Below are 279,889 nucleotides of genomic sequence, written 5' to 3'. Positions count from 1 at the left end.
AGGTGTATGGGTTAAAATCAGGGTTTTCAATTCAATTCCATTGGTCTACCTATTTTTGTGCCGATACCAAGCTGTTTTCAGGACTATAGATATGTAATAGAGCTTGAAGTCAGGGAAGGTGATGCCTCCTGAAGTTCCTTTATTGTATAGGGTTGTTTTGGCTATCCTGGGTCTTTTGTTTTTCCATATAAAGTTGATTATTGTTCTTTCAAGGTCTGTGAAGAGTTATTCCTGTATTTTAATAGGGATTGCATTGAATCTGTAGATTGCTTCTGGCAAGATTGCCATTTTTATTATGTTGATCCTACCAATCCAAGAACATGGGAGATTTTTCCATTTTCTGGTATCCTCTTTGATTTCTATCTTTAGAGACTCAAAGTTCTAAATATAAAGGTCTTTCACTTCTTTGGTTAACGTTATCCCCAGATATTTGATGCTGTTTATGGCTATTGTAAAGGGTGATGTTTCTCTGATTTCTTTCTCAGCCACTTTATCATCTGTATATAATAGGGCTACCAATTTTTTGATTTAACCTTGTATCCTGCCACTTTGCTGAAGGTGTTTATCAGCTCTAGGAGTTCTCTTGCGGAGTTTTTTGGGTCACTTATATAAACTATCATATCATCTACAAATAGTGAAAATTTGACTTCTTCTTTTCCTACTTGTAGTCCCTTGATCACCTTTTGTTGTTTTATTGCTCTAGCTAGCACTTTAAGTACAATATTGAAAAGATATGGAAAGGATAGTGGACAGCCTTGTCTTGTTCCTGATTTTGGAGGAATTCCATTGAGGTTCTCTCTATTTAGCTTGATGTTAGCTGTTGGTTTACTATATATTGCTTTTATTATGTTCAGGTATGTTCTTGTTATCCCTGACCTCTCTAGGACCTTTATCATGAAGGGGTATTGGATTTTTGTCAACGGCTTTTTCAGCATCTATTGAGATAATCATGTGGTTTTTCCTTTGCAGTTTGTTTATATGGTGGATTACATTGATAGATTTTCACATGTTGAGCCATCCCTGCATCCCTGGGATTAAGCCTACTTGATCATGGTGCATGATTTTTCTGATTTATTCTTGGATCCGATTTGCTAGTATTTTATTGAGTATTTTTGCATCGATGTTCATGAGGGAAATTGGTCTGTAGTTCTCTTCCTTAGTTGTGTCTTTGTGTGGCTTGGGTATCAAGGTAATTGTAGCCTTGTAAAAAGAGTTTGGCAGTGAACCTCCCATTTCTATTGTATGGAATACTTTGAGGAATTAGCTCTTCTTTGAATTTATGGTAGAATTCTGCACTGAAGCCATCTGGGCCTGGCCTTTTCTTGGTTGGGAGACTTTTGATGACTGCTCCTATTTCATTAGGGATTATAGGACATCAATCTAGGACCTTCTGGCTTTCATAGTTTCCATTGAGAATTCAGGTGTAATTCAGATAGGTCTGTCTTTATATGTTACTTGGCCTTTTTCTTTAGCTGCTCTTAATATTTTCTCTTTATTCTGTAGATTTGATGTTTTGATTATTATGTGGTGAGGGGACTTCTTTTTCTGGTCCAGCCTATTTGGTGTTCTGTAAGATTCTTGTATTTTCATAGACATATCTTTCTTTAGGTTAGGGAAGTTTTCTTCTCTGATTTTGTTGAATATGTTTTCTGTACCTTTGAGCTGTAATTCTTCACCTTCTTCTATACCTAGTATTCTCGGGTTTGGCTTCTTCACGGTGTCCCATATTTCCTGGATATTTTGTGTTAGAGAGTTGTTGGATTTGAGATTTTCTTTGATTGATGACTGTATATCCTCTAATGAGTCTTCAACACCTGAGATTCTCTCTTCCATCTCTTGTATTCTATTGGTGATACTTGTATCTGTAGTTCCTGATGGTTTACCCAGCTTTTCTATTTCCAGTATCCCCTCATTCTGTATTTTCTTTATTGTTTCTATGTCAGCTTTCAATCCTTCAACTGTTTAAATTGTTTCCTTCATTTGTTTGGTTATTTTTTTCTTGGTACTCTTTAGATTCTTTAAGAGATTTGTTTATTTCTTGAAGTTTTGGTTTGTCTTTTCCTCCATTTCATGTATTTTTGTTTGTTTTTTCTTCTATTTCATTAAGGGATTTCCTTTTTGAGGGTCTCTATCATCTTCATAAAATAATTTTTAAGGTCTGTCTCTTCTGATGCATCTATGTTGTGCTTTTCAGGTCTTGCTGGAGTGGGGTCTCTAGATTTTGGTGGAGTCATGTTGATCTTTCTATTGCTGAATGAGTTCTTATTCTGTCTTCGTCCCATCTATTCTTCCAGTGCGTGCAGGTGGGGTCTTCCTGGCTCTACTCGTCTCCTTCTTTCCTGGAGCTGGATGTATGGGGGGCGTCTGGAAGGGATCACGTCTTTCCTGTGTGGGCCAGTCCTCTCGATGCCAGAAGCAGGCCCCTGGAAGATTGAGGGAGTGGGTGGTGGGCAGGGAAGGGGTCCCAGGAGGACCCAAGCTCACCTGAAGTTGGGTGCACTGGGGGTAGGGTCTAGAAGGACTGACCCTAAAATAGAAAATTTTTAAAACTTAAAATTTTGATCAGTTAAGAAACCATCCTGAGTGAGGTAACACAGTGACAAAAAGAGAAACATGGCATGTACTCTCTCATATATGGATTTTAGACATAGATCTGGGGAGTGCCAGCCTACAATCCCATGGCCAGAGAATCTGGGAAACAGAAACTTCATTTAGTGGCTGATCGAAGAAGAGGCAGACTCCCTCGGTTAAGTACTGAGCTGAACTCAAGAAAGCCAGTAACAGAGAGGGAGGACTGATGATCAAAGGGATTAAGACTGGGCTGGTTTAACCCCCAGAAACAGTTGACCTGACAAAGGTTAACTCTTGAATCCCAGGCATCAACCTGGGAATCCAGCATGGGACTGATCAAGACCCCCCTGAATGTGAGTGTCAGTGAGGAGGCCTAGGTAATCTATTGAGCCTTGGGCAGCAGATCAGTACCCATCCCAAGTATACACACGGACTTTGGACTCCCATCCAACAGTGTGAGGTGCACTCTCACCCTGAACTGTTGGGGAAAGGTCTAGGCCCTGCCCTATATGAAATGACAGACTATGGACACCCCCATGGAGGGCCTCACCCTCCCTGGGGGAATGAGGGGATAACGGGGGGGGGGTTGGGGGGAGGGCATGGGAGGAGGGGAGGGAAAGGGAGAGGGACCTGGAACTGACTTGTGAAGCAACCTTGTTTCTTACCTAAATTTAAACTGAAAAATAAATTAAAAAATAAAATAAAATAAAGAGAAAAAAAATTTTTGATCAGTTGGTTTTCCATAAAGACTCACAATACAATTCAAGAAAGAAATTGTCTTTTGTCAACAAATGGCACTGGAACAATTGAATATCCACATGCAACAATTTAGATCTTACCTCACACCATACACTAAAAAACAATATAGATTTAAACGTGAGAGCTACTATAGAACTTTTAGAGGAAGCATTAGAATTTCTTTAAGAAAAAAGGTTGAGTTTTCAGACATTCTAACACATCTTTGTATATGCCACCAAAATACATCAGATGTTTTTAAATGGCAAATTAGATTCCTTCCAAGTTATTTTCTGAGACTTAAGAGGCATCATTTAAAAATGGAAATGGGGAGTTGATAAGATAGCTACATTGTTAATGTTCTTACATTGTAAGCACAAAGACCTATCAAAACTCCTGAAACCCACACAAAAATTATCAGGTGTAGCCTGTTGGAGAGGCACAGACATGCAGGTGCCTGGGGCTACCCAGACAGTCAGTCATTTACCATACTTTATGAGTTCCAAGTAATGAGAGATCCTGTATAAAAAAAAGTTGACAGAATCTTAAGAATGGCATCCAAGGTTGTCCTCTGGCTTCCACATGCATGCACATTCTCACACATAAATATACATAATCACCCTCATAAACACACACACACACACACACACTAAAACTGAGAACACAGACTAGGTAATATTTGTAAATCTGATAGAATATTTGTGTCCGAAACATAAGAGAAATCTTAAAACTCTGTAAAACAAATCAGCAATGAGTTAAAATGATGAACTTCTTCACTAAACAGGACAAGTATATAGAAAATGCCTATGTCCTTTGAGCCTATGTACACCGAGAAGATTACAATAGTAAGAAAAGTTTGATTAGTTACTTATAGCGAGAACAAGCAAGCAGGAGCTGGAGAGATTGCTCCATGATTAAAAGCTTGGCTGGTCTTCCAAGAGGACCTGGGATTGATCTCCAGAGCCCATATGGTGACTCATAGCCTTCTGCACCTCTAGTCCCAGGGGATTCACTGCGCTCTACTAGCCCCCACTGCACTGTACACATGTGGTGCACAGACATACCTGCAGGCAAAATAGCCATACACATGAAGTTGTGTGTGTGCTTGTGTGTGTTAGAGAGAGAGAGGGGAGGGAGGGAGAGCTCAAGCACCACAGCACTATGGGAGCATTTCAGAGTTCTGTTAGGTGAAACAACTCTACAATTGAGATTCATGGTAAATCTCATATTCAGGGGAGGAGGATTTTTCAAGAATCAAGCTGCAATGAGTAAAGTAGCAGCACTCAAGGGAGGCATTTAGTATTTGTGGGTCTTAATGACCTTTGGCTTTAGTTTCTTAATTTTGTAAGTTTTGTTTTATTTTATCTTATTGTATGGATGTTTTGCTCACATGCGTATGCACCAGGTGATGCCCATGGAGAGAGAAAATATTCTTGGATCCCCTGGAACTGAAATGACAGCTAGTTGTGAGCCATCAAAGTGCTCTCAACAATTGAGCCTCTTTCCAGCCTGTGACCTTGATTTTATCCTGGATTTTTATAGAGGTATATAAATGGATCTTGTGATGTCTTGTTTTAGCAGACTCTGAAATTGGTGATCCTTGATATTACGACCAACAAGAAAATGATATAACCTCTCATATACACCAGGCAAACTGCACTCGGTACATAATAGAGAAAGCTCTTGATGTGAAGGGATGCTTGTGTGGGACAGTTCCTATTTTTAGCTAAAATCAGACCACAGAACTTCAACCCAATATAATCAGAGTTTCAAAATAGCCAAGATTTTTCTGGTCAAACTCAGAAGAGTGTCAAGTAAGCATAGTCTAGCATAGACACAGGTTCATCTTCCATTCTCTTGTTGCAGGGTGTCCTAAGTAGGGTTCTATTTCTGTGATGATACACGATGGCCAAAATCAACTTGAGGATGAATGGGTTTATTTGGCTTATGCTTCCACATCATAGTCATCATTGAAAGAAGTCAGGACAGGAATTCAAGCAGGCTAGATGCAGGATCTGATACAGAGGCCATGGAGGGGTACAGCTTACTGGCTTGCTTCCCATGGTTTGCTCAGCCCACTTTCTATAGAACCCAGGACCACCAGCCCAAGGATGTCACCACCCACAGTAGGCTGAGCACTCCCCCATCAATCCAGAATTAAGAAAATGACCTACACCCAGATCTTATGGAGGTATTTTCTCAATTAAGGTTCCCTCCTTTCAGATAACTCTAGCTTGTGTCAAGTTGACATAAAACTAGCCAATACACAGGGTTACTTGCTGGGCTATCTTACATTACAGTCATTGGCAGGACTGCTGGACATGGTCCAGCACCAAACTGTAATACAGGCTATTATCAGGAACAAAATACTTGTTGGTTCACCCCATGCATTGTCATGATTTGAGCACTAAAAATCTTGTTCCTAAATCTTTTTGACATAAAATCTTAGATAATGGGTGAAAACAGCTGAATTGTAAACAGTGGCCAAGTAAATAAGTTAAAAACAACACTGTCTCTACTGTATACTTTTATGGTCTGCTTTCTATAGTGACTGTCACTACTTTTTCTCATACATATAAGGGTCACCTGAAACTATCATGGCCCAATGGAAGTCTCCCAGCACTGTTTCTGGGCGTTTGGTGTAGCCAGTATAGAAGCAAATTTTACTGAAGCAAAACCAAGGTTGGAGTAGCAGTCATGTCGAATACAGTAGTCCCAATGGCTAGAAGGAAGTCTTCTCAGGTCATCAGTAGCTAGACCAGTTTCTTCCCTGGATATTTGAATGAACCAGTTCTTCAGGCAGATGTCAGGTGCCTAAAGCTGTCATGACTGTTAGGATGATAGTTCAAACAATTACCTATGAAGTGAGTGTTTGATAGTTTGTGTAGCTTCTGAGAAAATGTCCAAGCTGTAGACGTGCTTGCCACCATACTAATGAATGCATAGTTCTGACAGTCTTGGGGGGAAAAACTAGAAAAAATGTTATAGTTCCTATCTGGCCTCCATTTGGGCCTCAACCTGGGTGAGTCACATAATTCCACACCCTGGAAGTTTCCCTTAAGGCACAAGAAAGGAAGAGTCAGATAGCCAGCCAACTCAACAGCCCAACTGCTGGTGGCTGAGGTCTTTACTCACTTAAAGGGAAAGGAAACATATCTGGAGAGATGGCTCAGCAGTTGAGAGTACTTACTGCTATTGGATGTGTCCAACAACCACATCAAATGGTTCACAACCACCTGTAACTCCTAGGGATCTGATGTCCTCTGGCCTCCAAGAGCTCCTGCACTACAGTGGTGCATACACTCAGGCAGGCAAACATAAATAATAAACCATCACATTTTTTGTTTTTTGAGACAGGGTTCCTCCGTGTTAGATCTCTGGGTATCCTGGAACTCCTTTGTAGACCAGGCTGGCCTTGAACTCACAGACCTGCCTCTGCCTCCCGAGTGCTGGGATTAAAGGCATATGCCACCATGTTAGTCAATCCTTAAAAAGGAAGATCTCCTGAGTAAATCGGGAGCACAGGGGGAGAGGGAGGGATGTAGGAGGGGAAAAGCAGAGGAGGGAGAACATGAGGGATCAGAAAGGTTGAGTTGGGGGAAGAGCAGAAAAGGAGAGCAAGGAAAGAGAAACCTTAATAGAGGGAGCCATTATAGGCTAACAAAAAACATGCTCCAGGTATCCACAAGGATGATCCCAACTAAGAATCCAAGCAATAGTGGAGAGGTTACCTTAAATGCCCTTCCCCAATAATCAGATTGATGACTACCTTAAATGTCATCCTAGAACCTTCATCCAGTAGCTGATGGAAGCAGAAGCAGAGACCCACAGCTAAGCACTGAGCTGAACTCCTGGGATCCAACTGCAGAGAGGGAGGAGTGATGAGCAAAGGTGTCAAGATCATGCTGGGGAAACCCACAGAAACAGTTGACCTGAAGGAGTTCATGGACCCCAGTCTGACAGCCAGGGAACAAGCATAGGACCAAACCAGGTCCCCTGAATGTGGGTATCAGTTGGGGAGCCTGGGAAGTCTATGGGTCCTCTGGCAGTGGAAACAGTAGTGCGACTAGTGCACGAACGGTCTTTGGGAGCCCATTACCTATGGAGGGATACTCCATAGGGCCTAGGCTCTGCCCAAATGATGTGACAGACTTTGATGATCCCCCATGGGAGGCTTCACCCTACCTGGGAAATGAATGGGGGTGGGATGGGTGGGTTGGTGGGGGGAATGGGAGGAAGAGAGGGAGAGGGAACTGGGATTGGTATGTAAAATAAGGTTGTTTTTAATTTAAATAAAAATTAATTTAAAAAAGAAGTTCTGACAACAAATACAAACTTAAAATAGCACATTTCTTCAATGAGTTTTATCTAATTGCAGTTAACTCCTAGCAAAATACTCTTGATGAAACTTGGGTCCTTCTGACCTGTTTCAGGACACATACACTAGGATAGGAAGGACAATAACCAAAATAAAGCATACTCCATAATAGACAGAAAAGAACATAAGATTGGTCATGGTAGAAAGGGAAGTATAAAGACACATGGAAACCAAATCCAGTTTGCTCATCTCCCAGTAAGACTCCACTATTGAGCTGAAAACAGGAGCTACCATACAGACACAGTGATCAATGTCTGTAATCACAGCCCTTGGGCAGCCGAGACATGAAAATCCCAAGGTTAAGGCCCACCTGCACTACATGGTGAGTTTAAAGCCAGTCTGAGCTACATGACAAGACCCTGTCTCAAACCAGCAACTGTCATAAGTAAAGAAATAAAGAAAAGAGCAGTTGTTGAATTAGAGATTCAAAAATGTATAAACTATTATTAAGTTCCTTTGGTTGCTCTTTGTAGTTAAGTTACTGCTCCTGATTTAGAAGATATAACTGAAACAACCTATGAGCAAATGAAAATGTTGCTTTTGACAGCAGCTGAACTGGCCTCTCACAGTACAGACAGAACCCAATCATATTTTCTACAAATGTTCCTTCTCAATTTTAGAGGTGTTACTTGAAGACAATGGAGTTCCAAATCTGCTAACTGAATTCACAAAGATATTAATAAAACTATAGAAAACATAAAACAAAATATTGCTATTTTGTCGAAATACGAAGTGCATTTTTGCTTAGTTGTGTTCATATTCAAGTAACATGCAGATATAAATTGAGAACAGTTTGGAACCATATTGGAAGTTTTTGTGTACTTTCCGGTTTCCTTAAAATGTACAAAGGCACCTGAAAAGCTTTAGTTTGCTGAAATGGAAGGGATAACTTAAAACATGTACCTGGAAAGTGATTATTTTTGTTATTGGCCACAGAAAAGATACTAAAATGTTGGTTTGATATAAATTGAAACTTTATTAATGTAGAAAAAGAAAGAAATGCATTTAATTTGGAAATACACCAGGGATGAGAATAGACAATATTCAAACAGGTATTTATATGCAGTTTCTCCAAAAGAGCTTGATGATTTTGGAAGATATGATGAAACACCATGATCAAGATTAACTTGGGGAGGAAAGGATCCATTTCATCTTACAGTTGTATCATCCAGGAAAGTTAGGGCAGAGACTGAAGTAGATACCATGGAGGAATGGTGCTTGCTGGCTTATTTCCCATTACTTGCTCAGCCTGCTTTCTTATACAACCAAGGACCACCTGCCCAGCAGTGGACCACACACAGTGGCCTGGGCCCTCACACATCAATCATTAATCAAGAAAATACTACAAAGACTTGCCTAAAGGCCAGTCTTACAGAGGTATTTTCTCAGTTGATGACCCTGGCTTGTTTCAAGCTGTCAAAAAACTAATCAGCACAGACATTGTGTGTAAGTTGTGAAACAACTCTCATACAAGAAAGGAAAAAGGAATGAGATGTATTTGAAAATAAAAGAGCTTCAGAGCGCACACACAGAATCTCCAGCAAAAGCACCAGAGTGAAGCAATACTCTCATCTCTTTTCAGTAATCTCTCTAAATCTATGGTTTTGCTTTCCACAATTTCAGTTGCCTATTGTCAAGCATGATCCAAACTTATTAAATGAAAAATTCCAGGAATTAACAATCCAGGAATCAAAAGATTTCATGCTGTTCTCAGTAGTGTATTAAATTCTTGTGCCCTCCCATAGTGAGTGATCCCTTTGCCTAGTGTATGCCAACAATACACGGATTCACCCACAAGTCAGTAACTATTTCAGTTCTCATAAGAGCTGCTGCAGTCCATGTGGGCAAATAACTGTTATTTTACTTTAAAATGGTCCCAAGGCACAAGATTAATAATTCTGGCAATTTGGATGTAACAAGACAAACAAAACTTAAAGTTCATCATACATATGTATAGAGGAAAAAACTCTGTGTGTGTGTGTGTGTGTGTGTGTGTGTGTGTGTGTGTGTGTGTGTGTGTGTGTTCAATGCCATTCCTATTCCTAGTTTCAGGGACCTATAGGAGTCTTGGAATATTTCTCCTAAAGATAAAGCGAGACCAATGCAGTATATTTCTATCTTACCTGGAGTCTATTCAGTCTGACAAATTCAAATTAGTTCTGTGCTATAAGACATTTTTTCTTAAGAAAGGCAGGTTTGGTGCTGGAGAGATCAGGTACAGTTCTTGCAGAGGACCTGTGTTCAGTTCCCAGCATACACACTGGGCAACTCACAAGTGTCTGTAATTCCAGTTGCAAAGAATCCTACACCTTCCTCTGGCCTCACATGCACAGATACCTCCCATCCACACACACATACACATACACATAATAAAAATAAAAATAAAACTGTTTTGTTTTTTTGATACAGGGTTTCTCTGTGTAGCCTTAGCTGTCCTTAGCTGTTACTGACTGTCCTGGAACTTGCTCTGTAGACCAGACTGGCCTCGAACTCACAGAGATGCACCTGCCTCTGCCTCCCAAGTACTGAGATTGAATGTGTGCACCACCACCGCTCAGCTATTGAAACGATTTTTAAGACAAACTTTATGACGACATCCAATGCACTTTGAAATGTTCAAAACTGATGGATTTTTTTTCATGAGCAGTCTATGTCTATATGTAAATGCAAAGGGCCTGGTTAGCTGGTAAACACTCTACCAAGACAATCTCTATTGAAGGTAGGGTTTAAATGAGTTCACCAGACCCAAGATAAATGATAAATATGTGTTTTATTAGGGAAGAACTTACACAGATAAGAGTAAATAACCACCGCCATCTTCCTGCTCCAGAAGATACAGTCTTTGCCCTTCCAGTGCTCTCTGAGACCCAAGAGAGCACATGTCTGCACCTGAAACCACACCCAAAGGATGTGGTCACTACCACAAGTTCACTGGCAAGGCAAGATGCCCCTACAATTCCCCTTTTAGAAGGTTTTAAGCCTGATACAAAAACTATATATAATGATAACAAATATTAAGTATATTCCAGGAGAAAGAAATACACAAATTAAGACCTACAACCAGCAAGAGCAACATTGAGCAATAGACATTCTACAAAAGCTTAAAAGGGGACTCTAAAAACAAAAGAACAAAGTCAAGCACAGCTTCTTGGTAGCAGCATTTTCTCAGGTGGGCTCTGTTTGCTAGAGATAAGCAGAGGTTCGAGGATCATTTAAGAAAGTGTTCCTGACTCAGCATTAGTGGCAAAAGAAACCCTGCACTTTCAAGAGGCTCTGATGCCAAATCATTGAATGGTAGCAGCAGTGACCACATCTCCAAGCTGCACAGCATGGTGCACGGCAGATTTAGCTTTCACTTATACAGACAAAAAGATTTAAGAGTTGAGGTGGTGAGCACAGCTCCCAGTGCTGGTGCTAAACATACCGCGCCCCCCTCCACCCCGCCTCTTCCCCACCATGTTGGAAAGCCAGCAGCTAAAACGTCTACTTTAATTTTAACCAAGCTATTTAGCAGATAAAAGACTCATGGTCAGAAAAAGATAGAGATATACAATAAAGACAGATTCAGATGAAGAAAAACCTCTAAAGGGTTTACAATGTGTTTAAAAATATACATAGTCTTGGGAGAGAAAATAAAAATGATAAAATGGCTAAAAAAGAAAGAGTAGCTGGGTGTGGTGGCACATACCTTTAATCCCAGCACTTGGGAGGCAGAGGCAAGCAAATATCTGTGATTTCAAGGCCAGCCTGGTCTACAGGATGCATTCCAAAATAGGCAAAAGTTCACAGATAAACGCTGTCTCAAAAAAGGAAAAAATAAAAACTAAAGAAATAGAATTTAAAAATGCCACATAAAGATGGAAAACACACCAAGTCTGGATACTTCATATTATCATGTTTTCTATCATGTTGTTTGCTGAGGAAAGACCAACTATTGCTAATAGACATTTGCTTATAAATGCTATAGGATTAATCCAGCTTATATATTTTAAAAATTCCTTGACTTCAAAATTTAAGTCTAGCCGGGCGTTGGTGGCGTACGCCTTTAATCCCAGCACTCGGGAGGCAGAAGCAGGTGGATCTCTGTAAATTCGAGACCAGTCTGGACTACCAAGCGAGTTCCAGGACAGCCTCCAAAGCCACAGAGAAACCCTGTCTCAAAAAAACCAAAAAAAAATTTAAGTCTAAGGACAGGTTACTTTGGAAAATAAGTTCTGCTTTTGTTTCCACAGAAAATAAAAAGCAGTGGATTCCTTCCAAACTAATATTGTTTAATCAACCCAGACCCCCTGAAGCAGTGGCCCAGGTGATCCGACATCTAAAACATCTAAGACAATGCAGCCACAGACTACTACAGTCAGGATTTGGCCAGGATCCACATGGTATTCACAGTGCCGCCAAACAGCAGGAAGCATTTTGGAGAGAATGATGCCCAAATTCCGAAATATTGTTTAAAATTTTTTTCAGTTAATTGAGGTTAGTTAAAATGGTTAATGATCACAATCAATCTCTTTCTAAAGGAAAAAAGGGGAAATATGATGTAGAAATGAATACTTTGTATTGGTATGGATTTTGATTTATTGATACAAATTCAAGGTCAATTTGTTATAGGTATATTTCTTCTCTTGTTTAGATACTGTGTTTATACAGCACATTTAAAAATGTGATGTATAATTAAAAACAGATTTTATATATATAGTCACCTACAATAGTAAAAACTTATATTTATGTTAGATTTTCTAGATGTACAGAGATATATTTGAGATAGATAGTTTTCAAACCTTTCAAAGACCTTCAGAATATGGCATTTAAAATGGTTTACGGTTTTTCATGACAGTGAGATACAACTACTCCTGGCAACACCAATTATCTCAGAAAGGAAGATGGGCATTGGAGAAACTTGTTATGGAGTTTGCCTTTGACATGGCAGAAATAGCCATTTGGACAAGAAACTTCTCTTGCCTGGACTATTTGAATGTATGCTGTATAAACTAGACATGCAGGACCCACAGGAAAGTGACTGCTGAACTTGAAAAAACAAGATGGGACAGTCCTTCAGGGTCCCTGCTTCATGGAAGAGTCTGCCAGACATTCTGCAGGACACAAAAAAATTGGCAAACTGTCAATGCAAATGGACAGTTTAAAATTTCCTGCTTTGCTGAGAAGTCTGCCAGACTGCAGGCTGAAGATGGATTCCCCAACATTACAAAAGAACTTCAGGTGATTGTCCAGGCAGTGGGATGTCTCTGTCAATTCTAAGGTTTATATATTATTCTTCTGAGGTCTTTGATACAGATGAAGACAAATAGTTATGGTTATGTTTTTCCTTAGTTATGATAAAAGATAAGATACATATAAAACTTTAGACTCAAAAAGATAGGATAGAGGATAGAACATTTTCTTTAAAATTTGCCAAATGTTAATGGGCTAAGTATTGTTAACTATAGTTTTTTCTAGATAACTGTTTTGTTATATATAATTTTACTATTATAAAGTTAAAAACCTTTCTTTTTATTTAGACAAAAAAAAGAGATGATGGAGGATGGCCTTCTATATGTATGTTTCGATTAGTGGTTGATGAATAAAACACTGTTTGGCCAATAGAGGCAGGAAGATAGGTGGAACTAGGAGATGAGGAGAATTCTGGGGAAGGTAGGCAGAGAGACCTCGAGGAAATACCATGTAGCCGTCAAAGGAGTAACAGATCCAGACCCTTCTCCCAATAAGATAAGACCACGTGGAAATACATAGATTTGTAGAAACGGGTTAATAATTAAGACAGAGCTAGCCAATAAGAAGCCCTGATATCGGCCAACAGATCAATAATAATCATATGTTTTGTCGGGGCTGAGAAGGTTGGCAGGACCTGGTGGGACAAGAAATTCCAGTTACAGTAATACCTCCCTTAATTAAACTTATAATAGCTAGTTGAGACAAGCCTAAGTTAAAAATCAAGCTTTCATAATAAATAATAAATCTCTAAGTCATTATTTTCTGGCTGGTGGTCCAAAGATAGTCCAACAAGAAAGCTTGCTACACAACTTTTATAGATACACAATAGAAAAGAAAAATCTCCCAAAATTTGTATTGGAACAGAAAGAAAGATCTTTGGCTCAGCAGCTAAGAATGCTTACTGTTCTTGTAGAAGATCCAAGTTTAGTTCCTAGCACCCACATGGTGGCTCACACCCTTCTCTAACTCCAGTTCCAGGAGATCTGGTTTCTGACCTCCTTGAACTCCTGCATGCATTTGGTGTATATATATGCACTCAAGCATACACACATACACAGAAAAATAAATGTTTTTAAAATCTCAATGTACCATAGGAACATTTCATTTTCTTTTCAATATACATTCGTGATTGCTGTTTGTTATTTTGTTTAATTTCCCTTTAAAAATTTATATCTATTAAGAAGAAGCAGTAGTATGCCTCACAGATTTTAAGTATCTGAGAATTAAATTGCTGACAGAAGACAAAAATGGAAAATAGTCCTATATTTGTGTATCTATTAGTCTGTTAATTATACTAGCTGTTGGTATTATTTGTTCTTACTGCTTTGTTTAGATAATAGCAGTTATATAACAGAAGGCTAAATTAAAGAATTAAAATGAACATTGATTTTTCAATTAATAATACTATATGTAATTACTTCTTACATGTTATCTTATGCATTTTTCTACACAGTACAATTGTGATCTGTGTTGTCTTTCTAAAGGCTAATCACCCTAGTAGTATAATAAAGTACATTGGGAAAAGATAATAGAAACAAGGTACTACTTGTATATTGCATAGACAAGTTTTTAAAGCAAAACTTCAGAGGTTAAACAGTGCCTTTTCTTTTTCTAAGTGTTATATACTATGTACAAAGTACTCATTTATTAGTTTCTACTTATTTTGAAAGAGTAATCATTGTTAGTTTTGAACAGTGGTCAACTGTTCTAAGCGTGGGGAAAAGACACTACAGAACAAGGTTCCCAATAGAAATAATGTGTTGCTAAGGGGGGCGTGGGGGGCGGAGAAACACTAGTGTGTGCGTGTGGACGCATGCGTGCATGCGCATGCGTGAATACGCACTACGTGCCATCAAAGATCAAAATGGCTGAGCAGAGGTCGGTTGATTTTGACGAGATCGTCGCGGTGCCTGATGAGGTAAACTGCTCTACCCAAATGAAAGGTTTTAAAAGTCCCTAAAGTTTAATGTGTGTGGGCGGGGGAGTACTATCGGAGAATTTTAAGTAAAACAGTTTTTGTTGTAGCTAAGAATTCCCTTCAGTTGTGAGGAAGTGAAGGGGCCTTATTCAGGAGGCCTAGTTCAAATTCCGCACGCAGTCGGTGTAAAGATGTTTCTTACCATCACGGTTCTGAAACTAAATACCAAATCACGATGAGATGTGATGTAATTTTGTGAGGTCGCCATGATAGGACTTATTCCTAGTTAAGGGGCTAAAGGAAAGATACAGTGTTGTTTCCTGCTCATGTCTCATCGAGGTGTCATGGCAACCATTTCAAATGCGGAAGATAGAACAGTCGATCCATGTTTGAACAGGATTCTCTGACACCTTTAAAAGCTGATGTCTTTAATTCTGGGGGTCGGGAGAGTAGGTGCCATGGCATGAATGTCATGGTGCTCAAGCCCAGGGTCATTTTGTAGAGGAGGTCAGGTCGTCAAATATGTCTCATGGGAAGAGCCTTTGCCCGCTACGGTCTCTCTTTGCTGGTCCCTATGCCTAAACGTATTCTGAGAAACGTGGGACTGGGAAATTTGGGAGGCAAGAAAGAGCCCAATTTGGACCTTAGTGGAGTGAACTGTTCAATCTGTGAGAAGGGTAGAGGAAAGAAAGTGCTTATGTAGGCTCGGCCAAAGCCCTATTTCAATGATCCTCAACCTTCGTAAGGCTGTGACCCTTTAATGCAGTTGCCCATGTTGTGGTGATTATTAAACTTACTAAATAGTATTAAAATTTTAATTATATATTATATATAATTATTTGCATTTTATATATATTTACACGTTAAATATAATATTTAACTATATTAAATGTTCAAATTATTAAACTTAAATTATTAATTAAATTGAATCTCCATAAAATTATTTCATTACAACTTCATAGCTGTAGTTTTGCTACTGGTATGAATCGTAATGTAAATATTCGATATTTACAGGTTGAGAAACGCTGGTCTGTTGGGTAGGGTTGTCAGATTTAGAACAGAGAGAGATTTCAGAATGCCTAGTTAAATTTGAATTTCAGCTAAGCAGCAAGTAATTTTGTAGTATCAATATGGCCCGGGTAAATGTGGTAATACACTTACAAAAATGTATTCATTGTTAACGTGATATGCAAAGGTGTCGTTGCATTTGTCCATGCCATGTTCGCCCTAAGACAGGTGGAGAAAGGGCCTCTGCGGGAATTCCAGGAAATTGAAAGGACCGGTGGTCATTAAGGGGTGTGAGGATGGTCCGAGCAGAGCTAGAGATGGGTGGCGCACAGTCACTGAACCTTACCAGGGCGACTTCTCTGCATCTCTGCATCTCAGAGCCTGCAGCTGCGCGGGCCTGGGGTAGCCGCGCCCACACAGGTGGGGCCTAGCGGCTGGGAACCCGCCCAGGCCCGCGAGCTGCAGGCTAGGCCCGCCTTCCATCCCCCACAGGGGTGGAGCCTGGGCGAGGAGGAATCAGCCTGCAGCTCTCTCTGCCCGACTGAGGAGTCGCAGGAGAAAATGGAGCCTAGCAAGATGGCGCCTTCCAAGAACGCTCCTAGAGATGCCTTGGTAAGCGGGACGGGAACGAAGCCCGGCGCACTCGGAGGTGCCCTGTGTGGCAGACCAGACTGAGCGCCTGGCGGGGAGAGAGGGGGTCGCGTGCCATTTACAGCTGGGCGACGGGGCTGGGAAAGGGCAGTGGGGTTCACTGGTCCCTGGGGCGCCATCCACGCTCCGGGGAGCCCCTCCACAGGGGCGCGGGCTGCCTGGGGGCTTTCGTCTCGCTGACTCCGGGCAGCTCCCGGCCCCTCAAGTCTGAAGCCTCCTAGCTTCACCCACTCTACGAGCCCTGACTGCGACATAGGTTCTGATGCTTCCCTCACTGTCACATCCGAAAATGACAGCCAGCTGGACCCGCCCCTACCTCTGCCTGGAAAGCTGGTCCAGGCCTTTCTTGTGTCTTTACTCCCATCCTTACTAAAATAAAAGTTTTCACTAAGACCATATGACTGATTTTGTATGTGGAGAAGGCGCAAGGAGGGGAACTTTGGGATTTTGTAGCAAACATAAAAATATGCCACATTGTGTATCTGCTTCTTTGTTTTTATTTGAATCCACAGGTGATGGCACAGATCCTGAAGGATATGGGAATCACGGAGTATGAGCCAAGGGTTATAAATCAAATGTTGGAATTTGCTTTCCGTAAGTTAAAAAAAATTGACTGTGAATTAGAAAGGATCATTTATTGTAGCACTTTAAACCAAATTATTACTAATCGAGAAATGAGTAAAGCACTAAGAAGGAGCTCAAGTTAAGGGACATTAGTATTTATATATAGCATGTCTGTTTAAATAAAGTATCGTGCCGGGCATTGGTGGCGCACGCCTTTAATCCCAGCACTCGGGAGGCAGAGGCAGGCGGATCTCTGTGAGTTCGAGGCCAGCCTGGTCTACAGATCTAGTTCCAGGACAGCCTCCAAAGCTACACAGGGAAACCCTGTCTCGAAAAATCAAAAAAATAATAAATAAATAAATAAATAAATAAAGTATCGTGTGACTAGGATAATTACTTATTAAAACCAAGTCTTAAATGTTCCACAAATTAGTGGGACCTTTTAAAACAAGGAGCCATAAATACTAAGATTCTTGTCTTTAAAATAATGTATATATTGTCAGCCGGGCGGTGGTGGTGCACGCCTTTAATCCCAGCACTCGGGAGGCAGAGGCAGGCGGATCTCTGTGAGTTCAAGCCTGGGCTGGACCAACAGCCTCGAAAGCAATACAGAGAAACCCTGTCTCGTAAAAACCAAAAAAAAAAAAAGAAAGAAATGTATATATTGTCTTCATTCATGTAATAAAAAATTACTTTGTTCTTAAAGGATATGTGACCACAATTCTGGATGATGCTAAAGTTTATTCAAGTCATGCTAAGAAAGCTACTGTTGATGCAGATGATGTGCGATTGGCAATCCAGTGTCGGGCTGACCAGTCTTTCACCTCTCCTCCCCCGAGAGATGTGAGCAAACATCTATTTGCAGTTATTTTCACTTACACTTAAAAAACTCTATTTCTAATAAGGATTTTTCTTTTAGTTTTTACTAGATATTGCAAGGCAGAAAAACCAGACTCCTTTGCCACTGATTAAGCCATATGCAGGACCTAGACTGCCACCTGATAGATACTGCCTCACAGCTCCAAACTATAGGCTGAAGTCCTTAATTAAAAAGGTAAGAATGTCTGCATTGTTCCTGGAATCCCAGGCAGGAAGATCAGGATATCAAGGCCATCCTTATCTCTTCAGGGCAATCCTGAGCTAAGTCAATCTCTTATCTCAAAAAAAGGAAGTTTCAGTTTATATCTTGTAAAAGGTGGAATAGGTAAACTTATAAAAATCAAACTTCCTGTAGATAGCATAGTAAAGGTTAAAATGATCCTTAGATTTTTTTTTAATTTTCAGAGCTAGAAAGAACTTTCTTAATTCATCTAACCCAGTGGGTTTTTTCTCGTCATACAACTGAACTCATGGAGACAGTGGCAAAGCTAGGACTGATTCCCAGATCTAGTAGCTCAGTCTTTGAACTTTACCACAGTGTGTGTGTGTGTGAGAGAGAGAGAGAGAGAGAGAGAGAGAGAGAGAGAGAGAGAGAGAGAGAGAGAGAGAGAGAGATGTAATAATGAGGTAAATTGCAAGGCGTTGGTGGTGCACGCCTTTAATCCCAGCACTCGGGAGGCAGAGGCAGGCGGATCTCTGTGAGTTTGAGGCCAGCCTGGTCTACAGAGCGAGTTCCAGGACAGCCTACAAAACAATACAGAGAAACCTTGTCTCAAAAAACCAAAAAAAATAATAATAATGAGGTAAATTGCCATCGGCAGTTAGACCTTTGTCAGACATATGACCTAAGGCTTTCAGCACTGAGAAAGGAACTCTCCACACCTTTGAAACACTGCTGTGAGACAGTTTTCATTTTGGCACAGTAAGATACTAAGTTAGCCTTTGTCTTCATAAGACTCTACCTTAAATACTCTACAGAATTAGATAGGGTCATAACTCTGTATGTATGTAAAAACTCCAAATATTGGATTTAAGACACAGTTCAATCCTCAGTAGCATCACAAAAAGAAAATGAAAACAGACATTTTACATTGGATCATCTGCTAATAACTCACATCAAGCGATACTTTCACTCTTCATCAAATTTAGGGTGACAAATCTTAACATTAAAACTAACTTTGTTTAAATCCCCTAGGGACCTAACCAAGGAAGACTTGTTCCTAGATTAAGTGTTGGTGCCGTCAGTAGCAGACCTACTACTCCCACTGTCGGTAAGTGAAACAGGGAACTGGCCTTTCTGGATAGTAAAAACAGCGTCTCAGCATTTGCTTTTGAACCATAACCCAAGTCAAAATGGGAGTCAGAAACTCCAGTATGTTGCCATTGATAATCTTACTTATGAATGAAAACAAAAAAACAAAAAAACCACAAAGACTGATCGATCCCAAATGGCATTGGCCCAACTCTTGTTGGTATAAACTGTGATTCTAGAAATATTCCCACCTTCTATTCTTCAAGTCACCAAGCACACCCATGCCGGCTACCTACTTAATCAAAACTTAAGGAAATGTTTTTATAAACTGAGTACAGGTTCAAAGAAGTTTAAAATCTACAGAAAGCTCAAGGATCTTAAAAATAGGTTTTAATACTTACCTTTTAAAAACAGTACAAGGATCATCCTGGGTGACATAGAAAGACCCCATTTCAAAAAAGAAAATGATGGTAATTATCCTATACTCATCAGTGAAGAGCCCTCAAGCTGTGTTCTATAACATATTTATTAGGTCTCCATCATACTGTATTCATTTCTGACATATAATGGTCCAAGCCTGTCTTATATTCTTTTCCAGCTTTTGGAATCAACCACTTCTCCAAAGACCCTTAGTTCTTTTTAGTGAATGGAGTTTAGGAACCATTATTTGTAACAACTTAAATTTTTTCTGATATTTTTCATGTTTTCTGACTTTTTTCATGTTTTGCAGGGGAAAAATCCTCCTCTTTTGTATGGCTCTTGCTGATTTTAACTTGAGTCTTTTCCAGTGTCATTACACTTCTAGTATAAGAATGATTAATTTTTTTACAACTCTGTCTTAATCTGTAATGCAGGATAGCCTTAAAAGTCGTTATCCTCCAGCCTTGTGAGCATTCAGGTTACAGTTGAGGAATACTGCCTACCTAGCATTTGACCTTAGAGGTGTGAACCATCTCTGTAGTCTTAGTATATACAGTTACACGTCAGCATTTTAAAACTGTTGTTTAGTGTCTAGCTCCAATACCCTGCACATAACTTCAGGTGAGCAGACATTTGCATATAAAATCTGTGTAGCGTTTCAGTCATATACTACTAACCTGTTTATTCACATAAATTGAATATCAAATTTTTGCTTTCTTATTTTTTTGAAAGTTATTTCACTATGTAGCCCAGTCTTGTGTTGAACTTCTAAACTCTGTTCTGCCTGTCCCTGCCTCTTGACTAGCTGGACTACAGGCACGTAAACAAACGTCAGTTACCAGTTGCCTTTTACATTATTAGCCATTTGTTCAACATCCTTTAGCCTGTAACACCTAGAATATAAATCTTGATTCAAAAATTCTCTTACAAGATGTAATCTTTAAAATTAAGCAAACTTATACTTTTCTTTTTTAGCACAGTAAACACACTAAAGTGAAGGAAAAAACTCCCAAGAGTGAGAGGGATTGTATAAGAATACCCGTTGTAATTTTTTAAATTACTCTGCCCTCCTTTCGACTGACATTCTCTCATCTCCCATCAGCCCTCTCTACTTTGAAGGTGTATTCCTGTAAGCTATGGAGTATAGAATAAAAATATATAAGTCATCTAACTGATATGATCTGTTCATTGTAACTACAGCACCCCCACAAGCAGTATCTGTCCCAAATAAAGTTCCAGCTCCAGTGTCAGTGACAAGCCAAAGATTTGCAGTGCAGATTCCACCTTCTCAGTCCACACCTGCCAAACCAGGTAACGGGATATGGAAGCAGGGACAGAAGTCATGAACAATTCTCAATTATACAGTCTGTGTTACTGTAGGAAGACTCTTGCTTTAGTGTCACAACAAAAAGGTGACAGGTAGCACTGCTGCAAATGAGGGCTCGTCAAACAAGATCTCCACCATTAGGGGAAGATTTACATATATGTAACATTTCAGGAGGGTGGCATGTTGAGCATGCTCATCAAATTCTAAAAATACCATAAACTAAAAGAAATTGGAGTTCACAGATCTAAGGTGTCCAGGGAAAAGCACTTTGAGTAAAAACTGAAGAAAATGCTACCATTTAGTGAAGAATGTGCATGATCCCATTGTTAATGTGAATGAAAATGTGCCTTTATTCACTTCATAGGTGGCAGCTGTGATTGGCATAATGTAAACAGACTGCTGACATACCAATTTACTTTTGTGTGTGTTTAGATTGCATATTTTCTAAAACTATCTCCATACAAGAAACAACTCAGATAAAAGTTGGGCCAGCAAGATGGCTCCGTGGGTAAGGGCATTTATCACCAAGCCTGACGGCCTGGGTTCAATCCCCAGGACCCACATGGTGTAAAAAGGAAAGTGCCCCCCTAAGTTGTCCTCCAACTTTTACATGTGTTCCATGGTATACACACACACCTGCAGACATACACAGAGAAGTAACTAAGTGCAATTATTTTGAAAAATGCCCTACAAAAAAGCATGTCTCCAGGCTTACACATGAATCTAGTGCACTGAATGCTAATTACAAATTCAGGTAATTAAAAATAAAACAACATTTAGTTAACTTTGCAATGACTAGGTTTAGGAACACTTATCTATACATAGATCCAAACGTTCTTAATACCTGATGAATATCACTATTAGCAAATTAAGCTAAAAATGTTTTAAGATTGAATCCCACTTAGTAACTACTTGTATCTCTTCTGCTAGTGAAACTTGCATAAAATTACATTCTCCTTTGTTGTCTACTTTTGGATTATGGGTAATTGATCTGTGGGGGTTTTCTTCTGTTTATAGCTCCTGCGACGACTACAGTCCAAAATGTTCTGATTAATCCTTCAATGATTGGGTCCAAAAATATTCTCATTACCACCAACATGGTTTCCTCACAGAACACAGCCAATGACTCAAACCCGCTGAAGAGAAAGCATGATGATGATGATGATGAAGATGAAGAAGAAGATGATGATGATACTATGTAAGGAATAAAGTCTGTTCTACATACATTAAAATCTTAGTGCGCATGGGTCCATATGGTAGACCCAACAACCTAAGTCTTCATAAGTTTTATCTTAGAAATGTAGTGGCGATATTTTTCATATTAGTTACACCTGGTAAGTTTTATGAGTACAAATGTTTCCTCAGTAGGCTTCAGATATACAAGTACTTGTCTCTAGACTGCTTCATTAATGTTGAGTATCACCATGGAAATTCTATTTTTAGAAGCAGTTTTGTGCCATGTCACTGACAGCAGCACTTGGATTGCAGTTCCTGGTCTCATTTACATCTAAAGATGACCTTTTGTTAGACGAACTGTTCACATTGTCATTTCAGACCAAATCTCTCAATTTAGTAAACTTTTTTTTTGAAACAGTGGATTTAGAAGGGGGCTAAATCCATTTTGAATGTATTTGGGTTTTGGTCTAACTCCCCACCTCAGCTCCCTATCCAGATCCCATTTGTTTTCTGTCCCAATCTCTCATCGCTTACCATTGCACTTAAATTGAAATGTAAAACTGTAACTGGAATTTGTAAGATACCATATATGCCTGGCAATCTGTAGTTCACTTCAACCTGAGTGTCTGCATTTGCTCTTTTGCACTCCATAACAAAGCAGTTGGGTCTCGGCCCTTGCCGTTCATGCCTGTTAAGCTTTACTCATTGACAGGCAGTTTCAGATCAGTTACATTCAGTTGACAGCTTTACCATCCTTCATGTTTATAATTTAACAGACACATCATAATGTAAAAGCTGCCTTGGTAAGCAATTTACACTGGACCTAGACAAACCACTGAAGAGTGTCTTTGCATATGCTTTGGTCACTACTGCTTGAACCAGTCCATGGTTTCAATCAGATCATCTGTCTAGCTTTCTGCTGAGGATGACACACATAAGATGGGATCAAGCCTGAAAGTGGATTCCAATGATTGTCCTTCCCCATCAGGCCAACAGGGAAAACAATTAGTCTCACCTGACTGCATTACACATGCCCTACAGAAATTACCCAACCATTGTTGTAAACACTATTTTGTTTTTATGCATACCTACAAGACTCACTGGGAAACACTGCAAAGCTTTCTTCAGAGCATACAAAGACCTATTGGGTCATTTAAGTTCCACATAGCCAACACTGGGAAAATGTAAGCAGAACTTTCCAAAACTATAGCTATGGGTCATCAAAAGTATCAGCATAGGATGGTGTTTCACACATGAAAAGTAGTATAGTAACAAGACAGAAATGTCCGTTTGAATGTTTAGGAATGTTAGGGAAAGTTGATCTGACCAATAAGAGAAATGTGCATTATGTAACAGAGATGTCACTACTTGAATGTTCTCAGGGAGGCAGAATATTAGGCGGCCTAGGTTCTAGTACTAGTTTCATTAGCAACCATGTGACCTTATTTTACCTCTGAGCCTTGTCCTCACTAGTAATAGGGAAATAACACCTACCCTGCCTACCTCACAGGGATGTTGTGAGGGTTTAGCTAGTGTGTGACTATGTGTGTGAGAAAGTTCAAGATTGTAAAAGCTGTAAGTAAATATTAATGTATTTGTTCCAAGGTTATTAATAAAAAAGTTAACTTTATCAGTGACATTTCATTACTGACTGAAGAGATTAAGGAAAGTGAATAAGGCAACAATATAGCAATTCAGATCTTCTGAAGTAGCATCAGGGGACATTTCACTGGGAATTGGCATTTGACTCATGGTAAAGAAACCAGTGGCAATCAAGATGGGTTTAAATCTTAGAAACTGAAGATGCTCTTTGGGATGTGTATAGAGCTATGAAGTAAACTAAAACTGGTCTTAGGAAGTGCTTCTTGTGAGGGAAGCCAGTAGACAAGTAGGAAAGGGACTTCTCACCATACATCCATCCTTTCTGATTACATGGAATCAAAATTGGGTATTGGAAAAGCAGGAAACAAATGAGCTAATGATTAAATTTAAGCTAGGAGTGGTGATGCATACCTACAATTCCAGCACTCAGGATGCTCTGGCTGGATCAGGATCAGTAAGTTTGAGGCTAGTCTGAACACTGTAAAAATCTTGTCATTACACAGCTCACCAAAAAAAATTGAATTACTCTTTATAGCATGGGAGTTATTGTGGACATATTGCCAGGCATGGTGATACATTCAAAAAATTCAGCCCTAAGGGCAAAGGTAGGAGGATCACTGGAAGTTCAAGGTCAGCCTGAGTTAGATAAATCCCAGCCAGCCAGGGCTAGTAAGCTCAAGGTAAAGTGAGAGACAATTAACTGTCAAAAAGAACAGTAAACTGAGAAAGAGGGGAAACAAGGGTTTCTAAGGTGAAAGGAACACCCCCCCCCCAGAGAGATACAATAAACCTAGGGCACCCAGTAAAACTGGAGCAGAGGCACCATGGATTCAAGCACAAAACTTTTTAAACTATCTGATGTGTTTACATAGACTTAATGTTCACATGAGCCTTGGTTGGTGTGGATCTCGGTATGTCTTAGGATCAAAGACATGTGTGTCATCATGCCCAGAAATTGTTAATTGTAAAGAAAATTAAAATGACAAAAATATAGCATACTATATGCTTATGTAAATGGCATTTATACTCATAATGTAAACCTTAGAGCTTGAGACTGGCCTCACTATGTAGCCAAGGATGATCTTGAAGTTCTGTCCTGTCTTCACTACAAGCAAACACTATGCAGACTCCTCATAATGTAAATTTCTGATCTAATTGATAGCAATGGCAAAATACTGAGAATGAAGACATGTATGCGGGACAGAGGCTGTTGGTTTCATTGTTCAAGCTATGGAATTAATAGACATGTTTGAAAAGCTCAGTACTTAGAGCCATGAACTTGGAATTAAGAAGAAAAACTAGGGAATGTGAGTCAAGAATGGGAAAAATGAACTGGGGCTTGTTTTAGTTGCTTTTCTGTTTATATATCTTGTCATTGAAAAATTACACTACCTAGCTGGACTGTGATAGCACACGCCTTTAATCCCAGCACTTGCCAGGCAGAGGCCAGTGAATCTGTGAGTTCGAAGCCAGCCTGATCTACAGAGCTAGTTCCAGGACAGCTAGGGCTGTTATGCAGAGAAACCCTGTCTCAAAAAGCCCCCAAAAAGGAAAAGTTACAGTATCTAACTATAAAACATTTGTAATAAAGCATGAATAAGCTTTCACTACAGGATAGTCATTTATCTAATCCCACCTCCCCACTACTACAGCCCCAATCTTTCCTTTCAAAATGTAGATAGATAATTGATGCCATCAAGATTCTATTCTCGCTGGGCAGTGCTGTGGTGAACGCCTTTAATCCCTCGGGAAGCAGCGCTTGGGAAGCAGAGTGAGTCGAGGCCAGGGTGGTCTACAAAGCTTCACATAGAAACCGTGCCTCAAAAAACAAAAAAGTATTGTATTCTCACCCTTCCTAACAAAGTATGACAGGAAAACTCCAGTTTCAGTGGACATCTTTATTAATAGAGCATCAACTTCTCCAAACCTACAGCTGGTATTTTGTCTTTTTTTCCATGCTGCATCATGAACAGTGACAAAGCTAACCAGAGGCTACTCAAAGAGAACTAAGCTCTTATAGCTCACTTTCTTTTACAGGCAGAATATAAATAGATGTACTCTAAAATGCACTTAGCCACTAAGGGATTTAAATGGGATCTTGAAGAATGTAGACAAATCCCGATGCAGTAAAGATGAGCTGAGATGCTGCGCAACTGTTTAAGGGTTCCTGGTGCTGCATCTCCGCCACTAGCTGAATCTTTTGCTAACACCAAATGGAGATGCAGAAAACACACTAAGTTGACTTAGGAGCTGTGCACAGGAACCAAAAGGCAGGAAAATACTAAACATTGCTGAGAGCATCCACCCCAGGAAGGACTTTACCTGTTTTTGAGAGAGCACACACACAGAGAGCATTACTGTAAGACCCACTAAGCTACATCTGCCCCTTTGTCTTACTAATAAAATGTCAACTGTTAGGTTACAGGACAAGAGTCCCAAACTCCTGCAATCCCGGTCCCAGGTTAATTAAAACGTGTTCCTACCTACCCCTCCCGCCAAGTGGGTTGCAGGTGCTTTGCTTGTGCTGTGTAGCTAGTCTGATTGCTAGTGACAGAACTGGCCAAAGTTCTCCACTCTGTTCCCCACCCTGCCTCTAATAAACCAAAACACAGAATAACCTCACCTTCCAGGAGCTCTAGACTGGCACCACCCCCAGTGCTGACATGGCTGACTTTGTCCTCTGTATTCCATTTGGCACAGCAAGTGGCAGTGTCTCCACCACCTGTTGAATGAAGACCAGAGAAAAAATGTTAGCACCCAAACCTAAATGTAGCTAATGAACTCCCCACTCCACCTTGACAGGATACCCTAAGAATGATACCTCCATGAACTAACAGATTTTCCCGAGAGCCTAGAGACCCAGAAAATAGCACCTACCCCACCCCCTTGCCTCCCCTGAATCCTGCTCTGCCATGTTGTACTAGATTAGGACAGGACTCCTTACCTATGATAGTGATGCAACCCCTAGAAGTGGCTTTTACCACCTCATCCATGAGGGACTTGGTTCCCCTTGCAAAAGCTTCCCATTCAAAAACCCCGACTGGTCCATTCCAAACAATCTGCTTAGCTCGAGCCACAGCCTCAGCGTATTTCTTGCTGCTCTCAGTACCACAGTCTAAGCCCTGGAGGGTAGAAACAAGAGGATGAACTATTAGAAGAAATTTAGTAGGACCAAATATCACCTCCACCAAGACCATGTTAGGCTGAATGAACATCAAGAGTTTCTACTAGAATCAAAATGTATGTGTGTGTATGTGCCCATTGACAAGGGAAAACCTCATGCTGCTGAATGGCAGCCAAGGTCTAGCATCTCAACCCAGGTCAGTTCGGCCTATCAAATGACTATGTTACACCGTCTGGAGATATTTTTGGCTGTTACAAGTTGGGGTGAACATAACTGACACCTTGCAGCTAGTGATATGCCTTGCCACAGCTACAACTATGTGAGATGTCAACTGAGAAACACTGAACCACATCAGTTATGTTCAAACCTCCCATATCATAATCTCCATGAAGCTTTGCTCAAAAACCATGTTGAATCCCACTCCTAGAGTTTCTGATTTAGTAGGGCTGAATAATTTGCTTCCTTTTTGTTTTTATTTGTTGAGACAGGATATCACTATGTATACTTGACTGAGCTGCAATTTGCTATGTAGACCAGGCCAGCCTCAAACTCTCTACCCTTCCTTCCCTCCAGAGTACAAGGATTAAAGGTGAGTGCCACCGTGCCCAGTCTGTATGATTTATTTTCATTTTCATGCATGTGTATATATATATATATATATATATATATGCCACATGTATAAGAACACACTTTGAGAAATAATGTAATAGCAAAATGTCTAATGAAAGAAAATTTAAATAAGCAAACCAGCACATAAATGTGATATGATTTTATACAGTTATCAAACTATTGAAGGACACATTGATACTAGTACTTGGTAAGCAAGGTAGTATAAGTGTACTTTCATTATCTTACTGTTGTGAAGTTATTTTTTTGTTAATTTTTATTTAGTATGGTTGTTATTATGGGGAGCATGCACATGACATGTAGAAGTCAGGACATCTTTTGGAACTTCAGTTTAGGTTCCATAAATATAGCTCATCAGGCTTATGTAGCAAGCACTTTTAGCTACTGAGCCATCTCGCTGACCTGAAAGTTTGTTTACAATGGCTTGTAGTTAGCCATGTAACATTCAAAAAGTGGGTTTGAAGAAAAACCAAAAGAGAAAAAAGTGGGTTTGCCCTATTACTGATAAAACAGCAGCATTCTGATAGCCCAATGCAACATTTCCTGTCCTGGGTCCCATGGAAATTAATATAAAATGTTTGTTGGGGGAGGGGCCACAGCTCAGTGGCAGAGCATTTCTTAACATCTGTGAGACATTTAGCTGTATCTCCACTGCCACATCTGCTAGATGAATGCATGCTACCAAGTTTGTGATCACTTACAGAACACAGAACCACCAACCAATGGACTCACCATCCAGCCAGCAGGTATACCAGAGGCCACAGTAGCTTGGCCAGTCTTGGCATTCTCATCAAATTTGTCAGCAGTGACAAAGTCAACAGGCAAGGTAATCTTCACACCATTTTTCTCAGCTTTGGCCATGAGATCTTTGACAATCTTGGCCCCTTCTTCATCATACAGAGAAGTGCCAATCTACAGGAGAGCAAAGAAGATGAAGATCAGCTGTTAAATTAAGAACATGGCTGACTCAAAGGAGACAGGAGTTCAGCATTCGATAAATACAGGAACCAAAGACGAGCAACTTCACAGATGAAATGAAAATGTTTTTCGGATTCACATTAAATGCACATGAACTTCTATCGATACAGAGCTTCTTGCCTCTGGTTTCCTACCTCCATGTTGTTGAGCACCTTAAGGAAGGTAAAAGCCATTCCACCACCAATGATCATCTCATTGACTTTGTCCAGCATATTATTGATCAGCTGGATCTTGTCTGCAACTTTAGCTCTAGAAGGGAAAGCAAGAATCATCACCACAAGCACATATAATTGGTAAGTGTAGTGCTATTACTCAGAGACAAGGAAATGCCACAAAGTGGAAAAAGTACTGCCTAACTTGGCCATGTTTCTCCAACTCTCCATTCTTGGAGCAATCCTTTGAAGAAAGCACCAAAAGAAGGGCTTAAAAAGGATAACTTGGGTTAAGAGTATAGCTAAGTATGAAAGCACTTGTCTAAAACCCTGGGTTTAATCCACGGCACCATAAAAGCAGAAAAGCAAGCATCCCCTACATCCCCATCAAAATTCAAAGCCCAGATTGACAGATTAGTAACTGTAATGATTTGAATGGAAATGGTCTGCATAGATTCATATTTGTATGCTTAGTCTCCAGTTGAACTGTCTAGAAAGGAAGAGGTGTGTCACTGGGAATGGGATTTAAGGTTTCCAAAACCCATGCCAGGCCTAACGTCTGTCTATGCCTGCTACCTATAGGTCCAGAAAAAAAAAATCAGTCTATCTTTATAGTTTATGCTGTCCTTGGCTTCAATTCAGAGATCTTGCAACAGATGTCCTGCAGTTAAAGACTGCTGCATTTCGTTTTATTAATATTTATTTATTGATTATGTATACAGTATGTATCCCTGCAGGTTAGAAGAGGAAGCAGATCTCATTATGGATGGTTGTGAGCCACCATGTGGTTGCTGGGAATTGAACTCAGGACCTCTGGAAGAATAGCCAGTGCTCAACCACTGAGCCACCTGTCCAGCCCCCAAATGCTGCATTTCAATCTTACTCTAAAACCTGAACCCCTAGCCGGGCGGTGGTGGCGCACACCTTTAATCCCAGCACTAGGGAGGCAGAGGCAGGCAGATCTCTGTGAGTTCGAGGCTGGGCTGGACCGACAGCCTCCAAAACAATACAGAGAAACCCTCTCCAAAATACAGAGAAACCCTGTCTCGTAAAAAAAAAAAAAACTGAACCAACAGCAGGTATCATTCACTCCCATATTCCAGATCGTCAGAAAACCTAAGAAGCAACCCCAGACTACTCAAATGCTAATCTGACGAGAAGCCGAAGTTCAGAGTCTGATGCTTTTAACTCTGTAAACAACAAAAGGTTCATTCAACATTTCTAGGAACTATAAACCTGCATCCATCTGGGTTATTTTTAGGACCCTGAAACAGTGTTCATGAAGCATAGAGAACAACTATGCTATGAGAAATTGACACCCAGTCCCAGAGTCAATTTTTCATCAGGAAATGCTTAGTGTGCTTAGTCATGTGGGAGGGGAAACACAGGGTCATGGTCCTCTAACCATGAGGCCACCGCCTTACCAGCTATGCCAAGTGAAAGGCAGCTTTCTCATCCTAGCAGTTCAGTTCCTTGTTCCTACTTTACCCTGTGCAATGTATCCACTCAGCCCTCACTTCTTAAAGGCTAAACTATTACTATTACCCACACACTGCCTTTCCCCATATAAGAAACATGCAGGTGTGTGATCTAGAGAATTCAGTCTAAATGATGCTTTAAACACAGAAGGAAGTTTTCATAGTTACCCCTGCCAGACTGTAAGATAGAAACTTTGAAATTGTTTTAAGAAGCACCTTGGCTGGGTGTGTGGCACAAGCATGTAATCCTAGCACTCAGGAAATTGAAGCATGCAGCTCAGGACTCAAGATCATCCTGGACAACAAAGCAATTTCTAGGCCAGCCTGAGATGAGACCTTATCTTAAGGGGGAAAAAGCCTCAAGGATTGAGATGACCACCTCAACGGGTCTGTTTCCATTTTCCCCAAGGAACCATTTTCTTCCCTTCTCTACACTCTTGTGTCCCACGAAGCTAACCTACATAGACCACATTAAGAGGCTCACAAGCTTTCTGTTTTCCAGATAAATTGGACCAATAAGTGGTGCATACAAGTGGGTGTCCTAGCTGGAAACTGAAGAAAAAGTATAAGTATCTTTCCCTGGCTCCTCACCACATGACCAGCCCTATATCCCCTGACTACAATTCTAATCAGACCGCCTCTTTGTACCAACTACCTTATCTTCAGGGGCTGATTACTCTTACTAACCCCAGATTATTGCAGGACCTACCCTAAACCCCACCCTCACCTCTGTGAACAGTCAGTCCCTTTATTAAATTCTCCCCAGTCACCCAATGTGATTGTGCTATCTGACCATAAACCACCCTAGCTCTCTGTGGACCACCACTTAAAGCAGTGTTCTTCATACCCTCCCAAGATAGCCAGGAAGGGGCGTTCAGGACTCTCCAAAGCTTTGGCAAAGTAGTTCAGCTCCTTCTTCATCAAAAATCCACCAGCCTTCTGTGGCAGATTCACACCCACCATGGAGCTAGGAGGGAAAAAAAAAAAGAGAATGTATTCCAAATCCAGTCAAATTCAACCATTTTTCCCAGACCCAGAAGCCAGCTCTCATCACTTGGGATACTAACAGACCATGGTTTAATCCCTAAACTGCAATAAAGGCATTTATATCTGAGATGCATTATGATCAAGAGTAAAAAAAAAAGCAATGGACTGGGGTAGAATTCAGAATACCTACTAAGGTTGGGGTATAAGCTAGGTCCTCTGCATATGCTAATGTATATGGTTATGGTTGTGTAGTTGGATATTTTTGTGGGACTCCTAACAGTGAGAGTGGGGTTGTCTGACTCTCTTGCCTGCTATTGGGACCCTTTTTCTCCTACCACGTTACCTCCTCCAGCCTTGCTGAGGGTATGTGCCTAGTCTATTGTAATTTGTTATGCCTTGTGAAGTTGCTATCCCTGGGAGACCTGCCATTTTTGGGGAAGGGAAACAGAGGGGGTGGGTCTGGGGGAGAAGGGAAGTGGGAGAGGAGACTGGATGGAGTAAAGGGAAGACTGTGGATGGGATTTAATGTATGAGAAGAATCTTTAAAAAATAAAAAATAAGACACCCAATAGGGGTTGGAGAAATGGCTCAGCAGTGAAGATCACTTGCTGCCCTTGCAGAGGACCTGGGTTCATTCCCAGCACCCACAGGGCAGCTGAAAACCCTCTGTAACTTCAGTCCCAGGGGAATCAGATGCCCTCTTGTGGACTCTGAGAACACTGCATGCACATGGTGCACATAAACATGCAGCCAAAACACTCATACACATTTAAAAATGGTAAAGATGAGTTAACAAAGGTAGACTCACAGTATAATCAGCAGTTGATAAGAATAGATATTTCAATATAAGGTTCTCAAAGGAAAAAAATCTACACAAAGTTAGGGAAACCTCTTTTCTGAAGCTCCAAATGTTTTACCCCTCCCAACTATTTTGTCTCTATTTCCACTTTGAATCAAGATATTTAATAAGGGCCAGATAGCTTCAAATAGAGGTAGAAGTTAAAAGGATATGGGGATTTTACTGTCAATTCAGGGCAGCCTAGAGATCCCTGGCCTGTGGGCATGTTTGTGGGACACTGTTTTAATTGCTAATTAATGCAGCAGGGTCCAATTCATGATGGGTGATAGCATCCCTAGGTTGGTGGTCCTGAACTATAAGAAAATTGGCAAACACTGGTGGCATGTTAGTTCATGTTTTTAATCCCAACACTCAGGATACAGAAACAAGGCTGATCTGGTCTATATGGTGATTTCCAAGCTAATCAGGGCTACCTCACACAAAGTTAGCTGAACATAAGCCAGTAAATAAATCAGTAAGCTGAGCTTGAGTTCCTTCCCTGAAGTACAAATCATACAAATTCTTGCTTCCCATAAGTTGCTTGATGGCAATCTCTAAAAACAACCCAGAATTTGAGCTGCTCAAGCCTCTAAAACACTGTATTCTGCCTAGTACTAACAAGGCTCTCCATACCTGTGGGCTCGGTGTGCAGTCCCAAAAGCATCATTGACATAGACATCCCCAAGTTTAGATAGTGAGGCTCGGAAAGCATCAATTTTGGCTGGCTCAGCTTTAATCTGCAGAGAAAAATTTAAAAGGGAAAAATCTAACATAGGAAATATTGCTGGCTCCAAAAACAACTCCAAAAGCATTTCAGGTCACCAAGAATTCTCTTGAACATCTTTAAGACCCTGAGTTAGTAGGATGAGGTTTACTACTAGAAGGTCTATTCTTTCTTCCAAATATTCAGGTCCTTTGGTCATTTCTTGTCTCCATTACCTCCCCGTGAAAATCTTGCACACATTTACACACATACACACACACACATATACACACAAAATACATGTGAGAAAATATCAAAACGAAAGAATGTTTGAGGGAAATTAAAATAAATTCAAGCTTTTCATGGAAAAGATGCCATAGAAATTAATAATCAGAACATCTCACTTTTGATTTGCCAGTGGGTATAAGGAAGGCAATGTAAAAAATAACAATGTGAACACACTGAATAATATTCAATTATGGTGGTAGATAGATAGCAAGTGGTTAGTACTTGCTGTTCCTCCAGAACCCATACTAGAGCTCACAATTACCTGTAAAAAAAAAAAACCTTAAAACTGAAATTTGCCCTCACTTTGTGTCCATTTTGAACTTATATCTGGATTCCTGCATCTCATGTATTCTAAGCCATTAGACTGAATAGCAAGTGAATTAGCTAAGAGTGAAGTCAGAAGTCATAGTTGGGTCACTGATTCCTGGATAAAACATTCTGCATCAACTTTCAAGTTGCCTCCTGCCATTTCTAAGCACTAAAGTTTTTCCATCTTGTATTTCAGTTTAAAAGGGCACAGAATTAAGTTAGCATTTGAGTAGTACTGTAGCAAGACCAGGCCAAAGCAGGGTAGGGCCAGCTCAAGGCCTGTGCTAAGAAAAGAAACTGCTTGCAAGCAGGCACTCCAAATGACCTTAAGAAATGTCAGAAGTCAAAAGGGGACTGATATATACCCTCTGAGCATTTTGTTCTTTCATCATTTAAGTCCCAAAGATTGGAAAGTTCTAGGAAGTGCCCTTGGATAATCCAAGGGCAAATCCAAAAATCATGCTCAAAGAGGCCGTTTTCACATTTAATAATTGAATTCTGTGGTCTAGTGACCAGTCTTGTGGATTGTCTGCAGCCTTTAGATGCCAATAGCATGCGAGTAGATCCAGACTATACAGTTGCAACTGACCACATGACGCATGAAGACTCCAACATGTACTATCTGCTTCTTTGTAGGAAAAAAGCTTGCAGATCTAATGGACTGAACCATAAAGCCTAGCAACAGCACCATTAACTTCAACAAAATGATTGCATTTCCGAAACCCAAGCTTCGGAGATCTCTTTCCCTAGGAAATAAGGATGGGACCTGTACCTACTTATTTTAGAGTCTCGAATGAAAACACTTCCTTTCAGAAGAAAAGGCCTTGAGTCAGGTGAGAGGACAAGCCTGTAAACCCAGCACTTGGAATGTGGAGTTCAGTTCAAGGTCATCGTAGGCTACATCAAATTCAAGAGCATCCTGACCTGCGCAGTACATGAGCTACATGAGACCGTGTCTGAAACCACTCCTGCCCTATCCAAGAAATGCCTTTAAGTCCTCCCACCATGACCGTTACACTCACCGAATACTCTGGTTAACCAAGAACATTTATGTATTTTTAAAAGGTATTTCAAAAAGTGAATAGGAAGAAAGCTTGTGCAGTGCTGGTCACATCCATTCCTTCACTGGTAGTTGTTATACAGTGTGTGTACTCTGCGACAATTCATAATCCGTCATGCTGTTTTTAAATGATTGTTTTGTTTCTGCAGTGCTGAGGACTGTACCCAGGGCATTGTACATTACCATGAGCCACATCCATGGCCCAAGATGAGCTTCCACTATTCTTTAATCATGACCTCTTACACATTCAGGCCCCAAGGCCCAATAACAGCAAGACCACAGGTCCTACCTTGTTTCCAGAAGCATCTTTTCCCTTCCCTTCTTCCTCTACATGAAAACGGAGGTTCTCCAGCAGAATGACAGTGCCAGCTGCTGGGTTGGCACAAGCATTCTCCACTTCTGGGCCCACACAGTCCTTCAGGAACAGAACATCCCTGGGGGAGGGAGGAGCAAAAAATGAAAACTGAGCAGGCTGAAAGCTAAGAACCAGTGACAGCATGCCCGGCTCCCTCACCTCCCAAAGCTCACCAGCAGAGCCCTGTACTCACTTGCCCAGCAGAGATTTGAGTTCTGCAGCAACTGGCTCTAAGGAGTACTTGTCAGGCATGGGCACACCATCAGGCCGGCCCAGGTGGCTCATCAGAACAACAGACTTGGCTCCATTGTCCAAGCAGAATTTGATGCTAGGGACAGCAGCCTTGATCCTATAACCAAGAGAAAACAAAAGACACAACAATGATCTTCCTAAGAATTAGTGGGAACTGTTTCAACCAGTGACTTCATAATATAAAGCGTGCTTTCTTCTTCCAAGGTTCCTCAAGTCTGAGGGTTGCAGAATTCAGGCTTGTGGTCAGAAGACAAACATGATACAAACCTGTCACCTGGAACTACAGCCTCATCATGGATCTGTTCCTCATGCAGAAAAGAACTTAGCAAGCCTGAAGCTACAGGCTACAGCAGGACCTGCCTGGGAGGTTAGTCCTTGGCTCTTAGGGGATGACACTGTATCTCAAGTGGGAAAGTACTTCCCTGCCTGGCATGCACAAAGCCCTGGGACAATCAGCAGGACAAACTGCTCAAGGTGGTGCACACCTGTGATCGCAGCACTTGGGAGGTAGAAAAGGACCATCTTCAGTAACCTAGTAAACGAGGCCAGTCTGGAATACATGAGACCGTGTCTATAAACAAACAACCTTGGCTTTTAAAGTGTCCCCTGAGTTCTCTGAAAACAGTTGTCTAAGGCAGGTAATGCATGATCAACACCTGATCCCTGAAATGTGAGGAGTTGCTAGGTATATAGAGGTTACCTTTGTGGCCAGAGCCACTGGGTACTGACTCAAAGCAAATGAAATTAGCATACAAAAGACATCTGTACACCCGTTTATTGTAGCATTGTGTAAATGGCTAAGATAAAGACTTCACCTCACTGCCCATTAGCAGGTGAATGGAGAAAAATAAGCTATCATTCAGTCACAAAATACAAACTCTACATCCACATAAAATAAATAAATCTTTTTAAAATTTTTAATTTGGGGCTGGTAAGATGGCTCAGAGATTAACTAGCTACTCTTCCAGAGGTCCTGAGTTCAATTCCCAGCAGCCATATGGTGGCTCACAACCATCTATAATGAAATTTGGTGCCCTCTTCTGGTGTGTAGGCATACATACCAGAACACTGTATACATAATAAATAAATAAATATTTAATTTAAAATAAAGAGCCAGACATTATGGCATGTCCCTAGAATCTAACACTTGGGAGGCTGAGGCAGAAGGATCCTAACCCCAAGCATAGCAGAAGCTGATTTAAAAGAAAATGTATCTCCAAATTCCTTGAAATTATTCTTAAAACAAGGAAGACTTTCTCAGGATGTTTTTGCTGGTAGTGGGGGACTATTCTGTTTGGTTTTATTTCAAAATAGTTATTAATTCTTCAAGAATTTCATACAATGTATGTTGAATATATTTTTTGAGACAAGTTTTTTGATAACCAAAATGGCCTAAAACTGGCTTTGTAGCTCAGGCAACCTTCAACTTAATTGTGATGCTCCTAAATCCAGCCTTCCAAGCACTGAGATTATCGGAATACACCATGTCAAACTAGAATTTGTTTGGTTTGAGATAAGGTCTCTCTATAGACCTGGCTGTCCAAGAACTCCCTCTGTCCACCAGGTGGGCTTCAATCTCAGAGATCTGTCTGCCTCTGCCACCACACCCAGTGTAGGGTGATTTTTAAATATTCTTTCATAAATTTAGACTCATTAAATTCCCACACTGTCAAGAAAGCAGGTTAATAAAGAACCAAAGTCAAACGGCTTTCATTGCTGTACTCCCACAGTATGAAAAGAAAGAAATGTGTATCCCATATCCTCACACATCTTAAACCCAAGCCAGGTTTAGTAGTAATCTTACCTTTGGTTATTTGTTATCTGGTTGTTCTTCATAGGAACATTGAAGTCCACCCTAAAAAAGAAAAAGGCTTTAGTATCAGAGCCATGATCCACTTCTTGGTCCTTCAAAAGTTTGAACCATCTCACCTTCAAAATGAGAGGCATTAAAAGATAGACGGTTGGCAAGATGGCCCAGGGGGTACAGGCACTTATTGCCAAGACTGACACCTGAGCTTTATCCTGAAGACCCATGCAGTGGAAGAAAACCATTCTTACAACTTGTACTCTGAACTCCACACCTATGCCTTGGCATGTGCACGTTATATATGTCCGTGCGTATGTAACACATGCGCGCGCGCGCGCGCACACACACACACACACACACACAATGCCCTTGTAAAAAATATTAAGTGAAGGCCTTCCTGCTACTGTCCTTGTTGTGAAGCTCCATCTTTGCCCTTTGTCTGTTTCACTGGTCTTTTCTGTCTGAAGGTCACTGATTTCCTCTATGCCCTGAACACTAATCTACCTTACAAGGAGCTTGGGGGACACAGTTCTTGACTGAGATTTAAAAATGCCTTTAAAATTAAAAGACACTATGCCTCTTAAAAATGAGGTACACTCTAGTTGGTTCCTGGCACCTAAGTTATCCTCTTTAAATATCCTGAGCAGGCCCTTGCCAGCCTTCAAGTTCAGACCAAAACAGGTCAAGTATCCCATTGCCATGGGCCTCTTACAGCCTCCCAGGCCAGGAAGGCTCATGGACAAAAGGGTTAACTGCATAGGGTACTAAGAAGGGATGCCTTTGGGCTGAAATACCCAAACATCTCTGATGGCATCCATCAGCTTACTGATGAAAACTGGATTAGTTCTCTCACTGCCCTCTTGATTACCTTCAGACTTCATCTAGCATCTCCTAGACTCCCAGCTCTGCCTGCCATTAGTTTCTCTTCTGAGGACTGAAGCAGGGAACAGCCTTGCCTACACATTCCACTTGTTATTATAATATGCATCCTTTTCCACTTCCCAGGGATACTCTCATGCTTTGCCTTACAGACAAATTCAGGTATCACTACATATACCACAATTGCTAAAATGACAACTACCAAACTCGGGATGGCAGTCTATGCCCAACAAGCCAGGTTCAGCCATCCTTCCCTGATAAGCAAATTAGAACAGCCACATTAATAGCCAAGAAAAAAAAACAGAAAAGACACTGATTTTATGTCACCACCAAAAGAGACAAAGTAATCCAGTGCTAACTCTCCAAATCCATCTTCAGAAACCTAAAATTCGAACACAGGGTCAGGATTATATACATCTGATTGGGTAGCTCCTCCCATCTAAGCAGTCTGAACGTCAAAGTGTGGCCCTGTCCACCACTGACCCATCTTTGTCTGTGAGGTTGTAACTGTGCTGGAAAATAGCCCAAGCTTTTCTTCTCCCAGCATGAGATTCCTGGGGAAATTCCAATTTCTTATAGTCCACTGTTTTAATCTTCTGGTAGCTAAAACGCCTCCCTAGTATATATTCATTTCTGCCATACAATTTTACTATCACCAAATACTGGGGAGGATGCAGAAAAACTGACTACTTGTGCACTCCTAACAGGAATGTGAAATATTACAGCACCTTTGGACAGCTATCTCTCAGTGGCAGAATGCTTGCAATCCCAATGCTAGGTGTTTTACCTAAGTAAGAGAAGGTACAGCATATAGCCATTACTAAGACAGGAACAAAAAAATCTCATAGCTTCATTATAAAAGCCCCAAATTGGCAACAACCCAGATAGACTCCAATGGAGAGATGAATGATTCAACTATGATACACCCGTATACTGGGAAAAGTACCCAGCAATTCAAATATACTGTTGGTACATGTACCAACATGGATAACTATTAAATGAATGTTAAGTGAAAGAGTGCATCTCCAAAAGTTACATTGTATGAATATGTATCTATTGTTTTTGAAATAACAAATTTTTAAAGTAGAGCTTGGGTCAGTAATCACCAGAAATGAAAAATGGAGGGCATTATGATGAAGTAACATTAGAGAGTCTTGGTGGTGATCAAACAGTCCTATATCTTGACTGAGGTAGTGATTATACAAATCTGCCTGTGATAACATGCTAGAGAACTATACACCCCTTACACCATTATCAAACTCCTACTTCTGACATTGCACTACAATTATGTGGTATGCAGCCACTGGGGAAAACTGAGTTTCTATACATTCTTTGCAATCTTCTAGAAATTTCTAATTATTACAAAATAAGACAACAAAAAACCCATTAAGTTAAAATAGCAAGTCTTGCCGGGCAACGCCTTTAATCCCAGCACTTGGGAGGCAGAGACCAGTGTGTAAATTCATTCAAGGCTAGTTTGGTCTACAGAGCTAGTTCCAGGAAAGCCAGGACTACAGAGAAACTGTCTCAAAAACAAAAAAACCACAAGTTTTTATTGAAATCTCAGGATTTTAGTCCCAATTCTAAACTCTCAGAGAAGCATGCCCATCTGCTGCTTCACGGTCTGATTGCTAAATTCTGTGTAGTTCCGTTTTCCTTCTTTCCACCAGGACTGTTGCTTCACAAGTCACAAAACCAGTGAGGTTGGGGGAAAAAAACTACATTTTAAAAAATTAAAAAAAAACAGGAAGGTACAAGAAAAAGAGAAGTACTTTAGCCTGGCATTGGTGGTACACACCTTTAATCCCAGCACTTGGGAGGCAGAGGCAGGAGGATTTCTGTGAGTTCAAGGCCAGCATGGTATAGAGTTCCGGGACAGGCTCCAAAGAAATAAAGAAACCCTGTCTCAAAAAAAAAGATAAAGAAGTACTTTATCAGCAAGCAAAGGATGATTAGTAACCTGAATGAAAACAAAGGAAATGACATGACAAAAATCAGCAGGAAACTTACTCAAATGGCCGTGTAAAATCTAGACTTGTAGGAAGGAGAAAAAAACTGAGGTGGAACCTGTTGGGGTTTCTGCTCCAAAAGGATCTCGGCAGGAAAGTGCTCAAGAACAAAATACCTAGTGTTTGATTGCCCAGCACATGGAAAACTAATGGTTACCCCCTACAAATCAACTTCCCTTGCCAATTCCAACCAAGGGAGTAGAAAAGTCAGAAGACAAGAGTGCCCTTCTACAGGACAGAAAGGAGGCAAGTGAAACAGCCACTGCTCCAGAAGCCATTTCTGAAGTACTGCCAGCAACTACCACAAAAAGCACTGAAACAAAAAGGCACTGAGCTCACCCACATGGCTGCCTGGACTCCTCTAAAATGTAAGCCTACAATGCAGCTCCCTATTCAAGATTGCATTAAAAATCAGGAAACAAAGCAACTTTACCAGTGTGGCCTCAAAAATAAACACAATGTATCCACACCAAAGGAAAAGATTGAAACCCCCACAAAGTCTATTTCATCCTGTCCCTGGGTCATCAAGCTCACGTGTTTAGAGAATCTGATTGGTAGCTAAAGATTCCCAAACTCTAGTCTTGGCTCTGCTACAAACTTGATAGTTCAATAACTTTCAACAAGCCAACTATTTTAAGGCTCAAGGTTAACTAACCTGTTAAATGAAACCTGATTTGGTGCAAAGGAAGAAAAATTGTTTCCTCCATTCTGAACCCCCAACCATCATTAATTCCTTAAGACAGTTTCCTGTAGAAGATGGCATTAAGCCCCGAAAGTGCAATTGCAGGAAGGCAACCAATACAATGTCCCACTGTTTTCAGCAGCTGCATGCATCTGGAAAGACCAGCCTCAAGTCACTGGAGGTAGAAGTAAATATTTTAAACCTGTTAAGCTAGTTGCAGGACAACATCTACCTTTTATTTCACGGGGTCAATCTCAATCCCTTGGAACACCATAAAGAGCTAGAACCTGCCCTTTATTTAATCCTAGGATGCCTGGGATCTCTACTCCATCCGGATTACAAAGGTCTATCCCATTTGGGGTAACATGAATCCTTTGCAAGAACACTTGCTTCTGGCTAACTGCACAGCAAGAAAAGGCCACCTGCCGTGGATCTCTGTGAGTTCGAGATCAGCCTGGTCTACAAAAGCTAGTTCAAGGACAGCCTCCAAAGCTACAGAGAAACCCTGTCTCGGAAAAAAAGGCCACCTGCCAAGTAACATTGGCCACGATGAAACATGTGGCTGTACAGTTCTCTAACTCCAGGCTGCAGGGGTAGGAGGGCCTCTGCTCCCTTACACGTGCATCTAAAAGTTGCCCTCATTCAAACTGGCCCAAATTGTGAAAGGGGCCAGGATTACGTCATTCACACACTGCCAATCAATCAACCACTTCCAAAAAAGGTCAAGCCGGCAGAGCAGTCACTGCGATTATCTACGGCCCTTCAAAATTACCCTTGTGTCCTATAGTTAAACGAATAGCCAAGCCCATCAGTTATGTATCTAACCATCATCCATCACTCCTGGCACACAGTATAAATTATAAAAGGCAGAAAGGTTGAAGTTCCATACACCCTAGTAATTGCTAGGTAAGGGAGAAGCCAACTTGGTAAGTGACCAGGGATCCACGTGTGCCGATAAGGAGGAAGAGTGCCGTGCCATGTGCGTGGGAGCCTTCCTCACTTCTAACATCCTGCTTCTCTAGTCACCTCTGAGGGTGAGGTTAGAGGCCTCCAACTCCGGGTGGCCACACCCTGTATGTGTCACAATCCTGATGCAAACCCCAAGGCCAGGAGTCCAACGGCAAGGTAGGGCAGCAGAGTCCTGTTACATAAGCTGTACAGAGCTCCAACCAGTGGGCCTCACCCTCCAACCCACAATTCTTTGGGGAGAGAGAGACCTCCACTTCTGAGCATCCTGTAGTAATGAAATCCTTTTGTACCGGGACCAATGAAACGTGGGCGGTTTCATATTTGCCAGGGATGGTCCAAAGACCTTGGGGGGGGGGAAGGGAAATTAGCTAAATGACCTTTCAAGGTCCCTCAACTGGGGCCTAGAGATTTGCAGGATAAGCATTAGGTCCCATCTCGTTACGGGATATGAAACTGCATTTCAGAAAAGGGCAAAGGATTGAGTCCTGAGTATCTGAACCCTTCCTCTGTGGGAATCCACTCCCTAAAGGACACTATTGGTCGCTTTCGAAGCTGGAAGAAAAGCAGTTAGGAAACAGCAAACCTGGGCAGTCTCCGCCCCAACGGGGTGAGGGGGACAGCCCTGCTCTACAAATCCGGGACCCCCAGACCCAGCTGAAAGCCAGATGCAACTTAGTGTGCACGGAAAAGCGTGCTTGCCAGGGCCAGAGGGGCTGTACTAGAGCCCGGAGGGCGTGAGAGCAGCAGAACAGGATTACCTCATCACGACCCGCTTCCCCTTCACGTCCAGCTTGTCCAAAGTCAGCTTGTTAGAAAGCGACATTTTGGCAACACGGTAGGATCAAGAGGCTCGGATCTGAGGAAGAGAAGACCACTGCGACCGTCGTGGGCTTTTGAAGCGTGCAGAACGCCGGGTTGAGGGAGGACCAGAGGGCACCCGCCCCGCCCCGCCCCTAGCTCCACCCCCGAGTCCGCCCTTGGACCCGCCCCTTCCCGGCTGCTGCTCCGGGGAGAGCGAAGCAGCCGAGCTACTATTGGCCGCAGCCGAGCTACTATTGGCCGCAGCCCAGAAGGCTGGTCCGCTTCCATTGCTCCGAGGCGCTGTCCATCTACAAGGAGCTGGTGGGACGTGCGACTTCCATTTGTCACGTCCAGCACGACTCCAGCCCCGGGGAACCTTCCTGACTAGGGGAGGAGTAGAAGGTTTCACCGAGGGGCCCGAAAGAAGGGGGCTGGTTGGTGCCTCGGGGTGGACGAGGAATGTGTGCGAGGCCAGAGGCCACTTGTGCAGCCAAAATGCCCCAGCGCGGCTGCTCAGCGGCGCATGCTCCGAACTGCCTTGGGAAAAGCACCGCCCCCACCCGATGGAATTCCCAGGGGCCTTTTCAAAATCTTTGCAAATGCCACCTCCTTTCGGAATCTTCCGCTTTCTCAGCTCCCAAATGGAATTCTACTTAAGGCCTTACTTAGTCAAAAAAGGACCAGGTCCTCGAACCCCTTTATAATAAGTACAATGTAATTGCGGTGACTATATTATTCATTGTAATGGCGAATACGTTCAACGTGTGTCCTGTTAACTAACAATGCTCATAAAACGCCTAAGTACGTTCTGTTATTAAAGATGAAGTAACTGATGGACAAAGGTTTAGTGTCTTGCCTAAGATTGCAGAGCTTCTAAGTGATTATTGCAATACTGGGCCACTGGGATTTAGACGCCTTTGTGAGTGGAGCTTAGTTGTAAAGTGCATGCGGGAAGTCCTAGATCCAGTAGCCTGCACTGCAGAAAACTTTAAATCTCTACTGACACTAATTTGGGCTGAGGATGCTTCTCAGTGATAAAGCTCTTGCCTACTGTCTGAGGCAGGACAGCTGCTTAGGAAATTGAAGGGCACATGAGAATGTCAGCCCTTCCCCCTCATACTCCTGGTGCTTGTTTCCACCTCTCCCCACTAGCTGACATCCAGGAGTAACTGACCAGACGATCTCTGAAAATTACTATATTATTTGAAGTAAGTCAGGCAATACCATGTGTTTTCTCTCATATACAGATTTTACAAAAGCATATCTACGGAGAGGGTAAAGACGGGTCCACAAAGAGGAAAGATAGATTTTCAGATAACAGGGGGAGAAAAAAAAATACCGTAACAGAAGACACGCGGCATGGAAGAGACAAAGGACTACAGGCAACTGGAAGGCTGAGAGCTCCCAGTTGGTTATTTGGTACCAAGTGGTCTGAGGTCGTATGCAGTCTACACATACAAGTGACTTTATACAGACTGAGATGGTCGTAATTGCATATTTAGGTACACACACACAAAGAAAAAAAAAGCCATGAATTTGAGAGAGGAGCTGCACTTTCACCTGCTAAACCGTCTCTGGTCTGAAATAACAGTAAGAAACAGAAAGCCTAGGGTGAGAAGAAGCCTGTGATAACAGGAAAATAAAGGAATCTACGGTTATATGTGTGAGGCAAGGTAACTGTGAACCAGATCCGTTGGGTGTCGTAACAATGTTAAAGACGCAGTTTTCATCTTAGCAGAAACCATTCATTCCAGCCAGTTACCTCACCAGTAGCTTTTCCCACCTTCCCTGTTTGCAGAAATCCGATTTAATAGAGCGCTGAGATAGTGACTAGTGCTCAGCAAAGGTAGGCTTATGTCCTAGCACCAAGGGATAAATCACTGTTGACCTAAGTCTGAGTCTGGTAATCCCATCCCCTACATGCCCTGTTGTCACACATTGGTCTGGGAATGGGCCCAACTTAGGTCAATGAGATAAAGGGAAGTCTGCTGTTCTGAGAAACAACAGAGAACAGTGAAAAAACTCAGATCTGTACAGATGTTGACTCATTGCTAATTAATAGAATGTTGGGATGGATGACTTCTACACTAGGCTGTAAATCCCAGCACTTGGGAGGCAGAGAGAGGTGGATCTCCAAATTTGAGGCTAGCCTGGTCTCCAGAATGAGTTCCAGAACAGCCAGGGCACAGAGAAACCCTGTCTCGAAAAAACAAAAACAAACAAACAAACAAACAAAACACCTGGATTTTAAAATTGCAAGGACAGGAAGAGGGTTGGAAAACTACACGTTTAAATACCTAAGAGACATTTCAAAGAAGTATGGTTCATGTTTCCTGTTACTATCTTAATTCAAACAACATGGAATAACCTGAAATTTTCTTAATATTGACTGGTTGTTTGCTGGTCTTTGGGTATTTGATTTAAAATTTTAGGTATGACAACTATATAGTTGTGTAATAGCTTTAATATAATTATTGGAGAATTTCATACAGCGTGTTTTGATCATATTCGCCCCTCACGCCTAACAAATCCATCCCCACTTGTCCACAAAATTAATTTTTTGAAGGATCTTTGTCTTAGACACACACTGAAATGAGTTTGCTTTCTTTTGTTGGTGGTGTGAGAATCAAAGTCAGGGTCTTCAACATGCCAGGCAAGTGTTCTATCACTAACCTACATCCCCGGACCTACAGGCGGCCTCCTTACTTCCTGCTTCTAGGATCATATACCACCAGACTCACTTCACTGACATTTTGTTGTTGTTGCTGCTAATGATTTTTTTGAGACTCAGTATGCAGAGTAGGCTGATCTTGAACTCATGGCCATCCTCTTTCTTCAGCCTTCCATGCCCTGGGTTTACAGGTTTGAGACATCATACTTCCCTGCTTAGGTTTTGGTTTTTGAGGTCGTTTTTCACTGTGTCATCCTGGCTGGTCTAGAACTCACTATGTAGAGTAAGCTGGCCTCAAACTCACAAAGGTCTCCTAAATGCTGGGATTAAAACACATGATGGGGGCTGGAGAGATGGCTCATCTGTTAAGAGAACTGACTGTTCTTCCAGAGGACTCGGCTTCAATTTCCAGCACCCACATGGCAGCTCACAACTGTCTGTAACTCCAGTTCCAGGGGATCTGACACCTTCACACCAATGCACATAAAATATAAAGATAAAAATTTTTTTTGGTTTTTCGAGACAGGATTTCTCTGTATTGTTTTGGAGGCTGTCCTGGAACTCGCTCTGTAGACCAGGCTGGCTTCAAACTCACAGAAATCCGCCTGCCTCTGCCTCCCAAGTGCTGGGATTAAAGGCATGTGCCACCAACGCCCAGCTTCAGATAAAAATATTTTTATAAAAATATAAAAAATAGGGGCTGGAGAGATGGCTCAGAGGTTAAAAGCACTGACTGCTCTTCCAGAGGTCCTGAGTTCAATTCCCAGCAACCACATGGTGGCTCACAACCATCCATAATGAGATCTGGTGCCCTCTTCTGGCCTGGAGGCATACATGCAGACAGAACATTGAATACATAATAAATAAATCTTTAAAAATATATATAAAAAATAAAACACATAATGTTTGCTGCTGTGCTACTAGTAATATTAACTTTGGTCATTTGGCAAAGGCAGTCCCTGAAACTACCCATAACTTTTTGTAGATCAAGTCTTGCTATGTAACTCTGATTGCCTAGTACTCACTATGCAGAGCATGCATACTGGCCTTCAACATACAGCAATCTTCCTTCCTCAGTTTCCCAAGCACTAGGATTGCAGGTGTATTCCACCATGCCCAGCTGCTGCCCTTATTCTCATTTACCATACCATAATCAGTAAGTCATTTGTAGAAAGATGCTCTGAATTTGTGTAAATATCCTGTCCCCTCCTTATCTCATTGTTCTGACTGTTGAAGGTGTTACATGAATTCTCTCTCACTCTCTCTTTTTCGTGTGTGTGGGGGGTTGGGGGGTGTGTTGTGTGATGTGTGTGTCAAAACTGTTCACCAACTAAAACATTAAGTAGGGAGGAAAAGGCTTTGCAAGCTAGTATTGCATGACTCAAAACACGTCTGCCAACTGGATTCAGCCCATGGGCCACGAGGTTGTAACCTTTGCTCTTTATTACCCATATTAAAATACAATGTCTCAAAATAATCTGTGGTGCTGAACATCAAGAGAGTGGTTGCATTTGCAGAGGAGAAGTGGCTATTAACTGACCAGTCACTTAAGAACTTCCTGGATGCCAGTAATTTCCTATTATCCTGCGTGGTCTATTGTAAGCAGCTGTCTTGTTTGCCTAGGACAAAGGCATACAATATTTGCAGGGTTAAAATTAGGGCAATTGCAGTATAATTGCAACGGTTGGTCACCCTAACAGTTAGATGTTCGGATAGTGACTGAGCTGTCTATTTCTGATTCATACATCAGTAACTTGAACTGGACTGAGAAGAGGTCTGGTTAGCACAAATATAGAACTGATATTTGTAGAATCTAGACTTCCATTAAGGGGGTAAGGTTACATTATCATTTTCCTCAGCCATATCATAGTGTTAAACCTTGAAGCAATTAAAACTCTCAGGCACGGGACTGGAGAAATGGCTCCGGCTCTGCGGTTGAAAGCACTGACAGCTCTTCCAGAGGACTCTGGTTTAATTCCCAGCACCCACATAGCAGCTCACAACTGTCTGTAATTCCAGTTCCAGGGGACTAACACCTATGGCAAAACATCAGTGCATATAAAAAAAGAAACTCTCAGACATATTTTTCATGAACTATGGTTTAGATATGATTCCTCTTTCCTTCTTTGATACAAGTAATTTTTTTAAAGATTTATCTATTTCTCATGCATAGTGTTACGCCTGCATATACATTTTCATGCCAGAAGAGGGCACCAGATCTCGTTACAGATGGTTGTGAACCACCATGTGGTTGCAGGGAATTGAACTCAGGTCCTCTGGAAGATCAGCCAAGTGCTCTGAGCCATCTCCCCAGCCCCGATACAAGTAATTTTTTAATTTTATTTTTATTTTATGTGCATTGGTGATTTTCCTGTATGTATGTCTGTATAAGGGTGTCAGATTCCCTGGAACTGGAGTTGCAGACAGTTGGGAGCTCCCATATGAGTACTGGGAACTGAACCTGGGTCCTCTGTAAACAAGCAGCCAATGCTCTCAACTGCTGAGCCATCTCTCCAGGAGCATACTAGTCATTTTTAACGTTAGAGACTTGAGCTCCATCAAAGTTCATCCTGCTTCTGTTTCTATTATCTTTTACTGAAATATGTCCTTGAATTTGGGAGACTTAATATCTTAGGCCTGGACCTGCCATAGTCTTTTGCATGCTAATAAAGGGCAGGAAAGAGCTCTCATTCTCCAGACTGTATCTACTTCCACTAATCTTGGTATTTTCATCAATACCACTACCTTTTTTTCTCAGTAGCCTGATGTATTTGAGTCTTGTGCCCTCCAAAGGTCCCTGTGGTAAGGCTCTACTAGTGTTGTGCCACTGGGAAATACCGGATCTTTATGAGGTGGTCCCTCAGGGGAGGTTTTCAGATCACAAGGGGTATTCCCTTCAATCAGATAAGGGACTCTAGGGCTTTTGTCTTTTTCTGTTTCTCTTCTGGCCATGAGGTGAACAAGTATGCTCTCATGTGTTGCCGTCTGCCAAAGCAACAAAACCGATCAATTGTAAATGGAAAGTTCTGAAGGCCTTTCTCTTTATGAGTCTGTGTAGCTTGATTATTTGTTGTGCTTAGAGAAAGCTCATTAACACACAATACTGACTCGGTTCTCAGTAGAGCCCCAAACATTTAGTGTTTAGTGCATTTTGTATTATAGACTCAACTGGTTTTTATTCACAGAGCTGGGAAAATATGTGAAATTGTGATGGAATTGTGGGGTTTATTTATTTATTTATATTCATTTTATTTTTTGTTTGCTTGTTTATCAAGACAGGTTTCTCTGGACAGTCCCAGCGGTCCTGGAACTAACTATAGACCAGCCTGGCCTCAAACTCACAGAGCCTCTGCCTCTGCCTCCAGAGTGCCACCGCCAGCCGACTGTAAAGGAGATTTTTTTTAGATTACTAAGGAAAATGTTGATGCTACATGTTGCTCAGAATTGGGAAAATAATTCTTAATTGTTGAGAATACTAATTTCTGATAGTTCACAGTTAATTCCTTTTCCAAGAACTTGTTTTTGTTGTAAAGAGCACTACCTTGCCTGTGGCATGCCCCCATTCCCAGGAGCATGCACCAAATACCAATTGCTCAAGGGAGTCACAAAGGCCTTGCCTGTATGCTTCATTTCTGGGCTAGTTCTAGAGGCCCGCCTGTGGTTCAGAGAGGTCTGTAGTACTGGCTGAACCCTCCAATGCAACCTTTCCCTCTCTGTACTCATTTCTTTTACTCCTTTATGAATTTTGTCCCTAGAAGAAGCCCCCAACCATCGACTACTGCTATGTGAATCTCAGCCACTCTTTCCCAAAGAACTCTAGCAAGAATTCTAAGATGGCCCCTATGATCTCTTCATTCTACCATCTACATGTTTCTAAACTTCTCACCTCTTAAATGTGAGCTGAATCTGTCAGTTGCTTGTATCCAACAGAATATATCAAAAGCAATGAGATATCATTTCACTGATTAGATGACCATGCAGCTCTAGGACTCCATGTTATTAGTATGTACTAAGGAACTTCCCTTGCCAACATTGAAGTAAACCACTATTTTGTGAATGGTTCAATGGAGAGGGGCACATAGCATGTGTTAATCCCACTAGTCGATAATAGGGCCACTGCCACAATTTAAAGTCACAATTGAATTAAATACTGGCCAGGAAGATGGACTCTGGCCAGGTCCACTCCTGGGACACCAGGAAATGGCCATAAGTCACATCTTGCAGAAACTTAAAAAGGCACCTCACAAAACCACCCTAGTTCCCATCATGTCCAATAAGGGGCTCAGACTGACCTTCACTTTCTGAATGATTTTTTTTTATTTATTTGTGTATTTTATGTATGAGTGCTTGGCATGTATCCCTACGAGCCAGAAGAGGGCACCAAACCTCATTATAGATGGTCCTGAGCCACCATGTGGTTGCTGGGAATTGAACCGGGATCCTTTGGAAGAGCAGCCAGTGCTCTTAACCTCTGAGCCATCTCTCCAGCCCTCTGAATGATTTTATTACGGAAGTTAGTTTGTTGTTGTTTGTTTCTTGAGACAGGGTTTCTTTGTGAAACAGTCCTGGCTGTCCTGGAACTTACTCTGTAGACCAGACTCTCCTCAAACTCACTGAGATTCGCCTGCCTCTGCCTCCTGAGTGCTGGGATTAAAGGCATTCACCACCACTGCCCCGATGAAAGTTAGTTTGTGTTTTTGTTTACTTTTAATGTTCATTGGTGTTTTGCCTGCATGTGTGAAGGGGTCAGAAATTCTGGAACTGGCCTTACAGACACTTTTGAGCTTCCATATGAGTGCTGGGGATTGAACCCAGGCCCTCTGGAAAAGCAGTCAGTGTTCTCAATTGCTAATCCATCTCTTCAGCCCAGCAAGTTAGTTTTTAATAGAACTCTTTTATAACCTACCAATATAGTAAAGTGAGTTTTTCAGCCAGCAGGTAGCTCTCTGACACAGGGAGTTACCTCAGTTCCCTAAACTCCTTGAAGTACTCTGGTTTGGATGCTAAATTACACGACATTAGTGTCATTCCTTTGTAGCTTTATCCCTATCCTTTAGTTTAGCAGTACCTGTAACTCAGGTCCCCTTTCACAAGCAACCTGAGCCTTCCCTAAGGACAAAAAGGGTCACTTTGGCTTCTCGATCCTCATTCCCTCTGATTCAAACAAGAGGTTGAAAGGAAAGGGAGATAAAATTTCAGAGGTATAAAAAGGCTCTGGCTTTTTTGTTCCCTGGGAGGCATCTTTTTGCCAATTAATTTATTAACAAGCCCCAAGAGTTGTCTTGGAAATAGATTGCTGTCTCCATGGACATGTGAGCAATGGGAAAAGAAGCAACAGAAAATGCACACAGAAAATGCACATGGAGCTGCCCAAGAGCTCCAGCAAGCAGTAGATAACACTGAGCACAGGGAACTCTCCAAGTGGGAAGGTAAGGAGTCAAAGGCGCATGAACCTGGAATGTCCTAACATCGGTGATCCACTGCAAAGTCCTGAAGAGGAGGGTTTATGCTAGTGTTTAGATTACAGCGTCCCAGACTTCCATTGGAATCCTTAGCACCACCATCATAACAGATCATTTTCTCTTCTTCACTAAGGTGTAGAACACCTAACTTTAGGTCAAGTCATAGCCATCCAGCAAGAGACTATCTTTCCTTTTTTCTTTTGTAGCTTCAAGTGTCCATGTGGTCAAATTCTAGACCTGCTGGATCATTTCATAATGTAATTCTACTAGGAAATTTATGCTTTCTTCTGGCCTTTTCTCTCTCTGGCTGGCTGGAAGACGGCAAATCTACTAAAGTCATGTTGGACTCCTTAACCAGTCTTGGGCCACTCACCTCTACACTATTAACATGACAGAGAAACGTCTATTACCTTTAAACTACATGTGCGAAATCTTGAGTGTTTGTTGCAGTATCTGTCCTATCCCTAATAAAACTATGCTGAACTAACCTTGAAAAACACACCACAAAACACACACACGCACACACATGCATGTGTGGGATGGGGATCAAAACATGAGAAGACAGAGCAATGGGAGATAATAGAAAATCCACTGGGCCTGGCAGTGGTGACACATGTCTTTAATCCCAGTACTCAGGGGGGCAGAGGCAGGTGGTCTACAAAGCAAGTTCCAGGACACCCAGGACTGTTACACAGAGAAAACCTGTCTCAAACTGCCCAGCCCACCGAGAGAGAAAGAGAGAGAGAGAGAGAGAGAGAGACAGAGAGAGAGAGACAGAGAGAGAGACAGAGACAGAGACAGAGAGAGACAGAGAGACAGAGAGAGACAGAGACAGAGAGAGACAGAGACAGAGACAGAGAGACAGAGAGACAGAGAGAGAAGCTCCATTGGGCCACTAGTAGACTAGATGGGGTAAATATGTATTTCTTTTAAAAATCAGCAGTTCTGGGTCAACTGTGTAATTCCATACTGAAATAGCTTTTGGGTTATTTGTATTTCTCCATAATTCTGAGGATGGGACCCAGGGCCCCATATATGTGTAGACCAAGTTGGCTTCAAACTCACAGAGATTCCCCCTGCCTCTGCTTCCTGAGTGCTGGGATTAAAGGCAAACACCACCACTTCCTGACTAACATTTTTGGTGTTTTTTTGTTAAGCTTGTTCTTTGATAATTTCATACTTTTACATAGTGCAACCTGATTATTCTCTCCCCAACCCACTCTGATTTCTTCCTACCCCTATCAACAACCACACACCCCCAAGCAGTCACTTTTTCATATTTATTACTTTTGGTTTGGTTTTATGACCCCCTTTAGTTTAGCTGTCCATCTTTGTGACCATTAAGACCTAGTGATGTCACAACAGAAGACAATGACTCCCCTTCTCTCTGTCAGCAAACATTTAAGCAGTGAGGAGTAAGACTCCCTGAGTGCCTCCTCCATTCATGTCTGAATGTTGATGGCCCATTCTTTTGCCTTTTAGTATTTTTCATAGTGAAATAATACATTATTTCCATCACACATTCAAATATCACAGAATTAAATAAAGTAAAACATGAAAACCAATACCTAATGTACTGCCCAACCTTTTAAAAAAATCATATAAAAGTCATAGTGGCATGCACCTTTGATCCCAGCACTCAGGAAGCAGAGGCAGGAGGACCTCTGAGTTCGAGGCCAGCCTGGTCTACAGAGTGAGTTCCAGGGCAGCCAGGGCTGTTACACAGAAAAACCCTGTCTTGGAAAAAATGTTATACACTAATACATATCCGTCATACAGAAATTGAGAAACACAATGAGTAAAAAGAAAAAAACTGACTTCCAGAGGGACATTGATGGTGTACGCCTTTAATCCCAGTACTCAGGAGGCAGAGGCAGGTGGATCTCTGTGAGTTCGAGGCCTGTCTGGTCTACAGAGTGAGTTCCAGGACAATCTCCAAAGCAATACAGAGAAACCCTGACAAAAACAAAAACAAAAACAAAAACAAAACCCGGGGGAGGGTCTAGATCCTGCTCCAAATGATATGACAGACTTTGAAGATCCCCCATGGAAGGCCTCACCCTCCCTGGGGAGCAGATAGGGGATGGGATAGGGAGTTGGTGGGGCACAGGGGAGGAGGGGAGGGAGAGGGAACTGGGATTGACATGTAAAACAAGCTTGTTTCTAATTTAAATAAAAAATAAAAGAAAAAGAAAAAAAAAAGCAAAAACAAAAACACCTGACTTCCAGGTTCAACCTGCAAAGATAACCATCATCATTAACATTTTTGGTACATTTTCTGTCCTTGTGTTGTGTGGTGTGTTTATGTAGCATGCGAGTATGCAAGTACATGCAGCGGCTGCAGCAAGAAGTTGGGTGTCTTCTCCATTGCTGTCTGCCTTACTACCTTTAGATATGGTATCTTACTGAATGCAAGTTCAACTCTTGGGTTAGACTGGCAGGTCAGCTAGCTTCTGGAATCCACCTGTTTTATGACCCAGGACTGGGATTATAGACCTGCTTTTCCTCCGGCTGTTGGGATTTGAATTCAAGTCCCCATGCTCACAGAGCAAGCACTCATATCCACAAGCTATCATCCCAACTCCCTCCTTCAGTATTTCCCCCAAATTAGTTATCTTTCTCTGTCTCTGTGTCTGTGTCTGTGTCTGTCTCTCTGTGTCTCTGTTTCTCTCTCTCTCTCTCTCTCTCTCCATACACATATATTACACACATCATTAGAGGAAAACTAAAAATATAGCTATAAAAAGATCAAACCACCTGAAGTTTTACGACTCAATGATCATCATTGGTAATATTCTGGAGTGTGCCTTTATACAATTGTAATTTCATGTCTAGACATATAAATGTACATATATGAACATGGGAGTTTCCTTGACATTACTTTATAAGTTGATATTTTTCCAACTTACAATGTCCTTCTTTCCAATTTGATACATTTATGTTCTCATTGATGAGGCCTATATAGCACCCCACTCTACGTAGATACTATAAAATATTTTATCAACATATTTCCACAACATTATTATGATCTCCAAGTTGTCACCATTACAGAAAATAATACTTCAAGAAATAGCTTTAGGGTTGGAGAGGTGGCTCTGAAGTTAAGAGAGCTACCTGGGCAATCAGATCCCAGCACCCTCATTGGGCGGCTCACAAATGCTTTTAACTCCAGCTCCAAGGGTTCTGACGCCCTCTTCTGGCTTCATTAGTCACCAGCACATACACTCGCACAGACACAGTTACAAAGGCACTCTCAGGGTGCAGCTCCACTCCCGCCTCTTCCCCACCCCCATCCCCCCAACTCCCAACCCCCACTATACCCACACCCACCCACCCCGCTGGTAGCTAGCTTCTCTTGAAAAGTTGCTGCTGCACACCTTCCTTCCCTTCCCTACAATCCAAACTCAGCACCCTGTGTGCCATCCGCTCAGCATACACTCTCCAACAGGTCAGGTCAACAACGGAGTGAATGAAGCTGGGGAGACGGCTCAGTGTGTAAAACGCTTGTTCTGCAAACTGGAGGAGCTGCGTTTAATCCCCAGCACTCGCGTGAAAGCCGAGAGTGACAACCAGCACCTATAACCTCAGCTAGGCGATCAATGAACTCCAGAGTCAGTGAGACACCCTGTCTCAAAACACAAGGGAGAGAGTGATCCAGGAAGACATTAACACAGGCCTCTGGCACACACACACACACACGCACACACACACACACACACACACACACACACACACACACACACGAGATTTGGGATTTCTGGTGTCTAAAACTGTGAAGAATAATTTTATGTTGCTTTAAGTCCCCACATTTGTAGTAATTCGTTATAGTGGTTGTTGCAAATCAGGCAAACCTGGCCCCGCCTCTTTTTCCTGCTGTTTCTCTGGAAGGCAGATAGGACCTTTCTTATCTCCCCACCTCTTCTGTCCTGTCTCTGTGTCTCTTTACCTCGTTATCTTATTTTTCTTACCTCCCCATCAATACAATTTTCAATATGAGTCACCTCTACAGGTTTCTGTTTCCCTATCCTCCCGCCGCCGCCGTCCATCACCCAGCAAGGGACCTTGATCCTCACAGTCCTAGCACCGGAGCTGGGACCTGCCACCTGCGGTCCCAGTCTGCTACGCTTTATTCCTAACAGTGGCCACAAAAAATTGACACACTGTGCTACCTGCTCTATCTGGTCACTCATTAGCAAAGAACAAAGGGGCCAACAGGATGTGGGGGGTTCTCCCGCAGTGCCTGCTCCTGCATTGGTTATTCCTCAGATGACCACCGGGTGGAGGTACTGTACAGGAAATGGAGAGGAACCTACTTCTAGAGCATGCTCTCCCTCTATTTTCTTTCTCTAACTTGCTTTGTAGTTGAAAATGACCTTGAATTCCTGATACTCTTGTCTCCGCTTTCCAAACGCTGGGATTACAGGTGTGCATTATCACACCCGGATCCCTCTCCCACTTTAAATAGCTTATTTGTTTTCATTCTTCCTACCCATAAAACCAGAATCCTCTTCCCCAAAGCGGCGTGTTTGGCCCTTGTATGGCTCAAGCTGCTGATAACCTAGGTTCTAGAAATTACGTTGGGCATTTCTTTCTCCCACCTTATTCTTCCTCCTTTTTCCTTTTATTACAACATCTCGTGTATACCAGGCTAGCCTAGAACTCAGCATGTAGTACAGTAGTATGTATTCAACTCCCGATCCTCCGGACTGCACCTCCTGAGTGCTGAGATTAAAGACGTGTACACAACCACACCCAGTTTATGTGGTTCTGAGGTCCAACGTTAGGATTGCATCCCTGTTAAAACAGAATTCTTCTAACTGAGCTACCTTCCCAATACCCAGATTTGGTATCTCAAAGACTGAAAAGATTTTTTTAGACAAGTTAATGCTGCATTGCCCAGGTTTGCTAAGAGTTCAATATTCCTGCCTTAGTTTCTCAAGTATCTAGGACTACAAGTACATGTCTCTGTGCCCTGCTGAAGGTCTGTTAGTATTAACAAAGGTTTTGATGTTGGAAAATTGCAACCTTTGATCTGGATTTGTTGCTACAAGCTTGAAGCTGCAGGGTAGTTCAAGTAGTGTAGCCACATAATAAGTTCAAGGTCAGCCTTGGGTACCTGAGATCCTGTCTCAAAAATTAAGCACACACACAAACAAAAACCTTCATAGTGAAGCTTGCAGATCCCCTATTTTATTCCCAAGGATAAAGAGCCCTTCAGGAATGTGATGAGCCATTATGTGTTCTCATACAGACATGCATCTTCACTAAATTCCAATTTTATAGCATAACTCTTATAATAATCTGTTATAATAGTAATTTGTTTGGATTTCACTGTACCTATGTTATTCTTAGGTTTATAAATAGTGGCCTTTGAAAAGAAAACCATATATAGTCCTGAAAAATGGCTCAGCCATAAAGGTGCTTATTTCCAAGCCTGACAATCTGAGTGTGATCCCTGGGGACCACACAGTAGAAGGAGAGAACTGGCTCCTAGAAGTTGTCTTCTGACCGCCACATACTCATGAGCCATGGTACACACACACACACACACACACACACACACACACACACACACACACGCATGCACACACACACACACAATTGACCTAACTTCATATTTATTGGTAGAATGATTAAAATGCAAGGAGCCACGAATATATGTATGAAAGTGACATGGTTCAGCGGTTAAGGGTACTGACTACTCTTCCAGAGGACCCGGGTTCAAATCCCAGCATCGACATGGCAGCTCACAACTGTCTCTAACTCCAGGATTCACCACCCTCACACAGAAGTACATGCACGCAAAACACCAATGCACACAAAATAAAAATGAATTATTTTTTTAATTACATTATTGTTACTGTGACCTTTTAAATTAATTATTGTTGTGTGTGCACATATGATGTTTGTGGGGAGAGGTGGTTTCAATGCTAAGATCAGAGAAGTTCACAGAGTCAATTCTCTCCTTCCATCTTTATGTGGATTCCTGCGCTCAAACTCAGGCTTGTTTCGACTTTATCTACTGAGCCATGGCACCAGGCCTGTTACTGTTATTTTTAAGAGATATCATACAAAGAGAAATCCAAGGAATATGTAATGATTAAATGTTAATCACTGTGTCACCTAAGGGGAGTTAATTTTTGAAGACAGAAGAACATTGCTAGGGTAATTGTCTAACCCACAGCATCTCAAACTTGGCTGTGCCTGAGAATCACATGGGAATTTGCTGACAGGCAGATTCAGTGCAGTAGGCCTGAGATTTTGTATGTCTAAAAAGCTTTCAGGGTGTATACTCGTGCTTTGGGTTTGTGTAACAGCATGAATAGAGAGCAATCATGTTGCCTCTGCCTCTTGGTTTCGTTTGGTTAAAAGAGGCTTTCCTCCTGATCGGGCCTGGCTCCACCTTTTAAATCATTGCCAATCCTATTATTAATAGAATAGGTGTGGTCACAAGAAAATACTGTAACAGGGCCCCAGACCTTAGAACAACTGACTCAATGATGGAAGTGCATTCAGGCCATAAAACTCAGCATATAGACAGCACCACCTGCCAAAAAAAAAAAAAAAGAAGACCTAATCCATCAAAGTCCATAGTTATGGGAAAATCTCTAAATGTACCAACCTTGCTTTTTAACTTCTGTAGTGCCACTTTTGGCTAACTGTTCTTGTAAATTGAAGTATGTCAATCCAGGCCATGGTTTTTGTGCTTAAAAACTCATCCTGAGAGGCTTGGGACTGTGACTGTGCTGGGATCCCAAATACCAAGTGTAGGCATTGGCCAACTAAAAATGACTTTCTTTTTGGGGGGCAGGGGTTCGAGACAGGGTTTCTCTGCGGCTTTGGAGGCTGTCCTGGAACTAGCTCTTGTAGACCAGGCTGGCCTCAAACTCATAGAGATCTGTCTGCCTCTGCCTCCCCAGTGCTGGGATTAAAGGCATGTGCCTCCAATGCCCAGCTACTTCAAACTTGTTAGAGGAGACATTATACAATGATTTTCAAATCTCTTTTTTAAACATGTCACCCAATGCTTTCATTAAAAATTAAAAAGTGTACTTGGGAGGCAGAGGCAGGCAGATCTCTGTGAGTTCAAGGCCATCCTGGTCTACAAATCGAGTTCCAGCAGAGCCTCCAAAACAATACAGAGAAACCCTGTTTCGAAAAAAACCAAAAAAAAATTAAAAAGTGTTTGGAGCTCTAGTAATTTATTCTAGGAAATAAATTTTCTTGTGTCCTGGCTAGCTAATTAATATTTAATGCATAAGAACACATAATGCAGATCCCCTTGAAATTAATGAGTATGCCTTGAACTATAGCACCATCCCTTCCAAGCCCCCAAACAAAAGTGACAACAGCACCGTTTTATCAGTGATGGCAAAAAACAGTCTTTCTTTCATTAAATTCGTCATCATCATCATCATCGTGTGTAGGTGAGAGAAACAGATACAAAGGGAGACTTTGGAGAGCAAGTTCTCTTCTTCCATCTCTGTCAGGGCTCCAAGGATCAAATACAGGCCATCATAGTTTTGAGGAAAATGCTCTTGCCTACTGATCCATCTTGATAGCTCCTATATTTATTTTTACTTTTAAGACTCATTTATTTTATTTTATATGTGTGGGTTTTACCTGAATGTATGTCTGTATACCCCGTGCCTTCAGAACCCAGAAGAGGAGGTCATACTCCCTAAAACTGGAGTTACAGATGGCTGTGAGCCACCATGTGGGTTCTGGGAAACAAAACGCTGTCCTCTGAAAAAAGAGCAAGTGATCTTAACCATCTATCCATTTCTCCAGTCCCTACTTATTGTTTTATTTTATTTTATTTTTTTGGTTTTTTAAGATAGAGTCTCTCTATGTAGCTCTGGTTGTCCTGGAACTTGCTCAGTAGACCAGGCTGGCCTTGAACTCACAGAGATCCTCCTGCCTCTGCCTTCCCAGTGCTGGGACTAAAGGCGTGAGACACCACCTTCTGGTTTTTCTTTTTTATATAAGTCTTTAAAAAAAAGATTTATTTATTATGTATACAGTGTTCTGCCTGCATGAATGCCTGCACGCCAGAAGAGGGCACCAGATCCCATTATAGATGGTTGTAAGCCATTGTGTGGTTGCAGGCATTGAACTCAAGACCTCTGGAAGAACAGCTAGCATTCTTAATCTCTGAGCCATCTGTCCATCCCACCCCTACTTCTTTTTAAATACCAAACACGGTCCACTTCCCAGATTGCTTCAGAGATGCAGGATCATTTGGTTGCAACAAGTGTCTACCCCTTTTCTGAAGTGGTTCTTAGATGCTTTGGGTAAATCCCCACTTCTTTCCTCCTGGAGACTGATCTTGTGAGGGTAAAGCTGATAACAACAAGAAAGACCACATTCATGAACATGTGACAGATACCCTCACACAAGGCCCCAAACCCTAAAGGTCCTTGTGCTTGGTTGATTGCATTGTGATCTCTACTTTGAAATCCTGAACAACCTTGAACTCATAGAGATATGGCAGCCTCTGTTTCCAGGATGTCGAGTTTCAAGGCATGCACCACTGTGCCCCGCTACATCTCCAGTTTACACAGGGTGCCCCAATCTCTGCAGCACAAAAGCAAACATGCTGTTCATTTAGTTTCCTAGAAAACGTATATCTTATTCTCTCCAAAACCAAGTTAGTCTGAGTAGTTAATTATTTACTTTTTGTGTTAAGAAAGACTAGACGTCTATGTACCTAAGTACAGTTTCCTATTAACCCTCAGTCACCATCATCTTCACAGCATCGGAACCCTCGTGTCACATAGTTTCAAGAACTCTTAGGTCATTGCCCAGCATGCTGCCCAGTGATTTTAGTCTTTTTTATGTTATGCGAGATAAGTTAGTTTCATTAAGATAAATGTGGTATATTAGTTATGTTAGATCTTCGTCTGTGTTTCCTCTGCTGTGAAAGAACCAGTAAGAATGAGAAGACAACAGTGCTCTTCCCATCCAAAAGAATCTTGAATCCCACCTTTTTTTCTGCCTGGCATCAGGGAGGGCCAAGAAGAGAGCAGCCATGGGGTGGAGGAAGCAATCGTGGAGTTACCAGCTCAGCCAGACAGGTGACGATTGCCCAAGACATGGAGAGGAACACAGTTTTGCACGTCCTTTCCATTACTCAAGAGCAGCCCCACCCCCCCAGGGAGGTGACAGGACATCAGGAAGGAATGGGTGTGGCCGGTTTCAGCAAAATTACACTGACTAGCATTGCCCAGAAGCAGCAGAGTCGCACACTCCCAGGGTCTAGTTTGGACAGTGGGCACGTTATTGGTGATCAACATGCTTCAAAACTGGAACACTGTGCCCCATTTCTTTACGTATGAAAATACTGGGGACTACAGTGTGTATGGTGGTGCATGCCTGTAATCCTAGAAAATGTGAGGCCACAACAAGATTCTGAGTCCCAGGCCAGCCTGAAGTATGTAACAAGAACTTATTTCAAAAAAAAGGAGAAGGACCAAAATCTGTGAGTAAGTAGTAGAAAGGAGTGGGTTTGATTAGGATAACACATAAGTCGAGGGGTGGACTAGGGCATATTGAAGTAGACACCTGTTGCCCCAGTTGAAAAAATATTCTGTCCAGCAGGTCTCTTCCACAACAAGTTGCTCTTAGAATCTTGTATATAAGGGGGAAACTAGAAATAAGGCAGCAACTTAGGAGAAAGCTCCTGTTCCTGGGGAAAGTCGCAAACAGGAAGTGCTGTTCCTGTCACCTGATCTGACTTAGGTTCCTAAGGCCCCACGTACAACTGGACTTTTTTAGCACTTTTGTACAAAATACCTGCCAGTAAGACTTGGTGGCTCCTTTGTCTAATGCCAGAGCCATGCCCCCTTAGATTTTAGAAACATACAATTGATAGGGGTTCAGAAACCTCAAAACAGAAAACCAGTCCATAGTCTAGTATTGATATTGAAAACAACAATGAACTTTTTTTATAAACTAGAATCTGTGTTGCTTCCATTACAGCTTCTGAGGTCCATAAATCAGCTTTTCTTCAAACTTTGAGCACAAGTGCTTAGGAGAGCACTTGTATAGATCTATCTAGCAATGTAAGAGGGCTTGATGAATTAGCAGAGCAGGCAGAGTTGCAGAAGATATCACCCAGGCTAGTTGGGTAAAATAGACTTCCTAGAAATGTCATTTTAAGACATCTTAAGGTGGATTTGAGGAGCTGGACAGTGGTGGCACATGCATTTAATCCCACCACTCCAGGGCCAGCCTGGTTTACAGGGTGAATCATGGGACAGTCAGGGCTACACAAAGAAATCCCATCTAGAGAGAGAGAGAGAGAGAGAGAGTCGAAACCTCCAATAACTGTGTGTGTCTGGGACATCAGTCACAGATCAGAATCATTTAGGAGGCAGTTCCTTTTCTTTTCCTCATTTTACTTTTTGTTTTTATGTGGGTCTTTGTTGTTGTGTTGCCTTTGTTTTATTGTTTCTGATGTTATGGGTTCTTAGCAGTACAGTGCTGTTATAGGACTCTATTCTGGGGAGAAAAGAACAATTGTCTACTCACTCAAGATAGGCAACTGACCAGGTCAAAATATGGATACCACCAAAGTCCAACTTGGTGAATCAATGAGTTTTATTGGGTTTATTTATACAACATGAGTGAGGGGTTATTTATAGGACCAGAAATGACTCAAAAACAGCTGCATCACCAAAGCCCACCCAAGTTTGGAGGACATCTCACAAAATCTGGAAACCTAGAGCAAACTGCACAACTTTCAGGCAGCTTAACAGGATGGAGAGTGACTTCCAGGCAGCGAGGCTTGTCTGAGGTTTTCTCTCAGCGGCTTCACTGCTTATAACTTGGAGAGGGAGGGGCCTAGTAACTGGTCAATATCAGGGACTTGGTGAAATTACTTTGAGTTATCTCCTGTCTTAACAAACTTTCCTGCGGGGTAGAACATCTCACTCTCCCCCCTTAGAACATCCTGGTTTTTTTTTTTTTTTTTTTTGGTTTTTCGAGACAGGGTTTCTCTGTATTGTTTTGGAGAGTGTTTCTCTGTATTGTTTTGGAGGCTGTCCTGGAACTCGCGCTATAGACCAAGCTGGCCTCGAACTCACAGAGATCCGCATGCCTCTGCCTCCCGAGTGCTGGGATTAAAGGCGTGCGCCACCAACGCCCGGCGAACATCCTGTTTTTTTATCTCCCTGTAATCATCCATCTTAGGAAGTGTCCCTCCATGATGGAAAGTTTTAATCTTGGAGGAGACTGGTACACAACAAGTTCAGTCTCTCTCAACAGGAACTGGTTTGGAAAAAAATACTTGAGCAATGATCTCAAAGACACACAAGACCATTCTGTTCCTCAGAATCGCAGGTGACTGGTGTTCCACTCCTCTCCTTTATAAAATGAATTTCTTCCACCTAGCCAGTCCCATAACAGTGGGACCTCGCTCCTGAAAGTTTTTCAAGCAGTTCTCTGCACTCTCCTGGCTGCCTGATGAACACTATCCAAACAGTCTTAGGTCTTACAGCTATGAGCAACTCCTGATGCCTTTGTCCCTAAAGAGCAGGTTCATTTAGTCAGATTGAGCATACACGTATTTTGGGCAACATTATGCAGCTGGATTTGGGGTTGCAAGACTTTCAGTCACTCTACAACAGTTAGATGTGTATCTTCTTTCTCCACAGTCTCATTGCCCAACGCATTTTTAATGCGAGCCCAGAAGAGTGGCTGCTGGTGAGCACTGTCTGGCCAGGTAATAAACGTCTGTCTGTTTATGAGTTTCCTGAGGCGGTGGTAGGTGGACAGCTTATAGTTAGGGATCTCTTCAAGGAAGATCAGGATAATAACATCCTTGTGCTCATAGAACATCTTCATGCTGGCCAGCTGGACTTCCAGGCGGCACCATTCACTGTGCAGGTATTGGTTACTGACCACACACAAAGTTTTCCGACTTGTGTTGATTGCATTCTGGATGTTCTCGAAGATGTCAATGCCGGGCTCAAAGTCCCGGTGGTGAAGACAGAGCTTAAAGGTTGTCTGACTGCCTTCTTCTAGGGCTGGAACAAGCTCTTTATATACCCACTTCTCATCAGTGGCTGAAAATGAGACAAATGCATCATACAAGAACTTCTTCTCTGTTTTATGCCATTTAGTGAAGTACCAAGCCCTACATATGTACAAACCATACCACAGAGACGAAATCATCTTGGCACTGAACCAAGAGAAAACCATGGTGCTGAGGACTGTACTGAAGGAAAATAAGAAGTAGACTTTTCCCAAGTCAAAATTACACATGGCATCATCAAAATCTATAAGCAAACTCTGGCTGTCTGGCTGCTGACAGGGGTAGCTCCGGAGGAAGGGGATATGGACCTCTCCTGTGTTCACCGACCAGTTCTTGAACCACATATTGTCACAGTTGCACTGAAGTTTGTTCCCATAGACATCAAAAAACATCAATGATTTCAGATTCTCCAGATGACTTTGATTAATGACCTTCAAGTTGTTGAATCTTAAAGATAAGACCTGTAGGCTCTGTAAGCTGGAGAACAAGCCGGGAACTAATGAATCTAAGTTGTTATTTTCAAGGCGCAGGATTTTTAGCCTTTTGAGTTTTTTGAATAAGGAAGCATTTAAATAGAGACTTCTATCCCCACCTTTTGTTCCTGAGATATCCAATTTTGTGAGATTAATTAGAGGGTCAAATTGGTGGTGGTCCAGGAAAATGGAGGGATTTTTTCCTAGGAGTAACTCCTGCAAGCTACTCAATCCTTGGAAAAAGTTGCTTGGAACAACCTGAATCCCATTTTGTTGTCCTTCTAGGCCAAGCTGTTTCAAAGACTTGAGCTTCATAAATGGAGGATATTTAAGGGTCTTAGTGGTTTCATATTTGATCTTATTAAAACTGAGTTTTAAAACCTGCAGCTCTTCCAGGCCTGAGAAAAGGTGCTCATGAAAATATGACAAACTATTGTATACCAGGTCAAGGTGTTGCAGGCAAGTGAGACCAGAAAATGCTCTTGGCTCCATAATTTCCAGGCGGTTGTGCGAGAGAATCAAAACCTTGAGTTTTTTCAGGCATTGGAAGGTCCCATGGTTGAGGGTCCGGATATTGTTGGCTCCAAGATCTAAGAGCTCTAAATTTGGAAGCTGAGCAAAGGAATACCTGTTGATTGTTACTATCCAGCACCCAGCTAAATTGAGCTCTTTCAGTGAAAATAACCCACTGAAGGCCAGGTTATTGAGTTCTGTGATGGGGTTTCTTGAGAGAAAGAGAGATTTCAAGCCCTTCAAGGGTGAAAATGCAAAATCTGGAAAGCTTTTAAAATTGTTTTGGCTCAGATCTAGGATGGTCAAGTTCTGAAGGGACCCCCAAGTCCTGTTGCTGATGAAGGAGAGCTGGCATTTGTTCAGATTCAGTCTTTGGAGACTTGGCAGAGCATCAAACTCACTGTCATTGAGATGAACCAAGTCACTGTTTTGGCCCAGGTCAAGGAACAAAAGTCTGGTACACTTTGCCAGATACTTAATGCCCTCCACGTTGGTGGCATTTTTCTGAAAAACCAGTGCCTCTAACATGGGTAGGTTTCTGAGGAGGTGACAAACAGTTTTCATATTTAAGTGACCATGTCTAAGCTCCCGGTTACTCAGGTCCACAACCCTTATATTCTGCAGGTGTTTGGCTGAAAGCATCTCCAATTTCACCAATGTTCCACTCAGATTCAAGCTTCTAAGTTGGGGCAGAGTTTCCAGATACACATTTTGAATGACTCCATTGCCATTCTGGGAAGCATCTAGAGTGGTTAGGTTAGGCAGTGACAAAGCAGAGAAGTTTAACTCCATTAGTTTGCTCCCCTGAAAACTCAAGTGGATCAGAGAAACCAATGACTTAGGGCTATGGTTCAAGTAGACAATGCTATTGTTAGTAAGATCAAGGTACTCCAGGCACGGAAGATGCTGGACTGCTTCAAGGATAACGGAAAAATTGTTGATGTTGTTTCGAGATAGGTTCAAATATTTCAATTTGACAAGAGGAGTAAAGGCTTTTTCGTGAATATGGGTGATCCGATTGTGATTTAGGAGCAAGGTCTCCAAGTTGGACAAGCCCTCAAAGGAGCTATTCACACTTTGAATCTTATTTTCCACTAAATTCAGAAGGGTCAAATTTTCAAGTCCCCTAAAGGCACCTTCATCAATCTTCCAAATTAAATTCCACTCTAGTCTTAAGTCTAGCAGAGCAGGCAGGTTAGTGAAGCTCCGGGGAGGAAGGACTTGTATGTAGTTCTCTGTCAGGTTGAGGTGAGTAGTATATCTAGGTATGTCACTAATGGCATCTGTCAAGTTGCTGATCTTCTTCCGAATGCAGAAGACATGGCGAATATCAAATTCATACTGTGTGCACTTATTGAACCCATATGTCTCTACCAAAGGCAGCAAAGAAAGCCCTGTTAGCATGAGCATGAGCTGTAGAGAAGGCACGGAGCTGCCCCAACTCATCTTGACTGCCACAGGCATTCAGGTTACAACAGGCAAACAATCCCTTCACATATGTAATGTTCATGTTCAAAGGCATGGTCTTTACATACGGACTTTGCTGCAAAGAAAAACAAAGGTTTTTAGTTTAAATTTCTCTTCCCTAATATGTATCTTATAGTTGCTTCAAGAAAACAAAAAAGCTCAATTCCAACATCGACTTTTTATTTTCTGAGGTAAATGTTTGTCTGTATAGCAGGCTCCTCTGTCCAGGAACTCGCTTTGTAGACCAAGCTGGCCTTGAACTCACAGAGTTCTGCCTACCTCTGCCTCCCAGGTACTGGGATTAAAGGCATGCACCACCACTGCCTGATTCAACACTAACTTTCAAAACCCACTTCCAGAGTACTCTGTTGTCAAGAAAGCCTGTTTTTTTGTTTGTTTGTTTGTTTGTTTTTTGCAAGCAAAAATGTCAGCACACAGAGCCAAAAAAGGCAACACTGTGTATCATTGAATTCATGCAAATCGGGATGTCCCCCCATCTTCCTCTTCCATCTGACAATAAAACACCCCCCATGTCTTCTGGGCTGATAGCTGAAATGCGATCACTACTGATGCATTGGATAGGTTGGGGGAACGGAATGTCATATATGATGCACATAACCTCTGCCTCAATGTTAATGAGACCGAGTGATCCATGATTTCACCAAAATTTACATTTTATAGAGGAAGAGATGAGCAGGTAAAGCTTTGTACTTGAGCTGAACTGAAGGATGAAAAGGAGGGGAGGGATGGGGGGCATTGGGCAGGATAAAGAAGGAACATTTAGAAAACTTCTTATAATTTGAGTAAGATGCCCTGACTAGTGAGGTTCAAGAACACAGTGTCTGGGTATTTGTGATGTTGAGAATCCGTCTATATATTTTGTAGCTTTTCTTCCAGTGACTCGTTTGTTTATCGGCATTCTTCGTTTCCTTTCTTTTTCATTTCTATAATTTAACATTGTCTATGAACTTGTTTGTTGACCAAAAAAAAAAACCCAGTAATAATATGGCGTGGTGGTTAGTTTTAATTGTCAACCGGAAATAACGTAGAATTGAGTGAGACACGTTTCAGGGAGGGATTATCTAGATTATCTGTAGGGGGTTGTCTTAACTACATTAACTGATATGGGAAAACCTAGCCTAAAAGTGGGTGGCACCATTCCCTGGGGTTGGGCTCCGAATCCTCTAAGAGTAGGAAAAGCTAGCTAAGCAGTTGGCATGCATTCATTCATGCTCTGCTCTTGAATGTGGTTGTAATGTGACCAACTGCTTCAAGTTCTTGCTGCCCACATTTCCCTGCAATGATGAACTACATATGAAAACAGGCTCTGTGAGACGCTGTTTTCTTTGGATCCCTGCAAACACTGGAACTGGCAGAGTAACAAACCATGTGAGGCAAGAAGGAAATCTGGTTCAGCATGACTTAGCTGGTGCTGATTCAAATTTCTAGAGTCTGACACTGGGCAGTTTATTTTAGGCATACTCAAGCACAGCACAATTTTGGGGAAAAAGTTTCCTGATGATAATTTACTCAATCCCATATGTATAACAAAGCTTAAAATATGTTTTCATTTGAAACTCTTTACAAAGTGCATATGGCCTCTTCCATAAAGATCTGTTCTGTTGACTCAGACATAATACTCAAGATAAGGGTGTGGGGAGAATGAGTGAGGTAAACATAAAAGACTGTGGGAGTCAGGATTGGCCTGACCATATGGATAGAACAGAGGTTACCTAGGCTGTTGTAAAGTACAAGTGACATCTCTCATAAGGATGAGTTTATGAACTGAGAAACGATGTTCAAGTAAAGGTCTAGGGAGGAAGAGTCTAGGATAAACAAACATAATAGTCTTCAGGATTAAGGTGAGGCCTGGTATTATAGACAGCACAGTTCGCCAGGCTATTAACTCCATCCATTCCCAGGCTTCTGGGTGGAAAACAGATGAACACATCCTTGTTGAGGAGACAACCCTGCATGTTTAACATTCCCAGTTTCTCTAGTGCTTATCTGTGAGCAAGGTATCTTCTGCCCTCCACACTGTTTTCTGTGCTGTCTCCTGGAAGTGTTTAGGTCTTGTTATTTTGAGGACTGTTTTCCACTTGTTTTCTAGTTTGATACAGCAAGGGTATCAAAATTTTGTTGGTATTGATCATAAAATAACAAGCTAAAATCTCTTATTTGTTTTTTAAAATGTGTTTACTGAATTAGGGGTTTTCGTTAGTTTGCTTGGTTTTTGTTGTTTGTTTTTGCTTTTTTTCTGAGATAAGTTTTAGCTGTCCTCTATGTAGACCAAGCTGGCCTCAAAATCCAACTCACAAAGATCTTCCTGCCTCTGCCTCCCAGGGGATCAAATGTTTGCACTACTATAAACAATGTAGTTTCATCTGTTAATGATTATGCCTTCAGTAAGTAATACCATTCCTTTTTAAGTTCACTCATTTTCTATGCCTTTCTTTTATGTTGATTTCCTGAAAGTGATTGAAGCTTCTAATATTATATGAAATTATAGTAGTGATAGAGTATGTCTTCTTGTCAATGAGATGACATCTATAAACTTCCTCTTAATTATTATTTTTCATAGTTCTTAATAATTGTCAAGTTGAGAAAATTCCTTCCCATTCCTACATTTTTAAGATTCTGTGTGTAGGAGTAATGGTGACTGTTTCCATGGATGCCAGAAAAGAGTGCCAGATTCCTTGGATCACAGAGCAGGCACCACGACTGTGTTGAATAAATTAACCCAGGGATGTGGAGCAGAGGTCTAAGGCATTCTGCTGTTGTAATTGTTTGAAAAAGCTTCCACTCATGAGCCCAGGCTATCCTGGAACTCACTATGAACCCCAGGCTGCACTGTGGTAATCCTCCTGCTTCAGTCTTCTGAGTGATGGAATTAAAGGCAAGCACCACTATGCCCAGATTTTAAGGCATTTTTATCTTTTAGGGTAACAAGTATGAAACAGAACAGAGAGAAGAGATTTTCTATAAAAGTAAGTGCAAGAGAAGGAGAGATGGGGATGGAGCCAGGTATTAGAGCACAAGGCTCTCCTAAACCAAGAGAACTTAACTTTCCGGTGCGTGGTAATGCATGCATATAACCTCAGCATTAAAGAGCTGAGGCGGGATAACCACTTGGCTGAGGAACCTAAGTCTCACCTGTGCAACTCAGAAAAAGGAAAGAAAGAATGAAAGGAAGAAAGAAAGAAGGGAAGGAAAGAAAGAGGGAAAGATGAAAAGAGCAGAGAAGGCAAGGAAGGGGAGGAGAGGAAGGAGGGAAGGTGGAAAAAATGGAGAAGAAAGAGGAAGAAGTAGTAAATGCATATTGCGTAATGTGTCTAGAGGAAACTGGGTGGACCAAGATGACATTGCTAGATTAATGTGCTCTTTGTTCTCAGAGATGACAAAAAGGACAGTGATACAAGCTCTTGACTCCACCAGAGTTTGCTACAAGAATAATGTAAATAAAGGGCACTATCCATGAAATAGTCTAAAGGCAAACGACAGACATTCTAAACACATAAATATCCTGTCCTTCAAGGGACAGATATGGCAGCAGCATCAGTGAAGTTGTCCTGGGGCAGGGTTAGTAGAGGAGGCGATGAGCAGACAGAGCAAAAGTCGGACCAGGAAGCTGAGGCCTGACAGCCACACAAAGAGAATTCTTGAAGGTGTGGAACCGGCTTTAACAGGTTTGGCAGGTGAGATCCCAGAGCATTGAAGAGAGAAGGAAGGAGTCTTCGAAGGCACTGCTCTTTCAGCTGGATTTTTAAAATTACATTATTTAATTTAGTGTGTGTGCGTGCATCTGTCTGTCTGTCTGTCTTTAAATGGGTGGTTGCAAACCAGCACAAAGCTACTGCAGAAATCCTAAAGCTTCACTTCTCTCAACACTCGGGGTTTGACATCTACGAGTCAATTAGGGAGCAAAATAAGTATGTGAGAAATGGGGAAGAATGAACACACATAGATTGTATGAACTAGCTCACTCACGGGGCAAACAGAAAGGCGGGTGTTTCCTGTCTCAGCCCATAGATTCTATTCTTGATTCTGCTCAGTCCCTGTAAGCTTGCCAAGCTACTGTTTCTGTGTCTTTGCCATGCAATGGCCTTTAGACAGCCACTCTTTTATGCTCCCCACCGAGATGCAAGCACTTCTAGATGAAATAAGCTTCTAAACCTGCCTGTCAAATCCACACAGGAAAGGGAGGAGCTTGCTTCTCCAGTATCCAGAGCCTAGCTAAGGGAAATGCGGCTCTGATGTGGAAGGCTCCCATTACAGGAACTGCCAAAGCAAGAGAACCTTTCTGAGAATGGCTCAAGCAAGGCTTTAAAGCATATTCACTGCAGTGCTTGTAGAGAAGAGACCACATTGCAGGTGTTTTGAATCTGTTTCTCTTAAAGCCTCAGACTTTCCTCTCAGATTAGGAAATTTTAATTGAAGGGCAAAGAACCCCTGCTAACTTGTTCATACTTTTTGTTGGTGCTATTTTGCATGTGTTTTGTGCGTGGAGTGTACATACTTGTTTGTGTGAGTGTGTGCACATGAGTGAGTGACTGTTCACATGTGCTTACATGTGTGGGCCCACAGGTTGACCTCTGGTGTCTCTCTGAGTTCCAGGGATCCTCCTGTCTCTGTCCCCTCACTGTGCCCAACATTTCATGTAAGTTTTAGGGACCTGAACTCAGGACCTCGCAGCTTGCTACCTCCCTTGCCCCAGCCTACTTTTTATTTTAAAAATGTTATTTTTATGTGTATGAGTGTTTTGCCTGCATGTATGTGTGCACCATGTAAGTGTGGGTACCAGGAATTGAACTTGGGTCCTCTAGAAAAGCAGCTACTGCTCTTAACTGCTGAACCATCTATCCAGCAACCCAGACTTATTTGTTATTACATGTTTTATTTTGAGATAATAGAGATTCCCATGCAGCATTAGGGAACAATACAAAGAAATGACACTATACCAAGAACCTTGAACATCCCTTAGAGGTCCATGCAAGAAAGACTGAGTCCCCAGTTGTAGCACTTCAGGGGAGGTGGGTAGAGCCTAGCAGGAGGTCTTTAGGTCACTGAAGGCATGCCCTGGAAGAGACTAGCAGGACCTAGACCCCCTTGTCTTTCTCTTTTCCACCCCAGCCACAAAGAAAACAGCTTTGTTGCACCGTATATCCTCTCCTGCAATGTGCTGCCTGCCTCAGCACCAATAGATCAAGAACCGAAATCCTCTCACCTGGATTACAGCAATGGGAATGGACTAACGCAGATGTTTGTACATTTGGTCTGGTTTCCCTCTGTGGTCCCATCAAGCAAACTTATAGTGCAATATCACAACCAGGAGAACACTGATATAACCCCTCAATGTTACTTACCTCTCCTGGTCTTACTTGTAATTGTATGTATGAACTCAGCTATATAAAATTTTATCACATCCAGGTATGTTTGTATGTCTACCATCACATTCACGGCACCACAAATAACTTCTAACTTGGCCTCTGCTTCTACAAGTTTGTAACATTAAGAATGTTATACAAATGGAATCAGGCAACATATGATGCTTACAGGTTGATTTTTAAAATTGCACATAATTCCTTAAAGAATGATTCAGATTGTACTCTTTTCATTTCTGTGTAGGAGTCCACGTTGTGGATATGCCGCAGCTGGTTTACCCACATCAGTTGATGGACATCTGAGTTGTTTTTTACCTTTGGTTGTTATGGCTGAAGTTGCAATGAACATTTATATACACGCTTTCTTCCTCAAAATATATGTCTTCATTTCCCAGACAACTATTAATGTATTTTCAAACTCTCAAACTCTATTGTTTGGATTTAGATTATATATCCTTTCACACTACTGAATGTGAAAGATTAATCTTTATTATCATCAACATACATAACCTTAAAAAATATGTTTAACGGCTGGAGAGATGGCTCAGTGGTTAAGAGCACTGACTGCTCTTTAAGAGGACTTGGGTTCAATTCCCAGCACCCACATAGCAGCGTACAACTGTCTCTAATTCCAGTTCCAGGGGACCCAACACTCATGGCAAAACACCAATGCACATGAAATAAAATAATTTAAAAACATGTTTAAGACAAATGGGACATGTATATCCTACACACACACACACACACACACACAGACACACACCCTCCCAAGGCTCAGGAGCCATCCTGGAAGATGAATGGATAGATTAAAAGAGTCAGAGGTAGCCGGGCGTTGGCCGCGCACGCCTTTAATCCCAGCACTTGGGAGGCAGAGGCAGGCGGATCTCTGTGAGTTCGAGGCCAGCCTGGTCTACAGAGCGAGTTCCAGGACAGCCTCCAAAACAATACAGAGAAACCCTGTCTTGAAAAACCAAAAAAAAAAAAAAAAAAAAAGAGTCAGAGGTTACAAAGGACCAGAGTGAAACATTGTCTTCTGGATATGACAGGACCACTGCATTCATAAACTCAGCAACTCAGACTGCCAGTATAAGACCTGCACAGGAGCAAATCAGTCAACACTGTAGCATGAATTCAAGGGGATATCGGAAGCTATTCACAGCTGGTGGCATCTGGGGAGGGGAGAGTGCAATTTCCTTAGGGGCGTGGCTCCTGGTTGGTTGACAGCAATCCATCAAATTACCACACTCAGGCATATATAGCCAGCCCAAATTACCACACTCAGGCATATATAGCCAGCCCAAATTACCACACTCAGGCATATATAGCCAGCCCAAATTACCACACTCAGGCATATATAGCCAGCCCAAATTACCACACTCAAGCATATATAGCCAGCCCAAATTACCACACTCAGGCATATATAGCCAGCCCAAATTACCACACTCAGGCATATATAGCCAGCCCAAATTACCACACTCAGGCATATATAGCCAGCCCAAATTACCACACTCAGGCATATATAGCCAGCCCAAATTACCACACTCAGGCATATATAGCCAGCCCAAATTACCACACTCAGGCATATATAGCCAGCCCAAATTACCACACTCAGGCATATATAGCCAGCCCAAATTACCACACTCAGGCATATATAGCCAGCCCAAATTACCACACTCAGGCATATATAGCCAGCCCAAATTACCACACTCAGGCATATATAGCCAGCCCAAATTACCACACTCAGGCATATATAGCCAGCCCAAATTACCACACTCAGGCATATATAGCCAGCCCAAATTACCACACTCAGGCATATATAGCCAGCCCAAATTGGAATTGCTGGCTTAGCTTTTTAAAAGGAGGATGTGATGTTGGCAAGGAGTCCAGGGAGGCAGAATGGATCTGGGAGGAGTGGGGATGGAGATGATCAAAATGTGCTATATAAATTAACAAGAAATTAATTTAATATTATTTTAAAAAAGAAATAACAGTAAAGAAATTGTTTAGCATGGGGTTTGACATGATGTATGTTCTCAACGGGTGTCAGTGCTTGTTAGGTAGGAACTGGGGCTTTAATAACATCCAGTATCCCTACAAGATCAAGAAAGACAAGTTTCAGTTATTGAAGTATGCTCCAAAATGACCAAAACAGAGCCGGGCGTTGGTGGTGCACGCCTTTAATCCCAGCACTCAGGAGGCAGAGGCAGGCGGATCTCTGTGAGTTCGAGACCAGCCTGGACTACCAAGCGAGTTCCAGGACAGCCTCCAAAGCCACAGAGAAACCCTGTCTCGAAAAACCAAAAAAAATAAAAAAATAAAAAAACAAAATGACCGAAACATCTTGTTCATTGATAAGACTGTCAGTTTTTCAGGATCTGTGTGACCAGATGATTACTTCTAAGATATCAAATATCACGGATAAGCTACAATGCACTAGAATTCAGTGGGAAGCTTCTCCCTAGAGGAGAAAAACAGAGTGAGATACTACATCTGAGGTGGGGTCCGAATAAACGGCTCTGAGAAAGGTGGGCAGGAAGACACAGATCTGAGCCCTAACTGACTGTGGAGACTGCGCAGATGGACGAAGATGACAAGCTTCCCAAGCTTTGCCGGAGATGGATCCTGGTTCTCACACGTGGGAAACAAGTGTTCTACCACTGGGCACATTCACAACCCCAGCTTTATTGTTGGACATGTTGTGTAAAGTTCTACACTGAACATTTAAGAAAAATCTACAGGCTGTAAATGTCACCCAATGAAGACTGCCTAGCCCAGGACATAAGAGAGAAAGGGGGAAGGATGAGTATGCACAGAGCTAGAGATGGAAAGAGGAAAACGGAAAATCTGCAGAACAACACTTTGAGATGGGGTTTATGTAGCCTAGAATTCACCAAGATCTGCCTGCTTCTTCTGCCTGTCAACTACCAGGATTAAAGGCATGTGCCACCACCTCCAACAAACAGGGGAACATTCTTTTTAAAACAAAATGTTAATATTGTATTTTCATCCTAGCTCTTCATAGGGGGACTTAACTTTTACATTTACATGGACCTACATAGAGTGTGTCCCATTGCAATGCCTCAGCAGCATTATTTAGACTCTAAAAGACCCACAGGCCCTTGCATTCTCTAAACTCTGAAACTGTAGAGTGACCTGAACTTTGCAGCAATCCATTCCCTTGAAAGCAAGGAAGAGCAGTGGCAGATTCTTGGGCCAGTCCAACCTGACATAGACTTAGCTTTGAGGTCAGCACAACTTCATTTTATATACCTACTCCGTGATTTACCAAATGTGCTCAAGTTACATAATTTTATCACTTGTTTCCTCATCTGTTCATTTGGAACTCAACTGATGGCCTTTCTGTGTTGTGTGACACCTATAACTCTAGCACTTGGGGAGGTGGAGGTAGGAAGATCAGGAGCTCAAGGCCAATCTCAGCTACATACTGAGATCAAGGTCATCATCTTGAGCTCCATGAAAACCGCTCTCAAATATCCCAAACCATAGGGCCAGCAACGCAGCCTGATTTCCATCCTTGGATCCAAATGGTAGAAAGAGTGAATTAACACCAGCAAGTTGTCCTCTGACCTCCACACATGAGTTGTGATGCATGAGTATATGCACACATAGAGAGACACACAGTAAATAAACAAGCAAACAAACAAATATATGTAGGAAAGAAAAATGGCGGCTCAATTATTAACAACTGTTAACTCTGTAAAAGCTTGCTGTGAGCATGGATCCACCCAGTTCCTGGACAGCACAAAAGGTGTCTCATATGTTAATACTGAAGAGAGTTTCCCACAGAAAAATGGAAGTGAACCGAGGCACCATGGCCAGAAGAGCAGCAGAGAAAGCATGGTTCTGTGTGGTGGAGGGGCTGGAGAGGTGCTCTTCACACTGCTCTGGGGTGAGATCCAGCTCCCAGTTCCTAGGCCATTTCAGCAAAACCCAGGGGGTCGGGCTAGAAGCCACTGTCCAGTTCACCAAGTAACTCTTTGCTCATGTAATGAGAGCTGAGGCTGGCATGGACTGGGCAGTGGATCTGAGGCTTGGGCATGGACTGGGCAGTAGAGCTGAAGCTCACCAAGGCAAGGAACATTTGACTTTCATAAGTTGTACAACAGGTGGATCTAGAAAACAGCAGTTTCCTTCGTTCCAGTCACTAGGGACTTTTCAGAGCAGATGTGGTTTGTGGCGTGGTGTCTTTCCCATGCTAGAAGCTGACAGGGTCAGCTGCTTTTATGTGGGAAAGTAAAGAATGCAAGTGGAATTCAGGCAGCGCAAGCCATATCAACCACCGCCCTGGGTTCACGGAGGTGATCTTGGAAAACCCAGCTTGAGAAAGATGGATTGTGACATTTCAACAAAGAGGTGCCCAACGTGACTGCTGCCATTAGCTCTTTTCCTAACAGAGATGGAGACTTCCTGGTTCTGTGATTTAATCCATCCGGGATTAACCACCTGCTGACCCTAACCCTCAGCATAACCACTGGACTTCACTGCTAATCTGACCTTAAAATTCAACAGAGAGCCAGACATGATGTCACTGGCCTGTAATCCTGGCAGCACTGAGGAGGCCGAAGCAAGAGCATCCTAAGTCCAAGCCAGCTCTCAGAGTGAGTTTCAGACCATCTTGGGCTATGAGTGACACCTGGCCTTTAAAAAAACCAAAAATCCAACCAAACAAAAAGTAATTAGAGTTTCTCAAATCTAGACGAGACTTTCAAAAGTTATGAAAGTCTTGACACAGGCCCTGGACTAATATAAGCTGAGGAATGCTGGGCAATTTAGTTAGACCAATCTTAAAAACAAGAAGCTATAGGACATAACCCAGTGGCAGAATGCTTGTCTGGAATAGGCAATCTCCTGTATGACACCCGCAAAATATGTTATAAATAAAAAAAGAGGAAAGATGCCATACGAAGGATGACTACACACAAATTACCAAAGAAACGGAGACACTGAATATGAGAAGGGCACTAAAACTAACAGGAACTAACAAAGATGAGACATGTTGCAACATATTGGTCATCCCATAAATAAGGTTAAAAGACAATGCAGTCTATGCGTTAAAACAGGAACAGCATGATTCTCAATTTGGAGAGGATAGAGCAAATGTGGCTTGGAGGGAACTAAGTGCCCAGACAGTTGAAGTACTAGTATGAGAATATAAAGCTGTCTTGGATCCATGCACTCATCTGTTAATTTATTCCACACACATGTCTAGTGCCTACTTTCGTTATTCTTGTAGGTGATGCATAAAGATGTTCCTTTCACTGCAGCAATAACTCCTAGGGAGGGTATCTTGCAAAGGAAAGGTTCTGGAAAGGAAGACATATATAGAGTGACTATTGTACCTAGATTCATTCCTATAGCTTGGTAATTCCATTTAATGAGTTTCTCCTTTTGCTCCCAATAATACCCTGCTTTGTATATAAGCTATATAGCTGTTCTTTAATACATATTAGCGATGCCTAGTTTGCAATAAGGAAGGCTCAGGAGCTATAGTAACTGTGTCCTCTATTCTCTGTTTCTTTTTCTTGTTGTTTTGTTCCATTTACTTTTGTTGTTGATTGAGGCTCATGAATGAGGGAAACAATGGTATTTGTCTTCTCAATGTGACTGACTTAACTCATTTAATATGATCATCTCCAGTCACATCCATTTTTTTGTAAACAACATACTTGTATTATTTTTTTGTAGCTGAATAAAATTCCCGAACTGTAGCATGTGCATGTAATAAGATTTTATCTAGCCAACTGCTATTTCTAAACCTTTAAGGGAGAAGAAAGAGAGGGCATCCAGAAATCCTTGAACTTCTCTGTTAAGCACAGGCTGAACCTACCTAGGCTTTGATCCAGCCCAGAGGCAGACTCTGAGCTAGAAAACCATCTAATCCTAAAACTATAATCTCTAACTGTAAGGGGATAGAAAGGCCACAACAAAAATGCAGCATGGTCCCAAGTAACTTGCTGTGTTGGTTAGATTGTTTTGTCAACGTGACAGAAACTAAGGTCATCTAGGATGCAGAGATGGGGGGGTTGTTCAATTAAGAAAAATTGATTCCTCCATCAGATTGACCTGTAGGCAAGTCTCTAGAGCATTTTGTTGATTAATGATTGATGTGGGAGGGCCCAGACTAGTGTGGGTGGTGCCACTCCTGGGCATGGGGTCCTAGGTGATATAAGAAAACAAACTGAGCAAGCCATGGGGAACAAGCCAATGAGCAGCTTTGCTCCATAACCTCTGCTTTAGTTCTGGCCTTGAGTTCTACCCTGACTTCCCTTCATGATGGACCGTAAATTGCTGTTGGCCATGGTGTTTTTATCACAGCAGGAGAAAGCAAACCAGGACACATGCTGTCAAGGACAGAATGCATGTGTGGTTCTCAGTCCTGCCTGGGAAACAGAATCCCCTAGGGATCTTTGGTCCCACTGCAGAGTCTGGATTCAAAACAAACGTCTGAATATATGAGGGCAAGATTGAAACTAAGCACGGAGGAAGAAATTCTCAAACATCAGCATGACTCAGATCACCTGGAGGTTCTCTAAGCCAAGGGTTGCTGGGCCCCACCCCTTGACACTTTTAAAGTCTCTTGATCTGCAGAGGGCCCAAGATTTGCATTTCCATCCTGTTTACCTCCAGGGACCACATTCTGAACAACACTTAGGAGAGCGTGGCCTTGATTCCTAGCAATCCCCACAGCTGCTTTCTCAGCCTCCTCAGTTGCCTCTGAACCAAATCATTGGTGAGGAAACAGAAGAGGCCCCAGTGATCAGTTATCAAGTCAGTCTCTACCCTGTACTCACTACAGATTTAAAAAAATCTACGCTTCCAACCTCACCACAGAGAAGCAGAGCCTCTGTCTCTCTCGCTCTGTCTCTGTCTCTCTCTTACACACACACACACACACACACACACACACACACACACACACACACACACACACACACTCCTCAGGCCACAGCCTTGGGAATATAGCTTTTCCCTCAACAATGAACCCTTCATAACACTGGAGTCTGAAGGGCAGAACTGGCCCCACAGGGAACAGCAGCCTTTGACCTGTGGGTTTCATTGAGGCTTATCTAATATAAAGTGCACAGGCCTGTCAGCAGTCACATCAAAACAGGCAAGAGATAAGCTGAACTCAGAAGAGAAGCCTGCTGCTGCTCTGTTTACAAGGCTTATCATGCCTCCGGAACATTCCTGAGCTGCTTTTCTGAGTAGGTCCATGACCCCATTGGATTTCCCAGCATCCATCAAAGACATTCCTGAAAGGGGCAGGGGCTTAGGGGCTGTGTGAAGATAACGATGTGGGAAGGAGTCCTGAGGAGTGTTGTGTAAGAAGCAGAACTTCTGGACTCTTCCAAACTTCCTGTTCACACTCACAATCAGTGTTATGTACCTTGAAGTAAGGTTCCCACTGTCTGTGAAGGGCTCTATGAGTGTCCAATAAAAGCTTTCTATGACTTTTGAAATTACAAATACCTTACTGATTTTATAATAAATCTAACCTTCTCCTGTGGCATTATGAAGATGCTTCTGTTGCAGCTCTTGGAATGTTCTCTCTCCCTCCTTCCCTCCTTCTCTTCCCTTTTCTCTCTGTGTTGCCCAGGGTGACTACAAACTCTTGAATTCATGGAACCTCTTGCCTCAAATTGCAAGGTTGGGATCTCAGGAATATACCATTCTATCCACCTGTTAGTTGCTTGGCAGTGGCATTATTTGACCATCAGTGTAAGGATGGAGGACAGCCTTCTTTTTTATAGTGAAGAGCCAAAACTCCAGATTAACCTTTCCCCCAGTCTTCACTCCTAGAGACTTTGTAGTATACAACAGGCCTAGGACCAAAACTGAACACAAAGGAACTCCAAACCCCCCCTAGCCTCCTAGGTACTTGGATCCTGGGGACTGTCTGACCGCAAAAGAAACTCCCGTGTAGTCTCCAGGAAATTCAATTCTGAAAAATATTGGTACAATAGACCACCTGCAAGCCATAGAAACCACAGAATGTTCCCTCCCAGTACCAACCTATGAGAAAAATGGATTCACAGGTATTACACGCCAAAAACATGACTTTGAAAAATCTCTTGATTGTTGCCCAAATGTCAACCAGTCAAAAACCAACACTTATCTATTGATGTAATCCTGAAACTTTTGTCTTTAAAACGTAGTGGTAGACAGGGACCTTCACTCCTCTGGAGGCTGCTGTGTCAGCTTGCTAGACAGGGTCCCTCCCGAAGAAGGATAGAACAATCAATAAACCTTGTGCATTTGCATCGGTGGTCTGTCTCCCTGGTCTCTTTGGGGATCCTTGTGACTTGGGCACAACATTAGTAGGTGAGTCAGAGTCTGTGCTCTAATCTAATGGGTCTGTGGAACTTGCTTCCCAGAAAAAGTCTCATGATTGCTTAGAATCTCATAGCTTACAGTCCTAGCATATAATTCTCCATAAAATCTTATAGAAAAAGGATGTCCACTGGGTGGTGTTGACACATGCCTTTAATCCCAGGCAGAAGCAAGCAGATCTCTGTGAGTTTGAGGCCAGCCTGGTCTACAGAGTGAGTTCCAGGACAACTAGAGCGGTTATACAGAGAAACTCTGTCTCAAAAAAAAGGAGGGAAAAAGAAAGAAAAGAAAGGGATGTCCATAGAAGTAGCATGAGTTTTTCACTCAGCTAGTAAGTGGTATGCATGATTACCATTCAAGTTCAGGCCTCCTGACCTACCTCAATCCTGAACTCTTACCACTTCAGCAGAGAGGGTGAAAACATAAGGTTTCTGCATATGTGTTCTACCCCACTCAGTCCACTTGAGCTGGGCACCTCTGAAATGCAGCAAAACCCCATCAACTAGCACTAGAATTAACTGTGGGTGTCACTCAGTTGGTAGCATGCTTGCTTGCTTAGCATGTGTGAAGTTCCAAGTTCCATTCTCAGCACCAAATAAACCAGGCTTAGTGGCTCACACTTTTATTCTTAGCACCTGGGAGGTAGAGGCAGGAGCACTAGAAATTAGAAGGCACCCTGGACTACACACTGAGTTTGAGTCCAGCCTGGCATCCTATCAGAAAGAGAAAAAAATCTATGAGATGGAGGAAGAGAGTGAAGAAAAGAAAAGGACACCGAGAGAAAAGCAAGTAAAGGAGAGAGGGGAAGGGAAGGAGGGAGGGAGGGAGGGAGAGAGGGAGGGAGGGGGAGAGGCAGAGAGAGAGGAAGGGAGAGAGAGAGACAGAGAGAGAGAGAGAGAGAGAGAGAGAGGAAGGGAGAGAGAGAGACAGACAGAGAGAGAGAGAGAGAGAGAGAGAGAGAGAGACAGAGAGAGAGAGAGACAGAGAGAGGAAGAGAGGGAGAGAGGGAGAAACTTAATCCTAGAACCCTAGAACTCAGGAAGCTAAGGCAGGAAGCCATCATTTCTGGTCAATCTGTGCTATTGTGGCTAGACTCTGGCATGGTGGACCATTCCTTTAATCTTAGAACTTTGAAGGCATTGAAGCCAGAAGCAGGTGTATTTCAGTGAATTTGAGGCCAGCCAGGTCTATATAGTGAGACCCTATCTCAAACAAAAAAGCAAAGGAATATAAAAATAAGATAAACTTGCAAATGCTACTTTGGAAAGTTTATTATCCAAAGCATAGGAGTGCATTTCAAAGCACAACAATAATTTGCATAGCAGATTCTGCCCAGTAGGTACTGCAGTGCCTGCTAATTTTTAGTTGCTGTTTAATGGGTTGGGGATGTAGTTTATTTTGAAGAGTACTTGCCAAGCAAGCACAGAGCTCTGGTTTTGAACCCCAGTACTGCATAGACTGTGGTAGAGCACTCTGCACTCGGGACTCAGGAGGTGGACACAGGAAGATCAGAAGTTCAAGGTGATCTTTAACACCTTGCTAGTTTGAAGCCCACTTGGATTACATAAGACCTTGCCTCAATAATAATCATCATTATCATAATAAAGACATTGGGAATAGGCAAAAAGTATAAGCACCAGGGAACAAGGACTTTACAGTAATAAGAAAATCAATGTCACTCCTCTGTGCATTGAATGTTACTACTGTCTACGGTGGGAGTGAAGTGAGTTATGTTGAATTAAAAAAAATTCTTGGCCAGAAGTGGTGATGCATGCTTGTAATCCCAGTACCATTGAAGCAGAAGATCACTGGTTCAAGATCATCCTTGGTTTACAGATCATTCTAGGCAAACTTGAGTTACACGAGACCATCTTAAATAAAAATTGACCATATCCCTATATGCTGTATATTGCTGAAATGGAATCAAGTCAAGGGAAACGACATACCTCTGAGAAGCTGCTGGCACATGGTACAGTTGCTCATCTTCTCTAAACAATGACATTCTGTCTTGAGACTCTTATAAACCTCATGATGATTGTTTTATACTCTTAGGACACGAGACATTTCCTTCCTCTTCAAACCTCTTCTTCTTTTTTTCCCCAGGCATGGTGGAGGAGGGGGATAAGGAGGTTTATTTTAGATATACCAAAAATCTTGCCTGATATGTATTACAAAAACAAATAGTCTTCTAGGGAAATTTCACTTTCTGCTTACCATATACCCCCCAGAATTTCTTCCTGTGTAGTCTCATTTTGGGATGCTCAGCTGGATTAAGCCCTAGGGTTGGGAAGCATCCTGCCATCTACCTGGACCTGTGCAGAGATCAGGATATCTGACTCTGCTTCTTGACCCTTGACTCTTCATCCCACCGTGTATTCTGTTGTCTAATTGATGCAATAACTCGGTTTATTTTATATTTACTTCATTTTGAGGAACACACACACATACACCTGTGGCCAAGAGAAGCTTGTGAGACTGTCTTAGTTTGCTTTTCTCTGATAAAACACTAAGGAGAAGGAACTTGGCATGGTTTTTCATCTTACAGGTTACAGAATACCAAAGGCAGGGACTTGGAGGTAGTACCTGAAGCAGTGACTTCGAAAGAACATTTTGCATGGTTTCTCAGACAGTTTTCTTAGCGCAGGTCCACTTGCCCAGGGATGGCATCACCCATGGTAGGCTTCATCAATTGGCAATCAAGAAAATGTGCCATGGATATGTGTATAAGTCAATCTAAAGGGAAGAAGTTGGGATTATCTCTTCCCAGGTAGGTCGAGGTTTGTGTCAGATTGACAAAAATCAACCAGCACAAAGACAAAACCCTCAAGTCACCACACTGTCGAGACTTTATTTGAGAAAGAGAAAATCAGTCATCTCCAGGGGTGAACCCCCTGATAGGTTGTCCAATTTCAAGAGATCTGCCCTAAACACATTTACTAATGAACAATACTAAATAGATGAAACAGATTTTATATATGTGGTGGTTTGAAGAAAATGACCCCTGTAAGCTCATCTATTTCAATCCTTAGTCATCAGGGAGTAGCCCTACTTGAGGATTAGGTGTGGCCTTGTTGGAGGAAGGGTGTCACTCAGGGTGGGCTTTGTGGTTTCAAAAGTTCAAGCCAGGCACAGTATCTCACTCTTACTGCTGCCTATGGATCCAGATATAGAATTCCCAGCTCCTTCTCCAACATCATGTCTGCTGGCATGTGGCCATGCCTCCTGCCATGCTGATAATGGACCAAACAAAGCCTCGGAAATAGTAAACAAAGCCCCAATTAAATGCTTTCCTATATAAGAGTTTCCATGGTCATGGTGTCTCTTCACAGCAATGGAACACTGACTAAGACAATGTGTATATATAAAAAAATGAAGAGGGAATGGGGAACACACAGGAGGAGTTGGAAAGTGAGGGAGTGGAAATGATGTAAATACAGTACTCACATATGAAATTCTCAAAAAATCAAAAATAAACAGGAATGGATAAATGACTCAATGGTTAAGAGCACTGGCAGCTCTTCCAGAAGTCCCAGATTACACTCCCAGCACCCACATAGTGGCTTACAATCATTTGTAACTCTAGTCCCAGGAGATCAGATACCCTCTTCTGACCTTTGTGCACCAAACGCACTCATGATGCACAGACATACATGCAGCTAAAACACTCATATACCTAAACTAGAAAGTATATAATAATACATAAAAATAGAACTCATGTCTCATTCTAGTTGTAATCATTTGAGAAAATGCCATGCCATTTTCCATAAAGGCTTTACCTTTTCGCATTTCCACTACCATAGACAAGGCACTATAGACATTGCCTCTGAATCCTCACCAATAGTCATTATTGACTGCCATTTAAAAAAAAAACTTAATGGCAGCCATCATGATAGCTCTAATATAGCATCTCAGTTCAGTTTTTATTTTCAGTTCCCTGGTGATCAGTGATATTGAGATTAAATCCTGTTTTATTTTTATTTATTAATTGATTGATTAATTAATTAATCTTGAGATGCGGCTTCTCTGTGTAGCCTTGACTGTCCTGGAATTCACTCTGTAGACCAGGCTGGCCTTGAACTCACACAGATACACATGCCACTGCCTCCCAAGTGCTAGGATCAAAGGTGTGTGTCATTACATCCAGCAATAAATCCTGTCTTTTATGTATTACTTCTATTTCAAAACCTGGAAGAATGTGAACATATAATTGATGTTATAATTATAATAGATTTCCTCCTCGGGGTTTTCAGTTCTCTTTGATCTTGTATCACTATATATGAATCAATGGAAATGAGTAGTAGTTGGTGACTCTTATGAGTCGCTGTACCTGCCACGTTCATTTATTTCTTTATTTCTGGGTGAGGTGAAAGCCTCCAAAGTAAATGACAGATCAGACCAAAAGCCTCCAGCTGTCTGCTGGGCTGAAAACAGATGTCTTAGTTACTTTTTTAATTACTATGATAAGATACCATGAACAAGGCAACTTATAAAAGGAAGGTTAACCAGGCAGTGGTGGCACACGCCTTTTATCCCAGCACTTGGGGGGTAGAGGCAGGTGGGTCTCTGTGAGTTCGAGGCCAGCCTGGTCTACAGATCAAGTTTCAGAACAGCCTCCAAAGCTATACAGGGAAACCCTGTCTCGGAGAAAAACTAAGGAAGCAAAGGTTTATTCGTGGCTTACTGTTTCAGAGGGTTAGAGTACATGCCTGCCATAGCAGGAAACTTGTAGGAAGGAATGGTGCTGGCGTAGTAGCTGAGAACTCACATCTTGAGACACTACCACAAAGCAGAGAGAATGGAAATGGCTGGAGGGTTTTTTTTATATTTTATTTTCCAGTTTAAATTTGGATAAGAAACGAGGTTGCTTCACAAGTCAGATGGCTCAGCCGTTAAAGGCTAGGCTCACAACCAAAAACATAAGAGGGTTTTTTTTTGACACAGCTCCTCCAGCAAGGTCACATCTAATCCTTCCCAAACAGTTCCAACAACTGAGGGCCAAGTATTCAAACATATGAACCAATGGGAGACCATTCTCATTCAAACCACCACAGTTCACCAGGGGGACCGTCCTGGATTATGCGTACAGATGGACAACAGTAATGTCAGATTACACGGACCTTAGGGAACAGAGGGAGTGGAGTGACAAGTTGGAAGCTTCTTAATATAGTTGGAAGGCAGAGCCATCTTGCTTCATTCACACCTGACTGAGCTGTAATATGTGACAGGAAGACAAAGCATTTTAAAGTCAGTAGATTTTTCCAAATTAACAAAAAACCATGTATCTATTTGTGTGTGAGGTGGGAGATCTTGCAGGAGTCAGTTTTCTCCTTCCACTAGGAACTGAAGCACTAAGTGCCTTTACCTGCTGAGCCATCTCACCAGCTTTCTAGCCTAGGATGGTCTCAAACTGCGTATGTAGCCGAGGAAAACCTGCAACTTCTAGACCTCCAGGTCTCCGCCTCTTAAAGTGCCACCATGACAAGCTTACATAGTTAGTTGCTTCAAATCAGTACTTTTTATTTAATTTTTATTTTAATTAACTAATTTTGTTTTGTTTTTCAAGACAGGGTTTCTCTGTGTAGCCCTGGCTGTCCTGGAACTCACTCTGTAGACCAGACAGGCCTTGAACTCACAGAGATCATCTGCCTGTATCTGCCTCCTGAGAACTGAGATTAAAGGAGTGTGCCACCATTCCCATTCTGCTTCTTGGTATATACTCAAATGTGTTTAAAATAAAGACTTGAATAGATATTTATGTACCCATGCTTATAGTGGTTCAAATGTTCATCCACATACAAAAAACAAACAGGTAAGCAAAATGTGGCATGTACACACATGCAATATTATTCCACCTTAAAAAGGACATTAAACTAAGTAAAACATTGTTGTGTGGCACAAACACGACTCACCCCAGAGAGGGACCCCACAGCAAACCAAACTAACAGTTGTACCAATGCCCAAGTTGGTAAAACCAATTAATTTTATTGGGTTTACTTACAGATATATGGGTGAGAGAAAGCAGAAATTAATCGAAGACAACTGTATCACCAAAGCCCACTCAAGCATAGGTGACAGCTCATAAAAGCTGGGAACCTGGAGCACATTGTACCAACAGATTGCAAAGTGTCCCTTCCAAGAGACTCAGCTGGCCTAGGCCCCTTCCAGGAAGCTGGACTGGTTTCTGTGTCTTCCAGACAGCTGGTCTAGTCTGAGTCTTCTTCACAGCTTGGTGTGTCTGAAAGTAACTTTCCACAGTCTTTACTGTTAACTCTTGGGGAGGGAGGGCCTAGTGAGTCTGGTCAGTTTCTGGGACTTCTGGAAGCTATTCTGAGTGAATAAAAGCAAGTTGGGAAGGAAATTATTTAATTCATTGTACACTTCCAGGTCACAATTCATCATTGAGAGAAGTCAAGTGTTGGCATGTCTTTGGAGCATTATTCTGATTAATAATTGATTTGGGAGGACCCAGCCCGCTGTAGGTGGTACTGTCCCTAAGCTAGTGGTCCTGGGTTGTATATAGCTAAGCATGAGCCAGCAAACAGCATTCAGTCATGATTTCTGTTTTCAAATTCCTGACTGAAGTTCCTGTCCTGACTTCTTGCTTTACTTCTTTCAATGATGACTTGTGACCTGGAAGTGTCGAATTCATTAAACCCTTTGTCTCCTAAGTTGCTTTCAGTCATGGTGTTTATCACAGCAACAGAAAACAAAGTAGGATGATTAATAATAAAATACAAATTAAAACAATGCTATGGTTCATGAGGATCCACACGTTCTTGAGGAGCTACAGGTGACTAATGGTTGCTGGGAGAAGTGGTGTAGGCACTGGTAACTTGTCCTTGTTCAAGCAGACAACCCCATACCCATGCTCATGAAAGCAACATTAATTAAATGCAGTGGATCACAGTGACTATAAAAGAGGTGCTGAAAGTTTAATGGTTAAAAGTACTTCCTGTTCTTCCAGTGAACCTGAGTTCAGTTCTTAGTACCAATGCCAGGTCGTTCACTCTCTTAGTCACAGCAACTCTTACAAAGGAAATCATTTAATTGGGGTGGCTTACAGTCAAGAGGCTCAGTCCATTATCATCATGGTGGGGAGCATGGTGGTATGCAGGCAGACGTGGTGCTGGAGAAGTACTGAGAGTCCTACATCTTGTGCAGGCAACAGAAAGTGCATTGAGACACTGGGTGGTATCTTGAGTACAAGAGACCTCAAAGCCTACCCCTACAGAGATACATTTCCTTCAACAAGGCCATGTCTACTCCAACAAGTCCACACCCCCTAATAGAGTCACTCCCTTTGGGGGACCATTTTCTTTCAAACTAACATACACACAATCCCCTATAACTCCAGCTCCAGGGAATCTAATGCTCTATTTTGCTCGCCTAAGGCATCCACATATATATGCTTAAACACAGGCGCTCATAGGCACACACACACACACACACACACACACACACACACACCTTTAAAAATTAAAGTAGGACAGAAACTTGTTGGGAAAAAGAAAGAGTATGGTGGGAGGGGTAGCAGATAAGAGTGAATAAAGGACCAGGTGGTGGGGGTGCACACCTTTAATCCCCAGCACTCAGGAGGTAGAGGCAGGCAGATCTCTGTGAGTTCGAGACCAGCCTGGCCTACAAGAGCTAGTTCCAGGACAGCCTCCAAAGTCAGAGACACCCTAACTTGAACCCCCCCAAAAGATTGAATAATGTAGGAATATGACCAAAGTGTGTGTGTGAGAGAGGGGGGGAGGGGGAAAGAGAGAGGGAGAGAGGGAAGGAGAAGGAGAGATGAACTTGTGAAAGAATAAATACAGTAAAAATAAAATAAAGCAATAATATGATTTTTAATGAAACTGATGCATCTAGTCTGGACTTTTGAACAAAAGACAAGAATTGGTTGGAGATATGGAATGAGCCAGAGCCTTGGAAAAACATGACTATATTATTTTAAGATTGATATTCAAAGAAAGTAACATTGGATCATCTTATGAGTGAAGCTTTAATATTATGAAAACACATTTCAAAAAATTAGGAAAAATGGGGCAGGAGAGATGGCTGAGCAGTTAAGAGTGTACTGCTTTACCAGAGGACCCAGGGTCAATTGCTAGCATTCATGTTAGGTGGTTCACAACTCCCTGTGACTCCAGCTTAAAAGGGATCTGACATCTCTGTGTCTATGCATACCTACACACACACACACACACACACACACACACACACACACACACCACACATACCACACACAGACATGCACATTAAAAATGATAAAAATAGAGCTAAGTATGGTGTGTGTACCTTTAATCCGAGTATATGGGAGGCAGAGGCAGGCAGATCTCTCTCTGAGTTCAAGTTCATTCAGCCTAGAACTTCAGAGAGTTCCAGGATAGCAAGGGCTGCACAGAAAAATCCTGTCTCAAAAATACCAATCTACAACTACTACTACTATTACTACTGCTACTGCTACTACTACTACTACTACTACTACTACTAATCTTCAAAAACTTAGAGGAAAAAACTAAGTATAATATAGTCTCCTAACCAGGGTGTATAAAAAAGGGATATAATCCCCAAAGAATGTGAAAATTGAAAAAAAATTACAAAAAAAAATGTGAAGATTTAAGAACTTAAGATATAGAAAATAAAGAATGACCCTGAGGGTATCCTGAAAATTGCTTTCACGTGTGATTCCGTCGAGTCAATGGGGGAAATATGAGACCAGAAAGTAGAGAGAAGCACATAGCCTCCAGCAAATAAAAAAGAATGACACAAACACACTTATTTGTTACAGAAAACAAAAAAAATAGCAAGGTTCTTTCCTCTGGAATGTGAGATACCAGAAAAAGGATGTAGATGATACACTGTTTTTCCACAACAGAAAAAAAGATGTGCCTAGTCCTATTTTATTTCTGCTTTTTCTGTCAAACGAAGCATTTCTCAAGGAAATTGAGATGTGAAACTGCAGTAACTTGCAGTGAAGACGCGGGCTGCCCTGGCAAGCAAAGGAGCAAAGTGGAAAATGTGGATTTGAAGCAGTTTCTGTCAAAATTCAGGCTGGTTCATTTAAAAGACTTGAAGTGAACAGTTGTCAAGATGTCCTCACAGTGGCTCACTCTGGAAAGCATCTGCTAGCTGCAGATGTCCACTGTCAGCTCTTCCCTGAGCAGCTTTAGGCAGTGCTGGGGATGGAGGCCAGGGCCTGGTCCATACTAAAGGAACTGCTGCTCCACCACTGAGGTACACCCTCAACCTCTAAATGAACATCATTGTGAGTATGAGGAGTCTAAAAACTTTGCCCATCCATTTTGCTTACATAACTCTGGAAAATGCAGTAAATGCACTGCACAGTTTAATCGGGGTAAATTTAAAGGAGTTAACCTCTTTGTTCTATCAACTTCTATGTGTCAGCTGTGTTGGAGATCAACAGGAAGTAGTCTCTGTCTTGCAAAGGTAGTAGACCATAAATATTTGCTAAACGTTTTGACAAAAGTATGAGCAGTGTGTTTACACTCAAGGAATTATTTCCTCAGGTACAGTGGGAAACATGTTCACTAGTACCAACTGAAGAATACTTAGCAAGTTTACTTGATAAGAACAATCTATACTAGTAACGTTTCTCTCAAAATTTAAAGTCAATGGGCTCACTCAGTTTAGCAATGGTTAGCCTGCAACAGTTAAGGGCCTGATTTCCTGAGATAGGGTCTCTCTCTCTACACCAGGAAGGTTTAGAACTCACTTTTGTTTTTCTAATACTGGAGATTAAACTGGGATTTTTATGCATGGTAGACAAACATTCTACCACTGACATATATACATACATACAGAGGGCCAAGGAAAGAGGAAGGGAGGAGAGACATACTGGGTATGAATTTGGCCTTGTACATATCAAACTAGCATCCTTTTACCAAGATACATTCGTAGTGAGGACCAGTTTTAGTATTTTGTTTTTAACTTCTTTATATCTTCCCTTTGCATGTGGCATATGTACACACGTGTGCAGGTACCAGAGGAGAATGCTTGGTGTCCTGCTCTGTCACTGTCTGTCTTGTCTGAGAGACAATCTCTCACTATGCCTGGAGCTAGGCTGGTGTCCCCAGCAGTCCTCCTGTCTCTGCCTCCCCAGCACTGATGTTACAGACATGCATGGCCACATCCAGCTTTTTATGTAGGTGGTAAGGATTTGAACTCAGGTTCTCATGATTGGGCAGCAAGCACTCTTACCCACTGACCTATCCATCCAGTTGCAGTACCACATTTTAAAAATGAACGTTATCAAAGTTGATTTTTACCTAAAGTCAGGATGTTAAAAGGATATGACAGTCACATTACCCAGGCAAATGGTGTGCTTTTTAAGAGATCTGGGAAGTGGGACAGACACAAAAGTAGTTTCATTTGGGTTGCCACGTGAGAGTATTTATTTTCTGCTCAGCGATTAGACTACTCAACAAAGACAGGTTTAGTAAAGAGGCGGAGGAAGAGAAAAGTAATTTTAGTCTTATCATTAGCTGGGACAGCCATCAGGACAAGAGTGAACTCCACAGGTGTTTTCCTCAATCACACCTTGTGAGAAAAAATGACAATCAAATAATATATTAAGAGCCCAGAGGACTTCAGGTCTCTGCCATTTCATATATATATATATATATGTATATATATGTGTGTGTGTATGTGTGTGTATATGTATGTATATATATTATAAAATATATTTTTTAATTTATTCTTCTCTCATACAATACATCCCAACTGTAGTTTCCCCTCTGGTCACTCCTCCCAGTCGTCCCCCCATCCCTCCTCTTCCCTATATCCACTCTTCCTCCATTTCCCTTCAGAAAAGAGCAGGCCTCACCTCACAATGTTATCAACCAAACATGGCCTAGCAAAATAGAATAAGAATATGCACAAACCCTCATGTCAACGCTGGATGAAGCAACCTGGTAGAGGAAAGGGGTCCTAAGAACAAGCAAAGGAGAGATACCCCAACTCCCACTGTTAGGGGTCCCACCAAAAACCCAAGCTATGAAACCATAGTATATATGCAGAAGACCTAGCACAGACCCATGCAGGCTCCCCGATTGTCAATTCAGTCTCTGTGAGCTCTGTGAGCTTAGTTGATCTGGGGGCTGTGTTCTCCTGGTGTCCTTGACCCCTCTAGCTCCTACTTCCCAACCCCTGCCTCTTCTGCTGGGTTCCCAAGCTCTACTAATTTTTAGCTGTGGGTCTCTGCATCTGCTCCCATCAGCTGCCAGATGAAGCCTCTCTGATGATGATCACTAGTACATATTTTATTCTTCTGTCATGTCAAAGTATAAGATTAATTGTGAGCTCCTCATTTCTCAGCTCACTTCCCTGTTCCCTGGCTATAAAGTCCATATCTGATGGTGAGAAGCAGGCCCTGATGGGCAGACACTTAGATCTTAGACTGGCCAAAAGAAGGGAGCTTCTAAAGGTCACTTTCACACAGCCCCTGCAGATGGTGACCTTGGAGCAACAAGCAGGAAGGGCAACACATTCAAGAGCAACCTGCTGTAAAAGCATCTATCTTCTGTTAAGCAAGCATAGTGGAGATGACAGGTTAAGCCTGTAGCTGGAGCAAACAGGACTTTCTTCCCACGAAGCATTTGACAGGAAGTTCTGTGACTCCTGTTATATTCAACCACCTCTCCTGCATGTTCCCAAAGCACAGAGGAAGGATATTGACTCTGAATCTGTACTTATACAACTTGGCTGACTGCCTGATTTGTTGCCTTCAGGAGAGTTGGCTTGTACATAAAAGCATAGTTCTTTTTAAAATATTTTTGTGAGCCGGGCGTTGGTGGCGCACGCCTTTAATCCCAGCACTCGGGAGGCAGAGGCAGGCGGATCTCTGTGAGTTCGAGGCCCGCCTGGTCTACAGAGTGAGTTCCAGGACAGCCTCCAAAGCCACAGAGAAACCTTGTCTCGAAAAACCAAAATAAATAAATAAAAATAAAATATTTTTGTGATCAGAGTTGGGTTTCTATGGTGCTGGGGATCAAAATCTAGGCCTTACCATGTTAAGTGTGTACTCTTCTTTAGCTACACTCGACACCCCCCTTGGGCTACTTTTCTAATGCAAAAGCTGCAGCTAGCCGAGACAATGCCTTTCAAAAGATGATGGTTATTATGGTGGAAGCTCCACCCCAGCCCCTGGCATCCATATACCCAAAGAGTCTTGGATGTTTATGATGGAGATTCCACCCCAGTCCCCTCCCCTATCTCCCTCCAAACCCTGCTGGATCTCAGAAAGCCCGCCAAATGATGACCCCTCCCTCAGTGAAGCTCAAGACCACTCCCACAGGGTATTTAAACTGCCTACCAGAAACCAGACTAGCGGTTTTCCAGTCTCTCTTTCCCGTCTCCTCCCAGGGATGAGGAGCTGGAAGGCCATTGGGAGCATTGTATCTAATTCGGTTTGATTTGGTCTGATTCAGATTGCGGCATCGGCGGAGAGGCTTATTGGAGTGTAGAAACTTTTCAGTGATCTGTGGGTGGGGACCATCTCCAGAGTGAAAAATTAGTGACTGCTAAATTTCACTACCTCAGTCACTCAGCCACAGAGGGAAACCACTTTAGCTGAGCTCTGATTGTATGTAAAAGGAAAATCTCAAAGGGCACTATCATAGTTATTGCTGGGAAGATACATCATGGCCATGGCAACATTGATAAAAGAAAACATTTAATTGTGGCTAGCTTACAGTTTAAATGTGTAGTCCATTATTGTCATGGCAGGAAGCCTGGTGACATTTGTGTAGACATGGAGCTGGAGAGGATGCTGGGAGTTCTACATCTGAATCCGCAGGCAGCAGGAATAGACTGCCACATTGGGTCTGTGTTGTTTTAACTTCAGCACAGTGGCTGTACCTTAACCTACTGCTATCTCTGCCAGCACTGAAACTCCACAGTTACTGGCCTGCTTCTTTAGCAATGGTCTCACTGCTTAGGCTGAAGACTGGTGAGAATTCTGTTCCTGCAGGCATCAGCCCTGTCACTGCTCTAAAGGTATCTTTAACTAAATTTCTATCGTTCTAGCTATGAATAAGACTTGAGATTCAAAGGCTGGGGTGAAAACCTGCTAGCTCAGATAGGCTAAGTAGCAACTAGCTAACCCTCTCTTCTTGCTAGCAGCCACAGAAAACCTGTGTTTCCGTTTCACCAAACCAGAAAAACCTGTGCCATGCCAAACCCCACTCCACTACTTTCTGTCTTCCAGATGCCCTCTGATACTCTATGGTTACTTTCTGTTAACCAGTTGCTTAAGCAGCCTCCTGACCCAAGGTTAACTTTATTTAATTAAAGCAAATACAAACTCGGGGTTCACAGTGTGATCAAATATCATCCAACAGCCCTGGCTTGAGCACCTGACACCTCAAAGTCCACCCCCTAGTGGCTCACTTCCTCCAGCAAAGCCACACCTATTCCAACAATGCCATCACTCCCTATGAGCCTATGGGAGCCATTTTCTTTCAAACCACCACAGGCACCTACCACAACATTACCATAAGTTGTCCCCAAGTGGAGAATTACAGGAGATTTCATTTAGGAAAAGAAAAATAACAAAGAGCACTCCTTATTTAAATGCTACATTGAAATATGAAAATCTTCCAATGGAGGCATTTTCTCTGCCATCTTGTCTCTGTTGAGATTGGCTTTCTTCCCTGCACAGAAACATGTGTGCTTAAGCTGCTCTGAGGCCAGGGTGCTAAGGAGAAATGCGACTGACACAGTCTTTCCAGCTGCTGTGGTTGACTGAGGGAGAAAAGAAGATGGTACCTTCACCACAGGTCTGCATTTGCACATGATCTGGCCTTAACACAGTCTGTTATGGAGGCTTTAGTGGTGACTAATGAACTGTGAGCCCAAGTGCCATCTACACTAAGATGAGCCAGGGGCCAGCAACAACACATGAAATCTACCTTGGTGATTCAGGCATGTCACTGACTTTCCCAGAATAAATAAAGAAATAAATCAGTGTGGAGATGTTGCTTCACTTCTGCTTTTCAAATCTCTTGCAAAATGAATTTTGTGGTTAATACCAACATACAATGGGATGCAATTCTTTGAACTGTAGTTCCAGTTTACCATTTGGTGCAGTAAAAAAAACAATTATGAACTGAGAAACTTGGTTTTCTTTAGCTATAAACTTCAGATTACTTGCATTATGCAGGGGAGTGTGACAGAAATATTATGGCAGCCAAGTCCCGTGACTCGAGTCTCTAATTGTAGCTGCTCAGAATTCACTCATACACAAATCACCCAAAACTCTGTTAACTGAAACAGGAGGATCTCGAGTTTAGGTGATCCTCAGAACACAAATGAAGAAGGGTCAGGGATGTAGTTCAGTGACAGTGTGCTTTCCTAGAACTCACAAGGCCCTGGGTTCAATTCTTACCACCACAAAGAAAAGTATTCATGTATGTAAAATGAGTCTCATCCACTTAAATTGGGGAAATGCAAAATTTATTTTTTGCTTTTTGATGTGTATGGGTGTTTTGTCTGCATGATATCTGCATACCATGTATATGCCTGATCCTCTACAAAAGTAACAGGTGCTCTTAACTGGTGAGTCAACTCTACAACCCCACCCCAAATGTATTTTTGGAATACACACTGTGGTGGCTTGAATGAGAAATGTCCTCCATATACTCACATGCTGAATTTGTATTCTACATATCTCACAATTTGAATTGTATATATCCAGTTGCTTATATGACATCTCTGGGATACCTATGGATATATCACAATTACAGCCAAGAGTGAACATTTCACCTTTCTTTCTCTTCTGCCCCCAAACACAAACCATTCCACCTACAGTCTTCCCCATTTCAGTAAATGGTAGCCCAGCCTTGTTTGTTTGTTAAGACAAAGTCTCACTATATTGCCCAGGCTAGCCTTGAACTTCCCAGGTCAAGCAACCACTTCTGCTAGTAGGTGTGTCCCACCACACCCAATTAACTACCACATTTTCTTTTGGTGGCAGGGTCTCTCTGTGTAGTTATCTTAGAACTTGCTCTGTAGACCAGGCTGGATTTGAACTCACAAAAATCAAGCTTCTTCTGCCTCCCAAGTACTGGGATTAAAGGCCACCATGCCTCACCATAGTCTTCTTAATACACCAAAAAATCATAGAGTTGTCCTTGACTCATCTCCCACTTTACAATCAAACCAGGAACCAGGAACCACTACTCCTGCTACCACCCTGTTTGGGCAGCCTCCACGCCATTTACCATGATTATTGCTGTGGCCTCTGAAGTAGGGCTGACATATAAAGTAACAAGACATCCAGTTTAATAACAACAAAAATATTTTAAAATGTTTGCCCCATACAGTATCACCCTCCTCTAGTGGTTCTCTCCTATGTCTCTTTCATGGCAACCCCATCCCACTTACATCAAGAATTTCCTCAAATGCCAGATTTTCAGTTGGTTCAGTACATCTATGAACACCTTAAAAAGCAACTCCCCTGTGTCTCCTTCTCTGTTCATTTTTTCCCCATGGTGGTTTGTACCTAAAATGTTGTTCAAGGCAGAGTTTTCTGTCCAAGCACTACCAGGCTGGAAAAAGTGAAGCTGGACGCTTACAAAGACCACCATAATAACTGCAACTATTGGAAGGTTTTGATAGCCCTTCTCTGGTTGGCAGGGTATAGTAAGATAATCAGCCAATAAGGGACTACTGCTCCTCAAAAATTTGACAGTCTTGGAGCTTCAGAGCACCCTGCAGACAGAGGGGACTCCTCATTCCTGCCTCAGCATCCAAAACTCCATGTTTCAGATTTAGACAATAATTCTGAGATAGTTTCCAGGCTCCGGATTCGGCAGACACCGACCACTTCAGAGATCAGCCACTGTAGAAGTCTGCTGGGCCCGCAGACTTGCTCTGCAAAGGATAGGTCTCTGTTGGCATCCCAGAGCCTTCGAGAGCTTTGAAGTGTGTCAATTTTCTGAGCTGTAACAGCTCAGCTCTCACCCAGAGTCCCTTGCATTACTGAGTTCAAATTGTTTCATTTAAACCCTACATGATAATCAGTTTGAAGATGTTTTATCCATTTAATTGTTGTGATCCTACATTGACAATAAAGTAGCTCCCATTTATTCTGTATGCTGTCTGTTTACTCTATTCTTTGGGGAGGGTGGCAAAGAGGGCCTTAAGTGTCTTAGGGTGACCTCTGCTTCTTCTAAGTGTTGGTCAGTGCTTTCTTTTCTTCCTTTTTACCCTTTGAGACAGTAATGTAGCCCCAGCAAGATTTTCACTCAAGGCTGGCCTTGAACTTCTGATCCTCCTGTTTTGACCTCCTGGCTGCTAAAATTCATGCTTACAAAAGTTGTCTGGGACTTTGTCAAGAGGCAAGTTCTGGTTCATTCATTCTGGGGTGGGATTTGAGAACTTGACTTTCTCGGCACGCTCCCTAGTAGCTTGGGTCTGCCCTTGTAGTAGTAAGACTTAAATGATTTTTTAAATTAATTTTTATTGTGTATGTGTATTTTGCATACATACCACAGCATTCACGTGGTGGTCAGGGGGCAAAATTGGGGTAGGTTCTCTCTTTCCACCTGCATGTGAGTTCCACAGGCCATGAGGTTTGTACAGCAATTGCCTTTACCCACTGAGCTATCTGACAGGCCAAAGAGTAGGAGACAAAATGTGACCAGTGGTATTAGATAACACATCTCTAGTTGCTTTTATTTCTCCCTGAAGTCAGGCCATGCCCCTTGCAAATCTCTCCAGGGAGTTGACAAGCTGGTGTGCTGGAACTCCTAAGTTCTGAGAGTTGAGTTTTAGCTAGACTTTGTCAGTAATTTCCTGACTTTTAGCATGAGGTCAAGGTCATATAGCATGGAACTTAACTGCCCACCCCACTCTGAAAATTGGTAACAGCAAGAAATACCCCTTTGCTCTTTGGAATCAGAAGTGCTTTCTTCAAGACACCACCATGCTGCCTATACGATGCTCTGTAACTCCTCTAGCATTCTGGGAACTGAAGCGTCTGTCTCCTTCCTTTCGGGATGTCATCATGGCTTCCTATGGATGAGGTGTTCTCTTTCTTAATAAGGTGTTCTTTCTACGCACCCATACTCTCTTTTACGTATTGCAGTGGTTCAACTTACAAAGGAACAAACTTTTATTTTAAACAGAGGCTGCTAGTCTATTAAGAGTTATGATCTTAAATATAGAAATGTACTGTGCTACCAGTTCAATGTGGCAGTGTCATTTTAGGGGAACTGGCACAAATAAGAGAAACAAAAGTTAACAGAGGAAAAGGAAAGGCTAATATTAAATTTAAGCATCCCAAAATATATGACTGCTGTTCGGAGTATGTGGGTCAAGGAGACTGGTATTTTGGTGTTCCTTAAATCACACTATAAGTAAGGTTTCTTAAAGGCAAGGGAAACTCTCTGTGATGTACAGAACTAAAAACTTATATGGCTCTATACCAACAAAGGACCGCCATGCCCAAGTGGCATGGCCTGTTTCTCTTTCCTTATGCTTAGGGCAAGGAAGTAACAGGAACAGGGGGTTTTGCAATACCCCTTCCACTGACTGTCTTAGAGAAGTCCACACCCGCACTCCAGGGTGTGTCTTACTTTCTCCTGGACTGCCTCTCTTTCTCATAACTCTCATGCTTAAAATCTATTTTAAATTATCTTTAATAAACACCATCTCTGCCTCATAAAAAGGAACATTAACTCCATTCTTGGTAAGCTCTACAATTCCACAAAGACAGTGTTATTCTCATTCTGTACTTGAGGGAACTGACTTCCAGTCCACATCAAGGAACTTGACTATGGTTACCATGTTAGGCCAAGCTATGGGCCCAAAAGAGGTCCTAATCCCCAGAAGCTATGATATTGGAACCTTTCGTAGAAAAGGGATTTTGCAGCTATGATTAAGTTGAAGATCTGGGCCTTAGGGAATCATCCTGGATGATCTGTGTAGACCCGAAGTAATCTCACAAGTCATTGTACGGACAGCTGGGATGTTATGGATAATAGTGTAAACTGTGACTGTGGGAATAGAAGATGGGTCAATACAGTGATGGAGCCATGGACCAAGGAGAGCAGGCAGCTTTTGGCAGCCAAAATCCTTCAAGGCACTTTCAGAGCCTCTCAAGGAAGCACAATATTACTAACACTGGTTTTAACCCCGCCATCCTTTTTGGACTTTGAATCTCAATAACTTTATCAAGACAAGATCTCACACCATAGCCCAAGCTGGCTTATAACTCAATACATAACTGCAGCTACTCAAACATACGACAGTTCTCCTGCCTCTGCCTCTTGAGTGCTGTAATAACAGGTGTGAGACACCATGCCCATGTAATATCATCGGACATACCAGCCCCAGATAATCTCTTCTACATGCATGGCCTGCTTGTCATTTCAGTAGTTATAGTCACTTGAATCGAAGAGCATGCATTTCAAATGGATTGCAAACACCTCTGGCAAGCTCTAGAAGTCATTGGTCCTTTAGAATGGATTGAGTTAAACCTCAGCTTTTCTGTTATACTTGGTGATTACACTTGGCAACGAAGAAATTGGGAGTTTTGACTGGGTGAGGACAGCACTTCTGTTAACAGATCAGCCTTGGACTTCTGAGGGGGCACAGAGAGTGATGACAATTAAAACTATGAAGCCACTTGAGGGCAATAGGTCCAGAATGCCAAAGGCTGCTCAGTTGATTTCAAACTTTTTCCAAGGAGATACCAATTGCACAGAAATGGCCATGTTTTTCAACTGCTTGTAACTACTGCTGGTGTTACCTGGCTCTTTCAACCTGGCAAAGAACCTTCCCTTTCAGTTGGTACATGCCTTTAAACCCAGCAGAGGCAGGTGGATCTGCTGCGAGTTCAAACCCAACTCTGGTCTATATGGAGACTTCTAGGACAGCCAAGGCTACATAATAGAGCTCTGTCTCAAAACAAGCAAACAAAAAAGGTACCTTCCTTTCTGCAACTCCCTGCAATCCATGATTCATGTCCACAGAGATAAAAATGCACAGCAAGGTGAAGAGACAACTCTACTTCTCAGTCTCTACCCTCATTCTATGAGGACCGCTGAGTCTTAATGTAGCATTTCCAGCACACAAGCTCTTTCACTTTGGAAGGTTTGAGACCTCATTGACTGCACTGCTGCTCTCACTGAACAACCTTCTGAGTCAGGTAGAAAAGGGATGGGAAATGGGAACAGAAGAGTAAAATCCCAAGCTGGCGGTGGTTCACACCTTTAATTCTAGCACTCAGGAGGCAGAGGCAGGTGAATCTCTGAGTTCAAGGCCAGCCTGATCTACAGAGTGAGTTCCAGGACAGCCAGAGCTATACAGAGAACCCTGTGTCAAAAAACAAAAAACAAAAAAAAAAAAAACAAGAGTAAAATCCTGAACCGTCCAGCCGCTGGCCAGCTTCCCTTTGCTGACGGAATTATCCCATGTATTTTATGTGGATGGTAGGAATCCACTCTCATAAGTAAGTCTTTAAAACCCTTTCAAATTAAAGGGCATGAGGGGTGTGGGAAGGCATGGTAGGTGATGTTGAATGCTGTCCTCTAAGCATGGCAGCTGTGACCACTCAAAAGAGTCCCAAGACCTGGCCAGTCATTCCCTCACAGCAGGGGTGGGGAGTGCCCTCAGATGCTTGGCTTAGACTTCAGCCACTGGCTCCAGCACCTCCCTCTTAGCTGTACATGATTCTGCCCAGCTGCATATGGTGTTCGGCAGCAACAGAGCAGCTGCAGTCTGAGACTTTAATTAATGAAGTTGTTTTGGGATCACTTATGTGCCTGAGAGTAAGACCAATAAACTCACTGGTTCACCAAGCTGGACTGAGGTGGACTCATTACTTTGGTCTGTTCTTGGTGCTCTATCAGGGATGAGCAGACATTCACGCATAACTCCTCAGGAAAAGTCCATGCAATAAATTAGATCATCACACCACTCAAGACTTCACCAAATCAAGAACAGCTCATTTAGGGTAGACATCATATCAAGAATTTATTAGACACTACAAAGAAGAGGCCATACACATTCCTGTTTCTCATTCTCACTAGTGATAGTGACAAGTGAGTGGGATCTGAAGGACAATAGATTTTGTCCTCTTACCTGAATGTGTGCTGCTGCCCCTATAACGGTACATCCATGGATTTACAGTTGCAACAACATCCAAAGAACCCCAAATAACACAAGGGTAGTGTGGAACTGCTGGTAGAGGGGGGCTGGATGATTTAACACAGTGAAACTTGACAACATTTTTTTACAACACTATAATTATAAAGTTGAAGGCACATCTTCGGCAGAAATATCAATTACATGCGCATGAGAAAAAACAAACTAGACTACAGCAAACAAATATTGCACAAAGTTGTCCGCTCCTGTTTTGGATACTAACCAAAGTTTTATAATACATGACTAAACATTTCTTTAAAAATACAAGGTTGAGACGTCTGGTTCTGGCTACAAAAGGCATTTATTATCAATGTCATTAAAAAGCTCATGTGACTGAGAAATAAATTTGTTTTATCTGGTTACTCATACCAGACCGAAGGACTTAAGAAAGTCAGTGTGAAAGTTGGTGATGATTTGGCATGGATTGGTATTTTTATATTTGGTAAAGAAATTGCTTTTTAAATACAAAAAACTAAATAATCCAAAGGAGTGATATTAGGAATGTATGTTTTTAAAATGAATAACCTGTAACCAGATGCCTCATCCAAAGAAAATAACAAGGTAGAGTAAAATAAATATTAAGAAAAATAATTTTAAAACAGAATCCACAAGTAATGGAAAATGCTCTACTACATTTTTTTAAAATTTTAAGCTGTGTACAGAAAAGATATGCACACTCACATTTTTGGAAACATCTTGTCTATAGTGCTATTTCAAGCATTCTGTATATCTGAATGAAGAATAATTTTTAAAAAATTAAAGCATAATATAAAATTATTTGTTCATAAGGCATCAAATTTAACTTTCTAAAATGTTGATACTAAAGTAGGAAAAGCAATATTTCTACTTCACACTTGACAACTATACTTTTAAAACTACAATAGTAAATACTCTAGTTGTGTTTTAATCTTTAAATTCAAAAGGCATCTTTGGATACTTAAGTTAAAGGTGCCCCCTAGCTACGTCTGTATCAGCACTGGACAACAAAGAGAGAATGGTTGCTGAGTGAGTACAGAAGAGTGGCAAAGATAGGGTAAAGAATCTTAAGACAGATGCAAATAGAAATCCATTTTCATTCTGTATGCGCCCCCCCTCTCTTTCTGTGTGTGTGTGTGTGTGTGTGTATACACATACATATGAACACTCACTTATAAAACCTGTTCTCAACAGTAACTCATTACCTAAAGTCAGTGATCAACTGAAAGCAATGTGCTTGAACCTCCTCTTCTAGGAATACAGTTTCTCTCAAACATTTTTTTTTGGGCTGGTAGTGAGAACTGAAATGCTAGTCTCACTGTCTTATAACAGGATATGGAGGTGAGAGGAGAACTCAATAACACATGCATAACAGAAGGAGTAATGGGCTGAGAGCTGGGGAGCTTCTATTCTCAATTTGGGTTCAGAGCAAGAAAAATCTATTATACATCTCTATTATTAGGTGTTTTTTCTAGGAGTCAACCAGTTATGTTATAATGGACCACTAGAATTAAAAAACAAATATACTCAAACTCTTAAGATGGCATAGGGATTGATCTAAAATAGAGTTTAAACTCACTCATACTTTATTGAAACAGGTTTGCCTTTCTAGGTTAATAGCACCTTCATCAAAAGTCTTACCTCTCTAAGATAGCTAAGATAGAAGTTAGGTCTTTTCCAAATCTGGAAAGACATTGGAGAATGTAAACGTTTTTGGGTGTGGGGGTGTGAAGGAATAAGAGAGAAAAGGGGCGGAATGGAGGAAACCCATTCTCCATTTCACGTTATACTCTGTTCTATAAAATGATTTTTCATATTCAATATTGACCTGAAAAGGAGAAATGAACATTTTCTGAGCATAAATCATATATGATAGGAATTGTGCTATTGGTTTAAAGTATGGCATGCAAATAAAAGATTAGGAGTTTGTTTATAAGCACAAATTTTTTAAACAAGAGAAAAATATAACTGACTATAAGATATCATAAACCAGTTTCTTATTTCTATACTACAGTTTGCTATGTATTTTGATAAAAGCAGCTTTGTGTGATATTATTTTAAAATCATTTTCTCAAATTATCTAAAACATAAGAGCTAACTAAATTTTTATTAAATTATAATATACCAGCCAGGTGATTATATCCCAAAAGAAGAATTTAGTGAGTCCAGGTACTTTTACATGGCCCATATATGTTAAAATAATAGTGTTAATGTTTCAAGAATTCTTCAGTGAAAGAGGCTCAAATGGTAAGCGTCTAGACTGGGACGGATGGACAGGCTCCACTATGAACACAGCTGACATCAGCAGGGGAGAACTGCAAGCCAACACAGAGCCAGGGAAACTGAAGGAAGAAGCTGAGATTTCTGACAACAGTGGAGAAACATGAGGGTAGAGAACTCTGCACACCTTAAGGTTTCTGAGTGACAATACAATAAGAGAAGATTTCAGAAAAACTGTCAGTTACAGAAAATGTTTTCAGATAGGGTCTTAGTGTATATAGCCCAGGCTGGCCTTGAACTTACAATCCTCCTGCCTTACTCCAACTTATTATGGTCAGTTATTTTTTAGTCAAGGAAAAACTTCCTATACTTAGCTCACTTGAAAAGTGACAAGAGCCATCCTGGAGGCTCTTAGGAACTAAACGACAAGAATGCAGGCATTATGAGGTGAAAGCGAACCCACAATAAATAAGGCACATCTTTTTGAAAGAGCTACAACTGTTTTCCTTCTGAACTAGATGCTTTGTACAGTGCTTTGAAAGCCATTGCTCCCCAGTAGGGCAAGGATACAGGCTCAAGAATATCCTCAAGGTCGTGCTCTCAAATATTCACATTTTTAATCATCCTGCCTTTGGGCACTTTCTTTTGGTCAAATAAAAATGATTTGCCATATTAGCAGCAAGTCAGCAACCTCTAACTGTAGAATTTGTTTTAAACTCACTGCTCTACCCTTTTTCCCTAGTAAAACAAAAAATTGCTGGGGATTCGTTTTGGATAATGCCAGATTCAGAGCTCCTGCCCTGAGAAATCTATTTTTGCCATTAACAAATACAACTCAGATAGAACCCCTCCCATAAGAGCATGAGACTCACATAAGACCCTCCCATGACAACATAAGTGCTGTGTCAGTGCACATGAACTTCAACTAGCAGCATCCCCCAGGCCTTTTACAGTGTGGTGTCATCATCTTCCCGGAAGTCTCCCACCAGAAGCGAGTGCTTGTCAGGTTCACTATTAACAACACTGTTCAGGGAGCGTTTGTCAGACAGTAGTGAGTTTATGGAGGCTCTGCTGTAATTGACAATCCGGTCCAGCAAGCCCAGTCTCGGAGAATTTCTGGAGGCATCATCTATTCCAACGTGAACACTGATTTCTGAAGGACTCCTCTGTCCTGTGTGGCTTCGGGCACGTACCTCATAATTGTCATAAGTTGGCTTTCTGTAGCTAGAAATAAATTTAAAGTGACCAAATGTTAACTAGATATTTGTTGTGTGCACAAACAAAATGAGACCAGTATGAGGTGTGCAAAGGTGGCTTTTGTAAGAAAGTTGCTTGAGATTAATTTCACGGTGTCACATAATCCAAAGACCCATGTCTCAAAGCTAGTATATGACACTTAACCCCTTTCTGGGCTTATGCCTGTAATGCATACACTAAATAAAATGACAATTACTTAGTTTTTTCTTTTTGTTTTGAGACAGGGTCTTTACTATATAGCTTAGCCTGGACTATTTGATTCTCTCCCCCTCCCTCTGAGTACTGGGAATACAAGTATGTACTACAACACACACAATATTTATTAACTATTACATAGTAATTTGTAAGAATTGTTTAGGAGTCTGGAAAGATGACACAGCAGATAAGGTGCCTGCTGTACAAGAACCCGAATTAGGATCCCCAGCACCCCATAAAAGCAGGGTGAGTTGGCCTGCAACTGTGATCCTAGTGCTAGGGAGGTAAAGCAGGCAGAGCCTGGGGGTCATTTCCAGTCTAGCTGAACTGATGAACAGAGACTACCTCAAAATATACATACACACACACATACACACACACACACACACACACACACACACACACACACGCACGCACGCACGCACGCACAATTACTTGGGTATGCCCTTTCAATACAAGAATCAAACCTACTAAGAAAAGCTGGATGTTAGAATATGAGCAAGTCATTATACTTACAGTTTGAGGAAAAGGGAAGAAAGTACTACAGAAACAGATGAAGCAGCCATTGCTGCGGATCCCATCCAGGGTTGCAAAACCAAACCAATGGGCAGAAAAACTCCTGGAAACAAGTTTGGATCAGAGTAGGCAGCACTAAATGAATTATCAACATACTTCTAAGATATGAACAATTTATTTTCTTTTTTGATTTAACAATTTATTTATTTATGCATATGAGTACTCTTACTTTGCATGTACACAGAATGACAGAAAAGAGCATCAGATCCCATTATAGATGGCTGTGAGCTACTATCTGGCTGCTGGGACCACCATGCAGTTACTCAGGACCTCTGGAAGAGCAGCCAGTATTCTCAACTGCTAAACCATTTCTCCAGCCCCAATTTATTTTCTTATTTCTTCAGCATTTTACCCTCTTGGTTGTGGAGGTTTGTGTAGCTGACAATTTTTCCTTAGTAGAGTGCTATCATGAATATTCTTGTCCATATTTCCTCATGTTTAAGAATTTCCCTAGGGTGCATCTCAGGGGAGAAACTGCTGTATCCTGATAGCTGTAAGTGGATATTCCTTGGTTCTCCAGTGTGCCAGAGCTTATACCCATGTGCTTTTTCTTTTCTTTTTTTTCTGTATACTTTTTTAATCTAGGGTCTCACTACAAAGCCCCAGCTGGCCTCAGACTCACAGAGAACTGTACAACTGCTGTCTTCCAAATGCTGAGATTCAATTAGGCATGCAGTATCATACCTGACCCCACTTTTTAAAGTTAAAATTTAAATCTATTTGTCTGTCTGTCTATCTGCCCATCTATCAATCTATGTTTTTTGAGACCAGGTCTTGTTATGGTAACTCTGACACCTGGAACATGCTATGTAGCTAGCCCAGACTAGTTTAAATTTGCTGCTATCCTCCTGCCTTTGCCTCCCAAATGCTGGGATTACAGATGTGACCTACCATGATGAAACACATTTGGTTTCAATAGATGGGTTTGTTTACTGATTTTTTGAGACAGGGTTTCTCTGGGTAGCCTTAGATGTCCTGGAACTTACTCTTTGGACCAGGCTGGCCTCGAACTTACAGAGATCCACCTGCCTCTGCCTCCCGAGTGCTGGGATTAAAGGCATGTGCCACCACCACACAATCCTTTTATTTATAATTTTAATTATGTGTGTGTATATGCCTATGTGTAGGCACAGACTTTTCCATACTATTTTTTTCAGTGTTTACCTAGGTTGAAAATTTTCAAATTATAACATTTCAGGGGAATTTTTTTGAAGTATCAAAATGTTTATAAATTTTTAGGCTGTAATGAACTTTGTTGAATATTACTGGTTTTAACATCACCTCTCACCAAAACAACAGGGTGTACCAAAAAAGTAAGGTCAAAACTAAATCTAATTCTTCCAATATGATAGGTGTCTAATAACGTTAACCATAAAAGTAAAATCTGTTAAAAAGTCACATACCAGCAGCTATGGGAATTCCAACCAGATTATAAATTAGAGCAAAGACAAAATTGATTCGAATCCTCTTGACTGTCTTCCTTGACAAGTCAATACTTGCCACAACATCCAGAAGGTCATTCTGAGAAGAGAGAGAGCAGTGATATTAGTGAATAATTCCTATTCACTAGGAATTTCTCTACTTGTCACTGTATACAATGCATTGAGAACGCTGCGAATTAAGTACAAATTTCAGATACTGCTAAACCTTGAGTCAATGTTGGGAAAGGTTTTTCAGAAAAATTTTTGAGGGTTCTGAAAATGCTTTCAGGGTTGTGTGCTAGTAAAAGGATGGGATATTTAAATAATGTCAGTGAATAGTACATAGTTATATTATTGTTAAATCTTATTTTCACATCAGAAGCTTGTGATTCTCATTTGTATTGCTGGACTGAGAAAGTCAGTAAGGAGTGAGAATTTCTATACTTCCACTCTACCCTCAGTCTTCATAGCCAGGAACATGGGACTCAGGGCAGGATCACTACCCAGAATTCCTTACAGCAATACGACTAGCCATTTCAGACAATGTCCCAGTCCTCAGATCTCAGACCACAGGATCTACTCTAGTGTATAAGTATTTCCTGCTAACTGACTGCACCACTGGAGTTCCAGGACTTACCCTTATCAAAACTACATCGGCTGCTTCAATGGCCACATCTGTGCCTGTGCCAATGGCAATTCCAACATTTGCCATCGCCAGAGCCGGAGAATCATTGATTCCGTCTCCTACCATTGCCACCCGTTTTCCCTCCTCTTGAAGCTGTTTCACCTTAGCAACTTTATGGGAAGGCAGAACTTCAGCAAACACCTTAGTAATGCCAACCTATGTGAAGAAAATCAGCTCAATTCATTCCAGGAAGTTATATTGAGCACTGCAAACACAACTGAGCTTAGAATAATGATTGAGGCATCATTTTTAAGCTGCCAGAAGCTTACATTTAAAATAACCATCAATAATGGGGGAAAGTGAGCATTCTTTTTAATAGACTTATTTATTTTTAAGGGTCTTCCCACTTACTTATTTTTAAGGTTTTGCCTTCATGTTTATAAACATACCAGACGCATGCCTGGTTCGCACAGAGGTCAGAAGAGGGTACTGGATGCCCTAAAACTGGAGTTAAAGATGGTTGTGAGCCGCCACATGGGTATTTGGCAACCAAACCTAGGACCTCTGCAAGAGCAGCTAGTTCCCTTAATGGCTGAGCCATCTCTCCAGTCAATAAGCAATGTTGTGTTCTATTTGTGTGGACTCTCACACTGTCTTCTGGGGGACAGCATTCATCAAAGTGTGCACATCATCTGATATGGAACATCAACTTTTAAGTATATCTGGACACTCTTTCCGGGTCCAAAGATATCAAGGATATTCGTGTGTCCATAACACAAAGAGGGATGCTCTCTCCGCCTGGACTCTTAGGGGAGTGCCTGGACCCTGCCCTGAGTGAAATGACAGAATCTAGATATCCCCTATGGGGAAGGAAGTGGTAATAGGGTGGGAGGCTGGGGGAGGTGTGGGAGGAGGGGAGGGAGAGGGAACTGGGATTGACATGTAAAACAAGCTATTTAAAATTAAAATAATAAAAAAGAGGAAAGAAAACAACAACAACAACAAAAAAACCAAAACCAAAACCAAAAACTTCAAAACCACCTAAATGTCCACCACTAGGGGAATGGTATTGAGAGTCAAAATGCCTGCCAAAATGCTCTAGAGCTCTAGGCAGGTTGAATGCAGTTCCTGGTGAGGCAAAACTCAGACTAGGACACAAGCTATAGGCTTGGCTCTCCCGAACCTGAGAAGTGGACAGAGCCAGTTAAGAGCCAATTGGGGTATCCAGGTGTAGCTTATGTCTGAAGTTTGTTCCTGCGGTCAGAAAAGGCTAAAAGATAAGAAGTAAAATTGAACCGCAGCACTTAGGAGGTAGAGGCAGGTGGATCTCTGTGAGTTCGAGGTCAGCTTAGTCTACAGAGTGAGTTTCAGAGAAACCTTGTCTCGAAAAACAAACAAACAAACAACAACAAAAACAAACAAAAAGAGGTCCAGATGAAAAAAAACCTCTAAACAGGTTCCAGTGTTTTACAATGTGCACGGGCTTCAGAAAGAAAGAAAATGGGTATAGGCAGTCATAGAAAGAAAGAAATAAAGAAATTAAAATGGAAATTTAAAAAATGCTTTGGAGAAGTGGTTTTGCTTTTGTTTCTAAAGGCTGTGGATTTGTTCCAGGTTGATATGGATCTGGTTTGATCAAGAAATACCACCTGGATCTTGACAGGTGATATCTATCAACAAAGGTTATAATTGGTCTTCCCAGGACTTACTTGGCCATTATATCAAATTTTCTCTCTGGGATCCTAAAGCTGCTTTGTGCACATTCAGCAGGAAACAGTCTGAAGCAGTCTAGTGAAAACTAAAACTATGCTCAGATTCCCAAGAGAAAAGGTGGTGTGGGTAGTCTTTGATTATTTTGTGGGTTATGGGTGCTTGTTATAATTTATAGGACTATAGGAATACAGAATAAAATACACTATTAATCTAAAATATTTTACTTTGGATGGATTTTGGTATATGGATACAAATTCAAAGTCAATTTTGTTACACTGTATGTTTTTACCCTTGTTTAAAGGACTATTGTATATTGATACAAATTTAAGATTATTTTTGTTACAGCATATTGTATATATGTTTCTGTTCTTGTTTAAGGTATTGTACCTATGCAGTTCATTTAAAATGCAAGATAAAGTAGTTTTTGAAAGCTATTATTATAAACTATATGGTACAATCAAGAAACGAAGGTTACTAGTTAGTCATTTATAACTATTTTTGTAAATATGCTAAATATATCATATAGAGATATATTTTAGATTCAAACCTTTCAAAGACCTACAAAATATGGCATTTAAAATAGCATTTAATATGTTAACCCAGGGCTTTTCATGGCAAAGAGGCACATCTGTTTCTGGCAGCACTAATTTACATCAGAGATGATGGGCAGCAAAGAAACGCCATAGGAATTTGCTTTCATTGTGGCTACACTAGCCATTTAGGCAAGAAACTGCTCTTGCCTGGACTGCTTGACAGTATGTTGTATAAACTGGACATACAGGACCCACAGGAAAGTGACTGCTTAACTCTGCCAAAAACAAGGTGGTATGGTCCTTCAGGATTCCTGTTTCACAGAAGAAGCTGCCAGATATTCTGCAGGACACACAGGAAAGTGACTGGCAAACTGCCAATATAGGCAGGACAGACTTTCAAATTTCCAGCTTCATTGAAAAGTCAGCCAGATACTATGGGCCTGTAGGCTGAAGATAGATGCCCCAATGTTACAAAGGAACTTTGGGTGACTGCCCAGATGTCAGATGTCTCTCATTTCTAGAATTTTTGGAAGTTGTTTGCAATGCACTTTTTGTCTATTTAAATAATATTATATCCTTCTGGTGCCTTTGATGGAGTTGGAGACTAGATAGTTATAGTTGCAGTTTTTCTTAGATATGAAAGTAAATTAGGTATAAAACTTTGGACTCACTAAGATTGGATAGGTAATGCTTTATTTTCTATGAACATGCTAACTACAAATAGATAGAATATTGTAAATTAATTCTTACTTGATAACTGTTGTTGCATATAGTTTTAGTGTGTTAAAGTTGAAGACTTTCTTTTTATTTAGACAAAAAGGCAAAAATATTGGGGGATATTATTTTGAAGTGTGTGATTTGTTTATGCTGCATTTGTTTAAATCCGTGAAGCTGTCTAAAATACCTGGTAGTCCTAATAAAGAGCTGGACGGCTAATTTTAAGGCAGAAGCAAGGATAGGCAGGGCTGGCAGGCAGAGAGTATAAGTTGAAGGAGAAGGAAGGATCGAGAGCAGTGAAAGAACAAAAGACAGCAGTGCCAGTCTCCCATCCGTCCAGCTACACAGCAATCCACGGAGTAAGAGTAAGACTTACAGAAGTAAGCGAACAGGAAAACCACAGGGAAAAGGTAGATGAGATCATTTAAGATAAGAAAAACTGGCTAGAAACAAGCCAAGCTAAGTCCAGGCACTCACAACGGACAGTAAGCCTCCGTGTGTGAGTTATTTGGCAGCTGGGTGGTGGGCCGCCCCAAAAGGCCAAAAAGGCCAAAAGACTAAGAATGAAAACATCATTCAACAGAATGGTTACATAAATTATAATTCACCCATATTATAGAATTTCATGCAGTAGTTTAGAAGGGATGAAATAATTTTATATCCAAGACATGAACAAAGATCTAGGAAATATTGTTATATATAAAAACTACTAAATAAACAATAAAATGATCCAATTAGTGTTGATAAAGCAGAACTACATACGTGTATACAGATATATATATATATATGCATATACAAAGGCAAGGCAGGAGAACTTGACAGAGAATATAGAAAATGGTATACATTCTTTACAACCTTCATATTCTTAACTAAGAATGTGCTCACATATTCCTTCTGTTATTTACTAGAAGAAAGCAATTAAGATGGCTCACTGGGTAAAGGTATTTACCATCAAGCCTGGTAAAATGAGTTCAGTCCCCAGATCCACACAATGAAAATAACCAGGTACCCTAAGTTTGCCCTCTGACCTACACACACATTCTGTGGCACATGCACCCACACACACACACACACACTATATACATACACACTAGAAGAGGAGAGAGGGCACTCTAATTTTTTTTATTGAAAAATGCCAGAAGTGAAACAAGTGTAAAGAAAAATGATATGTCAAAGAAAATGGTATGTCTGTTGGCATCCAGAATGAATAGATCAGGGAGGAACCTGCATCCAGTTCCTGCCATTTTTACAGCAGCAGATGTTGAAGGACTGGCAGGCAGCACTGCTGAAAACTATGTGCAACATTTCAAAGGAAGCATCAACAGAAACCAGTGTACAGCAATGCCACTCAAACATCCCACAAGCTAAGCAAATACCCTTTCACTTACATCTGTAATATACAAGGTCCTTCTACCATACCATGTGGATTGTTTTTAAGCAGTTAGGGATAATAGCTACTTGATAATACAAACAATAGGTAAGGTGACTTTCTCAGCACATAAACGGAAAAAAGAAAATGTGTATTTAGAATTTGATGTTAGCACATGTGCCCATCCCAACAACTAAGTAAACCAATTAATTACCTGAGAAGCAATAGATCGAGCTGTTTTACTGTTGTCTCCAGTCATCAGAATTACTTCTAAGCCCATAGATTTCAGAATGTGAACAGCCAGCTCTGCTTCAGGTTTCACAGTATCAGCAATGGCTATCAAGCCACACAGCTCATCTAATATAGGAGCAGCAGAAAAACAGATTATGGTGAAAACATAACAGAATAAATTTTCAGAAAGAAATGAATTTGTTAAGCCATCGAGGGCTTGGTTTAACTCAAAACATTCTGATGCATACAGACTTTATACCACACCCTTTATGATAAACTTCCATATTTGATTGTGGAAAATAAAATCAATAAAGTACGGATATTTAATGAAGGTAATAATAGCAAAGTGAAAAAGATGTAACTAAAAGTAAAAAGACATACACCCTTACCGTATTAGAATTGTAGCCACAAATACTTTTTTAGCTAATTTAAAAGCAAATGGGATGAAAAACTAATAGGTGAATGGACACAAAACTCGTATTTGATATTAGGGTGAAATTACCAAAAGATACTAATTTTCTTGTTTGAAAAACAAAAGTAAGAGGGCTGGAGAAATGGCTCAGTGGATCTGAACACTTGATACATAAGCATGAGGACTCAAAGCAAATTCTGGAACCCCAAAACTGGCCGGTGGGGTCGAGACAGGAGGATCATTGGGGCTTGCTGGCTGTCAGTCTAGTTTCAGGTTCATTGAGAGACCCCACCTTAAGGGAATAAGGTAGAGGGAGTGATAGGGCAAAATGCACTGCACTCCCCTGACAACTGTGTACATAGTGTACACACCCAAACTGCAGTAGAGCAAAATATTATTCTCTGCTTTTTACTGTACCTAAATTTATGAAGTCACTACCTTCCTACTTAGCAGGGATTGTAGATGTTGAATACATAATCTGAGAATTGGAAGTTTACTCTATCAAATAGAAAGCATGGAAAACTATGTGTGCTTATTGCAGTGTTATAGTGAAATACCAAGAATATTTTAGGGCCAGCAGGATGCCTCAGTGAGTTAGGGTGCTTGCCTGACAACCTGAGTTTGATTCTCAGGGTCCACATGCCGAAAGGAGAAAACTGACCCTTACAAGTTGTCCTTTGACCTCCACCTATGCACTGTGGAACATAAGTACCCTCACATAGAAAGACAGAGACATACATACACACAGACATACACAGCAAAACACAACTAAAAATATATTTCTAGCAACACGGGAATGATTATACAGCATGTGAATTAAAATTCTAGAATTATAGGGTAAAGCCCCATTTTTAAAGTGCTTGTCTAGAATATACAATCCTGTGTTTGAACTCTGGAATGCAGAAATAAATGATACAATTATATGGCAATAATGGAAAATATTTCACTAAGTAAAATAAACCACAATAAAAAAATAGCTGTACAAGAACCTTAGTTATTTTTAAGTGTGGTACTATGGTTTGAACTCAGGGTCTTATCCATGCCAAGCAAACACTGTATCACTTGTCTGTTTCACTATGTAGTCACAGATAGTCAAACTCTAGCTTCCTGCCTGAGCCTCCCAAGGTGCTCATAACCACACCTGGCTTTCCCCCCCAAGAATTAGATATGAAACCCAGGGACCTGAGTATGCTAGGCAAGTACTTTTAATCATAGAACCATCTTTCCAGCACACTTCCAACACAGGATTTTTAAGGTTTTTTGAGATTTAATGTGTATGTATATGTTCTGTGTATCTGTATGTAAGTATTCACACATGCTTGCTGATGCTCAGACACCAGAAGAGGGGGAAAGATCCTCGGGAGCTGAGATTACAGACAACTGTGAACCACTCAACATGGGTGCCGGGAATCAAACTGTGATCTTCTGCAAGAGCAGCAAGTACTCTTACTCATAGAACCATTTTTTCAGCACACTCCCAATACAGGATTTTACATTTTTATTCAATTGTATGGACATAAATTTTACATATAGTCAGGCGGTGGAGGCACATGCCTTTAATCTCAGTACTCAGGAGGCAGAAGCAGGTGGATCTCTGTGCGTTCAAGGCCAGCTTGGTCTACACAATGAGTTCCAGGACAGACAGGGATACACAGAGAGAAGCCCTCCCTCAAAATCCGCCCCCTGAATTTTTTTTACATATAAAAATGTACTACACATTAGAAATAATACAAGGTTGGAAATGCAGTTCAGCTGGTAGAGTGATTGCTTAGCATTCACAAGGCCCTAAAGTCAATCTGCAATACCACATAGACCAGGTGTGGTGGGACACAACTATAATCCCAGCATTTGGGAGGTAGAGATAAGAGGATCAGAAGTTCACGGCCTTTCTTGGCCCCACAGTGAGTACGAGGCCATCTTGGGACACATGAGACTTCTCTACCAGCCCCTATGAGCCCTGCTTAGCTGATTCTGTGGACTGTGTTCTTGTGTCCTTGATCCCTCTGGCTCTTACAATCTTTCTTCCCCCTCTTCCTAAGGGTTCCCTGAACTCTGCCTAATGTTTTTACCTTTTTAAAAATTTAGTGTTTTTGTTTTATACAGAGTCTCAAGTAGCCCAGGTTAGCCTTGAACTCACTACAGAGTGTCATCTTCAACTATTGGTCCTCCTGCTTCCACCTCCTAAATGCTGGGATTACAGGCATGCACCAGTGTACTTGGCTGACTTGGGTTTTTGTTGTTGTTGTATGAGATAAGGTCTTTCTATGGAGCCCTAAAGTCATGATTCTTCTATCTCAAGCTCACAAGTATATGTGCCACAACAGTTGGTAAGAAAATCCTTAATTAATAGTAAACAATTTTGTTAACATTTTAACTTTCTATTCAAGCCTCTTTGAAATATACCTCATAGTTTAAATCCCGCAGACACATAAAATAATGACTGAGATCACAATTGTGTCATAGAATATTTCAGGGAAACTTTACCATCAATTGTCACCAATACAGCAGTCCGACCTTTTCTTTCATGTTCAATCATGGACTCATCTACATCATTACTTATGACAAGACCATTTCTAATCATCCATTCCCGGTTACCAATGAGGACTTTGTACTGCTGAGTATCGACAGCATCTAGAAGTACAGAGAAAACATTCAGTAAGCTTATTTAACCTTTAAATCCATCTTATGATGCAAGTTTTTCCTGCCTAACCTTGCAGACACTATAATGCATTTTTGGTAGAATATAACCTATGACAGTGATTTTCAAGTTTTCCAGGAATACATTCTGCTCTTCCATATACCTCTGAGCCCATGTTGCTACCGTCACTCAAGGTCTGTAAGATTACTCTCCAAATAGCAAATTCCATCATACTGTTCAAGTGCCAGTTCAAGGGCTGGGGGTATAGTTCAGTGGCTGAGTGCTTGTCTAGTATGAAGGAAGCCCTAGGTTCAATCTCCAGCAAGATGGAGAGCGGGGATGAGAATGTATTGGTTCTGAGGTTCCCTTCTTACTAAGGTTTTCCCTTTGAACTTCCAACACCACAATTCGCATGCAGCTAATGTGGCTGCATGTAAATATGCAACCATGTGGATGTTTCATTTTAAACCTGTAACCACTAATTTTAAGTGAGCCCTTAGCTCTGTTGGAATAGATGTTTGACTGCATGACCCTAGTCCACCCATTATTTCTTCAGGATGACTATTTGAAATCTCCTCTCCTGGACTCATAAGAGGCCTTGTTATGGCCACATCTCCCCAGCTCCTGTGCCTCCTAGGTGCACAGTTTTTCCTCTGCTATAAACAGAGCCTGTGCCTGCCGAAGGCCATCTCTCTACCCTCCTCTGCCTATTCCAGAACATCTCTCCAACTACTCTCTTCTCTCCTTCCTGAATAATCCATTTCCTATCATCATCTCTGCCGCATACTGTCTTATCTTTAAAAACAGAAGAAACCTCTCCTGTACTCACTGCTCTAGCTGTCACATTTCTGTTTCTGTACACAAAGAAGAGTATTTCCCCTATTAGCTGTCTCTAATTCACTACTTCCCATTTTCTTGTGAACCAACCCACTCAAATAAAGCTTTAGTTTCTACTATTCCAATAAACTGTTCCCACAATGCACCAGTGACCTTTACTTTAGTAAACCCAGTGTGGTTTGAACAGTTGTTTCAGCAATGATGGAAATGCTTTATACCTGCTATTTAATTCTATGGCCACTAGCCAACACATGTGGCTACTGAGGGCCAAAATGAACAAAGAGCTGGATTTTACATAAAATTAAATTTTAATTAACTCAAAAATAAATAATCACCAGATCTCATTACAGATGGTTGTGAGCCACCATGTGGTTGCTGGGAATTGAACTCAGGACCCCTGGAAGAGCAGTCGGTGCTCTTAACCTCTGAGCCATCTCTCCAGCCCCCAAAATTAAATAATCACATGTAACTAGTGATTATAGTACTCAACACCACAGATCTACAAAGCAAATGACTCCTAACTCTGTTTCTCTAAATCGGTCTCTTTCCTGGATCTTCGGGCCCCTGTAGACAACTAACTACCTTCCTAATATTTCCATTTATATGATATTTACGCTTAAATAGCTAACAGACACCCAAATATAACTTCTATAAAACTGGACTCCTGATCTTGTCTCCAGTATTGTTCCTCTTGTCTTCTTTATATGATTTAAATGGTCTAAATAGGTAGGCTACTAACTTTGGCATGACTTTGACTCTTGCGTTTTAATTTTTAAAAACTAGTTTTATGTGTTTTGTCTGCATATATGTCTGTGGATCACATGCACGCAGTGCCCACGGAGGTCAGAAGAAGGCATGAGATTCCCAGGGAATTGAGTTAACAGCCAGGTATAAGCTACCATGTGGGTGCTTGGAATTGAACCCATGTTTTCTGGAAGAGCAGCCAATGTTCTTAACTGGTGAGTCATTTCTCCAGTCCCTTGACTCTTTTTTTTAACGTACATTCTATATATCTAATTTGGCAATAAAATCTTTCAGCTTGTCCTCCAAGATACATCTGGAACTTGATCATTTCTTACAAACTTTACTGTTACCACACTGGTCTGAGCCATTGATGTGTTTTGCCTGGGTTATGGAAACAGTCCACTAACTCATCTCTCAGCTTCTTTCCTTGCTCCTAGCTCCCATCTACTTCCTCAGTGGTACTGGATATTAAACACAGGACTTCACACACACTAAGCACAAAGGGAGAAGAGAACTGTAGGAGAGTTGTACCACTGAGTCACACCTCCACTCTCACTGATGATCATTTAAAGTGGTGTTAACAGTCCACAACACACAGTACTCAACAAAAAAGCTGAATGATTTCCTACATGTCAGTTACTTGATATTACAACCATAAAAAAAGAAAAAGAATCACAGGGAAGTATAAATGACCAGGAAATAATTATTTTGTAGTGTGTCTAATAGAAATGAAGTACAGCTATAATTTAAGAAGAGCAAGTATTTCTATCAGTGTATGTTAGCGAGGGTGTTACTGAAAACGAGATGAAAGTGAAGTCTAGAAAGATAAGCAGATAGATGCTGTTTGTGGGTGAGGTCACTGCATGGAAAAAACAGTAAATGAAAAAAAACCAGTAAATGAAGTGATATAATGAGTAGAAAATGGCAGGACATAAAGGGGCCTCATGGAACACCCCCCCCCAAATACCACAAGCCACTGCCAAGATTATTTGCTCTCTACTGGTAAGGCCCTGTTGCTGAAAACAACATGTCATAGAACAGAACATGGAGAAGTCCAGCTGGTGCCTAACTAGAAGCTTTGTTCCTACTTACTAGTTAGTGTTCAGGGTACTAGAAGGTACTATGCATGCCACTGGAGGAGAAAGGTAGGCCATCAGTATCACTATTCAGCAACAAACCCTGCAACCTACAACAGTGACCCGCCTGTAAGACATACGAGTGCAACAGTGATATAAATGTTAGCAGAGTGGTTTAACCTTGTTTTGATTGGATTTAAGGTCTAACCCATAAGATGGAACCCATACCTGGCACTACTAAAGGGGCCAATCCTGAGACTAGCTAGATCATGGTAGGCTAAAAGCTAATGTTATTATTTTGCTAAAGAATCATAGGAATAAAATGACTCCTAATGACATACTGCAATACCCATCGATCATCATCAGCACCTCACTCAATCCCCCTCAGAGAAGCTTCTTGCAGAAGATGAAAATTAACACAGAGACCCACAACTTGACAATGTGCAGAGTGAGAGACTTTGGAATACTCAGTCCTAAATGGGAGTCTCCATCAAACCCTCCCCTCAAGGCTCAGGGTTCTATGCAAAAGAGGAGCAGAAATATTAAGATGTGAGGGATGACTCCAAGGAAACAGTGTCTTCCGGACATAACAGGACCTATGCATATATGAACTCAGACTGTGGCAGCATACACAACACCTCCACAGGTTCAAGTTAGATGGGTCCTACCCCTAACCAAGAAGTTGTCTGCAATTAACACCCATTATCAAAGGAAAAATCAGTTTTCTCCAAAGAGTGTCATCAACCACACTCTAGGGTAGGCCCTGTGTCCAAGAGTTGATAGCCAACACAAAATTAACTCAATGAGATTATTTAAAGAGGGGAGAAAGAAGAGGACCACAGGATCTTGTGAAAGATGTACAATTTCAACCAGCTATGGAAAGAGATTAGAGAAAGATCATAGAAGATCAGCTCAGACTTATCTTCATCACCCTAGAGTAGTTAGTTGTTGTGGGAGTTTGAATGTAATTACATGAATATAATTGACCCCCATAATCTCATAAGAAGTGGCACTATTAAGAGGTGTGGCTTTGTTGGAGCAGGTATGGCCTTGTCGGAGGAAGTGTGTCACAGTGAGGACAGGCTCTGAGGTTTCTTATGCTCGGGATACTCCCCTGTGTCTCAGACCACTTCCTGTTGCCTGCAAGATGTAGGACTTGCAGCTGCTCCTCCAGCACCATGTCTGCCTGCATTCTGTTATGCTCCCTGCCATAACAATAAAATGACTCTCTGAAACTGCAAACCAGTCCCCTTAAATGTTTTCCTTATAAGACTTGCCATGTTCATGGTGTCTCTTCACAACAATAAAAACCCTAACTAAGGCTGGGCGGTGGTGGCGCACACCTTTAATCCCAGCATTCAGGAGGCAGAGGCAGGTGGATCTCTGTGAGTTTGAGACCAGCCTGGTTTACAAGACCTAGTTTCAGGACACCCTCCAAAGCCACAGAGAAACCCTGTCTTGAAAAACCTGAAAAAAAACCCTAACTAAGACAGAAGTCAATAAGCACAGTCAGCAAAGTTTTCTGAGTAAGTAATGTCATCAGAAGGCCTGTGGTAAAATTGGATTGGATGAAGTGCAATCATGCTGTCCATTTTGTTTCTTATACAATAGCTTGTATAAGTTAGCTATCTGAAACCCAGGATAGCTAAAACAATCTTGAATAATAAAAGGACTGCTGAAGGAATCACCATCTCTGATTTCAAGCAGTACTACAAAGCAATAGTAATAAAATCACATGGATTGGCAAAAAAGAGACACGTTGAAAATGCAAATAGATCCACATTTATTGTCCTGTACAAAATTCAGCTAGCTGGATCAAATACCTCAACATAAAACCAGACTAGAAGAGAACATGGAGAATAGGCTTGAACACATTGGCATAGAGACAACTTCCTGAACAGAATACCAATAGTACGGGCACAGACATCAACAATAAATGGGGCCTTTGAAACTGAAAAACTTCTGTAAGGCTAAAGATAACATGGCAAGCAGTAGTCTACGTAATCAGAAAAGTTTTTCACTAATTCCACATCTGACAGAGAGCTAATACCAAAATATATAAAGAACTCAAGAAACTGGATATAAAAATAAGAATCACTTAAAGAAATGTTCAACATCCTTAGCCATCAGGCAGGGAAATTCAAATCAAAACTACTCTGAGATTCCATCTTATACTTGCCAGAATGGCTAAGTCAAAAACACGAGTGACAGCTCAGGCTGGAGAGGATGTGGAACAAGGGCAACACACTTTTCATTGCCGGTGGGAGTGCAAACTTGGGCAGCCACTGTAGAAATCAATAGTGGTTCCTCAGAAAATTAGGAATCTATCTACCTCAAGACCCAGCTATACCTAACTCTTGGGCATATACCTAAAGGATGCTCCATCCCGCGACAAGGACACTTGCTCAACTATGTTTATTATGACTTTCTTTATTCATAATAGCCAGAAACTGAAAACAACCTATATGTCCCTCAACAAAAGAATGGATAAACAAAATGTGCTACACAACAGAGCATTATTATTTAGCAGGTAAAAAAATGACATTATGAAATTTGCAGGCAAATGGATATAACTAGAAAAACATCACCCTGAGTTATGTAACCCAGACCTAGAAAGACAAATATAGTATGTGTTCGCTTATAAGTGGATATCAGCTGTTAAGTAAATAATAACCAAGCTACAATCCATAGTCCCAGAAAGGTATAGAGGAGGAATCTAGGCAGAGTAAATGGATCTCCTTGGGAAGGAAAAATAGAACAGAATTTGCAGGTAGACTGGGAACAGGTGGAGAAGGGAACAGGAGGGATCAGGTGCAAGTAGGAGATGGTATGGAAGGAAAGAATGTAGGGAGAGATGGCTAGAATTTGGGAACATCTGGAGTGTAGTGTGGAAACCTAGTGTGGTAGAATTTCTTGGAATCTATGAGGGTGATCCTAGTGAGGACTCCTAGCAATGGGGTATACAGAGCTTAAATTGTCATCTCTTCTCTTATAGTCAAACAAGGCTTTCAGTGGTGGGACTGGGTTCCACTTGGTTCCGTTGTTGACTAAAGGGGTGCCATGGAGATCTCTCAATAACACAGGCTGATACTAGGACAGAGTTGCTCCCCAAAAACTGACAGCAGGGCCCCATTGCCAAGGATAGCATCCACACATTTTACTGAACATGGAGAAGTCGAAAGTTGAGACAGTGCCTGTATGGAGCCTTCACCCCTACATTCTAGTCTCTTTGGTGCAGGAAGGTACTCTGCAGGCTACTGAAAGAGAAATGTGGACAACCCAGCCACAAAACCTTTGACCTACAATCTAACCTGCTTTTATAATGTCCAGGAGAGGGAACCCATGCACAACACTGTTTGGATGACCAGGAATAGGTAATTGGACAGTCAAGAGACCTAGGGTAGCAACAAACATGACTAGTCTAAAACATCAATAAAATAATTCCTAATGATAGTCTACTATACTCATAGACAATTGTCTTGTCCAGTCATCCTTAAAGGCTTCCTCTGGCAGCAGATGGGAGCAGATGCAGAGACCCACAACCACACATGATACAGAAAGACAGATTCAAAATTGGAGGTCTTCATTGGGTCCCTCCCCTCAGACCTTGGGGAATCCTATAGAGGGTGGGGCAGAAAGACTGTATGAGTCAGAGAGGATAGAGGACACCAGGAGAACATGGTCCACTAAATCAACTAAGCAGGGCTCATATGGGCTCATAGAGACTGAAGCAGCAAACACAGAACTTGCATGGGCTGGCACCAAGTCCCCTGTGTATATGTTATGGTTGTTAGCGTAGAGTGTTTATAGGACTTCTAATAGTGGGAGCCGGTGTGCTTCTGACTTTTGCCAGCTCTTGGGACTCTTCCTCCTGTTAGTTTGCCTTGTCCAGCTTTGGTGTGAGGGCTTTCGCCTTGCCTTGCCTTATTGTAGTTTGCTTTGTTGTGTTTGGTTGTTGCTACTGGAGGATTCCCCTTTTCTGACGGGAGTTGGAGGGGGTGTCAATCCAGGGTAGAGGGGAGGGCAGATGGAAGGAATGCAGGGAGGGGAAACTATAGTCAGGATGTATTATATGAAAGAAGAATCTACTTTCAAAAAGAGAATAAGAAAATTTCATGCTAAAAAAAGAGGAATCTACAAAAATCTACAAGCTTACTTGAGAGAGGAGCATCAATAATCATAGAAGATGAAGTTGACGACTGTTCATTAATTGCATCAATTTGAACCAGGGATGCATTTTTAATGTTATTTTCTTCTATCTTCAAGTTATTCTTATGTAGCAAACCTTCAATATTGGTGACTTTACAGCTAATGCCACAGCCTGGTACAACCTGGAAATCTGTGCAGGTACCCAAGGTTTCAGTGTCCAGCTCCTAACAAATAGCACACACAATAAATAAATACATGCATAAATAAATGAGTAAATAAGTGAACAAATAAATAAATGGTGTATTAATTTTTAATTAGAAGAACAGATTTGATAAGTAGATGAGAAGACAGGCACTCAAAACTTTTGGTGTGGGTACAAACTAATAGAACCATTTGTGTGGATGTTAGTAATAGTTATGAGAAATGAAACTTTAAGCAACATTTGATCTAGCAATAGCACTGATAGATTTTTTTTGGTATGTGTGTGAGGTTTGAGATAGGGTTCCTTTGTGTAGCTCTTGCTGTCCTGGAACTCGCTCTGTAGACCATATTGGTCTGGAAATCACAAAGATCCACCTGTCTCTGTCTTCCAAGTCCTGGGATTAAAGGTGTGTGGCACTAGGCCCTGCTCCAAACAATGTGACACACTTTGATGATCTCCCATGGAAGGCCTCACTATTCTTGGGGAGTGAATGGTGGGTGGGTTGGGGGAGTCAGTGGGGGGCATGGGTGGATGGGAGGGAGAGGGAATGGGGGGATTGATATGTAAAATAAGATTATTTCCAAAAAATTATAAAAATAAAAAAGTGAAAAAAAAATAATACAAGACAGGTGGTGGTGGTGCACGCCTTAAATCCCAGCACTCAAGTGGATCTCTGTGAGTTCAAGGACAACCTGGTCTACAAAGCTATACAGAAAAACCCTGTCTCAAAAAACAAAAAACGGTGTGTGGCACAATTGCCTAGCTAACACATATTACTTCTATTTTAATGTTTTATGTCAAATAGGAGTTACTGTGTGGTAAGATCAAAGTTCATTTCTTTTTTTATGTTTACAGTTGTCTATGTGAAAAAAAACTAAGGCATAATCAATAATTACGCAGACAAAGTCATATATAGTCTAGGCTGGCCTCAAACTTACTATGTAATGAAGATGACCTTGAACTTCCGACCTCCTGTCTCTACCTCCTAAGTTCTCCAATTAAAGTCATGGCCAGCATGCTCATTGTATTGGTGCTGGGGATCAAACCCTGAGATTCAAGCATGTAGGCAAGTACTGTACCAACTGAGCTACATTACCAGCCCAATATATTCATAAGAAAATACAATTCTCTTTATCCTCATGCTCCTTATATACAAATTGATACTCAAAAGCCAGTCCAGATTTGGTCTGCATTATTCCTCTATGAGATGACAACATGAATATGAAATGTAAAATTGTACCTGTTTGCAGTATTTGGTTACAGCTGCTCCTAAAGGGTGTTCGCTGCTACTTTCTGCAGTTCCCACAATGGCCAGGATCTTATTTCGTGGTATCCTGTTACTTTCCACTAAAACCTTTACTTGATTCACTACTGGGGTTCCATGCGTAATGGTTCCAGTCTTATCAAATACCACTACATTTACCTGGAGAAAAGTTAAAAACACAATGCATTCACCCACATGACATCATCTTCCCAGAACTAAGAAACACATTTCTTTTTAACAGACTGCTATTTCATTTCGTAATAAACTGACCTTTGGCTTCACAACTTCATCAACTTATCATCTTTGGGTGAATCAAAGGAGTACTAATACTCTTTTTTATTTTATTACATTTTTAAAAAAATTAGAAACAAGCTCGCTTCACATGTCAATCCCAGATCCCTCTCCTGCATCCCCCCACCTGCACCCCAAGCCCCCCACCCTATTCCCACTCCCTTCCCCATAGGGAATATCCAGAGTCTGTCATTTCGTTCCGGGCAGGGCCTAGGCAATCCCACAAGAGTCCAGGCTGAGAGAGCATCCCTCATTGTGGGATGGGCACCCAAGGTCCATTTGTATGCCAGGGATAAATACTGATCTACTGCCCAGGGCCCCATAGATTGTCCAGGCCTCTTCACTGACACCCACATTCAGGGGGTCTGGATCAGTCCCATGCTGGCCTCCCAGCTGTCGGTCTGGGGTTCAAGAGCACCCCCTTGTTCAGGTCAGCTGTTTCTATGGGTTTCACCAGCCCAGTCTTGACTCCTTTGCTCATCACTCCTCCTCTCTGTCACTGGGTTCCAGGGGTTCAGTAAATGTTTAGCTGTGGGTGTCTGCCTCTGCTTCCATCAGTCACTGAATGAAAGTTCTAGGATGGCCTATAAGGTAGTCATCAGGTAGCAACCAACTTCCCTACCCAACAGTTTTAATCCTGTTAAATGCCTGTGAATTTATGTTAAACAACTAGAGCTGTTAGTTATGGGTTGACTGGTAATAGGTAATTAAGAGATGCCACTGGCGCCTCTAGGGAAAACACAAAGGTTTCCAGTACTAATGAATTATAGATCCATTGGAGAAATCTGTGTAGACAACAGATGACTAAGAGAAAATGCAAACGTTAGGCTGAAGGGAACCCAGCTGGGTTGTTTGCCTTGACTAGGTCTTGGTTAAGAACTTGGGTTGTTAAGAGAAAGCACAGGGAAGCAGTCGGAGAAAGTTAGGCCACACTGGAAAAGGGAAGAATTTGGGAGAGACCATGCTTACTTCACTATAAACTCAGAATGAGAAACCTGAAGAGTGAACAGCCCCATGAACTGGTATAAAAAAGATAAGAATAATATTCAAAGCATCATTGTAGATAAGAGAAAAACTGCTGTAAAGGGTATCAGGGAAGCAACAGAGGCAAACAGAACATGAAATTACAGATTAGATAACAGCATTGTCAATATTAAATTCTTGATTTTGATAAATGTACTGTGGTCACATAAGGAAGTGCCCTTGTTCTTTGGATAGGTGCCCAACAGCTGCAAAAAGGGAACCCTTATCTTAAGGTCTGAAATTACGCCAACTTTTTTTCTGTAAATATTACTAGCCTGAGAACTGGAGAGATAACACAGGAGTTAAAAGCACTTGTGCTCTTGCAGAGGACTCCAGTTCAGTACTCAGCACCCATGTTGGGCAGCTCACAACAACCTGTAACTTAGTTCTAGGAGATCTGACATACACTTCTGGCCCCACAGGTGCCCACACATATGAATAAAAATGAAAACTAATCTTTAAAATTTTTCTTAGAGCTTCAGAGACAGCTCAGTGGTTAAGAACACTGGCTGCTCTTCCAGAGGACCCACATTTGGTTCCAAACAACCACATGGCATCTCACAACTGTTTATTACTTCAGTCCCAGGGAGATCCAACACCATCTTCTAGCCTCTGCATGCTTGTGGTACATTAACATACCTTGAATAGCTTGTGTGTGTGTATTCATGCAATACACCCATATATGTTTTTAAATGTCCTAGCGCACATGCACGCACGCACACACATACACACACATACATACATACACACACACACACAAGCTATTCAAGGTTGCAGATCTGTTCTAAGCCATGTGCTATGTATCCTCCATGCATCTATGTATGTTTTATATCATTGTAATAAAATTGTATTAATGGGAGCATGGCTTTAATTGAAGTCATAACTGCAAACTACCAGCTGATGGCAGCAAAGGCACTGCCACCGCAGGTGCAGCTCCCATAATATGGAGTCAAACACAAATAAGTCAGAACCCTGGGAGGCTGTCCAACTTTCCCAGGCAAGTACTGTAATCCAAGATGGGTTTGAACTACAGGTTCTCCATTTAAGGTCTACTGGGAGGGGATGGCTGAGGAAATATTATTAGAGATCTTAAATAACTAAGGGCAATCTGAAGAAGAACCAACATCACAGCTTTTCTACTTCAACACTCAGGGTGGTCCCAGAAGAGCTCAGCCTAGGAACTACATGGAAAGAACGAACTAGAAGCCTAGTTCTTAGTAGGGGTGTGAGTGTAAGCTTTGATAGTACAATTGTTAGTTCTGGAGACTCTTACCTTATGAGCCATCTCCAGTGGCTCTCCACCTTTGATAAGTATGCCATTCTGAGCGCCTACTCCTGTCCCCACCATCACAGCAGTTGGAGTGGCTAGTCCCAGCGAACAGGGACATGCAATACACAGAACTGTAATAGAGGCTTGGAAAGCAAAGCGTATGATGGTTTCTGTTTTCGAGATGCTTCTATTGTAGCCCTTTAGAAGAAAGATATGCACTTCGGTTATTCATTTACAGTTAGAGCTGTGCAAAACAAATGAAACAAAGTTCAAGCCTGTTTAAATAAAACTAGTGTCAAAAATCACATATCCTACCTTGTAGATGGACACCCCCCATCACTACCTAGCTACTAACATGTATTTTCTTAATATACAGGAAAACTGGTTAACTAGTAGTCCTAACGTCAAAATTTCAGTTTTGATGATTCCAGAGTTACTAACTATGGAGAAAAATAAGGAACAGAGAACTCCACAATCTTTCCATATCTAGAAAAACTATTAGCAACATAATTTTCAATAAATGTGAACAAATTCCGATTCTGTGATCCTGAGGTCATAGGTTAGACTTAATACAAAATTTTAAAGACATTAACTTAAATACTCGTTTTAAGAACAAAAGTTGGAGCCAGCAAGATGGCTCAGCAGATAAGATTGCTTGCTACACAAGCCTTACAACTTCAGCCCAATTCCAAGAAATTACAGTGGAAACAACAAACTCTTCAAAGTTGTTCTCTATCCTCCACATACATGTTCCAAGATTCATATACATACATCACACACTAAGAAAGTAAGTAAAATAAAGGTTAAAAATGTTCAAAGAGGTTAGGAACAATTGAAGATGACCCAAGTTCAGTTCCCAGCACCCACATGTGGTAACCCAAATTGCCTCTCACTCCAGCTTCAAGGGTTCTGCCCATTTTTCTGGTCTCCATGGTCACTTGCATTCACATGCATATTTCCACACACAGATACACACATTTATGCATAATTAAAGATAAGTCTTTAAAATGTTTAAAAAGAGAAAGTTAGAAGGGATTTTCAGAGATATCTAAGCTTAGACTTTCATATATATCATATATATGAATGTTTTCATGGAGGTTGTGTGTTCTCACCTATGTGAATTCCCATGTTTTAACTTAGGCATTATTATCCCTACCTCACAACTGACAAAAAGAGAAGTTAAGTATACGGTTTTATATCTAAAGTTAGGGTCACTGGGTCTACAGACACCAAAATGGAGTTCAATCCCTTTATGACTTCTGCCCGAAGCAAGAATGACAAATGGCATTTCAATGCATCTTTTCTCACATTGGGAGGAAGATCATGTTTGTCTCCTCTTTCCAAAGAGCTGAGACAGAAGAAGTATTATATTCTGTCTATGTTCATTCAAGGGATGATAAAGTTTGTGCTTCAAGGACACGGCAAAGCCCAGCATGTTAGCCAAGTGATCCAGGTGTACAGGAAGAAATATGTCATCTATATTGGATAAGTGCACTGGGAAAAGGCTAATGACACAGCTTTTCATCCATGTGGGCATACACCTCAGCAAAGTGGTTATCACCTGGCTAGAGCTGGATGAAAAGTATATTTAAAAAGTCCTGGAAAGGAAAGCCAAGTCTCGACAAGAAAGGAGAAAGGAAGAAATGATTGAGAAGATACAGGAGTAGAGGAATCTCATATACAACGTTCATTAAAGACTGCCTACGTAAAATAAAGCGAAGCACATCACAGATCTATTTTACTACATTACAAAGCTATACTTTAGAAAGCATCAGAGAATTTGATGAGTAGACATTAACACTTTATAAACATTAATTATAAGGTATTCTTTGGGGGCTGGAGAGCTGGCTGAGCAGTTATGAGTGCTGGCTGGTCTTCACAAGGCCCTAGGTTTGAGTCACAGCACCCACATGTTGACTTGGACTCCCAGCACACACATATTAGCTCACAGACATCTATAAGTACAGTTCCAGGGGATCCAACATCCTCTTCTGACCTCCACAGGTACCAGTCACAAACATGGTGTATAGACATATAAACAGGCAAAAACTTAATTAGTTAATCAATTAAAATGTATTCTTTAATACATTATCTTAGGTAGGTGTGATAGTACACACCTATAATCCCAATACTTGGGAGGTGGGGACAGGAGTACCAGGAGTACAAGGTTATCCCTGACATACAAGTTCAAGACCATGAGATTCTGTCATATAAACACAAATGTATGTTATCTTATTCAACCTTCACAATGAGATATGCAAAATGAGAATTATAAGATGTCATTACCAGCTAGGCATGTTGGCCTACACCTTTTGTTCTAGCACTCAAGACACACAGACAGGCAGAAGCTCAAGGCTAGCCTGCTATACATAGAGAAATCCAGGCTAGACAAGGCTACAAGGTGAGAGCCTGTCTCAAAAATACTAAAAAGAACACTCTAATGAGCATACAAAAATATTCTTCTGTCCTACTTGAACAGCACATACATGTGTATGTGTACACACACACACACACACACACACACACACACACACACAATCTGCCATTAGCAACAGCAACCTACTAGGTGTCTCCTAGTTATTGAATAGTTACTGAAGTATTGCAGCACTTATGTAGAATCCATGTTTTATTAGTGTTCCCAATGTGTAAAAGTGTCATGATGGCAGTTTATATATGACAGAGAAATGCTATGTATGCTTCTACAATAACAACATATCTCTTATTCACAAAAATGTAAAGGATAAAACAGAAAATTGTGCTGGTTTTGCTGTCATACTTCAAGACTACACAGGTCATAAGCGCAGTGCATGCCAGTGCTTAGTTAAGATGGAAAAGGCATTCCGTCTGTGTATAAGTGTCTATATTGGGGTCAAAGGTGGCACATACAATGTTAGGTAATAGCTGTGGTTTCTGTCGTCTGCTGGGGCTCTTAAAATACATTCCCAAAGTAGAAGGAGGGACTGCTACACTGGGAATTTCTTCGTTAGGTCTGTCTTTTCTTACCCATTCCCGTCTTCATTTCCTTTTCTCTCATTTCTTCCCTTCTTCCTTCCTTCCTTCTTTTTGATACTGAGGATAAACTCATGGCCTAATAAATGCTGGGCATCATTATACCATCTATATTCTCAGTCAATATTGCTCATTTCCAAAGTGTGTTTGTTTTGAGACAAAGTTTCATTGTTCATCCCTGGTTCACCTGGTACTTACAGAGGTGCCCTAAACTCACAGAGATCTGCCTGACTCTGCCTCCTGAGTGCTAAAATTACAGGCTTGTATTATGACACCTGGCTCAAAGTCATTTATTTATTTTTCTTTTGTGTCTGTATCTGTCTGTGGTTATGTGAAGATGAGTGCAGGTATTCTCAGAAGCCAGAGACATCAAATTCTGCTGTAGCTGATGGGTGCAATTTGCCCAATGTAGGTGCACTGCTAAGCCATTTCTCCAGCTCCTCAAAATTATTTTCACTTAATTAATTCTACAAAAGATTCACAAAATATTTTGCACATAGTCAAGAGTTGTTGCAAGTCACTTACGGGAAAGTAGGTTTCCACAATTTCAAAATTTTGAAATCCAATTATAATCCACACCAAGAGGGTAGCAATGGAAACCAAGACGATAAAAGGAACAAAATAGCCACTAAGTTGGTCTGCAAACTGCTGGATAGGAGCCTAGAATTTAGAATAATAATAATAATAATGAGTATCTTTAAATCTTTTTTGAAATACAGAATATATTTGGTAGTTAGCATAGACAGAAATATTTTAATAAACTCCACATGAATGCAACTAGATCAAAAGAAAATACACATCAAGATTCATAGTAGGAAGCTTTAAAGAAAACACCTTTTGCTTCTCCTAGGGGACTAGGTTACCTTTGATGTTTGTGCCTCCTCTACAAGTTTGACAATCTGAGAAAGGGTTGTGTCTGCTCCAACATGGGTTGCTCGGATAAGGAGGGATCCATTCTGGTTAATGGAACCTGCGATCACCGTGCTGCCAGGTTTCTTAGCCACAGGCATTGCTTCCCCTGAAGGAAGAAGAAAACAATCGGAAAACAAAAATGATTACTATCCTCTTGAAACATGTTTATTCATTTAGTGTCAACAAATACCTAGAAAAGACATTCTTCTCGAACTAGAATCTGGACACTTGCAAAGGTAAAAGTTGCCCTTCCTTTTTTCCCACTTCAGTTTTAGGCCAAACAGAGGGATGTAGACTTTGAACTGGAAAAGCTTACCATGTTAGCTCTTGTCCACAGACACTATAGGAGTTTCATTCTACTCGTAGAGCAGAAGTTCTCAAAGGGCATTTCAGAATGGGGAGGGCATTTTTCTTTGTAACACTGGATGGGAGTAGGGTGCTGCGACAACTGCTTAGCAGGCCAGGCTCAGTGACACTAAATTATACCACATAGTCTAAGACATAGAACTAAAAAAAATCTCATCCAAATTGGCAATAGCAGACCACTGGGAAACAGAGTTCTAAATTAATAAATAAACTAAGCATCCACTACAACTTCCAGAGGTGGGAGAGGTGTTGTTTTGATTCTGATCCACAGTGGACTCTGTTAGCCAAGATTTCTAAACATCTTCCAGCCCTGTCTGCTTTTTTCAAGCTGCCGTGATGTGGAAAACTTCAAACTGTGGCCCAGCTTCGACTACATCAGCTGCTAAGGTAGGAAAACAGAATATTTATCTGCTCTGGGAAATTTGCCAAAGTCAACCTGACTCTACAAGGCACTGAATAACTTTGTTCTTGTGCATTCTAGTAATTAAGAATCTTCAATGTGGGTGTTAGAGCAATGGCTCAGCAGTTAGGAGCATTTGCAGGCCAAACTCTAATACACATAAAAAAAAATCAGTAAATCTTTAAAAAAAGAAATCTTCAATGTTTAGTCTTCAACAACATACCGAAATCCTAGTAAACCTGAGGAAACTGAAGGCAATCTTTAAAGAACTCATCTTCTTAGCTCATTATTTATACATTTATTGGTTCTGCTTTTCATTATCACTTTGGATTCACTTCACTTTCATGGCACGATCCTCTGACAGAACATACCTGTGATGAGGGACTCGTCTACCATAGAATGTCCTTCGATAACGCGGCCATCCACTGGGAATTTGCCTCCTGGAACCACCTTAATTATATCTCCACGCTGTACAAGTTCCACATCTACTTGTTCTTCACTGCACATAAGTTAACATAAAAGGTGTCATGCATCTGCTTCTCAGTTTAACCTCTACACACACAATTTGGAGATCATGCCAAGCTTATAGCTCCATAATTATTACCAACAGAACCTAGGACCAACATTTATGCTAGCAACAACTATCTATATCAGCTTTCCTCACTGTAACTACTGAACAAAGTTTTGGCCCAAAGCAGACATTCTAAATATTTATTCAATAATCACTGAATGAACAGTGGTGGTGTACACCTTTAATCCCAGCACTCAGGAGGCAGAGGCAGATAGCTCTCTATGAGTTCGAGGCCAACTTGGTCTACAAAGTGAGTTCCAAGATAGACAGGGCTGTTACACAGAGAAACCCTGTCTCAAAAAGGCAAACAAACAAAATAACAATCACTGAATAAGTGAAAGCTTAAAAAAATAGTACTATAGTAACATACATTGGGAAGCCCAGAATTTGGGAAGTGGAGGTAGGAGAATCATGAGTTCAAAGTCATCCTGAGCTATATACAGTGAGTTCAAGATCAGCCTGTGTTACATGAAACCCTCAGTAGTTTTACAAAATTGTCATCAGGTATCTTATGTTTCTTCTTATATAGAACAGCTCCTTCCATCCTTCCTTCCTTACCTTCTCCTTTAGTCAAAGGAGGAATCACTAAGGGGAAAAATAGCATAAGAAGTTACAAAAGAAAATCAATAAGCTGGTTCAGCAGGTAAGAGTGCCTGCTTCCAAGTCTAACAACCTGAGTACTATCCCTAGGGCCTACATGGGAGGAGGAAACTCCCACAAGCTGTCCTCTGACCTCCACACATGTGCCAAGGCATATGTATACTCACCACAATAAAATGTTTAAGACAAATTACATAAGGAAATGAAGATAAATACCTCAGGAGAAGATTTTCAGAGTTAAGAGTTACAATAGTTGCTTCTGTTGCTTGTAGTGAAATTAGCTTTGCAAGAGCTTCTGAGGTTTTGCCCTATAAATTAAAACACAATAACGATGCTAAGAAAGAAACTGTTCAAACCTTCAACATACACTCAACCATCAGTTTTAAAATATTTAATCAGAAAAAAATGTTCATTGGAAGCTGGGCATTGGTGGCACACGCCTTTAATCCCAGCACTCGGGAGGCAGAGGCAGGCAGATCTCAGAACTCTGTGAGTTCGAGGCCAGCCTGGTCTACCGAGCAAGTTCCAGGACAGGCTCCAAAACAATACAGAGAAACCCTGTCTCGAAAAACCAAAACAAAATGTTTATTGGAAAATGAATATCTTATAAAAAGCATTTAAAAGTACTATGTAAAATTTATAGAGAAATACAAGTATTAGAAAAATATCAGGAATCTAATTCATACATGAGAAAAGCACATGAATAAGTAGATTATTCAAGAGGGAATATAAATACTCAACATATGGGGAAATTTTCATCCAGAAACTCAAACTAAAGCCATCTTGTAATTCCATTTAACATCTATTAACTTAGCAAGAATTTAGATAAGATGCAATGTTGAAGACTCTGTAGTGAAACCTATTTTGCTAATAGACCCTCACTGGCAAAATTTGCCACAGCTTATAGCATGAGACCATGGAGAAATATATGCCCTTTAAGACAGCACTAATTACTCTTAAGGTGTCAGCTCACAGGAGATGACTATTAGACATGAATATGTTCAATCTAGGACTATCTAAAAGACACATTTGGAAAACAATTTAATTGAAAAGAATGGCTTAGTAAATGAGAGCACAGTGACCTGACAGAAATAGCAAGTGATTGTCTAGACTACAGTCAGGGAAAAAACTGTATAGGGCTTTCTACTCTGCTAAACATAAAGTTACATGGAACAGGATTAGAAACTGACTTTCATTACAACATGGGAGCATGGATGGACTTTGACATCAGTTTTAAGCCACATGGCCAAATCAACTCTCAATTAATAATCTGGTATAACAAATAAGTACTTCTCAAATACCTCTCATAAAGTACCATTGATATACAATTCCTTGGCAGTAATATAAATTTGGTACATTTCCTGAAGATAATGCTAAAACTAAAATGGTTAGCTACATAAATCAGTACATATTTCTAATAAGCAGTCTAGAAAATATTAAGGTCTTTGACTGATCCAATATTTTAACAAATGTCACCTTTCTTACTTTACCTTTGCTATATGTTCCAGCCATCGACCTAGGGCAATAAAGACAAAGAGCATAGGAGGCGTATCAAAGAAGGTAATAGGGTTCACTCTTGCTCTCTCATACATTGCGACCAGAAGAATAACCAGAGAGTACGCGAATGCAATGGTAGTTGCCAGTACAATCAGCACATCCATATTTGCTGTCTTATGCTTCAGTGCTTTGTAAGCCTGAATGTAGAAGTACCAGCCTCCACAAAACTGTAACAGAAGAGTGATAATTACTGAATTTCCTTAGACACTGAAATTCATATGGATACCTAAATGAACTTAGCATAAAGTATCAATGTTTACATCCTTTGTCTTTTAACTAATCCATAAACACTAAGAGGAATTTTTGTTGTTATAGATCCTCATATGTATCCCAGCTGGCCTTGAACTTGATAAGATCTTCCTGCCTCTGCTTTGTAACTCCTAGGATTACAGGTATGCACCACCACACCTGGCTGTAAGGAGACTTTGAGCTAGAGCAAGTTTGTATTTTAGCAGAGCTATGTGTAGGAGAAGGGCTTCAAATTGCTGTGCAAGACACCAAGGGACATCCTCTATGACCCAGAGGATACTTCATACCATAAAGAAAGTTTTTCTTTTTGATGCTAGCCTAAATAAGGAAGCTACAAAACAAATTTATACATTTTGGAAAGGGCTTTTTTTAAGTAAACTTAGCTCCTTTCCAAAAGCCAATTATAAATAGTTTATTACGTATAACAGGAGAGCTTGTCTTTCATTAGTGCAACTGGGATTAATTAGTTGCTAGTGCTATTGTTTTTTGTTTTGCTTTGGGTTTTTTGGTGGTGCTGGGATTGAACCTGGGACTCTCAGTATACTAGGCTAGAAATCTACCACTGAATTACACCATCAGCCCTCACTTTTAAACCTTTAATGGAGATTAAATAAAGGGAAAAAACTTATTAAATGGAAGTGTAACTTTTTACAGCAAAAAATTATCTCAAAATAAGGGTAGAAAAATATAGAAAGCAAATACCTAAAAAGTCAGAAAGAAATAGAAATTATATATGACAGCAGACAAGAATATCCAGTTTTTGGGGGGGAGTGGGAGCTGGGAAGAAGAGAGGGGTGAAGAGGAAGAGAGAGTAGGTCATGGGGGAACAGGAAGCTTGAGTGGGGGGTAGAATAGGGGGAAGAGGGAATCATAGGTTAGAAGACAGATCTGGCACCAGTGTGACCTCTAGTGATCTAAAGGGATGACACCAATTGGCAAGCTAAGCAATAGGGGAGAGACCACCTTGAATGCCCATTCCTATAATGAACTTGATGTCTATAACCATCCTGGAGCCTTCATCCAGTGACTAAAGGGAACAGAGGCAAACACCCACAGTTAAACACTGAACTGAACCCATGGAACCCAGTAACAGAGAGAGAGGAGCAATGAGCAAATTGGCAAAGAATGGGCTGGCAAAACCAGCAGAGACAGCTGATCTGAACAGGGGAGAGCTCTTGGACCCCAGATCGACAGCTGGGAGGCCAGCATGGGACTCATCCAGACCACCTGAGTGTGCGAGTCAGTGAGGAGGCCTGGGCAACCTATGGGGCCCTGGGTAGTAGATCAGTGTTTATCCCTGGCATACAAAAGGACTTCGTGTGTCCATAACACAAAGAGGGATGTTCTCACAGCCTGGACTCTTAGGGGAGTGCCTGGACCCTATCCTAAGTGAAATGACAGACTCTAGATATTCCCTATGTGGAAGGAATTGGCGATAGGGTGGGAGGCTGGGGGGGGATGGTGGGGGGTGCAGGAGGAGGGGAGGGAGAGGGAACTGGGATTGACATGTGAAGCAAGCTATTTAAAATAATAAAATAAAATAAAAATCAAACCTTTTTCTCTGCTTTATTATGAAATAAAGTTTTCAGGGATTAAATGGAATATATTAGTTACTTTAATTATTTATAAAGTATGGAATGATCAGACTTCTATTTAACAATGGAAAGTAACAGTGCGTGCCTACGACATTTTGGTTATTTTTTTCTTTATCAGTAAATATACTCGTTAATATGTAACTTACCTGTACAGGTAGACACAGTAAAAGGGACAGCAAATTCATAATGGACAGCCCTGGCAGGATCTGACGCTCCAAGAACATAGAAGAATGGCTCTTGATCATTTCTTCATTACTCATAGTCTGATTATGGTGAAGAGTTGCAAAGTGGTGATCCATAACCATCATATATATCATCAGCCCCATTACAGGGATACAGAAAAACAGGCTCACAAGGAAAGACCTTCTCCATCTTATATGGGAAACATTTTTAAAAGAAAAAACACATTTTAGTGAGTACCTAAAAGCTAAATATTCTGCATACTATACAGAAACCCAGATTGTAACCATCTCACCCAGTCTAAGAATGATGTCATTGGGGCTGCAGCAATGGCTCAGCAGTTAAGAGCTCCTACTGCTCTTGCAGAGGACCTAAGTTCAGTTCCCAGCACCTGTGTTAGCTCACAAGTACCTGTAACTCCTGTAGTAGCAGATCCCGTGCCCTCTTCTGAGCTCCACAGGCTCCTACATACATGTGGCATACATTCACAACATAATATACATATTTTAAGTAAATCTTAAAAAATGTTATAGTAAAAATTGACATGCAAACAGGATGTTAAATTTCTAAAAGGAGTTGAATTGCCTTTTATTGACAATTCCAAAGTACTTACTGTCTTATTTCTCGTTTATGATCTAAGTGACTGGCTGACCGATCTTTCTTGACCAAAGAAGCTTCAAAACCTAAGCTCTAAGGAAATTCATAAGAAAAATGTCATTTAACTCAATGCAGAGATACTCTAAACCATGCTGTTATCACTTAGAACAGTTTAGTTCAATTTCTGCGCAAAAGTCATTCTGGGGAATAGAAACATGAAGCTGTCCAGAGCTCTCTGCCCTTGACTGCTTCAGTTTCTAATTTTGCAAAGAAATTAATAGCTCATTGATTTTAGCTACTACCTATTCTGCTGCTCTCAAACTAGCAATTTCACTCAAGTACAGTAGAGGTTTTCACTGACAGTGCACAAAAGCTAGCACTATATTACATACATTGACCAAGGGCTTGCCTACATAGTTTTCATTCTTCTTCCACCATAAAAAGGACATGAACAAAAAATCATTTTCCCCAATAAAACTAAGTATAAAAGAGAACTACACCTAGGTAAGATGCAGACAGACGCCATGTTTTCTATTGATAGCGAAACAGCTGCCATCATCTAGCTGTTAGCAGTGTAACATAGTGAAAAGAGCTAATGTGAGCTCTGGGGACACAGTGACCAGGGTCAAGTCCCGTGGGACTCAACAAGTCACTTTTCAGGTTGTTACTGTTGTAGAATATTTGAAGGTGTGTTACTTTTGCTCATGCTCTGGAATATTTGTTTAGCGATGCAAAGATGTGTTTGACTAAATGAATCTCACCTGCGGTCAGGAGGTTGCCTCAACTATCTGACAAGTGGTGGGGGGAGCCAAGTGGAGAAGGGTTTTTAAGGAGGGGCGAGAACACAAGGACTTTTGGAGGGGCTGGAGAAAGAGAGGAGGTAAACTATTTGCTATTCAGCCTCTCGGAAGAGCAGAATTCCACCTCGACGTTGAATCTTAAGTTCTTAAGAGGGACAGAGATTTAGATAAGTTCCCTTATATAACTGTGAAAGAGAATTCCCTCAGGCTGTGGCTCTTGAAGCCTTATTGCTGATAGCAGCAGAATTGCAGTTGTTGATTCAGACAGCTGTGGTGGAAAAAGGCAGTAACAATTTAATAAGAGAACATTTCACTTCTGAAATAAGATGGCAGCTCTGCTGTGAGAATCCAGAACTGAAGCTTGGCAGCACTATTGAGCACCTGCTGAGGAGGGTAGGTAGTCAGTAATGCCAGCTTCACAGATATCAACTGTTTTGCTGCCTAAATGAGTAATATATAATATGCTTTCAATCATCAGAACACCATCTTCACAGCACACTGAAACTTTGCACCTATATGTATTACTGCTTAAGACACACTGAAGAACACAAGATGAATTTAGCACAAAGAAAGGAGTTAGTATCTAATGTAAACCAGATGTGATTCCAGGAAGTGTTTGACTGGAAAGGTAAGACAGAAAAGCAAAGTTATGGCACTTACTTCAATGGTATGGATAATATCTCTGGGACCAATAATTTCTGGATCATATTTAATATGTGCTTTGTTGGTTGCCAAGGCTACAGAGCAGTAGAAGATCCCTTTGTGTTTTGTGAGAGTAGACTCGATTTTATGGACACAGGAGGCGCATGTCATTCCTCTCACCTGTTTAAAAATAAAGCCTTTGTTATTGGAAATACCCCTGATCCTCAATTAAAAAGGACTTAGTACTTCTAACAAAAATGACTATCATAACACAGGATTGTCTTACAGGATTTTATCTTTGCAATTAGTATACTTTTGATATGATCATTAGAATTTGTTTTATGAGGGACTGCCACCTCTGATGTATTTTCAGAGGGAATGAAAAAGATCCAGAATTGATTCTGAAGAGAACTGTACTAAGGTACACATACTAAAAGCCATGGAGTTGTACATTTTCAATGAGTGGATTATGTAGTATGGGAGTTATATCTTGATAAAAATTTAATAAAGGAAAAACTAATTCTATTTTTGTTCTGTACATAAATGGCATGTATGTATATGTGTTTATGTGTGGGAAGTTTTGTGTGTGTATGTGTGTGTCTATATGCACACACATGTGTGGAGGCTGTTGAAATTACATACCTTACTTAATTGCTCTACTTTACTGACTGGGAATACTGAGCCAGCATCTTTAGCTGAACATAACACTCATCCTTTTCTGGCTTCCAAGGGCACCCTAATACATGTGGTATATATTCAAGCACACACACACACACACACACACTCACAAAAACAACTTTAAAAATTATGTTATGTGCATGGGTATTTTGCCTACATATATGCTTCTGCACCACATGTGTGTATGGTGTCCTTGCAAGTCAGAAGAGGGTGCCAAATACCCTGGGACTGGAGTTATAGCCAATTGTGAGCCAACATGTAGGTGCTGAGATTTGAACCTGGGTTCTTTAAAAGAGCAGCCAGTGTTCTTAACTGCTAAGCCATCTATCTATTCAGTCCACTTTAAAAACTTTTAAGTAAATATGGGCTAGAAAGATGGCTCAGTAGTTAAAGAGAACTTACTGGTCTTATAGAAGACCCAAGAAGGTTAACACAACTGCCCGTAATTCAAATAATCTGATGTCATCTTCTGACCTCCTGCAGGTACCTGCACACATGTGGAATACATACTGAAATGTACACATGCATGTATATATAAACATATTTTAAGTAGGCAAAATGTTAAGCTCATGTAAAATTCTTCCATAAGAGCAAGAAAACTCTTAACTGTCTTAATCAATTTGTTTTTCAATTTATAACTATCCAGGAAGCATTTCTTCAAAACCAAATCAGAGGAATTTGGATAAGAACAGCAAGTTGTGTGGCATTACAATCTGCTGCACTCTCTTCTCTTCTCTGCATTCTGTGGGAGGATACTAAAAGCCCACAACCATGAAGAAAAACAACAGTGTAGTCACTGGACATCACAGAACACAGAGGTTAGTCAGGGTCTCCTTTCCAGAGAACTGCTACCATTTCACCTGTCAGGTGGTTCTTGGAAATATACCCTGCAAGAATGTCTGCCCTGACTGGATGACTAGAATTCACTGCAGGAAAAAGACTCCTTCCCAGGAAACATCTCTTAGCAAGTAATGGTTTCATTATTTGGGGGAAGTAGACACAAGCTCCCATTCCCAACCAAGAAGCTGTTAGTTTCTTCAAGAGCCTCCAGGTATCCAAACCCCACTTAAGCGCAGGCCCCATGCCCAGCAGTAGATGGCCAACACAAAGTGAACCCCAAATTAGTTTTGGAGATTTGTTGTCTCCTATTGCTTTCTTTAAACTTTCTTTTTAACCTTACTGGTCTTTTTCTAATATATTATGGTTTCTGATTTTGTGTTTTTATGGGGTTGTGTTTGTGTGTATGTATACACATGCATATACCATTCTTGTGCTTATTAGTTTCTTTTTTGTTATTTCATTCATTTTGTTTTATTCTTGCTTGTCTTTTCTATTTGTCTGTCTGTTTTCTTAAGAGAGAACGGAGTTGGAAGGGTGGGGAGGATCTGGGAGGATATGAGGGAGGGAAAACCGTGATCAGAACATATTGTATGAAAATAACTTTATTTTCAATAAAAATACATTTTCATTGTTTATAATTTTTATAATTTTATTTAATTCATTAGTTCTTTGAGAATTTCATACAATATATTTTGATCATATTAACCTCCTCTCCCACAACTCTTCCTATATCCAAACACAGTTCCCTACCCAACTTCTTGTGTCCTATTGGTTTTTTTTTAACCCATCAGGTTCTATTTTTTTTCTTTACACTAAAGTTACTTTGGTACAAAGCTGGTTTATCGTTTTCTTTCATTTCCCTCCTTTCCCTTTCCTTAAGACCTCAAACTCCCAGGAATCCTACTGTCTCTGCTTCCCAAATGCTGAGATTAAGAACATGCACAGCACTGTTTGAAATGCATTTACTTACATATGGTGTTTGAGAGTGACTTACCAGAGTCAGTTGTCTCCTTTCACCATGAAGGTCACAAAGACTAACCTCTGGTCATCAGATTTATGGTCAAGCGCTTTACCTGACGGAGCCCATCTTGCCAGCCCCCACCCCCATTTTTGGTTTTTAAAAAGATGATTCCGTTCCATGCTTGAAGGCTGCCATTAAGTCATAGCCTTCTATCTTCTAGTCTCCTTCATTTTCAATCCGTACCCTAGTTTCCAAGGTTTTAGTTACCTATACGATTTTTCTCTGAAAGCATTTCCAAGTTTCTGTTAGAAGTCTACTAACAATACATAAGTTCCTACTTACAACAAGTTCCAAAATGCCATCCCCTTCATCAGCATTTTCCATCACTGTGGCTCCAAATCCAAGCTCTCGGATAAACTCTGCTATCACTGGGGGCTGGATAACAGCTGGGTTATATCTTACTTCGGCTTTGCCAGCCATCAGGGCCACAAGTACAGAATATATTCCTGGGAACATTGGTAAAAAAATACAGGTAATAGGTTTTACAAAAAAAAATGATGCTATAACTACTTTTCATATTTTTCAGTTAAGTACAAAAGTATCAAAGAGAATTTGCAGAAATTTACCACTCAACTTTTTAGATAAATCTTAAACCCAAACAATTTAAAACCATTTTAAAAGGTGACCTTTGTTCCTTAAACTTATTATGCATTTAGAATTAGAAATATAAATTAGAATTCACAGAAACCTGCCTGCCCCTGTGTCCTGAGTGCTAGGATTAAAGACATGCATTACTTACTACACCTAGCTCATCCTTTTATTTTTTTCAGAGACAGAATCTTGTTGCTCAGGTTGTCTTCCTGCCCCAGCCTCCCAGATGGCCAGCAGCACAGGGCCCATGACAACTAGGTCTTATTTATCTATATTCTTACTGATTCTACTCCCAATTCTCTATCCAGATTATGCTGAAGCAAATCCGAAACACCCCATTACTCCTTACCAACAACCACAATAGGACTGGGAATGCAGTGGTAGAACACGTGCTTGGTATGGGTGAGGTTCAATCATATGCCACATAAACGTCACTTTCACTTCTAAAACAATCTTCTTAAACCTATTCATTTACAATTTTCTTTCTAAATCAATATATTACAATGAGATAAATCTATATCTTATAGAAAGAAAGCACCTTTAGAAACTAATAAAACCTGGGCTTGGGATATAGCACAATTGATAGAATGTTTGTCTAGAACACATGAGATCCTGAGTTGTATCCTATAAAACTGGGCACAGTGGTACATGTCTCTGACCTAGCACTTAGGAGGTAGAGATAGAAGGATTAGGAGTTTGAGGATATTTTTGGCTACATAAAGAGTTTGAGGCTAATCTGGTCTACATGAGATCCTGTCTCAAAAAACAAAACAAAATTAATTTCCTCTCTAAGAAAAAGGAAGAGAATTCTACACTCGGGAAGTCAAGAATTTAAGAATGTATCAACATACACACCATAATATTGTCAAATAAGAGCCATTTAAAAATTCTCAAGGTTTGCTGTCTCACATTAACCTCAAAAGGTACAACATAGCTTGTTAATAAAGCAAGTGAGTTTACTTTCTGTCAAATGCTATTTGCAGATACAAAATTTAATTTCTATTTTTCTAGGTCAGCTATAGCTATGGTTGCCAAGAAGATACTAAAAGCACACAACAAAATGGCTCTTTCTAGGAAGGTATTTAACAAGGAATTAGATTCAAGATTCCATATGCGCAGTGGTGGCACACGCCTTTAATCCCAGCACTCAGAAGGCAGAGACAGATGGATCTCTGTAAGTTCAAGGACAGTCTGGTCTACAGAAAAAGATCTGGGACTACATAGAGAAACCCTGCCTTCAAAACAAAAGAATCCCATAGTTCAGCTCTGAAGTCTGATTTTTTAAAAAAATAAATATTAATTTATGAACAGATTTTACTTATAAAAGTATCTAATATAATCTCAATCTTCTATATGAAGTGCTTACATTTCGAGTTTACAGGTACAAAATTATCCAGATGATCAGAGAAAACATCTGTTACGAAGAGAAGACTAAGTCCTGGTGCACGCCTTTAAACCCAGCACTCAGGAGACAGAGGCAGATGGATCTCTGTGAGTTGGGACTGCCTAGCCTAGAGAGGGAGTTCTAAGCAGCAAGAGATACATAGTGAAAACACATATTCAAAAAAAAGAGAGAGAAGAGTAATATAGATGAAGTAGAATTTGTGCTTCTGTTGAATGTACTTAATAGCCTGGCAAAAATAGAATATAACTTTTTAAATTTCAAAAAGCAGTCATTTTAATTTTAACAGATCTCTTGGGCATAACGAGAACTCTTTCTGATCTTTTCCATCTCGGGGGGTGGTACTGGGCAATTGAACACAAACCTCACAGAGGCTAGACATGGTACATGCACTGCCAATGAGGCATGCTCTCCCAAAGAGCTTGACTCTTCAAACCACTGGGCTTTTTAAAGTAATGCAATGCAGACTTAATGAGGAGCCCACTACTTCTTAGTTCCACAGACTAAGGCCAACAGTGTGTTAAGAGGTAGCAAAAAGGACAGTAGTGGTTAACAGAGAGAATTAGCTTAACAAATTTTAAAATGCGGGCTGGGAGTGTCACTTCATATCCAAGCCTGTATTTACCTTTCACAAGGCCTTGAGGGGCAAGTATAACTAGCACTAACAGTGTCTCATGAAAAAAAAAGTTTCTATAATGCTCCCCAAACAGGAACTGTTCAAACTTCCTCTGCATTCATTTGCTTGTCAACATTCATTTATTCCATCCCTCCCTCCATTTCTTCTTTCCTTTTCTTTTGAGGTAGGATCTCACTATGTAGTCCTAGCTGTTCAGGAACTGGCTATGCATACCAGGCTGACCTCAAAGTCACAGAGATCTGTCTGCCTCTTCCACTCTTCCTTTAATGAATCAAACAAAGCCTTGACTGCATATCCAGTCAGGAGAAGTGGAGGCTTCAATAAGTAATGCACAAGTAATTGAATGAAGATGCCACAATGAACCAAAGATGTGTGTCATACATTTCACAAAAGTAATCTCCTGGTTTTATTATAAAAGATGATGTGCTAATTACACTTGAAATTATTTCCTCAATTGACAGGATATGCTTGCTACATTAATCCTAACTTTCTCATGCAGCCCTTGTAACAACAATCATCAAGACACCTAGGGTTAGGGCAGTCAAAGTACCAAACATAAGACTTTGGTCTCATTAGACATAATCACATGTCTATATTGTTAACTAAGCTACTATGCTATACTGAAACATCTATAAATATGAATATAAATTTGAGCTGAAACATCGAAGTGACTGAAGAAAAACTATGATATTGATTTTCAAAGATTCTGTAACCTGAAGTTAAAATATACAGTACTAAGCAACATGAACTTCCTACCACAAGGGAAGATCAAAGGTTAAACTGATAGAAGAGACAATATAATTTTATACAAATATGGTTTGTCTCTGGTGTTTTATATAGGTAAGATAATATCTAACTTTTTTTTTGGTTTTTTGAAACAGGGTTTCTCTGTGTAGCTTTGGAGCCTGTCCTGGCACTTGCTCTGTAGACCAGGCTGGCCCTGAACTTACAGAGATCTGCCTGCCTCTGCCTCCCAAGTGCTGGGATTAAAGGCATGCACCACCAATGCCCGGCTACAATATCTAACTCTTATTCATTATTACTTTTAAGGAAAGCTTTAACAAAAATATAGTTTCTCATAGTTCTTTATAGCCATGGTTCACAATAGTAATGCTATGTATTTCTTTCAGCTATAAAGTTTTCAGTCAATTTCATTGGCACTAAAATGTGACCCTAAGACAAATGAAATAACACTAACAAAAACAACCAGAAATTCAGGGTTGTTCTGTGCATCGAGGATTTTCTTTATGAAGTCTTTGGAAGAACTATAAGCATGGTCACAAAACACAAGTGGGAAAGAATCTGGACATAAGTACATAAAATAATACTTAAAAGTGTCTTACCTTCTTCTCGTCTTAAATTCCGTTCAATGTTTGCTACACAAGAAGCACAAGTCATTCCAGAGACCTGTATGTAACACTTGCTATGAACTGGTGTCATTATATTATCTGGCTCATTAGTTGAAGGCAAAAGTGGTGTTTCCAATGAGGGCTGAGCTATCACTACCAATGGCTCGGTGATGTCTGATGGAAAAGGAAAGGTTCTTTTCATTTGTGGTATTAATTATTCTCTGGCTGCCACCTTGTCATATATCACAACCCACACCTCCAGGCCTGCCATCCATTTCTTTAAAATGGATAAATCCTAAAAGCCCTCAACAAATACATTGTTATTACCCTCTCTCAGCATTGACTTTGAATTTGTTTAATGCCCACCCAGGTCCCAAGAAAATCTGACCCATGTGAATATATAAAAGTTTCATTATGTCAGACTCTTCTAGCCATTATCTCCAAACCCAATCACACGTAGAGAATAATTGGTGTCGTGGTGCATGCCCTTAATCCTAGCATTAAGGAGGTAGAGACAGGTGCATCTCTGTAAGTTCAGGGCTAGTCAGGCCGATACAATAAGGGTTACATAGTAAAACCCTATCTCAAAAACAGGTAGAATTTCAGTGATTGTGAATAATTTCTCATTGATAAAAGCCAAATGAAGAAACAAAACAGGAATACAAAACCATTAGGGATATAAAAGAAAAATGATGATTACCTGGCAAGATAGCATCAAATCCCATGTCTTCAATTGCTTCTCGCAAGGTTTCTGGAGAGGTTAGTAGAGGATCATATTCAACAGTCCCAGAACTATTTGCGAGGGAAACATGGATGGATTTTACACCTGGCTTTTTTGATATGACACCCTCTATAGACTGCACACAAGAATTACAAGTCATGCCGTTAATGTTAATCACAGTTTCTTGGGTCAGAGGCTGGCTAACTACATTCAAAGGCATCTTTTGAAGAGATGAGCTGGAGGGAGAGCTGGAGGTACTTTCAACTTCATTTGTAATACTAACTCTGTATTGCCCTGGTGAAACGGCCTCTATTGCTTTTCTCAGCATTTCTGGAGTGACTGAGCTTGCATTGTACTTTACAATGGCTGACCTATTCTCTAAAGAAACGACTATACTGCTTACATACTGGAGTGTAGATAAAGCACTTTCAATATTTGACACACATGATTTACAATGCATGCCCTCTATGATGAATGTGGCTGTTGAATCACTGGGATATGATGGGCTCTTTTGCTGTGATCCTTCTGGAGATTTGACTGGTGTGTTCTTCAGGCGCTCGACGTCAATGACTCCCAATTTGAGGTACTTGGGCTGCTTTTTTATGAAGGTTGGGAAGCCCACAGCTTCAATCTGCTTCTTTATTTCCTCTGCTGTGATCAGATGAGGCTGATAAACAATAGTAGCTTCTTGGTTGTCTAGGGACACTAATTAATAAACAGAAACATTTAATTTAGTTAGTCCTGAGCCACTTCAAAGTCAATTGCTGTTTCTCTTTCACTCTTCTCAATGTTTTTTCTATTTTATATGTGTTTTCATTTAAATTAGAAACATGCATGCTTCACATGTCAATCCCAGCTCCCTCTCCCACCTCTCCTCCCTTGTCCCTCCACCAGTCCCCCCACTCAATGCTTTTTCTTAAATATTATTGTGCTTTTCAGAAAATGGGATTGACATACATTGGAAACAAGAAAAAGACATGACCGCTGCTCTTATGGTCTCCATATTTCTGCATCACTCCACTAGAACACTCCAGGGAGCCTATTCAAGAAGCCTGAACTCCACAAGTTGTTACTGCAGCTGCCTTTTCTATTAAGTTCAAGACTCTCATAACCTTTCATTATAATCATTAACTTCACTAACATTAATCCTGGGACTATGCTACGCCTCCAGATTCAATGAAGCAGGAAGCAATTGCAGACCCATGGATTCGAAACTCTTGCTTGGGAAGAAAGCAAAAAGTTTAAAGATCAAAACACAAAATAGCTTTACAAAACAATAAAAAAGACACCAGAAGAATTACCTTTAATTCGCTGAACGCCTTGCAGCTTTCCAACTTTGCCTTCAATGGTGCTAGTGCATGAGTGGCAGGTCATCCCCTCCACTTTCATCTTCAGCATGACTTCCCCTGCCTGAGGCGTGCTGTGCTCTTCACAAGCCCCTGACTTTTTCTCCTGAGTTCCCATGTCTAAACTGAGGTCTGGGACCAGCTCCACGATCTGACTGGCACTCACTATAGAAGGGATTATAGTTACTACTGCAGTTCTTTGCTGAGGAGAAATCTTAACCCCAGTCACACCCTTGGTCTTGAGCAATGTGCTTTGGATGTGGTCCCATGGCAGAGTCAGTGGAGCAGCAACAGTCAGAAACACAGTATTTGTTAAAACAGGGAGAGGGTTAGCATTGTGGAGAAGAGCATCAAAGCCCATGTCATCAATAGCTTCTTGGAGTGTCTTTGGAGTCTGAAGTTTAGGGTCATAAATAATGGTTGCACTTTTTTCTTCTAGTGAAACCTTTTGGAAAGAAATTTCAGAAGTTAGATTAGCTCAACTATATTACATAGGAATTAAGAATATCATAGGAATTAAGAATCGGCAGTGGTTAATCCCAGCACTCAGGAGGCAGAGGCAGGCGGATCTCTCTGAGCTCAAGGCCAACCTGGTCCACAAGAGCTAGTTCCAGGACAGCCTCCAAAGCCACGGAGAAACCGTCTCGAAAAACAAAAACAAACAAAATAACAAACAAAGAATCGGCAGTGGTGGCACATGCCTTTTATCCCAGCACTCAGGAGGCAGAGGCAGGCAGATCTCTGTGAGTTCAAGATCAGCCTGGTCTACAAAGCAAGTTCTAGGGCAGCCATAGGTATTACACAGAGAAACCTTGTCTCGAAAACAAACAAACAAAAAAAGAATATGATGATCAGTGACCAAGAACCAAGCCCTTCTGAGCCATCTCACATTCCAGTGCCTACCTCCAGACACTAGCCTTCCCTCATAAGTAAGCTCTCACTTCTCATCAAAGAAGCTTAATTTTTGCAGATCAAGACTATTACAGAACATCTATAACTGGTCAAAATGCAGAATACCATGAGGTACTCATCCCCAATTGATACATCTGCAACACAAATCCTATACCTAAGACTCAGGGAATATTGCAGAAGAGAGGACAGAAAGATTTTAAGAGTCAAAAGACCAGGATATCTACTAAGAGATAGTGTCTTCTATGCATGACAAGGAAGATGAATCCATGAAACCACAACAATATTGTTGTCTAAACAAGACCTGCACAATGACAATACCAGTTGACATGCCAGCATAGATGGAAGAAATCTTACAAGGTCCCACCCCTTAAATACAGAGATACAGTCAACTAATGGTTGCTGAGAGATGGAGAATCAGTCTTCTCCAGGGATGGTGGTCATCCCTAAACATATGAGCAATACTAAGTGGACTCAGCAGGGTGTGTGGTGTGTGTAAACACGTAGCAATAATAAAGAAGAAATAGATCATGAATTGGAGAGGGAGTGGGGGGGAGACATGGGAGGAAGTAGAAGGGGGGGAGGAATGAGGTAAATACTTATACTCATATACGAAATTGTCAACAAAATAAATTTTAAAAGTAAAATAAATTTTAAGAATATCAATAATACCATATTCAAGAAGAATGCAATAAGTAACAGCACTAGAAACTAATGGTTTCTCAGTTAAGTTTTCATCTTTACTACGCTCATTGGAAAGAAACACAAAATGTCTTATCTACATAAAAGAGAAATGTATAATAGGCTTCATAACTGTGGTAACAATCAGGTATGCAAAATAAGTGCACTGATAAGCACACTCTAGAATTTCACCACACAATAAATACTACACTTTCCTAACATATCCTTTCATAAATTACTGTAACATGTCATATTATACTGATTTAAAAGATTATACAGAAAATAAGACTACTATAGAAAATAAAAGGTAGGGTTGGAGAGATGGCTCAGTAGTTAAGAACATCTGCTGTGCAATCACAAGGACTGGAGTTCATATCCCAGTACCTATATAACAATCCAGGCATCCAGCACACAGCTTTTAGTGTAGCTCAGAGTGGGGCAAAGACAGAAGGATTGTTGGACTTGCTGGCTCTGGCTTCCATAGCTGAGAAAAATATAAGCAGAAACTTGCCTCAAATGGAAAAGGGAGGTTGTAGTATATGAGGATACTAGAAGCTCCCTCTGGCCTTTGAGCACCCACGTATATAAAGAAACAACATTTTAAAATGTAAAATATAATGTAATATAAAATCTAATCCTTTACAAATATGAATTAAAGGATGGAGGTATAGCTCAGTGGTAAAGTGGATGCTTTGCATGCACAAGACCCTGGATGTAATGCCCTAGATGTAATTCCCAGTACAAAAGGAGGGAAGGGAGGGAGGGAGGGAGGGAGGGGAGGGAGGGGAGGGAGGGAGGGAGGAAGGTATGCCCCATTATCTTCCAGGGTTTTTATAGGTAGTAGTTTCTTTGTAGCAGTAATAAGTTATAAACTAAATGTAAACAAGGAACAGCTAACACTTGCTAAGCACTTGTTATGTGTGCCAGGAAATGGGATTCTTAGAATACAAAGCTGGACGTGGCACATTCACACGGATCAACACTAGGACAGAGAATACAGAAGGTGGCTAACGATTGGTTCCTGACACTATGGCTCAGAAAAGGCTCCTTAGAGCCTATTAAAAGGCAAAGGTGTTCACTACATATGAAGAAACTGCAGACAAATGGAAGCACAGAGGTAGAAAAATTGGAGAGACTGGGAATGAAAGAATTGCTATAGTAGGGGGTTTCATGTCAATAACAGTTTGTAATTTACCTTACTGGTAACAGAGTGTTATGAACAAGTTACATGGGGGGATGGCTTGAGATCTGTATCTTAAAGAATCATTGCAGAGGCAGTATAGAAGACAATGGGATGGTTGGAGAGATACCAATTAGGAAGCTACTTCAATTGTAGCAACAGCATAACAGGCTCTTCTGACATGTGCATGGGGGAAAAGGGAACAGAGGCAATTCCAAGACATGTTTAGCACATCAAGACCCAACGACAAATAGAGATGGTAAAATGATTTGTAGTTTCCTAGCTTGGGCCAGTGGGCAGATGATAGTGGTGATGTTACATGATATGAGAGAGGAAGGAAACAGGTAGTTAGCAGAGTAGAATAGAAGGAAGGGATAAATAATCAATTTAGTGCTACAACTGTTCATTTTGAGATAGCGGTAGAATAATGTTTAAATAACAGTTAAAAGATAGGCACCATTAAAACAATGCAAAATTTAGAATAGGAAATCTTGTTTGAAATCTTCTATGAAAATTGTACAGTTAAATATTTTGTTTACTTAAAAATTTTTTTCTTTTAGATTTTTGTATGGGTGTTTTGGCTGCATTTCTGTGCAAAACATGTGTGTAGTGCCCACAGAAATCAGAAAAGGTCATACTAGCCCTTGAACCTGGAAGTACAGGTAGTTGTTAGCTATCATTTAGGTTCTGGGAATCAAACCCAGATCTTCTGAGAGAGCAGATCACTACGACAGCCCCCTTTTGCTTATTTTTCTCTTTTTTTATTAATTTATTTTTTACATTCCAATCCCAGTTCCCCCTCCCTCCTTTCATCCTGCTCTTCCCATTTCCCCCCATATACACTTCCCATCTGCTCCATGGAGAGGGTAAGGCCTCCCCTAGGAAATCTGTTAAGTCTGTCCCATCATCTCCTTGAGGCAGGACCAAGGCACATCTCCACACCCCACCCCCGTTTCTAGGCTGGGCAAGGTATCTCTCCATATAGAATGGGCTCCCACTAAGTCAGTTTGTGCATTAGTGTTAGATCTTGGACCCACTGCCAGTGGCCTCATATATTATCCCAGTCGCACCATTGTCACCTACATTAAGGGAGACTAGTTCAGTCTTATACAGGTTCCCCATTTGTCAGACCTGAGTCAGTGATCTCTCACTCACTCAGGTCAGCTGATTCTGTGGATTTCCCTGTCATGGTCTTGACTCCTTTGTTCATATTATCGCTCCTCCGTCACTTCGATTGTACTCCAGGAGCTTGATACAATGGTTAGTTGTGGATTTCTGCATCTGCTGCCTCCTGTTTCTGGAAGAGGGTTCTAGCTTCTCTGGGTTGTAGATTGTAGGCTGGGTATCTTTTGCTTTATGTCTGGTGTTCCCTTTTGCTTATTTTAATGAACTTCATTTTTTAATTTCTTCCTTTAGTGTTATAACTGGTAACAATGCATTAGATAAAAATTTGAAATATTTTCAAGGCATGAAGGTTCCTAAGGCTCAGATAACGCTAATTAGGTACCTTTTTCTTAATTGTGGAACAGAGACAAGCATAAATGATCCAAAACAGAAATGGGAAGATTATTTATATTGGTTTTAGATTATACCATAATAACATTTTCCATGAAAAGGAAAAAAAACTATAGTCAAACATAGTGATACACTCCTATAATTCCTGCATTCAGAGTGATGACGTGGGAAGAATGTGAGTTTAAGGTCAGCCTGACTATAGCACAATTACAGTTCAGCCTGGACAACATAGTTCTCTTTCAGGGAACTAAGGTTCAATTCCCAACATCCACACTGCAGCTAACAGCCATCTATAACTCTAGTTTCAGGGGACTCAACATCATCTTCTGGCCTCTATGGGCACTAAGTATGCACATGATGCACAGATATACATGTTGACAAAATACACAATATATACAAAATAAAAATAAATAAAGCTTGGGGCTGGAAAGATGGCTTAATAAGAGTTATCTGGTGCTCTTGCAAAGGACCCTGATTCAATTCCCAGCACCCACATGGCAGCTCACAACATTATCTGTAACTTCAGTTCCAGGGGACCCAATGTCCTCTAAAGGAACAGACCCACATGCAGGCAACACACACATATATAAAATAAAATAAAATAATAAAATTAAAACAAATACATATTTTTCAAATTATAGTTTGAAAACACATGCTTTTAAAAGATACAATGTACCCAGCACTTGGGAGGCAGAGGCAGGTGGATCTCTGTGAGTTCGAGGCCAGCCTGGTCTACCAAGCGAGTTCCAGGACAGCCTCCAAGACAATACAGAGAAACCCTGTCTCGAAAAACCAAAAAAAACCAAAAAAAAAAAAAAAGATACAATGTAGCCGGGCGGTGGTGGCACATGCCTTTAATCCCAGCACTCAGGAGGCAGAAGCAGTGGATTGCTGTGAGTTTAAGACCAGCCTGGTCTACAAGAGCTAGTTCCAGGACAGCCTCCAAAGCCACAGAGAAACCCTGTCTCAAAAAAAGAGAAAAAGATACAATATAATGGTAGCCACTTACAAATGCAGGTCTTGGTGTTATTAAATAGATATCTCTTAATCTTACTCGCCTGAGGTCTATGACAATCTGATAAGGAAACAGACGCGAGTGCAGCTTAGTAGTAGTTAGATTATTTGCTTAGTCTGCAAAGACCTAGGGTAATCCTGATGGTTGCAAAGAAAAGGCTTTATGTAATTTAGACAGTCTGGCTAAAGGAGAAGAGGGAGAATAGACCACTGATTGTCATGGCCTATGCATAAGACTCAGGCAGCACAGGGAGTTTTCAGGAGTAGTGGCACTGTGCTGCCCTGTGGTGGATGTGGTGGTGGTGGTGGTGGTGGTGGTGGTGGTGGTGGTGGTGGTGGTGGTGATAGTGGTGTTGTTTAATGAATCTGCACATGCATTTCTGATAGCTGCTGCATGGGGCAGGAACCTTCGGGGTAAACTGCTATATTAACATACCTTGAAACAGTTCTTTACCTTTCTTTTCAGCTAAAACTTTATGATACAAACTGAATATGCCCAAAAATATTCCTTGTCCTAACTTTTGAACATGTGCTCTACTACTTTAGGCTAATCATACACCAAATTTTGTCTATTATCATTCCTTCTTAAATTATGACCTTAAGCTCATCATAATTAGGACTGTACTGCTTTTTTGTTGTTGTTGTTTTGGGTTTGTTTTGGAGGCTGTCGGTCCAGCCTGGCCTCGAACTCACAGAGATCCGCCTGCCTCTGCCTCCCGAGTGCTGGGATTAAAGGCATGCGCCACCACCGCTCTGCTGGACTGCTTAACTGAGCATGCTCAACAAAGGGTCAGCTCCTGCATGAAAACATGTAGGCTTCCTGAATAAAAAGCCTCAAACTGCTGGGCGTTGGTGGTGCACGCCTTTAATCCCAGCACTCAGGAGGCAGAGGCAGGCGGATCTCTGTGAGTTCGAAGCCAGCCTGGTCTACAGAGCTAGTTCTAGGGCAGCCTTCAAAGCTACACAGGGAAACCCTGTCTCAAAAAAAAAGCCTCAAGCGTCCTTTGTAACAGGCAAGCACTAATTTGGAAATAATTTCCCCATTACCTTCCTTCCTGTAGGTAATAAATCTTTCTCTGCTTCTTTATGTTTGGCTATGTTTGTTTTTGCTTTTGTATTTGCCAAGATGGGAACCTATTCTATTTGGCTACATTCACAAAATGTAAATGTACATTTACAAAAATAAATGTTTTTAACATTCACAACCAATAACACAAAAATAAAAATGCCTAGCAAGTATAAAGCTCTCATTTTAATGCAAAAATAAGAAAAAAATTAAAGGAAAATTCCAATTATTATACACCTAAAAAGGGTCAATGTTGTTAGTGGCAATTTTTTAGACAAGGTGTATCTATGGCTCACACTTACTTCAGCTCATAATCCTCCCTCCTCAGCCTTCTGAATGCAGAAATTACAGGTATGTGCCTCCACCTGGTTCTACATGACAATTTTTCAAAAACAAATTCGAGTAGGGTTAAAAATTCAGTAATTCAGCTTCACTAGCTACAACTGAAGTGTTCACAATGGCTATATATAAAAGACCTCCATCACTGCTGAAGATTCTTGCACAGCCCTATTGTGGTGAGTACTGCATATTTAAAAGTACTAACTTAAAGGATTCATTTCTTTTTTAAGTTTCAATACGTTATACCTGATATGTCTTTTTAAATGTTTTGTTACATTTTTTTGCTTATGGAGCAGGGGTCCACATGCTGAGTTTGAGGCCAGCCTGGGCTTGATAAAACCCTGTCTAGAACAACAGTAAGAAATAAAAGTAGTATTTCCCCATGTTATTCATTCTGCAGATGAAGAAGACATGTTCTTATTTAGTTACTTCTATTTCTATGTTTTAAAGCAAGATGAGCAGGCTCAGCACACGTCACTTTGGGGTATTAGGACTCAACTTACAATGAAGAAACTTTAAAAACCTAACGTTTCAAAGGAAGCAAGATTTCACAGCCCCTTAATTGCTTTTGAGAAGAAAGTCACACAGTAGCTCAGAATCATCAAGGACAGTTCTGAGTGTCAAACCTTGGATAGGAAGCTAAGTTGGTATTTATTTATCTAACAAATATTTACTGAGTCTCCATTATGGGCCCGGCATTATACTGACTGTTAGAGACACAATGGTGAGGAAAAGCAGGCAAGGCTGTGCAGAGCTGGAAATTGCTGGTAGCTGCCTGAGCAGCTCTTTCACATGCTCCTCTCATCCCTAAATCACCACCTCCAACTCCCCACACTGTTCCAAAATTACTACAGAATTTTTCATTAGGAATCAGAGCTGTCATTTTATTTTTAGAGAAACTACTTTCCATTATATCAAGAGTCCCTTTGAACGTACTCAGAAGAGCCCACAGATTATGAGCACAGGAAGCACTGAAGACAGAAGGAGTATAAACTCTTAGCAGCAGGCAGTAGTGGGAGAGAAGGGAAGTGAACTAATGGTACCCTGTGATCTTAGCAACAACAGGTGAGGCGACGCCCACCTATGGTCTTAGCACTCAGGAAGTGCCGGCCAACAGAAAGATCAGAACTCCAAGGTTATCCTATTCTACATGTGGAGTTTGAGGCTGTACACACATACACACCACCGCGACCATACTGTAGAGAGGTTGCTAACTGTTCACATAATTTATATTAGTGCTTATCATTTCCTGTGTTCCTTGAAATGTTAAATATAATACTCAGACACATAACTATGCATGGTAGCTCATACCTATAATTCTAACACTTGAGAGGCTAAAGCAGAAGGATCAGTGCAGGTTTGAAGCTAACCTGGAATACACAGTGAGTTCCAGGCCAACCTTGGTTATACAGTAAAACTCTATCCAAAAAAGTGTGCGGGGTGGTGGGGTGGTGGTGGGGACGACAAACCAGATGTAGTATATTTCTCTACATGCAATTTCTTTTTTTCCAAGACAGGGTTTCTCTGTGCAGCTTTGGAGCCTATCCTGGAACTCGCTCTGTAGATCAGGCTGGCTTTGAACTCAGAGATCTGTCTGCTTCTGCCTCTGAGTGCTGGGATTAAAGGTGTGTGTCACCACCACCCAGCCTTTACATGCAATTTCCATGTAAACTGTATAAATACATAGTTTGTATTTTCTATTCTTGAACAATATAAAAAGTGAAAACCTTAGAAAACTCATCCCACTTCTTCACTTTCCCAAGAAGACCAGAGAAAATATTCCTTTTTAGGAAAATATTCCTGTTCTATGAAAGTTTAAAATTGTGCCAAGATGGATTAGTGGATAAAGGCATTTACCACCAAGTCTAACAACCTGAGTTTGAGTCCCAGGACCTGAATTATGAAAAGAGAGAACCAAATCCAACAAGTTGTCCTCTATAATCTCCACACATGTGTGTCATTCATACACACACACACACACACACACACACACACACACAAGACATCAAATATTTTAAGATGAAAGAGACAGAGACTCCATAGATTTGGTTAAAAAAATAACAGTGCTTTTCACAAACTAAGCTAGTTGTAAATTGAGTGCTTTGTCATATCCCAGTCTAATAGATTCCAATTGCTTCAAATATATGCAACAAATTCAAATTATTCATATAAAATTCAAATGCAGCAATATAAAAGGGAAATACTGAAATATCCTCTCTACACTATTTCCCAATGCTAGGTTTTTATCTTGGATTTGCCCTTTCTTTGATCCCTGGAATTGAGTTCAGAAACCTAAGCTTCTTTGAATAACTGACAATGTCTTCATGGATGAATGCTTGCTCATTAATATTTATTTTTTAAGATTTATTTGGCCTGCACTGTATGTGTATGCTCTATATGCATGCCTGATGTCCACAGAGGCCAGAAGACAGCAGCAAATCCCCTGAAACTGTAGTTACAGATGGTTGTGATCTGCCATATCTATGCAGGGAACTGAGTCCTGGTCCTCTACAAGAGCAGCAAGCACTCTTAACTGCTGAGCCATGTCTACAGTCCCTATTCACTAATATTTATAGTAATCAAAATGCTGTTTTATCTGTTTGAAAGACAGTCTTCATGTGTTCCCTTTAACAAAACTTTAAGTAATCTTAAGAGGAGACATGACTATGTTCATTGATCCACAGGACTTTAGTAACTGCTAGCACTTAAATCATTTTCTGGTATGCGCATGGTGTGCATGCATATGTATTGGTATGTTCACATTTGTGAGAGGACACATTTGCAGGTACATGTACATATATGTTGTGTGGATGGCAGCAGCAGGCATCGCTTTCTGCAATCACTCTCCACTTTATTTTATGCCCACCTGGCATTTACATGGGTATGAAGAATCCAAACTCTGGTCGTCTGGTTCTCCTGATTGTGCAGCAAACACTTTAATCCATCCCCCAGATCCCTGTGAGATCACTGCTAAAGGATACATAAAGAGAGTAAACTACAACATTTACATGAGTAAAGTGGGGAGTACTCCCAAAGTTAGCATTGTAAGTTTCAAGGGAATGAGGCATTAACCTTTGCAGTCATTCAGTTCTTGTATCTAATAAAATTTGATTTCACATTCCCACTTCAAAAGAGCTAAACAATTTCAGAGAATGATCTTCAAATTATCCTCCCATGTTATTTTTCCTTTGAACAGACCACTGGGGTGATTCAATTAAACTTCAGGTTAATTCCTTTAAAGTCTACTGTGGTAGCACTAGCAGGACAAATAAAAATATTACACTCGATAACAATACAATTTCAGACAAAATTCCCAAAATGTATTTAAATGCTAAAGCCCAAAAGGTAAATAATCACGTTCCATTTATTTCAGATTTAGAGATTTCCTGACTCTGCACTCTCTTTGAGTAAGCTCCAATCTCTCCCACTGATGCATTATTCAATAAAGCAGCCTCACTCATCTTAACATCACAATTTTATTACTCCATTCCAAACACTATCAAGGGTTCCTTGACGTAGTCCAAATAGTGTTCTTCCCAAACCTGTTTTTAACTTCACTGATGCTGTGGATATAGGTCAGTGGTGTTTGTCTAGTACATATTAGATCCTCTCCTCCCTCCCTCCCTCCCTCCCTCCCTCCCTCCCTCCCTCCCTCCCTCCCTCCCTCTCTCTCTCTCTCTCTCTCTCTCACACACACACACACACACACAAATACATTGACAACATAGTATAACCTCAAAAACTATGATCCAGAAAAATTTAAACCTTAAAATTCTTTGAATAGTGATCAATATTTGTATATTTCCATGTTTAACTAGATCTTGACTATAAATACTGTTTGAACAAAGGCAAAATTATAAATGGTGCCTCGAACACTGGGCAGTGGTGGTGCATACCTTTAATCCCAGCACGTAGGAGGCAGAGGCAGGTGGATCTCTGTGAGTTCAAGGCCAGCTTGGTCTACAAAGCAAGTTCTAGGTTAGCCAGGGCAGTTACACAGAGAAACCCTGTCTCGGAAAAAAAAATGCCTAGAAAGAGATTGGAGGGGCCTTATTTAAGGGAAAGAATATAAAACTACAAATAGCAAAATTCTATACATAAGTAAGTATTCTGAATATAAAACAAAAATTACAAGTTACATCTGGACACTGTGGTACAAACCTGCAATCCCGACACTCAGGAGGCAGAGGGATCATGAGTTAAAGGTCAGTCTGAGCTAAACAGTAAGACTATCACGCATACATACACAAACAAATCACAAGTTACAAACTTCTTGTACATCTTGTTTACCAAGAGGGGGGAGCGAGTGAGAGGGGGTTGAAGGAGGGAGTGAGAGAGAGAGCACACAAATTAGAAACTTTGCAAGATAAAGGTTTAGCCAGGCATGGTGACACTTTTTTAACCCTACATAGCACTAGGAAGGAAGAAGCAGGTGGATCTCTGTGACTTGGAGACCAACCTATATTGAGGGTTCTGGAACACTCAAGACTATATATAAAGATCCCCCCACCTTCCCTCCCTCTTCCCCCCTCTCTTACACACATACACAAAGACAAACGTAATAGACCTCCATAACTAATATTTTTATTAATGATATCTGAAACATCTCTATAACTAAGCTCCTTTATATATATATGTTCAACCATAATTAATTACTGCTAATGATTTCATAAAGTCACTTTTTGTACAGAAAGATAATTCAGTTTTTTACTGCATACTGAATGCTAGTTTCCTGTCTGTCTGTTCTACAACATTGGTGCTATAATGCTGTATCCCTGAGAGCAGCACCAGCCCTTAAAAGCATTTGTTCAGCCATAGTTTAGAAAGGTTCTTTCCAGCATTACAATTGAACATTGAGTTTTTACAGATGCTGGCAAATTTGAGGAAAGTCCTGAGTTTCTTTCATATATAAGCTATAATAAGATTTCAGGGAATTTCGTAATTCCCTGTGCAGTAACTCCAAGATGACACTATTCTTTTACCAGCTTTATATCAGGCCTGACATCTTCATGTTAAGATACTGGAGGAGGCAGCACAATAGATGGTAGGGACTTTGTGGGCCATTCCTATACCATAATTCCTAGCAAAACTTCACTAAACTGATATAACCAAGAACCAATCACACAAAGCCAAATAGCCAAGTAACCTTAAACCAAGCATATCTCCAACTTGACTCCCCAACTTAGATATGCTCATATATACTCCAACCATTCAACACAAAGGAACCCCTGATAAGAGGTATAGTTGAAAAGGACAGTAGTCCATTAAAACACTTAAAAACCTTGCTTTTGCAAATTGTACAAAATACAACTGTGGGCTAAGTAGACCATAATTGTAACCTTTAGTCTTGGGAAACTAAGGCAAACTCAAATCCTGCCTTAGCTACACAATGAGACCCTATGTTACTTCTTAGCATTTTGGTTAAGCTCCAACATAAAAACAAAACAAACCAGACATGGTAAAGCAAGCATACAGAGGGTCATGAGTTCAAAGCCAGCTTGGGCTATAGTTAGGCCCAACCTCAAAGCAAGGAAACAACTATCCATGTAAACACATTTGAGACTCTTTCCAGAGTCAGAGGGAAGTTAATGCAGGCAGAGGCTCTGAAAGTTAAGTCTCATTAAGTTCACAATAAATCTCCATCTGAGTCTAAAGGCTTAATAATAAAATATTATTTAAGGGAAAGGTCACAATGTATCCTATTTCATAAAGGCTTTTGATGGAGTAGAGGCAGAGCTGGAAAAGGCTGATGTGTTTCCTTTCAGGTCCAGCAATCAAATTACCAATGTGCCCTGGAAAGTGCAGCCTTCAGTGCATAAATCACTGTTGGTAACCCAAAGTGCTTTCATATTACAGCCCTGCTCTTCTTCCTTTACTATTTAATCAGGATGCAATTGCATCTGTCTATCTTTAAACAGACCTTATTAGAAGTGGAGGCAGCAGTTTTACATCTGAGCGGGGCACAAGAAAACTGCTTTGAGAAATAGAAATGTATTTGAAAATATTAAAATAGAATCTAGCTGGTGGTATAGAGCTTTCTAGCATACACAAGGCCCTACTTTTAATCCCCAGCACCACAAAAAGGAAAAGGCTGCCTGGCATGGTGGTCTGTAATTTCAGCACTTCAGAGGGAAAGAGTAAGATCAAGAATCCAAGGACAACCTCAGCTACATAATGAGTTTGAGGCTGATCTGGTATACTTGAGACCCTGCCTTAAGAAAAAAAAGTGGAGGGGACTGAAGAGCTAAGAGCACTTGCTGCTCTTTCAGAGAACCCAGGTTCAGCACCTAGCACTAACATGGGTAGTTCCCAACTGTCTGTAACTCCAGTTCCAGGCAATCCAACATCCTCTTTCACTCTCTTCCAGTACCTGCTCACATGCGGTACACATACACACACTCAGATCAGGCACATATACATACATATACATATACATATGCATAAATATTTTGTTAAGTAGAATCTAGCCCTATAGTTATATATAGATGTTTTTTTCAATTTGTATTACATTTTTTAGAAAAAGCTTGCTTCACACGTCAATCCCAGCTCCCTTTCCCTCCCCTCCTCCCGCACACTCCCCAGCCCCCCCAGCCTCCCACCCTATTCTCACTCCCTTCCACATAGTCTGTCATTTCGTTCAGGGTTTTAACAGAAACGAATACTCAATACACTTTACTAGACAGGGGTTAAAGGTTTGGGAAAATCTCTAAATTGTCAGTAGACAGCAAGTAACTAAGTTGAAGAAAAACTGATGAACTAGCATCTGCGGTTAAATGGCTTTACTGCAATTATCACACATACAACTGTATAATTAGTGATATCTGGCTTGAGTTCTGGCCTCCAGCTCTGGCCCTACCTTAACTCATGTGGAGGTTTAATTAGATTCGCTGATGTATAAACCAAGTAGAAGAGTCATACACATTAATTATTGAAATGAACTCATTTTAAAGCTTTAAGCCTGAAGGACGCGGAGCTTCCTTACTGATCATCTTCCCTGACAAACTATAAAGTATTCATCTAATTTTATAAAGCTATGAATCATAAATATCATATAAATATACAAATTTAGCTATTTGTGGAGAAAATTTTATTTAGGAAACTTGTAGCATAGTGATAAATCAGCTTTTCCAACCTGGCTCTCTTGCCAAAGATCATTAAAGTCAGCCATACAAATCTTTATTGGTTTGTTGGTAAGAAGTAAATGAATCAGGCCAAGGTAGAAAATGAAATCTATTTTTGAAGCATGTGAAGATGGGAAAATGGATGCCTGGGTGTTCACATGGATGCCTCTGGGACAGAAAACTTAGGCAACACAAATCACATGACAGACATGAAGCTTAACTATAGCTGTCTACTTTGTTGTGGCTGATCAGAGTCAGCCCAGGAGAACACTTCTTCCCTCCAGGCAAGTACTAAACTATACCCACAGTTTATTCCATCCTCTCTAACCAGGAGGAGTAAGAAAGAAATGGAGAAAAGTACCTACAGATTCATATGTGGAAAAGAGGAACCACATGCATATTAACCCTCTCACATGACTCTTGAATTAAGGAAAGTCAGAAGGAATCATGACGTGTCGCTTAGTAAATGTCTTGTGATAAAAACAATGTGTCCAATACTCTGAGAAGAATCATGGACAAGAATATTATATCTAAACAATAAGGTATAAATCCTGTGTTTTTCGGAAAACCAAAACCATTTGAAATCTCTGATGACTAAGTAGTTAAAAATTAACATTTAGGCCGGGCGGTGGTGGTGCACGCCTTTAATCCCAGCACTCGGGAGGCAGAGGCAGGCGGATCTCTGTGAGTTCGAGGCCGGGCTGGACCGATAGCCTCCGAAACAATACAGAGAAACCCTGTTTCGTAAAAACCAAAAAAAAATTAACATTTAGATAAAACAGAGTTCAGGTACTAATCAAGAGATACACAAAACTTCTAGCTCCAATGTAATATGGATATACTTAAATTATAATGAGCTTCTCATAAAAATGAATCTGGTGAATCCTCAATTTTAAATTGTGTGCTAAATCTGGCATGTTTTTGGCAATGCTCCCTTTAAAATATTAACATCTGGAAGCTTACTCAGGATGGTGAAGCAAGAGGATTGGCACAAGTCTGAAGCCAGCCTCAGCTACCCAGTAGATTCCAAGACACCCTGGGCCACAGTGAGACTTGTTTTCTCAAAAACAGTTGTTCTTATTAGTATGTGTAAGAATGCAATGTGGATCTCAAGTGCTCACAGAGAAAGCATTCCAGGACTGAAGCAAGATGATCAAATTCCAAAGCGGTGTTTACTTTCCACCAAATGTAATGAGCATTGCATAAAAGCGAAACTACAAAAAACACAACTATCATCAATGTAAGGTGATTTTAGATGGTGAAAATAAACACTAAGACACCAGGCACATTGTACAAATGAGAACAAAATTCAACAAGAACACTACCTGTTGGAATTAACTCATTAAGCTCCGGTAGTGAAAAGAAACATGTTCAAGTCTAAATACTTTGTAACATAATATTTAAGAAAATGCTTCTATATATGGTTGTTGTTATAATAGGAATCTTCGAACAAATTTTCTTTGAGCCAGAGTCTTGATATGTAGCCCAGTCTGAACTGGAACTTGCTATGTAACCCAGTCAGCCTCATACTAACAATCATTCTACTTCCTTCCAAGCCACCATCCCCAGAAGCCTTCAACACTTTGATAAGAAAGGAGCTTTGTTCATTTCTTTGACCTCTTTGTATAAACTGCAGAGAAACAGGGAAGAATGGGCATGTGGGAAACTGGTGAAATGGGATGAATTAATATCAGTGCTGAGACTCTTAAAGAGCTACAAGAGATAGGTATAAGGGTCAAAACTAAGAGAGCAACTTAACATCTTCACAGCTCCCTTAGATTGGACCCTTACCCCTATCAAACTCAGTTTGATTCCCAGCTCCCATGTAAATATCTAGGTGTGGCGGCACACACAGGTAATCCTCGTGCTGGGGAGGTGGACACAGGAGGATTTCTGGGGCTCATTAGCTAGCAAATGTAGCCAGCTCATAAACTACAGGCCAGTAAGAGAACCTGCCTATAAAATTAAGGTGGAGAGAAATTCAGGAAGACACTGGCATGGACTTCTAATCTTCATATGCATATAGAGATACATTCATATATCACACATACATAATTGTGTGTGTTTAATTAAAAAATTATGCTTGGAGCCAGGTGGCAGACACCTCTAATCCCAGCATTTGGGAAACCGAGGCAAGAGAATGTAGTGGCATCTTGCTTTGCCAGTGAACTTGCAGTGGTGGCCACATCCTGGGGTCATGCCAGAAAGAATCACTGAACAAAGAAGAATCTGACTTATGGTACCAATATCTAATACAGGATAAAATCTCACTACCTAAACACCTTACTTCCCAGTATATCTCCTTACTTCCCAGTATAGTAGTTCCAACTCTAATAAAACAGCTGGCTTTGGAGTTGGACTATGGCTCTCTCCTTCACTAAATCCAAGCACGTTGTTAAAAGAAAAATTCAGAGTTTCTGTCCCATATCAGAAGAGCCAACTGGTGTGAGACAGAAGAAAACAAAAATCTCGGGACTATTATTGTGAAAACTGTTATCTCTCAAAAAATACTAATTTTCCTCATACTTATTTTCATCCTTATTGATACCTTTCCCTGTATGCATACCTATAAAATTTAAAGTTTCTGCTTTGATATTAATGTTTAAGTCTTCCACAGTGAACAATAAAATTTCCTAACAGCAATCTCTGAAGTCTCCAGAAAGAAGAAGGGGCCCCACAACATTGATCCCACTTGATTCAACATGATGTCTTTGAACTATTAAACAGCACTCAAGGATTGGTTATGGACTAAAACTGCTCTAGACAATTACAGATTAACTAGCTGAGATGGTCTATCTTCTTACAACACTCTGGCCAGAGCTTCAGATAAGAACTTCAGACAAACATCACCTGCCACTCAGAGACCAACTACAAATGTTTACAGCTAGTCCTATTGAGACTTAACCATTGCTTTAGTTTTTTTCTTTTTTCCCACAGGATCCCAAAGAGTCACCTTTGCCACCCATGACAGCTGGAAGTAATTCTAAGAAAATAACACCCCCTTTCCCTACAGTTAGCTTAGAGTGTTTTTGTTTTTCCTCAGGATATGGATAATTGTCACTTGATTAGAGTTGGTTTTAAGTTGTGTAGGGTTGGGAATGGAATATGATGTTCAGACTCAGACATCTTTTAGAAAAGTATAAAGGGAGCCAGGCGTTGGTGGTGCACAACTTTAATCCCAGCACTCGGGAGGCAGAGGCAGGTTCAAGGTCAGCCTGGTCTACAGAGTGAATGTCAGGACAGGTTCCAAAGCAATACAGAGAAACCCTGTGTGTGTGTGAGAGAGAGAGAGAGAGAGGGGGCGGGGTAGAGGGAGAGGGAGACAGAGAAGGAGAGAGAGAGGAAGAGGGAGAGGGAGAAGGAGGGAGAGGGAGGGAGGGAGAGAGGGAGGGAGGGTGGGAGGGAGAGAGAGAGAGGGAGGGAGGGAGGAAGGAAGAAAAGTTTAAAGGGGAATGGATGGGATGGAATATAGGTAGATGAGTACATCTTCTTATTTTAGCAACTATTAGCTATAGACAACTTACATTGTTAAAGATTCTTGTATATTGAAACTTACTTAAAATTAAGTCAGACAGGACAATCTTTCAAATTTCCCTGCTTCTGAGATGGTCTGTCAGATACTCTAGGTCTTAGCCAAAGTTGGTTGCCCTGACGTCAGTGTGAGGCCTTGGGTGAAAGTCCAGGTAGCCTACTGCTTCTGTCATTTCTTGCACCTTTTGGAAGTCACCCACTTGTACTTCCTGTTTACCCTAGTGATGTTATTTTCCTTCTCAGGTCTTTGATGAGGTTGAAGACTAGATAGTCATAGCTAATATCCTCTCTTATCTTAGCTAAAACATATTAGGTACAGGACTTTTCAGAATAGGACAGCTATCGGCATAATGTCTGTTATATGCCATTACCCTGGGACTGGACATTTCATACATATTTCTTGCTTAATGTTGCTCTTACCGGTTGTAGGTCTAAATTTGTGTATGCTTTTACCTTTCTTTCTCCTGGACTATACTTGATATTTGGTATCATTGAATATAGTTTTTGTATCAGGCTTAAAACCCTCTTATTTAGACAAAAAGGGGAAATGTAGTATCAACTTGCTTTGCCAGTAAACTTGAGGTGGTGGCCACATCCTAGGGGGCTTCAGGTGTACAGATGTGGTCCCTTATAAGGAAAAGGAGGGGCTGGCTCACTTTCTTGGGTTGTGACAGCATCAGAAGGACAGAGACTACATCTTCAGGAGCAGAAAGATCATGGTAGCTATTTACAATCATTTGTGTAAGTGCCTCCCTAACTCCCTTTTATCATTTGTCTTTGGTCTTGTGGACTCATTTAAACCTTGCCTTCAGGAGAATTACTGCAATTTCCAGGCCAGCCTAGGCTACAGAAACCCTGTCTCAAAATAGAGGCTGGATGGCTGTCTCAGTGGTTAAGAGCACTGACTAATCTTCCAGAAGATGACAGATCAATTCCCAGTACTCACATAGCAGCTCACAATGATCTGTAACTCCAGTCCCAGAGGATCAAATGCCACATTCTGGCCAGAAAGGCATTGCATACATATGGTGCACATACATGAAGACAAAACACCCATATACAAAAATAATAAAATAAGAAAAGTTAAATAAAAAACAAAGGGCTTAGAAATGGCCACCGGCATGGAGATACACTAGTATTTATGATGCACAGCTCAGGGATCTCTGCCTTACCACATACAATAGGGAAGAGGCCTAGACCAACTCTGCAGCACACCCACAACACTTTATTCAATTCAACTGGTGATGACATCATGAAAAAAATAGCAAGGTCTTTCCTAGATGTGGAAATCTCTTGCACTAGTCTCTCTACTTTTGTATGTCTGAAACACTTCATTTAAAGTCATTATTCTTAGCTGGACAAGAAGCTTGTAATACTAGTACTTGGGAGAATGAAAGTGGGAGGATCAGCAGTTCAAGGATAGCCTTAGCTACATATCAAATTCATGGTCATCCTGAGCTAAATACACCATGTTTCAAACAAGCAAAGGAAACCAAGAAAAAAGATTCTTAAGAAAACCTCAAGCAACTGACAGGCAGGCCCCCACCTATACTCCTAGCCCTCAGGAGGCTCAGCCAGATGAATCACAAATTTGAGGCTAGTTTGAGCTATATAATGAGTCCACAGAAAGTCTGCTACCAAATAGATCCTGTCCCCCTAGCCACCGACAAAAAGAAAAATAATACCAAAAAGACAGCCACAGGTGCCCCTTCTAGTGCTGGAGAGGCTTTTCAACAGCCTGAGCATCCGCAGACATACAGTGCATGCTATAATCCCAGCACTCCAGAAAGTGAGAAAAGAAGACTAATAGTTTCAGGCATAAGGAGATCACACAGTGCCACGCCACACCCTATTTTACTTTTATTGTCTATTGTTTCAAAAGCCCCGAAATAATAAAAGTAAAATAACCTGCTAGGATACAGTTTAGTGATAGACCTCTTGCCCAGTGCATACAAGGCCCTAAATTCAAATTGCAGTACTGCCTTCCAATAGGTAAATAACCTGAACTTCAATTGCAACCACAGCACAATGAGAAACCTACTGATGCTTACAGAATGTTAAATAATAATACAGTATAATGCTTTAGATATTTCATATCAACTGTAATCACAAAATAACCACCATGCTATAAAAGATAATGAAAAACTCCTAGCTTATTCTCTGAGATCATATATTTCTATCTACCATGAAGTTAAAAGCAAATCTGGTCATGATTTTATATACCTATAATTCTAGCACTTGAGAGGTTGAGGCAGGAGGATCCTGAGTTCAAAGCCATTTTGGGTAACATAGCCAGACCCTGTTTCAAACAAAAAGATAGAAATTAGCAATAATAAAACCAAACATATACAATCACAATAGAATCCATATTTGAACATTATACTTTTTCTTTGCTGATTTCTGTTTTTGAGACTAGGACTGATTACGTTGCCCAGACTGGTCTTTAGACTCCTGAACTCATGTGATCCTCCTGCCTCAATTATAGCTGGCTTTCTTTCTTTAAACAGAATTAACTACACAAATTATTATTATTATTATTATTATTATTATTATTATTATTTGATGTCAGGTTAGCAGTGTGATAGTTTTTTTTTTGGTCAAATGTATCAATGTGATTGCTTCAATTCTGGTAATTGAAGTAATTCTTAACAGAATTATTGTTGAAGGCATCTTACTAACTTACAGAGTAACTTACTTTAATGTGATGGATACCATTTGCTTTCCCAATCTTCTGTTCAATAGACCGGACACAGGAAATACATGTCATTCCCTCAACAGAGATAGTGACTGAATTCACATCCATACTTGGCTCCATTTTTATGTCTTTACATTCCTGTTAGAGAAAATAAAATCATTAATTTATCCATGAAAAAAATCTTTACTCATCTTTTCTACATACCTCCAATTGAAAATATGCTAATAATAAAATATGATCAGCATTTTTTATACTTACTGAGGAGAAAGTTTTAACCAACATTTGATGAAGTGAAGGAAAGTAGCTTCTATGGCTAAGCTAAGAAAAAAAAAAACAAAAACATACAACACTCCAAGTAATAAAATTTTAGAACCAACAAGATGGCTTAGTCCCCAGAGTTCGGGCCCCCAGACCTACATGATAGAAGAGAACAACTCCCTAAAGTCGTTCTCTGACATCTACATGTAGACACACACATGCGCACACACACATATAAATAAGCAAAATATAAGACATTTTAAAAATGTAACTTGCTTTTATAAACTATTTTCCTGATTGTGAAACATGTTTAACATGTAATCTCATGAAGTATTGGATGTAGACAGAAGAGTCAAAAGTGCCCCAAATCCTTATGCTATTCATACACGATTTCTCCTGTCTAACCTCTCTGGTCTCCAACCACTCAGCACGCCCGACTCTGTCCGTCACACTGCCTACTGCCACCCACGGTCTTTGGTTTAGCTGTTCTCTTTGTTTGGGACTCCTCATTTTCAGAAATCTGTAGCTAATTTTCTGATCCCTTTCAAGTCTTTAACCTTTGTCTTAAGGCCTATATTGACACCATGTTTAGCAACCTAGAGTCCTTCAACACAAACATATCCTGATTTCCACTTACCTCTCTTTTTCTATAGAACCCTCCATCTCCTAATATGCAGCTCCATAATTTGCTTATTTTTATCAAAGTTCTGCCTTCCTATAGTGCAGCAGTTCTCAACATATGAGTTGTGGCTCTTTTGGGGGCCAAACGATCTTTGCACAGGGGTCAACTAAGACCACTGAAAAAGACAGATATTTAAACTGCAAATCATAACAGTAGCAAAATTACAGTTATGAATTAGCAATGAAAATAATTTTATGGCTGGGGTTCACCATGACATAAGAAACTGTACTAAAGAGTCACAGCATTAGGAAGATTGAGTACCACTATTTCATGGGTTTACAACACATTCCAGACTCTTTGCTACTCCCTTCAAGAAATGGAATTTAACTCTTTTCACCCTGAGTATGTCCTAGACCTGGTGATGCTTCCAAAGAACAGATTATGATGAACATAACAACATGTTAATTTCCAAGACTAGCTCATAAAGGGCACTGTGTACTATGGGTGTGGTGGTGTTTGACTGTTATCTCAGAACTTGGAAGGCTACAGCAGGAGATGTCAAGATGGTGATCAGTCTGAGCTACATAAAGAGTCAAGGTCAGGCATCAAAGAGATAGCCAGGCACTGGTTGCTCTTCCTGAAGGCTTGGGTTTAATTCCTACCATCCATATAGTTCTCAAAACCATCTGTAATTCAAGTTTCAGGGGATCCAACACCCCCTTTTGCCCTTCTTAACTACCAGGCACACATGTGGTTCAAAGATATACATGAAGGCAAAACGCCCATACATATAAAATAAAATAGTTTTAAAATAATAGTTCAAGACAGGCCGGGTGTTGGTGGTGCACACCTTTAATCCCAGCACTCGGGAATCAGAGACAAGTGGATCTCTGTGAGTTTGAGGCCAGCCTGGTCTACAGAGCGAGTTCTAGGGCAGGCTCCAAAGCTACAGAGACACCCTGTCTCAAAACCAAAAAAAAAGAAAAAAGAAAAAGAAAGTAAGTACAAAAAATAGTTCAAGATAAGCCCAACTTATATAGTAACACTCAGTGTCAAGCAATAAGAGGGTATTTGTTTATATGTACACATGCAAATGTACACAACAAAGTTCAGAGGACAACCGAAGGATTATTTCTGTCCTTCCACCATATGGATTCCAGGGGATCAAACTCAGGACATGATGCTTGGTGGCAAGCCCCTTTATTTGGCCATCTCACTGGCCCCATGTATTCATTTTGAAACTCGGAAGTAATTCACAAGCTAAGAAACTCAGTTTTTCAAGTGTTCCAGTTCAGTGGATTTGGGTGCATTAGAAAGATGTACAACCACAACAATCACATGGTTGGAGAACTTTTACTTTCCCTCAAAAATGAAACCTCCAGTCTGACAAGATGGTTGAGCAGGTAAATGCACCTACCACTAAGTTTGACAACGTAATTCAATCCATGAGACTCACACAGTGGAAGGAAAAAAATCAACTCCTCCAAGGTGATCTCCGACCTCCACTCACATACTCTGGCATATGCATATGCACATATATATATATATATATATATATATATATATATATATAATAAATCAAAGTAAAATGAAAAATTCCCACTGTCATTATCAGTTGCACCCATTCCCTTCTACTCAGTCCCTGGAAAATATTGATGGACTTCCTATCTCTACAGATATACCTATACTAGTCATTTAATGTAAATGGATTTATTCAATGTGTGGCTTTTTATATCTAGATTCTAGTAACTGGCATATTTTCAAATACATCTACAAAGCTGCATATGCTGACATTTCATTCTTTAGTGTTCTTGATGGTTTACACTAACACATAAGAACTTTAATTTTATGAAGACTAATTTATCCATTGTTTTTGTTTCTATTATTTGTGCTGGGATCAAATCCAGGACTTGCACATGCTAAGCCAAGTGCTCTACCATTGATCTTCTCCCACATACCCCAAGTGACATTCGTATACATGCAGATATACAATTCTCTCCGAACCATTTTAAAACTTTATTTGAGACATAATTGACATTCATCTCACATATTTAAAATATAAAATTCAATGGTTCTTAACATATGTGTCCACATGTATAGCCATCACCAGTTAATTTTAGAACATTTTTATCACCTCATAATGAAACCCTATCCCCTTATTATTTCTCATTAACTCCTAAGATCATCACCCTTAGTGCTAGGGAACCATTTATCTAATTTCTGCAGATACAGAATTCCTCTTCTAGTTATTTCATATTACTGGAATGATATGCTATCTCTTGTGACCTGGCCTCTTTCATTTTTCTTGTTTTCAACTTTAATCCATGTTATAGCACATACTAATATACTATTCCTTTTACAGTTAAATACATGCACTTTTTGATTATCCACTTGTTAGCTGAGGGAAATTTGAGTTATTTCCACTTTTGGTTCTTATAAATACTGATGTTGTAACTGTTTATATAAATTTTGTGCTTTCGTTTTCTTTAGGTAATACTGAAGAATGGACTTGCTGTGTTGTACAACTCTGTTTAACTGTCTGAGGAAGTGCCAGGTTATATTCCAAAGCAGCTGTGTCAATGTGAATTCCCACCAATAGTATATGAGAACTTCAGTTTCTTTATCTCCTCAGAGACACCTGCTTGCTATCTGCTTCTTATTGTGTGTGTGGAGCGGGGTTAATTTTTTGTGTTTGTTTGCTTTTTGTTTTTGTTTGTTTGGTTTGAGACAAGGTCCTTCTCTCCCCTTCAGGATGGCTTTGAACTTGTAATCTTACCACTCATCGTCCTAAGAGCTGGGATTACAGACGGGAAACATCATTCCCTGGCTCTGACTTTTTTCTTAGCCATTCTAGTAAAGAGGAAAAGATATCTCATGATCACTTTGATTCAGATTTCCTAATTACTCATAATATTAAGCATCTTTCCATAGACTCAAACCATGAGCCAAATCAATCCTTCTTCAGGTTGCTTCTTGTCAGGTGTTCTGTCACAATGATGAGAAAAGTAACTGATAGAGGCCCCTGTAACAAAACTAAATTCTCCTGGGATTCACATATTATGGAGCTCAGAATAGAATGTCTGAACATAAATGAAAATTACATTAAAGCAACTGGATTTCCCACTACATCTTAATTTAAGTATGGCAAATAAACTATGAGTACATATTTTCTTTTGCCCTGATTTTCAAAACTCTATTTCAATTAGACATCACACACAAAACTTTAGAGGATTTCATCTTCCTTTTACTGCTAATACATATATATATATATATAAACATACATATTTAATTGACTTTGTGATACACATTATATCCATCTTTAAAACTTTAAATGTCTTTAAAGTAAATCAGGACTATGTATTGCAACTTTGCACTGCGTTCACTAAAATGACTTAGGAAACAGCACACAAGCAATTTCATTGGCATAAAAATGCAGACTTTGGAAAATCACAATATCAAAAAGACAGATCTGATATACAGCTAGCAATAATGAGTGACTCTGAGACAAAAGCATTCAACAACACTGAGGGAAATAATTTCTAGATATTAAAATACACAGAAGGCAACACTATTTTTACAAGAAGAGCAGCGTTGTGACTACACCACCATCTATGGTACAAAACCCAACATATACACAGCCCAAAACTACTTCTTAAAGTTCATCACAGAAGTACAAGCATTAGTTTTAAATTCCTGTAAGGCCTGATGATTTGGAGGTTTCTGGATTCTTTTTTTTAAAAGATTTATTTATTTGTTTGTTTATTTATTTATTATGTATACAGTGTTCTGCCTACATGTATGCCTGCTGGCCAGAAGAAGACACCAGGTCTCATTACAGATGGTTGTGAGCCACCATGTGGTTGTTGGGAATTGAACTCGGGACCTTTGGAAGAGCAGTCTGTGCTCTTAACCTCTGAGCCATCTCTCCAGCCCCAGTTACTGGATTCTTAATAAATTAACATATAATAAAAATTCAGTTCTCCTTTGGATACAGTTGTACCAGATAGGCTTTTTTATAAATCTTTGTGACAATCAAGGAAATAAATGAAAATCACAATTGAATATCATTTATCTGACAAAAATTTCAATGACAGTATCTTTCTTATTCATCTGACTAATATAAATTGCTACAATTACAGAAATTATGTGGCAATATCTGGTAGCACTAAAATATGAATATAACAGAAGTCAACCTGGCCATCCCTCTGCTATCACCCTAGGGAGAGTCTCACAGATGTGCTTGAGAAAGCAATAAATGAGGTGGCACACACCTGTAATCTCAGCACTTTGGAGACAGAGACAGAAGGACTGCTCTAAATTTGAGACCAATCTGGTCTACATACACAGTGAGTTTCAGAACAATTAGGGCTATTTAGTGAGACCCTGTCAGAAAGAATAAAAAGGGGGGATTGAGAAAGAGAATGAGAATAAATATGAACAAAAGTCTCACTGAAGCAGTCTTCCCAATAATTAACATTTTGGAAATAACCTAAATGTCTATAAGCTGCAGCAGAGAGGCCAAAAAACTCAGAAGTGGAGCCATGAGCAACAAGATAAACACCCAGAAACCCCAAAATTGAGAGACAAATGTTTTAGATGAACACAAAAATTTAAAAATCTAAAACATTTTTGTTCTGTTTCTATGCACACATATGTAAGTAGAAACAGGTTGGCAAAGGAGGAGTGTGGCTGTAGAGGCGAGCAAAAGGACAATCCGGCTACTTAGGTGCTCCACTTCTTAGGCTGGATAGAGGACACATAAGGGTGCTATAGGGTCTCCTCCTTCTCTAGGCTTCTCATTATAGTTTTTGTGGGTTTTTTTTTAGACAAGGTCTTGCTATGTATACCAGACTGACCTAGAATTCACTATTTAGCCCAGGCCCCGAATTCACAGAATATCCTCTTTTTTAAGCCTCCCAAGTGCTGGGACTACTCTACTCTGCCTGACTCCCAACTGGTATTTGTTTTCCTCTTGAGACAGGGTCTTATGTATCCTAGGCTGGCCTCAAACTCACAGGTTGTATCTGTCTCCCAAGTATTAGGAGTATAAGCATGAAGAAGGATACTTGACTCCTTACTATGCATTTTTTTTCTTGAGACAAAGTCTTATTATTTAGCCTAGGCTGGCCTCAAACTCATGATGCTCCTTCCTCAGATTATCAATACAATGATTTTCTTTTGTTTTTTGTTTGTTTGTTTGTTTGTTTTTCTGAGACAGGGTTTCTCTGTGGCTTTGGAGGCTGTCCTGGAACTCACTCTGTAGACCAGGCTGGTCTCGAACTCACAGAGATCCACCTGCCTCTGTCTCCCAAGTGCTGGGATTAAAGGTGTGCACCACCACCACCGGCTAGAATACAATGATTTTTAAAGATAGGATCTCATATAGTCTGAGTTGCCTGGAACTCAGAGATACTCCTGCTTCTGCCTCTTGAGTGCTGAGATTAAAGGGGTGAACCATTATGTCTGGCCCTATAATGATTTTTACAGACAAATAAAAGGTCATTTTAAGAGAAAACAGTGAAGAGGATGTAAAAAATGTATAGAAATTAGAAGTTACCAACACTGAAATAATTTAGTGAGATTAACAATTAGTGAGATAATTAACAATTAACTCAAACATAGAAATAGTACAAATCACCCATTTCTATAACACCAGAGCTATACAAACACACCTGCTTTGTTAAATTTAAAAATATCTGTTTAGTTAAACAAATTAATAATTTCTAGCTTTGCAAACAACATTGAACTAGTTGCATCCAAATCACCTTAAATTTTTCCTACCCACTTGCTTTCACTTGAAATCACTACCACTGCAATGTAAACAGACAGAAAAGGCACTACCCTCTGTTATTATATATAACACATCCCTTTCTTTTAAATTGTGTAAGCTTTCAAACTGAAAATTAATCCTACTACTTAATCTGTTCCCAAAATATTGAGTGCTAACTTTCTTTCGTCAGACAACTGTTATTACATAAGGACTAGAATTCCATATGAAACAGGTGGAGTATATAAGTAAGGTGTTTTAAAACATAATTGTTCTTTTCATGTGGCTATTCATACAAGATTAGGAGTCAACACTAAAAGAAATACTAATAAGGTCAAAGCAGCATAGAACATTTGTTTTACTGGTCATTTTTATGACTCTCACACTAGTCAGAGCATCTACAAATAATCAGTCATGCAACAGCAATACATGTACCTCAGATTCCTACAGTATTGCATAGCTGAAAATATTCACACACATCTCTCAACAATTCTGCTACATAATAAGCAAAGTGGTAAACTCCTTTAAAACTAAAGCTCAGATGCAGCCTCACTCACACAGACAAGTTAGGAAGGAATCCTGGGTTAATCATAGCATCAAAATGATTAATTTAATAGGGCAACATTTGCAAAAGCCACAAAGCAAAACAAGACAAAGATGAAGCAATGTGGGAAAATGATTTAAAAATATTAGTGCCAGCCTGTCGTTGGTGGTTCACACCTTTAATCCCAGCACTCGGGAGGCAGAGGCAGGCAGATCTCTGTAAGTTCGAGGCCAGGCTGGACCGACAGCCTCCAAAACAATACAGAGAAACCCTGTCTCATAAAACCAAAAAAAAAAAAAAGGAATGACACCAATAGACAAGCCAAAGTGGACAGGGGAAAGCCCATGAGGTCTTAACCTACACAAAGAAATGCAGGCAACTAAAGAATGCTAAGAGTGAGAGAAAAGTATTCCCCAGGGCAATGTACACAAGTTGATTATCTAATACCAAATGGTCAGTTCTGAAAACATACATACAAGTGACATTATACAGACTGAGCAAGTTGTATTTATATAACTAGTAACACAAAAAAATAAAGAAAGAGGCCATGGGCTGGGCAGTGGTGGCATACATCTCTAATTTCAGCAGTTGGGAGGCAGACAGGAGGATCTCCATGAGTTCGAGGCCAACCTGGTCTACAGAAAGTGCCAGGACAGGCTCCAAAGCTACACAGAGAAACCCTGTTTTGAAAAACCAAAACAAAACCAACAAAAAAAGGAAAACAAAAGAAAGAGGCCGTGATTTAAATGAGAGCAAAGGGGTACATGGAAGGGACTAGAAGCAATAAAGAGAAGGGGGGAGTGATGTAATTATATTATACTCTCAAAGAATAAAAAATATTTTAGAGCATTTTGGAAGACTGGGTTTTGTGCATGATAGGCATATGTTCTACAACTGAACTATAGATCCAACCTTAATGGTACTAATTATTTAAAAGTCTTGGACTGAAGAAATGATTCAACAGTTAAAAGCCTGGCTGTTCTTCCAAAGGAGCTGGGTTCAATTCCCAGCAATTCCCACATGGTGACTCATAACCACCTACAGCGTCAGTTCCAGAGAATCTGATGCTCTTTTCTGGCCTCCTCAGGCACCACATATGAAAGTGGTGCGCATAGAGATAGACAGAAACGTAGATAGCACAAATTTAATCCGAGCACTCGAGAGGCATATAGGCAGGTGGCTCTCTGTGAGTTTGAGGATAGCCAGGGCTACATATTGAGATTCTGCCTCAATACAACAGCAAAACAACCAATTTAAAATAGGTAAATGGGCTGGAGAGACAATAGTTCAGTAGGTAAATGCTTGTTGCACAAACTTGAAGACCTGAATTCAACCCACAGGATCCAAGTTAAACCGCCAAGCATGCCCAACATGGTAACCCACTTCTTCAATACCAGTGATCCTGGAGGCAGAGACAGGCAGATCTCTGTAAATTCAAGGCCCGCATAGTCTACATAGAACATTTTCAGGCCAGCTAAGGACTATACAGTGAGAGTTCATCGCAAAAAAAAAATTAATAGGTGGGGAGGAAGTCAAGCACGGTGATGTTCACTTGTAATCCCATCATTGAGGAGGCAGAGATCTCTGTCTGACTCTCACTGGCCAAACAGCTTAGCCTCGTCAGCAAGGCCCAGGTCCCAGTGAGATACTGTCTCACACAACAAAGTGGAAAGAGCCTAAGGAACAGCACTCCAAGTTGAAGTCTGACCTCCATATGTCACACATGGCAGGGTGGCACAGACACATATAAACAACTTGGGTCAATGTCCTCAATAAAGAAGACAAATACAGGGTAAACAAATATGTGAAAAGGTGTTCTTCCTTCCATTCTGGAGGTTGAGGCAAGAGAATGGTGAGCTTGAGGGCAACTCCACCTCCAGACCCTGTCTCAAAAAAAGATAGGCTGTCTCCTTAATTTACAGGATAATGTAAAGGATCAGTAGGAGGCCAGAAATCTTGATTTTTTTTTCCCAGCATAAGGACCCAAAACCGAGGATGATGCAAATGTCTATGAAGCAAGCCCCTTTGGAATTCCCATAAATACATGGAATAATTTCAACAATTCCATAAAATATTCATAGGGGGTATATGGGCATGCTCTCCCTTCTGTAGGTGCACAGGTGGAGGCCTGAAATCTGCTTTAGTTATCATCTATCACTCGCCATCATAAGTTGTGAAGACAAGCTCTCTCATTGAACCTTATGACCATTGTCTTGGCTAGGCTAGTTGGCCACCAAGCTTCCAGGATCCTATGATCTGCATCACAGAACTGAGGTAACAGGCACATGACACCATGGGTAGCATTTCGGTGGGCTCATGGGATCCAAATTCAGGTCTTTATGCTTCCACAGCAAACACATCACTCAGTGAACCACTACTCCAGTCCCTAAAACTGGTTAAAAAAAACATTTGAACAGAAAAACTGAATATCAAGAGTCAGAAGGAAGAAAATTAATTCTACAAAAGATGTACTGAAGAATGAAAACCAATTTACTAGTGTGCAGTAGTCATATGAAATCTAGTGGAAGGAGCTAACTCAGGTTTTTTGGAGACAATGATAGGTCAGCATGTTGATATTGATAAGTCAGGCCTTAAAAAGAAGACACGCCTGGCTGCAGAATGGCATATTGAGAAGGCTGAAGAACTCAGCAACCAGCTTGCCATTCTATTTCACAGCCAAGATAGAAGGTGAAATTCAAAAAAGAAGGAGAGGAGAGAAGGAAGGAGGAGGAGGAGGGCGGGGACTTGAAACAAAAAGCTACATGGAATATGAGAGTTCTCTTTTTTTCTAAGACTGGGTTTCTCTGTAGCTTTGGAGGTTGTCCTACAACTTGCTCAGTAGACCAGACGGGCCTCAAACTCACAGAGATTCTCCTGCCTCTGCCTCCTGAGTGCTGGGATTAAAGGCGTGCACCACCATCCAGCAGGGAACACGAGCGTTCTTAAGTAGACTGATGTGATTAGCTTACCAAAAATATTTCCCTTATACATATATAGTATAAAATCAATTTTCCTTTTCATCTCTTTGGTGTATCATAGCCTGCGAGGGCCTTCTTGTCTGACCTTGGCATGACTGCATTTTTTTCTAGAATTGGTGGGGTGTGCATATGTGGGTGTGTGAGAGAAAGAACGGTATTGTATCTGTGTGGGTGCATACATGTATGCTTATGTGTGGAGAACAGAGGATGACATCAGGTGTCTTCCTCAATCTCTTTGCACCTTATTTTTTTGTGACAGGGTTTTTCTCACTGAACCAGAAAGCTCAATGATTCAGCTAGGTAGGCTGTGTGGCCAATGAGCTCCAGAGATATGCCTGTTTTGCCCATAGCACTGAGATTACAAACACATGCTACCTGGCTTTTATATGTACACAAAGCACTACACCTAACCAAATGTAGTGACACACAGCTTTAGTTCCAGCACTCAGGAGACAGAGATCTCTGAATTTGAGGCCAGTCTGATCTACAGAGTGAGCTCCAGGATAGCCAGGGCTACACAGAGAAACCTTGTCTCAAAAACAAAATAAAACAGAAAGCACTCCACATGAAGTACTGAGTTTGATTCCTAGCACTGCATAAACCAACTGGGCATGGTGGAGCACGTCCTTAACTCCAGCACTAGGGAAGTGGGGGCAGGAGGATTAAAAGCTCATCCTTGAGTACCTAATGAGATTGAGGCCAGCCTAGACTACATGACTCTACCTTAAAAAGAGAGGAAAATATAAGTTTTGTCTATAATGCATTAGTCATAAGTATAAAAATTCCCAATTATTACTAACTTTATAACATTCCAGCAGTGGCAGAAGTTCCAAGAAGGCCAGTGCTAGTGAAAAGGTACTTACCATTCTCTTCCCAGGGTGTGACTTTGTTCTGTTCTAGCTTCACTGGGTTCTCAAGCAAGGTTAGCTGACCATCCTTTCTGTTGATTCTGTAAGCAATCTAATCAGCCACCAGTAAATTCCTTTTCTGGTTAGGTGAGTGAGTACTGCTTTATGTTGCTGCAAACAAGAATAAAGAACATGTGCAGTAAATAGCTTGTGGCCATTACAAACAAGGATGTAGGTATCTACTTTCATGCAGGTAAAATGTTCAGGATACATTAAACGGGAAAAAGCAAATTTCACTCTGCTAAAGGTTCCCTTAAGCATCCTCCAGCAGTTTAGTAGATGGTCTGGCTTGCATCACTAAAATGTCCAGGTTCCCATATTGAGTTTAAGCCCCATAGTGTGCACAGTCCTCAATCCATCAGAACTGTCAGCACAGTAACAATCAGTTCTGTTGGACCTTCAAGCTCTTTGTGCCCACTGACCTTCTCATAATTGTTCAATTTAATAAAATATTATGTAAACTGTAGAAATAATATAAAAGAGATTTTTCTCCCTATGAAAACTAAGGTGAATGTTTTAGAATCTGTTGGTGAATAGTAAAGTCACTGCCTAAATAGCTGTACAAAGATCAACTTTACAATCTGGAAGAATTCTGACGTCTTAAATTTGCTTCCTTTTAGTACAGCAGTTCTCAACCTATGGGTTTTTACCCCTTTGACAAACCTCTATCTCCAAAAATATTTCCATTATGATTTATAACAGTAGCAAAATTACCGATATGAAGTAGCAACAAAAATAAGTTTGTGGCTGGTGGTCACCACAGCACTGTATTAAATGGTCACAGCATTAGGAAGGTTGAGAACCACTGTTTTAATACAACCAGGTTCAGTCCCAGCACATACAAAGTGGTTCATAAACTTTTTTTTCTTCTTGTTTTTTTTGAGACAGGGTCTCTCTGTGTAACTTTGGAGCCTGTCCTGGAACTCACTCTGTAGACCAGGCTGGCCTCAAACTCACAGAGATCCACCTGCCTCTGCCTCCCGAGTGCTGGGATTAAAGGCGTGTGACACTGCCACCAGGATCATCAACTTTTATAACTCAGTCCTAAGAGATCTGATGCCCTCTTCTGGCTTGCCTAGACACCAGGCACACACATGGTACAAGACATACATGCAGGCAAAACACATAAAATAAAATATGTAGGGCTGGAGAGATTGCTCAGAGGTTAGAGCACTGACTGCTTTTCCAGAGGTCCTGAGTTCAGTTCCTAGCAACCACATGGTGGTTCACAAGCATCTATAATGAGATCTGGTGCCTTCTTCTGGCCTGTAGGGACATATGCAGGCAAAACACTGTATACATAATAAATAAATAAATCTTTTAAAAAAATAAATAAAATAAAATTAACTAAAATATTTATAAAAGAAAAATAAAGATTTCTAAAGGATCCTTACAAAGAAAAGGTCTTGGCCCTACATATAAACATTGTTAAATAAATGAATGAATGTTTTAGGGTTTTAAAAAATAACTAGGCTTAGCTAGGCACTTTGGCACATGCCTGTAATTCCTACACTTGAAGGTGAAGGCAGAAGGATCAAGAATCCAAGGTCAATCAGAGCTATACAGTATGCTCCAGGTCAGCCAAGGCTACCTTATATTTCAAAATGGGAAAGTCTTGGTTGTGCTAGAGAGATGGCTCAGCAGTTAAGAGCATTTACTACTGCTCTTGCAGAGGACCCTAGTTCAGTTTCCAGCACCCACATGGTTGCTCAAAACCATCTGTAACTCTACTTCCAGGGAATCTAACGCTGTCTCAGTCTGCAAGGGCTCCTGCACACACACATGGTGCACAAAATGTCATACAAGTTCACACCTAAATACATACACTCAAATGAATAACTTTTCATTTTGTTTTTCTCATAGAATTTTGCTTCATATTTGTTCTATGAAGTCATGAACTGAAATAGCTTCATATAAATGACAACAATCAATATGTTAACCTACTGATTTTCAAGCTGTAGCCATTCAGAATACTCGAAAGTAAAACGATGTTCCTAACATACAGGTTTTGACGATATTTGTTCTTTCTCCAAAAATATTTATAGGCTGAAGTAAAAATTCTATTCCCCAAAAATAAAACCATGCAAGATACAAATAATATAAGATTTATGTGTATAATTTAGTGACATTAAATACATTCACCTTGTTATGTAATGGCCACCACTATCTATCTGTAGAACCTTTTCATCATTTCAAACTAAAACTCCTTACTCACAAAGCAATAAGTTCCCATCCATTCTTCCTCCATCCTGTCCCTGGTAATCAATGTTCTAATATTTATCTCTATGAATCTGACCACTCTCGGCTACCTCATATAAGTAGAATCAAACATTATTTGTGCTCTTGTGGCTGGCTTCTTTTACCTAGTATGTGTTGACACATCCACGTACTACATATTAAAATTTAGCTTCTTTTTAGAGCTGAAAACACACACACACACACACACACACACACACACACACACACACACACACACACACCAGTGCTCCACTGTATATACACATACCACAATATCAATTTATCTGAAAAAGCCAGTACCACTGAAGAAGTCCTCACCAGAATGTTTAAGGTGTGACCTTGTTTGCTCTGTTTTATCCTCTTTGGGTTATTGCTCATTTTCTAGATCTGCCTGACCATCCTTCCTGTTGACTCTATAAGCAATCTAATTAGCCTACCAATAAATTCTCTTTGGGCTAAGTGAGTCAAAACAAATTGTGCTCCTCCCACCTTTAAACTATTGTGAATAATGCTATAAAGAATAGTTGTGTATAAATATCTATTCAAATCTCTGTTTTTAACTTGTTTGGTGTATGTTCAGAATGAGAATTGATGAATCATGTGGTAACTGTATTTAGTTTTTAAGGACCCCACTCCCGCCGGGCGTTGGTGGCGCACGCCTTTAATCCCAGCACTTGGGAGGCAGAGGCAGGCGGATCTCTGTGAGTTTGAGGCTAGCCTGGTCTACAAGAGCTAGTTCCCGGACAGCCTCCAAAGCCAAAGAGAAACCCTGTCTCGAAAAACCAAAAAAAAAAAAAAAAAAAAAAAAAAAGACCCCACTCCCATACTGTTTTCTACCAAGACTCGGCCATATTACATGTTACCAAAAGTGCACAAGTATTCTGGTTTCTCCATATCCTCATCACCAGTTGTTATATTCTGAATGTCAAGTAACACGCTTTGATTTTACATCTCAGAAATGTTTAAAAATTGCCAATCAAAACTAAAATATGACTGGGCATGGTGGTGCATGCTTTTAATCCTAGAATTCTAAGTTCAAAGCAGTCTAGCCTAGTCTACATAATGAGTTACAGGTCAGCCAGGTCTACACAGAGGAGCCCTGTGTTTAAAAAAAAAAAAGAACTAAAATATGAATAAAACACAAAGGTATATATTTATTAGTCATTTTCTTTCTTATATAATATAAATACAAATATAACTTCATTTGTAATGTAGTTTATAAGTTTTCTTTATAATTTTTAAATTATTTGAAATACGGCCTCTCTATGTAGCTTGGGTTACCTGGAACTTGTTATGTAGCCCCAAACTGGCCTTGACTTTGTAATCCTCCTGCCTCAGCCTCCCTAGGGCTAGAATTACAGGTGTGCACCACCACAAACACCCTATTATAGTTTAACTATGAAACATAATAATAATAGCCTTGAATTCTAGTTTATAAATGATTATTTTAATGAGTTAGTACAATAATTTGGAATGAGTTCAAAAGGATCAGGGTGAAAAGACAAATGGGCATTAGTGAGTGACCCAGGCTTTGTAGAGTACTTATTTTCACAGTGGATATACAAAACTGAAATGCTTTCCAGGACGGCCTCCAAAGCCACAAAGAAACCCTGTCTTGAAAAAACCTGAAATGCTATGAATTTTCTTTAATACTAGTTCAAATGTCTAGTTTGCATTTAGATTTAAAAAACATTTCTCTTAAATTTCTTCTAAAATCTAAATACAAATAAAATAGTAAATGCAATATTGTGCTTTCAGCACTAGAAAATAATAGCCAAGTACTAATGAAGCAATATTGACCATGAGTACAGCAAAAAATGAAGATGATATAGACAATATCTAGAATCTACACCCTTAGCAACCTATTGTACATGTTACAAACAGCAATTTACATACTAAAGCCGAACCCATTAGAATAACAGCAAATTTATCAATGGAAACTAAAATCCAGGAGAACATGGGATGATATACTTCAAACTCAGAAAGAAAATTACTGCCAAACAAGATTAGCATATCCAGCAGAAGTATTCTAATGAAGGAGAACTAAAAAGCTTTCACAATTGGCTAGGTGTGGTAGCCCACTCCTTTAATCCCAGCACTAAAGAAGCAGAAGCAGGTGGATCTCTGTGAGTTCAAAGCCAGCCCAACCAGAACAGCAAGGGATACATAGTAAAACCCTGTCTTTAAAAAACAGCTTCCAAGCCGGGCGGTGGTGGCGCGCGCCTTTAATCCCAGCACTCGGGAGGCAGAGGCAGGCGGATCTCTGTGAGTTCGAGGCCAGGCTGGACCGATAGCCTCCAAAACAATACAGAGAAACCCTGTCTCGAAAAACCAAAAAAAAAAAAAAAACAGCTTCCATGATAAATAAAGTAAAGGAATTATAACCACTAAACCAGCACTTTGGAAGACACTTGAGAAGAAAAAGAAATTCATCCATGCAGGCAAACACATGAAAATGACAAAACAATAAATGATAGAAGTCAATACATACCTTACAATAATACCTCTGAGTGTTAATGGTCTAAACTTTCCAGTCAAAAGACACAGACCAGTAAACTTGTTAAAAATATAGGCAAAAATATTTATTGTCTCTAATAAATACCTCACTGGCAAAGATATATACAGAGCTTTAGAGTGAAAAGACTGAAAAAGATGCTCCAAGCAAATCAAGCTCAAACAGGTATACTAAATCTAACAGAGTGAACCTCAAACCAAAATTAGTAAGAAGAAATAAATTAAATTTCAAAGTTCATATCATCGGGCTGGACAGATGGCTCAGCCGTTAAAGGCTAGGCTCACAACTAAAACGTTCATATCATCAAGGAAACAATCTAACAAGAGGAGGTAACGAGTCTAAATATATACACGTCAAATACTATCACACACACTACTAGATAGAAACACGCAGATTGACTACAGCAGCACAAGTGTGTGACTTCAATGTCCCACTTCCACCAATAGACAGGTAATACAGGCCAAAAAAACTTAACAAATAAACACTCAAGTTAAATGACACTAGATCAAATGGACTTAACAGGCATTTACAGAATTTATCCTAACAGCTACAGAATATACAGTTTTCACAGCAGCCCATGGAACATTCTGTAAAACAGGACGGTCTTTTAGAACATAAAGCAAATACTGAAGTTGTCAGGCTACACACACACACACACACACACACACACTACTGCTCCCCATTCGTAACCGTGCTTACTTCTGCTATTGCAATAGATTCTGGGCCAGAAATAATGATGCATCTCCAGAGTCCTCTAGATGCTTTGGTTGGGTGAAGATTGTGAAAAAATCACTATACCTTACTTTTGATGGTTCCCATCCCATGCTCTCTGTGCCCATCGATTGGCAGAGATCTTGTTCATTTCCTCTCTGTGGACTTGAGGTCCAGGCACCACTCCCACAACAACTCCCTAGACATGTGGACTGGATTAGTGAACTACTACAGCCCATGTACCCAGAGCCAGAGGACAGAATCGTAAGAAACCTTCCATACTTGTGCCAGGCCAATTAGTATAAGGCTGGGTATCCCCACAATAATAAACTATCTTCCAGCTAATATGTCCACTGACATTTACTGTGGCTGTGCCAGTATCAGAGTAGATGTGTCCATTAGAGTACAGAGTGGAACCCGTATTACAAGAATATGAAATGGTCTCAAAATACCATATTTATCTTCAGAGTATTTGCATGGAAGAATTGTCAATGTAACCATTGTTGACCACCTCAGTCCAGTAAACAACTTTGATTTGATTCTTTAAACTCACTTGACATGGGGTAATATTCTTGTCCACTGTAAAGATTTGTCACTCATATTGGTTTATTAAAATGCTGATTGGACAGTAGCCAGGCAGGAAGTAAATGCAGGGATACCAAACTAGGAGAATTCTGGGACGAGGAAGGCAGAGAGTGAATCACAGCCAGATGCAGAGGAAGCAAGATGAGAATGCTCTCATTGAAAAAAGGTACCAAGCCACGTGGCTAAACATACATAAGAATTATGGGTTAATTTAAGTTGTAAGAACTTGCTAATAACAAACCTGAGCAATAGGCAAAACAGTTTATAATTAATAGAAGCCTCTGAGTGTTTATCTGGGACTGAATGGATGCAGGACTGGGCAGGAAAGAAGCTTCTGTCAACATCAACGTATTGCATTAATTCAAAGCAATTGGAAGAAGCTAAAACACAACTGCATTATGATACTCAGTCTTGATTATCAGCTTGATAGGATGTGGAATCACTAGGGAACCATACCTCAGTATATATCTGAGACTATTCCAAAAAGGCTTAATGGAAGAGGAAGGATCACTCTAAATGTAGGTGGCACCATTCCATGGGCCGTGGTCCCAGGATGAATAAAAAGGAGAAAGAAAGCTGAGCACCAGCATTTCTCTCTCTGATTCCTGATTGTGGCCACAAAGAACCATCTACCTGATGTTGTGATCCTTTGTACCTTCAAACTGTGAATCAAGACAAATCCTTGCCAGGCACAGTGGTGCACATCTTTAATTCCATCACTCACGAAGCAGAGGCAGATGGATCTCTCAGTTCAAGGCCAGCCTGGAAAAAGACTGAGTTCCAGGACATCCAGGGATACACAGAGAAACCCTGTCTCAAAAAACCAAAAATTAAAAAAAATGAATTAAGTATTAGCAAGGCTTAATAATACCCACCTATAATCTGAACTCCAGAACATAGGAGGCTGAGGCTGGAGGAGTGCAATTACAAGACCCCCTTGGTCTACGTAACACCATATCTCAAAACAAATAAAAGAATGTGAGTGGGGGGTCGGGGGGGCTGCTGGAGGGAGAAGGGGGGAGCTGGGATTGACATTTGAAGCATGCATGTTTCTAGTTTAAATTTTAAAAAAAGAAAAAAAAAGAATGTGATTGGGAGAGAAAGGCCAATTCAGAAGGAGAAAGAGGCAGCATGAACAAATAACACCAAGGTTACTTGATAAAGCCTCAAAAATCATATTATTTTACAGTTAACCTAAATTATATACTATATATATGTATATACATATATATCTTTTTCTTATTTAAATTAGAAACAAGCTTGTTTTACATGTCAATCACCTACATGCCTGGTACCCGTGGTAGTCAGAAGAGGGGGTTTGGATCCCCTGGAACTGAATTTACATATGGTTGTGAGCCATCATTTGGGTACTTAAAACCAAACCCAGGTCCTCGACAAAAGCAACACGTTCTCTTAACTATTGTCATCTCTCCAGTCTCCGAAAAACATAAAAAGAAGTATAAGCTATGTGATTGGTGGCCAATGGCAAAGTACAAATTATGTTAATTCCCAACTAACAATACTCAAAATAAGGTTTAAAATGAATTTATCTGGTATATTATTTGAATTCAGAAATGAATTTAGGAACAAAAAAATTTAAAAAGCCATTACTTGAAATTCTGAAGAAAATCTAAACTGCAGCCTTAGAAATATAACAATATAAGCCAGGTGGTGGTGGTGCACACCTTTAATTCCAGCACTGGGCCCTGTGTGGGTGGGGGAGATAGAGTCAGGTGAATCTCTGTGAGTTCGAGACCAGCCTGGTCTACAAGAGCTAGTTCTAGGACAGCCTCCAAAGCCACAGAGAAACCCTGTCTTGGAAAACCAAATATATATATGATTTTAACACAGGTCTTTATTCTATGGCATGTGTATGACAGTCAGAAGATAGCTTACAGGAGTCTCTTCTCTCCTCTGTCATAGGATCAATGTCAGGTTATCAGGATAGATGGCCCTTTACCTACTAAGCCATTTCCCTGGCCTCTTAACATAGGTCTTTAATAAAAGGCAACAGATAAACCTTTTGTCTGAAGACAATACTACACTGAGACTATGGAAGAGAAAAGAACTTGGTTAACTTTTGGTGTTTTAATTTGTGATAGCATATCCTAGGAACTTACAACTTACCATTTCTATGTTGACCTACTCAGATAATTTGGCAAATTACCCTTCTGTTACCACTTAGCTCTGTAATTCTGAGTAATTAAATATACTGGTCTACAGGGACTCTGGCCCACAAACACAAAATAAAGAGTTGTCATGCCAGATTGACATTAAGTACTAGTTAACTAAATCAGTTATCTAAAATACAGTTTAAGAAAATTTTAAGAAGTCAAAATTAATTAGCCTACATTAACTACGATCAGGAATGACATGGGCTGGGGAGCTGGCTCAACAATTTAGAGCATTTGTTGCTCCTGCCGAGGACCAGAGTTTTGTTTCCATCACCCACATGGTGGCTTGCAACCATTTGTAACTCCACTTCCAGAGGATTCACGGCCCTCTTCTGGCACCATTTTGAGAGCACTAGACATGCACAACATATATACATACACTCATACATATAAAACAATAAATAAATAAATCAACAAAAAAAGGAATTATCACAAAGTCACTCTCACTAGCAGACTTAAGTAGTGGCCTGTTGAACCAGATGACAAGAAATCACTGTAAGAAAGAATCAGTTGACTGCTGAGCTGACACATGCTGAAGTCTACCAGATGGGATTTCTTCATATGCATCTGAAAAGATGGTTGATCCATACATCAGTAGTTCATTCTAGGCATGTGCAAGAGAAGAAGCAGAGATGGTCATACCCTGTCCTTTAAAACATGTATGTTAGCCAGGCAGTGGTGGCGCACGCCTTTAATCCCAGCACTCGGGAGGCAGAGGCAGGTGGATCTCTGAGTTCGAGACCGAGCCTGGTCTACCAAGCGAGTTCCAGGACAGGCTCCAAAACAATACAGAGAAACCCTGTCTCGAAAAAAACCAAAAAAAAAAAAAACATGTATGTTATTTCTTGCTGAAGACTTCTAGTGTATGCTTCATTTACAACCTGCTTGCTTGACATATAATTAGACTATTAAATGAAAAGATGCTCAAATTATTTAAAAATAAAAATTCAGAATGCCAGGCACAATGAGACACACCTGATGTAATACCAGTATGCAGCAGGTAAGACAGGATAATCATAATTTCAAGGTTAATATTGGCTGCATGGTGAGATTCTTTTTTCAAAAATGGACTATACAACACAAACTATAAACTAAAACAATGACAGTGCCTTAGTCACTGTTCTGTTGCTGTGAAGAGACATCATTACCATAGCAACTCTTATAAAAGAAAGCATTTAACTCAGTGCTTGCTTACTCTTTCAGAGAGTCGAGCCAGCATCATCATGCAGGAATCATGGTGGCAAGCATGGGGCTGGAACAGTAGCTGAGAGCTGCATCCTGATCTGCAAGCAGAGACAGACAGACACACACACACACACACACACACACACACACACACACAGAGAGAGAGAGAGACAGAGACAGAGACAGAGACAGAGACAGAGACAGAGAGAAAGATTGGGCTTGGCAGCCACTTTTGAAACCTCAAAGCCCACCATTAATGACACACTCCCTCCAACAAGATCACATTTCCTAATCCTTTTCAAATAATGCCACTCCCTGATGACTAAGCACTCAAATATGTGAGCCTATGAGAACCATTCTTATTCAAACCACCGCAGACATCATGCTTATTTGCATACTGCATTGACAAGAAATGAAAAGACTGATGTGTCTAACACTAATGTGGTCTAGGGTATTGAAAAAGTATTTTATCATACTGTTAGCCAAATCTAAATCACCATGGCCTTTTTGACAGGCAATTTTGTTAAGACAAACATTTAATATGTACATGACTCAGTAATATTATTGAAAAAATCTAACATACAAAAGTACTTCCAGAGATGTATAAAAGCAATAGGGATATGTACATTTAAGGTAGTTAAAACCTGGAAAGTAAGCCGGGCGTTGGTGGCGCACGCCTTTAATCCCAGCATTCGGGAGGCAGAGGCAGGCGGATCTCTGTGAGTTCGAGGCCAGCCTGGTCTACAGAGTGAGTTCAAGGACAGCCTCCAAAGCCACAGAGAAACCTTGTCTCGAAAAACCAAAAAAAAAAAAAAAAACCTGGAAAGTAGCTGGGCATGGTGGCCCACACTTGTAATTCCAGGTATGAATATATCAACTTCAACCTACCCTAGACGATATAGGGAGACCCTGTCTCAAAAGTGAAGAGCAAAATGAGAGCTGGAGCCTCTTTGAACACTGATCATTTTACACACACATACACAGAGAGAGAGAGAGAGAGAGAGACAGAGAGACAGAAAGAGACAGAGAGAGAGAGAGAGAGAGAGAGAGAGAGAGAGAGAGAGAGAGAGAGAGCACTAGCTATGTGTGGTGGCACATTAATTTATAGTGAGGTCCTGTCTCAAAACAATAACAACAAAACCCAAACAAAGAGTTGCTGTATTCATACAGTAAAATACAGTGACCTATATCTGTTTCACAGTAATAGAGAAGCCTATCTGTGAGTTGAAGAGTCTAGAGAAAAATAAGCAATAGTAGTTATTACTCTATGCGTTGGTTAGTGTTTTGCCAACTTGACACAAACTAGGGTCACCTGGGAAGGGGAGCTTCAATTGACAAACTGCCTGCACAAGACTGGCCTGTAGGCTAGTCAATAGGGGATTTTCTTCCTCAGTGACTGATGTGAGAGGACCCAAGGCAGTATGGGCAGTGCCACAGCTGGGCAGGTAGTCCTGGGAGATAAAAGAAAGGTAGCTGAATATGAGCACCTAGAGAGCCAGTAAGCAAAATTGCCCCATCATTTCTCCTTTGGTTCCTGCCTTGAGGTCCTGTCCTGACTTCCTTAATGATAGAGTGTAAGCTGCAAAAATGAAATAAACCTTTCCCTCCCTGAGTGGCTCCTGGTCAGTGTTTTATCACAGCACCAGACAAACTATAAAATTTATCATTTATTATTATAGCTTCATTAAAGCAAGCCTGGTTTTCTCTAGTATTCTGAAAAAGCAAAGAAAAGGCTATTGTCCATTTTCTTTACTTGAATTGGATGCATTTTATTTTCTTCTATAGCTTTAGATATTTACAGACAGGGTTTTTCCAAGTACAAAGAAACAGATCACAAGTAGTTCTGTTTTTTAAATATGTATGGGTGTTTTATCTCCAAGTATGTCTGTCTATCACATGCATGTGTGGTGTCCTCAGAGAAAAAAGTTGGCATCTGATCCCCTGGGACTGAAGTTACACGTGGTTGTGAGATACCATGTAGGTGCTGGCAGTCAAACCTGGGTCCTATGGAAGAGAGAGAAATGCTCTTAACTACTGAGTCATCTGTCAAGTCCGACATGTAGTTCCTTAGGGGTGGTTCAAGACAGACTATGTAACCCTGGCTGTCCTGGAACCCACTAATGTAGACCAGGTTGTCCTCAAACTCACAGAGATCCAGCTGCTTCTGCCTCCTGAGTGCTGAGATTAAAGGCATGTGCCACTACACCTGGCCATATGTAGTTCTTTCAAAGAATATGATCAAGCAAAGAAAGAATGGGGGGAGAATAGCTGGACATTTATAATCCCAGTACTTGCCAGTCGATGTTGGCACATGCTTTTAATCACAGCACTTGGGAGACAGAGGCAGGTGGATCTCTGTGAGTTTGAGTCCAGGCTGAACTGTTCTAGGACAGTCAGGATATTTACACAGAGAAACCCTATCTCAATTAATGAGAAAATAAATAACCCCAACATTCTGGAAGTGGATGAGGGGAATCAGGATCTTAAAAGCAGTCCTCTAGCCAGGTGGCAGTGATGCATGTCTTTAATCCTAACACTTGGGAGGCAGAGACAGGAGGATCTCTGTGTGTTCAGCTGACTGTGAGGTCAGTCTAGTCTACAGAGGGATTCGAGGACAGTCAGGGTAGCCACACAGAAAAGTCCTGTCTTAAAAAAAAAACAAACAAAAGGAAAGTCCTCTAAACAGCAAGCTCAAGGTGAGCTACCAACTAACCTACACCCCCCCCCACCTCTATGTAAGGTTCTTTAACCTTAAATGTGTAACAGAACAAAAGAAAAACTGAAACCTAGTTTCAAGAAAATCAAAGAAGGGCTGAGAAGATGGTTCATTCAGTAAAGTACATGCCATACAAACATGAATGTCTGAGTCTGATGCCCAGCACCTTCATAAAAAGCCACACCTAATAGCAGCATGTACCTGTAATCCAGTGCTAGGGAGACAGAAACAAAGGATCTATAGGACTCACTGGCAAGCTAACCTACTTTGGGAAGCTCCAGAAAGATCCTGTGGAAAAGAAAATAAGATGAAGAGCAACTGAACATCATCCCCTATATCAACTCGACTGTCTCAATGTGCACATATGTACATATGCACACACATAAAAGGAAAAAGAAGTAGAGAGGACTGATTAGGGCTGGAGATGGCTCAGCAATTTAAAAGCATACATGCTGCATTTTCAGAGGACCCGAGTTCAGTCCACAACACCTATGTCAGGAGGCTCACAATCCCTGTAACTCTAGCTCCAGAGGATCTGATGTCCTCTTCTTACCTCTATGGGTACCTGAACTCACAGGTGTACCCACACAGAGACATATATAATTAAAATCAAATAAATACTTTAAAAAGAGAGGACTAATAAAAGGAATTCTATTAGTGCTGAACTAAAACAGTGTCAAGCACTAAAACAGTGACTAGAATATGACTTGATAATCTCTAAATGTAAAATATTTTTGGAGGCAGGGTCTCATGTAGCCCAGGCTGACTACAAACGACCTACATATCTGAGAACTTCCTGCTCTCCCTTTCTCTACCTTCATAGTGCTGCCATTACAAAGTCCTCCACCATCTCCACTTTCTGTGCTACCAGAGAGTTGCCCAGGGCCTAGTACATCCTAGGCAAGTACACTACCAACTGACCTTCACCCCCCACCCCTATGTAAGGTTCTTTAACCTTAAATTTGTAACAGAACAAAAGAAAAGCTGAAACCTAGCACTGTATCAGGCCTATTATGGACAAGGCAAAACATGTTTTTAATTTAATTATTTTAAGTTTTGTCAATGTGTTATATGAAAAATTTCACCTATTGATCTTTACCTCTGGTAATAAGACTTTCTGACAATTTGAATTTCTGCTCACGGACTGCCTGTTTATTACCATTATGCACTTTTTGTTGTTGTTTTAGAACTTGCTATATGACCAAGCTAGCCTGGAATTCATAGAGACCTCACTTGCCTCTGCCCCGGGTGCTATAATTAATGGTGTTAGCCACCATACCTGTCCCCCACCATGAACTTTTAGCTCTATTTTTTAAATTAGCATTCAAAGCAATAGATTTCATTCTGGAGTCTTTATACATACATTGCTGCTGTTGATCCTCCTGCCTTACACCCCTGCCCCACCCCTGCCCCCACTTCCACTGCAAAGAGTGCTGGCTCCACTTTCATGTCACGGGTAGGCTATGGTTTCCTCCCCCTTTTCTTTAAGACCTTTCCCCCTTCTCATGGCCCTTTTCTAGTTCCATGACCCATACTCACATACACCATGTATATTACACCACATAAATATTTAAAATGAGAAACTGTGTATGAGTGAATAGGTGCTGTTTGTCTTTCGAAATCTACACAACCCCAGTGAATAATATAATTCCCAGACCCATCCATTTTGCCGCAAATTTCATGATTTCGATTTTTCTAATGAACAGACTTCCACTGTGCATATGTACCATACTCATCTGTTGATGGACATCTAGGCTAATTCCAATTCCTAACTATCAGTGGAGGGTTCTCAAAAATTAAAAATAGAACTACCACATGACCCAGTTACACCACTCTTGGGCAAATATCCAAAAGACTGACTCTAAATTCTGCCACAGAGATACATGCTCATCCACATTTACTGCTACACTGTTCTTATGAGTGTTTACCTAATAGGAACATGGAAAATGCCTTTGTCACATATATTGCTTATGCTTTCAAACAGTTTGCTGCATATCTTTTTCTTTCTTTCTGGGTTCTTTTCGCTTGTGTAACTTTTACCTTAAATCGTGACTCTGGTGTTATATTAGAAAAGTTTTTCCTACCCCAAGCCTACACTAATAAATTTGCTTATAAATTCTTTTAGTACCTTTTGAACTTTACATTTAAGTACTAAACTCATCTAGAATTTGTCTTAGTTTAGGTATATAACATAGGTAACTTTCTCCATTTCTCATTAATTTGTTATCTCAAAGCCATTTGCTAAGTGAGATAGTTTTTTTCTCCCTATCTGAAATGTTTTCACAATTACTTATATGCTAAATTCTTATTTCTAGTGAGGTCTTTTTTGCTGTGCCTTTACAGCTGGATAGATAGCCAGTGGTTAAGAGCATATATTGACCTTACAGTGAACTAGAGTTCAATCCCCAGCACCCACATCAGGTGGCTCTCAGCAGCCTGTAACTCTAGTTTCAGAGTATTAGGTCCAAAAAGAACTAGGGAGAAATGACTATTGTCTGTGGTGCTTATTAGCAAACCAAAGTGCAGGCTGGCCTCCAGGTTCTCTCATCATCACAAACACCTATTACACAGTCCATGCTGGCATCCAAGCTCGGCTCATCCTACCCTAACCTAATCTTCTCCAGCTCTTGGGCTTCCCTTCCCCCCAGCTTCCCTTTTCATTCCTATAGAACTCTGCCATTTCCATCATGTGTTGTCTTGATCCTCTCCTCTGTGTTCATCTTTTCTCTTCCTTTCTCACTCTCCCCGCCCCCCCCCATAGCTAAGTCTGCGGGCCTTGTTCAGTTTACTACTTTCTCTCCCTGCTCTGAACTCATCTAGATCCCTCTGGCTGTACTCTCCCTCATATCTACAAAAAATCTTCCTCTCAACCATACCTTGGAGTGGCCATGTCCTCACTTTATACACAGAGCATCCAACATTTCTGGCCTCCATGGACAGCCACAGTCATATGACACATAATTTAAAATAAAATAAATATTTTAAAAAGAGAAATGAGATCAGTATCTTGTTGCTCAGCTACCATCAGAAAAGCTTCCTCCTGCAGCATATGGGAACACATGCAGAGACCCACAGCCCACTTTATGCAGAATAAGAGACCTTGGAATACTCAGTCCTAAATGGGATTTCTCCATCAAATCCCTCCCCTCAGGGCTCAGAGAACCCCAGGGAAAAGGAATCAGAATGAATGTAAGAGCCATAGGTAATGGAGGATGCCATGAAAACGAATCCCTCCAAATCAACATGATGGAAGCTCTCTCCACAGAGACTGAGGCAGCAAGCACAGGGCCTGCTCAGGTCTGCATCAGGTCATCTGTGTATATATTATGGCTTCTAGCAGGTATTACACTTGCAAAATTTACCATTAACTTATTCAAAAAATCAACTCAAAGCTTAACTGTGGTAAGTATATCTGATACAACCAGCAACTGCCAGTGAAGTAAAAAGTCTATATTATAATGTATGATAAATACATGTGATTCTCTATTTTTAGCTGAATAAGACATTTCTATACCTAGTGATGGTAAATAGTATCTTATTTACTTTCTTTACTTGAACTGTCCTTCAGGTAATATTGATAGTATAGTGAAGACTGCCTTAAAGTCTTTCTATGAGAACTAGCAAAGCAACCCATATATTAACACCAACCAGGTGTCCATTGATTTAGTGTGAGTGGACAAGAGAAAAAATGGGTGGACTGGGAAAGGGATAGGGAACAGGGAGAAAAGGAGGAAAATCAAGAAGAGGAGGGAGGGGAACCACCAAACGTTCCCCATGTTACTCCTTTATTTTATAACCAATACCCTGAAACTGCAGCACCCAGTGTTTTCCTCCTTAGTTTTGCTTTTCTGGGATTGTCATATAAATGGAATGTTGCACAATTTAGCCCTTTGAAGCTGGCTCCTTTCATTCAGCAAACTGCAGTGTTAGAGACTCAGTGACATAATTGTATAATCAACAGGTAGCTCCTTCTTTATCAAGGAGTAGCATACCATGGCACAGAGTACAACAATTTGCTTATCTACTTCACCAGCTGAAAGAAGTGGCTTGTTTCCAATTTTGGTGACTACTGCTAATGGTGCTATCAACATTTGTTTACTGGTGGTTTTATTGCTAAGTTTCTAAAGCAGGGGCTCAAAACCATGGATAAGTGTGTTTTACTGTGAACTACAGTCCTAGCAAGCAAATATAGCTTTTTGGTGAAGCTAAGCTTTCATTTCTCTTAGCAGATACCTAGAAGTAGATCTGGTGATTCATATGGCAAATACAGGTAATTGCATAAGAAACTGCTGAAAGGTGTTCTGCTCAGTGGTATTCTGTTCAGTGGAAGTATTGCTTTTGCTCCCACTCACCAGCAATGAATGAATGTTCTAGTTATTCTTCCTAGCTGCCAGTTTTGTTTTGCATTTTACACAATTTAATTATGTAACTTGTGTTTTCTAAAAGGACTTTATTTCTAGGACATGCTTAGGGTCATAACAAAATTGACCAGAAAATACAGAAATTTTCCAGTTGCCTCCTGTTATATACATAATCTCTCCCATTATCAACTGCCATTGTAGTTTTATTTTCTATTATCAAACTAAGTTGCATATGGTTTTTAAGACACTGGTTTCTCTGTGTAACAGTCCTGGCTGTCCTGAATCTCACTTTGTAGACCAGGCTGGCCTCGAATTCACAGAGATCTACCTGCCTCTGCCTCCCGAGTGCTGGGATTAAAGGTGTGCACCACCACTGCCTGGCAACATAGTTTTATTTTGTGTTTGATGTTTTGTCTGCACATATGCCTCTGCATCGCATACATGCAGTGCCCAAAGGTGTCCCCGAAGGGAGTGGATCCTCTAGAATTGGAGTTACATATGATTGCAAGCCATCATGTGGAGGCTGGGAATCAAACCTGGGTCCTCTAGAAGAGTATGCAGTGCTCTTAACTGCTGAATCATCTTTCTAGCTTCCTTTAGCGCTTTCAATTAGCAAGTTTTAAGTGATTTGTTATCACAAGCAAGCAGAAGTACTAACACAGCCATCTCATATTTACTGAATTGCTAAGAACAAAATAAATTCTACAATACCTCAAATGCACACATGCTAAGCACAAATCAAGGCAAATATGCCTGCAAAGATTTTCTTCAGTTGTGCAGTTGTGATTACAAGGGTAATGTGCACATGATCCTATAAACAACTTCTCACTTCCTGTAAGTAAACACTAATGAACACATTGGGTCACTTAAAAACACATGAAAGAAGAAAGGGAACTAATTGGGAAGGGAAACAAGAAAGAATAATGGAGGGGGCAGATATGATCAAATGCATTATACTACAGGTATGAAACTGTCATAATGAAACCCTTACACAAAATAAATATATGCTAATAAACATAAAAGACAAAAGAATATACACTGGGAAGCTAAGCTTTATTTAAAAAATAGAGCTTGCCATTTTCCATGCCATTCATGAGGTAGGAGGACTTGCCAACAAGAAATAAGCTATACGAGGAATCAACAAAACTGAATGTACAGAGAGAGACAGAGAAACAGTAGTTCCTAGGGGTGGGTGATGGGAAGGAGGAAGTCCGAGAATGTACAATAACAAAGACACAGGAAAAGCATAGCATGAACAAGTCTAGAGTCACTGGAAAACAGGACTCTAGTAACACATCTCTGTCTTGAATGGGCATTTATTTCACTATAGCAACCTTTTAGCAATTCACATGTGTATTCCACAGAAAATCCTATTTAAAAAAAAAGAAATCAAATGCCAGACACACCTTTAATCTCAGCACCTGGTAGGCAGGGGCAGGAGGATCTCTGTGTTCGAGGCTAGCCTGGTCTACAGAGTGCATTCCAGGACAGCTAGAGAAACCCAGGATGCGGTGAATCAAGCCAAATTGTCACTAACAGTAATGTTTAATATTTTGGCTACTTCAAGTGCATATTCAGGGTGGAAGTGCCTAGCATGTCCATGGTGTTCAACCTCTAACACTTAAAAAGAAAGAAAGTAAAATTCATCGTGATTTACAGGGAGAATGTTCTGTCCAGAATCTGCTCCTGAATTCTGTGTGATTTGGTAGTTTAAAAGTGTAAGGCTTTAAATCTGGACAAATGACTGATGTGCCTATTTAGCATATCAAAGTGGACCTGGCTGCCAGGTTCTCCCTACACCCCTCAGCCCCTAACTGTAACAGGGCCCTCCTGATTGGCATACCCCACCCCTATCCCAAACTCTCTAGCTCAGGAGGCGGGGTTGCTCTTCCCCCATATAATCCAGACATTTTGGTTACCTACTCTCTTTATATTTTGGGCCTCCTGGCTGCTGCACCTGGTTCCCCTCCCTTCTCCATGCCGTTGCCACTCTCCCCCCATCTCCTCAGGGTCATGGCTTGGACTCTCCCAGATGTCCCTGTCCCTGCCACTACCTACACTCTCTCTTTTATCTACAACAAACCTCCTACACCATACCTAGGAGCAGTCATGTTCTTTCCTTTTCCTTTTTTTTCATTCAGAAAATACCAGCATGAACTTTATCGTCTCACAAAACTAATTCTACTTAAATCAGCTGGAATCTATAGAAAAGCAGCCTGAGCAGAGTAAAAGATATACCTGACCTATATATAAGAAAGCTAATTCACCCATTTTGGCTAAGCAGTTTTCACAAAGTCACTTCCAGCCTTTAGTCAGTGTGCTTTGAAGGATGGATGAGTTGTTGTCACCCTTTTTTGTTGTGCAGGCAATCAGATTCAGAGCTCCAGCCCTGGGATGGACATTTTGAATTCTAAAACCCTGTGGGTGAATAAAGTTACAACTAAATTTTAAATGTTGTTCTACTGTGTTCTATTAAATACTTGAAGTCTTTTTTTGTTTTGTTTTGACTTTTTTGAGACAGGGTCACAGTCTGTAGTCCAGATAGGACTAGAAGTCACAATCCTTCCACCTCAGCCTCCACAGTGCTGAGAATACAGACATATCCTACAAAGCCTGGACTGAAATAAATGTGTAAAGTACTTTTGTAGTGTGACTGTTCTTTCCATCTTTGTTGAATACTACAATACCTATACATGCATATGTACACGTAGACAAATATACACATATAGATAGGCTAAACTGACTAACAACTTCCAGTTAAAAACTAATTCTGCATGTTTTCTCACTGCTAACACTTCCCTTTGAAAGTGATATGATGTTATTGTCATATAGGTATTTTGCTTGCTTAGAGCTACCCAAAGATATTTTATATTATTTGTGGCTATTGTGAACAGTAATGTTTACCTGCTCTTCCAAAGGTCCTGGTTCAGTTCCCAGCACCCACATGGTGGCTCAAAACTGTAGTTTCATGAGATCTAATGCCATTTTTCTGGTATACAGATGTACATACAGATAAAGCATTTTATTTAGTTTAAAATACTAAATAAAAAGGAGCTGGATTTTTGTCTTTACAGTTTCACACACCAAAAAACATTTCTCTCTTAATATACTTTTTATATATCTTAAAAAATTGAGCAAGGCGCTGGTGATGCATGCCTTTAATCCTAGTACTTGGGAGGCAAAGGCAGGCAGATTTCTGTGAGTTCGAGGCCAGCCTGGTCTAAAGAGTTCCAAAGCAGGCTCCAAAGCTACACAGAGAAATCCTACCTCAAAAAAATAGAAAACTGAATTTATTTTTCTTTACCTGAGCATCAGATCCCCGAGAGCTGGGGTTACAGATGGCTGTGAGTTACTGTGCAAGTGTTGGGAATCAAACTTAGGTCCTTCGAAGGAGCATCCAGTACTCTGTACCACTGAGCTGTCTTCTACAGCCCCTTAACACAGCTCTTAATAAGTTCAAGACAGTCATTACTTTTTCCCCTTTGGCAAGCTGAGTTTTCAATTTTCCTATTAAAAGATGCACTTATAGCTTCTCTCAGCACAAACACATTTGCTACTCTTGAACTTTGGGTTCATTTTTATATAAAATAAGGATTGTTTGATGGCTACTGGGTAAAGCACAAGCCTGAAAACCAGAGTTCAATGCCCCAAGCCACATAGAGGTGGAAGGACAGAATGTAAAGTAAGATCCTGTCTCAAAAGATTAAAAATTTAAACAATGGTTATAACAGTACATTTCACTACACACATTTGCCACAATTTTTTTAAATGCTATTGCTCAGAAAGGAAAAGCAGATCAGGGACTAAATGAAGATAGGGAAAAGTAGATAAATATGACAAATATTAAGAACTAGACACCAGACTTGGTAATTGACTGAATGTGGCCATGAGTATTTCAAAAAGTTGTATCAATTTTCTTGCTCTATTTAAGTGTATACACCCAACACACACTCACACACACACATAATAAAAATGGGGGCTTTGCTAGGTGGTGGTATAGTGTGCCTTTAATCCCAGGACTCAGTAGGCAGAGGAAGCAGGAGGATCTTTGTCTCCTAGACCAACCTGGTCTACAAAACAAGTTCCAAGAAAGCATAGAGCTATACACAGAAACCCCATCTAGAAAAACAAAAAAACAAAACATAACAAAAATACAGAGTCCTAGGGTAGAACCATACACAACTGGCACCATACACACGCAACAACAAACAATGAAGTGTTTCTGAATGAGGTTCTGCTATACTTATAGATAGGTGCCTAGTCTATTTGTCATCAGAGAGGCTGCCCTGGCAGCTACTTGGAATGGATGAAGAGACCCACAGCAGAAAGAGAAAGCACGTTGGAGATGTCCAGTTCCTCCCCTTGGAACTCAGGGAACCCCAAGGAGGAGGGGAAGGAGGAATTGTGGAGCCAGCGGGTACGAGGACAAGGGGAGAGCACGGTCCACAGAATCAACAAAGCAGAGCTCACAGTGTTCACAGAGATTGAATGTCAATTACAAGCATGCATGGGTCTGCACTAGGCCCTCTAGGTACACACTGTGGTTTTTGCAGCTTGGTGTTCTTGTGGGACTCCTAACAGTGGGAGTGGGGGTGACTCTGAGTCTTCTGCCTGCTTTTGGGACCCCTTGTCTCCTACTGGGTTGTCTCCTCTAGCATTGATATGAGGGTTCCTACCTGGTCTTATTGTATCTTGTTATGCCTGTGTTTGGTTGGTATCACTGGGAGGCCTGTCCTTTTCTGAAGGGAAATGGAGGAGGAGGTGGATCTGGGAGAGAGGAGGGAGGAGACTGGGAGGAGTGGAGGTAGGAGGAGCTTCGGGTAGGGGCGTATTGTATGAGAGAAGAATAAATATTTTTGAAAACCCTACAACTTTCCCAATAGATGGGGTGACATTATTAATTTTCACTTACAGATAAGAAAACTAAGGCTAGGAGAAACCAACTAATTTGTCCAAGATCACAGTATGTCAGTAGCAGATCTGAAAAACCCCAGACTCAGCTGAAATTCAGTGCCCCTTCCACTACTACACAACAGATTCAAGGTGTGTATTAGTTCACCCTTGCACCACATACTATGATCTACCTACAAAGTATTGCACATACTATTATTTTACTTGATATTCATAACCTATATGTTAGAGCAGGTTCTGTCATTTTAAAATGAGTACACACTAAATAGAGCAAGAAAACTGACATAATTTCTTGAAATACAGAAATATCTAAAGTTTGTTTGTTGGGTTAAAAAGGAGTCTTAACTACAAAGCCGGTTCTAGATTAGCCAGGCCTGTTACAGAGAAACCTTGTCTCAAAAAATAAGAACCTTAAGGTGGGAAATGAAAGGATTCGAATTGTGAACTAGGTGGGACTCCTTGTCTGTACACAGTAGGTAAACTGACTGAAGGGAGAAGAATGGCTTGGGCAGCTTTCAGGCTCAACATTGCATAATTCCATGTCCTGTGGGTTCATGCAGCACAACAGCCTGAGATGAAATAAAGTAGGGTGTCTCAAACTTGCAGATCAGGATCTACTGGCACATCGAGAAAACAACTCCTGACACTCCAAACTGGTTCCAAAACGTCTTCTCCTCTCTGATCTATCTATCCCCTTTCTGTCATATGGCCTAGATGGGATGGATTCTCAGTGAGATAAAATAATGAAGTAAACAACTCCCTCTCAGGATCACACTAGCAGAGCCTGCCCTGACCTCAGGATGCCAAAATAAAAAGCAGCTAGGATGGGTCCTCGAGTAAAGGCACTTCTTCTCATCAAGCCTGATGACCTGAATTTGATCCCAGATGCCCACACGGTAGAACTGATTCTTCTAAGGTGTTCTCTGACCTTCACAACATGATGCATGCACACATACAAATATGTTTAAATTTTTTTTAAGAAGTTGAGTATTTCTCCCTGGTAATCCCTCTTCCTTTCAGGACAGCTTCCTCATGTTTTCTCAATAAACCTATGTTTACTCTGCTTAAAAAAAAACAAAGAAGCAGCTCCTCCTTATACTAAAGGTGTCTCACAACTATGATCCCAGTACTCAAGAGACTGAGGCAGGAGGATTGTTGTGAGTTCTTGGCTAGTCTGGTCTACTTGGTGAGTGTGAGGCAAGCCTAGGCTATCTGTGTCAAAAACAAAAACAAAACCAGCCCTAAAGCTACTTTTTCCCATGTGTTACTGCTCAATTATCTATAAACCCAGTACTTGGGAGACAGACTTATAAGAATTACCAAAAGTTCAAGACCACTTTGGACTGAACAGCAAGTCAGAGTTACACAGGGAGACCCTGTATCAAAAGAAAAACTCAAAGAATTAAAATATTAAAGATCATCATAACAAAGATGGGACTTCAACAAAGTGATTTTTTTTTGGTTTTTCGAGACAGGATTTCCCTGTGTAGCTTTGGAGGCTGTCCTGGAACCAGCTCTTACAGACCAGGCTGGTCTTGAAGTCACAGAGATTCGCCTGCCTCTGCCTCACGAGTGCTGGGATTAAAGGCCTGCGCCACCACCGCCCTGCTAACAAAGTGATCTTATGTCATCATTTCTACCTGTTTAGTAGAAAGAGAAAAAGAACTAAAAAGTTCAAGAACAGAAGTACCAAACCTTTCTAGAACATGATAACACATCAAATCCAAAGGTAAAAAGAGAGAAAACACAGGTCATGACAGGCATTCATGTGGCAATCCACTCCTGCTGTAAACTAAGGGGAAACAAACATAGGTTACAAGCAGTTCTTGCTTCAGAAACCTCTACCCAAGTTGTGTTTAGGAGCAACAGAAAACCAAGACGCAACTGGTATGGCCAGTTGCTTCAATTATGAAAGATAATCTAAAATTACCACATGCTTCAAACGCAGAACATAATCTGCATTTCCAGAGCTATGGGTGTATCTCAGTGGCAGACAGCTGGTCTAGCTTGGGTAAGTGCCTGGGCTACAACCCCAGAGTCACAAAAATTTACAAGACATGGTAAACTACTGGTAGGTCTCAAATGGATGGGTCAAGTAGTTGTAGTTGTTCCTCTTCATATTTGGGAAAGGGAAACACACTATTGCAGAATCACAGTCAGAAACCAAAGCTAGGGCTGGGTGCAGTGACACACACCTATAATCCTAGCATTTAGGAGGCAGAGGCCATAGCATAGCAAATTCAAGGCCAGACTGGGCTACATGTTTGAGGCTACCCTAAGCTACACAGGGAGTTTGAGGTCAGCCTCGGCTATATAAAAAGATCCTCTCTCAGAAAGGGGGGGGGGAAACAAGGCTAGGGCTAGGGGTGTGTGTGTGTGTGTGTGTGTGTGTGTGTGTGTGTGTGTGTGTGTGTATGTAACCTTGGATTCACTTTCTCTCTTTTTTTTTTTTTGAAACAGGATTTCTCTGTGTAATGCCCTAGCTGTCTTAGAACTAGCTCTACAGACCAGTGCCGGGATTACAGGCATGTGCCGCCACCACCACCGGCTTGATTTCAATTTCTAACAGTGTATAAACCAGCCATGGTGGTACATGCCTGCTCTTCAGCACTCAGGTGGTGGAGGCAGAAGGATCAGGAGTTCACTGTAATTTTCAGCTACATAGCTAGTTTGAAACTAGCATGAATTTATGAAAACCTTTCTCCAAAAAAAATAAAGAGAGAGATTGAAAGGAAGGAAAGGAGGCAGGCAGGCAGACAGACTAATCAAATGTACTGTTTTGCTTGAAAACATTGGGCACCCTAACAACTATTACACAGTATAGATCTTTTTCTTTCCCCACCTAGTTTCCTTCTGTTGATCCTGATCTCTAAGACACCTCACTGGCACTTCATGTACATACTGATTAGCCTGTCTAATGCCATTTGGTCCTAAGGTTAATGAGCCCAGTCACTTGATAAAAACATCATGTCTATGAAGTTTGTCCTTGAGAAAATTTACAACAAAATTTTAAACTTGGAAAACAAATCAGAGATAAGACCAAACCAAACCAGTATGACTCCAAAATCCACACTGCTCAGCCTCTCTGAAACACTGGTTCGACATACTTAAACAATGCCCAAAGCCTTCACTTTCAATGCTTTGCATTGACATAAAGTCCCCATTACAGCCTGGCAAGTCCTTCACTGAAAGCCACACACTATTTGATCTCATTCTTTTCTGTCTCTTCATCTAGAATGTTGTCTTTATCATATTTAGAACCTATCACTGACTAATCTATAAAGTCTATTGATAGGATTGTCCATGTGTTCACTAGCATATCCCTAGTGAGCAGGATGGCTAGTTGGTTTAAAAAATCATTGTTAAATAAGTAAAGGAACTGGAGTCCCACCTCCACTATGAACATGCATGTCAAACACTCCCACTCACTTTCTTTAGTAATGTCAAAAACCTCAGAACTACTATCACAGCCTAATACCTAATTTCTCTGCATTTGACTTCTTTCCCTGGCTAGGCTCCATTAGAGCCCAGACCCCTTGCAAATCTCTGCATATCTCATAGGGTATAAGTAAAACTGGATACACAGGAAGCACACCATAAACACTAGCATACGGATGTACTGCGCGAGAATCCTACCTACAGCAACTTTGTAAGAATAGTTATTTTTGCACACTGGGTTAGAGATGTCCAGGCCTCTTCACTTGCTCACATTTTCTATTTCAAAACTCCTTAAGCAGAACTGTGATAGAGCATTTGGCAATTAGGAGAAGAATCTGGAAAATCTCGATGCCCCGGAGTTTGTGGCTTGCTGATTACACAAGCATATTGTTACAGGTTTTCTTGGGAGGGAAAGAGAGTGACTGCATCGTGGTGATTTCATCTGCTTGTTAGCATGAGTTCCAAGATGCATGTTCAAATAGTAGGTGTACTGTTGGCTCCTGGGCCCTCCCAATATCTGTTTTCCCTTTTCTGTGGCATAACGCAGAAATTAATTATTGCTTGTGGGTACTGATTAACATACAGCTCCTACAGTCTACCAAATTGATAGTAGAGCAGAACTATAATTTATAATCTTACTACACAGGTTGCTAAAATTATTTTTATAATAAATAGCATTAAAATAATAGGAGTAGTAACCGAAATTTATTGTATGTTTACTTCATGCCAAGTGCTCTTCCTTTTTTGGCTTTGGTTTTGGTTTTTCTGAGACAGGGTTTCTGTGTAGCCCCGGTAGGCCTCATAGAGATCCGCCTGGCTCTGCTGCATGAGTACTGAGCACCACCACCACCTTGTTCCAGGCACTGTTCTTCAAGCATTATATGTATATAGTGTTAACTCATTACCAACTCTAGGAGACAGGTACTGTTATTGTCCCCATTTTACAAATGTGAAGAAGGGTGAGGATATGCCTTAAATTGTTACTTATACCAGGAGTAAGGAAACTACAGGTCCTTAGTTTGGAAATTAATTTGAGCTATCACAATTTTCCTGAAGAGCCTCTGTAGCTTAGGGTAGTCTGCAATTCATTATTTAGTTCAAGTTTGCCCCAAACTCAGGCAATCCTCCTACCTCAGCCCTCTAAATGATAGGATTATGAGTGTGAGCTGCCACATTCAGTTCTTATCTATGTAGAGTATTTTGTTTTGGGTGGTTTTTATTTTTGTGTTTTGTTTTGTTTTTGAGATAGTCTCATATCCCATATGCTGGCCTCAATCTTGCCACAACATGGGACTGAACTCTTGATCCTCTTGCCTCTATAGTATTATAGGACTGCACAAGCATTCTTGGTTTACCTGTGTATTTTCAAATCAGTCTAGGCTATATAGTAAGACTTTGTCTCAATAAAAGTAAATAAAAATAAGTAAATCTAAACTGGGCATAGTGGGGGGTACCTGACAGGTACTTGGAAAGCTGAAGTGGGAAAATTGCATGAACTGAGAAGTTTGGGATAAGCCTAAACAATACAGCAAAACTATAGTCTCAAAATAAAAATGACACCAAAACTACAATTCCTTTATGTTAAGTAAGAGCATAGACTTTGAATCCAAGATTGAGTGCTTTTAAATCCCAATTTATCCACATGCTGTGTCTGGAAATAGAATCTGCCCCTATAACAGATATCAAATCTTGGGCTGGTTATTTAGTCCAGTGGTACAGAGTTTGCCTATCATGTACAAAGGCCATGATTCATCCTCAGAACCTAAAAAAAGACCCCTACCCAAGTACAAACAACAAAGTGTGAGATTTCTTTTTCAAACCAAGCTATTCTAGTCCTTATTGCTTACACGTATAAAAATAACTGCAAATCCACGATGGCATGTGCCTATCATCCCAGCACTGGGAAGGTTAAGGTAGCAGAAGTCCAAGTTTAAGGCTAATCCAGCCTACACACTGAGAATCTGTCTCAAAAAATACACAAAAGATTCAAGATCCTATGACTTAGCACATATTCTAGAGTCAAGATATGGGAATTTGTGGGTTATGTTCTTAATAATCACTGTGAACAAACTCTTAGACAATTCTAATGAGACTTTTGCACTAAATGTCAAATTGTACAATGTAAAAAAATAAATCTCCTATTAGCAACCACCAATCAGTGGATTTAAGGCTTTAAAACCATTTAAAAAGTGAGGTCTAAGTACAATGTAAGTACAAGCCGCTACTGAATTCAAGGCCATTTTGTACACAGTGAGTTCTAAGCTACCATGGACTACAAAGTAAAACTCATTATCAAAAAAACAAAAGAAAAAAATAACTGAAGGCTACATGGTTTTCATGACCCAAATTAATAGTCCCAACTAGAAATATATGTGCTCTAAATGGAAAATATTGAAGATATATAATTGATATACAATATATTTATAATTGTGATTAAAAACTATCAAGATATTGTGGCTGTAGCCAGAAGTACACAGAGAAATCCTGTGGGGGGGGGGGGAGGGTGGAATATCGTGGCTATAAATTGGAACTAAAACTTAATAGATAGCTGAAGCCGGGCGTTGGTGGCGCACGCCTTTAATCCCAGCACTCGGGAGGCAGAGGCAGGCGGATCTCTGTGAGTTGGAGACCAGCCTGGTCTACAAAGTGACTTCCAGGACAGCCTCCAAAGCCACAGAGAAACCCTGTCTCGAAAAACCAAAAAAAAAAAATAGATAGCTGAATTTACAGTGAAATGGGAAGCTAGGATTGATGATTTGTCTATAATCGAAGCATTGCAGAAGCAGAGGCAGGAAGATTAGGAGTTCAAGGTCAGCTTTGGCTACATACTAAACATACTAAATTCAAACCATTCTGGACTACAGGAGAACCAATCTCCAAACAAAATGTATGTGTGGTAACCTGCAATCCCAACAGTTAGGAGCTGAAGCAGACTACATAGTAAGTGCCAAGAAACCTAGGCTTGGAGTAAAACCCTTTCTCAAAGGGAAAAAAAAGAGCTATGTATGTAGTTAAGAGTTCATACTGCTCTTATAGAGGACCAGAGCTCAGTTCCCAGAACCCAAATCTGGAGGCTCACAACAACCTGTAAATACAGCTCCATGGGCTCCTATGCCTTTTCCAGACCTCCTCAGGAACCTGCATACATGTGCACATACACACATAAATAAAAATAAGCCGGGGGTGGTGGCGTACGCCTTTAATCCCAGCACTCGGGAGGCAGAGGCAGGCGGATCTCTGTGAGTTCGAGGCCGGGCTGGACCGACAAACTCCAAAACAATACAGAGAAACCCCGTCTCGTAAAACCAAAAAATATATAAATAAATATAAAATTAATTTTTTGTTGTTTTTTGAGACAGACTTTCTCTGTATAGCCCTGGCTGTCCTAGAACTTGCTCTGTAGACCAGGCTGGCCTCAAACTCACAGAGATCTGACTGCCCTTGCCTCCAGAGTGTTGGAATTAAAGGTGTAGGCTATCAACCACCCCCCCGGAAATAAATATATATTTTAAAAAGAGATGTCTAAAGAGATAGCTAGGCAGTTACATGCAAGCACTGTAATTCTTCCAGAGGACCAAAATTTGGTTCCTAGTATTCATATCAGAAAATTCATAACTCTATAACTCCAGCTCCAAGGGAACCCATGCCTTTTGAACTTCACAAGTGTCTAAACACATGTGGCATGCACATACATGTGCAAGAACACACATACAAACACATAAAAACAAAAATGAAATAATTTTTATGAAGGAAGTAAAATATCAGAAAACATTTTTGGTCAAAATGAAATGGGCTATATTCAAATGACACTAATGTTACTATTTTAGTACTATATTAATAATTATACCCTAAACTTGCTTTATGCTTACTAATATACTGCTAATGGTTAATATAGAGTTGAATTAATACTAATTTATTATTACAAATAAGAATTCTACTAGAGTTGGAGTTCAGAGGGCGAGTATTTGTCTCACATAAAATAAGTTATATATTTAGCAACACAAAAAAGGAGAAAGAATCAATATTACCATCATCTTTAGAGCAAATGATTTTATCAACCAAAAAATTAGAGATGCCAAGCATAGTAGTGACAGCACATGCCCATAATTCCAGAAATCTGGAGGTAAGTCCAGGAGAATCTAAAGTTTGAGGTCAGCCTGAGTTACACAGTGAGCTCCAGGACCATCTGGACCAGTTAATGAGATCCTGTCTCCAAACAAATGTTAAGATACCTTCCATTATTCTACCACAAAGAAGATCACGCAGGCTTGGAACTCTTAACAACTGAGCTCTTTATAACTATATGGTTAGCTGTAACGTCAAGTCCTCTGTGTGCCAAGGATTGAAAGCAGGAATCCTCCTCACATGTTAAGCACATGCTCTATGATTGAGCTACACCCAAAGCCCTTAAGAGCTACTTTTAAGAAACTTTATCACACTAATAACTACAAATTTCTCCCACAAAGTTCTGAGAACTTTTTTAGAGGGGGCTGTCAACTTTTCAGTTCTTTTTCTCTATTCTGATCTTTTGATGGTTTTTCAGCTCTTAATAGCCCTTTCAATTTTCTTTCCCCTGAGCAGCATGTAGCACATATCAGATGAAAACCCAAGAAAGCAGAACCCAGCTACGCATGGTGATGCAGGCCTTTAATCTTAGTATTTGGGATGCTAAGGAAAAACGATTACACATTCAAGGCCAGCCAGGGATATATAGTGACTTCCAGGCTAGCTGAGGTTACATAGTGAGACTGTCTCAAAAATATTGGGGATGTAGCTTGGTGGTAGTGCTTTCGTCTAGGATGTACATATTCCTAGCACTGCATACATGTATGCACACATACATAAGTAAATAAAATTTAGATTCTTATTTTAAAAAAAAGCAAAGAGGAAGGAGAGAAGGACCATATAACTTAATGGGAAAGTACTTGGTTAGTATGTACCTGAAGACTTGACTCAATATTCACCACCAAAACACGAGAGACAGAGACAGAGACAGAGAACAGAAATGAGAAATGATTTTCTTTCTAATGCCAAGAGGCACACAGAGCTCTGCAAACTGTCCACCGAGAATGGAAGAGGGATGTGACTCAAGTCTTTTCCTGCCCTGCCTGCTTCAGTTGTGACATCAACTGCACATGCAAGAGCAGCAGCATTCACAACAGCATACAGCAAACACGCCCTTTTTATAAACAAAATCAGCAAGTGTAAATAGCCAGGCTAAAAAAAATATTCCTGCATGTGAAGTAATCCATTTAAATGCCCTTTTGATTATACATGTGAAAAACTGCACTTCTATAATAGGTACAGTAAAAATTAGTAAATTTTTCAAATGCTCTACACATTGCTGCACAATTCCAAGCAATCAGACAACATGTAATAATGTCCACATAATCAGTTCAAAATTGGAATTTTTAAAATAATTTTATTTAACCTTTATATGCATTGGGGTGAAAGTATCAGATCACCTGCAACTAGAGATACAGACAGTTGTGAGCTGCCATGTGGGTGCTGGGAATTGAACCCGGGTCCTCTGGAAGAACAGTAAGTGCTCTTAACCACTGAGCCATCTCTCTAGCCCCCCAAATTGGGATATTTTATCCTCATTTCTATCAAGAAAAGAAGTATTTGTGAAAATCTGTGTGGTCCATCATATTTGAACTCATGAAATGAGGAAATCAATTTGCTGACACTGCTGGACAACATAGGAACATATTTATGAAACCAAAAACACAGAACCTACTCTGTAATGACACACATTCTAAATAAATATTACCGCAATAAGTTAAGCATGCAAGGTTTCCTTGTTGGTTTGTTTCTTTGAGACTAGGTCTTGCTATGTAGCCCAGGCTGGTCTCAAACTCCTAATATTTCTGACTTGGCCTCTCAAGTGCTGGAAATGAAGCAAGCATATACCAGCACACCCAGAACTAAGTTATATCACATTATGGCAACCTACAGACTGAGATCAAGAAGTAAAAGAATTACAATCGTCAGAATGGTAGTTTGAACTGAAACACTCTAGTCATGTTTACAAGCTATCTGCCTCATTTGTATTTTTACTTAAGTCCTAGGAAATATTCCCCTTAAATAACAAAACATTGGCATCTATTATCCCATTACTTGGAAGATGGAAGCAAGAGAAGCAGGAGTCCAAGTCCAGCCTGGGCTACATGAGACACTGTCTAAAATAGAACAGAAAATAACAGACTAGCAAAGATGGCCTGCTGGTAAGGGTGCCTGCCACCAAGCCTGATAACCTGAATTCAATCTCTAGCACCCACATAATCGATGGAGAGGCTTGAGTCCTCCAAGTTGTCCTCTGACCTCCACATATGAGCTGTTGCATACACACACCCACATACATATGCACATGTACAAAAATGAATAGATAAAATGTTTAAAAATAACACTTTTCTGACAGGATGCTAATCAAAACAGAATGTTCTTTTTTAAAAAGTCATGGTGATACATACAATCCTAACAACTCAGGGAGGTATAGTCGAAAATCACTGCCAAATTTAAAGCTAGCCTAATCTAGATAGCAAACTCCAGGCCAGTTAAGGTTTCATACATAGAAACCCTATCTCAAAAGACAAAAAATGCCTGGAGAGATGGATCACCACTTACTGAGCCAAATTCAGGTTCCAGCACCAGTGGCAAGATATTCACAATCTCTTGTAACTTCAGATCCAGGCATCAGACACATTCTCCTGGTTTCAAAGAACACACACACACACACACACACACACACACACACACACACACACACACACACACACACACATTTTTTCCAAGCATGGTGTTGCCTGCCTTTAAATGCAAATACAGATGAATCTGTGAGTTCAAGATCAGCCTGGTCTATACAGTAAGTTCCAGGAAAGCCAAGGCTACATAATGAGAGAATGGGTCTCAAAAAAATTTTAAGAACAAAAGTACTTGGAAAGCCTGGCCTGCTCCTTTAACATAGATAGAAAAAGATGATTTTAGGAGAAAACAGCACATATTGTCTTTTTTGTAAATATTATTTTCATCTATGCTAGGGAATGTATCAGCTCAGACAAGTAACTCTCTACAATTTACTTCCCTAACTGGAAAATTAATACATTTTCATTCTCTGTAATGTCAAAAATTTTAATTCATTAGTTTTAATTTGTCAAGAAAATGTGAATACAGTATATAGATAAAATCAGAAAATCTAACAAGGAAGTTATACTTTTAAAAAAGGAATGTATTGCTTTCAGAGCCCTCACAGGAACATAGGTTACAATGTGTTACCTGTGATATACTGAAGCTCTCTCCATTTCTTCTCCACTTTATCTCCTCTTTCTCCCTCCATCACTACCTCCTCTTCCTTATCCCAAAACAATTTTTACTGCTTTTTCATGCTTTTTTTTCCAAAGAAAGCAGTCTTCTGTAGTGAGAAAAAAGATGCTCACCTATCATTCAGGAAAAATCGTGTTTAACATTGGCTTGGGACCACAAATCAAGATCTAACACTGGTGTGAAGAGTTTCTGTTACATTATCAAGATGAGGACAGAAATCAATTTGGAGGAGAAATGCAAGGATTCCTTGAGGGGAAATTGGAATTGTTTTAAAAAATGTTACTTGATGTCAAATATACATATATGGTTTTCAGAGACAGAGTTTCTCTGTGTAATCCTGTCTGTTCTAGAACTTGATCTGTAGACCAGGCTTGCCTTGAACTTAGAGATCCATTGGCCTCTGCTTTGATTCCTGAATGCTGGGATCAAAGGTATTTGCCACCACACCCAGCTGGCAATATTTTTTTTAAGTTATTGCAAATTAAGTCACAATAATCAGAATTAAAAATGATTGAGCTCGCCGGGTGTTGGTGACGCACACCTTTAATCCCAGAACTTGGGAGGCAGAAGCAGGCAGATCTCTGTGAGTTCGAGGTCAGTCTGGTCTACATAGCAAGTTCCAGGACAGCCTCCAAAACAATACAGAGAAACCCTGTCTCGAAAAACCAAAAAAAAAAAAAAAAAAGGTTGAGCTCAACAAAGAAACATAACAAGGGGAAGGCAAGGCTTGCTCCCACATACAAACCATGCCTACCTGCTTTTGTGTCGTTTAAATTTGGAATTACATTACCATTAAACCTCATATTATGTTTATCATTTCTATTTTTCTGCATGGAGGCTTTTATAGATTAACAATTAATTCTATATGACTTCTTTTGTATTTTAGCTTTTTTCAAGGTGCCAGGGATAGAACCCAGGGCCTTGTCCATGGGAAGGCAACATTCTACCTCCTAACCACCTCCTTATCCCTTACTCTTTTTTTCCCCTCTTGAAATCTTGAAAGGGCGGTTGTTAGAAATAGAGATGTACAGTGTGATCTTACCAGTATTTTTGTGCCTGGACTATTCCATCCCTACAGAGCTAAGTGTTATCCACTTTTCCAGACTCAGCTCAAATGTGTCTTTCCATATACTCTATAACACTTCCTGGTTGTAATATATGTTACTGAGATTTTAAGTGACTAGGTGATTGTGCGTTTCTTTCCTACTCCACTGCAGGAAAGTCAAGTACAACAACAATAAAGCCTTTATGTGATTACTATAGATGCAAGAAAGTTTGAAATTAAAAAACTAAAATTGCTATTGAAAATAATCTTTCATTAAAAGGATGGTATAAACAACCTAAGTTGTTTACCCAATTAGTGGGGCTCCGAGAACCCGCGGACTTCATAGCTGGATTGGACTCAATTGATTGCAAACTCTTTTGAGTCCAGGAACTGTCCCAATCTGGCATCACCCCATGCCTCACACCGCAGTATCACCTAATTCAATGTTCTGCAATGCTGTCTCAATACAAAGTCTTATTACTAAATAATGAGGCTATAATTAAAACAAAGTTCAGATCCTAGGAAAATATTGGCTTGTAAAAAAATCATGAGTGTTGTCCGAGTTTAAAATAACCTCGGCAACAAAATTTTCAAAAGTAAGATGCAACCCAGCATGTTGTAGACACTGAATTCAACCCCCAGCACCGAGAAGGGGGAGGAAGAGGAAGAGGAGAAAGGAGACAGAGGAAGGGCCTCAGAAAGGCGTCCTAGGGTGGGAGAGGGATGGCACAAAGAACAAAACGAAGGGGTGACGACTCTCCGTTTAGCTCCTCGAGCTTGACAAGAAGCCAAATAAAAATGCCTGTTTTCGAAAACTATTTAGTCAGTGATGATCTTCAGAACCTCAGTTTCTAAAGTAGAAAGAAATGTCACTAAGAAAAGATCCCAGTCCACAAGAAGTCCAGTGCGGACAGACCTAGTGTCCAAAATTAACTAACACAGGCCACAGATGGTCAGAATACTCTCTCCAGGAGAGCACAACAAAGTGACAAAAAATCAGGACCCAACCTTCCTTCTCTGTCCGGATTGGGAGTGTAAAGCCTAATAGGTGAGTTGTGAAGTTTAGATACTGCCCCAGCTTAAGCGTAGTGACCTTCTCACTACTCTAGACAGTAGAAAAACTGACAAAACGGCCCCCCTAGTTAAGTCGCCGACGGGAAGCCGCTGTGGGACTCACCTAGGTTTCAAGCGATGGGGATAGAGCTCTGGAACTCCGCAGGGAGGCAGCGATCTACCCACAAGCAGCCTCTGTGCTCACTCACACTGAGTCTAGGCGCCAGCGGCGGCAGCTCCTCCCTCGACGGCTGTCCCAGCCCCAGCCTCCCCAGCCCGCAGCGTTTGCCCCGCCCTCCTCCGCGGCCCCCACTTCCGGGTGATGCTGGAGCCCGGAAGCTGGGCCGACAAGGGAAAACGGTCCACGTCACGTGAAAGGGAGCGCGCGTCGCGCGCGCGCCTTGAGCTCCGTTCGCCCCCTGCTGCCGGCAAGCAGCCTCGGTAGAGGTGGGTTAGGCACTTGCAGTCCCCCTTGGTTCCCAGCCCCAGTGCCTAATACAAACTCAGCCAAAAAAGAAGAAAGTTCTTGAACAACAGCAAGGGCTTGCCATAGACCTTCTATAATTCATCCTTGTCGAGCATAAAATATCGTAGACCTGGCAAACTGTGTTTACTTACTAAACTAACTCCAGACGGGAAAAATCATAATCCTGAACTTGCAGTAACATCTTGGTTTGACACGGTGGCTCCGGCCTGTATTCCCAGCGATGGTAAGAATGAGGCAAGAGGATGAGGACTTGAAACCAGCCTGGGCTACATAGTGAGTTCCTGGACAGACTAGGCTATAGAGTAAAACCCCGTCTCCAGGCTGGAGAGATAGCTCAGTATTTAAGAGCACTGACTTCCAGAGAACTAATGGTAGTTCACAGCAATTTTTACTCCAGTTCTAGGGAATCCAATGCCCTCTTCTGGCCTTCTAGTGCACTGCCCACGTGAGGTGCACAGATGTACAAGCAGAAAAATAAAACCACCCAAATGACAGACTGCTGTAAACTGCCCTCTAACTCCACATGTATGCTGTAGTACAAGCTTGTGCGCGGGCACGCCTGTGGACACACACACACACACAATTTCCTTTTTTAAAAAATCATACAATGGGGTTGAAGGTATAGCTTAGTGGCTGACAATTGAGTTTAATCCCCTGCAGGTAAAAATGATTCCCACCAAACCTACTGACCTGAGCTCCATCCCTGGTGGAAGAAAAGAACTCCCACAAATAAAAAGATGTAATAAAATTAAAATTTTAAATAATAGGGGACTGGAGTGATGGCTCAGTGTTTAAGAGCACATACTGTTCTTGTAAAGGACCCAAATTCAGTTTCCAACTTCCACAATGGATAGTTCAAAACTGCCTGTAACTACAGCTCCAGGGGACCCAACACCCTTTTCTGAGCTCCAAGGCCACCAACACCCAAATGTTCACATACCCCCACGCACATGTACACATGATTTTAAAACTAACTTTTAAAGAAACTAAGGTGACTTTAAAGTAGGTTCCCAAACATCAAGTTATAAGTGCAATGTGGTGTTAAATTTAAAGACATTTGAAAACAAAAAGAGTATCACTATCCATTATTGATACCTTTGGCCACTTGGTACTCATTTTTCCCCTCAATACAATTGTCGTTGAACGGTTAAACAACATTCACTCAATAGTAGGTAGGAGCCAGGAAACAAGCTTTAGAGAAGCAGGATAGCAGGTCAGCTACTGCTCTAGTTAATCTAGATCGTCACCTCATTCTAAAATGTCATCTTTGCCTCCATCCTCTTTACTGCCCAAGAATGTTCAAGCATATTAACATTCTTTTTATGATTATATTGCATGTGCTTTCTTTCATAAGACAATGTCTTCAGTAACTTTTAGGTTTGCTAGGAGTTCAGTAAATATTAAGTATCTTCAATGACATTAATATATTCTTAATGAAGTCACCAGGGTAAGGAAACATCTGGGGCTGGAGTGGCCCTGTGGTTAAGAGTACTTCCCAAAAGGGCTCGAATGTGCCCCTAACTCCAGCCCCAAGGGATCCAACACTCTATTCTGGCCTCCACTGGCACCTCCAGGCAGTGGCACACAGAAAGAACAAATCTTTTAACTATAAAAATGCAACATCTGCAGGCTGTGGTGGCGCACTGGGGAGGCAGAAGCAAGTGATCTCTGAGTTTGAGTCAACCTGGTCTACAGATCGAGTTCCAGAACAGCCAGGACTACACAAAGAAACCCTGTCTCAAAAAACAAAACAAAAAGAGCAACATCTGTATTCTTAAAATACCAGTGTTTTGTACTTGGTAAGCTTAATGAATTTAAATAACCAAAAATACATGACAATTCCATTTCAGAGTAAAGTTAAAAGCAGGACTATATGGCATTCACCGTAATCTAGAAGTACTTTATAGTCCCTAAAAAAAAATTAAAGGGTTAGCAATGCTTCTGAGGTAAATTGTCTCAATTCTTCAACCATAACAGAATTTAATTTAGTGACTTCCCAACTCCAGGTAATAAAATTCCAAGTAAGGTGCTAGAGGTACAGCTGACAATTCCCAAAAGGGTAGAACCTGTGTGCATGTAACAGGAAAGCACCAAAGTTAAAATATTGTGGGGACAAGAACCAAGTAACTACTGCTTCATTTCTACTAATGGTAATTGTAGTGTTCAAATCATCCATCAAAGGACAAGATGGGTCAGTAGATACTATACTTGCTGCCAAATCAGGTAACTTGAGTTCATTCCCCAGGACCTACAGGTAAATGAGAATCTATTCCCACAAGTTGTCCTCTGACCCTCATGTGAACTGGGGTGAATGTGAAAACAAACATGCACAAAAATTAAGTATTACAAGCAGCTGACAACTATCATTTACCCACAAGAGGGAACAAATCATAGCAGACATTACCTCATCATAAATGAGTCCTAGTTCGGAGGTTAAAAGGTGTAGGAGCCGGGCGGTGGTGGCGCACGCCTTTAATCCCAGCACTCGGGAGGCAGAGGGCAGGCGGATCTCTGTGAGTTCAAGACCAGCCTGGACTACCAAGCGAGTTTCAGGACAGCCTCCAAAGCCACAGAGAAACCCTGTCTCGATCTGACATGCTAAGACATCACATTTCAGATTAATTTGGATTTGAATGGCTTAATACTAGTTTGAACATTTTTACAGATTTCATGAAAATGTTCAAGTTTTTTGATTTCTTGAGACAGGGTCTCAACTATGTAGGGCATGACTAGCCTGGAACTTGCAGTGATCTTCCTGCTTCCCTACCACATGAATGCTGGGGTTGAAGGTGTATGGCACCACACCCAGCTTAAATTTTATCAAATAATAGTAATACAGAGTTATAAACCTTGCAAGTACAAATCTTACAATCTTTTAGTAAGCAGAATGTGCAATTCCTAGCAGGTAAATTTAGAGATTGCTAAAGGTAACTTCTATAACTCAGTTTTGGATCTGAGAATTCTCTAAATTTAACTATGCTACTTGACAGGGATTCCATGTTCTGCTTACTAGAACATTATAAATATAACTATAGATGCCATCTCTAACCAAAAGAAGTAATGGAGCATATGATTCAATTAATGTTTCATTTAGTTGACATCTTACACAGAAAGTTTGCCATACATAAAACTCAGGACAATCCCCAAACCTAAATGTTACACAATATTGCTAGAAATACAGAAAACCAACAGGAGAGGCCAGTAAGTATCAAAATTTATCACTATAAACCCATGATTAATAGATGCTCTTATTGTTATTGCAACTGGGAAGCATGTGACAGTTCCTAAAAATTAAGGATTACGCTGAAAATTCACCACCTAATTATGTCGAATATGCTACAGGGGCTAAGCAAACCTAACATACATTTACAGGACCATTATTCACTTGGGTTTGGTGACAGTCTAAATTCTCTAAGCAGGAGAGGAAAGGAGTTAATGCCAATTCATAATATAATCATGAGGTCTACGTAGTCATAACCTATCTGGACCAAACTCTTGACCCACTAACTGTGATTTTAGCTTACTATAAAGTTGCCTTCCAGATCATAGATTGTCCTCATACCACTTCATTGAAAAAAAGCATTTTAAGAGACAGTACAACTTTTGGACTCAAGTACAATGCCTAAATAAATGAAAAGTCATCACACTTGGCTTCACTTACAAAGGAAGAAAACAAAACCTAAAATGATGGTTTGAAAGGTAACTTTATTTTTTCTTCAATATGCCATATTTTAGTGGATACATGATTCTTTGACTTGGCATCACTTATGTTGATTTTGAAACAATTCCTTGATTATTGTACCAGCTGGCATGACTACTGGTCTCTCCATTCCTTTGGGGTGACTCTGCCAACAGGAGACAGGTTCCATTCTATTCCAATTTGTGTTGCTGTCTGGAAGAATTAAAAAGGCTGTCAGTTATACATATTTAAACCACAATCTATTCTCAATTTGGAAACTATTTTTTGAAAATTACAAAGAATTCTGTTCCTTGGGTTAATAACAAACACAAAGTCACCAGGGATAACGTGCTTTTCATAACGGTCACATCTAATTGCTGTCCTATTCTCCAGAGCAGTTCGCTTAACTCAATGTTCAGAGTTGAAGGAAATGTTCTAAACCTGCACTGTCCAATACAGGAGTCACTGGCCACATCTGGCTGTTAAATACTAGGAATGTGGGTAGAAGACCAAGGAAATGCATTTTTTTTTTGTTTTTTTGTTTTTGGTTTTTCGAGACAGGGTTTCTCTGTGGCTTTGGAGGCTGTCCTGGAACTCACTTTGTAGACCAGGCTGGCCTCGAACTCACAGAGATCTGCCTGCCTCTGCCTCCCGAGTGCTGGGATTAAAGGCGTGCGCCACCAACGCCCGGCTAGGAAATGCATTTTGAAATTGTTCTAAATTCAAAATTAAAATTTCATTTTCTTCCCCTCCAAAATATTGCCTCTGTTAAGCACAACTACCTAAGAGAACTCATTTTAATACCTGACTTAAGGCTAATGCATATGCTTAGATACTCTAGACCCTGGGTCCAACCCCCAGGCACCATATTTTTATATGGAACACTTCAAGAATTTGGGTGTCAGCCGGGCGGTGGTGGAGCACGCCTTTAATCCCAGCACTCGGAAGGCAGAGGCAGGCGGATCTCTGTGAGTTCGAGGCCAGCCTGGTCTACAAAGTGAGTTCCAGGACAGCATCCAAAGCCACAGAGAAACCCTGTCTCAAAAAAAAAAAAAAAAAAAAAAAAAAAAAAAGAATTTGGGTGTCATCCTTTTGCAGAGGCCATGCTAATCTTCTCTGTATAATTCCAATTTTAGTATATGTACTGTTGAAGCGAGCACCCAGCACCAAAATTAATAGTATCTTTAATTTCAGGCAAGGGTCGGACTGTCCTTTTTGTTTTATTAGGGCTCCATGTAGCTCAAGGTGGCCTCAGACTTGATATATAGCTGAAGATGACCCTGAACTCTTGATCCTTAGTGTTAGGATTATAGACACATGCCACTTCACTCAGCAATCTGTATCACTTACAGCCAAAATACATTTATTAAAACTTCAAAATTGCTGGGCATTGGTGGCGCACGCCTTTAATCCCAGCACTCAGGAAGCAGAAGCAGGCAGATCTCTGTGAGTTCAAGGCCAGCCTGGTCTACCGAGCGAGTTCCAGGACAGGCTCCAAAACAATACAGAGAAACTCTATCTCGAAAAACAAAAACAAAAAAAAATGCAAAAACAAAAAACAAAAACTTCAAAATTACTACTTTTAACTAGAAAATGGAGCAACTGGAAAATGTTAAGCAACAGAAACAGAGCCCTAAAATATGGAAAACAAGCTACATTTCATCTATCAAGAAAGTTATGCTCAGGTTTTGTTGTTTTGTTTTTGAGACAAAGTCAACTATGTAGCCTAAGTTGGCCTCAGATTTGCTATAGCTCTAGCTGGTCTTATTCTCAGTCCACTTGCCTCATTCTCCCAAGTGCTGGGATTGCAGATAACTCCAAACACACTGGCTTGTGCCGTAGGTCTCATTACAGAATTTTAGAAGGAAATCTGATCACTGATATACATCCAGGAAGGTGACTCAAAATATGAAAATTCAGAAATTATAGAGCAAAACTCTGACCAATACACCTACAGATGTTTTAATCTTAACAAATTAAAGAAAGATACTATACTATGGTTTGGGGGTATATTGTTTTTGGTGGATTGAACCCAGGGCCCAGCCAATGTTAAGCATATACTTTACAACTTATGATAAAAGTCCTCCAATGGCTGTCATATGGAAATGTGATGGGTCACAATTTCTGTACTACAATTCACTTATGTACAATTTATGATGGAAGCATACTTAACATTAGAATGTTTTTAAAGATAAGGTCTCACTATATACACTATATAGCCCAGGCTAAGCTCACACCTGAAATCCTCTTGTGTAAGCCTCTCAAGGGCTGACATTACAGGAATATACCACCATGTTTGGGTTCCACAGATAAGATCCTTCTAATAGCTACACAATATGAAAAAGGGCTGCCTTATAATCCAACAAGCAATTTGTTACTGGAAACATTAACAGAAGATGAGTGAATGCTGAATGCAAATGAAAATAAAACCCACATTGGGTGGATGATCAGTCTTTCAAACCCCTCCTTAGGTAGAAATGTAGCATTTCCAATACATACATTAGATGACAATAAAACATATCTAAACAAAAAAACCACTGAGCCTGAGAGTATAGCTCAATGGCAGAGCACTTGCGTAACATGTCAGAGACCCTGAGTTCAATCCCTAGCACTGCAAAAGAAATAACCAACCAATATATTAGTACTTACATATGTCCATGTAGAAATACAGAAGAGAGCTCCACCAGCTAATATTGCATTTCCATATTTGTCATGGAAATTCGGTGCCCGCTTCTGGTGGTTCTGCCTTGCTACCACTTGCTGAATGCTTCGAACTTGAAAAAGAACACAGAAATATATGTGTCAATTATTAAAACAGAGAGAACAACTGCCAAGCAGGAAAGCATACTACTACTACTACTACTACTACTACTACTACTACTACTACTACTACTACTACGACGCAATTCAACTGGCTGCCCTAAATGTTGACCAAGTAAGCACCTTCCCAAGTGCTCTGCAAATAAGATAAACTGCCAAGCCCTGGGGCTCACATCTGTAATCTCAGCATTTGGGAATTGGACAGGAGACGAGTTTACGGTCAACCTGGGCTACACAGTGAATTCTAGGCTAGACTGAGCTACAGAGAAATGCGCTCTCTCAAAAAAATTGGTATGATAAAGTGACACATGGACAGAAGCAGGATTTAAGAAACATAACAAAATTTTAACACATAATGGTGAATGTTCTTCACACCGATTCTCGATTTTCTAGATTCCTAAAAGTGTTCAGAATAAAAGTTTGAGGACAGGAATGATGGCACACATCTTTTAATCTAAGCTCTTCAGAGGCAGACAGATATTTTTGAGTTCAAGTCCAGCCTGAACTATATAGTAAGGTCCAGTCAGCTGGAGCTCTATAGTGACACCCTGTCTCAAAAAATGGTTGGAGAAAAAGGAAAACTGGAGGTGCGTATGTCAGTAATTGTTTATTGAATACCACTTATTAATTTGAATACCCATGACTTCAAATTTCACTAAAATTTACTCAACATTGCTCAATAATTTAAAATATACAAGGGAAAATAAACTCAAAATTATCAGACTACTCACCAAATGTTTATAAACTTAAAATTACAACAAAATACGTCCAAACTATGATAAGATAAATTTTAAAATAATTAGTAATGAATAAGGCTCAATTATATAGTAAGTATATAAGCAGGCATATTTCTAATTCCAGCACTTGGAAGGTGGAGACAGGATCCACAGGCAGCCTAAAATGCATGAGACCCTGTCTCAAATAAATAGAGAAGCCAAGCAGTGGTTACTCATGCCTTTAATCCCAGCACTCGGGAGGCAGAGGCAGATGGATCTCTGTGAGTTCAAGGCCAGCCTGGTCTACAGAGTTCCAGGACAGCCTCCAAAGCCACAGAGAAACCCTGTCTCGAAAAACCAAAAAAAGAAAAAGAAAAGTGAAATTACAATGGACAGAGATAGATAGATCTACTGTACCAGAAAGCCACTTTAGTTTTGATGAAGAACAAGGTCTTTGTTTTAAAGATTTATTTATTTATTACATATACACCAGATTGAATTGTAGATGGTTGTGAGCCACCATGTGGTTGCTGGGAATTGAACTCAAGACCTCTGGAAGAGCAGTCAGTGCTCTTAACCTCTGAGCCATCTCTCCAGCCCAAGAACAAGGTTTATAGGCAAGTTAATAAGGAACAAAACTAGAAAGAAGTGGTAAATACCAAGAAAAGCTATTTGTTTTTGTTTTTCCTCTCCAGCCTGGGTATCATGTTCTTTTGTTTTTGGTTGTGAGCCTAGCCCTATTGTTTTAAAGGTATTTAAGTGTGCTTACAGATATAGTAGAAAAAGAGCACTGTTGATTTCAGATGTGGTGGTTCACACCTGTACTCTCAGCCCTTGGAAGGCCAGCCTGGAATAGAGTGAAACCATTTCAAAAATAAAAACAAAATAAAAATGCTGTCCACAAACTACCATTTCAGGTTGGTGTTATAGTTTAGTGGCAGAGCTTTGGGCTCAAACCCCATCACCTCCCAAAAATAAAATAATGGTCTTTATGTGGTATAATTATGATAATTATTTAACCATTATTTAGTTCTTTAGCTGTTTTACTTAGCTTTCATTTTCACCTTTAACCAGTTCCACCCAGAAAGAATGTAGCTCAATTGGTGTAGTGCTTGCTGAACATTTCCTGGACTTGATCAATAACTCTGCAGAAACACACACACACACACACCCCGAAGTCTATAAAGGTGCTAAGTACCTGTAACCCGAGCGGAGGCAAAGGATCCTTGGCTACATATTAAGCCTAGTCTACTTGAGACCCTCCCTCAGAAAACACCCACATCCAGATAAAGCAAATTGATAATGTATTCTGCCCCTACAACACTTAAAAGTGAGTATAGGAATTCCACACTGAGAAACAAAATACAGAGAAACAAACTTTTAAGATAACCTTTTCGCTGGGCTTGGTGGCACACGCCTTTAATCCCAGCAGGCAGGCGGATCTCTGTGAGTTCGAGGCCAGCCTGGTCTACAAGAGCTAGTTCCAGGACAGCCTCCAAAACCACAGAGAAACCCTGTCTCGAAAAACCAAAAAAAAAAAAAGATAACCTTTTCTTGTAGCATAAAAATCCCTAAATCGCTTAAAGATCAAATAAATTGAAATTACCAAACAACTGTTGTTTCAACACTCTGATTTGCCATGTAGATTTCCTTAAGTCTCTCCTCTACACAAGGAGGGGGTGTTAATTGACCAGAGTTTGCTTAATGATCTTATGAAGTATGTATTTACTAATATGTTTTGCAAACACAAGAAAACAAGTTAATAAAGTCAAATGATTTGCCCAAAGTGAAAAAATAATAATACACTTTGTAGCAAATGAAACATCAGCTGGGCTTCTATTTTTTTTCAATTATTCCTGCAGTACTTCAGCGTTTATAACACAATTTGTAATTACTAATGCTTCTGTAAAATAAAAATTAAAACATGGCTAGAAAAGCAAGCTAAAAAGTAGTTGTGTAAGGTCACCTCTATTCACATTACTGAAGGTCACCTTCAAGGAAAACCAATTATGAAAATGATTTTTTCTCTCCAATACAATGCATTCTCTATATATAACGCTAGTCTCAAATTTCTATGTACTTGCTTAACTTTCAAACAAGAGAAAATGACCCCGAGTTTTCCCGCTAGTTAATAGTCCGTTAATAAACTACAGATGAATAAAGCTGCCACGCTACCACTTAGGGTTTTCCCTTGCTATGAATCCAGGTGAGGTAGATTTGGTTTACTGCCACCGTTACGGTATAAAGATCAGTTCCTCTGTTTGGGGTAACAAATACATCCCCAAATCACTTAGAACATCACTTAAGGAAAGTGAGGTGTCCTCCAAGCATTCTTCCTGGAAATCACAGGTCCCTGAGGAATGAGAATGCAGAACTACGCTAGGAACATAACGACGGGATAATAAACTCACTGTCACGGCTACCACCCCAGTGACTTGAGAACATACAGAGGACCGTGCAGCTAGAATTTAAAAGTGCAGGATGCTGGCGGAGGAAAAGGGCATCAGAGCACGAGGACACATGGGACCGCGGGTGCTGTAAGGATTCGGCCACGTTATCTGCTCACCTTGGAGACGGCTTAGTGCATTTTTGGCGAAGGGCAACATCGCGGAGAAGAAGCTGGAACTGCAGTGATCACAGCTGCTGCCTTGGTTCAAATTCGCCCCGGGTACCCTTGCAAAGAGTCCTGAAAAACAAAATGGCTTTCTGTGGGGATTCCGTATGATATTTGGTGAGATCTCGCGAGGTTTGGGGTTGACCTATAGAAATTGTGAGCCTGTTTCTTGCAAGGAAGAAGAAAGGCCTCTGGGAAATGTAGTTTCAAGCTCCATAAGGGCCATAAAACAGTAATTACTAAACAGTGAGAGAACTCTTTGAACGCGAAGGTTTAAGACTCTACAAATGAGAGCTGAAACACTGAGCTTACATAAAGCACCAGCTTCAAGATGGCACTAAAACTCCAGAGGTTTAGGTCAGATGTCTCACTTCAAACTGTTGTCAATGCAAAATTTTCATTTTCTGTCTACTGTTACCTATACAAATAAGTTTAACTTTTAAACTTTTTGTGTAATTTTGGGGCGCAGAACGGTCCCCTTTTGTAGTTCTGGTTATCCTGGACAGGCATTGAATTTAAAATCCTTGCACTTCAACCTCCCCAAGTAGCTGGAATTAAGATACCCTATGAGACCCAGCTTGATTTGTTCATATCCTCTTTTCACATTTTTTTTCTCTTTTTTGAGGTTGAGACTCACCATGTAACCCAAGTGGGCCTCAAACACGTGATTCTTCTGCATCAGCCTAAGTAGGGGGATTATGTGCATGTGCCACCATATGTAGCTATTGAATTCTCTGTCTCTGTCATTTCTCTCCTATTTTCTGGAGGTCTCTTGTAGCTCAGGGTGGAATTCTCTATGTAGCCCAGTCTGATGTTGAATCCCTGATCCTCTATCTCTTGAGTGCTGGGATTAGAGGTATGCACTACCATGGTCATCTTATTCCCTCTCTTTACATTGAGACCAGTTATTTTCCTTGCAACCCACGTCTCCTTAACTCTCCAAATAGTGGGATGATTCTGTGGGGATTTTACTTTCAAGTAGGACCTGCAAGAGTAATAACCAAGTATGCTCATACACTCAGAATAAATGCCCAGCTTGAATGGGGCCCTGTACTCAATCCTTTGTACTGCAAAATAAGTAAATCCAAATTATAAGTAGATTGATTTTGTTTTGCTGTTACTTGTGATTTTTCTTCTTTAGGTTATTATTATTTTCTAGTGAAGCACCTCCATTTTATAATCCTCTATAATCCAGCAAACAGAACTGGACCAAACACTGGAGGATTCCTGAGCTGTGTCTGATGAAAACTGGCTGAGACCACTGAATATTTTAAAAAAGAGGGAAATGCTTCTTCACAATCTTCCTTTTGCTCCCACCAACAAAACTAACTAACTAGTAAAATGGCATTTGCTGTCTTCAAAGCCCTCTTGGTACTCTAAGTTTCTAGTGAAGAATTTTAAAATACCATTAATAAATTAAAAGAAAAAAACTTTTCAGGGGCCATAGCAATTGCCTTTGTGTGGTCCCACACTTAGTGCATGTGCTGCCAAAATGGCAAAAAAAATTAATTTTTATTTGTGGGATGGAGAGATGGCTCAATGGTTAAGAGCACTGACTGTTCTTCCAGAGGTCCTGAGTTCAATTCCCAGCAACCACAAACACCTTGAATGAGATCCGGTGCCCTCTGCTGGCATACAGGCAGAAGACTGTACACACAATAAATAAATAAAATATTTACAAAATTGGTGTGTGTGTGTGTGTGTGTGTGTGTGTGTGTGTGTGTGTGTGTGTGTGGGCCAAAGAAACACACCCTGAGCAGAGCCAAAGAAACACACTTTGGCCCTGCAACCACAACCAAAGAAATGCACCCTGGACCTGAAACCAGTGCCAAAGGAACACACTTTATCCCTGGAATCAGCCCCAGTGAAAGAAACATACCCTGGCCCTAAAATTAGAACCAAAAGGCTAAAAAGGACCAGAGAAAGAAACACACTTTGGCCATGAAACCAGAGCCAAATCTGACCCTAACCCTGTGCAGAAAACTAACCAATCCTTGTGCAGGAGCCGATCTGAACTCAGCATTGAAATCTGACCAATCCCCACCCAGGAAGCCGTATATAAACTTTGTGTCTGTTCAGCTTGTGGCTGTTTGCTCTACCAGGCTGTCCTCAGCCACTCTCCTGGATTCTTTCCTCCCAGTAAACCCCTTTGATGAGTTTTGGATGAAGATCTGTTGTGGTGGCAGCGGAGCAGAGGAGACCCTGGGCAGAGCAGACAGAGCAGAGCAAGCAGGGCTGTAACACTTTTTCCGGGGGAAACCTTCCCTTGCGGCTCTCGCTCTCGGGGAGCAGTGCTGAACTGTAGCAACTTCACCTGTGAAACCTCCTGCCTGAAGAAAACTGCTACACTGGGCGAACATCCCCAGCTGGAAGACCCTGTCCTGCTGGAGAAGAGCCAATACAATGGGGAAGCCTTTCCCTGAGGCAGGGCTGTAAGCTGCTAAGCTTACTGCAACCTGTGGTGGTCCTTGGCTCCCGAGCTCCAGGATACCTTTCCACCTGAGCTGTGTAACACTCAGGATTCTGTGACTCCTGAGCTCCAGGATACCTTTCCACCTGAGCTGTGTAACACTCAGTATTCTGTGACTCCCGAGCCCCAGGATACCTTTCCATCTGAGCTGTGTAACACTCAGTATTCTGTGACTCCCGAATGCCAGAATACCTGACCCATCCCCATCTGCCCGAAATGCCTACACACACCCTGGAAATCTCCTTAGAACAGCTCAGCCCCTAATATTCCCAAAACCATTCCTATGTCCAGCTTGTGGCTGTCCTGCTGCCTCTTTCCACCCTAGTAGAGGCAGCCACTCTCTTGGATTCCTCCCTCCTAATCTCTTGAATGAGGTTTGGGTGAGACCTCCTTTCATAGGAGCAGAGACGACCCTGGGCAGAGTGGATGCAGGGCTGTAACACTTTTCACTGGGAAATCTATCCCCGGGGAAGGTTTCCCTGGGTAAACCCGAATTTTTATACTCTCAGGGGGACTGGAGGTGAATTGTAACAACTTCGCCTGCCAGAGCAGAGCTGAGGAAGCCTTTCCCTGAAGCAAGGCTGTGAGCTGCTATGCTTAATGTGACCTGTGGTATTCCTTGGCTCCTGAGTGCCAGAATCCCTGCCCATCCCATGCAATCCGTCGAAATGCTTACAGGTACTTGTATACTGTGGTGCATATGTGGAGGTCAGAGGACATTTTTGCAAGATCCAAATTCACAGATCCGCCCGCCTCTGCCTCTCAAGTGCGGCTGGGATAAAAGGCATGTGCTAGCATACTCAGCTAGAATAATTTAAATTTTTTTATTATTTTAAATCATATGTGTTTGTGTCTCTTTTGGTATCTGCCCCAAGGGCAGATGTCTGAGGCGGTCATGAAATCCGGGGCCCAACAGCTGGAGTTGCAGGCAATTGTGAGTACCTTAACATGGGTGATGGGAACAGCCATTTGCAAAAACAGTATGCACTCAAAAAAAGAAAAAGAGAAAACCTGTCAGTAGTGGCACACGCCTTTTATCCCAGCACTCCGGAGGCAGAAGCAGGTGGATCTATTAGTTTGTGGCCAGCCTGGTCTACAAAGCAAGATACAGAACAGCCAGGACTGTTATTCACAGAGAAACCTTGTCTCGAAAAACAATTTTTTTACTGTGTGTCTATGAGTATTTTGGCTGCATGAATGTTTGTGCATCAGGTCTGGTGCCTGGTTCTTGTGGACATCAGAAACAGGCATCAGATCCCCTGGACCTAGAGCTTTGCTTGGTTGTTAGCGGTCATATGGGTGCTGGTAGTGTCCTCGGCAAGAACAGTTAACTGTTGAGAGACTTCTCCAACCCCTTTTCAAAAATATTATACTAAATAAGTAGGTTTCAAAAAAACGTTTTTTGATCTAAGATCTCTTGTAGCCCTGACTAGACTGGAACTCTGAAAGTTTGTTTAATTTCTTAAACTCCTAATCCTCCTGCCTCCATTTCCATCCCCACCCCACCCCAAAAGCTAAGAATTTCGTTGTGAGAAACCACAAGGGCTCTTTTTTTGACACAATCTTAATTGCTCAGGCTGGCCTGGAACCCTGGCAATGGAGCCAAAGATGGCCTTGAATTCTTAGTGCTCTTGCCTTCACATATCAAAACCAATGCTTGGATTAGAGGCTTGCATTACTTAGGCCGGCTTGAGTTTCAAACAATTCTAAACGAACGCTTTCTGGAGGATGATTCCATTTTTAAATGTATAAACCATTTTGTACGACACCCCGCCCCCGCCCCCCCGCCCCCGCCCCCGCCCCCTCCCCCCCGCACATCCTTAAGCTGCGCATGCGTATTAAAATTTGCTAACCGCGACGTCTTTACGCACCACGAAAGGGAGGCGGTGCAGCCTTTTTTAGCAGACCAATAAGCAACCTCCAGATTATCCTTTCCCTATTGGCTCCCTGGAACCAATCAGAAGCGAACTGGTTTTTTAGCGGGCGTCTGCGGCGCGTGACGTAATGCGAGGGGTCGCCCGGTAGGGCTGAGCCGGGCCAATGGGGAGCGGCAAGGGTTCGGTTCGCCCGTTCTCACGCCCCACCCTCGGACCTTGCTGGAAGAAAGTTTCGCCTGGCCGCCAAGGGAGACGAGCGAACATGGCCTCTCCGAGGTGGCTCTGGTGTGTGTGTGTGACCGCGGCGGTGGCACTGCTGCTCGTTTCCAGGCTTCCCTCGGCCTCCGCCCAAAGAAAGAAGGAGGTGAGGCGGCGCCTGCCTGCGGCAGGGACTTTCTCGACTTGGGGCTAGAGAGGGTCAGCTCGTTCTTCCCCGGGATATGTGCTAGTCGTGACTTGGATTCCGTCTTTGGGAGGAAGTTGACTTCACAAAAGCGGGAGCTGTAACTTTTTGTGTTGTGGGGATTCAAATCCAAAAGCATGCTGGAGTAGGTGACCAGCTGGCTTCCAGCAGCTGGGGAATGTGCAGGTACAAGTTGTGACACTTCTGGAGTTGAGGCTGATTTGCTACCCAGAGGGTATAATGCAGGCTTCTGTTGTGGACCATGTAGCCCCCTCGGACGTGTTGTAACAGCTCTCTGTCTTGTCAGCCCAGGAGAGAAGTAGATGACTGAGATGCTGCCGGTTTCGTGCCCATTTATCAGCGTGCTCGGCTGTGTTCTGTGTGCTTGGCAGACACGAATGAGCAAACTAAGACACCCCATGCCATCCCTTTGTAGAACAGACTGACTTTGAGATGTGAAAAACATACAATATTCCTTTATGTTTATTTTTTTGTTCTGTTTTCTTTGAGGCATTCTTCCACTATGTAGCTAGCCTCAAACCTGTGGAAGTCCTGCATTTGCCTTCCAAGTATTGGGGTTACAGGTGTGAGCCACTACACCCAGCTAATTTTTTTAGCTTGATGTTTAGCATTCTGAACAGATAAATCTTAACATTGTGTTTTTGAACGTTTGTGACTTAGAACCATGTATATATACTCTTAGAACTTTAAAATATTAACAATTAGGCTGGGTGGTGGTAGTGCACGCCTTTAATCCCAGAACTCCAGAGGAAGAGGCAGATGGATCTCTGTAAGTTCGAGACCAGCCTGGTCTACAAGAGCTAGTTCCAGGACACCCTCCAAAGTCACAGAGAAACCCTGTCTCTACCCCCCTGAAAACACATTAACAAGTAGTAATAATTATTTATACCCTCTAATTTTATAGGTATAAAAAAACCAACCCTAGGTTTACACAGTTAAGTACTATAGTTAAAAGTAGACTAAAGCCTTCATTCCAATGCTATTTCCTGTGCATTCTTCACTTCCTCTTGTACACAAAACGTATGTGCACATTTTTGAAGTGTCCATTAAACAGTACAGCTGTTAAGTTAAATCATTAAGTAAACTAATTTCTGTATCTATCTGAGTGTTTTAATTACATTATGAGACTAAAAACTAGCCGGGCGTTGGTGGCGCATGCCTTTAATCCCAGCACTCGGGAGGCAGAGGCAGGCGGATCTCTGAGTTCGAGGCCAGCCTGGTCTACAGAGCGAGTTCCAGGACAGCCTCCAAAGCCACAGTGAAACCCTGTCTCGAAAAACCAAAAAAAAAAGACTAAAAACTAAGCTAACCCTGTCATGGTGACCATGCCTGTATTGAAAACACTCTAGTGAAAGAGGAACAGGAATTCAGGGTCATCCAAGTGATTTGGAGACTAGTCTGAACTTCATGAGACCCTATTTGAAAAATCAAAAATGAAAAACTAGTAAATGAAATCATTGAACTAGAAGGTAGCAAAGAAGAAAGTAAGAGATATAATTATCAAAGATAAGATCTAGTGAGCAGTCTCTATGCTAGGCCAAGAAATTGATAATGGCTTTTTTTTAATATATTTTTTTTACTAATCACTTCATGGATGTATGCTCACCACCTCCATGGAGTCCCCAAAAGGATGTGGAATCCCCTGGAACTATGGTTGAAGACAGTTGTGACCTGCCATGTGGGAGCTAGGAACCAATTGTGGGTGCTGTGCAAAAGCATCAAGAACTCTTAATATGAGTTATCTCTCTAGTCCCGGATGTGACTTTTTGGGACAGTCCCAATACATTCTTTTTCGTTGTTGGGCAGGGGCTGGTGGAATTGAAGACAGTGTTTCATTGTGTAGCCCTGACTGTTCTGGAACTCACTCTGTAGACCAGATAGGCCTCACACTCAGAGAACCACCTACCTCTGGTTCTGCCTCCCAAGTGCTGGCAATAAAGGCGTGCATCACCACTGCCCAGCCTAAGCCATTCTTTGTAGAAAACAACATGCAAAGCAATACATAGTTTTGCACCCTCCAAGTCTTGCTTTTAAACTGTATTTGTAAGTGTGTGTGTATGCACTGGGCCAACTTGGTACATATTCCAAGCTGGCCTTGACTTTCTCTGGGGTGCCACAATCACAAAGTAACGTTTTGCTATGTAACCTACACTGGCCTTGAGCTTTAGGTCCTCCTGCCTCAGACTCCCCAGTGTGAGAATTAGAGGGGTCTGCCACTATGCCTTGTCACTTAGTCTTTTTAAAGATTTGCTTTTATTTTTAAGTAATTAAAAATTAGGTATATGGATGTTTACCTGGTGCCTTTGGAGCTCAGAAGAGAGCATCAGATTCCCTGGAACTGGAGTTACAAATGGTCTTGAACCACTACGTGGGTGCTAGGAAGATAATGTGATCCTCTGCAAAAACAGCAAGTGCTGTTAGCTAGCTAAAGAATCTCTTGAAGTGTGTGTGTGTGTGTGTGTGTGTGTGGTGTATGTGTATGAGTGTGTGGTGTATGTGTATGAGTGTGTGTGTGTGTGTGTGTGTGTGTGTGTGTGTGTGTGTGTGTAGTGCCACTGCATACATGTGGAAGCCAAAAGGTAAATTTCAGGCATAGGTTCTCCTACCATATGGGACCCAGGGATGAAACTTAGATCATCAGACTTAGTGACAAGCACCATTGCCAGTGAGCCATCTCACCAACCCCACTTAATCTTTTAAAATAAAAGGTGTAGGATCCTTATTGTTGCTCTTTTTTTTTTTGAGACTGGGTCTCCTGAAACTAGCCCAGGCCAGTCTTTGAGGAGCTGAGGATCACCTTGCACTCTGCTCCTCCTGCTTTCTCCTTAGGTGCTGGCATTATAAAAGTGTGCTACCAAGCCCAGCAGAAAAGGTGAAGGGTTTGTAAGCCTAGAATTTCTATAAGTGGAATTATGTTTATTAACTTATTATTTAATTAAAAACAGAAATGTCTTTTAGAAAGTAGATTTCTTGCATGGTGTTGGGGGGGCAGGTATAGAGACGGCTCAGCAGTTAAGAGCTTTTGTGGGTCTTGCAGACGACCTGGATTCAGTCCACATGGTGGCTCACAGTCATCATTAGCACCAGATCCTGAGGACCTGATGCTCTCTTCTGACCTAAGAGGACACTAGACATGTCCATGGGCACATGAATACAAGTAGACAAAATACAAACACATCTTTTTTAAAAATAATATTGCTTACTTTTTAAAGGAATACACTAAATTTTATATTTCTAAATCGTTAATATAGAGTTTGTGTTATGTAAATTTTACCTCAACAAAATCTTTTTTTTAATAATCTGATTCTAACTCCCTTTTATTCATGCCCACTGTTCAGACTTTAGAAATCATTAACTAGTTAACTGGCTGACCTGTAACCCATCCCTTTTTATGTATATCATAGTAAATTATCATTAACAGGATATAAGCACAACAGCAAAGAAATACTAGGCAAATTGTTACTCGGTGTTTTTTTAATTAAGAAAAATATTTTTTTAAAAAAGATATTTTACAAGAGTTTTTATGCCAGAAATCTATAACCAAGATACAGAAAAAAAAACATTACTATGGAGATAATGTAGCAGTATTAACTGTATTTTTTTTTTTGGTTTTTACGAGACAGGGTTTCTCTATATTGTTTTGGAGGCTGTCGGTCCATCCTGGCCTCCCGAGTGCTGGGATTAAAGGCGTGCACCACCACCGCCCGGCTTAACTGTATATATTGAGTAACTTTAACTACTGTGTGTATCAACCACTATGCAATACTAATAGATACTGTTAACAAAAGCCAGTGTTCCAGGCTGGTGACATAGTTCAGTGATAGAGTGCTTGCCTGTTCTATATAAGTCTCTGTTGACCCATTTTTATGCTTCCAGAAGTGCTAACATGAAAAACCTGAAAACTTATTATCCTCCTTTGCAGAGTGTAAAAAATTATCTATATAGCCCCTATATTCTACTTCAACCAATCTTATCAGTCCAGGATTCTTTTGGGGGGGTTGGTTTTTTTAAGACAGGTAGTTCTGTGTAGCCCTGGCTGTCCTGGAACTCTCTCTGTAGACCAGGCTGGCCTCAAACTCAAGAGATCCACCTGCCTCTGCCTCCTGAGTGCTGAGATTAAAAAACGTGGGCCACCATTGCTTCTTGTTGAGGCTTCTTTTTTATTTCATTTAATTTATATTTTATTTATCTATTTTTTTTTTAGACAGAGCTTCTTTGTGTATCTCTAGCTGTCCTGGAACTTGCTCTGTAGACCAGTCTGACAGGCTTCTTGTTTGGTTTTTGTTTTTTTGAGACAGGGTTTCTCTGTGTAACTGCCCTGGCTGTCCTGGAACTTGGTCTGTGGACCAGGCTGGCCTCAAACCACAAAGGTACATTCACCTTCCTCTGCCTCCCAAGTGCTGGGACAAAAGGTTTGTACCACCACAACCCAGGAAACAGACAAGTTTATTATTTTTTTTAGATTTATTTATTTTTGGGGGCTGGAGAGGTCACTCAGTGGTGTGTAGTACTTCTGCAGAGGACCCAAGTTCAGTTCCTAGCACCCATGTCAGGCAGCATACAACCACCTGTAACTCCAGCTCCAGGGAACCTGGTTTCTCTGGCCTCTGTGGGCACCTGAACTCATGCCTATACCTAACTCACATGCACATACCTATACACAGAAACATATAACTAAAAAGAAATCTCTGTATTTGAATGGTTTGCCTGCACAGATGCATGCAGTACCCACAGTGATGGGGCATGTCCGTCTGTATGCTGTGAATATGTGTTTCTCTTATTGATTGAAGAATAAATGCTGATTGGCCAGTAGCCAGAGAGGAAGTATAGGAGGAGCTACCACACTAGGAAATACTGGGAAGAGGAAGGCAGAGAGGTGCTGCCAGGAAGAAGCTATGCAGCCACAGAAGTAGTAACATGCTGGAGCGTTATGGGTAAGTCATGGCTTTGTGGCAATGCATAGTTTAATAGATATGGGTTAATAATTAAGAGAGAGCTATCCAATAAGAAGCCTGAGCCATCAGCCAAGTTTATGATTAATATAAGCTTATTATATTATGCTTCTTTGGGATTAAATGGCTGTGGGTCCCGACAGGACAGAAATTCTGTCTTCATCACAGAGACTGAAAGAGGGTATCAGATCTCCTGACCCTAGAGTTACAGGCAGAGTTGTGAGCTACCATGTGGATACTGGAAAACAAAGCTGTCTTTGCAAGAACAGCAAGTGCTCTTAACCAAGTACTACCAACTGAACTACATCCTCAGCCAAGACCTTGTTTTAAAATTTTTGTTTTATGGGGCTGGAGAGATGGCTCATCGGCTAACAGCACACCTCTGCTTTTCCAGAGGACCTGGGTTCAATTCCCAGCACCCACATGGCAGCTCATGACTGTCTGTAAGTCTGAGATCTGACCTCCTAACAGACATACATGCAGGCAAAACACCAATGCACATAAAATAAAAATAAATAAATTTTTAAAAATTATTTTATTTTTGTATGTGTGTCTGCATGAGTGAATGAGTATATGTGTGTAGGAGTGCCTGAAGAAGATAGTGTCAGATTCCCTTGGAGATAAGGTTACAGGCATTTGTGGGCTGACTGAACTGAACTGGGTGCTAGGCTCTAAACTGCAGTCTTTTTTTTTTTTGGCTCTTTCTTTGTGTAGTCCCGACTGTAGACCCAGGCTGACCTTGAACTCATAGAGATCCGCCTGCCTCTGCCTCCTGAGTGCTGGTATTAAAGATGAGGTCACTACCCGGCCCTTAAGCCTTCTTTCTATATCAGATATACTAAATTATCTACCTTTCCTGATCTTCTACACTTGTACAAATGTCTCCACAAGTATTGCATTGCTGTAGGAACTTTTCCCTTTCCCCTACCACCATACCCCTATTTACCTGAGAATCTGCTACCTTTTTTTGTGTGTTGATTAGAGTCTCAAGCCTACACTGATCTTGAACTTGCTATATAGCTAATATTGGCCTCCTCAAGTAGTGTGGGATCATACATGTGTACCAGTGCTCCTGGTGTTTCCAACTCTGTAAGTCTTTAACTTTCCCTGATCCCAACACAAATTGATATGATTGTAGCACATGATACTGACATGGTTTGCATATCAGCCTTTTTCATTAAATTGTGAGCATCTTAAATGTAGAAGCATTTTTTTTTCAGTGAGTATCAAATGAATCCAGGACTGGTGGTCTGCTCCTGTTAGTCCATCATTTGACAGGCTAAGGTCTAGGTTAAACAGACCACAGCTCATCTCTGCAGTACTGGGGCTTCCTCCATTCTGATGACTCTAGCTTGTGCCAAGTTGACATAAAATTAGCCAGAATGCCCAGTTTAAAACAATTTTGAACCCAGAGCTTCATTCTTGCTAGATAAACACTGCAACTAAGTTGCGTCTTCCAGTGACCAAAATTTTAAATACAGGGCTAAAGATAGAGACTGGTGGTAGAATGTCTGTGTAGCATACTCAAGACCTTGAATTCAGTCCTCAGTACAGGCTAAATAGTTATATTCCTTTCTTGATGTTGCTTTCTACTATTTTTTTTGGTTTTTCGAGACAGGGTTTCTCTGTGGCTTTGGAGGCTGTCCTGGAACTCGCTCTGTAGACCAGGCTGGCCTCGAACTCACAGAGATCCGCCTGCCTCTGCCTCCCGAGTGCTGGGATTAAAGGCGTGCGCCACCAACACCCGGCAGCTTTCTACTATTTTTATTTTTGTTTATTGTGACCTAGGTTAGTCTTTTTTTTTGTTTTTTTGAGACAGGGTTTCTCTGTATTGTTTTGGAGGCTGTCCTGGAACTCGCTCTGTAGACCAGGCTGGCCTCGAACTCACAGAGATCCGCCTGCCTCTGCCTCCCGAGTGCTGGGATTAAAGGCATGTGCCACCAACGCCCGGCCTAGGTTAGTTTTAAAAGCGATTAATGCAAAAAAGAATAGCAAAGCATGATTTAAAAAACGATCATAATGTCTGAATGACGACTGTCTTCCTGTTTCTCGGTTCTCAAAAAAATCTTGTCATATTTTAAAGAGGATTTGCTTTAATTCAATCATACTAAACTGTAGCAAGTTGCTGGTTCTTGTTTTCAGCAGCAGCAGATTGGGGGAAATCCCCAATATTTTGGCTTTTGTGAAAAGTAAATGAGATGAGCTCAGTCCATAGATTTTCTAATGTGTTTTCTAATGCACTACTTGGAATATAAAATACATGTGATCCTTTTCCTCTATGAGTAGATAGCTTTCAATTGCTTTTTGCTTTTGCAGTTCCAGGACTCATACCCAGGACCTTGCACATGCTAGGCAAGCCCTCTGCCTCTACACTACATCGCCAAATCTTTAGTTCTTCTTTTTGTCATTCATTTTTTCAAATAAAGTGAGGTCGGAAAGAATTACCTATATCTTTTTTTTATTTTTCAAGACAGGGTTTCTTTGTGGAACAGCTCTGGCTGTGCTGGAACTCAATTTGTAGACCAGGATGACCCCAAACTCACAGAGATCTGCCTGCCTTTGCCTCCTTAGTGCTGGGATTAAAGGCATTCGGCACAACAACCAGGCCATGAATTACCTGCATCTTTAATTAGGCAAGCTATCACTTGAAAATCTTTTCGATTCTGTACTGTGTTTTTGAAAACTGACATATAGAAATATCACACATGTTAGGCTGGAGAGATGACTCAGTTCTTAAGAGTACTTGTTGCTCTTGTGGAGAACCAGTATTTGATTTGCAGTGCCCACTGGGTAGCTCACAACTGTCTGTAACACCAGTTCCAGGGAATCTGACACCACCTTCTGACCTCCTTGGGCATAAGGCACGTGTGTGGTGCAAATACACACAGGCAAACAAAGCACTCATACCTGTGAAATAAAATAAAACTTGAAAAATTAATTTTAAAGAAATACCACAGCTGCAAACCCCTTTAGTTCTCTATTACAGAATAACAAAACAGCTACAAAAAAATGAGACAGCCCTCCCTCCCCAAAACGATGGATTTGAGCTATGTTTAAGAAGTAGATAGACTGAGAATGGAGCAGATGGCAAAAGGATTGAAAATGCTCTCTTCTCTGCTCACAGTCTGTCTCTTTCGGTAATTATCTGTCAGTTATGTTTCCAGATCTGTTCACTTTTAATTGAAGGACAGAGTTCTAAATGTATTGCTGAAGATGAGTTAAATGAACAGGGAGGCTAAAAATAAGATTTTTTTAAATGAGTACGCCCTGATGGACTAGAACAGACATACAATCAAGGTTTTGAAGAAAGGGAAGAGGTATGTTTTAGAAATTCAGACTGGTGAGGTGATGCTTCTGAAATTCAAATAATTTGAATGACAGAACTAGTTTTACTTCTAAATGGTAAAATGGATTTCTATATTCTATTACCATTGAGAGATGGTAGTGACAGAATTAATAGTGGTTAAGATTTTTTCTTTCTTTAGTCTTTTTGAGTCAGGATTTCTCTTGTGAAGTCCTGGCTGTCCTGGAAGTCACTCTAAGGCCAGGCTGGTCTCGAAGTCACAGAGATCCGCCTGCCTTTGCCCCCCAAGTCCTGGTATAAAAAGCATGTGCCACCACTGCCTAGCTAAGACTCAGGCTTCTTTACTAAAGCTAGTGGAGATAAATATTCATTGGTGTGGTGGTGCATACTTGTTACTACACGGCGTGAGAGTCAGAAGCAGTAGGATCTCTGTAAGGTTAAGGCCAGCCTTGTCTACATAGTAAAGTTCAAGGTTACTCAGGACTATGTAATGGAATACAGAAAGCTAGCTTTCTGGAAGTGAATGTCCCTAACCCTAGCACACACTAGGGAGACCAAGGTAAGAGGTTCATAAGGTTAAAGCATCACTTGACTACATGAGTTGTTGGCCAGATTGAGCCACAAAAGGAGACTGAGTCTCAAAACAGAAGTAAGAAAGTAGAACTGAACCTTTCCATTTAAATCGAATAAGAGAGCTGGGCGGTGATGGCTGCACATGAACGCCTTTAATCCCAGTACTTGGGAGGCAGAGGCTGGTGGATCTCTGTGAGTTCGAGGACAGCTTGGTTTACAGAATGAGTTCCAGGACAGCCAAAGCTACAAAAAGAAACCCTGTCTCGAAAAATAACAAAATAATAAATAAATAAATTTTGAACAAGAGAGAAATTTTACCTACTTTTAAAGATAGTATCACTTTGTCCCACTCTCTGGTCTGGAGCATACTATGTAGCTCACGTTGCCCTCAAACTTGTGGGAATCCTTCTGCCTCTACCTCCTGAGTGATGGAATTAGAGATTTAAACCTGACTTCCTTTTCCCTCCCCCATTTCCCCCTTCTGCCTCCTCCCTTCCCGCTCCTGCCTCCCCTTCCCTCCCCCCTTTCTTTTAGATAGAGGGTCTCCCTCTGTATTCCAGCCTGGCCTTGAACTACCACTCTTTCTGTCTCAGCCTCCCATATGTTATTACAGGTGTGTACCCTCTCATACAGCTTTAAAATTTGGTTATAAACACTAATAAAAAGCCACACCTTTAATTCCAAAAATCAGGAGGCAGAGGCAGGTGGATGAGTTCAAGGTCAGCCTAGTCTATACAGGGAGTGCCAGGACAGCCAAGGCTACATAGTGAGATCCTGTCTTAAAAACAAACCTATAGGGGCTGGAGAGATGGCTCAGTGTTTCAGAGCACCAGCTACTCTGTTCTTCTAGAGCTTCTGAGTTCAATTCCCAGAAACAACATGGTGACTCACAACAATTTATAATGGGATCTGATGCCCTCTTCTAGTGTGCAGGTGTACATGCAGACAAAGCATTCATAAATAAAATATATGAATGAACCTTTTAAAATACCCATAGAGTAATAGGGAAGACAAAATTATGAAAGATGTGTCTAGGAATTACTAAGATGTGGGGCTGGAGAGATGGATCAGTGGTTAAGAGCACTTACTCTTGGAGAGGACCCAGATTTGATTCTGAGCATCCACATGGTAGCTCTTAGCTTCCTTCAACTTCAGTTCCAGGGAATTTGATGCCCTCCTCTGACCTCTGAGGGTACAAGGCACACACATAATACACATATACACATGCAGACCAAACACTCATGCACATTTTCAAATAATCTCAAAAGAGATAAAAATAATTATTAAGGTGTTATATTTCTGAACTGGAATTATGGCTTAGTGGCTAAGAGTGCTTCCAGCTATTTCAGAGGACCTGAACTTGGTTCCCAGCATCCACATCAGGCTGCTCATAATTGCTTGTGACTCCAGTTTCAGGGGATCCGAAACCCCATTCTGGATTCAGGACACCTGCACTGACGTATTAAAAATAAGAGGTATCTTTTTAGACTGGCTGTGGTGGCACACGCCTTTAATCCCAGCACTCTTGGGAAGCAGAGGCAGACAGATCGAGGCAGACAGATCTCTGTAAGTCTGAGGTCAGACCTGTCTACAGAGCAAGTTCCAGGACAGCCAGGGCTACGTAGAGAAACCCTGTCTTGAAACCTCCCCCCCCCAAAAAAGAAAAGAAGCTTTTAAAAAAAGGAATGGATTTTTTAATTGTTATTTTACTTATCTAGATTATAACATCTTTCATCCATTCTGGGAAGATAAAGGTATGGTTTCCTATTCATGTGAACTACTTAATGCTTATTTATTTTTATGTGTTATACATAGAAATTTATAAACACATTGTTCCTACTCATAAGAAGTATAATGTTTTTTTTTAAATTAAGAGTGAAGCATGGTGGTTTCTACCTGTAATCCCAGCACTTTGGAGATAGAGGAAGAGGACCATCAGTTCAAGGCCAACCTCAGCTACATAGTCCCAGGCCAGACTGGGATACATGGGACTCTGTTCTACCAAACCAAAAAAATGAGAATGTAGCAGTGTTCTCAACATGTGGCTCAAGATCCCTTTGGGAGTCACACTATCAGATATCCTGCATGTCAACTATTTACATTATCATTCATAAGAGGAGCAAAATTACAGTTGTAAAGTAGCAACAAAAATAATTTTATGGTTTGGGGTCACCATAACATGAGGTTGCAGCATTAGAAAGGTTGAAAACCACTGCTATAGAGAATCATTTGGGATGTGTGTTAGAATTCCATATTCTTGAAACTTTGCCTAGATCTAATCAGTCAAGTCTATTAGAAGTTGAAATTTTTAACAGAATTAGCTGCCTGACATTCTAAACAGTAGTTACTACTATAAAATGAAGCTAAGTTCTCCATAAAACTAAGCTAGACTCGGGAGGCAGAGGCAGGCGGATCTCTGTGAGTTCGAGGCCAGGCTGGACCGACAGCCTCCAAAACAATACAGAGAAACCCTGTCTCGTAAAAACCAAAAAAAAAAAAAAAACTAAGCTAGGCTTGCTTACTTTAAGATATATTAAAAATATTAGATAGTTTGCTTTTTTGTTTTTCTGGATGGTTTCTCTGTGTACCCCTGGGTGTCCTGGAACTCTTTCTCTGTAGACCAGGCTGTCCTCAAACTTGGAGATCTGCCTGCTTCTACCTCCTGAGTGCTGGAATTGAAGGCGTGTGATACCACCACCAAGTTTGTTTATTTATTTATATACTTAAGCAACTTTCGTGCCTCACTTCCAAGTAGGTAGGTGTGCGGATGTGTACTACCATCCCTAGTTCTGACATCTAATTGTGAAATTCCAGTCTGTGTTCATGTAATTTTATGTAGAAGTTTAAAACTACTTCATTTGTATTTTGAAGATAATTATATTGTATAAGAACTGGAGACTATGGCGCTGTGTCAAACTAAAACTAAAAGGACTAAAAATGTGAACCTATATTTGAACTGAGGAGCTAGTATGTTTAGTTGCTTTTATTTATTTTTAGAATTTCCTGTACTTATTCTTTGATAATCTGATACGTGTATTCAGTGTATCTTTATCAAATCCCCTAGTGCTTATTTTTTAAAGAAACTGCCAAATAGTTTTCGTTTTCTCAGGTGATTTCATTGTGGGAGATTTGTTTGTATTTTCACTTGGAGACTACACATGGAGTAGACCGTAGAGTGTTCTATTGGACTCAGAGGAGATAGAAGGATGAAAAGACTAAGGAGGGGCTAAAAAGAAGAGGCTGAAGTGATTTTTGTTCTGTCACCCTATAAATCAATCAGGTTTATTCCCTAATATTTGACTCTTGAGCTTTATTGAATAATAAAACATTAAAAGAAGCCAAAAAAATAGGCTTCATCTAACTTCCTATATGTGATTTTGGGCTTGATTGGAAGCAGTTAACTAAGAATTAAGTTCTTGTATTCCAGGCCGGGCATTGGTGGTGCGCGCCTTTAATCCCAGCACTCGGGTAGCAGAGGCAGGTGAATCTCTGTGAGTTCAAGGCCAGCCTGTTCTACAGAGCGAGTGCCAAGACAGGCTCCAAAACAATACAGAGAAACCCTGTCTCAAAAAAAAATAGTTCATGTATTCCAGACGTAGTTAGTAGATTGTGATCCTTTAACCTCTTGGATATCTGCTGCATATGACATTTTAAAAGTTTTTCTGGCCGGTCGTTGGTGGTGCACGCCTTTAATCCCAGCACTCGGGAGGCAGAGGCAGGCGGATCTCTATGAGTTCGAGGCCAGCCTGGTCTACAAAGTGAGTTCCAGGACAGCCTCCAAAACTACAGAGAAACCCTGTCTCGAAAAACCAAAAAAAAAAAAAAAAAAAAAAAGTTTTTCTGCAGTGAACCATGACCATTCCTAACAGTGACCCTTGAAGTCTCCAAAAAGAGAGTGGGGCCCCATAACGATTCCACTTGTGTTGTGGTAATGTCACTAAGCTGACAACGTCTGCCCAAATATCAGCTTTGGACTACAAACTAGTCAGGACAATTTCAAGGTAAGGTTAGGTAAGATGGTCCAGTGTCATAGACTACTCCAGCCAGGACTTCAGATAAGCCCTGTACTTTCCCATCACATTGAGACTGGACAACAGCTAGCTCTCCCAGACCTTGACTATTACCTCAATTTTTCAGGGTCCCACCAAGATACTGTCAACCCCAGACAGCAGGAATTAATTTTAAGAACATGGCGCCTAATCTCTCAAAAGATGGGGTGGATTATGGGTGTTTATCATCATTTGGGGGGTGGTTACAAGTTGTTATTGATCATGGTAATGGAGGAAACTAGGCAAAGGAGATTAGATTCTAGAATCTTTTTCTGAAAAGAAAAAGGGGGATATAGAAATGATAGAATAATAAGGTAGATTATTGAATCTACTTTCAAACTAAAAAAGCAACAACTTATCTCAAATATTTTAATTTATTTAAGGGATTTTGTATATTGATACAAACTTAAGGATATTTTTGTTATGCTGTACATGTTGTAATTTTTTTACATTTATTTATTGTGTATACAGTCTTCTGCCTGCATGCCAGCAGAGAGCACCAGATCTCATTCAAGGTGGTTGTGAGCCACCATGTTGTTGCCAGGAATTGAACTCAGGACCTCTGGAAAAACAGTCAGTGCTCTTAACCACTGAGCCATCTCTCCAGCCCCATGTTATAATTTTTAAAAGTGGCACTCGAGAAACACACCATGTGACAGAGCTTGGATGGAGGGGTTTCTATTTGGGGAAAGTGAATGGGAAAAGAGGGAGGGGAGAGGGGAGACCGATCCGGGTACAGGAGCAGCAGAAGAGAAGAGAGAGGGAGAGAGAAGAAACACAGAGATAGGCAGAGAAGGAGAGAGACAGAGAGAGGGGGAAGATGGGAGGTGGGCAGGGCCCTTTTAAAAGGGAATGTAGTGAATGTGCACAGGTGGTACTACTCTTAGTGGCTACATCTGAGGGCATATCTTGCCAGAACCCCAAAGGGCAGACCAGTACAGCTGCCTGAATACTAACAGTATGTATGTTTCTATTCTTGTTTAAGGCATTATACCTATTCAGCTCATTTAAAAATGTAAGGTTTTAGCCCTTGAAAACTATTTAGGATAATAGAGACAGGTTAGTAGTTAGTCATCTATAGCAATCAAACTTACAGCCATGTTAGGTATGTTTTCAATGTCAAACAGCTATATTTTAGATAGAAAGGTGTCTTCAAACGCTTCAGAAACCTACAGAATATGACATTTAAAATGTTTTAATAACACAAGGCTTTTTGAGACATTGAGATACTTCTGGCAGCACCAGTTTACTTTAAAAAAAAAAGGATGATGGGCATTGAAGAACCTCCATATGCTTTCATTGTGGCAAAGCTGTCCATTTGGGCAAGAAACTGCCCTTGCCTCGCCTGCTGACAGTATACTGTCCAAATTAGACAAATAGGACACAAAAGAAGGTGATTGCCAAACTTTGCTAAGATAAGGTAGAACAGTCCTTCAAAATTTCCTGCTTCACAAAAATTCTGTCAGATATTCTAGGCCTGTAGGCAGAAGATGAATGTCCCAATGTTGCAGAGGAACCTTGGAGTGACTGTCTAGATAGCCACATGTCTGTAATTTCTATAGTTTTGGAAGTTGCTTGCTCTGCACTTCTTTCTCAAGTCTCTAATGGGGTTGAAGATTAGTTATAATTACAGTTTTCCTTAGTTATGATAGAAAGTAAATTAGATACAAAACTTTGTACTGAACAAGGTAAGACATGTAATGGAGTATTTTCTCTGAATTTGCCAAATACTAATGGAGTGGGCATTGTGAATGTATTCCTTACTTGATAATTGCTTTTATTGTACATATTTCATTTTGTTAAAGCTAATACCTTTTTGTCCTTACTGCATATAGTTTTACTGTGTTAGAGTTAAAACCTCCCCTTTTTTAGACAAAAGGGGGAAATATTGCAGGAGATTTGTTTGTTTTCACTCCAAGACTGCCCATGCAGTGGACCATAGAGTCTTCTGGCAGATTCAGAGGAGATAGAAGGATGCAGAGAACAAGAAGTGGCTAAAATGATGCTCGGTCTTTTTGATTGGAAAGATGGAGAAGATGGTGAAGTAATCTTTCCTCTGTTGTTCTCTAAATCGGGTTTACTTCCTAATATTTGACTCCCGAGCTTTATTGAATAATACAACATTAAAAGAAACTACCATGGGCCTTATCATAGTACCTTCTCTACCAGCAGTGTATGCTACTGTTTTTTGTTTTAAAAAAGAGTGTATAGTGGTATTGAGTTATGTTCTTTTTGCTTTTTTTGTTTTTATATATCCCAGAGTGGCCTCCAAGGGTGGCCTTGAGCACCTGTTGCTCCTGCCTCCACCTTCCAAGTGTTGGAATTACAAGCATACACCACCATGCCTGATTTATGTAGTGTTGGGATAGAACCCAGAGCCTTGTACCTGCTGGGGAAACACCCTACCATCTGATCTAAATTCCCAGCCCCTAAGTAAAGTGTGTTTTAAAGTTGTGTACCTTTGAGGTTTTCATTTATGAAAGCATGATTTGCTGAAAATGTTGTTCTCTGGATTTGCAGGGTAGTTCATGCTTGTAATCCTAAAAACTCAGTAGACTGAGATAGACGAATCATCTCAAGTTTGAAGCCTTCTGAACTACAGGAGACTCTGTTTCAAAAAGAAAAAAAAATCTTCCAGGATAGCCATAGCTGTTACACAGAGAAACTCTGTTTCAGGGGGAGGAAAAAGCACAACAAAACCCCAAAACATACCAGTGGTTCAGTTCAACATTCTTTAGAATTTTTGACAAGTACAGGTTTCATGATTTTATATTATTTTATGTATTATTGAATAGTAACTAATGCACTTTAAAGTCTAATGTTTGCTTAAAACTTTTGATTTTTTTGTTTTGTTTTGTTTGTTTTTGAGATAGGGTTTCTCTGTATTGCTTTGGAGCCTGTCCTGGAACTTGCTCTGTAGACCAGGCTGGCCTCGAACTCACAGAGATTCACCTGCCTCTGCCTCCCGAGTGCTGGGATTAAAGGTGTGCACCACCAACACTCGGCCAACTTTTGATGTTTTTAAGATGGTTTCTCATATAAGCCGGGTTGGCCTGGAACTCTATGTAGGTAGGGCTGACCTTGAACTCTTTATTCTCTTATGTTCCATTACCCTCAGCTTAAATCTTATAAAATACTAAACTTTAAGGATAATTTTTAAGAAAGAATATTTGAGTCAGTTGTGGTGGCTTACCATGGAATCTTGGTACTCATGTGGCTGAGGCATGAGGAGTTCAGGTTTGTGGCTTATTTCTGAGCTTCCAGGTAAGATCTTAAAGAAAAGAAAAAAGTATCATCAGGTCCAGCTCTCAGTTTTTTTCCATAAATTTATATTTTCTTTTTTTAAAAGATTAATTAGTTTACTTTTATTTATATGTTTCTGTACCTGCATGAGTTTCTGTGCATCACATGTGTGCAGATGACTGAAGAGGCCAGAGGGCATTGGGTCCTTTGGAACTGGAGTCACACGAAGTTGTAAGCCACCACTCCATCCCCTGGGATTTGTATATTCTGTGTACCTCTTCTTGGTGGGCTTGGTTTAAGAAAGTTACTTTGCCAAAACAATACAGAGAAACCCTGTCTCGAAAAACCAAAAAAAAAAAAAAAAGAAAAAGAAAAAAGAAAGAAAATTACTTTGCATGCTGGGCTGTGGTAGTTCACACCTTTAATCCCAGCACTTGGGAAGCAGATGGATATCTATGAGTTTGAAACTAGCCTACATAGTGAGTTCCAGGACAAAACCTTGTCTCAATCACCCCCTACAGACACACACACACACACACACACACACACAGGCACGCACGCACACTCGCGCGCGCACACACACACACACACACATAGCGAGAGAGAGAGAGAGAGAGAGAGAGAGAGAGAGAGAGAGAGAGAGAGAGAGAGAGAGAGAGAGAGAAGGTTGCTTTGCTAAAGTTACTTTCTAACATATATCTACTTATTTCATTGTGCAAGCATGCATGCACCACAGCACATGTAGATTACTGGAATCAAAATCAGGTTGTCAGCCCTAAAGTAACTTTTTCATTTTATTGTATTTTTGCTGCTGCTGCTGACTCCCCCACCCAAGCACTTCTTTCTGAAACAAGGTTTGTCACTATTGTAGACCAGGTTTGGCTTTGAACTCACAGAGATCCACCTGCTTCTGCTCCCAAGTGCTAAGAATACAGGCATGTGCTACCATGTCCAGCTGTTTTTTTTCTTTATTTGTTGTTGTTTAGATACTGTTTTGGTAGGAATATTAGGCTGACCTCAAACTTATGAACTTGCCTTCACCTCTTGAGTGCTGGGATAATAGGCATAGTCACCACATCTCTTTGGGTTATTGTTGTTGTTGGTGGTGTTCTTTATATTTGAGGTTAGGGTCTTAAAACTATGTTACCCAAGCTGGTCTTGGGCTGTTGGGCTCAGGAGATCCTCTTAACTTCCTGGGTAACTGCAATTATAAAGAAGACCTGCTAAACCCAACCTTAAATGTTAAATTGCGTATATTCACAAAATTCCATTTTGTCTTTTATAGATGGTATTATCTGAGAAGGTTAGTCAGCTGATGGAATGGACCAATAAAAGACCTGTAATAAGAATGAATGGAGACAAGTTCCGTCGCCTTGTTAAAGCTCCACCAAGAAATTACTCTGTTATCGTCATGTTCACTGCTCTCCAACTTCATAGACAGTGTGTCGTTTGCAAGTATGATCTTTCATCTCCACTTTGAAATTAAATAACTTTTTGGTTTTTACTATTTTTCTATCTCAAAAGAATCAAATTTGTGCAGTGGTTTTGTTAATAAAGCATATACCTTACTCGGGGTATATAATAACAGATAATGCTACTGTTTTATTTTTTGAAAGGTTTATTCATTTATGTATTTTATGTATATGAATGTTCTGTCTTCATTCATGTCAGAAGAGTGAATCAGATCCCATTACAGATAATTGTGAGCCACCATGTGGTTGCTAGGAATTGAACTCAGGACCTCAAGAAGAGCAACTAATGCTCTTAACCTCTGAGCCATCTCTCCAGCCCCCAATATAATCTTATAATCAGTCTTGGTTGTACATGTTGTTAGAAGGAATAAAATATTATAGCTATCATGAATTATTTAAAATCAAAGAGCCACATTTTGAATTGATAACCAATTTTATTCTAGTTCCCGTTACATATTTTTATTATGTATGCATACATTCATGTCACTGTGGAGGCCAGAGAACAACTTCCAGAAGTCAATTCTGTCCTTCCACCCTAGATTCCAGGGATAGAATACAAGTCAACAGACTTTCATGGCAAGTGCTTTCACCCACTGAGTATCTCCCAGCCCCGTCTTATGAAGGCTGAAGTTGGAACTCAGGATATCAGGGTAGAGCATTTGCCTAGCATTAGAAGTCCTGGGTTCAATTCCCAGTTCTCCAACATAAAGGGTTTATAAGTGCTTTCAATTTCACACTTTTTCCTCATGGGATTTTATTTTACATTTCTGAAGTAGAGTTCAAGTTTGTTATAGGGGATTTAGGTAGGGGTGTGTGTGTGTGTGTGTGTGTGTGTGTGTGTGTGTGTGTGTGACATGCATGTTATGCAAGTAGAAGTTGGTTGTCTCCCATTACCATATGGATCCCAGGGATTAAACTCACTCACATAGTAAGGCTAATCAGCAAGCTCCTGTACCCTTGAGCCAACTCACCAGCTCTTAAAGGGGGATTTTTATATAGTATTTCTTTTAAACTGGATCTCATTGTATAGCCCTAACTGTCCTGAAACTTGATATGTACGCTGTGCTGGCCTTGAACTCACAGAGATCCATCTGCCTCTGCCTCCCAAATGCTAGGATTAAAGGCATGTGCCACCATGCCCAACCTTATTTTTATTGTTTAGAGATTTGATTTTTATTATGTGTATCTGTGTAGAGATATGTGCACCTGAGTTTATGTTCCTTCAGAGGCATTTGATACTCCTAGAGCTAGAGTTACAGGTGGTTGTGAGCCACCTGACATGGGTGCTGGAAAGTAAACTTAGGTCCTCTACAAGAGTAGTACATTCTCTTGACCACTGAGGCATCTTTCCAGCCCCTTTAGTTTCCTTCTTAATTATGTATAGGTAGAGAGGAGGTGGGATTTTGTTTTGTTTTGTTTTGTTTTTTGTTTTTTCGAGACAGGGGTTCTCTGTATTGTTTGGGAGGCCATCCTGGATCTAGCTCTTGTAGGCTAGGCTGGTCTCGAACTCACAGAGATCCGCCTGCCTCTGCCTCCCAAGTGCTGGGACTAAAGGTGTGCGCTACCACCACCCAGCGAGGAGGTGGGACTTAAACGGTGTAAAAATCCCTTTCAAGGGCTGGTGAGTTGGCTCAGGGGAGTTGGCATGTGAATGTAGGTAGGTACCCTTAGAGGCCAACATCTTCCATTACAAGTGATTGTGATCTGCCTGGTGTGAGTGATTACAGCCAAACTCAGATTCCCTGCAAGAGCTAGCCCCTTTTGTAATTAAAACAATTGGCTGGGCAGTGATGGCATGCACCTTTAATCCAAGAACTCAGGAGGCTCAGAAGGATCTGTGTGAGTTCGAGGTCCGCCTGGTCTGCAGAGTGAGTTCCAGGACAGCCCAAGCTGATCTCAAAAAACAAAATAAATTTTACATGTATGAGTGTTTTGCCTGCATATATGTCTGTGTACCACTTGAATGAAGGGACCACAGATGCCAGAATATGATGTCAGGTCTCCTGGAATTGGAATTATAGGTAGTTGTGAGCCTTCACGTAAGTGCTGGGAATTGAGCCTAGGTCCCCTGGAAGAACAAACGGTACTCTTAACCACTGAGTCATAACTCTAACCTCAGCCTTTATGAAATGCTTTAAACGAATTCATTGCCTAGAAAAGGAGGAAGAGGCATAAGGGGAACTATGAGAGAAGTCATTTCCAGAGAGGAACCTTCTAGCTATGTGTGTCTGTGGATATACAAAATTGTTTGATGAGGTGTTAGTGTGCCACTGGACCATAGGCTAGTTGGCTCAGAGTCTGCCACCATCATGTCACAACACAACCATCCCTTCCCCTCCAAATAGTTTTTCATCAGGAATGTGCTAGGCTTGAATATTTATGCTGCAAATTTGTTCATTATTGTCCCATAATTGGTATGAATTGCTCGATTTCATCTCTAGACACTCAGAAAGATTTGCTTATGTTCAATTGAATAATGTTTGGGATACTGAACAGAACTTTAAAAATGTGGATGGAGAATAGATTTGTGCATGTCAAATTGAAATAGGCTCTAGGTTTAATCTCCGGCATTAAAATACATACAAGACAGAAGAGGGTGGAGTTAAAAGTTTATCACAAATGAAAAAAAATGCTTTCTATCTGGGTGATGGTGGCATACACCTTTAGTCCCAGCACTTGGGAGGCAGAGGCAGGTGAATCCAGGCCAGCCTGGTCTGCAGAGTGAGTTCCAGGACAGCCAGAGCTGTTACACAGAGAAACCCTGTCTCAAAAAGCCAAAAAAAGTTTCTTAGCAGAATAAGAATTTAAAAATAAAACAGCAACACTAGAACCCCAAAACTTCTTTTATAAATAGGTATGTTTATGCATTTGTGTTACTTAGACAACCCCAAAGGATTGAAAAAAGTAAGATAAAGATATATATATGTATATATATATATACATATATATATATATATATGGGGAAAACATGTAAATAAACATCTTTAAGATGAAAGCATAGAAAAGAAAGGAAAGTTCAGGGGCTGGAGAGATGGCCATCTAGTTCTTCTAGAGGTCCTAGGTTCAATTCCCAGCACCCACATGGCAGCTCACAACTGTCTGTAACTCCAATTCCAGGGGACCTGACACCCATGGCAAAACATCAATGCCCATAAAATTTTTAAAAAGAAAGGAAAATTCAAAGATAACTCAAGGTTTCAGTTCATCTCAAGTTCCTAGATTTTTCTTGTCATTTATCATATTCACTGATTGTATTTTTACTTAGCAAATAGCATGTGTGCTTCAGAGTATGTGTGAGGGTTTGTGCATTGTGTTCATATGTGTGTAGGTACATGCGTGTGCTTGAGTGAACAGGTCAGAAGACAGTTCTTGGTGTTATCTTCAGAAATGCGGTCTACCTCCTTTGAAGCAGGGTCTCGAGAGATCTTTTGCCTGGAACCCACTGGTTAGGCTGGGGTAGCTAACTAGCCAGCCCAAGGGATCTACTTGTCTCTGCTTCCCAAGTGCTACAGTTATAAGAACACCACCACCTTTGCTTTTTAAACATGGCTTCTGGGAAATGAACTCATGTCCTCATGTTTTCAAGGCAAGCACTTTACTGACAGAGTCATCTCAGCCTCCAGATTTTATTTAATTTTTTTAAAATTTGAGGCAGGGTGTTACTGTGTATCCCTTGCTGTCCTGAAACTTGCTATAACAGCAGGCGGGCTTTTAACTCTGGTAGCCCTCCCATCTTTGCCTTCTGAGCACGGATATTACAGGCCTGTGCCAGTACTGATGTTACAGGCCTGTGCCACTGTGTCTGTCTGGCTACATTATATTTTTAAGGTAGGCTGTTAGATCTTCTCTGCCTGTTGATTTAGGGTCTCAAAACTCTGAGAGACTTTGGGGTATAGATCAGTGTTAGATTCCTGCCTAGAATGTGTGAGACCCTGGATTCAATCCCCAGCACCAAAACCAAAAAAAAATGTGGACACTGGGTATGGTCATATATGCCCATAATCCTTCCTGCTGATGAGTCTAAAACAGAAGGAGCATTTGAGACCAGTAGTGTGAGTCTAGGCTGAGCAACATAACAAGACCCTGATTTAGAAACAAAAGTGAAAGCAGCACACGGGCTGGAGAGAGAAGCAGCGTTAGAGCCCATTATTGCTCTTGCAGAGGACCCAATTTCAGTTCCAGGAACCCAGGTCAGGCAGCTCAAGGCCTCCTACATGTAACTCCAGCTCCGGGTGGATCTGATGCCTCTGGCCTCAGTGGGCACTGGCACTCACATGCACGTCCCCACACACAAACACATGCATATAAATAAATCCTTTAGTTCCAGGACTGCCAGGGTTACACCAATAAACCCTATCTCTTGGGGGGCACTACAGGGGGGAAAGCCCCCACACAACTTATAGAGGATTAAGTGGATTTGTTTTTTCAGTGACTGCCAGAAATATTTTCGAGCCTAGCTGTGGTGATATGAGCATCTAATCCCAGCACTCAGGAGGCAAAGGCAGGCAGATCTCTGTGAGTTCAAGGTCAGCCTGATCTATAGAGGGACCAGAATAGTCAGTGAGACCCTGTATTGAAAAAGAGGTTTAAACTGCTTAGGGGGCCTGGAGATATGGCTTATGGGTTAGTAGTTCAGTTCCCAGCATCTACATGGCAGTTTACAACAGTCTAATTCCAGTTCCAGTGGATCAAACACACCCTCACACAGAATATATACAGGCAAAACACCAGTTCACATTAAATAAATACGTCTTTAAAAAGAAAAAAGCCAGGCGGTGGTGGCACATGCCTTTAATCCCAGCACTTGGGAGGCAGAGGTAGGTGGATCTCTGTGAGTTCGAGACCAGCCTGGTCTACAAGAGCTAGTTCCAGGACAGCCTCCAAAGCCACAGAGAAACCCTGTGTCGAAAAACCAAAAAAAATTGTTTTGTGATTCAAAGATTAAACCATTTAAAGGTATAAATTGTGAAATGGAGTCATGTAATTACTAATTTCTGGCTAGATCTCTAACATTTAGATATAAGGCTTCTCTTATGTAAACAAAGTGTGTTCTAACCTTGTATTATACCTGACTTACTTGCCAATACCTGTTTTTTTCCCCCGAGGCAGGGTTTACCTGTATAACAGCCCTGGCTGTCCTGGAACTCACTCTGTAGACCAGTTTGGCCTCAAACTCACAGAGGTCGGCCTACCTCTGCCTCCTGAGTGTTGGGATTAAAGGCATGCACTGCCACCACTACCCAACTTACCAATAGTTTTTAATATTAATTCTTTTACTAAAAATTGCCATTATGTTGTGCAGTGGTGGCACACTACTTTAATCCTAGGACTCAGGAGGCAGAGGCAGGTGAATCTCGAGTTCAAAGCCAGCCTGGTCTACAGCGTGAGTTACAAGATAGCCAGGGCTATACAGAGAAACCCTCTCTTGAAAAAACAACAAAAATTGCTGTTACTTAATTAGATTTTGTTTTGCTGCTGATATGCTGATTTGGTTTTTAAATTGCTTCATGTGTTTTGTTTGTTTGTTTTCCTCCCCACCAATCTGATTGCATTCAGGCAAGCTGATGAAGAATTCCAGATTTTGGCAAACTCTTGGCGATACTCCAGTGCATTTACCAACAAGATATTTTTTGCCATGGTGGATTTTGATGAAGGTTCTGATGTATTTCAAATGGTGAGATGTTTGGCTTCTTTTATGCAGAATAAAATATGGATAAAGCAAAATACATTTGTAGTGATGACAAGAAGTTAACTAGTTGGGCTAGAGGAATGACTACTTGGTTAAGAACACTTGTAGCTCTTGCAGAGGACTTGGGCTTGGTTTCCATCACCCACATTGTAGTTCAAAACCATCCATAATTCCAGTTCCAGGGGATCCGATACCTTCTTCTAACCTCCGCAGGCATCAGGCATGCATGTAGTGCACATATATTTATGTAAGCAAAACACTCATACACATAAAATAAATCCAAAAATGATTATTAAGACATTGAATAAAAATACTTTAATGTAAAACCTGGAGTACTTAGTGAACTAAAAGCAAAAATTGGTTAATCAAAAAAAGGTAGTAACTGACGGGCAGTGGTGGCACATGCCTTTAATCCCAGCACAAGGGAGGCAGAGGCAGGTGGCTCTCTGTGAGTTCGAGACCAGCCTGGTCTACAGAGCGGGTTCCAGGACAGGTTCCAAAACATCACAGAGAAACCCTGTCTAAAAAAGCCAAAAAAAAAAAGGTAGTAACCAGTGCCAACCTACTAAATAAAATGTGTACTAAGCAAGTAACATCCACATACTTTTAAGTTTGTTGTTGGATTCTTCCTCCTCCATCTCCCAAGTCAACACTGTGTGTGTGTGTGTGTGTGTGTGTGTGTGTGTGTGTGTGTGTGTGTGTCTGTGTCTGTGTCTGTGTCTGTATGTGTGTCTGTAAAGCAAGGGGAATTTGCTCAGTGATTAGATGATTAGTGACACCCTCTAGTGGTACTAGTTTAAACAGAAGAATTGGGGTAGTGGGGAGAGGTAGGGGGAAAGAAATATGTATAATTAAACAGCCAGGTCAAGGTGTCATCTGACCAATGTCTCAGTTCTGGTTCATCAAGATGGTCAATCCTAAGTCAATGTAGCTTGGTATCAGTCTGATTCTCCCAAGATCATCTCTGCTCCAGACTGCAGTCTTGTCTTCGGGTAATTGCCTTGTTTGGCAGAAGGATGTTCTTGTCCTTCGAGGATTTGTTTTTCAGGGAATTCCAGTGATACATATTTTTATTGTAAACATATAAAGAACAAGCCAGGGACAGTAACTTATGCCTATACTCATAGCAGTTGGGAGGTTGGCTGTCCTGGAATTCTGTAGACCAGGCTGACCTCCAGCTCACAAAGATCTCTGCCTCTGTCTCCCCAGTGCTGGGGTTAGAGGAGTATACACCATGTCTGGTGTTTTATTTCAAGACAGAGTCTCACTACATTGTCCAAGCTTGTCTTGAACTCAGTGTGTTGCTCAAACAACCTGAACTATTCCCATTTTAGTATCATGAGTTGTTATAGCTATATAAAATAATATTAGGTGTTATGAATGTATTCAAGTTGAGAAAAATTGTTATCTAGAAATTTCTATTTGGATAATAAAGTACATTTGTTACAGTCACAGGTAGCCTTGTATTTGAAAGCCTGCTCCACAACTCTCCTTAGACAAATTTCAGCTATCTAATCATGATCTTCATGTATGTGAAAAGCCTAAATTTCTCCCAGGCATGGTAGTCCATGCTTTTAATCCTAGCACGCAGGAAGCAGAGATAAGAGGATTATTGTAAGGCCAGCCTGGTTGACACAGCAAAACCCTATCTCAAAAAGAAGGTCTAAATTTTAAAATTATTTTTTTACCATATTCTGGGGCTGGAGAGATGGCTCAGCGGTTAAGAGCATTAGCTGTTCTACCAAAGGTCTTGACTTCAATTCCCAGCAAACAAATGGTAGCTCACAACCATCTAAAATGAGATCTGGTGCGCTTTTCTGGTCTGCAGGCAGAACACTATATACATAATAAAGGAATAAATCTTTAAAAAGATTATTTTCTTGGTAACTTATGTTTCCATGGGCTATTCTTTATTCAGCTAAACATGAATTCAGCTCCAACTTTCATCAACTTTCCTCCAAAAGGAAAACCCAAAAGGGCTGATACATATGAGTTGCAGGTGCGAGGATTTTCAGCTGAACAGATTGCCCGGTGGATCGCAGACAGAACTGATGTCAATGTAAGTTTACCTTTTTTACAAAAAGTTGTTTTCACTTTCTTTGAATCTGAACTGGGGATCAAAGCTGGTCTTGTCTTCATGTCACTAAGATGGAATAATTTGGTGGTTTTTTCATAAGTAGTATTTAACAGAATCATCTTGATAAAGAGTAAAATTATATAATACATTGTCTTAGCCTGTTGAGTTCAGACTAGAAACCATTTTCCTGACCGCAAGTGTATACTTGGCAAACATTTCTTAATCTAAAAGGTATTGTGTTTTGATTAACTGAAATAATATTACGTATTGTTTCTAGGATATAGTTTAGACTATTTGACTATTTTGACTGCTTTCATTTCATTATTATTAATTAGAGAATAAATTTTATATTTTAGAATGTTTTTCTCTTTCCTTCCATTAGATTAGAGTAATTAGACCTCCAAATTATGCTGGACCCTTAATGTTGGGATTGCTTCTGGCTGTTATTGGTGGACTTGTGTATCTGCGAAGAAGCAATATGGAATTCCTCTTTAATAAAACTGGATGGGCTTTTGCAGCTTTGGTAAGTAAATTGAAGAAGAAAAATGTATTGAAAAGGAACCTAATCAACTATTTTCTTTACCTTTCTCTCTCTCTTTCTTGTGTGTAGGCCACAGATTGACATTGGGCGTCTTCCTTAGTCATTTTGTCAACTTATTGTTTGAGATGGGGTTCTCCCTCTGAACCTGGAGTTCACCAATGATCTCCAGAGATGCTGCTGTCTCCATATTCCCAGTGCTGAGATTACAAGCACATCTACTCCACCCAGAATTTTTCTTGGGTCCTGTTAGCTTTTATCTATGTGAAAAATAGCTTTTGGGGTATATGTGTGTTTGTGTGTGTGCGTGTATATGTACACGTACCGGCACATGTGTATGTGTACATGTGTACAACTGCATATGCATAGACCAGAGGAGGATGCTCCATTTTCTTTGGTGAATGTGCATGTTGGTGCTTGTTTGTATAGATGTATTTGCTCACGTGTGAGGAGGCCAGAGGTGAAGCTCAGATGTTGTTTCTCAGGATCCGTCTGCCTTGGGGTTTGTTTCTGTTGTTTTCAGGTGTCTTACTGATTTGAGCTAGGTTGGCTGGAGGCCAGAAAAGGGCACTGCATCCCCTGGAGTTACGGGAAGTTGTGAACCACCTGTGCAAGAGAAGCAAATGCTCTTAACGGCTGAGTCATCGTTCCAGCCACATGCTCTCAGCTTTTTTTATTTGGATTCTGGGAATTGAACTTAGGCCATTGTTTTGGTTGCTTTTCTATTCCTATGATAAAGCACCTGAGTAAGGCAACTTTATAAAAGAGGGCATTTCATTTGGCTTAGCTTCAGAGGGCTAGAGTTCATAATGGTGGAGTGAAGGAACAGTTGATAGCCCACATCTCCATCCACAATCAGGAGGCAGAGAGGACACTGGAAATGGCACAAACCTTTTGAAACCTCAAAGCTCACCCCCCAGTGACACACCTCCCCCAAAATGGCCACATCTCCTAATCCTTCCCAAAGAGTTCTACCAACTGGGCACTAACCATTCAAACATAGCAGCTTATGGGTCTCTTTTACTCAGTGTTCTATTTCTGTGAGAGACACCATGACCACAACAATTTTTATAAAGGAAAACATTTAATTGGAGCTTTCTTACAGTTCAGAGGTTCAGTCTGTTATCAACATGGTGGAAAGCCTAGTGGCCACAGGCAGATTTGGTGCTAGAGGGGCTGAGAATTTTACATCTGAATCGGTAGGCAGAAGGAAGAGAGAGAGCCACAAGGCCTGGCTTAGGCTTCTGAAACCCCAAGGCCTACCCCCAAGTGACACACTTCCTCCAACAAGACCACACCAATTCCAACAATGCCACAGGTACTAATCCTTTCAAATAGTGCTACTCTCTATGAGCCTGTGGAGGCCATTTTCATTCAAACCACCACAGGGTCCATTCTCTTTCAAAACAACTACATTCCACTCCCAGACCCCCATAGGCTTACTATGCATTTAGTACAAATTCAAAAGTCCCCATGTTCATTTATCACCCTCTATCATGTGGACCCTGGAGATCAAACACATTGTCAGGCATTTGTGGCAAATACCTTTATACACCAAGCCATTTATCTCTCTGGTACTAAGATTTTGTATATTTTATCTCCTGTTCATCTCCGTCATTATCTTACTAGGATTTCCAAAGTTTCAAGCAATTGACTCTGTTTATAGTTCTTCTTTATATTTTATTTTTAGCTTGTGTATATGTGCTGGGGTCTTATGTGCATAAGTGCAAGTATGCGTAAAGGTCAGGCAGGGGCATTTGATTCCCTAGAAGCTGGAGTGACAGGAAGTTATGAGCCACCCATCATGGTCTTGAGAACCAAAATCAGGTCCTCTGGAAGAGCAGTATGTGCCCTTAATCACTGAACCATCTCTCCAGCCCCAGTTAGAGTTCTTTTGAAAATATTTTTGAATATATTTTCAATATTGAATTTTGAAACTTCTCTGTCTATAATTTAAAATCCCTTCAGAAATAATGTTGAATTGTGATCTTTGTGATAAAATACAAACCTTAATAAAGAAATCTTTTTTTTTAAATGTCTTGTGTTTCCTGAATGGATAAGTATTTCCATGTACCTACTTATCTAATCAAGATGGGCTAACTGGACCCTGAGTTTTCCATTCTTTTTGTTCCTAGTGTTTTGTACTTGCTATGACATCTGGTCAAATGTGGAACCATATAAGAGGACCACCATATGCTCATAAGAATCCCCATACAGGACATGTGGTAAGAGAAGTTGGGAATTTCTTTGCATTGTATACCAAAGTTAATGTGATTATGATTACCCCGTGAGGCCAGTGCCAGCACATACACAACTAGATACAGTTTTGACTCTTTAATCTCTGTTAAGGAGCTTCAGTTACAATTAGAGCATATGGTGCTCCAAAGTGGGATGTTCTTTATTCCATTTGTTGATTTCTTTTGATTGGGATGGCTAAGAAAGGAAGTCAGTCTCAAACTAAATATAAGAATGAGTATTTGAGCATCTGTTATTTCTAGGCACGGTGCTAGGTACTATCAGATGACGGTGATTGACTGGAAAAATGTAATCTCTATATTGTTTTACCTCATAGTTTTGTACTCTTAAATATTGTTTTGCTCATACATTTTTGTTATTAAACACATAGCATAAATACAAAGAAAGAAGAAAATAATGGAGAAATAACTTTTAGTAGCTAAACAAAGTATGTACATACTTACATACCCCAAATGATTTGATAATTTCATAAGGCTTAACCATATTTTAGGATAAGGACACTACAATTCAATGTGTAATTTGAAGATTCCATTTTCTCTTCTCCTCCCAGAACTATATCCATGGAAGCAGTCAAGCCCAGTTTGTAGCTGAAACGCACATTGTTCTACTGTTCAGTATCCTTTATGATAAGTCTTTATTGCTGCATTTTAACTTGCCTATTTTACAATCTTGTGTTCTCTATACAGCATTTGGTTGGATCTGCTGTCCTAATGCAGGCATAATACCCTTTGCAAATTCTATTGCTTGTTGTCTTCCTACTTTATCCAATAAGGTATAGATTAATGAGAGGTAAACCTTAAGTTTGACAAAGCCAGGTTGATTAGCTCACTGATATATGGATTTAGAAGAAAGGTAAGATTTAGGTGATATTTAAAATGAAATATTAAGCCGGGCTTGCTGTCACACACCTTTAATACCAGCACTCATGAGGCAGAGACAAGCTTATCTCTGTGAGTTTGAGGCCAATCTGGTCTACAAGTTCAAGGGCAACAAGAGCTATTACACAGAGAAACCCCGTCTTGAAGAAAATAAATGAACAAACAAATAAATAAAATGAAACATTTTAATAGCCTAAAAGCATAATTGGGACCTATATACACCTTGGTTACATATTATGTACCTAGCATGCACAAGACCTTGAGTTCAATTCCTGGCATCCTTCAGAGGAAACCTAGATATAGAGAAACACAGTAAAAAAAAACACGGGAAAATGCTGTAGAAGAGACTTGGCTGAGTAACTTAAACAAAAAACAAAACAACAAGAACAACAGCAACAACAAAGAGCAAAAGCAGCAATGGGCAAAGGTCATTGGTGGCACATGCCTTTAATCCCAACACTCAGGAGGCCAAGGCAGTCAGATAACTGTGAGTTCTAGGCAGCCTGGTCTACAGAATGAGTTCCAGAGCAGGCCCCAGAACTACAGAGAAGCCCTGTTTCAAAAAAAAACAACTTAAAAAATGGAAAATGGAAGTCATTCCTAACAAGAGGCTATTTAAGAGAGAGCACAAGATGGTAAGGAAGAGATGAATGTCGTCAATTATAGAGCCTCATTAGAATACCTGTTTCTCTATTACATTTAATTATACCCATATACAATAGCATGCAATGTGCATCATGTACATAATTAGGATATTTGACAATTCTTGGTGGTCACAAAAATAAAAGTGATGTTCTCTTTTCTGCTAGGACATAGTTTTAAACATTGGTACTGCTTATTTTATTGTTCAACCATGTGATGTGCTTCATGTTTGCAGCAGGGTCTCCATTTTGACTTATATAGCTGCTGTTATTAAAATGAGTAAATATAAGATCATGCCGCATGGGGAGTTTCCTCTTTTTCTTTTTTTCTTTTTTGTTTTGTTTTGTCTCTTCGAGACAGGGTTTCTCTGTATTGCTTTGGAGATTGGCCTAGAACTCGCTCTGTAGACCAGACTGACCTCGAGCTCACAGAGATCCTCCTGCCTCTGTCTCCTGAGTACTGGGATTAAAGGTGTGACCACCAATGCCCGGATCCTTTTTCATTAGAATAAGATAAAATTGGGTAGCTGAGTCATAACTTGTACTCTTAAATATTAATTGTTGAAAATCTGGAGAAGTTTTTGAGATCATTTTATATTATAAGTGAAATGCTATTGTCTTAAATGGTATTTATTTCAAGTATGTCCTTTTCAGGGGTGTTAAAGTGTTAACGGTGACTACTTAGTATTTTGTAGTGTGTATGAAGTTGGAAAATTTCTGTGATCAGACATTTTATTTCAAATTATGATACCCAAAAAGCTCATTTTGTATATAGGTAGGGTTTTTGTTTGTGTTTTTTGTTGTTGTTGCTGTCCTTGCTTTGTTTTGCTTTTTTGAGACCAAGTTTCTCTGTGTATTTCTGGCTGTCCTGGAACTCACTTTGTAGACCAGGCTGATGTTGAACTCACAGAGATCCTCCTGCTTCTGCTTCCTGAGTGCTGGGATTAAAGATAATCATCAACATTGCTAAGCATAGGCAGGATTTTTAAAATTATGTTTTATTTTACAAAATGCAGTATTTTCCAACTCTGATTCTTTTGGGGTTATCAGTTTGGGGTTTTGGTGTTCGTAACACTGGGTAGCCTGTGCTATATAAACCAGACTGTCTTTGAACTCACAGAGATATGCCTACCTCTGCCTGCCAAGTCCTGGGATTAAATGTACCACCACACCAGGTGCATAGGACCAGTTTTGTTTTTAGTTTAGTTTTGTTTTGTTTTTTGAAACAAGAGTCTCATATAGCCCAGGCTGGCCTTGCTACCATGCCTGGCTCAACCTTGCTTTTTAATTAAGTCTTTATAGTAAACAATATTGTAAGAGTATTTGTTTTGGTTACTGTTTTAAAATTAAGACTTGAAGGTTTATATATTCATCTTAATTTTCTTCATGAGAAACTGGGAATAGGAAAGTGGTGTGTCTGTTGTGGCTAAATGAATTTTTCCTTAAACAGCTTTTCTAAGATGGTGGGGTTACCTTAGGCATGGTACTTTTATGCGAAGCTGCTACCTCTGACATGGATATTGGGAAGCGAAGGAGTAAGTCACATTCTGCCTGTAATGCAGAAAAATGAACCCTTTCTAATTGATTTTCCCTTTATAGGAAATATGAAAAAGAAACTATGAAACCTCTAAGAGGAGTTTTCATATTATTCTACCAAAAACAACTAATAATTTTAATATAATCTATTTCTTTCCACTTTTTTGTTGGTTGATTTTTTGTTTGTTTTCACATAAGCTCTGCTATGTGACCAAGCTGACCTTGAATTTGCAATCCTCCTGCCTCTGCCTCCCCCATGTTCATCATCTCTTTCCACTCATAAGTACATCTTATAGACAGACATTGGTGGCGCACTCCTTTAATCCCAGCACTTGAGAGCCAGAGGCAGATGGATCTCTGTGAGTTTGAGGTCAGCCTGGTCTACAGAGTGAGTTCCAGGAAACCCTATCTTGAAAAAAAAACTACAAGAACATCTTGGTTTTTTGAGACAGGGTTTCATATAGTCTAGATGTGTTTTAGACTTACTGAATTTGAATTTCTGATCCTCCTTTCCCTACCTTCCAGGGATTAGGATTACAGATTTTGCCATTGTGTCTGATTATTTTCTTTGCTGGGGACTGAACCTGGGGATTGGTATATGCTAGACAAATACTTTACCAACTGAGCCACTTCTCCAGCCCCATCTATAAAAAACATTTTAGAAACTGTGGGAACCAGACTTGATGGTACTGACCCTTAATTCCATACATTAAGGAGGGTGAAGTAGGAGGATCACTAGTTCAAGGCTTAACTGGTTTATAAAATGAGATGGAAGCCAGACTGCAACTTACTAAGACTCTGTCTCAAAATAAGCAAGTAAAGGAGGACTGGGCATGTAACCCTGGTAGAGTACTTGCCTAGCATGTACTGGGCTTTAGATTCAATCCCCTATAATACCCCAAAACAAAACAACAGAAAACAACTATGGGAAGGCCTGAGGATAGATCTCTAAGGTGCTGTGATTGTCTTACATAGGTAAGGTCACTAACAGTGAAAAAGGTGTGTGTGTGTGAGGGGGGGGGAAGAGTTTGAATCATATACTCACTTTAAAAATTAAACACTTGGGAGGCAGAAGTAAGATTGATGCAAGTTTGAGGCCATAGCAAGTTCCAGGCCAGACAGCGCTATATGTTGAAAACCTTTCCTTGAAACAAAAAATCAAGTGGGGTGTGGCAGCACACATCTATAATTCCAAAACTTTGGACATGGGGGCTAAGAAAATCAGTAACAAGGAACCCTGGCAGCATCTACTCTGTATGCTTTAGAACATTCACATATTGTGGAGTGTGGTGCCATAGTGTATGATCCCAGTATGCCAGACTGAGACAAGAGGATTTCTGCCAATTCAGCCTTCTATACTATATAGTAAAACCCTGTCTCAAAAATAAAAAATCTGTACGAGGTGACACACTTGCAATTCAAGTGCTTGGGACGTGGAGCAGAAGGAATAAGGAGTTCAAGACCATTCTTTGCTATATAGTGTGTTTGAGTCCACCTTGGATTGCATAAAACCCTATATCAAACAAATATTCACACATTGGTAGATACCTACAATATAATTTCTTGTTATAATTAAAGCCTAATAACTTCTTTAAGTTATTTGGGACCTGGCATAATTTCTGGAATTTTGTTAAAATATAAAAAATTATTTACACCTAATATTTGTTCTCCATAAAAATATGAATAGATTTCCAATTTGACAGATACTTTTACCAAGCATAGTGGTGCATATCTGTAATCTGAGCACTCAGGAAGCAGGTGCATCTCTGAGTTTGAGGCCAGGTTGGTCTTCAAAGCAACTTCCGCACCATTTGCTGCTACATAGTGAGACCCTGTCTCAAAAAAATAATAAAAATAAGCCTTTCGTGTTATAAGAAGTCTGCATATCTATTAACCATTTAATATATAATACATGTATGATTACTTAATTTTTTTTTGGTTTTTTGAGACACGGTTTCTCTGTGGCTTTGGAGGCAGTCCTGGAACTAGCTCTTGTAGACCAGGATGGTCTCGAACTCACAGAGATCCGCGTGCCTCTGCCTCCCAAGTGCTGGGATTAAAGGAGTGCACCACCACTGCTCGGCCCCAATTACTTAATTTTCTAGATTTATTTTTTTAAGTATTTTCATTTATAACTTATTTCTTTGGGGTGTGTATGCACATATGAATGTGTGTGAACATGCCACAACATGCATGTTGAGGTCAAAGTAGAAGTTTGTTCTCTCCTCGTACTATTTGGATCCTGGGGATCAAATCCAGATAGTCAGCACGCTCAGCAGCAAGCACCTTTTCTTACTGAACCATCTTGCTGGCCCAGTCGTGATTTGTTGTTTTTGCTGTTGTTGTTTTAATTTTGAATGTTTTTATTTTTTGCTTTTAATATATCCCAACTGTAGATTCTCCTCCCTCCATTCCTATTACCTCCCCCCACCTCCCCTCTCCCCCAAATCCACTCCTCTGTTTTCCTTGAGAAAAGAGCAGACCTCCCAAGAATATCCACCAAACACAGCATAGCAAGCTATAATAAGGCCAGTCACAAACCCTCATGTGGCTAGATGAGGCAACCCAATAGGAGGAAAAGGGTCCCAGCAACAGGTAAAAGACTTAAGAGATATCCCCACTTCCACCATTAGGAGTCTCACAAAACACCAATCTTAACAAACATATATGCAGAGGCCCTAGTTACAAACCATGCAGCCTCCATGATTGCCATGTCAGTCTCCGAGCCCCTATGATTCCTGTTATGTTGAAGTCTGTAAGGCTATGTTCTCCTGGTGTCCTTGACCCCTCTGGCTCCTGCATTTCTTCCTACCCCCTCTCCCTCAGGGTTCCCCAAGCTCGAAGAAGAGGGACCCAATGGAGATCTCTAATTTGGGTGCTCTCTCTCCCTAATGTTTCGCTGTGGGTCTCTATATCTGTTCTCATCAGCTGCCAGCAGTTGCCTCTTTGATGATGATTGTCATATGAGTATAAAACAGTATTGTTAGGAATCATTTTATTGATTTTTTTCTAAAGTAGGTCTCTGGGCTATCCAGCCTCTGGTTCCTCCTGGTCATCCAGGTAGTAGGCATGGGTTCCCTCTCAGGATGTGGACCTCGAATTAGACAAGTCATTGGTTGGCCACTCCCACAAGTTCTGTGCCTCAATTACCCCAGTATATCTTTCAGGTGATATAGATTATAGGTAGAAGGTTTTGTGGCTGGGTTGTTGTCCTGGTTCCACCTCTGGTAAGCCCTGCCTGGTTACAGAGGATGACCAGATCAGGCTCTGACTCCTCCATTACTACAAGTCCTCCCTAAGGTCACCCTTGTAGAAACCTGGAAGTTTCTTTCACATCACACATACACCCAAATGCCTTCCAGTTCCAGTCACCTTTCCCAATACTTTCCCTCTATCACCCCCACCCCCACCATGCCTGATCCCCCCCTGTTCCCATTACCACCAGCCCCCAGTCCACCTGATAAATCTGTTTCCCCTTCCCAAGGACATCTGTGCATCCCCTTTAGAGCTTCCTTGTTACTCAGCATTTCTAGATCTGTGGATTGTAGCATAGTTATCACTTACTTAGCAGCGAGTATCCACTTTTCTTTTTGGTTTTTCAAGACAGTGTTTCTCCGTAGCTTTGGAGCCTGTCCTGGAACTTGCTTTGTAGACCAGGCTGGCCTCAAACTCACAGAGGTCCACCTGCCTCTGCCTCCAGAGTGCTAGGATTAAAGGCGTGCACCACCATCACCTGGCTGATTTTTTTTCATTTCCTTGAAAATGTCATGATTTTTTAACAGCTGGGTAATACTCCATTGTGTAGATATCCTACATCTTCATCTATTCTTCAGTTGCGGGACATGTAGGTTGTTTCCAGTTTCTGGCTACTATAAATAAAGCCACTATAAGCATAATTGAGCAGTTGTCCTTGTGGTAGGATGGAGTGTCCGTTGGGTATATGCCCAACAGTGGCATAGCTGGGTCTTGAGGTAGATCAATTCCCAGTTTTCTGAGGAACCACCATATTGCTTTACATAGTGCACTCCCACCATCAATGGAGGAATGTTCCTCTTGCTCTGCATACTCGATAGCCTGAGCTGTCACTTGTGTTTGATCTTAGCCCTTCTGACAGGTATAAGATGGAATCTCAAAGTAGTTTTGATTTGCATTTCTCTGATGGCTAAGGATGTTGAATAGTACTTTGTTTCTCAGCCATTTTCATTTCTCTATTGATAGTTCTCTTTTTAGATCTGTACTCCATTTTAAAATTGGATTATTTGGTTTGTTGATGTCTCATTTCTTGAGTTCTTTATATATTTTGGATATTGGTCCTCTATCAGATGTGGAGTTGGTGAAAATCTTCTCCCATTCTGTAGGCTGCCATTCTGTCCTATTGATGGTATCCTTTACCTTACAGAAGCTTTTCAGTTTCATGAGGTCCCATTTATTAATTGTTGATTTTATTGTTTGAACTATTGGCGTTCTGTTCAGAATGTCTTCTCCTGTGCCAATGTGTTGAAGACTGTTCCCCATTTTCTCTTTGTAGACCAGGCTGGCTGCCTTGAGTTCACAGAGATTTCCACCTGCCTTTGTCTCCTAAGTGCTAGGATTAAAGGCGTGTACCACCACCACCTGGAATTTCTTTGAGTTTCTATTTAATGTGATGTTGATTCTATGTAGGTGAAGGTCTTTCATCCCACCTGCCAGTTCCCAAATAACTTCTTTAAGGCTTTAATTATAATTGCTTGGCAATTGGCTGAGGCATATCACTGGCTAGCTTTCACAATTAAATTAGCCCATTTCTATTATAGTATTTTACCATGATGCTTGTGGTTTGTTACCTCACATCTCACTTTCCCAGTGACTACATGGCATTTCTCTTACCCCACCTTCTTTCTTTCTCTATCTATTTCCTACCTAGCTATATTCCACTGGTCCATTGCCCAAATCAGCTTTATTTATCAACCAATAAAAGCAACACATATTCACAGCATACAGAAGGACATCCCATATCAGCTATAGGCTTGCTGTAAATTGCATTTATTACATTTAGGTATGTTCTCTCCAAAACTTTTATCATGAAGGGGTGTTGGATTTTGTAAAAGGCTTTTTCAGCACCTAATGTGATGATCATGTGGGTCTTTTTTCTTTCAATTTGTTTATATGGTGGATTATATTAACAGATTTTTGTATATTGAACCATTCCTGCATCTCTGGGATGTAGCCTACTTGATCGTGGTGTATGATTGTTTTGATGTGTCTTGAATTTGGTTTGCCAGTATTTTATTGAGTATTTTTGCATCAATATTCATGAGGGATACTGGTCAGTGATTTGCTTTCTTTGTTGAGACTGTGGTTTGGGTATCAGGGTGACTATGGCCTCATAAAATGAATTGTGAAATGACCCTTCTGTTCCTATTTGTGGAATACTTTGAGGAGTATTGGTATTAGCTGTTCTTTGAAAGTCTGGAAGTATTCTGCTCTAAAATCCTCTGACGCTGAGCTTTTTTTGGTTGGGAGACTTGTAAGAACTGCTTCTATTTTCCTAGGGGTAATAGATCTGTTTAAATTGTTTATGTGGCCTTGATTTAATTTTGTAAGTGGTACCAATTGAGAAAATTATCCATTTCTTTTATATTTTCCAATTTGTTGGAGTACAGGTTTTGGTTTGTTTGTTTGTTTTGGCTTTTCACGACCAGGTTTCACTGTGTTGCCCTTCCTGTCCTGGAACTCACTCTGTAGACCAATCTGTCCTGGAACTCACAGAGATCCATCTGCCTCTGCTTCCTGAGTATTGGGATTAAAGGCATACCCCATCCCAGCCTTTCCTCTTTTTCGGGGGTTTGGGGAGCGGAGTACAGGGTTTTTATTTAAGTATATCCTTATGAGTCTCTGGATTTCCTCTGTGACTGTTGTCATGTCACTCTTTTCATTTCTGATTTTTTTTTAATTTGGATATTCTCTCTCTGCCTTTTCATTAGTTTAGATAGGAGTTTGTCTATCTTGTTGATTTACTCAGAGAATCAATTCTTTGTTTCGTTGATTCTTTGTATTTTCTCTTTGTTTCTACTTTATGGATTTCATCCCTCGGTTTAATTATTTCTTGCACTCTACTTCTCAGGTATGCTTGCTTCTTTTTGTTCTGGAACTTTCATGTGTGTTGTTAATTTGCTAATATGAGATGGCTCCAATTTCCTTATATAGGCACTTGGTGCTATGAACTTTCCCCTTAGCACCAATTTCATGATGTCCCATAAGTTTGGGTATGTTGTATATTCATTTTCATTTAATTCTAGGTGCACCACCACCACCCAGCATCTTTTTTTCTTTTTCTTTTTTTAAAGATAGCCTCACAATATAGCTGTGACTAACTTGGAACTTGCTGTGTAGAAAGCTACTTGCATCTGAACTCCTCATGTAGATCAGGGTGGCCTTGAACTTCTGTATCTACACTTTCCCTCCCGAGTGTTGCATTACACATGTGCTCCACATGGACTTTTTTCTTTAAGATATATTTTTATAATATTTAATTAAATGCCTGTTGTATGGGTATGTGTATGTGAGTATAGGTGTCCTTGGAGGCCAGAAGTGTTGGATCCCTCCTGGAATTGGGGGGTTATAGGTGATTGTGAGCTTCCTTATAGGAGTCTTTAGAAGTGAACTTGTGTCCTCTCCAAGAACAGTTCATAGTCTTAACTATTGAGCCATCTCTCCAATTCTGTACTTGACCTTTTTTGTCTTTTGGAGATGGATATGGGCCAAGCTGATCTCACACTTACTATGGAGTCTAAGATGGCTTTGAATACCTGATGTTCCTACTTCCTCTTCCCAAGTGCTGGGATTATAGACATAAGATTTTATTTATATATATATATATCGCCCGGCATAAGATAATATTTTAACATTAAATTGTTGAGGTTGTAATCCGGGCGTTGGTGGCGCACGCCTTTAATCCCAGCACTCGGGAGGCAGAGGCAGGCGGATCACTGTGAGTTCGAGACCAGCCTGGACTACCAAGCGAGTTCCAGGACAGCCTCCAAAGCCACAGAGAAACCCTGTCTCGAAAAACCAAAAAAAAAAATTATTGAGGTTGTGATGCTTTTATTTAATTAATTAATCTTTTTTAATCTCTCAAGACAAGGTCTTGCTATGCAGTCCTGGTTAGCCTGGAACTTGCTTTATAGACTGACCTAGCCTTATATTTGCTGCAACTCTGCTGCCTCTGCTTCTGCTTGTGAATGGAGTGTGGTATATTTAAAGAAATATATAGTTGCCGGACAGTGGTGGCGCATGCCTTTAATCCCAGCACTTGGGAGGCAGAGGCAGGTGGATCTCTGTGAGTTCGAGGCCAGCCTGGTCTACAAGAGCTAGTTCAAGACAGCCTCCAAAGCCACAGAGAAAACGTGTCTCAAAAAAGAAAACATGAAATGTATTGTTTCATCCAGTTAAATTGCACAACTATATAAATAGACTCTATTGCAATGTAGTGGGGTAAGCTTATGAGTGATGCAAACTCTCCAAGATTAAAAACTGGAGCCAGGTGTGGTGGCGCACATCTTTAGTCCCAGCACTCTGGAGTTTGAGGCCAGTCTGGTCTCCAGAGTCAGTTCCAGAATAACCAGGGCTACATAGTGAGACCCTGTCTGGGGCAGGGTGGGGTGGGGCCAGAGAGGGGTGAGAGTGACTCTCAGAGAAGCCCATACCCATGCTCTTCCAGGGCACCCCTCTTCCTCATAACTCTTGTCTTGGGAATCCATATTAAAATGATAAACCCTGTTTCTAACAATGAGGCTTAAGGCTATTAAAGAGCTGTTTCTTAGGAAATGTTCCTCTTTAGAAGTATACAGCCTACACTGTCCTGGTGATTTGTTAGGTACAACCTGATAATTTTACTCTTTTTTTTCTCACAGTGATGTGTGTGGCTGGAATTGGACTTGTTGTGTTATTCTTCAGTTGGATGCTCTCTATCTTTCGATCAAAATACCATGGCTATCCATACAGGTATATTCTTATTTTACCTATACTTTTTTTTTTTGGTTTTTCGAGACAGGGCTTCCCAGTAGTTATAGAGCCAGTCCTGAAACTTGCTCCATAGACCAGGCTGGCCTCAAACTCAGAGATCCACCTGCCTCTGTCTCCCAAGTGCTGGGATTAAAGGTATATGCCACCACTGCCCAGCTTACCTATACTTAAAATGATTAGTTAGTATTGCTTTATAATATTTTATTTTTCTTTCTTTCTTTTTTTGGTTTGGTTTTGGTTTTTGAGACAGGGTTTCTCTGTGTAACAGCCCTGGCTGTCCTGGAACTTACTCTGTAGACCACGCTGGCCTCGAACTCACAGAGATCTGCCTGCTTCTGACCCCCCAAATACTGGGATCAAAGGCTTGCATCACCACTGCCCAACATAATTTTTAATTTTTGAAGATTTATTTCTGTCTGTATGAGTGTTTTACCTGCATGTATATATGTTGTGTAGCACATGCATGCCTGGTGCCCACAGAGGTCAGAAGAAGGGTTTTAGGGCCCCTGGAACTGGAGTTACCAGCAGTTTTGAGTTGCCATGTGGATGCTGGGAATTGAACCTGAGTGTACCATAAATACTGAGCCGGGTATGGTATTACAGACCTGTAATCCCAGCACTCAGAAATAGAGGCAGGATCAGATCTGGATTATCCTTGACTACATAAGGAATTTGACACTGTCTCAAAAAAACAAAAAAAGACTCCTGGGTCTTTCAGTGTTTCTCTTTTTGTTATTGATACTCATATCATGGTACATGTATTAAAATTAACATACTATGTATTTATAAGAAGTAAAACTTGCCGGGCGGTGGTGGCGCACGCCTTTAATCCCAGCACTCGGGAGGCAGAGGCAAGCGGATCTCTGTGAGTTCGAGGCTGGGCTGGACCGACAGCCTCAAAAACAATACAGAGAAACCCTGTCTCGTAAAAACCAAAAAAAAAAAAAAAAAGAAGTAAAACTTATTTTTCTATCAGAGACTAATGTATTTTGTTATATATTTCATTTCAGCTTTCTGATGAGTTAAAGAAGATTCCAGAGACACATAGACTCTGTGTTAATAATGGAAACTGAAAAATAATAAATATGTGGTGTTTAAAGAAGAAAGCAACTCATGTATTTTATATTACCTCCTTTTTTTGTCAAGTGATTTAAATAGTTAATCATTTAACCAAAGATGTGTAGTGCCTTAACAAGCAATTGTAAGATCGTGAAGTATTTGGAATTATTCTCCTCTTAATTCTCCGTCCCTTCCCAGCTGGGTGATGGTGACACATGCCTTTAATCCCAGCCCCGGGAGGCAGAGGCAGGCGGGATCTCTGAATTCGAGACCATCCTGGTCTACAAGAGCTAGTTCCAGGACAGCCTCCAAAGCCACAGAGATACCCTGTCTCGGAAAAAACAAAACAAAACAAAAAAACCTTCCCTTCCCTATGAACTTACGAAACATTTGATTTTTGTAGAATTAAATACTTTATAAGAATTTAAAGCTACTACTTCATTTTACTTAGAGCAAAACTCAAAGCTAGTTAACTTTTGGTCATCAAATTTTATCTTTTCCAACGTTGGGGATGGAAGGTTCTGAGCAGGGATTTCCACCTCTGCCTATTACAAACAACTGCATCTGGAAGCCATCATTAGTTTTCTTTTGTGCAGATGTATGTGATTTACATCTTTCCTTTGCACTATGTGAACTTCTGAAAATGAACCATGTAGCCTTTGGAAAGATAAGTCTGTCTTCTTCCTGTATCTTTCCCACTGAAATTAGAGCTACATATGCCTCTTTTACACATTAAAAAGTACCTCTAACTACAAGACTATGACTTCTGCATGAGTGTGCTTGTACATGGAAAGATTTCTGATTCATTGTTTCTAGTTTTATTTAAAGTGACCCTTTTCTAATAATAATTTGTTGCTAAAAATCAGTATAACTTATAAATGGTCTCAGATGTGTGTTTAGTTAGTTAGATATTGTTGTTGATCTCATTTTTACCTGACAGAAAAATAAGCCGAGTTGTGTTCATGAAAAGGACTATCTTAGAATAAGAAAATCATAAAATACTGATTTATTGCTTATGGATAGAAATGAAACATTTTGCCAGGTTTGTGGTAGACACAGGCTGATCTTTGTGAATTTGTGGCCAGCGTGGGCTACATAGTGAGACCCTGTCTCAAAAAAAAAGAGAGATCAAATGTAAATGTTTTCAAGATGAGGTTGTGGCTCAGTGGTAGAGTGCTTGCCTAGCATGAGTGACACTCTGGGTTCAATCCTCAACACCACAAAAAATATTTCTTGAAGTTATTTTGAATTATTTTTGTTTTTGTTTTGTTTGTTTGTTCCTTGAAACCCAGTCTTTTTAAAAACACATGTTCCTTGAAACCTGGAGTATTTTTTAAATAAGTATTTCTTGAAGCCTGGTCTGGCTTTTGTTCTTATTTGTGTGTTTGTTTTCTAAAAGCAATGTTTCTTGTAACCTGGTCCTTTGGTATACTTTTGCCTTTTTATGATAAAGCACTGACTGGTCTCGAACTCCTGTACGGAGACCTGAGTCACTTCCACCTCACATTGATCCTCAAGTCTCAGCTTCCTAAGTGCTAGGATTACAGGCATGAACTGCCATTGACCCTAGTCTGCTTTCTGCTATTATTTTAGTTTTTATTTCCCCCATAAATTAGATATACAAAGAATGGTGGTGGTGGTGGGTGGTCTGTGTGTGTGTGTGTGTGTGTGTGTGTGTGTGTGTGTGTGTGTGTGTGTGTGTGTGCATGCTGTTAGCTACCGGTGGCTGTAATAGGATCCCTGAAGTTCAAGAATTTGAAACATAATCTAGCATCATATCAACACCTCATTTCAAAAATGTCTATAATAAAAATTATGAAGGGATTTTGTTTGAATTTTGTCTTTTTCTCTAATAGCAGAAATAATCATATAGGCTAACCAAATTTCCATGAGGAATATTTAAGTCATGGTTACATTATGTCTAACTTTGACTTCCACCAAAGTTATGAAGAGTAATTTGAAATGGCACTGTTTTTAAAGTGTGGAATTAGAATGTAGAGCACTTGTGTGAGACCCTGTGTTCAGTCCCCACTACCACAAAAAATGAGAATTGTAACTGTGAAACAATGCAAAAAACATTAGAAATATTACATTTAAAAGATAGAGATGGGTATGTGGTTCCGTTGATACAGTACTTGCCTAACATACAAGGAGCCCTGGGTTCGATCTACTACATCACATAATCCAGATGTGGTGCATGCATGTAATCCCAGTGCACTCAGGAAGCTCAGAAACTCAAGCTCATCCTTCAGTATATAGTGAGTTTAAGGCAAGCCTGAGCTACATGAGACCCTGTCTCAAAGACAAAAAAAGATATTATGACCGTTTCCTGCTCTTGATCATGTAATATCCCTCCCCTGTCTTATATAATAGAGGTTTGTGGAAAGAAGATATAATTGGCCCAGAAGAAATGTTTTATGAGGGTTTGTTTGTCATCATTTTTACAAATTAGATGAATAAGTGGATACAGTTTCTTATATAGAGAGTGATTCTTAATGTCTTATCTGCTATTCTTGTATTTGTCTCTGCCAAATGAAGTTAGGCTGCAAATTTTAGGGAACTTGTAAGATTGACTGGGCAGTATTCGTGCGTGCTGTGTAACCTCTGTAGCTCCAGGTCGTCTCCCACAGTCAGTGTTGTCTGTTTTCTCTCTGTTTAAGAGCAGCATTCTTCAGGACCAAGAAAGGCACGCTCTGGAAAATCTTTGAAAGCAGATTTTCTCCGCTTAAAATAGTGTTACTTTTGAGGAAATTTTAAATTTAGCTTTTATCTGAAGTGCCTTAAGTAGATTCTTAATTTACTTTTCTAGTACTGGTTTAAATATAATTCATTATGTATTTTTAATATACTGTTCAAAAATGATACATTATCATGGCAAAGATAACCAAATGTCTGGCTTACTGCTTCCTATCAATAAACTTTTGCAATCTAAATTCAGGTGTTTGGTTTCCTGTTGTATTCATTTCTTTGTTGTTACTCTTATAGAATACACTGAATGGAACATCTTAATAGAGAAAGGGTTTATTTGGCTCCCAGTTCCAAGGGAACATATTGTTGAGACAACATGGCAGCTGGAGCATGAAGCCCCCAGGCAGTCAGGAAGCAGAAGAACAGGAAGTAAAGCCAGGTTATGTAACTTCAAAGCCTGCCCCAATGACGTATTCTAGCAGACTCCACCTTTTAAAGATTCCACAACTTCACAAACACTACCACTAGCTAGAGACCAAACAAATGAACCTATTAAGGCATTTCCCATTTAAACCACAGCACCTCTCTATAGAGGAATCGATTTGAAATATCAGAAGGGGATTGTCTTATAAAAACTATTGTCTTGAGGTGGGGTTAGGTGATTGAATATTTGGAAATGTGGAGAAAGCACATTGACAAGTGAAGAGATCCAGGGGTTAGTGCATGGTTTGTGACCACATGATCATAAGCGAGTCAGTCAAATCTTTCTGAACCTACTTTATTCTGGAGGGGGATTGGGTTGGATTATGTTACCTCAAAGATGCATGTGTTTGTATCTAAATAGAATTTTTGGGATCTAGCATTGAGGTTTTTTGGTTTTGGTTTTGATTTTTTTTTTTTGTAGTTTAGACAAAGTCTCTTACCGTCCAGGCTGCCCTCAGATTCACTGTGTAGCCCAAGCTGACCTTGACCACCTGATCCTCCTGCCACCACACTGGCTGATTCTTTAAAAAAATATATTTGTATTGTCCAGCAGTGGCGACACATGCCTTTAATCCCAGCACTCGAGAGGCAGAAGCAGACAGATCTCTGTAAATTCAAGGCCAGCTTGGTCTAAACAGTTCCAGGACTGTCAGGGCTGTTACATGAAGAAACAGTGTCTCAAAAAAAAAAAGAACCCTGAAAAAACTTTTTGTTTTGTGAATTTTATATATGCATACAATGTATTTTGCCCATATTCACCCTCTAGTCTGTCCTATAACTCCTCCCAGTTTTGTTTTCTCTTTCTTTTTTATGGCACAGTGACTCCAATTTGTGCTGCTCATACATTGTGGGGCTATCACTAGAGTGTAGTGATTTTCGTCATTGGATAAAATAGTAATCTCCAAGTTTGGTGTTGAATTAAATCAGTTGAAATACACAGTGTTTTCTAATAACATTTCTGAAGACATAAAGATGCTGATGACTTAACACAGATGACTTAATATGTGTTAAACCAGATTTAATGACACACACCTGTAATGACAGCATTTAGGAGGTAGAATCATTAGGAATCAGTTCAAGGTAAGCCTGGGCTACAAGAGACCCTGTCTCAAAAACAAACAAACAAAAAACCAGATGGTGGTGGTGAAGGCCTTTAATTTCAGCAATCAAGAGGCTGAGGCAGGCAGATCTCTGAGTTCAAGGCTAGCCTGGTCTGCAAAGTGAGTTCCAGGACAGCCAGAACTGTTAAAATAGAGAAACCCTGTCTTGAAAGAAAAGGAAAGGGAGGAAGGAAGGAAGGAAGGAAGAAAGAAAGAAAGAAAGAAAGAAAGAAAGAAAGAAAGAAAGAAAACCCTGAAGTGAAGCCTGAATATATTTATTTTAAATTTAAGTACATATATCTTTAATAGTTTACATAATGGGACAGAGCAGGAAGAACTCTGAAAGAACTTAATGCAAGGTCATCTTCAGCAACATAGTGAGTTGGAAACCACCCAGACTACAGCAAACCTTGCCTCAAAAAAATCATTGAACTAATTTTTGGAAAGACAGTGCCTAGAACCTGTAAATCTACAATTACATCTAATGATATGGGCCCTATCCATTCTGAGCAAGGGGAACACAGCATGCTGATAATGTTGAGAGCCAAAAAGACATTAGATATGCTTAAGTTTAGTACCTTCATTCCTCTGCTGGAGAAAACCTGCCCTAGAAAACTGAAGCAATTTACTGAAGGTTATGCCAAGGAAATGCTTACAGGTTTCCCATTTTGCTGAATATACCCAATGGATTATATTTCACTTGCAGATGCAAATTGCTCTCTGGAGATCATAGTCTACCTTGATTGCTTCCTGACATCCAGATTTCTGGAAGAAGTCCTAATGAAAAAGGCATTTCCCTAGAGAGCCTGAATCATGCAGGTGCCCGAAAGGAGGGAGTTTTGATTGACACTCTTTAGTGTGTGAAAGTAGAATATAAGTGAGGAGACAGACTTTTGCCAGGAAGAGAAGCCAGAGTATTAATAACCTAGAGATGTTTTTGAACTTTGTGCAGAAGTGTCCCTTAAACCTTTAGTTTCCTTAATGAAATTAAAGGGTTAAAATACCAGCGTATCAAAAAAAATACCAGTGTAAATTGACATAGTGACATAACACCTGTAACCCCAATACTTAGAAGCTGAAGAATCAGGAATTCAAGGCTAGCCTCAGCTGCACAGTTTGAGACTAGCTTGGACTACATGAGTCTATCTTAAAGACAAAACAAAAACATCTACCGATATTTATCACCAACTGAAAGTAGAATAAAATTCAAAACAATGAAGCCAAGCATAGTGATAACATTCCTTTAATCTCAGTGCTCAGGAGGCAGAGACAGGTGGATCTTGTGAGTTTGAGGCCAGACTGGTTTACTTGTTCCAAGCTAGCTGGTGCTACATAGTGAGAAAGAATGGTCTACAAAAACAAAAACAGCCGGCGTTGGTGGCGCACGCTTTTAATCCCAGCACTTGGGAGGCAGAGGCAAGCAGATCTCTGTGAGTTCGAGACCACCCTGGTCTACCGAGCGAGTTCCAGGACAGGCTCCAAAACAATACAGAGAAACCCTGTCTCGAAAAAACAAAAACAAGCCAGAAATTGTACCCATGCTTATAATCCCAGCACTTGGAACTTCAGGCTAGAGAATCAAGTGAAGGCCAGCCTGAACTACGTAGCAGTTTTCCAGGTAAGTATATTTCAGAAATTCTTTCCAGTCTCCTAGTATTTTCTCCATCAATTTATTTTCAGTATTCCTAGATGTGGAGATTCTGATCATCTTGTCTCCACCTCTCCAGCACAGGATTACATGTGTGTGCTTCCATACTCAGTTTATATAGTGCAAGGAATAAAACCTAGGGCTTTGTGCATGGTAGATAAGAACTCTACAAACTAAGTCACGTCTAAAGTCCCTGTGCCCTTTTTTGCTATTTCAAGTTTGAGACAGAATCAATCTGAATTGTCCAGGCAGGACGTAGAGTCCCCTTTCTCAACATCCCGAGTAGTTGGGATTACAGTCCTGAATTACCTGGCCTAACTGCAAAAGAAATACTAGTGTCTGCCGGGCGGTGGTGTCCCATGCCTTTAATCCCAGCACTCGGGAGGCAGAGGCAGGCAGATCTCTGTGAGTTCGAGGCCGGGCTGGACCGATAGCCTCCAAAACAATACAGAGAAACCCTGTCTCGGAAAACCAAAAAAAAAAAATACTAGTGTCTGGGCTACAAGCCAATATTGGACATTTCCATTGACATGACTTTGTGTTTGATCATTTATTTACTTTTTTTTTTTGGTTTTTACGAGACAGGGTTTCTCTGTATTGTTCTGGAGGCTATCGGTCCAGCCCGGCCTCGAACTTACAGAGATCCGCCTTCCTCTGCCTCCCGAGTGCTGGGATTAAAGGCGTGCGCCACCACCGCCCGGCCCTACTTTTCGTTTTTTAAACAGGTTCTTATATAGCCCAGGTTGGTCTCAAACCCAATACCTAGCCAATAGATGATCTTCAACTCTTTTTTCCTCAATATATGTTTTTATTTAAATTAAAAACTTACTTGCTTCACATGTCGATCTCAGCTCCCTCTCCTACCCCTACCCCTCCTCCCTTGCCTCTCTACCAGCCCCCCCAAACCCCCACCCAATCCCCACACCATTTCCCAGGGAGGGTGAGGCCCTCCATTGGGGATCTCCAGAGTCTGCCACTTCATCTGGGGAAGGGCCTAGGCCCTCCTCCATGTGTCCAGGCTAAGAGAGGTTTCCTCCATATGGAAGGGGCTCCCAAAGTTCATTCGTACGCCATGGTAAACACTGATGTACTACCCAAGGCCCCAGAGATTGCTGAGGCCTCCTCACTGACACTACATTCAGGGGAGTCTGAATCAGTCCCCTGTTGGCCTCTCAGTCATCAGTCTGCAGTCCAAGAGCTCCCCCTTGTCAAGTCCACTGTCTCTATGGGTTTCACCCTTGGCTCATCACTCCTCCCTCTCTGTCACTGGGTTCCAGGGGTTCAGTTCAGTGTTTAGCTGTAGCTATCTGCCTCTGCTTCCATCAGTCACTGGATGAAGATTCAAGGATGGCATATAAGATAGTCTTCAATCTCATTATCAGGGAGGAGCAATTAAGGTAGTCTCTCCATTATTGCTTAGTTTGCCTGTTAGTGTCATCCTTGTAGATCTCTGGAAATCTCACTAGTGTCAGCTCTCTCCTCAAACCTATAATGACTCCCTCTATTATAGTATCTCTCATCCTGGTCTCCATTCTTCCCCCAACTCAACCTTACTGCTCCCCCATATCTTCCTTCCCCCTCCTCTTCTCCCCCTCTCATTTTCCCAGTTCCCTCTCCCCTCCCCCTGTGTTCCCAATTTGCTCATGAAATCTTGCTTCATTCCTCTTCACTGGGGTATCTTGCATATCTCTCTTGGGAACCTCCCTGATTCCCAGACTCACTGGAAATGGGATTGTATGTTGGCACTCCCCTGATCCATGTCTAAAATCCATATATGAGTGAGTACATATCATGTTTGTCTTTTTGTGACTGGGTTACCTCACGCAGAATGGATTCTTCTAGTGCCATCCATTTGCCTGCAAATTTCGAGATTCCATTGTTTTTTCTCCACTGAGTAGTACTCCATTGTGTAAATGTACCACATTTTTTCTATCCGCTCTTCAGTTGTGGGGCATCTAGGTTGCTTCCAGGTTCTGGCTATTACAAATAATGCTGCTATGAACATAGTGATACAGATGTCCTTGTTGTATGAATGAGCATCTTTTGGGTATATGCCTAAGAGTGGAGTTGCTGGATCTTATGGCAGACTGATTCCCATTTTCCTGAGGAATCTCCATACTGATTTCTAAAGTGGCTGTACAAGTTTGCACTCCCACCAGCAGTGGAGGAGTGCTCCCCTTCCTCCACATCCTCTCCAGCATAAGCTGTCATTGGGAAACACTTTCTTATTATATATTTAAATTAGAAACAAGCTTCCTTTCCATGTCAGTCCTAGCTCCCTCTCCCTCCCCTCCATGCCCACTTCACCCCCCCAGCCCCCCAGCTTCTCACCCAATCCCCACTCCGTTCACCTGGGAGGGTAAGGCCCTCCATGTGGGATCTCTAGAGTCTGTCATTTGGTTCCGGGGAGGGCCTAACCCTCCCCCAAGTGTCCAGATTGAGAGAGCATCCATCATTTTGGGTCGGGTGGGTGCCCAAAGTCCATTTGTATGCCAGGGATGGGTACTGATCTACTACCCAAAGCCCCATAGATTGCCTAGGCCTCCTCACTGATACCCACATTCAGGGGGGTCTGCATCATTCCCATGCTGGCCCCTCAGCCATCAGTTTGGGGTCCAAGATCTCCCCCTGTTTCAGGTCAGCTGTTTCTCTGAGTTTCACCAGCCCAGTCTTGACCCCTCTGCTCATCACTCCTCCCTCTCTGTCACTGGATTCCAGGAGTTCAGTTCAGTGTTTAGATGTGGGTATCTGCCTCTGCTTCTGTCTGTCAGTGGATGGAGGTTCTAGGATGGTATATAAGATAGTCGTCAAAATCATTATCAGGGAGGGGCATTTAAGGTAGCCTCTCCACTATTGCTTAGATTGCCAGTTGGTGTCATCCTTGTAGATCTCTGGAAATCTCACTAGTGCCAGATCTCCCTTCAAACCTAGAATGACTGCCTCTATTATGGTATCTCTGATCCTGCTCTCCTCTATTCTTCCTCCAACTCAACCTTCCTGCTCCCCCATGTCCTCCTCTCCCCTCCTCTTCTCCCCCTCTCTTTTTCCTAGCTCCTTCTCCCCTCCCCACTATGCTCCAATCTGCTCAGGAGATCTTGCCTCTCGATCCTCCTTCTTCCACATCCCAAGTGCTAGCATTACAAATGTGTACCAACACATTGCCCTGTGGTTAATCTTTTATAAGAGTCCCGAAAATAAAACTACAGACAACTGGGTCGCCTTTAATACCAGAACTTGGGAGGCAGAGGCAGGTGGATCTCAATGAGTTTGAGGGCATACTGGTCTACATAGTGAGCTTCAGGACAGCCAAGGCTATATAGTGGAACTCTGTCTCAAACAACAACAAAAAGAATGACCCATGGTTAATCCAAAGGCAATCTGCCTAAAGTTCCATATAGGAGGTATTTCTATGAATAAAATTGGAAAATTAAAAACTAAGAATGACTCACAGTACAGATGTTGAGAGATAGTCTTCAGGCTCTTTTTTGTGACAAATTTAAGGTCATTCAGTTGAAACCTAAATCATCTACAGCACGAGTAATGAATAGAATATTCCAGCCGGGCGGTGGTGGTGCACACCTTTAATCCCAGCACTCGGGAGGCAGAGGCAGGCAGATCTCTGTGAGTACGAGGCCGGGCTGGACTGACAGCCTCTAATACAATACAGAGAAACCCTGTCTTGTAAAACCAAAAAAAGAAGAATATTCCAATAAATGTTTTATAAATAATGACTTCCACCTGGGGGAAAGGACTCACATAAATGACAGTACCTAATAGTTCCACCCAATATCCACGTTCAGAAAGAACCCATTTTGGTTTTTTTGTTGTTGTTGTTTTGGTTTTTCGTGACAGGGTTTCTCTGTATTGCTTTGGAGCCTGTCCTGAAACTCGCTCTGTAGACCAGGCTGGCCTCCAACTCACAGAGATCCGCTTGCCTCAGCCTCCCGAGTGCTGGGATTAAAGGCACGTGCCACCAGTGCCGAGGTAAGAACCCATTTTGGCTGAACCTACTGGCCATAATGTCAGCGCTCTGTGACCAGAAAAAATGAAGCTAAATACCTTAATAAAGCTTTTGTTTATTTGCTTTGTTGTTGAGACCTGGTCTCAATATATAAATAGCCCTGGCTAGCTTGGCCTCAAACTCATGGGTATCCTCTTGAATCTGCCTCCAGAGTACTGGAATTAAAGGCATGAACCACTATTTCTAGACTTTTTATGTTATTTAAACAAAAGTGAAATGCTGTATCCCCTAAACTCAAACATAGAAAACTTTCCCGATTTCTCACTTTGAGCTCTGTATGCTTCCTCTGTTCAGAACAAGGTGAGTAGCCGGGTGTTGGTGGTTCATGCCTTTAGACCCAGCACTCAGGAGGCTGAGGCAGGCGGATCTCTGTGAGTTTGAAGCCAGCCTGGTCTATAGATCGAGTTCTAGGACAGCCTCCAAAACAATACAGAGAAACCCTGTCTGGAAAAACCAACCCCCCCCAAAAAACATGGTGAGTGTGTGTGTGAGAGAGAGAGAGAGAGAGAGAGAAAGAGGGAGAGAGAGAGAGAGAGAGAGAGAGAGAGAGAGAGAGAGAGAGAGAGAGAGAGAGAGAGAGAGAGAGAGAGAGAGAGAGAGAGAGAGAAGCACTGCAACCCACAGTACGGAGTACAGAAGTCACAGGTCAACCTTGGGTAGTGTTTCACCTCTTTATGTTTTTTTTTTTTTTTTGGCCTGGGTCACTTGCTGACTTGAAGCTCCTCAAGTAGTCGGGCTGGCTGGCTAGTAAGCCCTAGGAACTCATCTGTTTCTGCTTGCCCAGGGCTGAAACCACATTACAGTTCCTCATGCCCAGTTTGCTGTTTATTTGTTTGTTTTCATGGATTCTAGGCATCAAACTCTGTTTATGCACGTCACTGACTGAATCCTCTCCCCAGCCCTTGAGTCTTACTTTTTATTTCCAGTTTTTTTTTTTGCTTATTATTGCTCTTTAGTCTCAGAAAAGATTAACACTTTACAGGAAGTGTACTTTGGGACTGCAGAGAGGGCTCAGCAGTTAAGAGCACTGGCTGCTCTTCCAGAGGTCCTGAGTTCAATTCCCAGCAACCACATTGTGGCTCATAACCATCTGTAATGATACCTGGTGTCCTCTTCTGGCATGCAGGCATACATGAAGGCAGAACAATGTATACGTAATAAATAAATACATAAATCTTTAGCAGATGCCATATAGATATAATCTCATATGAAGAGAAACTATGGAAGAATGAGATGTCTTTAAAAGGAAATAAAGAGTAATAAAAGAAATCTTCCATATAAAGATTTTTAATCAAATTATTATTTTTTAGAATACAAAACTTTAATTGTTAAAAGGAAAGAGAAAAAAACAGCAAAGAAGACAGTAAGATAAAACACCAAGAATAAAGAATTCTTCTATATAGATTTACTGCATATGTAGATTATATGTATGGGTTGAGTTATAACAAAAATACTCATGTAGTATAGTCAATTATCATACAGTTGGAAATAGGACTTTCCAAGCAAGTACAAATGGCTCAACACTTTCTCAGTCTTCAATTACATGATGTGTTAAAGCTTTGTAGCAGTCACTGCTGATGAGCAGTATCAAGTCAAATGCTTGATGAGACATAATTTTTTCCTGGTTCACTTGTAAAGACTGTGCCTTTTTGTAACATTCTACAAGTTCCTCCATGATGCTGAATTCCCGCTTCCCAAAGCAGTAAACAGTCTTTCTTGTAATCGTCCTATCTCCATAAAACTATAAACACAGGGCTAGAGAGATAGCTCAGGTTTAAGAACATTTGCTGTTCTTCCAGAGGACTGGAGTTTAGTTCCCAGCATTCATGTAAGATAGCTCACATCTAGCTGGGCATTGGTGGCACATGCCTTTAATCCCAGCACTCGGGAGGCAGAGGCAGGTGGGTCTCTGGGAGTTCGAGGCCAGTCTACAAAGCGAGTTCCAGGACAGCTTCCAAAACAATACAGAGAAACCCTGTCTCGAAAAAAAAAAGATAGCTCACATCTATCTGTAACTCCATTTCCAGTGGAATCAAGGTCCTTTTGTGGCCAAAATAAAAACTATTCTTAGAAACTGTAAGATATTTGGAAGAAATTAAATACCAAGGAAATTAAACTGCCAATCAACAAGAAATGGGCAAATAACTAAATAGCTTATAAAAAAAGAAACACAAATGACCAATAATATTTTTAAACATGTTCAATTCAATATTTCTAATCATCAGGGAAATACAAATTAGAACTACTTTGATATAGCACCTCAGCCCAGTCAAAATGACTGCCAAGAAATCTAACAATGAATGTTGGAAAGGATATGGAGAGACAGGAACCCTTCTTCACTGTTGCAAATTAATACAACCACTGCGGAAATTATTTTGAAATTTCTTTAAAAATTAAAAGATAAATAACCTAGCATGGTTGACACACACCTTTAATCCCAGCACTCGGGAGGCAGAAGCAGTGGATCTCTGCAATTTCCAAGCCAGTCTTGTCTACAGAGTGAGTTCCAGGACAGTCTAGGCTATACATTGAAACCCTGTCTCAAAAAACCAAAAGTTAAATAAATAAAAAATAGAACTACTATATGATTCAGGTATTTTGCTCCTGAGTATATACCCAGAGAACTTTGTAATCTACTATAGGGACATTTGTACCCCATGTTTATTGCTGTATTTATTACAGCAAAGAATTGAAATCAATCTAGTTGTCCAACAGATGAATGGATTATACACACACACACACACACACACACACACACACACACACACACACACACACGAATACTACTTAGCGCTAAAGAAAAATGAACTTAAAAATTTGCAGAAAAATGGATGGATTTTGAATCTATAATAGTAAGCAAGGTCACACAATCTCAATATAAAAAACACATGTTCTTTCTCATATGTAGAATCTAGCCAATAATCTATGTTCATGTGTAAATGAATGTGCATGTGAATATAGTATAGCATGTATAAAGGAGAATAAGAAAGACTAAATATTAGAGGATGATAAAGGATTTAATGTAGATAGCAGACATGAGTTATGAAAGAGGAGGTAAAGTTGTTTTTCTAGTTTTAATTCTGCTATGGACTTTTCTGGTTTTGGTAGTAGGCAAGTGCATAGGATACATTCAGTAATAAAGCTAATAAAAGTGTAAAATTTCTTGTGGTGCTCCACAGCTTCCACCTCAAATGTCTATCCTAACTATATTGAGTTGTCTAGCCTTTGTGTCTGCTTAATTTTAGTGTGTGGTGTTTTTATTTATTTGCTAGTTGTTATAATAAAGTTTTTAATACTTTATTTTTTATTTCATGTGCATTCGTATTTTTGTGTGCATGTATGCCTTTGTGAAGGTGTTTAATTCCCTGAAACCAGAGTTATAGGCAATTATGAGCTGCCATGTGGGTACTGGGAATTGAACCCAGGTCCTCAGGATTAGCAGGCAGTGCTCTTAACTCCTGAGCTATTTCTTTTTTTCTTTTTTTTTTTGTTTGTTTGTTTTTCGAGACAGGGTTTCTCTGTGGTTTTGGAGGCTGTCCTGGAACTCGCTCGGTAGACCAGGCTGGTCTCGAACTCACAGTGATCCGCCTGCCTCTGCCTCCCGAGTGCTGGGATTAAAGGCGTGCGCCACCAACGCCCGGCACTATTTCTCTATGTCAATAAAGATCGCTTTTGAAAAAAAGGAGCAAGAAAGTGCCCCACAGACTTGCCTCCAAGCTAACATGGTAGAGGCACTTTCTCAGTTAAGGATCCTTTCCCTAGATGTTTCTAGCTTCTAGCATACTGACAATAAATAAAAGAAAAACAAAGCAAAAACAACCAGTACAAATACTGTTAACATTTATCATTTTTCTTGTTTCAAAAGCTGCCCAAAATATTTTTGTGTTTGTAATAGTGTTAGGGATTGAACCCAGGGACTCACACATACTAAATATGGGCTCAACTCCTGAGCTATAACCTATCTACAAGTTATATTGTTTTATTATTAATTAGTTCCCAAGTTATTAGTTTTTTATCAGTTGTATATAAAACTATATTCTTTTAGTTTTTAATTTATTAGTTTAGACCTAATTTATCATTTCCCAAGTTGCAAGTGACTCAGAACATTTTATATTTGTAATCGTATTTCCTTTAAAACTATTTTGGATCCCTATGGAATTCTAAAGATCTTTGAGTCTAGATGGAATTGTGATACTGTAGGGAAAATGAAAGAAGGGATTATAGGATTTGCATAGAAGTAGGATTGTGTCAGATTTCCTGGGACAATTCTAGAGCTCCAGAAAGACCTTTTTCCTTTCCCCCAGGGCTAGAGTTAATCCTCTTCCCTTCCTATTTTCCCACTCCTAGGAGTTAGTTCTCATAGACCTGACTGTTCCTCCCCTCTTGTTTTGTTTTAGCTGTTTGAGACAAGATCTCTTGTAGCCCAGGCTGGCTGTAATTGAGGATGACCTGGAACTCCTCCTGATTCTCCTGCCTCCACCACTCAAGTTCTGGGAGTACATCTTTTTCCATAATTATTAATTGAGGACACAGTACCCACACACACACCACTACCACAAATTATGAAGCTGAGTTTCCTTGAAGTTGGGTGAATTGCGGAGGCCAGCTCATCAGAGTACAATGGATAAGCCTCAACCTGGGAAAAAAAACACCTTTTCTGATCATGGTACCTTCCCTGCCAGGTAAGTATGCTGTGGTGCTTTGAAAGAAAATGGACCCACTATTAGGATGGCACTATTAGGATGTATGGCCTTGTTAAAGAAAATAGGTGACTGTGGGGGTGGGCTTTGAGACCTCTTTTGCTCAAGCTTCCTTCAGTGTGACAGTTAGTTGATTTCCTGTTGCCTGCAGGATGTAGCACTCTCAGCTCCTGCACCACATCTGCCTGCACACTGCCATGCTCCTTGTCATGATGATAATGGACTGAACCTCTGAAACTGTAAATGAGCCACCCCAATTAAATACTTCTTTATTAAAGTAGCCTGATCATAATGTCCTTTCACAGCAATAAAAATCCTAAGACAGAAATTGGTATTGAAAGGCTAGAGCTGCTGCCTGCTTAGTACCCCTTGACCTCTGTATATGACAATAGCTCATGCCTAAACTCCCAATTTTTGGAGAAAGGAATCCACCCCAAGCTGTGTAAATGCCCCAATGTTAGCTCTTTGTCCTCAGAAGAACAGATAACTGTAACTGCCTGACTGCGAGCACACCTGGAGATAAGGCGATAGAAATTCCAGAAATTCCTCAATCCCCTCCCAAGATAAAAGAGTAGCCAACTTGCAACCCCCATGTCCCTGCTTAACCTTGTTTAACCTTGGCCAACTGTGTGGTTTTTTTTTTTTTTGCCTTTATAAGCTTCCTGCAATAGAGGGTTGGGGGCCTTTTCCCGAAGCTGTTGGGTCAGCTTGCTGGACGAAGTCCTTGCCAAGGCTTGTATCCCATTAAAGGAAACATTGTGTATTTGCATCAGTGAGTGGGCTCCTTTGTGGTCTTTTTGGGGGTCTCACAGACTGGGCATAACAGGTACTAGAGACTAGGGCATTGCTGTGATAGGTTTGGCCATGGTATTGTTTGGAGTAATATGGACTTTGGTACTTTGGGTATGGAAAGCAGTGGAATGCTTTAAGCAATGCTTAATGGGCATTGTAGGAGCATGGATGACACCGGTGCTGAGTTTGATTTGATGCACTGTCCAGGGATGGATAAAGAGGTTTCAGAGGAAAAAATTTTTACCATGTTGCCTAGAAATCATTCTTGTGATATTCTGGTGAAGGAATTGCCTGCCTTTTGCCCTTCTCCAAAGGGTCTACCTGAGGCTAAAGTGAAGAGTTTTGGATTAATTTCGTTGGCAGAAAAAAATC

The 279,889-nt window shown here is 40.7% G+C and overlaps 6 protein-coding genes, 2 non-coding genes and 1 pseudogene across 9 annotated transcripts; 3 read left to right on the top strand and 6 right to left on the bottom strand.

Moving 5' to 3' along the window:
* Window positions 1-14,765: 14,765 nt before the first annotated feature.
* Taf9b (TATA-box binding protein associated factor 9b) lies at window positions 14,766-23,741 on the top strand. 2 transcript variants are annotated; one of them, XM_005085948.4, is made up of 8 exons: window positions 14,766-14,834; window positions 16,335-16,454; window positions 17,006-17,087; window positions 17,764-17,900; window positions 17,977-18,111; window positions 19,132-19,207; window positions 20,809-20,919; window positions 21,953-23,741. In XM_005085948.4, exons 1-8 carry the CDS (start codon window positions 14,781-14,783, stop codon window positions 22,135-22,137), a joined length of 900 nt encoding a protein of 299 aa, XP_005086005.3. In that variant the 5' UTR covers window positions 14,766-14,780; the 3' UTR covers window positions 22,138-23,741. The 2 variants fall into 2 exon arrangements, with proteins under 2 accessions (XP_005086005.3, XP_012980589.3); XM_013125135.3 differs by lacking the exon at window positions 20,809-20,919.
* A 1,855-nt stretch (window positions 23,742-25,596) lies between these two features.
* On the bottom strand, window positions 25,597-42,143 carry Pgk1 (phosphoglycerate kinase 1). Its single transcript, XM_040744318.1, has 11 exons — window positions 41,969-42,143; window positions 36,669-36,719; window positions 34,806-34,961; window positions 34,547-34,691; window positions 32,531-32,634; window positions 30,920-31,039; window positions 28,577-28,691; window positions 28,197-28,376; window positions 26,658-26,835; window positions 26,337-26,435; window positions 25,597-26,035 (listed from the first exon to the last, which is right to left on the bottom strand). The coding sequence occupies exons 1-11, from the start codon at window positions 42,031-42,033 to the stop codon at window positions 25,995-25,997; spliced, it is 1,254 nt and encodes a 417-aa protein (XP_040600252.1). The 5' UTR covers window positions 42,034-42,143; the 3' UTR covers window positions 25,597-25,994.
* An 18,585-nt stretch (window positions 42,144-60,728) lies between these two features.
* LOC101827806 (toll-like receptor 13) lies at window positions 60,729-80,409 on the bottom strand. The gene is made up of 2 exons (XM_005085949.4): window positions 80,314-80,409; window positions 60,729-64,710 (listed from the first exon to the last, which is right to left on the bottom strand). The coding sequence occupies exon 2, from the start codon at window positions 64,629-64,631 to the stop codon at window positions 61,761-61,763; it is 2,871 nt and encodes a 956-aa protein (XP_005086006.1). The 5' UTR covers window positions 64,632-64,710; window positions 80,314-80,409; the 3' UTR covers window positions 60,729-61,760.
* Window positions 80,410-98,345: 17,936 nt separating this feature from the next.
* On the bottom strand, window positions 98,346-208,992 carry Atp7a (ATPase copper transporting alpha). The gene is made up of 24 exons (XM_040744317.1): window positions 208,852-208,992; window positions 174,428-174,583; window positions 163,396-163,533; window positions 143,300-143,789; window positions 141,978-142,703; window positions 141,272-141,451; window positions 137,581-137,744; window positions 134,778-134,939; window positions 133,334-133,410; window positions 132,687-132,912; window positions 130,630-130,863; window positions 129,356-129,447; window positions 128,340-128,467; window positions 127,154-127,308; window positions 126,816-126,950; window positions 123,285-123,479; window positions 120,674-120,856; window positions 119,239-119,455; window positions 112,272-112,418; window positions 109,359-109,501; window positions 104,825-105,028; window positions 104,170-104,287; window positions 102,707-102,809; window positions 98,346-101,962 (listed from the first exon to the last, which is right to left on the bottom strand). The coding sequence occupies exons 2-24, from the start codon at window positions 174,428-174,430 to the stop codon at window positions 101,686-101,688; spliced, it is 4,497 nt and encodes a 1,498-aa protein (XP_040600251.1). The 5' UTR covers window positions 174,431-174,583; window positions 208,852-208,992; the 3' UTR covers window positions 98,346-101,685.
* LOC101828065 lies at window positions 124,516-124,948 on the top strand (annotated as a pseudogene).
* A 3,907-nt stretch (window positions 208,993-212,899) lies between the features above and the next one.
* Window positions 212,900-219,154, bottom strand: LOC101829663 (cytochrome c oxidase subunit 7B, mitochondrial). The gene is made up of 3 exons (XM_040744316.1): window positions 218,996-219,154; window positions 215,543-215,667; window positions 212,900-213,106 (listed from the first exon to the last, which is right to left on the bottom strand). Exons 1-3 carry the CDS (start codon window positions 219,033-219,035, stop codon window positions 213,029-213,031), a joined length of 243 nt encoding a protein of 80 aa, XP_040600250.1. The 5' UTR covers window positions 219,036-219,154; the 3' UTR covers window positions 212,900-213,028.
* LOC121140063 lies at window positions 213,947-214,053 on the bottom strand. The gene has a single exon (XR_005876902.1). It is a non-coding gene; the product is annotated as a U6 spliceosomal RNA (small nuclear RNA).
* A 4,384-nt stretch (window positions 219,155-223,538) lies between the features above and the next one.
* Magt1 (magnesium transporter 1) lies at window positions 223,539-264,128 on the top strand. Its single transcript, XM_040744315.1, has 10 exons — window positions 223,539-223,754; window positions 241,221-241,390; window positions 246,964-247,081; window positions 249,015-249,155; window positions 249,556-249,696; window positions 251,847-251,936; window positions 252,518-252,581; window positions 254,947-255,021; window positions 262,915-263,005; window positions 264,037-264,128. The coding sequence occupies exons 1-10, from the start codon at window positions 223,554-223,556 to the stop codon at window positions 264,050-264,052; spliced, it is 1,107 nt and encodes a 368-aa protein (XP_040600249.1). The 5' UTR covers window positions 223,539-223,553; the 3' UTR covers window positions 264,053-264,128.
* A 14,420-nt stretch (window positions 264,129-278,548) lies between these two features.
* LOC121140122 lies at window positions 278,549-278,715 on the bottom strand. The gene has a single exon (XR_005876954.1). It is a non-coding gene; the product is annotated as a U1 spliceosomal RNA (small nuclear RNA).
* Window positions 278,716-279,889: the final 1,174 nt, after the last annotated feature.

This window comes from Mesocricetus auratus, unplaced genomic scaffold (assembly GCF_017639785.1).
Source record: "Mesocricetus auratus isolate SY011 unplaced genomic scaffold, BCM_Maur_2.0 Super-Scaffold_100003, whole genome shotgun sequence".
NCBI lineage: Eukaryota > Metazoa > Chordata > Mammalia > Rodentia > Cricetidae > Mesocricetus > Mesocricetus auratus.
This window is presented reverse-complemented; position numbering and strand designations above follow the sequence as displayed.

What these genes read in the sequence shown, in the direction of transcription:
- Taf9b (XM_005085948.4), top strand. Translation starts at nt 14,781, where the DNA reads ATGGCTGAGCAGAGGTCGGTTGATTTTGACGAGATCGTCGCGGTGCCT. An exon ending in ACCTACTACTCCCACTGTCG is followed by an intron (nt 19,208 to 20,808) that starts GTAAGTGAAACA and finishes TTGTAACTACAG; the next exon opens with CACCCCCACAAGCAGTATCT. An exon ending in GTCCACACCTGCCAAACCAG is followed by an intron (nt 20,920 to 21,952) that starts GTAACGGGATAT and finishes TTCTGTTTATAG; the next exon opens with CTCCTGCGACGACTACAGTC.
- Pgk1 (XM_040744318.1), bottom strand. Translation starts at nt 42,033, where the DNA reads ATGTCGCTTTCTAACAAGCTGACTTTGGACAAGCTGGACGTGAAGGGG. An exon ending in ACTGCACACCGAGCCCACAG is followed by an intron (nt 31,040 to 32,530) that starts GTATGGAGAGCC and finishes TTTCCCTCCTAG; the next exon opens with CTCCATGGTGGGTGTGAATC. An exon ending in AGGTGCTCAACAACATGGAG is followed by an intron (nt 28,377 to 28,576) that starts GTAGGAAACCAG and finishes GCTCTCCTGTAG; the next exon opens with ATTGGCACTTCTCTGTATGA.
- LOC101827806 (XM_005085949.4), bottom strand. Translation starts at nt 64,631, where the DNA reads ATGCCTGTGGCAGTCAAGATGAGTTGGGGCAGCTCCGTGCCTTCTCTA.
- Atp7a (XM_040744317.1), bottom strand. An exon ending in TTGTGGAAACCTACTTTCCC is followed by an intron (nt 123,480 to 126,815) that starts GTAAGTGACTTG and finishes TTTCTTCTAAAG; the next exon opens with GGCTACAATAGAAGCATCTC. An exon ending in TCTTCCCTTTTCCTCAAACT is followed by an intron (nt 101,963 to 102,706) that starts GTAAGTATAATG and finishes ATTTATTTCTAG; the next exon opens with CTACAGAAAGCCAACTTATG.
- LOC101829663 (XM_040744316.1), bottom strand. Translation starts at nt 219,035, where the DNA reads ATGTTGCCCTTCGCCAAAAATGCACTAAGCCGTCTCCAAG. An exon ending in TGCACTAAGCCGTCTCCAAG is followed by an intron (nt 215,668 to 218,995) that starts GTGAGCAGATAA and finishes TTCTTTTTCAAG; the next exon opens with TTCGAAGCATTCAGCAAGTG. An exon ending in GTATTTCTACATGGACATAT is followed by an intron (nt 213,107 to 215,542) that starts GTAAGTACTAAT and finishes TAATTCTTCCAG; the next exon opens with ACAGCAACACAAATTGGAAT.
- Magt1 (XM_040744315.1), top strand. Translation starts at nt 223,554, where the DNA reads ATGGGGAGCGGCAAGGGTTCGGTTCGCCCGTTCTCACGCCCCACCCTC. An exon ending in ATCCCCATACAGGACATGTG is followed by an intron (nt 251,937 to 252,517) that starts GTAAGAGAAGTT and finishes TTCTCCTCCCAG; the next exon opens with AACTATATCCATGGAAGCAG. An exon ending in GGATATTGGGAAGCGAAGGA is followed by an intron (nt 255,022 to 262,914) that starts GTAAGTCACATT and finishes TTTTTCTCACAG; the next exon opens with TGATGTGTGTGGCTGGAATT.